The 219979-nt window shown below is 39.5% G+C and overlaps 5 protein-coding genes across 13 annotated transcripts; 4 read left to right on the top strand and 1 right to left on the bottom strand.

Annotated features, from left to right (window-relative positions):
- Positions 1 to 39479: 39479 nt before the first annotated feature.
- Positions 39480 to 55735, top strand: dcaf4 (DDB1 and CUL4 associated factor 4). Of its 4 annotated transcripts, none has more exons than XM_004917244.4 (14): positions 39480 to 40051; positions 42753 to 42846; positions 43795 to 43895; positions 45130 to 45284; positions 45817 to 45896; positions 46338 to 46440; positions 47406 to 47549; positions 49501 to 49550; positions 50042 to 50124; positions 51371 to 51469; positions 52720 to 52817; positions 53343 to 53522; positions 53612 to 53726; positions 54700 to 55735. In XM_004917244.4, the coding sequence occupies exons 2-14, from the start codon at positions 42779 to 42781 to the stop codon at positions 54906 to 54908; spliced, it is 1485 nt and encodes a 494-aa protein (XP_004917301.1). In that variant the 5' UTR covers positions 39480 to 40051; positions 42753 to 42778; the 3' UTR covers positions 54909 to 55735. The 4 variants fall into 4 exon arrangements, with proteins under 4 accessions (XP_004917301.1, XP_004917303.1, XP_004917302.1 ...); XM_004917246.4 differs by lacking the exon at positions 39480 to 40051 and adding an exon at positions 40071 to 40476 and having other exon boundaries at positions 51374 to 51469; XM_004917245.4 differs by lacking the exon at positions 39480 to 40051 and adding an exon at positions 40072 to 40476 and having other exon boundaries at positions 43798 to 43895.
- A 3176-nt stretch (positions 55736 to 58911) lies between these two features.
- zfyve1 (zinc finger FYVE-type containing 1) lies at positions 58912 to 84095 on the bottom strand. Of its 2 annotated transcripts, none has more exons than XM_002936881.5 (11): positions 81755 to 84095; positions 80305 to 80809; positions 75556 to 75770; positions 65658 to 65764; positions 65256 to 65364; positions 64416 to 64513; positions 64216 to 64333; positions 63388 to 63558; positions 62462 to 62642; positions 62072 to 62188; positions 58912 to 61322 (listed from the first exon to the last, which is right to left on the bottom strand). In XM_002936881.5, the coding sequence occupies exons 1-11, from the start codon at positions 82250 to 82252 to the stop codon at positions 61090 to 61092; spliced, it is 2352 nt and encodes a 783-aa protein (XP_002936927.1). In that variant the 5' UTR covers positions 82253 to 84095; the 3' UTR covers positions 58912 to 61089. The 2 variants fall into 2 exon arrangements, with proteins under 2 accessions (XP_002936927.1, XP_017952066.1); XM_018096577.2 differs by having other exon boundaries at positions 83936 to 84090.
- A 4388-nt stretch (positions 84096 to 88483) lies between these two features.
- rbm25 (RNA binding motif protein 25) lies at positions 88484 to 110720 on the top strand. 2 transcript variants are annotated; one of them, XM_031890311.1, is made up of 18 exons: positions 88484 to 88674; positions 92563 to 92677; positions 93645 to 93694; positions 95344 to 95511; positions 95621 to 95678; positions 96184 to 96344; positions 96701 to 96889; positions 97491 to 97592; positions 102061 to 102323; positions 102756 to 102942; positions 103920 to 104009; positions 104104 to 104177; positions 106102 to 106252; positions 107113 to 107437; positions 108084 to 108358; positions 108705 to 108803; positions 109752 to 109799; positions 110233 to 110720. In XM_031890311.1, the coding sequence occupies exons 2-18, from the start codon at positions 92578 to 92580 to the stop codon at positions 110323 to 110325; spliced, it is 2433 nt and encodes an 810-aa protein (XP_031746171.1). In that variant the 5' UTR covers positions 88484 to 88674; positions 92563 to 92577; the 3' UTR covers positions 110326 to 110720.
- An 8749-nt stretch (positions 110721 to 119469) lies between these two features.
- On the top strand, positions 119470 to 146921 carry psen1 (presenilin 1). 3 transcript variants are annotated; one of them, XM_031890294.1, is made up of 11 exons: positions 119470 to 119613; positions 123300 to 123353; positions 128001 to 128233; positions 132465 to 132606; positions 137723 to 137790; positions 138823 to 139043; positions 139137 to 139235; positions 140881 to 140964; positions 141976 to 142152; positions 143756 to 143874; positions 145641 to 146921. In XM_031890294.1, the coding sequence occupies exons 1-11, from the start codon at positions 119494 to 119496 to the stop codon at positions 145794 to 145796; spliced, it is 1473 nt and encodes a 490-aa protein (XP_031746154.1). In that variant the 5' UTR covers positions 119470 to 119493; the 3' UTR covers positions 145797 to 146921. The 3 variants fall into 3 exon arrangements, with proteins under 3 accessions (XP_031746154.1, NP_001027027.1, XP_031746155.1); NM_001031856.1 differs by having other exon boundaries at positions 119580 to 119613; positions 145641 to 146449; XM_031890295.1 differs by lacking the exons at positions 119470 to 119613; positions 123300 to 123353 and adding an exon at positions 126647 to 126726.
- Positions 146922 to 162206: 15285 nt separating this feature from the next.
- On the top strand, positions 162207 to 219716 carry papln (papilin, proteoglycan-like sulfated glycoprotein). 2 transcript variants are annotated; one of them, XM_004917234.4, is made up of 29 exons: positions 162207 to 162604; positions 176604 to 176823; positions 177214 to 177274; positions 182994 to 183109; positions 188206 to 188266; positions 193555 to 193657; positions 194204 to 194334; positions 195981 to 196104; positions 197103 to 197183; positions 198464 to 198636; positions 199276 to 199399; positions 200001 to 200127; positions 200532 to 200591; positions 202490 to 202697; positions 204639 to 204815; positions 206051 to 206207; positions 206689 to 206775; positions 207565 to 207643; positions 207771 to 207888; positions 210645 to 210750; positions 211547 to 212012; positions 212349 to 212486; positions 214040 to 214170; positions 214663 to 214747; positions 215830 to 215961; positions 216067 to 216194; positions 216666 to 216774; positions 217183 to 217358; positions 218367 to 219716. In XM_004917234.4, exons 3-29 carry the CDS (start codon positions 177218 to 177220, stop codon positions 218507 to 218509), a joined length of 3597 nt encoding a protein of 1198 aa, XP_004917291.1. In that variant the 5' UTR covers positions 162207 to 162604; positions 176604 to 176823; positions 177214 to 177217; the 3' UTR covers positions 218510 to 219716. The 2 variants fall into 2 exon arrangements, with proteins under 2 accessions (XP_004917291.1, XP_002941130.2); XM_002941084.5 differs by lacking the exon at positions 200532 to 200591 and having other exon boundaries at positions 162208 to 162604.
- Positions 219717 to 219979: the final 263 nt, after the last annotated feature.

The raw sequence follows: 219979 nt of genomic DNA, 5'->3' as shown, positions 1-219979 counted from the left end.
GGCAGTCTTCACAGTACGGCAGCTGCAGCCAGCTCCCTACCAGATAAGGCTACACGTGACAGCACCATGTTGGAGACTTTGGCAACTGTTTTACTTTTGCCATTTTAATTCTGTCTACTCATACTTCTTCCAATAAAGCTATCACATGCTGCTAAACCTGGGTGGGACTCGTATTGCCCGTGGGTCAGCAGAACAGCAGGATCACGCATCTCTTTCTAGACCTGCCATTGTATAGCCACCTTTAGCTGAAAGCCTCACTTTTCTAACTGTCACTATTAAATAGGTCAGATGAATACTTAGTGAGAAAGTAAAATTTAACGTGGAGACGTGTAAACAGGAGAGGAAGCAAAACTTGATGGACTTGTGTCTTTTTCTCAGCTTAACTTAACTTAGGGGCAGATTTATCAAAGTGTTAATTTAGAGCTCACCATAGTAAAAATCATCCACTTATCTCATCAGCAGGTACAGCCAGGAAGAAATGGTGGCAATCCTAGTATTTAATGAAAGATAATGCAGAAAAGGGCAACTAAGCTGGTAAAGTGTATGGAAGAGCTCAGTTGTGAGGAAAGGCTGGCCCAGCTGGAATTGTTTACACTGAAGAGGCTCTTAAAGGGGGATATAATGATGTATAAATATATAAAGGAACCATACAATTAACTCTCTTTATTCTTATTTGCCAGTAGTTCTTTCCATAGGACACAAGAGGAGCCATTTTTTATATGCCAGGCAAGCTGCAAAGTGCAAAAACAGATGCAATCCACTATGTATTTGTACCATGCTCTGTGTGATAAATTAATTGCTGCAGGTTTCTGCACTGCAAATTAAAGCGCAGAGACCTGCATATGCCCCCTTCAAAAGGGGCAGGGGGGGGGGTCATATCTGCGGGTGCAGTCCAGAGTGGAGCCCTGTACTTAACGCTTGCCTTATTTCAGGCAGTAGGCACTGGGGAGTTTTGCACCTGCTGTGCTCTGCAGCTCATGCTGGATTCAGCTGTAAAGCAGGACACTGCCCCTGCTGCAAACCCAAGTCTTAAGGGACATACTTTTGTGCACTCGTGGCAGGGGCAGTTGTGAATTACCCTTAAAGGTATCCCCTTATATCAGGGAGGTTTCATATTAAAGTGCAAAAAATAATTTTTACAGTAAGAATCATGAAGTTGTGGCATTTCCTCCTGAAGCGGATGTACTGGCAGATGCATAAGGTAATTACATGAAAGGGATAGATGCCTTTTAAGCAAATGAGAAAACACAAGGTGCAATGACAATATGATACATCTGGGGTTTACAATAGGAAACCAGGAGCACCTTCATGTCTGGCAGAACAAAAATAAATGAAATCTACAGTACACAAAGGTTAACCTGTCATATAAAAAAACAAATATTTTTTAAAACATTGGCTGAACACAAGGTCAGACTGGGTTAGCAGGACACAGGAAAAAAAACCCAGTGGGCCCCGTCCCTCATGGGCCCTGCTGACCCAGGGCTAAATTTGTGGGTGTTGAAGGGGAATGCCTGAATGCCTAACAGACTGAGCCCTCCTATTTACTCCTTTGGTTCCCCTTTGAGGTGACAGAGCCACAGATTATCTCTGCTTTAAGGGATTATATGACAAAAGTCCTAACCCTCCATTTTTTTTACTTCTGGTATGCTTCTCTTGCCAGTTTAGCACATTCACGCAGCAACACAAGTAAAATTATTTTTTATTTACTTAAGTTGGCCAGGCCATAAACCTACAATTTTAAAGGTATTATTTATTTATGCTAACACTGTATGATATGGGCATGATTCTCTCTCTCTCTTTCTCACAACTGCTGCATAGGAGGCACACATATTCTGTGCCTGCTGCTCTCCTCTATTGGTTCCATAAGACTCCCCAGGAGTCTGTCTTGCTCGTAAATCATCTAGGGAATTCACTTCCTTAAGGAGGCCTAAACCACACCACGTGAGTAGTGTATCTGCTTCCCAGCCCACATGCCAATAAGATCCTGTTCAGGGTGTGCTTGCTTTTTACTCTTGGATTGGTTTTGTGGGCTGAGGCAGTGAGCTGAGGCCTTGAACTTGGTACAGAAAAGCCTGCTTTAATTACAGCATCTGCTCCTTCTGGTGTTGAGCAAGAAATTCTGTTACCAGTGCAGCACGTAGATTGTGAGCTCTAAGCAGGAAGTACTGCAGCTCCAATTAATTCATTTCTTAATCAGCAACAAAGTTATAACAAAGTCACAATTAAAGATAGCTTTTCTCCTATATGAACTCATATATGTTACCTTATTTTAGGCACATTTCACCAAAAATACCAATCTGTGCCAATCAGTGGTCTATAGCGTGCACACATCCTCAAGGACAGCAGGTAAGCACCGATGGAATGCAGAGAGATTTGCCCAAGTGCAGTAAACCATAGCAGCTAAGAAGCAATTACCTTTGATCATTCTGCTGCAGGTACAAAGGCAAATCTGATTGTTTGTTAGGGTGAAGACACACAGAGCTATTAGTAGCAGCTACTTTTCACAGCTACAAAAATATACAATGCTGATAATATACTGATAATTGTGTATACGTGTAATACGTGTATTTTAGCAGAGGCTATTTTCAGTATTGTCTATGGCAGGGTATTTTCTAGTGTTTAGCAGTGGTGACAAGTTGCTGCTGCTAAGTAGCTCTGTGTGTCTGTACCCTTAAGGCCATGGCAGATGGGGAAATTAGTCACCCTCAACAAATCTCCCTTGTCGTGGGCGACTAATCTCCCTGATATGCCATCCCACCGGCTTGAATGTAAATCGGCGGTGGGATGGCATATGCGGCGCCGCAATTTCCCGAAATCAAGGAAGTTTTCTCTCAAGGCAACTTCCACGTGGGATGGCCGCATATGCCATCCCACTGGCGATTTACATTCAAGCCGGTGGGATGGCATATCGGGGAGATTAGTCACGGGTGACTAATCTCCCCATCTGCCATGGCCCTTAAGGGTACTGCACTCAGGCAACTTTACCCATTGTTAGTAAAGTAACATTTTGGCATGGCAGCAAATATTTTGTTAAATTAGAAGTGTCATGATTTTTGCAACTAGATATAAGGACTCATTTCCAAACATAAGCGGGTATGAACACCATATATAATGGTTTTCTTCCTATACATGCTTCCTGCACCTGTGTCAAATGCTATTTTGCCAGTCTAGCTTGTGTTGGCAAATTTTTGCACAACTGTGTGCATGGACACTAGCAAACTGACACCCTAAACATGTTGGTAATTCCAGAGTTTCACTTGCGGTTTGGATCCATGGATCCCACTGACTTGAATAATAGCATCCTATTGAATAAATAGGATGCTAATGGCAATAATAACGGTGCTTACTATATAAAAGGTGCAATTTGTGACAACTGCAACTTGGCTGGCAACAGTGCTGGAGTTCAGGGCAAATAACATTACAAATATTGTTCAAAAAGTTCACTTTGCACTATGCATGTTGTATGAGTCTTCATTGAATTTTAAATGTCATGTCAATGTTCATTGAAGGCGAAGGCTGTTTAACAGTAGGTTGCAGTAATTAATTTAGCATATCATGAAGATAGATTTACTGATATGATAAGTATAGGATTATGATTTTGCTGAACAAAAGTTCATCATTGAAAATATTCAACAAAATGGTAGCTGAATGATATAGGGAAGATAAAAGAGGGAAACAATCAAAGATGGCCCCTAAATGGAGGATTTGTGTATTTCATGGCAAGAAGAAAGGCCATTTGTGGAATGTTGGGAATTTAAGTTGAACTATGGGTGAAAGGGACCCAGACTGAAAATGTGTGCCATAAATACAGGCGGTGGGTGGCAAGCAAGTAGAGTCCAGAAAACGGGCCACAGGACAAAACCAAACATCACAGCAGACAGCAATCTATTAAGCAGAACAGACTTGGAGTAGCTGCAGTTTCCCTGTTGTCTGTTTAGCTCAAGAAAAAATAGATTCTTTTGTGAAAGAACAGGCAAAAATTATGTTAAGTGAAGCCTCTAATCATAGGGTTGGGCCCAGGACCAGATCAGATCCCCAGCTAACTGTATTTTATGCGTGCTGGGGGGGGGGGTTGGGCATGTGGGGCCCTAGGGGTGTGTGGTCCCTGCACCCCCCAGTCTGACCCTGCCTAATCATTGCTCTCATGTTGAATCTGGACAGGTCCTGACATTGACAGAGAGATGGTAACATTGCTTAGACTGCAAAATGATCTGATCACTGTTCCCTGGGCCAATAATTGGATCTACCTGATATGACCCATATTCATGGGTGGCCAAATTGAGCAATGATACACTGAATTAGCAGACAATCAGCATTTATACTTTGCTTGTCTAGAGCAGTCAAAATAATGATAAAGTGATAGTTTTTCATTATTGCTATGGGTTATGGGACCAGGTTCACTCCTTGCCCCTGGTATTAAATATTTCTGAATGGAATGTAACGGGTTCAATAAAAATAAAGATGGCTCAACAGAATACTGCAAGAGGTCAGTGAGGTCCAGCACTCTAGATGGATAGCAGGAAAGGGAAGATGCCGTAAGCTGGCCATACACGTGGCGATCTGACGATGTTTCGTGCGACCACCGGTCGCACGAAACATCGTCAGATCCGCCACACACCATTCAGGGCTGAATCGGCAGGTAAGGAGGTAGAAACAATAGGATTTCTACCTCCTTCTGCCGATTCAGCGCTGAAGGGAGATTTTGGTCAGGTGCCTTCTATGGCGCCCGATCAAAATTTTCAAACTGGTCCGATCAGCGAGTCGGCCGATATCAGCAGCGATTCCTGCGATATCGGTCGACTCGCAGACATACCATACACGCACCGAATATCGTACGAAACGAGTTTTCGTACGATATTATCGGTGCGTGTATGGTCACCTTTAAGCTGGCCATACATGTGGCAATTCCGATCTTTCCCGCGACCATCATTCATTTCCACCACTGACGTTCAGTGCTGAATCGTCAGATATGGAGGTAGAAACAATGGGAATTCTACCTCCACCTGCCGACTCAGCCCTGAACACAGATTTTGTTCGGGCGCCTTCAACAGTGCCCTATCAAAATCTTTAAACCTGGGCGATCGACAAGACGACCGATATCCCACAGCCTTTGCAATATTGGTCGTCTCGTTGATCTGCCATACACACACTGAATATCAAACAAAATGAGGTTTCGTGTGGTGCGTGTATGGCCAGCTTTACATGTCTAAATGAAAAAGTGTGAAGTGAAGGCAGCAATAATGGCAGGCTGGAAAAAAGAAGGAAATATACAAGATGTTACAGAGTGGCTGAACAGGTAAGTTAGTTATGGAGTTAACACAGTAGATTTAGTGGTAAAGAGTCAGGAAGGGTCAAATGGGCAGGCATTGAGGTGTTTAAGGGAAGTTTGGCAAGCTCATTGTCACATAACAGATAGGTAATGCTGAGTCTAATGCAATAATGTTAATGTGCAATAATTATCCTTTTCCTGCTGAATAGGAAAGGCAGTATATAATAATTATATCTGAATTAGATATGCCCACTTATTTCCAGATTGTTAAACTGAGCTCTTACATGTCTCCAGAAGCACAAGCTACTTAGATATATATGGCCTCCTCCTAGCATGACTTTCCAATAAAGTATTGCTTTTCTGCCTCGATCTATGGGAAAGCTGATCTTTTGGAAAAGACAGCAATCGACTCCCCCTGGAACCCCCATCTGATGGAGCAAAACGTAAAATAAATATGTCACCCTGTTATCAGACTTGTACTTCCCTGATAAATATACTGCAATGACCTAACAATTATTACTTCTCATTGGTGCATTGGCTCCACATCTGCTTTTGGGTCCCAGGGCAAGTGCCATTTTGGCCTTACACCGAGTCATGGAGTTGTGAATTTGTATGTATATGTTTATTTATGAAGCGCTACATATGTACGCAGCGCTGTAGAGTAGAATACATTAATACAAACGGGGTTAAAAATAATAATAGATAAATACGTATGTGTATGAAGCATATCATCATCCACAAAGCTTTGGTAATAAGGGCCCAAATAGACTGAGGGACAGCAACTTTGGGTTATACTACTGGATGTTATTTATAGGGTGGTACCCAAATCTTAGCCCTGTTTTTTCAGAATTCTGATTAATCCATATCTTGAGTCAGGGATCCCCAACCCTTTTTACCCATGAGCCACATTCAAAAATAAAAAAAAACTTCCTGGGGGTGTCCAATATGGGCTGTCATTGGCTATTGGTAGCCCCTATGTGGACTGACAGCCTAAAGAAGGCTCTGTTTGGCAGTACACCAGGTTTTATGCCTCCTAAACTTGCCCCCAAGCCAGGAATTCAGAAATGAGCACCTGCTTTGAGGCCACTGGGAGTAACATCCAAGGGGTTGAGAAGCAACATGTTGCCCCTGAGCCACTGGTTGGGGATCACTGTCTTGAGCCTACAGCCAAATCAAACCTGAATCCTACAGTTGGGAAACCCAGATGTTTATTACCATTTTACAGGTTTTAGGAAACTTGTATCAAAGGGGAATACTTGACTTCATGATATTTTCACCCTTTGATAAATATGCCCTTAAAATCCCATACAAGTGAATAAAGAGCCCCAGAGTGTCCTTTTGGCAATCTTTGGCGAGTACTGTTTCTACCCTTTGATAAATATGCCTAGGCAAGAGAGTTACTAAGCGAATATTAAGAGCATCAAAACTCTCCAGACTCCAGTGACTCTCTAATAATGTGCTCCACAGTACTTTTCTGCCAGTATTTAAGCCCTGCAGCACTGACAGAATAATATGTTCATTAACACATTTTTGTCATGAAAGTACGACAGGTTCGGTTATTAGGGAAAATAAAGACACATCTGAAATGTCAGTAATCCCATACCATCATCTGCTCAGCGCTTAGCATTTATCAAGCAACTGCAGATGCATTAATAAAAAAATGGAAATTAAAACAAGGTTCTGAAGGTGCAGTGCCTTTAATCATTAATAAGCCCTGCAGGCTTAGACTGAACAAAGAATTATACCTACTAATCGGGAGGAGAACAGACTAGGCAGGATCATTTATATAACTAAGGCCTGAATCAAGAAAGAGCAATAAGTGTTCCAGCAGATGCTAAAGCACAGAATGGTGTGTGAGATGGCAACTCCCAATTCACTAAATATTGTTGGTGTTAACATGACTTGGTAATAGAATCAGAATTATTTACACAAAAGTGGCTACACACACACATAATCACACATAAAAACATCCTTATTAAAGAAAACTATACCCCCAAGCAATGTAGGTCTCCATAAAAATATATTTCATAAATCAGTCCATACGTAAAACCCAGCTGCATCTAAATAAACAGTTTTCATACAAATATGCGCTTTTTATTAGCATGTGGCATCGGGTAATCCTAAATAGAAAATTGCCATTTTAAGTACTAAGGGCCGCCTCGTTATCATATGACTCACGGTGCACACAAACAAACCAAGGGAACACATACATGTTAGGTCACATCAGCAAATTAATGGACAGAGATCTGTCTTTTGCTTCCACACTTCTTCCTGTCACAGTTAGAGCTGCATTATTTCCTGTCAGGTGATCTCCGAGGGAGCACACAGCCCATCACAAAATGGTGGCCACTTTATTTCATATAAAACATCTGTTGGTTAAGTATTTGTTTGCTGCCGCAATAATGCAGGCTGCATTGTGGGAAAAATTGTGATCAAAATTGCACTTTGCTCACTGCATTTGCAATAAAAAAGAATTTTTTTAAAAAAAGAAAAAGAGAATCCATTGAAATTACTCTTAGGATCGCATTGCCTATATCATACTACAGTAAACAAGTTAAAGGAACAGTAACACCAAAAAATGAAAGAGCTTTTAAGTAATAAAAATATAATGCACTGTTGCCCTGCACTGGTACAGCTGGGGTGTTTGCTACAGTAACACTACTATAATTTATATAATAAGCTGCTGTGTAGCCCCGGGGCAGCCATTCAAGCTGGAAAAAAGGAGAAAAGGCACAGGTTACATAGCAGATAACAGATTAGTTCTGTAGAATACAATAGTGTTTTATCTGTTATCTCCTATGTGCCTGTGCCTTTTCTCCTTTGAATGGCTGCCTCCATGGCTACATAGCAGCTTATTTATATAAATTATAGTAGACTTTCTGAAGTAAACACACAACTTTTAGGGCTCTGGTACACGGGGAGATTAGTCGCCCGCGGCAAAACTCCCTGCTCGCGGGCGACTAATCTCCCCGAGTTGCCTTCCCTCTGCCATCCCACCGGCGAACATGTAAGTCGCCGGCGGGATGGCAGACGCGGCGGCGCGATTTCGCGCAAATCGCCGAAAAAGACTCGCGAGGCTTTTTCGGCGATTTCCCGAAATCGCCTCGCCGCGTCTGCCATCCCGCCGGCGACTTACATGTTCGCCGGTGGGATGGCAGAGGGAAGGCAACTCGGGGAGATTAGTCGCCCGCGAGCAGGGAGTTTTGCCGCGGGCGACTAATCTCCCCGTGTACCAGAGCCCTTAGCAGTGCAGGGCAGCAGCACATTATATTTTAGTTAGTTTACACACTTTCATTTTTTTGTGTTACTGTTCCTTTAACTAGGTAAATGTATGTATGTATGTCTTCTTTAATTGCTACTAGTTTATTCACGGTATAGCGGTTCTAAAACCTTAGGCGGACAGCACTTGGGTGCCTATGTAATTGATTTTTTCTTTTTAAATAGAAACCCTAGACACCGCCAGATACTTCCTGACCAAATCCGGGGGGGGGGGGGGGGGGTGTGTGAGGGTTCCCATGGTATTCACCGGTGCATGTGACATCACTTCCTCAACCTAGTGGCATAGTAAGCCCTGGTATGTAGTCAGGACTGGTCCAGATGTAAAAATGGCACCCTAATGTCCTGCTTATACAGGGCCACAGAGGTTCAACATGTTTCTTATTGTAGCACTGCCTCTATATTCATCCTTCTATGCAGGAAGGGCAAGGATTGAGTACCAGCCCATATAATTTATGGCTTCTCCTTTGTGCATCCCACTGGGCACCACAGGCAGTGATTCACTGGCTACCCTTCTACTTAATGGATACTTCCTTATTCATCCAACCAGCATGGACAGTCAATAATTCTATAATTGCTTACAAACCTAATGGATACGCCTTCATTTATTCCACCAGTCAGGATAGTTACTGATTCAATAACTGTCTTCATAATGAATGAATTATATTTTATTTACCCTAGCCCTTAAACTATTAGTGCTGCAGGGAGAAGCATGCACATACAGTCATGTGTTGTACTTAGTACCTCACAATTATGCTGGATTATTAAGGAAAAGTATTCACAATGAAGAAATGTCCACTTATTGATGTTACTTAAATAGCTAAACAACTTTTCGTCAAGCAGGGTCGGACTGAGGGGTACAGGGCCTACCGGGGTGCCCCCGCCACGCTCCACACCCTCCAAGGTGCCCCCGCTGTGTTCCGTCCCCCGTTGTACCCCCCTTACCCTCTGCAGGGGCCCCCTCCCGATGTCCTCCCCTACGCGTGCATAAGTGGAACGCGTCAGGGGAGGACACCAGGGGGGCCCACAAGATTTTTTCCCGGAGTCCCAGCGGCCCAGTCCAACCCTGTCCTCAAGGACTCCAACACAAATTATACAGTGCAACCAACAAGGAAAGCATATAGCATTAAAGTGACCACTTGACCCCCTATTTAACCCTTTTACTGCCAGCCATTTTGGTCAAAGCGGAACTTGTATTGCCAGACAGTTTTTGAACATTTTGCACTGTTTCACTTTAGGGGCCTTTCCTCGGGGGGACTTTTAGTTTACCAAGGAAAACAATATATCGTTTTTTTCAGAACAACCTAAGCTTTCAAAATATGGTAGAATTTTTGTGTAATTCCAATTCTGTAACAAGATATAGGCTTCTAAATGTCTAAAAATGCAAAAAAAATCAAATTTTCCATAATATAATCACACATACTAGAAACAAAAATTATTTTATGCACGAATATACAACTGATTTGGAAAGTCCCATGTCTCCTGAACGTGCCAATACCAAATATATATAGTTTTATGGAGATTTCTCACTTGTATAGGTCAAAAACTCCCAGCAGTACACTACCAAATTCCCAAAGCACTGCTCCAAAAAAACTGCATACTTTGGATTTCAAGGCCAAAATTCCACTAACAGAAGGTTTATCCCAGAAAATTGTACATTTTTGGAAAGAACAGATTCTGGGGAATACAGAATAGGCACAACTGTCTGTCTACTCCAAACTATCAAGTCGCAATGCTTTCCTAAAGTTATTGGTTTTTATCAAAATTTGTGATTTTTTTTAAAAATCGCTTCAAAGCTTCTAGTCTATAGTATCTTATCTCCTACAGGTCATAAAGTAACCAAATAAAACACCCTAAATATGAATGCCTGGGGTCCACTGAACAGTTTGATGCCCAATATGTATAGGTTTACCTAAGTATGTGGCATGTAGGGGCCCCAATGTGAACATACCCCATATGAACTGTCATTTCTGTCATTTCAGCTTCTGCAAAATCAACACATTTACATCATTATATGTGGGATGAAGCTAGTAAAAAGTACGCTCACCCCAGAAAGTCATATATTTTTGGAAAGTACACATTCCCCCGAATCTAAAATGGGTACCCATGTCTTTCTACTTCCAAAGTACCAAGCCGCACAGCTTTTCTAAAGTTAGCAATTTTGATGACATTTCCAAAAATCCCCTCAAAGCTTCCACTTTGAAGCATCTTATCTCCCACATAGCATTAGGTAACAAGATAAAACACCCTGAATTTGAACGCCAGGGGTCCACTGAACAGTTTGATGCCCAATATGTATAGGTTTACCTAAGTATGTGGCATGTAGGGGCCCCAATGTGAACATACCCCCATATGAACTGTCATTTCTGTCATTTCAGCTCCTGCAAAATCAACACATTTACATTATTATATGTGGGATAAAGCTACAAAAAAGTACGCTCACCCCAGAAAGTCATATATTTTTGGAAAGTACACATTCCCCCGAATCTAAAATGGGTACCCATGTCTTTCTACTCCAAAGTACCAAGCCGCACAGCTTTTCTAAAGTTAGCAATTTTGATGACATTTCCAAAAATCCCCTCAAAGCTTCCAATTTGAAGCATCTTATCTCCCACATAGCATTAGGTACCAAGATAAAACACCCTGAATTTGAACACCAGGGGTCCACTGAACAGTTTGATGCCCAATATGTATAGGTTTACCCAAGTATGTGGCATGTAGGGGCCCGAATGTGAACATACCCCCATATATACTGTCATTTCTGTCATTTCAGCTTCTGCAAAATCAACACATTTACATCATTATATGTGGGATAAAGCTAGTAAAAAGTATGCTCACCCCAGAAAGTCATATATTTTTGGAAAGTACACATTCCCCCGAATCTAAAATGGGTACCTATGTCTTTCTACTCCAAAGTACCAAGCCGCACAGCTTTTCTAAAGTTAGCAATTTTGATGACATTTCCAAAAATCCCCTCAAAGCTTCCACTTTGAAGCATCTTATCTCCCACATAGCATTAGGTACCAAGATAAAACACCCTGAATTTGAACGCCAGGGGTCCACTAAACAGTTTGATGCCCAATATGTATAGGTTTACCTAAGTATGTGGCATGTAGGGGCCCCAATGTGAACATACCCCCATATGAACTGTCATTTCTGTCATTTCAGCTCCTGCAAAATCAACACATTTACATTATTATATGTGGGATAAAGCTACAAAAAAGTACGCTCACCCCAGAAAGTCATATATTTTTGGAAAGTACACATTCCCCCGAATCTAAAATGGGTACCCATGTCTTTCTACTCCAAAGTACCAAGCCGCACAGCTTTTCTAAAGTTAGCAATTTTGATGACATTTCCAAAAATCCCCTCAAAGCTTCCACTTTGAAGCATCTTATCTCCCACATAGCATTAGGTACCAAGATAAAACACCCTGAATTTGAACACCAGGGGTCCACTGAACAGTTTGATGCCCAATATGTATAGGTTTACCCAAGTATGTGGCATGTAGGGGCCCGAATGTGAACATACCCCCATATATACTGTCATTTCTGTCATTTCAGCTCCTGCAAAATCAACACATTTACATCATTATATGTGAGATAAAGCTACAAAAAAGTACGCTCACCCCAGAAAGCCATATATTTTTGGAAAGTACACATTCCCCCGAATCTAAAATGGGTACCCATGTCTTTCTACTCCAAAGTACCAAGCCGCACAGCTTTTCTAAAGTTAGCAATTTTGATGACATTTCCAAAAATCCCCTCAAAGCTTCCATTTTGAAGCATCTTATCTCCCACATAGCATTAGGTACCAAGATAAAACACCCTGAATTTGAACGCCAGGGGTCCACTGAACAGTTTGATGCCCAATATGTATAGGTTTACCTAAGTATGTGGCATGTAGGGGCCCCAATGTGAACATACCCCCATATATACTGTCATTTCTGTCATTTCAGCTCCTGCAAAATCAACACATTTACATCATTATATGTGGGATAAAGCTACAAAAAAGTACGCTCACCCCAGAAAGTCATATATTTTTGGAAAGTACACATTCCCCCGAATCTAAAATGGGTACCCATGTCTTTCTACTCCAAAGTACCAAGCCGCACAGCTTTTCTAAAGTTAGCAATTTTGATGACATTTCCAAAAATCCCCTCAAAGCTTCCACTTTGCAGCATCTTATCTCCCACATAGCATTAGGTACCAAGATAAAACACCCTGAATTTGAACACCAGGGGTCCACTGAACAGTTTGATGCCCAATATGTATAGGTTTACCTAAGTATGTGGCATGTAGGGGCCCGAATGTGAACATACCCCCATATATACTGTCATTTCTGTCATTTCAGCTCCTGCAAAATCAACACATTTACATCATTATATGTGAGATAAAGCTACAAAAAAGTACGCTCACCCCAGAAAGCCATATATTTTTGGAAAGTACACATTCCCCCGAATCTAAAATGGGTACCCATGTCTTTCTACTCCAAAGTACCAAGCCGCACAGCTTTTCTAAAGTTAGCAATTTTGATGACATTTCCAAAAATCCCCTCAAAGCTTCCATTTTGAAGCATCTTATCTCCCACATAGCATTAGGTACCAAGATAAAACACCCTGAATTTGAACGCCAGGGGTCCACTGAACAGTTTGATGCCCAATATGTATAGGTTTACCTAAGTATGTGGCATGTAGGGGCCCCAATGTGAACATACCCCCATATATACTGTCATTTCTGTCATTTCAGCTCATGCAAAATCAACACATTTACATCATTATATGTGGGATAAAGCTACAAAAAAGTACGCTCACCCCAGAAAGTCATATATTTTTGGAAAGTACACATTCCCCCGAATCTAAAATGGGTACCCATGTCTTTCTACTCCAAAGTACCAAGCCGCACAGCTTTTCTAAAGTTAGCAATTTTGATGACATTTCCAAAAATCCCCTCAAAGCTTCCACTTTGCAGCATCTTATCTCCCACATAGTGTTAGGTACCAAGATAAAACACCCTAAATTTGAACGCCAGGGGTCCACTGAACAGTTTGATGCCCAATATGTATAGGTTTACCTAAGTATGTGGCATGTAGGGGCCCCAATGGGAACATACCCCCATATGATCTATCATTTCAGCTCCTGCAAAATCAACACATTTACATCCTTTATGTGGGATAATGCTACAAAAAAAGTACATTCACCCCAGAAAGCCATATATTTTTGGAAAATACACATCCCCCCGAATCTATAATGGGTAAATATTTCTTATTGCTACAAAGTACCAAGCTGTAAAGCTTTCCTAAGTTTGCAGATTTATATGACATTTTCGAAAATCGCATAAAAATGTTGCAATTTGCCGCATTTATCTCTCACAATTTCTTGATAAAGATCAGATAAAGACAAATCACCCCAAAAAGGAACACCGGAGGTCTACTGAACAGTTTGATGCCCAATATGCATAGATATACCAAAGTCTGCGGTATGTACTGAACCCAAAATGAAAATAGCGCATAAGGATTTCTCGCCTGCCAGCTCAGCTTTTGCACACAGAGCCCCCTGTCAGTGTATTATGTGCCAAAACTTCCCCTAACCATACAGTGACCCCCACAAAACCATATATTTTTGGAAAGTACACATTCTGACAAATCCAACAAGGGTAAAGAGTCCTTTCTACACCAAAGTACCAATCTGCAGAGCTTTCCTAAAGTTATTGGTTTTTATGACATTTCAGAAAATCGCCTAAAAATGTTGCAATTTGTCGCATTTATCTCACACAATTTCTTGCGTACAAAGGCAAGTCACCCCAAATAGGAACACCAGAGGCCTACTGAACAGTTTGATGCCCAATATGCATAGATATACCAAAGTCTGCAGTATGTACTGAACCCTAAATGAAAATAGCGCATAAGGATTTCTCGCCTGCCAGCTCAGCTTTTGCACACAGAGCCCCCTGTCAGTGTATTATGTGCCAAAACTTCCCCTAACTATACAGAGACCCCCACAAAACCATATATTTTTGGAAAGTACACATTCTGACAAATCCAACAAAGGTAAAGAGTCCTTTCTACACCAAAGTACCAAGCCGCAAAGCTTTCCTAAAGTTATCGGTTTTTATGACATTTCAGAAAATCGCCTAAAAATGTTGCAATTTGCCGCATTTATCTCACACAATTTCTTGCGTACAAAGGCAAGTCACCCCAAATAGGAACACCAGAGGCCTACTGAACAGTTTGATGCCCAATATGCATAGATATACCAAAGTCTGCGGTATGTACTGAACCCTAAATGAAAATAGCGCATAAGGATTTCTCGCCTGCCAGCTCAGCTTTTGCACACAGAGCCCCCTGTCAGTGTATTATGTGCCAAAACTTCCCCTAACTATACAGATCCCCCACAAAACCATATATTTTTGGAAAGTACACATTCTGACAAATCCAACAAGGGTAAAGAGTCCTTTCTACACCAAAGTACCAATCTGCAGAGCTTTCCTAAAGTTATTGGTTTTTATGACATTTCAGAAAATTGCCTAAAAATGTTGCAATTTGTCACATTTATCTCACACAATTTCTTGCGTACAAAGGCAAATCACCCCCAATAGGAACACCAGAGGCCTACTGAACAGTTTGATGCCCAATATGCATAGATATACCAAAGTCTGCGGTATGTACTGAACCCTAAATGAAAATAGCGCATAAGGATTTCTCGCCTGCCAGCTCAGCTTTTGCACACAGAGCCCCCTGTCAGTGTATTATGTGCCAAAACTTCCCCTAACTATACAGATCCCCCACAAAACCATATATTTTTGGAAAGTACACATTCTGACAAATCCAACAAGGGTAAAGAGTCCTTTCTACACCAAAGTACCAATCTGCAGAGCTTTCCTAAAGTTATTGGTTTTTATGACATTTCAGAAAATTGCCTAAAAATGTTGCAATTTGTCGTATTTATCTCACACAATTTCTTGCGTACAAAGGCAAGTCACCCCAAATAGGAACACCAGAGGCCTACTGAACAGTTTGATGCCCAATATGCATAGATATACCAAAGTCTGCAGTATGTACTGAACCCTAAATGAAAATAGCGCATAAGGATTTCTCGCCTGCCAGCTCAGCTTTTGCACACAGAGCCCCCTGTCAGTGTATTATGTGCCAAAACTTCCCCTAACTATACAGAGACCCCCACAAAACCATATATTTTTGGAAAGTACACATTCTGACAAATCCAACAAGGGTAAAGAGTCCTTTCTACACCAAAGTACCAAGCCGCAAAGCTTTCCTAAAGTTATCGGTTTTTATGAGATTTCAGAAAATCGCCTAAAAATGTTGCAATTTGCCGCATTTATCTCACACAATTTCTTGCGTACAAAGGCAAGTCACCCCAAATAGGAACACCAGAGGCCTACTGAACAGTTTGATGCCCAATATGTATAGATATACCAAAGTCTGCGGTATGTACTGAACCCTAAATGAAAATAGCGCATAAGGATTTCTCGCCTGCCAGCTCAGCTTTTGCACACAGAGCCCCGTCAGTGTATTATGTGCAGTAACCCCCCCCTAACTATACAGTGACCCCCAGAAAACCATATATTTTTGGAAAGTACACATTCTGATGAATTCAAAATAGGTAAAGTTATTTTTGTACACCAAAGTTACACCTGGCAAAGCTACGCTAAAAACAGATCAGGAACACTTATATAGGGATAAAATGTGATAAAACCACAAAAATTGTGCAAATCAGTGAAACAACAAAATAAGTTACATGACAGTGTAATTAGTGGCCAGAATATCTGATCCAATAGTTACGCTGTCAAAATAAACAGTTTTTAGGTAAAAGAAAATAAAAACAAAGTGGTAATATGAAAAAAAAAAAAAAAAAAAGCAAAACAAAAAAAAACCAAAGTGTTTGTGTATACATGTGTGTACATGTGTAAAAGTTGTGTGATAGTGTGTAAGTGTGTATATGAGTGTAAATAAGTGTATAAAAGTGTGAAAAATGAAAAAAAAAAAATAAAAAAAAATAAAAAAATGCTAAAATGTGTGCTGTAAGTGTGTGTAAATGTATGTAAGTGTGTATAAATGTATGTAAATGTGTGTATAAGTGTGTAAAAGTGTGTAAATGCAATAAAAAAAAAAAGTCCTTACCTGTTCCTGAAGACCGATCGCCTCCTTCGTCATTTGGGCCGGCGCTGGGGGAGAGGGAGGAAGCAGGAAGCAGCAGATGCGATGCGATCGCATCTGCTGCTTCCTGGAGGGTCCTGCGAGCGATCGGTTCGCAGGACCCTGATGACAGCCCCCCTGGCACATTGCCCAGGGGGGCTGTCATTGTTAGAAGCCCTCTGCAGCGGCGGCACATGCCGCCGCTGCAGAGGGCAGCGCTTAAACGCCAACGACGTATGAGACACGTCGTTGGCGTTTAAGCCCTTTTACTGCCAGCACGTATGCCATACGTGCTTGGCAGTAAAAGAGTTAAGGACCAAATTGAGCTAATCTGACTTTTTTGGCCATGGGGCCAATGACTGGATGCAATCCCATTGTCAGGTGTTGTTTTTACCCAGCAGGATTTTTATGTCTTTCCAACTGATATCTAAGCAAGCTCTGACCAGATATAAATTTGATAATGCACATATGATGGTACAGGCTTATAACTATTTAGCAATTTATTTTCTCACATTAATAAAGGTTTGTTAAAGGAGAACTAAAGCCTAACTAAACAAGTAGGGTAGACACGTTGTACATTATGTTTTGGGCTTCTGTACCAGCCCAAGGCCCCCACAGCCCTTTAGCAGGGAAGATCTGTGCCCCCAAAGATGCCCCAGTAGTTCCCCATCTTTTTTCTGCTGATTCCCTGCACATGCTCTGTGCTGCTGTCACTTACTGAGCTTAGGGACTGACTCACTATAAACTGTATATACAGAATATATTATATGTCATAATATAAGGCTGATTGGTAATTAATACTTAGAATTACTACATGGCAGCTCAGAAAAACAGTGCAATTAGCATCAGAATTTAATAATCAGCACTGTGACATCTGTTTAAATGACAGGAAAATCTAATTTTCTGCTGATTTGTGATGACTCCAAAGCTTAGCTTCTCAACAGATGTTTAGAGCACACTGAGCATGTGAGTGCCATTGACACTTTTCAAGATGGAGAGCTTCTATAACAAAATTGAAGTCCTGTATCATTGCTGCTATTGAGATTCTGAAACTTTAGGCTGGTGCAGTAAGTATAGTATATAAAATATGGCATTTTTAGCCAATGCTTTCATTGGTTGCTGTTGGTTACTGGAACCAGAGCAAACTTTGTGCCTGTTATTATTTTACCCATTATGTAATCTCTGAACTGATGCAATGTTTGGTTACTTATATAGCCATATTTAAAGGCAGAACTACCAGGGAAGCAGGTGGTGCAACTGCACAAGGGTATATCCCTTAGGGCCAGCCAAGAATATTCTGGTTCTATACAACTTTCTGTTACACTAAAACCACTGGATAGCTATCTGAGATTTAACTAACATCGGAGACCTAGAAGCATAAATAGATCATGTCGAGTGACGTGCATCTTCTGTTACAAGGCTGTCTCTAGTGAAGCAGGTATTAATCACATGCTGGGAGTTCAATGGTAGATTTATGATGAAGGATCTCTCCACCTGATATCCATACATGGAAGTTGCCATATATAATGACTTGAGATAAATGAGGGCAAGGGCCAGCAGCCCTCTCCTTCCTGGAGTTTAGCTTCCAACCCAGTGTTGGGTATACACGGGGGACCTCTGTCAAGTCAGGGCAATTTTGTTTATAGATACATTTTGTTTATATAAATATGTATTTGCTATTTTCCTCCTGTTTATATGCTTTTAAAATGATAAGTCCTGAAAAGTATGCAAGGCTGTCATCAGAAGCCTACAAAATACAGCCCTGTACTTACTGCCTGCCCTAATGCCCAGGGCAGACAGTAGGTACAGGGCCTTGCTAAATCCAGTGCTTACTGGCCCTCCCCAAATTGTGCTTCTGAATAATGCCCAACAGGAATGGAGTTTTCTTTATGCTTGACAGATACATGCAAGGTTTGTGGGTATATATTAACATTATATTTGGTCTCCGTTGCCCCAGTTCTAATTATTTTAGATTTAGATTTTTTTAATCTGCAATAAACTATTTGTCCAGCAAGCAAAGCACCTATTTATGATAATAATAATGTTGAAGTGAATAGCTATGCACAACATTTGCTAAGAGTGGGTACATATGTGAAACCGTAATTATTATTATTATTTATATAGTGCCATCAATTTACGCAGCGCTTTACAGAACAGAGGGGTACAAAAGACATAACAGTTAACATGTACATATAAACAATTCACAAAAATGGATCGGATCGGATCGAAGACACTAGGGGGAGGGCCCTGCTTGCAAGAGCTTACATTCTAAAAGGGAGGGGTGAGACATAAGGTCAGGGTAACTAGCATGGCATTGGAGTTCATGTAGGTGTGTAAAGTGACAGTAAGTGCGGAGTGAGAGGTGAAAACAAGTGGTTAGTGAATGTTTAAAAGGCTTGGAGAGTCTGGCAGTGCCTAATGGGACGGGGAAGGGCGTTCCAGAGGATGGGTGCAGCGTGTGAGAAGTCCTGGATGCGAGAGTGAGAGGATGTGATGAGTGGGGAGGAGAGAAGGAGGTCATGTGTAGAGCGAAGGTTACGTCTGCGGGTGTACTTGGGGATTAGGGTGGTTAAATAGAGTGGTGCGGCACCAGTGAGTGCTTTGAAGGGGAGTACAAGAATCTTGAACTGAATATTGTACGTGACAGGTAGCCAGTGCAAGGATTGGCGGTATGAGTCTGGTAGCACTGTTCATGATGGATTGGAGTGGGGTCAGTATAGATAGGGGAAGCCCACAGAGCAGTGAGTTGCAGTAGTCTAAGCAAGATATGACGAGGGCGTGGATGAGAATTTTGGCTCATGAGTGAGGAAAGGTCAACTGCCTGCAATGTTTTTGAGGTGGAACCAACAGGATTTAGAGAGTGTTTAAATGTGGAGAGCGAAAGAGAGAGCAGAGTCAAATGTGACTCCTAGATAGTGAGCTTGTGGAACTGGGGTTATATTAATATTTTCCACGCAGACAGTGATGTCAGGCAGGGAAACAGAGTTGGAGGGTGGGAAGATGACCAGCTCGGTTTTGTCCATGTTGATTTTTAGGTGGCGAGAGGACATGAATGCAGAAATTGCAGTTAGACAGTTGGAGACACGAGCTAGGAGTGAGGGCAGGTCTGGGGAAGAATGGTATATTTAGGTATCATCTGCATATAAATGATAGTGAAATCCAAAGGAGCTGATTAGTTGATCCAGACCAATGGTGTAGATTGAAAATAGAAGGGGTCCAAGAACAGAGCCTTGAGGTACCCAGGATCAAGAGAGCAGGTGGTAAGGTGAGCTTTAGACAGGAGAAGGGTGAACGTCTCCTCGGGAAGCGCAGGAAAGGATGCAAGAAAAGTAGAAGCTGAGGGTTTGACAGTATGATGTCCTTAGGGTTCCGATTTATTTCCAAGCAGATTTTTTGAATTTTGTCTATGAAATAGCTAGCAAAGTCCTCAAAAGTGATAGAGGAGGTGACAGTAGGTTGGGTGGGTGGATGTAGAAGGGAGTTAAAAGTGTTGAACAGTTGTTTTGGGTTACGAGATTGTGTGGATATGAGATTCGCGAAGTAGGACTGCTTTGCAGAGGACAAAGCATCCCTGTAGTTGTGTAATGCATTTTTGTAGTGGTTGAAATTAGACCTGGAGTTGTTTTTTTCTCCAGAGGAGTTCAAGTCTGCGAGACTGCCTTTGGAGTTGTGTGCTTAGTATGCCAGGGTTGTCTGTTGGTGCGACTTGGGTGGTGCATGGAGAGGGGAGAGGGGGTCCTTTGGAGGACGAAGAGTGGTGTGCGAGAGAGAGAGTGTAAGGAGATGGTGATCAGAGAGAGGGAAAGGAGAGTTTAAAAGGTTAGTTAGAGAGCAGAGGTTAGAAAAGATGAGGTCAAGAGTATGGCCGTCCTAATGGGTGGGTTCTGAGACCCATTGTTTGAGCCCATATGAAGAGGTAAGATTAAGGAGCTTTGGGGTAGGTGACCTTTTGGTGTCATTGGGGATATTGAAGTCACCCATAATTATAGCTGGCATGTCAGAAGACAGGAAGGATTGGAGCCAGGCTGAAAATTCATCTAGAAATTAAGAAGTAGCTCCTGGAGGGCGGTAGATCACTGCAACCTGTAAAGCAAATGGGGAGTATATCATAACTGCATGGACTTCAAAAGAGTGGAAGGGAGGGACGGTATTTGAGCAATGGGCTGGAGGGGAGCTGCAGGGGTAACTGTGTCAGTGGGGCTTATCCATGTTTCAGTGATGCCTAGAAACTGGAAGCCCCTGGATATGAAGAGGTCATGCACAGCAGCTAGTTTGTTGCAAACTGAGTGTGCATTCCATAGGGCACATGACATTGGTGCAGGAGTGGCTGCGATGATTGGGATATAGTTACATAGTTACATAGGGTTGAAAAAAGACCATTGTCCATCAAGTTCAACCCATCCGAGTAAACCCAGCACACAACCTATACTTACCAATCTATACACTCACATACATAAACTATATATACAACCAGTAATACTAACTGTAGATATTAGTATCACAATAGCCTTGGATATTCTGCTTGTTCAAAAACTCATCCAGGCCCCTCTTAAAGGCATTAACAGAGTCTGCCATTACCACATCACTAGGAAGGGCATTCCACAGCCTCACTGCCCTCACCGTGAAAAACCACCTATGCTGCTTCAAATGGAAGCTCCGTTCCTCTAATCTATAGGGGTGACCTCTGGTGCGTTGATTGTTTTTATGGGAAAAAAGAACATCCCCCATCTGCCTATAATCCCCTCTAATGTACTTGTACAGAGTAATCATGTCCCCTCGCAAGCGCCTCTTTTCCAGAGAAAACAACCCCAACCTCGACAGTCTCGCCAGTTTAGTTGCGCGTCTCTGCACTCTCTCCAGCTCATTAATATCCTTCTTAAGGACTGGAGCCCAAAACTGCACTGCATACTCAAGGTGAGACCTTACCAGGGACCTATAAAGAGGCAAAAATATGTTTTCATCCCTTGAGTCAATGCCCTTTTTTATGCAAGACAGCACTTTATTTGCTGTAGTAGCCACAGAATGACACTGCCTGGAATTAGACAACTTGTGATCTACAAAAACCCCTAGATCCTTCTCCATTAAGGATACCCCCAACACACTACCATTCAGTAGATAGTTCACGTTTATATTATTTCTACCAAAGTGCATAACTTTGCACTTGTCAACATTGAACCTCATTTTCCATTTTGCTGCCCAGTTTTCCAATTTTGTCAAATCGCTCTGCAAAGCGGCAGCATCCTGCATGGAACTTATAGTTTTGCACAATTTAGTGTCATCAGCAAAAATAGAAACAGTACTCTCTATGCCCACCTCCAGGTCATTAATAAACAAGTTAAAAAGCAAAGGCCCAAGGACTGACCCCTGCGGTACTCCACTAACCACACTGGTCCAATTAGAAAATGTTCCATTTACCACCACTCTTTGTAATCTATCCTTCAGCCAGTTCTCTGTCCAATTACAAATATTATGTTCTAGGCCAATATTCCTCAATTTGATCATTAACCTTCTGTGAGGTACTGTATCAAACGCTTTAGCAAAATCTAAGTAGATGACATCAACTGCCATTCCAGCATCAAGGTTCCTGCTCACCTCCTCATAAAAGGCGACTAAATTAGTCTGGCAAGATCTGTTACGCATAAAACCATGCTGGCACAAACTAATAGTATTGTGAACTGCAATGTATTCAACTATCCTATCCCTTATTACTCCTTCCAGAAGCTTTCCTACTACTGATGTCAGACTAACAGGCCTATAGTTTTCAGGCTGAGAACGAGATCCCTTTTTAAATAACGGCACCACATATGCCAGTCTCTCGGCACCATGCCAAACCTCAACGAATCCTGAAAAATTATGTGAAGAGGCTTGGCAATCACAGCGCTCAGCTCATTTAATACCCTGGGATGAATCCCATCCGGTCCTGGACCTTTGTTTACCTTTACATGTTCAAGTCTCTTTTGAATTTCCTCCTGAGTGACCCACGCGTCAGTAGCTAAATTACTAGAACTGGGTATATTAAAAGGAAAGCCTTCATTAGCTGGCTCCTCAGATGTATAGACAGATGAAAAATAAGAGTTCAAAATTTCAGCTTTTTCCCAGTTCTCATCAACCAACGTACCCCCCCTTGATAATAAAGTTCCCACCCCTTCTTGCTTCATTTTTTGATGAGGTTGTCAGTGTTACAGCCCTTTTGGAGGTGTGCAGAGTGAGAATTTGAAACCCTAAAAGCTTATGCATGCAAATAGTCTTGGCCTCAACCATAGGCCCACTAGGCCTTGTAAAATAATGTCCCAAGAATCATCTTTACACAAGAAATGGTGCAATTTCTTTGGGTCCCTAACCTTTGGCTTGAATGTATCAAGCCACTCCCATAACTGTGTTACAGGGTCCTTATGGTCCTACTGGATCTTTGGCCAAGCATGTGGCATGCATGTTAACTTTGAACATCTATTAGAAGGCAGCGCTTGTATTTCTTGCTTGCCAGGCCAAGCTTCTTTTTGTGTCTGAAAATGGTTAAGAGCTTCTTTTTGTCTTCTGCATGGATTTTTGCCTTTCTCTTTAGCTCTGAATGAGTAGAGACTTGATGCAGAGATCTCATGGCTGTTTCTAGATTTTCAAGGTTTCATTCCCAACCTTGGCTCAGCTATTGAGCTCAAAACTTACCCTACCCCAACCTGGGCCTACCCCCTGACCTGTCTATGGACTTTATACAGCCTCTAACGTAACCTACTAATGTCATGGGAATGACAGTATTGTGGATCAGTGCGACATTATATGAGAAAGACTGCATCCAGTCTCCCCAATTTTCTATTGGGGATTCAATGGTGAACCTATGGACATCTGAAACCTTCTGGAGCCACATCACTTTTACATATGCCAGAACTGTCCTCAAAAACCTTACCAGAAAAATGAATGTTTACTAGAAATGATGATTACCATTTAACAGGCTCTTAAATAAAAGTAGTTACATTTATAAGTGAAGCCTTGTGTCAATGCGCTATAGCACTTTCAACTACCTGTGCTGTGGAACAGATGCACACTGGGTCGGGTTGCTTATGTTGGCACATCAAGCACAAGGTGCAGGGTACAAGGGAGCCATGTGTTCAACACTTTAATTACAGGCCTTCCTTAGCGGTTTGCACCCAGGGGTGCTCGCTTTTGTGCCTAGGGAACAGTAAATAAGTAATGAGCGTGCCCAAATGCAAACTATTAACTACTTAGGGCAAATCAGTAGAAATTTGAGAAAGAATGCTGCCTTATGGGCATAAAACATTGTGATTTGCAGCACTTATTTAGCTTGCATTAAGAGCAGCTTTACATCCTGGCATTAACCCTTTCCCTGCCAAGACCGTAGGTACTACGTCGTTTTAAAAAAAGCAGTTGCCTGCCAACGCTGTAGTACCTACGGTCTTCCTGCCTGAGCGCTTCTCTCTGCACCGGCAGCAGAAGCCGCCGGTGCAGAGAGACAGATGTGCCCCCAACCCCTTCGGCAACGAGCCGAGGGGGTTGGGGGGGATGGTCCTGCGATGCGATTGTCGCAGGACCATCCTACAAGCAGCAGATGCGATCGCATCGCATCTGCTGCTTGTACAGCTTCCTGCTTCCCCCCCCCAGAGCCGCCTCCCACCTACTTCCTCGGCGACTGCAGGAAGGAGAAGCAGGGAACCGATCTGACCTTCAGACAGGTAAGTGTGACTTTATTTTTTGTTATACACACTTTTACACACACTTACACACATTTATATACATTTATATACATTTATACACACATACAACACAATTTAGCACAGGGTTTTTTTTTTGTTTTTTTTTTCCACTTTGCACACTCATATACACTCATATACACTTATATACACTCATATACACTCATATACACACTGTCACACAACTTTTACATGTGCACATGTATACACAAACTCACAAAAACTTTTTTAAAAAAAAATTTTTTTTTTTCATTTTACTTCTTTTTTTTTTTTTTTATTTCCCCCAAAAACTGTTTATTTTGACAGCGTGACTATTGGATCAGATATTCTGACCACTAATTATGCTGTCGTGTGACTTTATTTTGTTGTTTCATTGATTTGCACATTTTTATCCCTATATTAGTGTTCCTGATCTGTTTTAGCGTAGCTTTGCCATGTGTAACTTTGGTGTACAAAAATAACTTTACCTATTTTGAATTCATCAGAATGTGTACTTTCCAAAAATATATGGTTTTCTGGGGGTCCCTGTGTAGTTTGGGGGTCTTACTGCATAAAATAGGCTGTCAGGGGGCTCTGTGTGCAAAAGCTGAGCTGGCAGGCAAGAAATCCTTATGCGCTATTTTCATTTTGGGGTCAGTACATACCGCAGACTTTGGTATATCTATGCATATTGGGCATCAATCTGTTCAGTAGGCCTCTGGTGTTCCTATTTGGGGTGAGTTGCCTTTGTACGCAAGAAATTGTGTGAGATAAATGCGGCAAACTGCAACATTTTTATGCGATTTTCTCAAATGTCATAAAAACCACTAACTTTAGGAAAGCTTTGCAGATGGGTACTTTGGTGTAGAAAGGACTCTTTACCCTTGTTGGATTTGTCAGAATGTGTACTTTCTAAAAATATATGGTTTTCTGGGGGTCCCTGTGTAGTTTGGGGGTCTTACTGCATATAATAGGCTGTCAGGGGGCTCTGTGTGCAAAAGCTGAGCTGGCAGGTGAGAAATCCTTATGCGCTATTTTCATTTTGGGGTCAGTACATACTGCAGACTTTGGTATATCTATGCATATTGGGCATCAATCTGTTCAGTAGGCCTCTGGTGTTCTTATTTGGGGTGAGCTGCCTTTGTACGCAAGAAATTGTGTGAGATAAATGCGGCAAACTGCAACATTTTTATGCGATTTTCTCAAATGTCATAAAAACCACTAACTTTAGGAAAGCTTTGCAGATGGGTACTTTGGTGTAGAAAGGACTCTTTACCCTTGTTGGATTTGTCAGAATGTGTACTTTCCAAAAATATATGGTTTTCTGGGGGTCCCTGTGTAGTTTGGCGGTCTTACTGCATATAATAGGCTGTCAGGGGGCTCTGTGTGCAAAAGCTGAGCTGGCAGGCAAGAAATCCTTATGCGCTATTTTCATTTTGGGGTCAGTACATACCGCAGACTTTGGTATATCTATGCATATTGGGCATCAAACTGTTCAGTAGGCCTCTGGTGTTCCTATTTGGGGTGAGTTGCCTTTGTACGCAAGAAATTGTGTGAGATAAATGCGGCAAACTGCAACATTTTTATGCGATTTTCTCAAATGTCATAAAAACTACTAACTTTAGGAAAGCTTTGCAGATCGGTACTTTGGTGTAGAAAGGACTCTTTACCCTTGTTGGATTTGTCAGAATGTGTACTTTCCAAAAATATATGGTTTTCTGGGGGTCCCTGTGTAGTTTGGGGGTCTTACTGCATATAATAGGCTGTCAAGGGGCTCTGTGTGCAAAAGCTGAGCTGGCAGGCAAGAAATCCTTATGCGCTATTTTCATTTTGGGGTCAGTACATACCGCAGACTTTGGTATATCTATGCATATTGGGCATCAATCTGTTCAGTAGGCCTCTGGTGTTCTTATTTGGGGTGAGCTGCCTTTGTACGCAAGAAATTGTGTGAGATAAATGCGGCAAACTGCAACATTTTTATGCGATTTTCTCAAATGTCATAAAAACCACTAACTTTAGGAAAGCTTTGCAGATGGGTATTTTGGTGTAGAAAGGACTCTTTACCCTTGTTGGATTTGTCAGAATGTGTACTTTCCAAAAATATATGGTTTTCTGGGGGTCCCTGTGTAGTTTGGCGGTCTTACTGCATATAATAGGCTGTCAGGGGGCTCTGTGTGCAAAAGCTGAGCTGGCAGGCGAGAAATCCTTATGCGCTATTTTCATTTTGGGGTCAGACTTACCGCAGACTTTGGTATATCTATGCATATTGGGCATCAAACTGTTCAGTAGGCCTCTGGTGTTCCTATTTGGGGTGTGTTGCCTTTGTACGCAAGGAATTGTGTGAGATAAATGCGGCAAACTGCAACATTTTTATGCGATTTTCTCAAATGTCATAAAAACCACTAACTTTAGGAAAGCTTTGCAGATTGGTACTTTGGTGTAGAAAGGACTCTTTACCCTTGTTGGATTTGTCAGAATGTGTACTTTCGAAAAATATATGGTTTTCTGGGGGTCTCTGTATAGTTAGGGGGGTTACGGTACATAATACGCTGTCAGGGGGCTCTGTGTGCAAAAGCTAAGTTGGCGAGAAATCCATATGCGCTATTTTCATTTTGGGTTCAGTACACACCACAGACTTTGGTATATTTATGCATATTGGGCATCAAACTGTTCAGTAGGCCTCTTGTGTTCCTATTTGGGGTGATTTGCCATGGTATGCAAGAAATTCTGTGAGATAAATGCGGCAAACTGCAATATTTTATGTGATTTTCTGAAATGTCATAAAAACCGCTAGCTTTAGGAAAGCTTTGCGGCTTGGTACTTTGGAGTAGAAAGACATGGGTACCCATTTTAGATTCGGGGGAATGTGTACTTTCCAAAAATATATGACTTTCTGGGGTGAATGTACTTTTTACTAGCTTTATCCCACATGTAATGATGTAAATGTTGATTTTGCCGAAGCTGAAATGACAGAAATGACAGTACATATGGGTATATGTTCACATTCGGGCCCCTACATGCCACATACTTAGGTAAACCTATACATATTGGGCATCAAACTGTTCAGTAGACCTCTGGGGTTCATATTTAGGGTGTTTTGTCTTGGTACCTAATGACCTGTAGAAAATAAGATGCTGCATAATTGAAGTTTTGAGGTGATTTTTGGAAATGCCATAAAAATCGTCAAACTTAGGAAAGCTTTATGGCTTGGTACTGTGGAGTAGAAAGACATGGGTACCCATTTTAGATTCAGGGGAATGTGTACTTTCCAAAAATATATGACTTTCTGGGGTGAATGTACTTTTTACTAGCTTTATCCCACATGTAATGATGTAAATGTTGATTTTGCAGAAGCTGAAATGACAGAAATGACAGTACATATGGGTATATGTTCACATTCGGGCCCCTACATGCCACATACTTAGGTAAACCTATACATATTGGGCATCAAACTGTTCAGTAGACCTCTGGGGTTCATATTTAGGGTGTTTTGTCTTGGTACCTAATGACCTGTAGAAAATAAGATGCTGCATAGTTGAAGTTTTGAGGTGATTTTTGGAAATGCCATAAAAATCGTCAAACTTAGGAAAGCTTTATGGCTTGGTACTGTGGAGTAGAAAGACATGGGTACCCATTTTAGATTCGGGAGAATGTGTACTTTCCAAAAATATATGACTTTCTGGGGTGAATGTACTTTTTACTAGCTTTATCCCACATGTAATGATGTAAATGTTGATTTTGCAGAAGCTGAAATGACAGAAATGACAGTACATAAGGGTATATGTTCACATTGGGGCCCCTACATGCCACATACTTAGGTAAACCTATACATATTGGGCATCAAACTGTTCAGTAGACCTCTGGGGTTCATATTTAGGGTGTTTTGTCTTGGTACCTAATGACCTGTAGAAAATAAGATGCTGCATAGTGGAAGTTTTGAGGTGATTTTTGGAAATGCCATAAAAATCGTCAAACTTAGGAAAGCTTTATGGCTTGGTACTGTGGAGTAGAAAGACATGGGTACCCATTTTAGATTCAGGGGAATGTGTACTTTCCAAAAATATATGACTTTGTGGGGTGAATGTACTTTTTACTAGCTTTATCCCACATGTAATGATGTAAATGTTGATTTTGCAGAAGCTGAAATGACAGAAATGACAGTACATATGGGTATATGTTCACATTCGGGCCCCTACATGCCACATACTTAGGTAAACCTATACATATTGGGCATCAAACTGTTCAGTAGACCTCTGGGATTCATATTTAGGGTGTTTTCTCTTGGTACCTAATGACCTGTAGAAAATAAGATGCTGCATAATGGAAGTTTTGAGGTGATTTTTGGAAATGCCATAAAAATCGTCAAACTTAGGAAAGCTTTATGGCTTGGTACTGTGGAGTAGAAAGACATGGGTACCCATTTTAGATTCAGGGGAATGTGTACTTTCCAAAAATATATGACTTTCTGGGGTGAATGTACTTTTTACTAGCATTATCCTACATATAATGATGTAAATGTATTTATTTTGCAGAAGCTGAAATGATAGATCATATGGGGGTATGTTCTCATTGGGGCCCCTACATGCCACATACTTAGGTAAACCTATACATATTGGGCATCAAACTGTTAAGTGGGCCCCTGGCGTTCATATTTAGGGTGTTTTATCTTGGTACCTAATGCTATGTGGGAGATAATATGCTGGAAACTGGAAGCTTTGAGTGGATTTTTGGAAATGTTATCAAAATTGCCAACTTTAGGAAAGCTTTGCGGCTTGGTACTGTGGAGTAGAAAGACATGGGTACCCATTTTAGATTCGGGGGAATGTGTACTTTCCAAAAATATATGGCTTTCTGGGGTGAATGTACTTTTTACTAGCTTTATCCCACATGTAATGATGTAAATGTTGATTTTGCAGAAGCTGAAATGACAGAAATGACAGTACATATGGGTGTATGTTCACATTGGGGCCCCTACATGCCACATACTTAGCTAAATCTATACATATTGGGCATCAAACTGTTCAGTTGACCCCTGGCATTCATATTTAGGGTGTTTTATTTGGTTACTTTATGACCTTTAGGAGTTAAGATACTATAGACTGGAAGCTTTGAAGCGATTTTAAAAAAAATTCACAAATTTTGATAAAAACCAATAACTTTAGGAAAGCATTACGACTTGATAGTTTGGAGTAGACAGACAGTTGTGCCTATTCTGGATTCCCCAGAATCTCTTCTTTCTAAAAATGTAAAATTTTCTGGGATAAACTTTCTGTTAGCAGAATTTTTGGCCTTAAAATCTAAAGTATGCAGCTTTCTGGAGCAGTGCTTTGGAAATTTGGTAATGTACTGCTGGGAGTTTTTGACCTATACATGTGAGAAATCTCCATAAAACTATATATATTTGGTATTGGCACATTCAGGAGACATGGGACTTTCAAAATCAGGTGTATTTTCATGCATAAAATAATTTTTGTTTCTGGTATGTGTGTTTATATTATGGAAAATATAATTTTTTTTCATTTTTTAGACATTTAGAAGCCTATATCTTGTTACAAAATTGGAATTACACAAAAATTCTACCATATTTTAAAAGCTTAGGTTGTCCTGAAAAAAACAATATATTGTTTTCCTGGGTAAACTAAAAGTTCCCCCAAGGAAAGGCCCCTAAAGCGAAACAGTGCAAAATGTTCAAAAACTGTCTGGCAGTAGAAGTTCCGCTTTGTTCAAAACGGCTGGCAGTGAAAGGGTTAATGGCCCTATGATGTGTTGCAGTCATAGCGAAAATGCAAAAATTTGTAAATATTTTAACATTTACCAGACTTTAGCCTTGGTCCTTGCACCATTATTCCTCTTCAACATGCAGTGTCGGTATTCACTCGCTAGGCTGATGTGCTACAAGACCTTAAATACATACAGTTGTGGCCTGCTGTTTATATGTTACTTCCTTGAACAGTTATAACTGTGGAGCCATATCAATATAATTTCATTAAAATGCAATGTTCTGGTATTTGCTCTGCAACAAAATACTTTTACTGACCTAACTGCTCAGATATAATAATCTCATTACCGGATGCCCTAAGATGACTTTAACCTGAGGAGACATCTGTGCTTTGGAAGGAGTTGTGCCTGCATCTGTGCACAGGCTATGCTTCACACTTTACTGTTTTTATCTCTGTTAATCTTTTCCTGTGGATTCTGTGGTGGTTTGTTACTTCACAGCCAGGGGCACTGTAGAGGGCTGCTGCTGCTGCCTGAGGACCCTGCCCCCCATAATGCTTTTGTGTTGCATAAGGTCAAGGAAGGGCTGCATTCGAAGTGCAGAGAGTGCAATTGCAGAAACAGAAATTCAACTCTTAAAGTTACCAGAGACATGGCTTTTGACACCTCTGGTACAGTATTAGTGCTAGAATCACTCCCCTTAGTGTTCATTTACACAGTACTTGCAGCAGGGGATCTTAGTATATCCTGTGCCTTGCAACCGCCAGTTACTCTTTTCTACATACAGATAGACCCTAATTCAACTTGAAAAATGGAAGCAAACAGTGGGAGAATGTATGTATGTATATGTATGTATATCTTTATTTATAAAGCGCTACTTATGTACGCAGCGCTGTACAGTAGAATACATTAATACAAACAGGGGGTTAAAGATAATGGATAAATACAAAGTACAACAATAAATACAAATAAATACAAGGTACAGTTGCAATAAGAGTCAAAAACAAGATGAACGAGGTCCCTGCCCCGTAGAGCTTACAATCTATATGGGAGGGGTAATTAACAGACACAAATGGGCAAATGTAAGTGCTGTAGGTCACAGTGGGTGACACTACAATATAAGTGCCAGTTCCCAGATCAGGTGCTGGGTGAGTGCTCCAAAAGGTAGTCTTTAAGTTTAGATTTAAAAAGACTGAGGGAGGATTCTCTCCGGAGGACATCGGGGAGGGCATTCCAAATGTAAGGGGCAGCAAGGCAGAAAGGTTTAAGGCGGGAAACAGCAGTAGGAGTGGGGGGCGCAACCAAACAGTTGCTCTGCGAGGAACAAAGGAGTCGGCCAGGAACGTACGGAGACACAAGGGAAGAGATGTAGTGAGGAGCAGAGGAATGGAGGGCTTTGAAGGTTAAGAGAAGGAGTTTGTAAACTATTCTTTGTTTAATAGGAAGCCACAATAAGGCCTTTAGCAGGGGAAGGGCCTGAACTCTCCTGGATGAGAGGAGGAGAATTCTGGCAGCAGTGTTTAATATAAACTGTAGGGGGGAAAGATGGGAGTTAGGGAGGCCGGTTAGCAGCAGGTTACAGTAGTCAAGTCGGGATAGGATGAGCGCGTGCATGAGCAGCCTAGCTGTTACAGTAGAAAGGGACGGATTTTGGCAATATTACGTAAGAAAAAGTGACAGGTTTTGACAGTGGTGTTAGTATGGTCAGAGAAGGAGAGACTGGAGTCAAAGATCACCCCCAAGCAACGCATGGAATTGACAGGGTTGATGAGGGTGCCTTCAATAGAGATAGAAAAGGGGGGAGTAGGACCAGGCTTAGGCGGAAAGATCCATGCATATTCAAAACTCAGTCAGCTTTATTAGAAAACAGTTCAAAGATGGACAAAGGTATGGTTGACTTAACATGTTTTTTGTGGCATACATTAGCCACTTCCCCAGATGCCAAAAGCAGTCTCCTTATTCCCAAGATTCTACCACTGTTGTTAGAGTGATTAAAAGACAATTCTTGTTGATTTATGTCCCCTTCTAAGATATTGGTGGGGAGTAATATTAATAAGGAATATAATATATTATTTTATGCTAACTGTAGTGCCGGTTAAGAAATGTATTGGGGAACACATCAATAGTGTGGCTAGAGATGATACATATTATTTTGAGTACTGACTGTACTCTTCCTCAGGGACAAACCACAGTGGTTTGTCCCTGGAGAAGAGTACAGTCAGTACTCGAAACGTTGGATTTTTTTTAATAAAATATTCTGCGGGGTGCTAGCCAAAATTATGTCTGTATAGAAAATAATCATCTGTGGCCAGCACACCCTTCAATGTTTCATCAAAATTTTTTTATTGTAGATATATTGTTAAAACCAACGTTTCGGTCCTTATTAGGACCTTTCTCAAGGATAAAAAAGTTTTTTTTGTTGTTACGTTGGTTTTAACAATATATCTACAATAAAAAATTTTTTGATGAAACATTGAAGGGTGTGCTGGCCACAGATGATTATTTTCTATCTATCTATATATATATATATATATATATATATATATATATACGTTTGCACATATCATTATTTTTATTTCTCCTGTAACACAGATATTTCCTGTTATGAATTTAACCTATTGTGATCTGATTTGTTGCTATAGATGCATAAACTATCAATTTTGATGGAAATGTATCTAACGTTGCATTAGCTTTGTGCACTTTGATGTGTTTTAACCATGTCTAGTACTGATACCATTTAAAGTTTACTCAATGGTAAGCCATCAAAGTAGCCAGACAGGTGGGGGGCCACACAGAGGGGGGTTGCGGGCTGCCAGTTGGACAGCACTGCTATAGCTCCCTGTATAGTTTAGCCCATGTTCTTACATGTGATGCAGACTCTCGCCCGGGTGAGTAATAACATCCAACAGATATACAGCTTATGTCACACTTAGACCTTGGTTTATCAAGGGCTTCTTGGCTCAATCAATAAAGGCATAATTTGCAGCTAGTCCCTACCTGAGGCCTGGCCTTCAAATAATCTGTGTATCTGTTAATCAGCAGTCAAATATAGCATTATACCATGTGTTTATGCAGACAGGGCATACAACAAGCCCATGAAATCCTATATAACATACCCAGGATTCCCAGGTGCAGAAAAATACTATGTGTATCTGACAAAAAAGGTATATTTTCTCATTGATCGTCATTTTGTTAAGTTCTGCTTTCATTTGAGCAATCTGGAGATTTAAACTATTGTTTGCTAAGCAACAGTGAACATCATTTAATCAGTTTTAGGTGTATTGTATTTGTTTATATTGTGTATTATGTATTTATATTTATTATAGGGATTACTCAGTCCAATAATGTGACCCAGGGATCTTTCCTTCCCTACACGTGAGTCTATATAAGATTAAATTTGGTACCAGAAGCAAGAACCTTCATACATTTCCACCATATTTAAGCCACTGAGCCCAGCTCCCTACAATTTCTGAAATACATAGGACTTTTAGTTGGCCATATTATTTACTCTTAGGGGAAGAGTATTGGTATTGTACTGCACCTGATACATTGCAAGGTTCTCACATTCTCTCATGGTAACTCCTGCTTGTTGCCTGTTAAGTATGTGAGGCCCTAGTGAAAGGGTTGAGAACTATTCATAAAAGACTGGTCACTAAAATGGCACCAGCTGGGCATTGCTCAAGAAAATTACAGCAGAACATGGATCCTCTTGGGCGCTGTGAGTGCTGTAAGCCTGCAACATCTCAACCTCAGCAGTTCTACCTGAAGTATGTTCACTGGGACTTTCCAGATGGAACTAGAGTGAGAAAAGGCATCCCGGCATCTGTTACACTGTGCCGTTCTGAATACTCATCATTTTTGTCGAGGATTTTTTAAATTTATACTTGATCAAACAGGTCAAGCCAAGCAGGGCATTAGCCTGCAATGACATTTTTTTTTAATGCCTGCAAAACAAAAATAAAAGTGCAAGTATGTATAAATCTAGTGTGGGTATAACTGAATTACTTAATGAATAGCTCCTTGCATTCCTGTTGGACTCCAGTCTATCCCCAGTGACAGAACAACACAAACAGTACACTTGTGCCCTGCTTGCTTTTCCCATGCTACACAGCATTTTTGTCCTCAGGAATTGCTAAGGTTGTCTGTGAGCTGGAGGTATTTATTTCTGGGAACGGGTGGTATCAGTGATTGGTCTCAACCTGCTGAAAGTGCACGCTGAAAAGCCCTATTCATCTCCAAAGACTTCCATGTAATCCAATCCAGGCTGCTCCAGAATATACTGTGTGTATTTTACCTCCATAGCTGTACATTTACCTTGTTGTGCTTTTTGTATGCTGAATCCAGAGGATATATTTTCTGTTATTGTTACTGTACTTCCAAAATACATTGGCATCAAGCCATCCAGTAAAATACCAGCCAGAGCAGGACCCCAATGCCAATTCATTACCCTCATTACCTCTCCCTAATATGTATTTTCCCTTACTTCCATCCCCCGCAATATGCTATTTTAAAAGCTGGCCATACACGTACCAATAAAACCGGAAAAAAATGGGTTTCGTACGATTTTCGGACTGTGTGTGGAATCAGAAGTATCATCCTAATACTTTTCGTACCATGGCGATTGATCGTTTAGTTGATCAGCCAAGTTAGAAAATTTCGGCTGGATAACAATAAAATCTACACATGTATTGTGTTATATCCCTGGGGGAACTACAATGGAAGTCACTTTTGTACTGTCTGACAACTATTTCATGTTCAGAACATCCTCTGCTTTGTTATTTTTAGGGCTTAATCCTACCATTTCAGTACAACCGATATCCAAACGTTCGTCGGAAGAATACTAAAATCCCATAACTGGTGTGTGCTTGTTAGCATGCCGAGGTTATGATCTGTGCATGTTGGGTGCTTTTACCTTTAATAAATGGCCTAATATACAAAGTATATTATGAATTTCAGTGGTTAGGTTCTATGGTGTTTCTATGACCTCTAGCCATAGAGCCTCATGAGAATGTGCATTCCCTCTAGTGGTAAAAATATTTATTTCCTAAACCATCCACTGTACCAATCATGAACAGATTTATCCTCTATGCAACCATCAAAAAGCTGACTTTCTGGCCAGGGCAGATTAAGGCTGTCAGAGGGTGCTGGGGATTGTAGTGCAAAAATAAGCAAAGTTGTGCAGGTTACCCTTCCTATACTGTTCTGCCACTACTGCTAGATAATTCCCAGTGTAGGAAACCAACCATTTTTATGTACTTCCATATTACATAAACCAATTGTTCAATTATTAGGACTTTTATGAAAAATATCTAAAAAATATCATGGCAGGTACCCTTACACAGAGAACATTAAAGTAGAATAAATGGAATATCTGTGAACTGCTTAAGAGGAAGAATTTCAGTGTCATTAATTGCCTGTAATATGCAATGCTAGTTTCAGATGCCTGGGCACATTTCCACTCCCAACTTCAGGGAAATCAAAGCTGCTAATGACAAATTGCATTGATGGATATCTGCCATGAGAGAGATCATGTCTGCAACAGAGATAATGGCAAAAGGCAGGGAGGAAATAAATCAGTGCATTAACCATCTAAGTACCATAAGGGGGTACAAGATTTAATCTCTCACAAACTCAGTGTAGTATTTGGGCTATATTTTTTGCAGGGTGCAATTTTTTAAATTATTTTACTATAAGTCCAGGTCCATGTATAAAAACAAATATAATTGAGTTCCACTCCTGCACCACTGTGTAAGTCCTTTATCAGTCTTCTAGCTGTTCCAGAGTCGCAAGACATATTATTTAAAGAAAAAAAAAAAGATTGGTGTGTATATATATACTGTATATTTATATATTCACCAAAAAAAGTGGCACTGCTGCAATTGGACTTATCCCGCTGAGTTCCCATCCCAAACACCAGAACCTCTTTTTAAATGAATCCAGTCAGATCATATTTGCGATTCATACCTCTCGGCTCAAGCGTTTGTAAGGTATGTATCCGAAATTTTTCTCGTTTTTGTAAATATAGAAGCCTGTTACCCTATATATATATATATATATATATATATATATATATTACCCCCTATATATATATATATATATATATATATAGAAAATAATAATCATCCGTGGCCAGCACACCCTTCAATGCTTTATCAAAAATGTATTGAAAATATATTGTTAAAACCATATATATATCATTGGGATTCTGCCTGATCACAATGTGGCTTATTTGCTAAAACCATGGACAGTTTCCTAAGTACATTAATCCATGGCAACCAGTCACATTTGATCTTTCAATTGGAGGCAGAATAATGAAAAAAATAATTATTTGTAGCATCTCTTTTTTTTTAATTGAAAAAGTAAAAAAGACTTAATGGATAACTGGTTCTAAACCAATTTTTGGGTTGCAAAGCTGATTCTGCTACATTACTGACAAAATAACAACACTTTTCTGTTATCCCCTCTGAAAATTCTCTCCTGGACAGATTGAGCCTTCATTGTATATTATAGGTCGTATTAAAATGACTTTGCCTATTTCAAATTCTCCTAATCCCAATCCTCTGATATCTTAGGTAGAAGCTTGAACCTAAGACAATTTGGTTTATCTGGGCTGTGAAGTTGCTGACAGTCAATAGGACTACCATATCTCATCCTAGGAACAAATGAGACTTGGGCTTTCTGCAGTAACTGTACTGTTTTAAAGCGGCCGAGTTATTGCACAGTTTTACTCTCCATATGACAATAGACTACCTTCATTTGGGTATCTCTGGAATTCATGTTCTTTCACTCCCATTCTCCGGCAGCATTTATATTGTGCCGTCCCAAAAGCAAGTAGTGTATGTTTACAACATACATTAGAGATATGGAATTCCTTGGGTGGGAAATTAGGGCTTCAGTCACCACATACCACAGCAACCCCTTTATTATGTGACCCACATTTATGCACTGGGTCACTTTGTGGGCCTTACATGCCATTTGCCCATTCTCAATGGTATTTGAAACACAACATAGACATAGGCAAGAAACATTGTTTGAACACTGTTGCCTTAAATGTGCCTTTCTGTATATAATTTTTTCTTTCCTTTCATTTTAAATAGGCTCCTCTCTTTTTTCGTCCTGTTTGAAATTATCTCAATTTAGTGCCTCGGTCCTACTAAAGAAATACGGATATCGATGTGTTACATTCTTATATATTTCCTCCATGTAGGGGCTCATTGTAATACTTGAATGTGTATTTTTGGGGAACAACATCTGTAATTTTTAGATTACTCTTTCTTTTTTTTCAGCACACATCAACACAATCAGTTAACTTTTTTCGGATTGGTTTTTCACTTGCTACACTTTTTAGATCTATTTGCATTGGTTGTATTTTATCCTGTGATTGGTCAAACACCCTATAAAAACTTTGTAGAGGGGATGTGACCTTCAGCCTATAAGTAAGTGCCCTTCAGGCACGAAACACATCAGTTAATATGTCCTAATAAAATTAATCATTTCTAATTTTATTTTGCTGCTGTTGTGATTTTCTATTTTTTTTTTTTTTTTTTTTTTACTTCTCCCACTTTATTTCATATTAAATCCCCAAATGCTTAAATGGTTGTATTTTGGCTGTACAGTGTTTTTTTCTTTTTTTACAATAACTGTCTGAAAAGTTATGTATTATCCAGGCAAAGATATGGACAGCTGAATGGAAACAGTAGGAATCTATTTGGGTAAATATATATATATATATATATATATATATATATATATATATATATATTTTTTTTTTTTTTTTTTTTTTTATTTATCTATCTATATATTTACCAGTTACTTTTACAAATATAAATAAGTGCAATTTTCAGTGTATGCTCCTCACTTCAGATACCTCGTATCCCAGGTTAGATACAGTTCAATAGAATACTCCAAAGAGCCCTCTTCTGCTTTAGACTTAGCAATAAGGTCTTAAGAGGAAAAGAAGAAGGAGAAAAAAAAAATATATAGTGTAATACTGTTAATTACTTTACAATGTGCACTCCCAAGTGTTTTTTAACACCAGTGATAACTTTTACTTGTATCACCCTTTTGTACCTAGTTATGATATCCCTTTCCAATTGCCAATCTACTTATAGACCCCCTTGGGTTTATACGGCATCCAGTTAATTCGCTTGTAGCTCACGAATCTCTGTTTTCCCACTTCTTAATTTAAGGCAGTAATAGGAACCACTTTACATAGGTACATTTCCAACTTAAGGTAAACTTCATGACTTATCCATTTCCCTTCCCCTTCTGTGCACTTAATGTGGGAGAAATGCATACGTGTAAAAGCTTAATTACTTTAATACAGATAAAACTTTCCAATACATTCACAGAGTATAGGCGTATCAAGAGTCACTGGTATGGATCAGGTGGCTGCTCCTTTCTCTTTCCCTGTTCGTGACCTGCAGTGGGGCTCAGCAGTCCTGCCCTGTACAGTGCTCCTCTCCACGTCCTCTCCCACTGCTGATGCTGCTTTTCCGTCAATCAGGCTTCACAACACTGTTCCCCTTCACACAGCCTTTCCCCTGCAATGGCCCCCTCAGCTAGGCTTCCCCAGACTGTTTCCCTTCACACAGCCTTTCCCCTGTAATGCCCCCCTCAGTCAGGCTTCCCAACACTGTTCCCCTTCACACAGCCTTTCCCCTGTAATGCCCCCTCAGTCAGGCTTCCCCAGACTGTTTCCCTTCACACAGCCTTTCCCCTGTAATGCCCCCCTCAGTCAGGCTTCCCAACACTGTCATCCTTTACACAGCCTTTCCCCTGTAATGCCCCCTCAGTCAGGCTTCCCCACACTGTTCCCCTTCACAATGACTTTCCCTGTAATGCCCCCTCAGTCAGGCTTCCCCACACTGTTCCCCTTCACAATGACTTTCCATGTAATGCCCCCTCAGTCAGGCTTCCCCACACTATTCCCCTTCACACAGTCTTTCCCCTGTAATGGCCCCCTCAGTCAGGCTTCCCCACACTGTTCTCCTTCACACAGCCTTTCCCCTGTAATGCCCCCTCAGTCAGGCTTCCCCACACTGTTCCCCTTCACAATGACTTTCCCTGTAATGCCCCCTCAGTCAGGCTTCCCCACACTGTTCCCCTTCACAATGACTTTCCATGTAATGCCCCCTCAGTCAGGCTTCCCCACACTATTCCCCTTCACACAGTCTTTCCCCTGTAATGGCCCCCTCAGTCAGGCTTCCCCACACTGTTCCCCTTCACACAGCCTTTCCCCTGTAATGCCCCCTCAGTCAGGCTTCCCCACACTGTTCCCCTTCACAATGACTTTCCCTGTAATGCCCCCCTCAGTCAGGCTTCCCCACACTGTTCCCCTTCACAATGACTTTCCCTGTAATGCCCCCCTCAGTCAGGCTTCCCCACACTGTTCCCCTTCACACAGTCTTTCCCCTGTAATGCCCCCTCAGTCAGGCTTCCCCACACTGTTCTCCTTCACAATGACTTTCTCCTCAATCAGCTTTCCCCACACACCCTTTAGCCTCTTCTTATCATTTCTATCAATTTCTCGCCCCCATCAGCATTCCTCTTACAGAGCCTTCCCCTCCTCTCAGCGTGTCTCTCGCAAAGTCCCTTTCGCATACCTCTCACCCAGCGTTTCTCTTTCAGTTCCCCAGCCATTCCTCAGTCTGTCTTCCGCCCCCAGCCAGCCATTCCCTCAGCGTGTCTCTCACAAAGCCCCTTCCCCTTCGCATACCTCTCACCCAGCATTTCCTTTCCCTTTTCCAGCCACTGAAAAGAACATGAGAAGAGGGAGAACTTACCAACAGCAAAAATTTCTTTTCTGCACTAAGATGACTGGACTTCCGGGTTACAGCCGGATATCCTGTGGGGAGAGACGTCGGGGGCTAGTCGCCGTATCACCATTCTTCAAAAATGTACCCATAGCATGGTGTGGAGTTTTGTTGGGGGCTTTTTGGCTAAATGGGAGGTAATTAAGTAAAATGCAGCTGGACATGGGTAACTTTTGGAGGGTGTAGTTTTCATTTTTTTTAATAAAAATTGTTACTGTTACTATGCCTATTATTCTGCTTGCTGCTCTGACAATCGGTCTATTTATTGGGCTTCTGACGCCCTTACTGTATATGATCTTAGGCTCCCTCCCTTTTATTCCCCACAAGCCGCTGTCGCTATAAATATGACTTTCCAGCGGTTCTGTTTGTAAGTGCCCAGTGCTACGTTTCTCTTCAACCAGCAAACTTGTATGGCCCTCCGCCCACCAGGTGGCAGCGGTGGCAAAAGCTGAATATAGAAGGAAATGCGCGTCGCCTGTCTGGCTGCTGCCCGGCTCTATGGTTGCACATGTGTTTGTTTTCCTCAGACTGCTTCGTGCTTTGAAGGATTTAATTTGGTTTTGTGAGTATTTGATATTGTTGTGCTTTACTGAATGGCTCCTTTCTCTCCCCGTAGCTTCTACTGAAAGGAAGTTTATATGGCTTTATACCCCAAGCATTAGCTTCGGAAGTGTGCTCTAACAGCGCTATAACTGCTAGTAGCCGTGGCCCCATAATGGTTACACATCCTTTTAATATTAATGCTGTCATCGTGAGTTTTAAATATAGGGAAAGCCCGATTATAGTTGTGAGGGCTCACTACTGGACTTGTTTTCATTTTGGGAATAAAGGCATCATAGGGGCCTCTTGGAGTAGAACAAATGGCTAAAGAACATATATTGAGTTACAATTGATTCTTTCGGTATATACAGTCCAGCAGTCCCATTAGTCGAAGACTGTAGGCATGCTGGGAGTTGTAAGGGTAGGGCACCACCTTATTATGTACCCTACACACAACTCTTGCTGTGTTCTCCTATCTCACTATATACAATAAGCAGACATGAAAGCAGCAACTGTACTCACAGGAGAACAATATGTCAATGCACCATCCATGGAACTTAGTCATGTGTATATTAATGATATTCATCTCCATTATAAAGCACTGTATCCCTGTCGTATGTCAGAGCAGTAGTGCTGTAGCAGTAAAAGGGTAACTGGCACAACGAAACACTGGGAAACAGATACTGGAACTAACCAGTCTGAATGTTAAAAGACAAAGCTGTCACATTCTTTGATTAGTAGTCTTAAAGGGACTTCCTCCCTGGTATTATTTTTTTTAAGAAGATAGAGGTTTCTTTATTTGGTTTGTTTGTAGCTTTTATATTTGTATACCCTTCTGTAATATCTAATTTTTGTGTATATATTTTTGGATATTAAAGCTAAAACTGTAATACATCTATCTCTTAAATCAACCTATAGTCTGTACAAAAGTGTGTGTGTGTTACTGTCCCTTAACACTCTTTAGGTAAAAAAAAAAAAGGGAAAACATTTTAACCATTCCACTGCTGGAAGAAAGTGTGTGCTTAAATGTAAATTTAGGTTTTTTTTGTTTCTTGAATTGGTTAAAACGCAGCCATTGACTTTTGTGAAGCAGAATGTTTATGTGTGACTGTTCATGACTTCAGCTGGCTATACACGTGGCGATCTGACGATGGTCGCACGAAACATCGTCAGATCCGCCACACACCATTCAGGGCTGAATCGGCAGGTAAGGAGGGTAGAAACAATAGGATTTCTACCTCCTTCTGCCGATTCAGCGCTGAAGGGAGATTTTGGTCAGGCGCCTTCTATGGCGCCCGATCAAAATTTTCAAACTGGTCTGATCGGCGAGTCGGCCGATATCAGCAGCTTCCTGCGATATCGGTCGACTCGCCGACATACCATACACGCACCGAATATCGTACGAAACGAGGTTTTGTACGATATTATCGGTGCGTGTATGGCCACCTTTCTTTCCGAGCCTGATAAATAAAGGTGTTGGTAGTGTTTTGGACCAGGCTAGGTTGTTGTGCGATTATGCTAGTTTCTAACCTGTGGATAAAATGAGTGTGAGTCTGAGTGCTGAAATATTTAATCCCATGTAGCCACACTCAATGTCACGTGTGTCTGAAGTAGTATGTTCTGGCTCCCTGCTTGCGTGTAAATCAATTATCTGCAAGAAAGTGGTAATGGGATAAATACAAGGCCTAAATACAAAACTTTTATGTATTTATTTGATTTCTTTGTGTATTTATTTTTGGCATACAGTATTTATTTAAAAGTATTCTAATTTAAGATTTTTCTTAAGTAAATATGAAAATGTATTCGTTCTTTGTGCTTACATAGGGGATTGAGTTTCATGGTACAGGTATGGGATCACTTATCCAGAAACCCGTTATCCAGAAAGTTCCAAATTACAGAAAGGCCATCTCCCATAGACTCCATTATAAGCAAATAATTCTAATTTTTAAAAATTGTTTCCTTTTTCTCTGTAATAATAAAACACTACCTCGTACTTGATCCTAACTTAGGTGTAATTAATCCTTATTGGAGGCAAAATATTCCTATTAGGTTTATTCAGTATTATATATAAAAGTGTAATGATTTTTAGCAGACCTAAGTTATGGAGATCCAAATTATGGAAAGATCTCTTATCTGGAAAACCCCCAGGTCCCAAGCATTCTGGATAATAGGTTCCATACCTGCACTTGTGCAACCGCCTCTACTTGCTTTAATTAGATAGGACTAATAAAGGTCGGCTTCCTTAACCCATAACACTGATATATTTTGTCTCTTTGCCTTAATGCAAACTATATGAAGTGAAGTGAAATCTCTGTCCTGATGCAATGGGCCCCAAAAGGGAGAACAAGCGTAACTGGAACAGAAAATACCAAGGACAACGCTTTCCTCAAAGGTGGCTATATTTTATTGTAGCGAGTTCAATAAAATAGTTGTGAGCAACGCTACAGCCTAGAAGAGTGTACTGTGACCAATGCTGACTTAATACAAATTACATATTGCCTAATCGTTGAGCATCCTCCCAGTGATTATAGTTGCTTACCTGAGACCCTGGGCCAGTGCTTGCTGAAAAACTTTCATACCACCATCTTCTCACCTGTTCAAGTGATACCTTGTGGCTGCCCTTGGCTGGGCACATGTGTAGTAAAGTAAAACTGAAGCTCAGATGCAAGAAAGTGAACTGCAAAGTGATAGCAGTGCAGTTCTCTTTAGCCTAGTACCCACCTGGCCAGTGTGTGTATTTCTGTGAAGAGGAGCTATAGCCTGGAGTCTGATGTAAGCAGTCCTAATCACTGCAAGGGGTTCTAATAAAATGTTAATTCCAGTCTTTCTGTGTCTTTAACATATTTGTGGCCCTCCAACTTTGACTGAACCAAACTTCCAGTACCCTCAGCAGCATTTTCAGACTTGTAGTGATACTCCAGTCATTTTGGTCTCTGCCAGCAGTGGGAGAGAAACGGTAACCTCCCTGAACTTATCATTGATTTAAATTAATAAGCCATAAACCCTTCAGCTAAGCATGTATGCAAGAATTCTTCTAGCTGATTAAAAGGTAGGGTCTGCAATTTATGTGTACACCTGTCCAGGTGGCCCAGGCCAAATGGCAGTTTTGTCCATATGTTCAGGCATCCCTGAAAAAAGAAATGTACATTTAGGGTAAGTGAAAGAACATAGGAGGAACTACACATTTTTAGTGATATAGTGATATAAATAGGAACTGAACTGCTCAAAACTTCTAGTTCGGTTATTTTTTTTGCCCCAGAGAATATTTGGTATTGTTGACTCCTCATAACACAGGCAATAATAGAAAGTACACCTTCAAACTCATTCTTATTATTTTTAGTAGGTCTCCATCTGAGGCATCTCAAAGCTCCACCTCCATTCAGTCAAACAAAATGGATAGAACTTCATCTTCCAGCTCTTCTCAAGCCTCAGCTGCTCCAGGTACATTTTTTAAAAGAATTATGGGATAGCAGTTTAAAGGGAAACTCTGGCTTCCAAACCAAAATTTGTTAAAGAGCCCCACATAACACAAAATATACCTATCACTATAATCTTTTATTTCACAAAGTACTAATGAATACCATTTTTATATGCTGAAATCCAGCTGTAAACTCTGTGCATCATTTGAAATTCTGACAGGTGAGAAGGGACTAAAACATTGATGTTACAAATTGTAAGCTGTGTAAAAGTTGTTAGACAGCATGCAGGAACTACATAACCCACAATGCATTGGTGTGTGATGTTCCATTCATCATTGGCATCACGTGTGTAGGGAATTGTGGGATTCGGAGGATGCAGGCTGAGGACAGTCAATTACTGTTACAGTATTAGTTTCCTAGGGTTGACACTTTTTGTTCAAACAAATATCAGCCCAAACTCCATGTCATGTTTTGTGTATGGGTGCAGCATACACCTTGCACTACTACTCTGCTTAAAATTAATCTAATGCTTGTGAGCTTTTTTGCACCTTGTTATATTTCTTTGGCAATTTGTCTTCTCTTTGAAGAAATGTACATCTTACGTAGTTTACAGTAGGATATAGTTTAGAGTTCTGAAAGTGGAATCTCCAGAAGCCTGTTAAATTAGACAAAGCCCTGAGAAGGGAGGTACATGCTTTTAAGAATAATTCTATTTTATTTTGAAACTCTGGGGCACATTTAGTATTAGTGGTTGTATATATAGTTTATGTATGTGAGTATATAGATTGGTAGGTGTGGGTTGTGTGTGCTGGGTTTACTTGGATGGGTTGAACTTGATGGACTTTTTTCAACCCTATGTAACATTTACAAAAGCATGAACGCTCCGAGCGTATTTTTGCCGAATTTTTCGGGCATCCGCACGACTTTTTCGTATGCCGCATAACTTTTCGGCGCTTGTGCGAAAAAAATCGGAAAGTTTTTACCGCTGTTTACAATGGTTCGGTACGAAAATTTCGTGACTTTCGGATCGCCAATACGATATTATCGTGACTAATACGATTTTTTTGTAAGCATTTTTGGAATATTTGCGATCTTCAGAAATTTTCCAATCTGAAATTTTTTTTTTCCAATCCAATTTTCCAATCTGAATTTTTCCCATTCGGGACTCGAATTCATGGATTAGTAAATCTGCCCCTCTGTGTTTGAGTGCAATTATTTCATTATTGAACAAACCTCTTGCTGTGCTTTATCTCCAGAGCTTCCAGGGTTTTACTTTGACCCAGAAAAAAATCGCTACTTTCGCATGCTCCCAGGACACAACAATTGCAACCCTCTGACACGGGAAGGCATACAACAAAAGGAAATGGAGTGCAAGAGACTTCAGCTCCTTGAAGAAGAGAAGAATAGGAAAGTAAGTCGTATCATACTGGAAAGGAATCACAGTGTTGTGGACTTTTTGTATCAATTCCTGCATTACAAATTTCCTTAGTAACTACATCTAGCATCATTTTTTTTTATACCTTTAAGGATTTTGATGTCTTGCTTTTCTAATTATGAATGGGATGTCTGTCTGAACCAGTATATACTGTTACATCAATGTAGGTGCAGCTGTATTGACCACAGAATCTGAGAAAAGTACTAGACTAATCAAGAGCTCCATTGACCTCTATTGTCATGTTATTATGACATTGCTCTCAAATATATGGAAACAGTTGGATAGCACTAGTATAGAGTAATCTTTGCCCCTGTCTAGTTCATGAACCATGATCAGGGGTTGAATATTTTATAATACAATGTATTCTTCTTTACTTCAATTTTTCTCATTAACAGTCTTAAATGAGAATGTTGTTAGGGGGAAAATAATTTTGTTGTAAGAAGATTAGTGAATGTTAGCAGTAGAATTACAGCTAATTCAGATACTGCTTTTGTACTATTTTAAGTAGAAATCTGGACCTGGATTAAATTCTGCTTTGTTGCTGAGAAAGAGACAGCTTGGATTGGTGCCTTTCACAACATATTGTAGGTGAGAAGCTTTTGTGCTGTATCTAACCTGTCAGTTTGAAGTCTTCCAAATATATTTCCACAAGCCCCAATATATTCTGTAGTAATGTACATTGCTAAACCCACCCATTTTCACAGTTAATATAGTTAAAATAAATGAAATTAAAATGCAGTTCTAAGCAAATTAAATGATGCTTAATTAAAAATGTTCAATAATTTTAAATGTAATTGCAATTGAAAGAATTAACTGTCCCTTTCTTTTCTCCACAGTGCTGGTTGTGACTCCTGAAATAATATAACTGAGCTAGCTTATTTTCAGACCAACTGACTTTTTCAATATTGTTTCAAGAGTCAGAACTACATTAACTGGCCTCATATATTATTATTCACATTTAAACTGTTTCTTTCTAGTATGATTATAAAAATTATAATAAATATATAGCACCAATCTGTTTCTCTCTAGGAGGATCCATGAAATGAAAGTGAGCTGTATGCAAAGAAAAGTGGTGCACATAAACAGCCCTGAAAGAGAAGGGGGCAGAGCACGCAGGTTTGAATTTATAATGGTAAGTTTATATAACAGATAGCAAATTCTGTAATAATAGTAAAATTGCACATATGGACTAGCAGATAATAAAGGAATAATGTACAATATAAGGGCAGTAGAAGTCACAAATGAGTTTCATTACCATATCAGTGCAGAAGGCTGCAGAGTGAGTGCTCATCTGGGTATTGATTTCCAAGATGACTTTCATAATTCATTCATAACAGTGGCTATGTTGTGTTTTTTAATATAAGCGTTTTTATAAATCATGGCTCTTGACACCACTGAGGCATGATTACAATTGGTGACATCACTAATAGCCTGTTTAGTGTCTTATACAGATTTTTTGTGGGTTTTATTTATTATAGTGTGATTTAGTCAATATTGGGATTATATAATCCAAAAAAACATTTTAGCTATAATTAGTAGTTTAAAAAAATGATATTATTTTTATGGATGAACCTAATCCGGGATTAGATTCTGAAATTCATAGCGTTTAGCTAAATTGCAAGATTTTAAAGCTCTAGTTAACTGAATATGACTGAAGTTAGATTTTTTTTTCCCTCACATTTTTGCTATGAAAATTAGTGTGGATCAAGTGTATTTGGCTAGTAATGATGAGTGGGTAGTAAATATTTTAATCTGCTCCTTGCCAACCTGCACCATATATTTTGTGAAAGGACTGAAAGTATTCAAATGCAAGTATTATTTTGTGTAGGGATGTGCATAATCCATGATTGGGATGGAATCTGAATTCTAATTTGCAGATTACATCTGGATAAAAAGTCACCCTAATAATTGCATAATTTGGGGAAAAAAAAGTTGCCTTTTTTTGTACTTTAGGTCACATAACTTTTGAGGTTAGACTACAGTTTGGCTAAGCACTATGGGCATTGTGTGAATGCTGTATTTGGTGAATCCACTGTTCAATGTAATTAGTGACTTGCCGAACTCTGCATGTTTATAAAGCCTCTTCTTATTTTCCAGGCAGATTCAGCCTATGAGAGATTATTTGCAGTGAATGATGGCGACTATGGATTCTGCAAATATGGGCTGCTAAATCTCGATGGTCTGTGGAAGGAAGCACCCACAGTAGAGCGGCAAGATCACACATATATCTCACACCAGAAGGTGCTAAATGGAATCTTTTGTGACTGTTTCTTGTGGTTTACTTATTTCACCAATGTATAAGATATACTCAGGAATTCCCAGACTATGTGTTTTGTACTTCCTTTGTGTCCAAAATGAGAGCTGTCTAAAAAGACTTGCTTCCATTCTCTGAGTACCATTTCCTTGTAGGCACGAACTTAACCTGAGCCCAGGCTGCATGAAGGTGTTGTGCTTACCTTTAAATTAACTTTTAGTATGATGTAGAGAGTGCTAGTTTGAGACAGTTTGCAGTTAGTCTTCATTTTTTATTATTTGCAAGTTTTGAATTATTTAGCTTTTGGTTCAGCAGCAGCTCTCCAGTTTGGAATTTTGGCAGCAGTCTGGTTCCTGGGGTCCAATTTAACCTAACACCAGGCAGTGATTTGAACAAAAATAAATTGGCCAGATCTCAATCGAATTAGCCCAATATCGGCCACCCGTAGGTGGTGATTTCGGGAGAGGATCTGCTCGCTTGGCAAACTCACCAAACGAGTGAATATTAGCATGTATGGCCACCATAAGAGATGGCTTAACTAAAAAGATAAGTAATAAAAACTAATAATAAGAGTAAAATTGTAGTCTCACAGAGCAATAATTTCTTGGCTGCTGGGTCTGTTACCTCATCTGAAAGCTAGAACATGTTAGAAGAGGAAGGCAAATAATTAAAAAAAACTATAAAAAATAAAAAATTAAGACCAATTGAATATTTGCTAAGAATAGGTCATTCTAAAACATACTTAAAGGACAGTGCAACTTAAAATATAATTTTTTGCCTAATAAAAGAAACCAAAATTCTAAGCAGCTTTGCAATATACATTTATTACAAGCTTGTAATGGTTTTTGAGTCATTTGTATATATAATTACTATTAGAAGCAGTGTTTGCCTGTCCTTTTCTATTCTCTGGCCTGGTGGCTCAGACTGTTGAAACATTGTAAGACAAGGCAGCAGGCTGACAGACCTGTATTGCTGGAGAAGCAAGACCTTTGCAACATTGTATAACATGTAACAACCAGGAGTTCAGCAAATGCAGCTTTCAATAGCAAATACATTTACAAATAACGTTTAAAAATTTGTAGCACTTTAATTTTTTCATATTGGAAAGTTGTTTAGAATTATGTTTTCTTTCATTATGCAAAACATTATTTTTGGGGTTGACATGCCCTTTAAACTTAACCTGAAGGTGAACAATCCCTCTAAGTCTGCTCTCTAGCTTCCATCTTACCTTTTCAGTGCTGGCCTTGACCAAAGTGTCAGATAAAAGGATATAATTACTTGGTTTGTTCCCTGTAAATTCTGCTTATATGTTTCTAATGGGGCACTTAAAGCAAAATAATCCTTCAATAATAATCAGCCTTCAGCCTCTTTGTTCATGCTAAAGTTATTGTAAGCATTAAATATATTCTGTTACATCGTTTAGCTCCAAAATGGCCAGTCCACATTTTATTTCCTTTAAATGTTTTATAATTGCATAATTTATGCATTAAAAATGTAGATTAATCCCACTGTTTATTAACAACATATTAACAAGATTTTATCAGTAATACATTTTGGGATACTACCTTTTGGGTGAAGCAACACAGGGCTACCAATAGCAGCTACTTGTTGTGGCTACTAAAATGGACAGTGCTGATCATTTACTGATGATTGTCTCTACGTGTGTTTTAGCAGAGGTGATTCTCAGTATTTTCTATGGCAGGGTATTTTCTGGCGTTTAGTAGTCGTGAAAAAGTAGCTGCCACTAGTAGCTCAGTGTGTCTTCACCCTTAGAGAGCTAGGGATTAGAATGCCTGATCAAAGGGGAAACAAACCTTCCCATTCTCCCAAAGACCTGTAAGAAGCTTTAACAGGGTCTTTGAGAAATCCATAATCATTTACTGGAAAACACTGTCGCTTCAGTAACTTATGTTGAAATTTGTTGTTTTTATATCACAGGTGATTGCAGCATGTTGGGCATCAGTGACCGGACCTGATTCACACATTCTGTATCCTTGTTATGCCAAAAGAAAGCACCCATACACCTATTTATATGAAGTGACACTAATGTCAGCAACTGTATGTCTTAACAGGTCCATAAAAGACATGTTTTTATTGCTCTCTTTCTAGTCATTGTACATCACGCTGTTGAGCAAGGGAAAAAATGGTCTCCCATACAAATACTTGTTAAAATAAAAAAGGCACTTGCAGTAAACCTCTTTTCCACCACTTATCCAGATACCAAGCAGTCTGGATAACCAATAACATACATAAACCAGATACCAAGCAGTCTGGATAACCAATAACATACATAAACCAGATACCAAGCAGTCTGGATAACCAATAACATACATAAACCATTGTAATACTTTTGAGCAATGATAGTAGCAGGTTTAAGACTTACAGCACAAGTCTTTCTGGTTAACTGGTAGAAGTGCTAATAATTATAGAACAATATTAGGTTGGCTCCTCTGTATTATGGTCCTTAATCTCTGAATAGTGTGTGCCTCTTGGAAGGTGAAGAAACTCGAGGCTGCCTCAGTCTTATTCCAGCTTGCATATTCAGGAATCTGGATGACTCTGGTACCGTTATTTTTTTCAGGTCAAAGTCTGATTACTGTTAAAATATTCCATTATTATTTTTATTATACTTTTTCAACCAATTGTCCTTTTAATTAGACATTATGAGGTTATGGCTTTTTAATTGCCATCCTCAGGCATGGGGGTCCCTACCTGGCCAGGTTTGTCCTGATATTTATTCTAGCAAATCTAAAATACACTGTAATCCATCTTTTAGTCATGTGACTACAATTCTTTGTCTGCTTATTTCCATGTATAATATTGCGTACCTTTTCTGATTTACTGTGTATTTCCTTAAAAACTCTGAGCCTATTTTCCATTTGTTCCCTGTTATCCTTCTCCATTGAAAACATATGATTTATCTTGCTACATTCTTTTGATATAAAGGTGTTAACATCTCTTCATGCAGATCTTTATGTGGTCTAGCTCCATTTTATGGCTTTTTTGTGTAATTTTTTTTTCACCAGCACATTTACACAGAGATTATAGATCGTCCACATCAGTCCCTACCCCAGCTGAGTTTATAATCTAAGGTCCTTATCATATTCACATAGTAAGGGTCAATTTTTATCAGGAGCCCTTTAACCTTCCTGTAAAGGTGGCCATACACGCACCGATAATATCGTACGAAACCTCGTTTCGTACGATATTCGGTGCGTGTATGGTATGTCGGCGAGTCGACCGATATCGCAGGAAGCTGCTGATATCGGCTGACTTGCCAATCGGACCAGTTTGAAAATTTTGATCGGGCGCCATAGAAGGCGCCTGACCAAAATCTCCCTTCAGCGTTGAATCAGCAGAAGGCGGTAGAAATCCTATTGTTTCTACCTCCTTACCTGCCGATTCAGCCCTGAATGGTGTGTGGCGGATCTGACGATGTTTCGTGCGACTGATGGTCACACGAAACATCATCAGATCGCCACGTGTATGGCCAGCTTAAGTTTTTGAAGTGTGGGAGGAAATCAATTTAAGAATTGAAAAAAACAGTCAAACTTGTAGATAGTACCCAAGCCAGAATTAGGATCCCATTACTACAAGGCAGAAGTTCTACCCACAGAGGTACCCTGCTGCAGACTGTTCTGTACTTGGCATGACAGTTCACAGTACAGTGCCCAGCAAGTTTATGACCGTTTATTCTAAAATAAATGATGGCACCTTTAGAGCTTGCTCAAGGGTTACTTGCAGAATGGTGGTATTAGCTGTAATATATTTAGGATAGGATTATAATTTTACTTTAAATTACTTTTAGAAGATGACTGCTCTGCTATACTCTACAAAGTAAAAATCTCTGATGTTTGGTCATGTGCGTGGTGCTCTAACCCTCAAATGGAGAGTAGCTATTCTGCAGGTAAGAATGTGTCCTCCAATGCTGTTAATTTAATATGTTATAAAATAATTGGTTTGATTACTATTCATGTGGAACTGCAGCTGCTTGCATAGTTACATAGGTTTTAGGTAACAGAATGGGAGTCACTTGCATGATAAAAAAAACAATTTTTGCCCCACTGACTCCCAGCTAAGCTTCTTTTCAGGTTGCTTGTTGATATTTTAAATTCCGTCCTCTTTTACCAGAAATATTTTTCTGCATTTGTGTAGAGAGCACAACTGCAAGGGCAACACCTAGGGGCTGATTTACTAAGACACGAATTCGAATCCGAATTGGAAAAATTCCGATTGGAAAACGTACATTTTGCGACTTTTTCGTATTTTTGCGATTTTTTTCGGCGAAAGTTGCGCAAAATCTGGCGATTTTTTCGTAGCGTTAAAACTTGCGCGAAATGTTGTGCCTTTTAAGTTTTAACGCTACGAAAAAGGCACGACTTTTCGCGCAAGTTTTAACGCTACGAAAAAATCGCCAGATTTTGCGCAACTTTCGGAATGCCTACGAAAAACTCACGTTTTTTCGCGCAAATCATATTGGTAACGAAAAAGTCGCAACAATTTTCCGAAAAAATTGCAAAATACCGATCATTACGAAAAAAACGCAATCGCAATACTAATACAGTACAAAAAAGGTCTGGAAAATGTAAGTTTAATGTATCTAATGTTGACTTCTAACTGCTATATTTTGCGTTAAATACTTTTGTCTTTGAGGCTTATATCAGGCTAGAAGCCATGCTAACTCTAGACTAGTTACTTAAGGAGCATTGTTAATATTTGCACCCTGGGACTCTACTCTAAGGGGCAGATTTACTAATCCACGAATTTGAATCATGAATGGGAAAAATTTGGATTGGAAACGAAAATTTCTGAAGATCACAAATATCCCGAAAATGCTTATGAAAAAACCGTATTACTCACAATAATATCGTATTGGCGGACTTTTGGGCGAAAGTCACAAAATTTTCGTACTGACCATTGTAAACAGCGGCAGAGCCTTTCCGAATTTTTCGCGTGGCCGCGAAAAAACGGCAAAAATTACGTTTGGAGTGTTTGGGTCTTAGTGAATCTCCCCCTAAGTCTTGAATTAGAATTGTAAGCTCCTGGTGCCCTAGTTCTTATTTCTTATATTAACGCTCAAATGCACAGATCATCTGTTGGTAAAAAATAAAATGTAAAGTAGCCATTTCATAGTACTTTTTTTTGCTTTTCTATAAGGGTTAAAGCGGCAAATCTGGTTAATAAATGTCATTCCGGACATCCGCAGCACTTTCATAACAAATAGTGATGTATTGGCCCAGCAGTTTGCTACTAAGGTGAGTTTTAAAATCAATAGATCTGAACAGGGCCTGAACTAGGTGGGTAGGCCTAGGGCACAACCATGGTGGGGGCAAGGCACATACCTCTTCACCCTGCCTGTCTACCCCTTCTGTACCTTCTGTTAACTTGCATCAGCGGCAGGAGAAATGCATTCATCCACAAGCGCAATGCAGAGGTGACGCAGGGGGAAGGAAGATGAGATGTGAGGGGGGTGAGGCAATTCATGACTTGCATTTAAGATTTGGCCCAGCTCTGGATCTGAATATGTTCTGCTGACCCCAACACACCTCTTGGTTACACAGAAGCACAGGGTGTGCAAGCCTCTACTTCAGTATTTGCTAAGCCCCTTTACAGATCCCAAATACATAAGAGTCCCAAAAATGGCAGCTTGAGAACTGGCTGGTTCTGTTGCTACTGATTTTTATTTTCTTAGGTGTTGGGCCACCTTAATTATTCTAGATAGCAGTTGGCAAATATTACACTTGTTGTTGGTAACTCCCTAATTGCCATTTTGGTTGCAGACATTGCTGCTGTACAACGGTTTGCGCTCAGGAGAGGTTTTCTCCCTTGACTTCCGTGTGCCTACTACATGCCCAGCTTACTTCAGAAAGGCCACATCTTTCACTCAGAACTCTGCTATCACCTCTTTACGTCTTCTTCAGGATGAAAACTACTTGATGGTGGCAGACATGTCGGGACAGGTACATTGGTACATTTCTGTTTATATGTAAATGAGAGCAGGTTTTCTTTTGTTAGTTTTCTCATTTTACATCTGTGCTTCCATAACCAGATTAAACTGTGGGATGTGAGAATGCAGAAAAGTGTGAAGCACTACAAGGGACACAACAACAGTTATGCAATTCTGCCATTACATGTGAAAGAAGATGAAGGATTGCTAATGGCAGGTAGGAATCGTTATACACAAGGTAGTTCTGTTTGTAATGCATAATCTCCAATGGGGTGTCAAAATAAGACACTCCCAGTAATTATAATGGCTTGACTGGGTGGGCATGCACAGTAGAGTGAAAAGACAAACTTAAAAGCAAATTTTAGAACTTAGATGTAAAAACCCAGCTTTTCACTCTGCTATGCATACTACTGAGTCTGAGGCCACAGGCTTACAGCAGTACCCTAGGTTGGCCCCAGGGTCTTGGGTTAGCAATTATAAGCACTTGGGTGTGCCTTACACTTTCCTTCTCCTTTAATACTCCAAAACAGCAGGGTAGGCTTGTGCCTAGGGTGCAGTTTGGTGGGAGGGGGAATTACATAGTTCCTACTGCTCCCTCCATACCTTCTTTGCACTGGGGTTGGCTGGGACTGACACAAGTGGTGGTAAATGACCTGGGGAGGAAGGGTTTGGCAGCAAGTAGAAACCGGTTGACCTGAGGGATGGGGCGGAGGTATCTCCCAGCCGATCACTTATGTTTGTTAACCGAGTGTATCAACAGTCTATATTATTTAAACATTTTTTGCTCCATAGTGTTGCAGTGCTCTCTTACTTCTAGAAAGGTAGTCCAAACCTTTGTTAAAGGGGATGTAAAACCAAAAAATAAAATTTTGATAATGAAAGAAAATATAACTCCTTGTAACTTTTTCAGTTCACATTACAGATATTCCTTAGTTTTAAAGTTACTTGTAAATGTAATTGCAGTGTAAACAGTTACCTTTGAGCCTTTGTGTACCTGCAGTCCAGTTGGACATTGCCTTCCCAAATGGCTCCATAAACCCAACTTACTGATAAGGGAAGCAAGCATGCCAGAAAATAGAGCCATTGCTGTGTATCAGTGTTCCCAAAGTAGGCATCAGTGGGAAATTTACAGCTTGTAGATTGCTTTTCCCATACCTGCTAAATAACTTGAGTGTTGCTTTCTCCCTCAGTGGGCCAAGACTGTTACACGCGCATCTGGGACCTAGCGGACACCAGGTTGTTGAGAACTATACCATCTCCACATCCAGCTGCAAAGGACTCCATTCCAAGTGTGGTTTTCTCTCCTTACCTAGGAGTAAAGGGACACAAGATTCCTGGCCTGCTCATGGCTGTCAACAGAGACATGTATTTGTATAGCTACAATCCCAGTCATCTCTGATATAAACGGGGAGTCCTATTCAGTGCATTATGTGCCACAAGGTCATGTTTCCAGTACAATACATTATGATAAACTGTTGGGACTTTAAATGAGCAGTGGAGATAATGTTTTCTGAGAAAGCTTGCCAGTGCTTACTAGCTTCTATTATAATTGTCTGATTGGAGATTCCAACCCCAAATCTTTTTTTAAAACAGTGCAATGCTTTGCTTCACCAAGAGGGCTTTCTGCTTTTGTGGTACATATTATCCCATGGTAGATTTTGAGATGCGTATGATAATAATCATTCTGTTACCAGTATTTCAGCGGGACATGTTTAATGACAACTGCATACAAAATGGATATGTACCCTTTCAGTGGTTTGTGTTGGCCAGCATAAGGAACACAGGGCAGTTATCCATGGCAGCCAACCAGTGTTTTGCGTTTACTGCTCTACGGTGAGCTGGTGGAAAAGGGCTGTTGCAAAAGCTTGCTGAACAGAGGTTTATTAGTAAATGAGTCCTAGTGTGCCCTAATACTAGGGAACTGTGCTGCTGTGCAGAGACTATGCCAATGCAGGTTTAAATATATAACAATTACCACCAATGACAAATGGGTACATTTCTGTAAAGAAGGGAGGGATGGTTATTGATCCCAGTGTGATGCATAAGTGGGCTTCTCTGGGAGGTTCTCTGTATAATCACTTGCTGCCACAGGCTGATTTAGAAAATCTGTATGAAAAGGTAACATTCTATGTTAGTTTTTTCCCTTTGTTGAAGGTTTTATGAAAGCATTTTTTGCACTTTGTAACCATATAATTAGGGTTATTAAAAAGAGAGGTTTATTTTTTACTCTGTTTACTATGTACTGTATTTTACTGAGGCTCTAGGTCAGGGATCCCCAACCTTTCTTACTCGTGAGCCACAGTCAAATGTAAAAAGACTTGGAGAGCAACATTTAAGTTCAAGATAAGGGCTTAGATTGGCTATTAGGTAGCCTCTATGCACACTATCAGCTTACAGGAGGCTTTATTTGGTAGTAAATCTTTTTATTCAACCAAAACTTGCCACCAAGTCAGGAATTCAAAAATAACTCCCTGGTTTGGCGGCACAGAGAGCAACATCCAAGGGGCTGGTGAGCAACATGTTGCTCATGAGCCACTGACTGGGGATCACTGTTTTTTTTCTGCGCTTTATGAGCTTTTTTTTATCATACTGCAAACTTATCTTTACCTATTGCTCCTGTGAATATGTATCAACATTCATAAATATTTAACAACTCTTTTATGCTGCTTACTTAATGATCTTCTGAGTTCTAAATGGGCCTTCCAAGTGAAGGCTAAAGTGAAATTCTGCCCCATAAAGAAGGAGTTGAAGTGTATAAAGGAAATGACACAGTTGAGCTCCAGTTGCAGAAGGCCTTGGTTCTTAGTGAGACAAAGGTTGCTGGAAAGTACATTGTACATTTGGTTTCAGAGACTTCAGGTTATATGAATGGGAGAGTTCTAGGCTAGAGTTGTGCTGCAATTCATTCAGTGTGAATTCCTATTCCCATGGTAGGTTTTTTATTTTTTAATGTCATTTTCATATTAGAACTAAGTTGCTTGCAGGCAAGTTTCAGCTATAGAAACTGCTACATCATCAGGATGAATGCTGCACTGCCCACCCTGCCTCCTGACCCAAACACCTCCTCATTAAGAGCTCACTCTTAGAGGTGTATTTATGAAGACAAACATCACTGGTGATGTTGCCCATAGCAACCAATCAGATCTTTGCTTTTGTTTCCTAACTTTTTGTTCAAACGAAATTGCTGATTGGTTGCTATGGGCAACATCGCCGGTGATGTTTGTCTTCAGTGTTAATAAATACACACAAACACATGCCCCAGTTACTGCTCCTGACAAGTGTGCAGAATCAGGATTTTGGGGGCAGATTTATCAAAATGTGAGTTTTATACCTTAGTACATAACAACTCAACCACCTATTATTCATTACTATGAGATTTTTAGAAGCATATTTATCAATGGTTGAAAATCCCATAGGAATAAATAGAATGTGGGTGAGTTTTTATGTATTGAGCTCTAAACTCACATTTTGATAAATCTGCCCCTTAGTCGGACTGCAGGAGAGATGCTTTATGGGAAATTTGAATTAGGCAACTAAATTTAGGTAGGCTTTTCAAACAAGTCTCTATGTTTCTAGGGGTTTTCTTGTGCTTTAACAATGGAAGCTATTTGTAGATCAACTCTTGATGCAACGATAAGTCTCAAATTATCACATTCCTATATTAAGGGCTCTGGCACACGGGGAGATTAGTCGCCCGCGGCAAAGCTCCCTGTTCGCGGGCGACTAATCTCCCCGAGTTGCCTTCCCCTGCCATCCCACCGGCGAACATGTAAGTCGCCGGCGGGATGGCAGACGCGGCGGGGAGTGCAGCTGGTTGGATATCAAATAGCCTGGCACTCGTGCTGCCAGTTTTGCTGTACTACTTTGCTTTTAACAAATATACACAAACAGAGCAGCATTGCAGAGAATGGATAGTGAGGTTTTAGAAGGAGGCCTTTGGGTAGGATATATATGTAAAAAGCTGCAGCAGCCACAGCAAACTCCGGTTACTTACTTACATAACCAACAGGCAATTAGGCTAAATGTGAGCTAAGCCATTCCCCATTTTTAACCCCATTAAGGGGAAGCTCTTGGCACAGCTCAGTGAGACCCATATTCATGCAGTACAGAACCAAAGTAGAGTATAGGACCTTTCTGTAATTTAGATCCCCATACTTGTACCTTTTAATAAGGGTACAGTACTCGTGAAACTTGCATTGGAATCCAATAAGCAACTTTTAATCCTTGGAACTGAAGAAGGGAATGAACTTAAATAAAATATAAACAGATGCACAGAGCTCTAATATGGTATGTCTAATATTGTGCCCAGATTATCCACTTCGGTGTGTAATTTCTAACAGTTAACCCATTTGCTTAGACTGCCTATATTGGAGTGTGAGCTTGGCAAGTTAGGATATATAATCAATGGTGAATGGAGAACACACTCCCCCTCCCAATCCAATAATTCAATATAAGCAAGTTTGGCTCACTGTATCTTTGATTTTCAAAAATGCACAGACTGGCACAAATCCAGATCTCAGAGTACAGTGTGGGTAAAGAATTGTATTTGAAAACATCTTATCAAATAATCATTATGCGTTTCATGCTTGAGAGGGTTCTTAGGGTGAAGGTGTAAGCCTATGCCTACTATCATGGTGTCTGACTTCCCCTTTACTGAACTACGTTGTTATGGTTTGCTTCACTGTAGTTGTAGCCAAGTAGGCCATTGATGCAGCTTTTACAGCCAGTTGGCTGCAGATATAACCGCACTTGACCCATGGACAGGGTCAAAACATTGGCCTATTTTATTATCTTATTTGAGTTCAGTTACATGCTTTCTCAAGTCTGGAAAATCCAAAAAAAAAAAAAAAAAAGGCCAGACATGCAGTCCTTATCTGATGGGTTGTTGCAGGTGTGCGGCGCAGATCTGTGGGCAGTGTATATCTACTTGATCATGATGTAGCTTTTCTTTTCTAAGCAAATTGCATTTTAGTTTCCAAAAAAGTACCATTTAAAAAACAAAAAATATCTATTTTACAAATATTCTGAATTGGCAAAGAAATTGCATTCTGAGGTTTCTCTTCTTCCATTTGGCTATAAAGGTAGGTCTGGATTGGGATTTAAAATAGGCCCTGGAGTTTCAAGTACAAAGAGGCCCAAACAGCCCCCCACAACCCAATAAATAGTGACTGTCTATGGCATCTTACAGCAGCCCCCCTGGCATTTGCCAGAACCCATAGATTGCCAGTCTCAGCCTGAATAAAACATTTCTACAGTGATTATTCCAACATTTTGCATCCAATGAAAAACAAGGTTCCATCCCATAAGGGACAGACTTGCAGTGTCTGAAATTGAATTTCCAGTTAAAAATTCCAAATGCCTTATACGACATCACTGCAATACAATAAAAGAACCAAACAAAATGCGTAAACTGGTTTCATTATAAAAATGGCACAGTGTAAACCAACATCATTTACATTTCCCAACACAAAAAATACCTGTTTAAATGGAAGGGGAAGAACATTTATTACAAGAGCTGTACAAGGAATGTTCGGTTTTAATTAAAGTTATACTATTATAATTCAATATATTGACTTTATTTCAAGTGGTACGTTACATTGTAGCTTCATCAGTTTAATAGGATCACAGATGCTACTATACATTATTTTGTTACCAACATTAGCTATGGTTATCGTGAGACTATTATCCAATACATTTTTTCTTTTTTCACAAGATTTGAAATAGTACAGATTTATGGATCCAATTGTCGAGGGTTCTGTCCCACTTTAGTGATTTATTCTGATCTCTAACTATATTATACTAGGACCATGTTCAAGGGATGTTGATGTGACCCTGTCCTGATGGCTCACCCTAGCCCACATTATGGTTTAACCATTGGCCTGGGAGCCAAACAATCAGATTATTTTAATTTGGCCCAGCACTTTGGTGACCCAATGGACTTGTTTATTTACTGTGAACCAATGACAAAGGTGAACTTTCTTCTGACCGCTTGACTTCCTGGTCTGTGGCGATCAAACCAGGAGGATCTGCAGTTAAAGCCAGTCTGGTTCTGGCTTTAACGGTGCATGTTTTCTGCCAGAGAAAGGAAGTAAAATAACGAGAGATGCCAGCCAACCATCCCTTCAGTGGGGGGGGGGGGGAGGGGTTAGGGAGCATGGGAGGTGCCAGGCCTTTGCTGTAAACCAAGGTGCTATAAGAGGTTTTCATTCTCCTTTAACTTGAACACTAAAATGTTTTGAGGTCAGAGGTCCTTTTTCAGTTGGATAAATGGCTTTCAAGTCTCAACCCAGTTAGTGAGCAAGTTAATAAAGGCAACATATTTTTCATAAACTTCTTTTATCTATCTGGATGTGAATCTACTTTGGCACCTGCTGGTGGTGCATCCGAGAGCTGAAGTTGGAGTTTCTATGCCTTATAGAAAGGGCACATGAAGTGCATGACCTGCATCTCCCAGTCTGTGTTTTCTAGCCAAGTGGATCCAGGTCCTTTACACTTCCAGGTTTAGCTGCACTGGCAGGCACAACATTGGCCTGTGTGCAGCTACATCGAGCGTAGATGAGCAGAAATCAGTCTGAAAATACATGCTTTTGCTGTCTTTGCCCCTAGGGGCAAGTGAACCCTATGAATCCCTTCTCCGCACCTGAATTTTGTAGTCCTGTGTAGAGAAGCAAATCTGCTCCTATACGCTTCTGAGTTTAGCTGCACTGACAGGCACAGTCTGAGTGAAGCTTAGAGCAGAGATTGGCCTGAAAAACGTGTCTGTTAATTACAGTATATATTTTATATAACAGATGCATATCTATAGTTTACTAAAAAGGAAGATGTCTTGTGTAAAGATTTCCATATCTTATAGTGACACAATTTCAGCCCGAGTGCAGCTACACTGAGAATAGCGGAGCAGAGATTAGCCCTGAAAATGGCTAAATTATGCGCCTGTTGAGTGCATTTCAGCCTGAAATAGATTTTATGATTGAAGAATAAAGTACTGGACAGCCATATGGCCTTATAGTGTGTTCTTTACTAAGATTACATTATATATTTTATAGATATATCTATAGTGTCCTTTAAGTAACACATGCATTTCTATAGTTTGGTCAAAAGGAAAATGCCCCATGTAAGATATCCATATTTGATAACATCAATGTACAGAACATAAAAAAAAAAAAAGAACTTATTCTAAGCCCTGGCATGCAGGTGTGAATTAAAGTGCATATACTGTTAGTGGCAGAGGTTGGTTTTTTAAATGATAAATTGTATCAGAGGTTTCATTGTCCCAGAAATGATTCCTTCCTACCATCTCTGACCAGCAAGGTGCCTATAAAATCATCTGATCTTGATCCCACAGAGATTTCATTGGGTCATTTTATTACAATATGAAAAGGTGCAAAAAGCTTGCCTTCTCTTACTGAAGTTTTCATTTTGTGTAATTTATACATGACTGAGGGACAATTATGATTCAGGCCACAGTCAAAAGGTCAGAACATGCATAGGCAAACAAAGCCTAAGGATTAAGGAGGTTCCACTTGTTTCTAACCCTGAGAACGTACTGAACTTTGAAGGACTGGAGTGGAAACAAAAAGTTAAAGGTCACCAGGTTTTTTATTGCAGTTTATGCAGACACGGACAGGATGGTCCCAGCCCCGAGAGGGTACTGGCCGCCTCTCATTTGAACACTCATCACAGAATCCCTGGCCACATGCCCGGCAGTGGTGTTTAGAGAGCTTGGAGCTGAATTCCTTCCTGCAGCTGTAGCAGTGTTTTATTTCATGGTCTGGGATCCAGTAAGTAGGCCTTGCAGCATCTTTCACCAAACCTACAAAATAAAAAGGCACAGGATTAAGGAATAAAAAAAACCCCCACAAAGCGCAATATAGTTGAAACAAGTTGATCGATGCATTCCCAGAAATGTTATAACACAGGGGTATCACTGCCATGACAATGTCACCCTCATCACGTTACACAGAAAGAAATGTTGTATTTTTAATGAAGTTTTTGGTTTAAAATATGAATAATAAAAAAAAATCTAGAAGATAAACTAGTGGAGCTGTATGGGAAATGCGTGGGAGTTGTGATCATCTGCTCCTCAGTGCGCTCAGTTGACCATTATAAGAGCCTGCAAAATTCCTGACCCAAAGGGTTGGGGGCATGTGAATGTCTGTCATGATGGAATTGCACGGGAATCACCAGAGGTGTTAAGAGAGGGGCAGGGATATCATCAGAGGAAGTACTGAAACAGAAGGGGACATCACCGGCAGGGAGGACCCAGGGAAAAATGAGGTCCACTATCTACTAAAGGTGTCATTTGTTGGCCCAAACCCAAACCAACTGTGAGTTTTAAGCCTGCCAATTCAACATTATATTCAACAGATGCTACTGTCCCTTTAAATAATTCATCTGAACCCTGTGATAACATTCTTAAAAAAAATCAGGATTGTGTAGAGCTTAGACCAAAAGCCTGGAGTCATCTAGTGACTGTGAAATGCAGGTCCTAGGATCTTAATCAAGCTTTGAGTTCCAAAGCCAGAGGTGAAACACCCATGTAGTAAACATAATAGATCTTACCTAGAGGGAAGTCAATGGTTTTGACCACAGCTCCCAAGGTGTTTTGTACAGCCTCTCCAACCTTCCTTGCAATCAGTGTGCCACCTTCATCATCTTCTGCAGCCTGCACTGCTACAGCTAAAGGAGAAGGAACCATTGAAGTATGGACGTGCATTTGTTTTTGTTGATGGGACAAAACATACAGGACATTCTAAAGCACTGAATAAGCATCAAAATTGGTTTCCAGTCCAAATTTTCTATTTAATCCTTAATGACACGAAAGCAGAGGAGGCAACAAGATATTCCTGAGCTACATGAGAACTTTATCTATTCTGTACATGCAAGCAGACAAGTACCTCATTTGGTTTAAAGTATGTGAAAATTTTGCCAAAGGAATTCATATTCTCTTACCCACTGGAGTTCCTCTCTGATCATAGCAGCTGTCACAGACACGTACTGGTGAGAGTCCCCAACCTCGCTCAGGCACTGGACGGCTCTTGGAAGAGCAACTGTCACAGAAGCCCTCCCCACAGGCCCGACAGTGGTGCTTAGTGTCATTTTCTTTAAAGGAACTCTTGCACTTGGTACATTCCTATTTAAAGCAATTGCCAGAAAAACAATTAAAAAAAAAAAAAATCATATATATCCATCAACCAATCAGGTTGCTCTGGGTACTGTACCTAGGCAAACGTACATTTTAATAAATATGGGGGGGGGGGGTCACACAACAAAAATACGCTGGACAGCACTTTAATGTAAGTTACAAAACTATACTCTTACTATCCCACGACTGCGTTGTAAAATGTAGAGCCTTAATGTTCATAAAAACCTAAGAAAAGTGCCCTCTGTCTATACACTGTGGCTTGCACCAGGGTAATTTGGAGAGAGTGCCAACTGATAATTAGACACCTGCCATAAAATTCATTACAGGTATGGGACCTGTTATCCAGAATGCTTGGGACCTGGAGTTTTTCTGGATAAGGGATCTTTTCATAATTTGGATCTCTATACCATAAGTCTACTAAAAAAAAAACAAAAAAAAAAAAACACTGAAACATTAAATAAACCCCATAGGATTGTTTTGCCTCCAAAACATTTTATTTTAGTTAAGATCAAGTACAATGTACCGTTTCATTATTACAGAAACAAAGGAATCCTTTTAAAAATATATAATTATTCGATTAAAATGGAGTCTATGGGAGATGGCCTTCCTGTGAGTCAGAGCTTTCTGGATAATGGATCCCATACCTGTACTTTTCTCAGCAGTCTGTCTACACTATGCAGAACTCCTCCCCCACACCTTCCAAGAGAATTGCTACAGTAAAATACACACATACCAGTATTTGTGAATTTGGCTTCCAGTAGGCTGGGGCAATCTGATCAGTCAGCCAGGATGTCACTGCTTTGGTAGGTCCAATACCCAGCTCAGAAACAGACTGTGCCATGAAGTTCATTCCATCCAGGAGACGCTGAGCTGCATTGTTGTTGTCCTTTAGGAATCCATCTGCCTTAAAATGTAGATAATGCGCATCAAATTTTTGGATTAAAAGAAAACAATGAAGTACTGCTGAATAAAAGAACCGCAGCAGCACATTAAAAAAGAGAAAAACAATAAATTGGCATTCAGCGGTTTCTTAAGACACTGTAGGGGAACGGAAATGGCCCTCCTGCTTAAAGAGATACTGACACCAGAAAGTAAATCTTTTTTTTACATCTATCATAACACTGTCTCTGCAAGAACTTGCCATAAAAATATTTGCCTGAGGCATTTACATTACCTGTCTGATCCCCTGTGTTCCTCTATGAGGGGGCCGCCATATTTGTCTGTTAGCATTAGAAGCTATAACTGACAGGCTGAGAAGGGACAGTCAGGTTGGTAAAACAGTCAGGTTTAGGAACTTCAAGTAACAATTACTTACAAAACCAAACCTGTCAGCAAAAAACCGCCAACACGACCTAAAGGTAGCTTTTTATGTATATTCATATTTTGAAAAGTATCACTTTAAGAATAAGTCAATACCTTTACTGGAATATTTATAGAAAATTGAACAAATGTATCTTAAATAAGAAGAAATGATTTTGCATTTAATGAAATAAATCTTTGCTTTGAAGGTAATATTTATGGCACCCATGCCAGAAAGCACTGTAAATGTTACATTTCTTACTCCAGGCCAGACGTGTTGTATCTCTGTACGCACAACAGTGTCCACTGGATCTTGGTTCCCAAACCAGTACTGACGGCTGCGATAGATCACGCCACAAGAAGGGCACTCAATCACGTATCTTTAAAGCAAATCAAAACATGATTAGGATTTCTGGGGTGGATAGGAACATTGTCAAACCATGCCCAGTACATGGCACTTACCCAGACCAGGCATACTTAGCAAGGCCCATCCAGGGAGAGTCTGTGGAAGCAGATGTTTTGGGTACCACATTCACCTCCTTCCCACTTTCATAGCAAGCCTGCAAGAGAAGTGTTGACATCAGGCAACTGTATGCGATGTTCTAAACATGGTACATTCCTAGTTCATATTCTGTTATCTACAAAGTAAGGCCATGGGCAGGATAGTGAGGAAATAGGATACTAATAATACTATATTCTACAAGAATCTGAGTATTTATATGCTGGCAAACAGCAAGTTGTGTCAAAGAATTTGCAATCAGTTTTGTTCAAATCATCAAATGTTTGCTCCCAGCAAAGAGTTTGTTAAACTCACAGGGCAGTGGGTTTTAGACTTGTGTTTAAATTCCCCTTTTGCATTCTGATATTGTTTAGCACTTTGCACATACCAAGGTTACAGACATGTTAAACATTGGATTATTCATTACCCTGCTATTGTTCCAGGCACAGCTAGAACTCAAATATGCATTCTTATCATAATTTTCCCTAACTGGCCCTAAGACTGGACCCCCATCCATTACACTGCACACTTCATCAAAGGAGGTCAGTACCAAAGTTTGTGAAACTATGCTTAGGAACATGATTTTGCTCATTTGCTTTACTGTGGAACTTCCCACCAAAACTGTTTGTTGTTATAAACCATTTCCATGGCAGAAGGATCACTGAGAATTAACCATGCCAATATCTCTTCTGGTGGATCAGGCTCATCTTTAAAATTAAAGGTTACAATTAGAATGTGATGCTTTATGATAATACTGCCACAGACCCAGTGCAGAGTAGTTTCGGACAGTGGATCTTGCTCACCTTGCAAGTATACACTCTGTTGTCATACTGGTGCGAGTACCGGCACCGGCTCGGGGTATCATGGCGAAGTCCTTCCTTCAAGTGATTCATGCTGTTTTTACAACCTGCTCTAGAGACCAAAACAATAGAATAATGGTAAGGGAAATAGACCACTGTAGCAATGCCTGATAATTAAAATTCATCTTCCTTTAGTGATAGTATGAGGGTTACTGTATATATAAGGCTTGAAACTCTTCCTTCCAAGGGCAAGGGCTTTCCCAACAAGGTAAAGCTGCAGCGTTTAAGAATAATTGTTACTCAAGTTGGCTCTCACATTGCCAAGTAAAGGATCAATGATGTGAAAATAGAAATGTTATCAAACTCCCATATCCTGAGGCCTGAGGGTAGGAAGAGAGCACTTACCCACAGCTGAGGCACATAGAAGAGCAGGTAAAGTATTCATCTGGAAAAAAACAGCTGTGCGTCATCTGGTCATCGGGGATCTCACCACTAAAGCGGTCACTCAGGGCCTGCAAAAGACCATACGTTAAACACAGAGACTAGGCAAGAGACAGAGACAAGACTAACTTAAAGGAGAAGTAAAGCTTAACTACAGAAGTAGGGCAGAAATGTTGTACATTATGTTTGGGCTTTTGTACCAGCCCAAGGCACCCACAGCTTCAATAATCAATAATCTAAAATGAAGTGCTCCTGTGACAACTCTAAAGGCCTGGATCATTGCGGATATAGAGATACTGAACCTTTAGGCTGGTGCATAAGTTTAGTGCATAAAATATGGCATTTTAAGGGTTTAAAGGACATGTCAACTCAAAAAATAAGTTTTTGCCTAATAAAACATAATTCTTAGCAAGTCTCCAATATAAATTTATTAAAGATTTTCAGTGCTTTAAAAGTTATTTGTAAATGTAATTGCTATAAAGCAGCATTTGCTGAACTCCTGGGTGTTACTTTTTAAATGGTGTTGCAAAGGTCAGACTCCTCCTGCACGGCAGGTCTGTCAGTCTGCTGCCTTGTGTTACATTGTTTCATATGCCAGAACCACCAGGGCAGAGAATAGAAAAGGAAAGACAAACACTGCCTTTAAAAGAAGTACATATACAGATAACTCAAAGAGCAATACAAATATGTAATGAATGTATATTGCAGAGTTGCTTGGAATTTTTCTTTTATTAGGCAAAAAAATTATATTCTGGGTTGACTTGTCCTTTAATTCTCCTTTAACTAGATGTAGATAAGAATTGGGGTATGGAAAATGCAACTTTCCATTTATCGCTGACCTAAAATTTTTATCTATAGGAATCCACTAAACTGTAGTGCATGCTTAATAAATATATTTCAAAACTGACTAGTGGGTTTTTTGTATTTTATATGTGATAGTTCACCTTTCAACTAATTCAATTAATAACTTTTTTTTTTTTACTCAAATTTTATTGAGTATTTGAGCAAAGTTACATCTTGCACAGAGAATAGTTAACATTTTTACATATATAACAGTAAAAAAAAATTACAAAATATATATTTAGTCATGTATACAGTATTTATGGAAGGTCTTAGTTTGCTTGTTGTGGTGAAGTCTAGGTGGTGTATCATTGTGTTAAGTTGGAGGCAGATATATTATAGAATTTGGTAGGCTTTTATGCATTTAATGTCGTTATGAGTTGGCCATTGTGCCAGGGATCCCAAATTAAAGCTTGTTTGTTTTTGCATTCCGGTGTGGCATCTATCATTTTCTCCATTGTTTCTCTATAGTTGACTTGTTGGATTAGGTGAAGGTTTGGGGTGGCAGGTTGTTTCCAGAGTTTTGCGATGAGGGAGAGTGCTGTATTGAATATGTGAAATAAAAGTTTTTTGTTTGGAGCTGATATGTCCGGTGGGTATAATTGTAGCAAGGCTATTTGAGGTTGTAGAGGTAGATTCCGTCCCAATTTTTGTTTAATGAAGTTAAAAACCTCTATCCAGAAGGGCTTTACTGATGGACATTGCCAACACATGTGCAAAAGTGTTCCTTGTTGGCCGCATCGTCTCCAGCATAGCATGGGGTATTGTGGGTTGATTTGGCTTATTCTTTTAGGTGTTAAGTACCATCTGTGTGTAATTTTTGTATGCACTTCTATATTATTTGTGCAGTTAGTTGCTCCTTTATATGCTGCTAGTATTTCCTGCCATTGTTCCGTAGTGATTTGGAGTTGCAGCTCATTCTCCCATTTTTGCATGTATGGGAATTTATATCCTTCTGGCAGTTGCATTTGTTGCTTATAACATTCTGATAGGGTTGCTTTTCCGTTCCATTCTTTATTGCATAGGTATTCCATCATTGATTTCTTTTTGCAAGTTTTGTAATCCTTGGAGGTAGTCTTGAGAAAGTTTAGCAGCTGTAGATGGGTGTATCTTTGGTTTTGTGATAGGTTGTATTTTTCCATTAGGTCCTCAAATTTTTGTAAGGTAGTTATGGAGTAGAGGTGGTGTATTGTGGTTATTCCTTTTGTAATCCATTCTTGGAGGTTTATGTTTGGTATCACATATTTTAAAGCTGCAAGTGGCATTGTTGTTGCTGGAAATGCGTTAAAATTATATTTGTTTGGCAGTTTGTCCCATATTTTTATTGAAAGTTTTGTTGTAGGCAGTAGATTTGGCGTTGCCGGCCTAAATTGTTTAGGGAGCCAAAAGAGTTGAATTAAGTTTCCATCTGGTGCGAGACTTATCCTACAAACTTCTTCTCTTAACCTTCAAAGCCCTCCATTCCTCTGCTCCTCACTACATCTCTTCCCTTGTGTCTCCGTACGTTCCTGGCCGACTCCTTCGTTCCTCGCAGAGCAACCGTTTGGTTGCGCCCCCCACTACTACTGCGGTTTCCCGCCTTAAACCCTTCTGCCTGGCTGCACCTTACATTTGGAATGCCCTCCCTGATTTCCTCCGGAGAGAATCCTCCCCCAGTCTTTTTAAAACCAAACTAAAAGACTAACTTTCGGAGCACTCACCCAGCACCTGATCTGGGAAATAGCACTTATATTGTAGTGTCACCCACTGTGACCTACAGCACTTATATTTGCCTATTTGTATCTGTAAGTTACCCTCCCATCTAGATTGTAAGCTCTACGGGGCAGGGACCTTATTGCAACTGTATCTTGTATTTATTTGTATTTATTGTTATACTTTGTATTTATCTTTTATCTTATTAACCCCGTTTGTATTAATGTATTCTACTGTACAGCGCTGCGTACATAAGTAGCGCTTTATAAATAAAATTATACATACATACTTGTTTCATGGTCCACCCATTTTTTATTTCCTGAAGGAGAATGTAGTCTTATTACAGTTTCTAACAGTGATGCCAAGTAGTATGCCTTAATATTTGGGATCCCTAGGCCTCAAAGTTTTCTAGAGAATTGAGAGCAGGCAAAAGCTATTCTCGGAGGTTTGTATTGCCATATATATTTGTTGACGATACGTTGTAGAGCTTCTAGATATTGAGTAGGTAGTGTTATGTGAAGCGTTCTAAACAGATATAAAACCTTAGGAAGTATGTTCATTTTAATCGATATAATTCCTACCTTCCAGTTTGTGCCTGTATGTTACCCAACCACTCAGATTGTAAGCTCTACGGGGCAGGGACCTCCTTCCTACTGTGTCTCATACCACATGGCACTTAAATATTTATATATATATATTATATATATATATTATATATATATATATATATATATATATACACACATATATACATACATATATGTATTTATTGTATTTATTATATCACTCGTCCTCCCTCCCAGAATTTTGTATTCTGTAAGACTGTACAGCGCTGCGTACCCTTGTGGCGCTTTATAAATAAAGTTATACATACATACATACATAATTCTGCCTAACCAAGATATAGGTGCCTCCTTCCATCTAGTACATTCAGTTTCTACCATTTTCAACAGTGGTTGATAGTTTAATCTGTATATAGTCTTGGGGTCTTTGGGGAGTTTTATGCCTAGATAGGTGATATATGATTCTTTCCACTCAAATTAAAGTTTTCTTTGAGTTGCTGTAGGGTGTTTCCTGGAATGTTTATGGGGAGTGCTTGTGTTTTAGTATCGTTGATTTTGTACCATGAGATTTTCTGAAATTCGCGTAGCATACGAAGGAGATTGGGGAGAGTTATTGTTGGGTTGGTGAGTGTTAATATTATGTCATCTGCAAAAAGTCCTATCTTGTGTTGTTCTGAAGAGGTGTTTAGGCCTGTTATGTTGGGGTTGTTCCTTATCATTTGGGCTAGTGGTTCTAACATCATTGCAAAAATTAGGGGAAAAGTGGGCATCCCTGCCTTGTGCCATTAGTGAGTGAGAAGGCGTCCGATAGGGTCCCTGATGTTTGCACTCTAGCTGTTGGCTGAGAGTATAGAGGTGTTACTGCTTTAAGGAATTTGTCCCCTACTTTGTAATGTTTCAATCTTTCTTGCATATAAGTCCAGTTTACCCTATAGAATGCCTTCTCTGCATCCAATGATAACAGTAATGTTGGAGTTTTAGTTTGTTTTACAGTGTGGAGTAGGTTGTGGAATTTGCGAGTGTTATCTGACCCTTGTCTTTGTAGTACGAAGCCTACCTGGTCTGTATTCGATAAAAATGGTAGTACAGGTATGGGATCCCTTATCCGGAAACCCATTATCCAGAAAGCTCCGAATTACGGAAAGCCCCATAGACTCCATTTTAATCAAATAATTCAGATTTTTAAAACGGATTTCCTTTTTCTCTGTAGAAATAAAACAGTACCTTGTAATTGATCCCAACTAAGATATAATTAATCTTTATTGGATGCAAAACAATCCTTATGGGTTTAATTAATGTTTATTGATTTTTTAGTAGACTTAAGGTATGGAGATCCAAATTACGGAAAGACCCCTTATCCGGAATACCCTTGGTCCCGAGCATTCTGGATAATGGGTCCTATACCTGTACTTTGTTTAGTCTATCGGCTAGTAATTTTGAGTATATTTTGAGATCGGTATTTAGGAGTGTTATTGGGCGAAAGTTTGCACAATTGTCAGTTGATTTTCCGGGTTTAGGGATGGTAACTATATGTGCTTGGAGGTATTCTGGGTTGACTACCCCAGTGTCCATGATGTTTTGAAAGAGTGTGAGCAAGTGTGGATATAACTGTTTTGCAAATATTTTATAGTAATTGTTGGTGAATCCATCTGGGCCTGGGGCTTTTCCCTTTTTTAATGACTATTTTTATTTCCTCCTCAGTTATTGGTTGCTGTAGTAGTTCTAGTTGTGTTTGAGAGGGATGAGGGAGTTGTATTTTTTTTAGATAGTCTTTGATATGGTCAACTGTTGGTTTGGGGGTGTCGTTATTTGTGGCTAGATTGTATAGTGTGGTGTAGTATTTGGCAAATTCATTTGCTATTTGTTTGGGGTGTAGATATATATTGTACTTGTTTTTCTTTAAGCTGGGCGGCTAGGAGTTTATCTGCTTTATTTCCCTTAGTATAGAATAAGTGTTTAAGCATCTTGAGCCTGTATGCTGTCTTAGCCGCTATATTTTCATTTATCTCCTTTAGTGTTTGTTGGTTATGTTTCTGCTGCAGTTGTTGTTCTAGTGTTTTTAGTTTTGTTTCTAATTGTGTTTGGGTTTCTGTCCTAGTTTTTTTGAGTGTTTTAGCTAGTGTTATTAATTCACCTCTAAGAACTGCCTTATGTGCTAACCAGACTATTTGAGGGTTACTATCTTCCGTTATATTGTGTGTGAAGTATTGTTGAATGACCTGTTCAATTTGGAGCTTATGTTCTTCTTTGAGCAATAGACTTTCGTTTAATCTCCATGGGAGTTTGGTATTGTTGTTGGGGGGGATTTCTATTCCTATCGGGGCATGGTCAGACCAGGTACTTAATCCAATCCATGCTTTTGTGATTTGTGGGGATGTTTGGGGGTCTACCAAAAAAAGGTCAATTCTAGTGTGGGTATGAAATCTTGGGGAGTAGTAGGTATAGTCCCTAACATTGGGGTATTGTGCTCTCCAAACATCAATCAAACCATGAGTATGTAGTAGATTTCTAAATATTTGTGACTGTCTAAGTTGTACCTTAGGTATGGGGGTTCTCGACCCTTTAGAGACATCTAATAGTGGGTTAGGAGCTATATTGCAGTCTCCTGCCACTATGCATTTCCCTTGTTTGTGGTAAAGTAATTTGGAGAGCGTGGTGGAGATAAATTTGTTTTGGTTTCCATTTGGAACATACATGTTGATTAAAGAGTATGTTGTGTTACCTATGTCTCCTATTACCATCAAGTATCTGCCCGCAGTATCTGCATGCATCTCTTTGAATCTGAATGGTAATTTAGAATTTATCAGTATTGAGACTCCTTTTGTTTTTGTGTTGGAGTTTGCATGGTAGTTATGGGGGAAATATCTGTTGTAGAATTTTGGGGGTTTTGTTTTGTTAAAATGCGTTTCTTGGCAGAACAGTATATCTATTTTTGCCTTATAGGCATCATTAAAGGAACAGTAACACTAAAAAAAAGAAAGAGCTTTAAAGTAATAAAAAAAGAATGCACTGTTGCCCTGCACTGGTAAAACTGGTGTGTTTGCTACAGTAACACTACTATAATTTATATAATAAGCTGCTGTGTAGCCATGGGGGCAGCCATTCAAGCTGGAAAAAAGGAGAAAAGGCACAGGTTACATAGCAGATAACAGATAAGTTCTGTAGAATACAATAGTGTTTTATCTGTTATCTGCTATGTGCCGGTGCCTTTTCTCCTTTGAATGGCTGCCTCCATGGCTACATAGCAGCTTATTTATATAAATTATAGTAGACTTTCTGAAGTAAACACACAACTTTTACCAGTGCAGGGCAGCAGCACATTATATTTTAGTTACTTTTATACAATTTCATTTTTTGGTGTTACTGTTCCTTTAAGGATTTGGTTGCGTTTGTTTGGGGAATTCAGCCCCCTTGCGTTTAATGAGTACAATCGTACCATTTCAGTTCAAGAAATGCATGCTTTACTGACATTAATGCGTAGTAAATTTGTACATTTGAAATATCATATCAAATATCTATGCCACAGCAATATTTAGTTCTATGCGCCTTCCATAGACATAACATCATATTGTAAGAATATACCATCTTGTTGTTAAACAAAAACTTAAAATAGAAATATAACCTTATATACATTTAACCAGAATTTCTGTTACCAAATGTAACTAGTTGTGGTTATCAACTGGAAACCACTTTGCGACTCCTTGTTGGTTTTGTGGAGTCAGGGGGGTTTAGGAGAGTAGTAAGGATATTTTCTCCAGGGTTTTGCTCTTTTATGCATATTGTTGTTATTGTCAATGACAAGGTTTTTGACCATATATATATATATATATATATAATCTCTTGCAGTGTTTTATATTTTGTGCCATTCCTTTTGCAGTTTCCTTGGGGAAGTCACAGATTTTTCACGTTCTAGTTGTATGTTTCCTTCCCTTGTGGGAGGGATGTCCCATCTTGTCAGTAGTTTTTTGGCCTCTTGGACTGTGGATATGATGGTTGGTGTCCCATTTCGTTGCACTATAAGCTTTACTGGATAGCCCCACCTGTATGGGATGTTATGGTGTCTGAGTATTTTGGTGATCTCTACAAACGCTTTCCGTTTGAGCAGTGTGGTAGGAGAGAGGTCTGTGTATAGTTCCAGTGTTTGGTATTGCTCTGGCCAGTTCTCTTTCTTTCTTGCAGAAGAGGAGCAGTTTTTCTTTAGTTTTGAAAAATACAAATCTGGCTAAGACATCTCGTGGTGCGTTATCTGGGGCTGTCTTTGGCTTTGGGACCCTATGTATATGGTCTATTGTGAGTTCTAGTTGGTGGAGCTCTGGTAGTGTGGCTTTAAGAAGCTCAATAGTGTAGCTTTCTAGGTCTTTAGGAGAGACCGAATCAGGTATTCCCCTAAAACGCAGATTGTTTCTGCGGGACCTGTCTTCTAGGTCTGTGACTTTCTCCCTTAAGTTACCAAGTTCAGATTGTGTTTTTTTGTGTGAATCTGCAAGATCATTATGTGCCTCAGCAAACTCACCCATTTTGTCCTCTAGCTGCGCCGTTCGGTCGCCGAGATCTCTGATTTCTTTGCTTAGGTCAGAGGAGAGCTGTTTTATGTCCCCTTGGATTGTTTGTTTTATGTCGTTTAGCATGTCTCTTATCTGGTTCACCGTAGCCGGTGGAGAGTTTGTAGAGGAGTCGGTCATCGTAGCCCTCGTTTCAGTGTGGGCCGCTTCTGGCGTTCTAAAGATAGCACCTGACGTAGCGTGGTCTGACTGCGTTGAGACTGTATTAAAGAAAGCTGTAACTGCTTTCTGCGGTTTTTGCTGAGTTTTGCGTGGTCCCCTCATGTAGTCAGGCTTTTCCTCTGCTTTTGCCTTGTTTTTGGTGCGAGTTTGCTGGGTTATTTTAGGTTTATGGGCCCCTGGTTGACGGAGCTCTGCTCTCAAGCATCCATCTTGGATCGTGGGTAGGCTCCCAATTCAATTAATAACTTTTGATATGATGTAGAGCAGTGATCCCCAACCAGTGGCTTGGGAGTAACATGTTGTTCACCAACCCCTTGGATGTTGCTCCCAGTGGCTTTAAAGCTTATTTTTTAATCTCGGGCTTAGAGGCAAGTTTTGGTTGCATAAAAACTTGGTGTACTGCCTAACAAGCTGCCGGTCTGCGCAGGGTAGCCTGCGGTGCAACAGTAACAACATACAGTATTTATCAGGACCCTCTTAGTTTAGATGAGGTTTCTTTTCCCTCTTTCAAGCCTGCAGCTAGTCACCCCATTTAGCCCCATATACATTAGTCTTTTCAAGATCTTATTGATGCAATCCAAAATAACTGCAAAGTATTTTGAGAGAACTCAAATATGAGGCGTTTTTGGAATGCATGGCTACCTATTTATATTGATATATTCATTAATGCCAAGAAAAAAAAAAGGGGCTTTTGTAGTTACCAAGGAAACCTTTTTGTACCGTGGCAACCATTCTCTGCCTTGTCACTTGTGCTTGAATTCCCCCTAGGCCTTGCAGAAGGGTCTTTTATCCGCAGTAGTCCCAGCACAGGGACAGGAAACCAAAGAGCCAGCCCTGAATAACTAACTGCCAGTGCTTGGATGGAAAATGACTGCATATAAAAAGCCCTTTAGCAGAGAAAACCTGTGGCCCTGAAGACACCCCAGTAGCTCCCCATCTTCTTTTCTGCTGATTCCCTGCACATGCTCTGTGCTGCTGTCACTAACTGAGCTTAGGGACTGGCTCACAATATACTGTATATATAGAATATAAATGTCACAGTATAGGGGTTATTAGTACCAGCTTGGGACTTCTTATCCAGAATGCTCAGGACCTGGGTTTTCCTGGTAAGGGATCTTTCCATAATTTGGACCGGCCATACTTTTCCTACTTAAAAATCATTTCAAAACATTAAGTAAACCCAATAGGATTGTTTTGCCTCTAGTAAGGATTAATTATATCCTAGCTGGGATCAAGTACAAGGTATTATTTTATCATTACAAAAATCAGGAAATCAGTTTTAGAAATGTAAATTATTTGTTTAAAATTAAGTCTGTGGGAGACAACAGTCCCGTAATTTGGAGCTTTTTAAAAAAAAACAAAAAAAAAAAAACCTGTAAATTACTAAGATTCTCATTACATGACAGCTCAGAAACCAGTGGAGTCTGCATCATAATTTAATTACCAGCCCTGAACCTTTACTTTTATAGCAAACAAAACTCTTTATGTATTATGTTATAGAATGTCCTATTCCAATAAACTTTGCATTAGTTCATAATTTTTTTTTTTATATAATGTTTTTATTATTTGCCTTCCTTTTCTGCCTCTTCCTAGCTTACAGGTAGGGATCACTGACCCTAACAGACAAAGAAACTTGCTCTCCAAAACTACAATTTTATGGTTACTGTTACTTTTTATTACTTACCTTCTTAATCAATACTTTGCCTATTCACATACAACACTCAAACCACTGCCTGTTTGCTAGGTAAAATAAAAGCCTAGCAACCAGATAGCTGCTGAAATACTAAACTGAAGAGCTGCCCAACACAAGACTAAATAATTGGAAAAACCACAAAAAAAAAAAGACCAATTGAAAATTGCCTCAGAATATCAAATATCTACATCATGCTAAAAGTTACATTCAAAAGGTGAATAACCACTTTAATGATTTCAGAAAACACTGAGAATGTCAATGAACACTTAAAAAGGACTTTAGAAGTCTTGTAAACCCTAGTTCCATCACGTTTCAATATAATTATGCCTCGGCAACACGTGCCTCATTACCTTCAGAGCTTTATAGATGACACCTGGATGACGAGGGGAGCGGGTAGTATTGTTCTCCAGCTGTTGTTCAATGACATGGCGCAATCCTGAGAAATCCGTTGGTGGGTTGTAGGTTCGAGTGCCTTTGTACTGGATAGAGCTGAATGCTTCAGGAAATCTTCCCAACCTGCGGAAACGGTCCTGGATCACCTTCTCAGGTATTTCAGTGGTCTTTTCTGTAAAATACACACACACACACACAAAAGAAAATGTAAAGCAAAAATATTTAACCCTTAAATAGATTTTCCACCTGCTATTGATGAATGTCCTAATAGATCATTACTTTATGTTACTCAAAGCAGCCCTGGTGCCTGAGAATATTCATCTCCATCATATAATTTATATATAAAGTTCTGCACTCATGGGTCTTAAACAAATAGGAGACACAGGTCCTTGAGAAAGGTCACACTGTAGTGACCTGCAGCCTTTTCCGGATTTCATATTTAATATTACGGTTTGGAACAGTTACAAGCATGGCCCCCTGTTCTCCTGTTGACTACTCCAAAAAATGTAACCGTAGTCAAGTCCTCAGCCTGCATCTTCCAAATCCCACAATTCCCTGCAGGTGATGTCAAAAACGTTTAGAAACATCACAGTGCAATGCACTGTGGGTTATGTAGTTCTTGCATGCTGTCTCTAAACTGTGGAGAAGTAATAATCTGTAAAATCAGTGATTTAGTCCCTCCTCCCCTGCCAGGATTTCAAATGATGTAGAAAGAAAACTGTTTTGCAGCTGGATTTTAGCATATAAAAATGGTATTTATTCATACTTTTTGAAGGAACAGATTACAGTGACAGATATATTAGGGGGTTCAGTGCTGTGTGTGGCTCTTTAACAAATTCTGGTTCAAAAGCCAGAGTTGCGCGTTAATTGGAAGCTGGAACTCAACAGTATATATATGTCAACACTAATAGGAACCTGGTAACGGCTCACTATCGTTTTAAAGCTTCTATTCCTTGGCAAGAGCCGGCACCAGTATGCTCTGGATAGTAATATAAAGTTTGTGTCCTGACTCTGTAAATTGTGGTTAATTTTATTTTTTGCAGTCACAGAGCCCTTGCCTTTGCTTTCTAAATGTTTTCCTACTAGTCAGCTGATTCATGGACTAGTCCTACACCCTTGTCATACTATCCCTGCCAGACAGCTTATAAAGCACTTTGCTTGCATTACCAGCTGCCCTTGAATAGCAAGTAAAAAGGAGCCTGTGAAGCCATAATGTTTCCTGCCGTTCTCCACTAAAATGGCTACATTGGAGTTTGCCAGGATAGATTTATATGCAGCAGACAGTAAAAACTGGACTTTGGCCAGCACAACGTTGCCTTTTTGGTAGGACAAAATGTTCCATTTGGAAGAATTCATCCAGTTTTAGCACAGAAAGACACGCTACACTTTTTAAACTGGCAAGTAGCTCAAATGAGGCTTGGCTATAAATGTACAAATTCTTATTTGCATTACTAAATGCATAGTAGAACCCAAAACATCTAGAAACACTACAGCGTCTGTGGTAAACGTTTCACCTTAGAAACTAACAATAGACTACGATGGGAAAAAAATAAAATCCCTCAACAACCAACAGTGTTACCTCTCAAAATACCAAGGAAAATAACAAACAATGTTTAATATTAGTAACACATGGGATATGTAAAATTACCCTATTTCCTCCCTTGTAATACCAGGCATAATATGAAAATGACTGGGTGCAGTGTTCCTTTAATATAATGTTAATCTGACACACTGGGATAAAAGGTGCGAGTTTTCTAAAATCGGAGGCAACCCTCGGGAGCCCAAAGCAGTGGGACCAGTTAGACATTAGGGTGTGAAGCTACTTCTTGGGCAACAATATTCAGGGTTACTGCTCCATTTCTCATATTATCTTGTCCTTTTATGCACATGTTATTGGGGTTGTACCACAAAGCTGGCACTGGAACCAAGACAAATCTCTGCTCTAGATGCTCCCTAATACCAATATACAGACGATGGACAACTTGCCCAGACTTGCTTTTCCTCTACTATTTATGACTAATACTGCAATAGTGTGTTGCTCCTCACCTCTGTCCCAGTAACATAGGTGGTTTCCTGACATTTGAATGCCAAACCTTTTCCTTCTTGGCATTTGTAAAACAACCTCTAAAAGACAGTACAAACTGAACCGATTTTAAAACAACAATCTGTGCATCAATGCCTAGTCAGGAGGGCCTTCAGACCGACAACCCTGCAATCCTTGCGGATCAAGAATCCTGAAAGATAATTTCTGTCAGTTGGGGGAAAGGAATCGTTTAAGCAGTCGGCACAAACAGAATTATACAAAAGGTAGCCAGCCTGCGGGTGGGTCAGAGTACTGTTCAAGTCAGCCCATGAATGGCCACCTTTGGGATATGCAAATTCCCAAACAGGGCACCTACGTAGAAGCTTATTAAGAGGTGAAAGTAGAAAAAGAAATGTAAAAATCCTTCTACAATGGTCCTGTGAGGCTGGATAGCCTTCTTAACTACACTGACTCACTGGCAATGTTTACTACCAAGTAAATGACTAATAGAAGAAATGCTCCATTCCAATGGGTATTTAAAACATACCATTCTTACAAGGTATCGCTTCATCATAAGCAGTCATATTATTTCTATGATGTCATCAACATACACAGGATGAAAAACAACAACAACCTGCACATCTGTAAGATCACACAGACAAATTGAAATATACACTTATTTTATAGCTTTATAGAACTTAACATGTCATACACTATGTGCCATATCTCAGTATCCATCAGGAGCGGTTATTTTATGCATTCTGTTCTTCCTGTTGTCTTACCCATAGAGACTGGTTTTCAATAGCCAAAAAACATTTTAAATATATACCATATTGCTCAATACACCATAAAACCCAAATGCAGTATATAATATTCCATTTTCTTTTACATTTTACTATTATACAAATCCAAGGTCATGTTACCTAAGGCAGTTGTGTCTTTCTAGATATGATGCATAAGTCATCCTGTAGACCAGCGCTGTCCAACTTCTATGGTACCGAGGGCCAGAATTTTTCTGGCCAATGCGGTAGAGGGCCGATAATGGAAGCCAGTTTGACCACTCCCCCTTTTAAAACCACACCCACTTAAAACCACACTCATGTTATCACAAGAGCTTTTAAGACTATACCCACATTCATGGTGATAGCGCAGCAAAACCCCAAATGGTTGGTGCTCACTGTAGGGATATCACCCTTCATTCATATGTGAAAGAATTATATTATGCCATATTAAGACACAACCTTAAATCCCTAAGGCTCCTCTTCCCCTGTGGATAGCACAGCAACCCCCAGTACATAATTACACATCTTAGGGACCATATAATGACTATTTTCAAATGCTATCAAACTCCCAGAACAAACCCCTGGCAGGTTCACCTCCCACAGGCAGCATAGGGCAGGCAGAGTATGGCACACACAGGCAGGAGAAACTTGCAACGTTGTTTCGTTTCGTGTCAGCTTCAGTAAGTCAGTAGTGAGCAGTTGATGCTCTGTGATTAACATTTGGATTGCTTTTCACCCCCTGCTATTTTTAATTGGGATTTTCTTTTTTCTATGAGCATCATTTTTTTTTTGGGGGGGGGGGGTTTATTTAAATTAATAAAGGTTAAATTTTAATTCTGATTTTTCCAATACTCTTTGTTAACCAACTGACCTAATAATTTAATTAAGTAACTGTGCATGTGATTGAAGTCTAGGAGGGAACACCTGCTTGGGTGTTTCCTAATTTGTGTATTGTATGTTTGTATACTTCATTTGCACGTTACTTGGAGGATTCTATCTCCATTTACATATCTCTTTTGTAGAATAGTGTTGAAATTTACTTGAGACTAACACTTCAGTGTGGAAGGTGCAACTGTTCTTTCTCTTTATATTGTGTTCACACACAGGCAGGGTAGGGCAGGCAGAGTATGGCACACACAGGCAACATAGGGCAGACAGAGTATGGGACACACAGACAGCATAGATCAGGCAGAGTATGGCACATACTCTGCCTGCCCTACCCTGCCTGTGTGTGACATACTCTGCCTGCCCTATGTTGCCTGAGGTGTGAACAGGGGAACAATGTGGGTGATTAGAGCTTGAGCCTGAGGTGTGAACAATGCAAGGATTAAAAAGTGTGAACAGTACAGGAGATTACATATTTAAACAATACAGGGTGATTACAGCCTGAATATGAGGTGTGAACCATGCAGGGGGCCATTTAATCTCAGTACTGATACCATTTAAAGCTTCCACAAAGTAAATCATCAAAGCAGCTAGACAGGTGGGGGGGCCACACAGAGGGGGGGGTCGCAGGCCGCCAGTTGGACAGCCCTGCTGTAGACACATATAACAACCCTTATCTTGAAACAAATAATCCAAAAAGACAGTACCTTGTACTTTATAATAATTAAGAAAAAATCAATCCATGTTGATAGCAATTGGGTGTTTAATATTTAAATAACTCTAAAGTAAGAACCCACGGAGCAGTTCAGTTGCCCACAATAGGTCTCAGACGACAAACCGCTCCAAAAAGGCTTCCCACCACCAACAATAGGAGTCGCTGGGGAAAAGCCCTTCGCATCTAAGTAATCTACTTAATTTAGCGGCTGGTCTAGCTGATTTTTAACTACCAGTATGTTTTGATTTTCCTAATCATGTACTTTTAAATAATATCCTGTTAGCATTATCTTTGAACTCACCTGATCCCAACAGCTTGGTGTGGACAGTCTCATGGAAGATGATGACCCCAGGACCCAATGTTGATAGTGGAACATCTAACCCACACCTTGCAGTGGTGGCTTTCAGTTCCTTAGTAAAGTATTTCAGGTAAGCTTCAGAGGCATCACCAAGGAACTTGAAGAGATCATTGTGCAATCGATCTGCATGAGTTCTGTAGATAACTATATCCGAGATGGCCAAAACTTTGAGCAACAAACGTGTCCTCTGACTAAGATTAACTGTGGCACCAAGCAAACCTTCTGTGTCGATTACAACCACTTTATGGACTGGGTCCAGTGCTGCCCATACACCAATTGTGCAGGATTCCTGGGCAGGAGAAGTCTTAAATACTTCCCTTCCGTAAAAGAAGGTGTGATTCAAAGTGTGAGATTTGCCATCTCCCGTGTTGCCAAATATTGAAATGACCTTCAACAAGTCATCTGGCTTACAGTGCAACTTCTCCAAAAATTCCTCTTCATCCTTTACCTTTAATATGGAACATGTGAAAGATTAAAATGGCATGTTCAGCATTTCACCGACTACCATGTTCAGCATTTTAGTCATGGGACTGGCCTTCTAAAACAAGCATATGCATGAATATATGAACAGTTATTATCAGAGCACAATATAAAAATAAAAAATCTTTGACCCTGGCATTCCCCCGGGCTGACTCTTGATACGGGGAAACAGAATCCAAGCAACATATTTTACAATTCTAGCAGAATAATGCAATAGTGATTATATAAAACAATGTACCATATATATGCTATGTTTGCTGATTATTTATCAACTGATCCTGTGAATGTGAGATAGTAAATAATATACAAAATTAAATACAACTGGTATAGACCACAAGGTCCCCAAATCAGTTTAAAAACTCAATGATTCTGATGTAGAAGAACCTATTGAGGAGTAGTGCCCCTCTCCCCCATGCAAAATCTGTATATTTCATGATTAGAGGTAACAGAAAAATCTATATTTAGTTATGTCTATGACGGCGTTCATTCACTCAAATCATGATTAGTTTAAAGCAAGGAAAATGTTTAAGAAAACTCAGTTTACACTTCTTTAGGTCAACTGAGCTATAAGGCATCCCCCAGCATCTTTCAGTACTTACCTGAATAAGTTCAAGGGAACCATTGTGACTGAATGTGGGTAATTTTATTCTTAAGGTTAAAAAAACTAGAGAATTCCCTACCTCTCATTTGAATTGAAGAAGCTGCTCAGATGAGCAGAGAATCGTTTTTAAGATTACACAGAAATTCCAGTTGTTTCAGCCATATCACTACTAGATATTATATATAGTAAGTACTTAATGACTAAGTACTAACTAATTATTATATTTACCATAGCATCAACTTATTTAGTATAAGCAGAAGAAGTAGAAAATGCTCTCTAACCATGTACCCAAAACTCCCCCAAAAATCATACCTGAATTTGTTCAGTCTCATCAACTAGAAGGAAACTGACGACTTTCTCAGTCATCTTCTTTCTTAAGGATTCCTTATCCATTTCTGGGCCATGTTGTGGTTCAGGACCCTTTAAGATTGGGTATGCTGTAAACTGATGTTTTCTTTTGTTTCCCCCTGAGTGGGTACGTTTCTGGCAATCAGCACAGAGGTCAACCTTACAGCTAAGACATCTAACAACTGCCCGCTGCCGGGAGCCCGTAGTGCTGTTCACCATGGAGCTTGTATTTCCTCCTTTGCAACTGGAACAATAAGGGACAAATCCAGGAGGAATCCTGGTCCTCTCATGGTTCTGAAGTCTTTCTTGTTTGTGCAGTTCTCCCTCACACTGCTGGCACTGCAGAGTATTACACTCATCACACTCAAACACAGCCTCAGCATTGCCAGCACACGCAAAATTCTCCTGGCACATCAGTGCAGTGATCAGACACTTGTCGGTGGTTGGCCCCTGTGTACTCATTTTCCTTACAGTAGAAGCAAAGTCACTTTTTGATCACTAATAGAGGCAGTGAGCCAACTAAAGACTTTGAAACTGTGCTGTAATTAAAATCTTGATAAACTGATTATAGAAAATAGAAATACAGCATTGTGCAAAAAGGCCAGCTTTATGCAGACTATTCATTACTCACAGTTCCCAAAACTGAGCGCACAAAATAGGCGTATAATGGTTGTAGAGAGAAGCATCTATCATTTGAATTTGGCTATTCCAACTTGCACATTTCTTGAAATCAGTAGAAAAATAAATATTTCATACAGAATAAAATACTACAGATAAGTCCATCATGATTAAAATATTAAGAAAAACACAAAAATGCAAACATAAAAGTCTCCAAAGAAAGACTTACAAATACACAAGTAGTTTACTGAATGCTTGCTTCCTGAGATGTATATATCTCCTCTCCGAATCCTGATGCGTACTGAAGGTTATTCAGTGCTTCATGAGAAACAACAATTAAACTAAGATGCTCTTCTAAAAGTGTGCTTATTAGCACATTTGCTTAATTAACACATTTGGAAGAACTTGGGTAGGAAAGACAAATGGAAACCTCATGGGTGGGAAAATGTGTTTTTATATATATATATATAAAAAAAAAAAGTATGGATCATGTAAAGTGAAGAATTTGTATTTTTCACAAAAAGTAGTACAACTTAAATCAATGCTTGACACACAGATATAGGCAACAGCAGCCAAATGATCTGTCAGTCTATGTCACTGACAAATTGTTTTCTTCCTGTAACCTAGTGGGCTCTATTTCAGAATGGTTATTTGTTGATCTAAATAAAGGCAGTAATGTAAATATTGAAAGACAAGACTTTTCCGGAAGACACTGGAGTGGAGCTCGTTTGCTGTACCAATAGACAGGAGATCAAAAGAAAGAAGAGGGACAAAATTCTGATATCTAATGCTATGCCAAAATCCAAGGGTGGCGTGAATAGTGAGCTCTTGCTGTACATATACAGACTAAATAAATATACTTTTAAGAAGTAAAGACCTGAAAGGGACAATGTCCAAAGATGTGGTGGCTTAAGAAGGGGACACTGCAGATGATATTTTCAATCAGAAAAGATCTGCGTAGATGAAAAAACACCAAGAAAGTATATGGAAATGATTGGGTTCCATAAGACAGGATCTGCTGAGGATTTTCCTGTAAACGATGTAACCAACACGTATATCTATTGCAGAGGCTGATCCAAGACGATTTCTGCTATTGTGTGATCTCTCTGAATAGAGACTTTTATAGATAATCTTCAAATAGATAAAATATGGAATGCTGACAGGCCCTACTCAGGACCTTATTATACATAGAAATCCAGTGACCTTAACCACACACAACACCATAACAGCTTCGAAGCCTTGTCATTGGCAGTGTTTGGCTCAGCGGCAGGAGCTAGTAGCAAATGAAAAATACTAGTGACTCCCCCACTGACTACTGAGCTGAACCTGGAGAGAAGGACGGATCGAAATAAGAGGCTTGTGAGCAGGACTAGGAGACCAAAGGCAAGGCCCTATAGGAAGATACCGCAGCCACCTATTGTTTACTACGGGAGCCGGCTGCCGGTAGTGACTCAGGGATCATACACTGCAGCTCTTCCTGTACCCGGCCACAACTCCAGCTTCTACACAGGCCGCAAGCATACTAACCACTTCGTAGATATTAAAGCCAAATTGAGGATTGCGGCTACCGGAGGGAAGCCTGCCCACTGCTCGTTCGAGTCCCTCCGCTAACAGCTCGAATCAGCTGATCGCTGTGAACTTCGGGTTTATTTACCGAGGAACCACTACGCAACGCAACGTCACTAGGGGGCGTGCCCATTGCACGCCGGGAAATGAAGTCTATCATTCGCTTCCTGACATTGCGGAAGGGGATTCCAAGACTCCCGATCCCAGCATACATTGCGCGAACCCTATGAGGGTGCAAAGGGTAATGAAAGTTTTATATATACAGATCGCTAACGTCTGATGTACTAGGTACATCTTGCCCAGGGCTGTTATTAGCGATGCTGGAGGTTTTAGTTGCAAGTACAAATAATACAATATTTCTTATAGTTCGTTATAAGTCATAGTAAAGCTTGTTGAATGCAAATAAAGGAAATAGTTGCACTCAAAAAAATTATTGGGTGCGTGCAGAAAAAAAGTAAAATAGAATGTAACATAGGTTGAAAAAAAGACACGTCCATCAAGTTCAACCTTAATGCCTATATAACCTACCTAACTGCTAGTTGATCCAGAGGAATGTCATATAAAGTAGAGCAGATAATAACGTTTATTTGTTATTCCAAAGATTCAATCTTCTTTATCCTCAGTGCATGAAACATGCCATTTGTGAGAGATTGCCTACTGTGCTTGCTCCTTAAAGGAACAGTAACACTAAAAAATGAAAGAGCTTTAAAGTAATAAAAATATAATGCACTGTTGCCCTGCACTGGTAAAACTGGTGTGTTTGCTACGGTAACACTACTATAATTTATATAAAAAGCTGCTGTGTAGCCCCGGGGGCAGCCATTCAAGCTGGAAAAAAGGAGAAAAGGCACAAGATACATAGCAGATAACAGATAAGCTCTGTATAGTACAATAGTGTTTTATCTGTTATCTGCTATGTGCCTGTGCCTTTTCTCCTTTGAATGGCTGCCCCCATGGCTACATAGCAGCTTATTTATATAAATTATAGTAGACTTTCTGAAGTAAACACACACACAACCAGTGCAGGGCAGCAGCACATTATATTTTAGTTACTTTTATACACTTTCATTTTTTGGTGTTACTGTTCCTTTAAGGTTCTGGTAGTTGTAAAGCACAATCATTTTGGACTGAGATTAACCCTGTAGGCCTTTAGAAACTGGTCAAGACGTTGTGGCCATGTAACACAAAGGTTCAGCTAAGTGCATTTTTTAAAACAGGCAGGGTAAGAAATGAATTATGCTGATAAGAAAGTTTCATGCTACTTTCAGGAAAGTCCCAAATAGTTTGGAATAAACAAGATGTCAGCATATATGTATATTGAATTCAGCATTAAGATATCAGAAAAAGAAGAAGCAGTGATAAGTGACCCCTGGAATGAAGTTTTTACCGCACTATAAGTGATGCTAAATGGGTATTATCCAATCAGTTACTAATTCTAAGTTCTATTGTTATTAAAAGGCCAATAAAATGTTTATTTAAGTATATGTATTTAACATATGTTAATGATGTTTGTGTAAAACATTATTAAAGTATAAAATTATTAAAGGAGACATATCATATAAAAATTAAGAATGTACCAGTGAATTATACTCTTTTAGATATAGAAGGATTGTGCTTAAAGTTATTATTATTATTAACATTTATTTATAAAGCGCCAAGATATTCCGCAGCGCTGTACAATAAGTGGGTTTCATACATTGGACATACAGAGTAACATATGAAGCAATCAATAACCGATACAAGAGGTGAAGAGAGCCCTGCCCAAAAGAGCTTACAATCTACAAAGTTGCGTTTAGGACTGATTTATTGAGAAATTCCACCAAAACCCCACTAGCCCCGCCCATCTGTTCCACTTCCTGCTGGCTGAATTCTCTGGATGTGCAGGGGAGCCGGCGGCTCTCAGTACACTGCACTGTAGGATAGAAACCAATCAGCAGCTAGGCTTACCTGATAGGGAACTAAAGCCTGTCTTTGCTTGTGTGAGTGCAAGGCTGTGATTGGCTCTCCCCCTCCTGCTGTGCTTCTGCAGGGACTGTTAGGACATGTCTACCCTTAATTTAAAACAGGGACAGAGAACTGATAGGATCTATAGGGAGCTCCAATAAAGGGGCCATTTTTACAGACAGGATTAGTTTTTAGCCCAAAGTGGAATCAGTACCATATATTATTCATAATTGCCTACAAAATTTGTTTTTTTTCCATTTTTCCAATATATCTCCTTTGAGTGATAACAATTTTGTCCAGAGATGGCAAATGGCACGTTGACATTCTGAAATTGTTACAAAGAATCAATACACTTCTTTCTCTGATCATTATGATTGACTGATCATTATGAGGATCTTTAGGTGTTGTGATTTCCCAGGAATTCAACCAGATGTTTCACTTGTCAGTTCTCTTAAGCAGAATGGCCCCACACAGCCAAGTTAAATATAATAAAAATTAAGCTTTAAAGGAGAAGGAAAGTCATTTTGGCATTTTACTGCCAATACATTGGCCACATTAGTGCCACCTAGAACACCCTCCGTTTTTTCAAGATAGCAGCTGCCCTTTTAGCTTGGTCTTCATAGCTTCCTGCTGTAGCTCTAGTCGTTGGTAGCTCAGATTACACATTCCTATGGGAGGGGGGAGTGAGTTTTATGAATTGTTATGGGAGGGGGGGCAGGAGAAGGGAGAGATGAGAGAGCTGCACAGACTCTGGCCCAAGGAATTAAGGATTTTTCTGACAGAGGAAGTCAGATACCCAAGAACATGTTTACAAAAAGGAATACATGAAATACTTTGTTTTTTTGATCGAGGACTCAGTTCAGCTTTTCTGTGAGTGCTTATGGCTGTATTTACATGGACCTTTCTGATAAAGCACACTGAGTCCAATCAGTTCTTAAAACCATGGAGCATTAGTTTCTAGTTTCTTTTCTCAATCACGGGGTATCATAGACAGTTTGCCATCCAGCTCTTGGAGTTTTCCTCATTTCCAAAGGTTATGTGTGATCCATAGCAGTGGCATATTTAAATAGCTTTTTGCTGATGACCCAACTAGTAAGCTGAATTGACTTCATCTGAAGCTTTCTCTCCAAGATTAGTAGAATTCATTTGGACAATTAACTCTGAGCAAAACTCTCTGGACCCTTTTAGCACTATGAGTACCTGGGCCTGATTCTAGGCACAAGCGGTCCACAAAACAAATCAAACTTTTAATCAGAATCTTTGGAGTCAATGATTAGGGCAATAGTGATAATGGTCCATATCTGTTAGGTGATCCCAGTTCCACACAAGACTACTACAAGGTAAAATCCTCCTGCATTAGAACAAAGAGATCTATGAAGATCTTGGCCAGTCTCAGTCTAAATACATTTCTTGAAAGGCCAAGAGAAGCCTACAGTTAAACATCCAAGTGTCCAATATTCTAGCAAAATTAGAGGAAGCCTATTTGGCCCACTAACTGGCATCCACCTAGTGCAGGATACTGGGAACCAGTTCATCTGGGCATAGTAGGAATGTCCAAATACTGAAGCATCAAGAAAAAATATGAGTATTACCAGACAATCTAAGGTCAAGTCTGGCAGGAATCAGAGAAGGAACAGCTAGAAGGTTTTTTTCTGACAAATATTCATGCTGGAGTTAGAGGTAAGAGAGATCAGTAAAGTCAAGATAGCCAGAGTTGGTAACAGAACATCAAGACTTCAGTAGCTTGGAAACTCTTTGAGAATATATCATATCAATTGTTTATATGCCCCTTATATCCACCCGAAGACCATGAATTTGCCTTCAAATTTTTGTTGGTTAATTTTAAATATCCTTTTCATGATAATAATAAAATGTTACAATATATTTCAATCTCAGATGATAAAGAAAGAGTCCAATACCTGCTATTGGGATGCCCAGATTTCAGCAAACAGCAGCTAATTAAAAAGTGGATTTTTGAGTGATTTTTTAAGGGGGATGTTGGAGAGTGTATCACTGGTGTATTTACATGTAATAAAGATAATTGATTGAAGGTTAAAATGGCACAAAACAAGTTCAGCAACTGGTATGAAATAGAATTAATCAAATTCCAAGAGTTCAAGTAACATTATTTCAAAAGAATGATTAATCAGGGCACTGCTACACACTACACAATTATTATATTTATTGGTCAAAATAACCATTTATAAATTAATTAAAATATAACGAAATATATTTAGTATTTTATGAATTATACACGTTTAACTCCAATATTAGTTTACTCCACTTTGTTAATTTCTCACAAGTGCTTTAAAAATCAGATAAGGCCTCAAATAACAGACCCTACCTCAGAATGACTAACTGGACTTTGCTTGTTTTTCACGTAGCTTTACATTTTTTTTTCTTTTAAAGTAGGCAAGGTTCGGCGACTTATCTCATCACTAGCGAAGCTACAGATATGTGACCATCAGTTCCGTCACCAAAATGGCCTGGACATCCCTTCACATACATTTTCAAGATGGCTAACATGTTACCACGCCCTCCGAATCACCACGGCGTTTCCCTCCTCCCATTTTCATTCGAAATGCATGCTGGGAGCCTGGCGAGCGGCGCTGCGGCGTGAGTAAGGCCTAAAGAAGGAAGGGCGCCGGTGCGTTTGTGTGAGGCCGCCACATATACTGGAAGTAGACCCGAGCAGAGGCCTGGAGAGCAATCACTAAGTAGCTAGGCACAGAAGCGTCCCCTGGCCAGCAGGGAAGGTGAGTGCGGCCAGGCCCGGCCCTATGAGTCCTTTATTTCGGCCAGTGCTGTGTATGTTTGTGCGTGCGCGGAAGCATGGTGTGGGGCGGTGGGATGGCGGAATCTTTTAATCCGCGGCTTCTATGTAACATAATGGAGGGGCGCATCTTCTCATCTGTGTGTTTATATTATTAGGAAGGAGAAAGAGGCCCATTCTGATGAGACTGACCAGTACTGGTGCCCGCCTTCTGGCAGGGATAGGGAGTGCTATTCCCCTAATTGTCCCTTCTATATTATCCCATGTATATTATCGATTGTTTCCTCACACAATCTACCTAAAGGAAAACCTGTAGAGCTGTAAATACAATAGCGCTAGTAGCGCCCAGCATTTGCCTCCCAGTGGCTATGGAATTCTGGGAACTGTGCATCTGGGCAGGCACTTGCCATGTTCACTGGTTTTAGGAACCTGTGGTAGGTGGGCTATTCCACAAATAACCTCACCCCATAACCCCAGTAAGTCTGTGCAGCCACAGAAACGCACCTGCTGCATAAGCACAAACGTCCAACTTGTCTGTTTATATTGGCAGTTGCAGGCAGACTGCCTCCCATGGCACCTATGTGTCTTTTACCTGCCAGGCTTTTGTAGGTGCCATCCAATCCTATCATTTTAAAGGAACAGTAGCACCAAAAAATGAAAGTGTATAAAAGTAGTTACAGTATAGTGTACTGTTGCCCTGCACTGGTACACCTGGTGTGTTTGCCTCAGAAACCCTATTATAGTTTATATCAGGGGTCCACAACCTTTCTTACTTGTGAGCCACAGTCAAATGTAAAAAGACTTGGAGAGCAACACATGCATCCTAAAAGTTCACGGAGGTGCCAAATAAGAGCTAAGATTGGCTATTAGGGGCCTCTATGCACACTATGAGCTTACAGGAGGCTTTATTTGGTAGGAAATCAGGAATTCAAAAATAACTCCCTGGTTTGGGGGCACTGAGAGCAACATCCAAGGGGTTGGTGAGCGACATGTTGCCCCGAGCCACTGGTTGGGGATCACTGGTTTATATAAATACCCTGCTGTGTGTAGCCATGGGGGCAGCCAATAAAAGGAGAAAAGGGACAGGTCACATAGCAGATAACAGATAAAAACCCCATTATATTGTACCTGTTATCTGCTATGCAACCTTCAACCTTTTCTCCTTTTTCCAGCTTGTATGGCTCCCCTCATGGCTACACAGCAGCTTATTTATATAAACTATAGTATCGTTTCTCAAGCAAACCCACAACTTTTAGGGCTCTGGCACACGGGGAGATTAGTCGCCCCCGAACAAATCTCCCTGTTTGCGGGCGACTAATCTCCCCGAGTTGCCATCCCACCGGCGAAAATGTAAGTCGCCAGTGGGATGGCACACGCTGTGCAGGCGATTTCGGCAAATCACCGAAGTTGCCTCGAGGGGCATTTTTGGCGATTTGCCGAAATCGCGCCGCCGCGTGTGCCATCCCACCGGCAACTTACATTTTCGCCGGTGGGATGGCAACTCGGGGAGATTAGTCGCCCACGAACAGGGAGATTTGTCGCGGGCGACTAATCTCCCCGTGTGCCAGAGCCCTTACCAGTGCAGGGCAACAGTACATTATATTTTAATTACTTTAAAACACTTTCATTTTTTGGTGTTACTGTTCTTTTAAAGTTAAATTGGTCTGTAAGGAACTTAATGCTTTTATCTGTGTAGCCACTACATTGTGTAACAACTTCCATAGAAATAAAGATCAGGCTTTCAACTAATGGGCTGCAAAGGAAACATGCCCATTACAGTGGCATTTGTACAGGCTTTAATAGCTTATAGTGATTGCTGCTCTTTATTAAGCTACCAAAGCATACTGCTTCCAAGGGCAGCTTGTTTGCATCTCCTTGTTTAGCTTGCAATGCCTCAAGTTATCATACACGTGAGTAGTTTTTGCCACCACACTATATATATATATATATATATATATATATATATATATATATATATATATATATATATATAATACTATAATTGTATATATATATATATTATACTATAATTGTATATGTGTCTTAAAAAATGTGCAGCCCCGGTCAAACAAAGTAGAAAAGTTTTCCAGCTGTGCCTGTTGCAGAGCCATTAGGCCAAACTGACCTGGAATCCAGTCTCAATCTCTTCATATAAATTACTTTTGGCTTTTAAGCCCTTAAAGGATAACTTTTATTTTAAAATCTCCAAACATTACTCTAAAGAGCCCCAAGAATAACACAATGTTCTCCCTGCATGCAGACATAGTTTGTTTCTCTGTTACAAGCAGCTCTTTACAGACTTCCTTGTTTACTTACTCTGCCCCTTTTGCTTTCTGAGCACTCCCTCTCAGTAGTTGAGCTGGCTGTAATAGAAAATAACTAAATATGCATGCAGGGAGACAGGTATGTTATCCTGGAGACTGTGCAGAGTAATTTAAAAAGAAAAAAAAAAAAAGTTATTCTTTAAAGGTGAAATATATCCTTGAACATTTTTGTAACATGCCAAAGTGCAAGGTCACTAGTGATGCGGATGAATAAGATGACACTTGTGCTAATGATTTTCATGGTTGGTGTGTTTTGTATTTGCATGAATGGCAAACCATTCCAAAGGGGCAAGGTTATTATCATTGCGGGTTTATGTAAAAAAGTCCATGGTATGTTATAAGGCTAAAGAGATGTCAATATTGACATATAGGAACTCTGGATTTACCACCCCCTCCTGACCAGGGGGTAGCTTTAGGATTCCCTTTGCGCCTTGTGTCAATAGGTACAATGCACTTGCTCCTACATCACTTGCACGCTTAAAGGAACAATAACACCAAAAAATAAAAGAGCTTTAAAGTAATTAAAACATAATGCACCGTTGCCCTACACTGGTAAAGGTTGTGTGTTTGTTACAGAAAGACTACTATAGTTTATATATATGAGCTTTTGTGTAGCCACGGGGGCAGCCATTCAAGCTGAAAAAAAGAGAAAAGGCACAGGTTACATAGCAGATAACAGATAAACTCTGTAGAATATAGTGGTTTTTTATCTGTTACCTGCTGTGTAACCTGTGCCTTTTCTCCTTTGAATGGCTGCCCCCGTGGCTACACAGCAGCTTATTTATATAAACTATAGTAGGCAAACACACAACTTTTACCAGTGTAGGGCAACAGTACATTATACTGTAATTCAATTTATAAACTTTTGTTTTTTGGAGTTACTGTTCCTTTAACATCAGAATTGACACCACATAGATCTCAATGCAATTGCATTTGATTTGCAACAAAATGTGCATACAGTTGTTAATTTTGCCAAATTGGATGCAGTTGCTCCAGGCAAAACACAGCTAGCAGTGATGACATTTGCATTCTGGGAAAATAATGCTGCTTTGTGGGGAAACATGCAGATATGATTGTGCTCAAAATTGCACCTTGGTCACTGCTTCTACATACGTAAATTACACTGTCTGCCTTATTGGCAAACCGTTATATGGTGTTGCCCTAGAGGCTGATCATGGGCATACTTTTGTGTGTAGATTGTTTGCACTCAAAGAAAATTGGTGTTGGACCTAAAGTGTTGTGCTGCCCACACAATACTCAAGTTCAGGGCTCTCCAACTGGAGGTCTGTGGGCCAGATGTGGCCCACCAAAGGATTTTTATGGCTTCCAGCCTTCTCATAGGCACTATAGACTTCACTATATAACATCATTTTAACTGAAACTAGTCCAGCATGCAGTATGAGAAATAATTGGCCCAATACATTGTGCAACAGACCTTACAGTTCTGCCATTTTAAATATTTTTACTTAGCATTTTAAACACCTCTGTTTGGTTGCAAATTCACACCATCCTATACTGATTATACTGATATGCGTTGTGTTCCCCAGGTTTTTACTATAAATATGTCTTATCCACCACATCTAAATCGCCCACCTATGGGGATTCCAACTCTTCCTCCAGGGATCCCACCACCTCAGTTTCCAGGCTTTCCACCACCTCCTGGTAAGTTAATGTAAACATTTGTATGCTTGTAACTAATAATCAGTTCTGATGCATTGCTATGTCAGTGCTGCCATTTATGTGACTCTGAATTAATAAACCCTGTTGTATTATAAATGCTTTCCAGTCAAATGGTAACAGCTGCAATCAAAATCACTGAGAAGCCTTCTAATTTACTTATAGCCCAACAGGCTGCAGCTGGGAAAAGAGAGTTTTGTTTTCAGCAAGGACTTCAATGGACTGCTGATTTTTTTTAAAGGTGCTCAAATGGGAGCAGGAAGTAGAATTTAACTTTAGTTTCAATTTAGTGCAAGAAATAGCAACGTTCACACATTTACTAATTAAAACAATAGGCAAAAGGTATATTCAGCACAAGCTCTATTCACTAAATTTATGCTGTATAGGGGGTGTACTCCTTAAATATGAATATTCTTCCATTGTCTCAGCTACAGAAGAATTAAAGGAGGCAATTTCTTCATGACTTCAAAATGGCTATGGACAGTTCTTGGTTCTGTGCACTGCAACTGATTTATTTTAGGGAGAACTCAGCAGTTTAACTTAGCTTCAAACAAAATATAGAATTTCTATTTGTAAGTCAGTCAGACATAGGGGCACATTTACTTATCCACGAACGCTCCAATGATATTTTCCGCAACATTTTTGCCGCTTGCTTACGGATTTCCAATACAATATTATCATGACTAATACGATTTTTTCGTAAGCATTTTCGTGATATCTGCAGTCTTCAGAAATTTTTCGTTTCCAATCCGAATTTTTCCCATTTGGGATTCGAACTCGTGTTTTTATAAATCTGCCCCATAGAGTTTTGTGTGATCTTGTTTGAGTATATTTTTGCATGGTATTTCATTCAGCTGTCTGAAGTAAAGCAGCCTATTGTGTATTATAAAGGATGGGCTGGAATTGTTTTACCTGAAGTATTTAGTATCCTTATTCTTTGCTTTATTTATAGGTACTCCAATGATTCCTGTACCAATGAGTTTAATGGCACCTGGACCAACTGTAAGTTTGATTAATAGCAGCATTGCATGTGCTCTTATATACAGGGTGGGGCATTAATACTGCATTTCACTTTGTCAGCAATGGTACAATCTGCAACCTTAGTATAGGGTTGGGCATTAATATTGTATCCTTTATGCATCATTAAATGTAGACCACCTGATAGATGCCACTAATAGAACAAAAGGAATAGTAATAGGAAATGAAAAAATTAAAGAGAACTTTACAAAAGTTACAAGTTTTCATAAAAGAAACCCATGTGAACTTTTTTCACATGATCTGGGCATGTCCTTATATAGCTAAATTCTGGTCAGCAGTCACTAAATACTTATCGAATAACTTGGCCTTCCCTACTGTGACTGCTCCCGAAACTTGCTTGCTTGGAGTCCTAGACGGTATAATTGCTCAAAATAACTCCAGGACGCGCTACAGAATACTCCTGTTCTATGCAAAAAAAACAGTCGCAATGCATTGGATGGGCTCTACCCTGCCTACCATTGCAGCCTGGAAGAATCTAGTGAATGCGGCGGCCCCTCTATATAAACTTACATACGAGACTAGAGGCGCACCTAATAAATTTGACAAAGTTTGGGGCCCTTGGTGTGACCTAGAGGGAAACTGAACGATCCTGCTCCTAGCTTATATGGTAGGTCCCCTAGTGCCTTCCCTCCTTTTTCTGCCATGCCCTGAATATTTAACTCGGCAAGGTGACGGACCCAATATGTTGGAACTGCTACCAGACTCACATTCTCACTTTGTAATGTTAAAACTAACCCTTTTGATTTTGGTTAAAAATGTTGGAGATAGACCTGGAAAAGAAAGTCCAATATGTTTTCCTCATTGCATTATTAAATGTATTACTCTATGTTTTTGTTTGTATGAAAAATTAATAAAATGCACCTTTAAAAAAAAAAGAAACCCATGTGGTCACAATTTAGATAAATGTATGCAAATCCTGAAAATACAAATATACTGTTTAGCTTCTGCCTTTGTGGATTATTTTTTTAGGTCCCTGTTGGCTGAAAATTTGCCTTTCTTTAACCCCCTGGCAAAACCCTTTAAGCATGCAGAAGTACATTACTGAGGGGTCTTGTATTATGCTGATCACGTATTTCCTGGTTTACACCACTGAACACCATCTTCTACTCCCTGTTTAAAAATGAAATGTGTGTCCCCAAGCACACTTCATGTTTTCATTGTTAGTCAGTCCTTCATCCGAGAATTGAGGGTAAAATTACATATCTTGATTACAGTGTGGTAGTACTGATTTTACTCTGAGCTGGGTGGTTATTCAGACACAGCCTTGTCACTAATATTCCCAATCTAATCTTATTTACTAGACTACAAAATAAGCTTGTTACCTTCTTTCGCACTTATTAATTAATAAGCAAACCTTTTATTTTAAAATCCATAAACAACTCTAAACAGCTTCCAAAATGACATCTCTCCCTACATTGAGTCTGGTGTTTTTTTTAAGATCATAAGATTTCTTAAGTGTTCTTCTGTAATGCTGGCTAAAGAATGGAGGTGTGACATTTGGGGGCGGGGGGATTGTGTGCATCTGTACATTTCTTAAATTGTTTGTGTATGGTCTTTGTGTATTTGTTTGCTAAAATAAATAATAAAAATTTATCAACTCTTTATTTTAATAGGTATTGGTACCAACAGTATCTATGGTTGGGAAACACTTGGGGCCTCGGAAAGACATGATTGGGCTGAAAAATAAAGAAAATGATGATAACAGTGGCCCAACTACCACAGTGTTTGTGGGAAACATATCTGAAAAGGCATCAGATATGCTCATCAGGCAGCTTTTAGCTGTAAGTCAATACTTCTGAGTCTTATACATATATCAACAGCAAAAACAATTTTTTTTTTTTTTTTTTTTAATTTGCAACTTAACTCTTTCCTTTTGTCTTTATTTTCTAGAAATGTGGCTTAGTCTTAAGCTGGAAGAGAGTACAAGGAGCATCTGGGAAACTTCAAGGTTAGTATCAATGGTTAATAGTAACTGTAAGGCCTGCGGTTGGGTGACTTATATTTACTTGTGCAGTAAACATTTTTAGGTTGTTGGAGTCAGTGACCCCTATTTGAAAGCTGGAAAGAGGCAAAAGAGGAAACATAGTGATTCAAAAACTATAAAAAATAAACAATAAAGACTAAATAAATGAAAAGTTGTTAAAAACAGGATGTTCTATAGCATACTAAAAATTAAGGATGAACTAGCTCTTTAAATTGTATGTAATGTGCAAGAATGTAGACAGAGCTTTCCTTATTTTCAGTTTGCTTTAATGCACATGAGTTATTTGTCTTGGTATGTAATACTCAAATCTCTAGTGCTGTTATCTCCTTAGTTTTGCCTTTTCTTTCAAGCAATGATTACACGGTCTTCCCTACTATATGATTGGTTTGGATCATGCATTTAAATATAGTAGAAAGCACTATTTTTGCATCCTCAGTAAATGCTTAATGTGCTTAATTATGTTATGCAGCCTTTGGATTTTGTGAGTACAAGGAACCTGAATCTACTCTGCGAGCTCTACGGCTTCTTCATGATCTACAAATTGGGGAGAAAAAGCTGCTTGTAAAGGTTGATGCCAAGACCAAAGCTCAGCTGGATGAGTGGAAAGCATCTAAAAGGGCTTCCAATGGAGTAAGTGTCTGGTTTTGATTTTATTCAACACTGCCATTTTATGTGGAATGGGTCTGCATTATTCATTAAAGTCTTTATTCTTAAAATCTCACTTCCCATGCCTCTGCTCAAAGTTACAAGCGCAGGGAAGGACTTCTGGTGGAATATGATATAATGAATCGCAACTACATACTACAAAAATAACTGATAGTGATGCACAAAATTTCAGGACATGTAAAAGCTTTTACTCCTATACATGGAATCTTGCACTGAATGATGTAGTGTGATTTATTTTGCATAGACAAATTAGAACATCTTAATTTATGTTCTGGGAAAAAAGGCAGACCTTGCTCATGTCTCTTTGTCTTGCGTTTTAGAGTGCAAAGCCTGAATCAGCAGCAGATGATGAGGATGATGTGGACGAGGATACAAAGAGGCGGGATGGGATTATAAAAGGTGCAATCGAAGTTCTGATTAAGGAGTATTCTAGTGAACTGAATGCTCCATCACAGGACTCTGATTCGCACCCCAGGAAGAAAAAGAAAGATAAAAAGGAAGAGATGTCAGTAAGTAAAGTTCTCTGTATATTGTCCCCAAGGTTTGAATGATAATGCTTTTTTGTTGCTAGTCAAAATAGAAGTGGGGAGAGGTGAAAACCTTGCCATAGCAGCTGTACATTGTATGTGTACGTGTAGAAGCAATTTGAGGTCTACAGTAGCTACTGTGTTATAAGCAATAAGGAATTTCTTATGGAGCCATGTAAAAACTAATATACAATCACACAAGACTATTGCCTTTACTATGGTGCAGTAGTAGGTACAGTTGATGTGGAGTGTTGTGGGCAGTTAATATCATGAAGACAGGGTGTGATTTACATTTAAAGGATGGCATAGATATCTTGATAAGTGTTGCCTGGTGCTTGAGGTATACTAGAGATTACATTTTACTGGATGGTAAGAATGCATGCTCTTGAAGTCTGCTCTGTATGGAGGGGAAACTGCACTGGGCTGGGAAAAGTTCTAAATAAATGCTGTGTGGCCATCTTACCTGTCTGTTCCAGACATCTCTCTCCATGTAATAGAGGAAAATGTGACAGTACTGCGCCATGTACAAGCCTAATTACTTATTATTGCTATCTGACCACTTGTTTGGTTTATTCTGTATCAGAACAGTGTACAACTGCAGGAGGATATAAATGCAATAGAAATGGAGGAAGACAAGCGAGACCTAATATCCCGTGAAATCAGTAAATTCAGAGATACGCACAAGGTAATAATTTTGTGTTAAATCTTTTCTTCATAAAATATAAATCAAGCTTTTTGCAGAATCAAAAGCCACATAGTTGTAGCATAAACAGCATTCCCATATGTAAAAAATTCACACAAGAAGAGAGAAAACCTGTGTGTCAAGATACACGGTCAGTGCTCCTTAGGAGCGAATCACAATTCTAGCTGGCAAATTTCGTAAGTCAGCAAGCTTTGTTCAGCAAAAATTAACCTAATTTATTTAGAGGTTTAGGTTTATTATATTTAATATTTACCAAGCATCCATGTATATTTAGATTTATGACAGGCATATTACAGACTGCTCTTAACTGTACAGCAGCAGTAGTTGAGTGGACAGTTTTCCATAATTTGCACATACATGTGCTGTTTGTAAAGTGAAAGTAGATAAGGGTGTTCCACACATGCCACAGTTAAGATGCATGGAAGAATTGTACATTCCCTTTAAAGCTAATCTATTCATTGAACCCCACCATTATGATAGAGATCATATGGTGACTAATGCAAGATGAAACTCACAGCTTGGAAAGTAACATGGAATGCAATGTAAGTATGAGCTTCTGTTTTTTTATTATATTTTTGGATACCCCCTCTAAAGATATGCAAAGGGGCAACTGGCTTGTTATTTAATCACCTAATAGCTTTTGGGGACAGAAATTGTCATATTAGGTTTACCTACATGTCCTTTTTCCAGAATGCAAGTTAAAGTAGTGCTAGTAGGTTTTGTGTTGAATAGGAGCACAGATTATACTCTGTATTTGACAGATTGGCTTAAAAAATGGCCCATCCATTTCAGTTTCCTGCATACTAAGTACATTCTTAGCATAATGCAGACATTGTACGGTGCCCATTATAAGAACTTTCATTAGTATTGCAAAAAGTGTACTTAATTGTTTTAAGCATGCATATTTCAAAGGATTTGTTGTTGTAAGCCAAACTTACTACATCACACCCTAATCATCAAAAGTAGTTTTTTTTCCCCCCTGTTTTTGGCTGCTGAAATTGCCAGTATGGGAGAGATTACTGAAAAAAATGTTAGAGATACTGACACCATAAATTAAATCATAACATTGTCTTTGCATAGTCTTTATAATTTTGCCATAAAAATATTTGTCCAGTGCTTTTACCTATCTGATCCTCCATGTCTGTCTAAGAAGAGGCTGCCATGTTTGTGCAGCAGTAGTCCATTAGCATTAGAAGCAATAGCTAACAGGTTGAGGGGGGACAGGCAGGTTGGCAGAATAGTCAGGTCTAGGAACTTTTTTGTAAGTAACAATTACTTACAAAAGCAGACTTATTAGCAAAAAAGATCAATGTGATTTATAGGTAACTTTTTTGTACCTTCATTTTGTTGAGTAGTGTTCTGGTGTCTGTATCACCTTAAGATTTTGATATAGTTGTTGATATTCATATAGTGCCTACACATTTTATACAGTCTTTACAAAATGTATACATCGTTGCTATCAAACCCTGCTCCAGTAGAGTCTACAATCCCTATCCTTTCAAATACACACTAGGGGCAATTTTTTCAGGGAGCATTTAACCTGCCGGTATGTTTTTGGAGTGTGGGAGGAGACCCTCACAGACACAGGGAGAATATACAAACCAAAAAAATCTTGTAGATTGTACCCAAGCTGGACCCCAGCGCTTTGAGGAAGGAGTGCTGCCTACACAGTGTTAAATGCTTGCTGCTAATAGGTAAGAAAGTTGAAAGGCTTTCATTGTGTAGGTTTTGTGCAGGCTGCTCTGGCTGCTTAGAATTCGCCCAGGTTGGTGGTTTCCAGTATCTGAATCTTGTTTCCTATTGCTGCAGCAGACATGAGCAAGCTAATCTAATCATCCATGTAAAGCACCCCATACTGTATTGTAAGAGACCACATTTAGGTAACAAAAAAAATTTGTAGGTGAGAGCTTATTGCAAATCCAACAAGTCTGTTCTTTCAGAAAGAAATAAAGTACAAGCTATCCCAAAAAGGTTCTGTTTAGGTTTAATTTTTTTCTGTGTGAATTTGCTAACCATGGCCTACAAAATTTCCTATAAAGAATGCCACCATCATTTTATTACATACCCCAGAAGTATCTGATAATTATTTGCCTACTGAGGAATGGACAGGAAGTATTTATAGCAGTTTTGTGAGCAGCATGTTATCGGAGTATTGAATGTCCAGGGAATAAAATTGTCTAAAACTATAAACAACCCCTTTCATTGTCATGTTTGTTAATGAATGATCAGCTACATGAATTGCAGGCTGCTCCTAAGTTTGATGAGGAGGTCTGTCCTGTTGATCGTAAATGTGCACTTACTTCCATGATACCATGGTGAGTAGTGATGTGTACAAGCTCATTTATATAGTTATAAATGAATGAGGACAATCCTTTTGAAGGCACCATTGTTATTAGGGCACATTCAAATAAGTTATTAAGTAGTTTGTTAACCTTTCTGCTGCAAAAGACCTGTCTGGTGCTGATCTATGACCTAGAAGTAGGGTCCAGTCTGATTTGTGGAGATCTGGACAGGTGAGCACAGTGATCCTTTGCATGTTTTGGTAGGATTTTCTAAAATAACACTGCAGCTGCCTTGTGGCTGTTGGCATCAGTATTGTAGGGGGTGTCCATTTACAGCACTGATGTATCTGAAGACTAAGAGGTAAGCCAATTCCATTATCGACTGCTTCATTTTCTCTCTATCCTTCTTCTGTTCTTTCTCTTGTTTGAATCTTGTCTTGCTAAATGCAGTGTTATGCTATTACACATTTGCTTCCTTTTATATGTAAGCCTCACTTTTAGCTGTGTCACATTGGAAATGCAGATTATAGAAACTTTTCTCTTTTGGCGGGGGTTTTATACGATAAAAACATCATTTGATTAGCTGGCATATAAGCCGTTGGTAAACTTAATTTCCCTTAAATTGGGTCATTACTTGCAAATCGGAGCATCTGTAGTATGCTGTAAGTATTTTCCGTGACAGTGCATATACATATTTTATAGTCTTTGAAATGAGGTAAGTTTAAAAAATGGGGGGACAAGCCTTCCTTTAAGTTTAAAGCCCGTATTTTATGATTAGAACCCCACTTTATGTAATATATCTTCCAAACGTATTTTATTTTTTGCTTCTCAGTGTCTGTTTCTGTAGTCTGTCAGTGTATCCAATTCTGAGATCAGTGTGCTAAACTGTCTACTATTCTTTGCTGTGTACATTTAATTGTAAAATACCACTCCATATACACTTTACTCTCACTCCTGAACTCCCCTCGGCAATGAACTGCTGCTTGTGGCAGGTAAGATGGCTTTTACAGTTTTTTTTCTCCAATGAATTAAAGTTTTGCACTGTTGATATTGCTGCATTTTACATTAACTTTTATTCCAGTGGTTATGAAATCATGAGCTGAAGGGACATTTTTTTTGTTTGTTTATTTAAATATCTCTGAACAATATATGCCATACAGTGTATAGAGTGTGCTGTTCAGGCAAATGTGAGACTGAAATGGTCTTGTCTGTTTTCCAACAATGTACTTGCTCTTCCTCCCAGAATCATAGCTTATAGGCAAAGTTAATCCAGTGTTGGCGGTCCATGTCCTAGCACAGCATCTGTAAGTTAAATCAAAACTGTTGCGAACGAGGATGAATATATGATCTGTGGATGTTTTATTTCCAATGTGTTCAAGGTACTCTGGGTCGTAGACATTTTTTTTCCCCACCATTTTTAAAATAAGTGCAATTTTTGCCATCGCAATGGATCCAGTGGATATCTCTGTAGTTTTTCATGTCTCAGTCGAGTGATTTCCAACCTTCCTGACTGTGTCACAATTTTACATCATACTTTGAAGAGTAAACCAAGGCTTTGTAAGTTTTTAACCATTTCCAACCCTGCTGTAGGCAAACACTGTTGCCATGACATATTACTACACCTGAGGATGCCAGTAAAGCTTTGTTCCACACTCTCTACTCAGGATTTTTTACCTGTCCATTTTTACACTATGCACATTTTTAAAGCAGCATTTCATAATTTATTTTACAATATGTTCAAGATAATTATACTTGGTAACTACAAAAGCTGCTTCACATGAGCTCCCAGCTGTTGGCCTCTACAGGTCTGCTAAACTTTGAAATTAGCCCTATTTTTCTTATTTTTTAAACCCTAAATAGGGTCCTTACACTCCTGACACTACTTACTGTACATACACATTAGGGTTTGAACACTTATGCATTCCTCCCTTGAATTATTTGCCAGTCACTCTACTAGTTTGTTACCTAAAATGTGGAATGCTGCTTTAAATTCTGCCTAGCCCCTTAGAAGTTACGGTTGGAGACTGCTGGTTCTTTTAGCTACGTATTTCTTGCACGATATCTAGTCTTGTGGAATTTTTTGTTTTTGCTACACTTTTGTCTTTTTTTTTTCTTTAACCTTTTGCCCTGTGTTTGATATTAACAGTCTTATTTCATTGGTTTTGTAGAAATTGGAGGAGGAGAAAGGCAAAAAAGAAAAGGAGAGGCAGGAAATAGAAAAAGAGCGCAGAGAACGTGAGCGAGAACGAGAGAGGGAAAGAAGGGAACGGGAACGTGAAAGGGAAAAGGAGCGAGAAAAGGAGAAAGAAAGAGAGCGGGATCGTGAGCGGAACAAAGACAGAGATCGAGACAGGGACCGGGACAGGGATAGAGATCGCGACAAAGATAGAGATCGTGCAAGGGACCACAGTAAAGACAGGAGCCGATCAAGGTAAAAAAAAAAAAAAGCACAACAGATATTTATTTGCACCAAAGATGTATTTTAAAGCTTGATGTGAATGTACCTTTATCTGTAAAATGCTGCAGAAATGTGTTGGCACTATACAAATAGAAAACAAATCAAAAATGTTTCTGTGCAATGGCCAAGCACATCATGCTTGGGGTCTAATGTATTTAAAATTATGGCATATAAAACTACCAAACCCATAGGTAGACCTGGGTCTAAAAATACATTGGAGGTGCCACAACCAGCTTGTGGGTTTCAAGAACCACGCCTGCTCTAAAGGGGCGTAGGCAGAAGCCATGACAAGACAATCTGTGTGTGATGCAGATAGCCTGTGGTGGGGGAGGGGAACTAGATTGTTTTAACCATATCTTTTGTCCGGAATTAGCTTGTTAAGTATGAAATCATCTCCTTTAACAGAGAAAAAAGCAGAGACCGTGACCGAGATAGGGATCGTGAGAGAGATCGTGAAAGGGAGAGAGAGCGTGATCGAGAGAGGGATAGAGAGAAAGACAAGAAAAGAGATCGGGAGGAAGATGAGGAAGAAGCTTATGAAAGGCGAAAACTGGAAAGGAAACTGCGGGAAAAAGAAGCTGCCTATCAAGAGGTAATTGTGTATTAATTTTAAAGAATATATCCGTGGGATTTCTAATCAGTGTTAAACCCAAAATTTGTGGAAAAGGAAGCATTAGTTAGGCTTTCCCCATGTATTTTTCTATATAAAGAAGTATGATAGCTGAGCGCATAGTCATTGTATAATCATAGGGAAAGCCTAATCTTTCAAGAATTAAGGTCCCCATACACTGGCAGATCCGCTCGCTTGGCGAGGGGCCAAACGATCGAATTATAATGACGGGCATAGGTGAAATCGGTCCAGGGACTGCATCGGCTCGTTGATCCGACTAGATTTTTTAACCTGCCCGATAGAGATCTGGCTGATTTCAGGCCAGATATCGGTAGGGCAGGCCCGTCGGGAGTGCCCTTACACGGGCCGATTAGCTGCCGAGTCTGTCCAAGGGACCGATATTGGCAGCTACTAATGGTCTGTGTATGGGGACCTTTAAACATCTAATGGGATCCCAGTGAAAGAATAACTTCCACAATAGTGTCACAGAGATGTATTGTTCTGTAGCCTTGACCACACATCTTTAGAAACAAAGTGCTTCTCTTTGCTGTATATAGTGTCATACTACCCGACATACGTATACTTGTGTACATATGCTGTACAAATGGATGTCACAATTCTTTTTAAATGGGTAGTTCACTTTTAAAATTAACTTTGTCATAGAAAAATCCTTTACTTTGCTTATTCTTATGAAACTTCAGGTTTGTCAATGATTTGTTTCTGCACAGTGCGTTTTACAAATTGTAATTATAAAATTTAAATACCTACCCTGTAAAACTAAAAGGGGGTTGTTTAAAAATATTCTTGGACTGATCACAAACCCCATTTGAATGTGCAACTCACTTAGTTCTTGCTTATTCAGCATAAACAAGCCCGATCTATAGTACTTTTGTATGTTGTACAGTAGTGATTTAAATTATTTTCTCTGTTCCCGGGTAACATTTTTTCTTTATTTTTAGCGCCTTAAAAACTGGGAGATCAGGGAGAGGAAAAAGGCAAGAGAATATGAAAAGGATGCAGAGCGTGAGGAGGAAAGACGCAGAGAAACGGTATCAATTTTTGTTAAACTGAATATTATTGATGGTGATTTTTTAACAAGCTTTTTAATACATTTGATATTCAAACTTTTATTTATTTTACCAGGCAAAAGAAGCAAAACGACTCAAAGAGTTTTTGGAAGATTATGATGATGACAGAGATGATCCAAAATATTACAGGTACACAGTGCATGTAACACTATAAATTGTCCGATAATGCTAATTACAATTTGAATAAATGTTTCTTTGGGTGGTGGTATAGGGGATGTTAATTTAAAAAACAAAAAAAAACTTTATAACTGGGGAATATGGATGTATATGTTAAATTGGTCCTTTTGTGTTTTGTTTGCCCCCCCCCCAAGCTTATTTAAAAAAAAAAAAAATGTAATATAATTTTTCATTAATATAACATAATATAATTTTTATTTGAATATAATTTTTCTCATTAAAGGGAACTTTGCCTATGTCCTACACTAATCTTACATTTGAAAGGTGCCCTCTGCCACCTTACAGCTCCGCTTTCTGCTCCTCTCCTGTCTAGTCCTATCATGGCTTCAAGCCACAGAGCAATTAGGCTTGTAGATGGAAAAAGAATGAGTAGGCTGGAGGACGTGTAAACAAGTGCTGCATCCTATTTGTACTTTTGTCTATCTAAAGAAAATATTCTTTAAAGGAGAAGGAAAGGCTAGTAAAGAGTTAATCTCAAGCTGCAGGCATACCTTCAGTTGTCTCAATAGTGCCCTTAAAGGACCAGTAACACCATTTAGACATCCCAGCCCCAATCAATCAACTTACAGTTTTTACTTGAAATACTCTGCTGCATACTGCATTCCTATAAAGTATCAGTAAAAAATCAGAATCGCCACTTTTCTATCGAGTATATAGGGTCTTCGCCATCTTGCAGGGCTTCAAAGCTTCTTTCCCCTACATGCGCGCTGCCGTCAGCTTCTTCCTGGTTTTGGCTTTGAATATCCCGCCTCCGTGCGTTGCACTGCTTAGCAACCAGCTAAGCTACTCTCTTCAGTAGCCTTCCCTCCCAGCGTATCTGCCACAAGCCCCTCTGCATTCCATTCACCCAGGGTTCCGCTCCCTTACCTTCCCTCCCAGCGTATCTGCCACAAGCCCCTCTGCATTCCATTCACCCAGCGTTCCGGTCCCCTTACCTTCCCTCCCAGCGTATCTGCCACAAGCCCCTCTGCATTCCATTCACCCAGCGTTCCGGTCCCCTTACCTTCCCTCCCAGCGTATCTGCCACAAGCCCCTCTGCATTCCATTCACCCAGCGTTCCGCTCCCCTTACCTTCCCTCCCAGCGTGTCTGTCACAAGCCCCTCTGCAGTCCATTCACTGCTGTTCAAGCAGCATGTCTCTCCCCCCTCCTCTTACCGGCAATAACTGAACTTCCGGGTTACTGCCGGATGTCATGTGAAGAGGGAGACATCGGGTGCGCGCTTGTAGAGAGGGGAAGTCACCGTATTGCCTTTCTTCAAAAATGTTTTCATAGCGTGGAGAGGAGTTTTATTGAGGATTTTTTGGCTAAATGGTAGGTGAATAAGTACAATGCAGCTGGACGTAGGTATTATTTAGAGGGTGTAGTTTTAATTTTTTTTAATAAAAATTTTTGCTGTTACTGTTCCTTTAAGTCTCCCCATATTTCACCTGTTCAGAAGATTTGAAGCCAAATAGGAAGAAAAACCGCTGAGCGGAGTAATGAAAGTTCCCATAATGCCTCACTCCTGCATAGACACCCAGACCAAGTGAACATGTTCAGTTAGTAAGACTGAGTCAGCTTCCTGCTGATTGGCTCAGATCCACATTCCTAAGGGGGGAGCAGGAAAGAGCAGAGAACAGAAAGCTTGGGTGTCTCTGGCACAGGAATTATAGACACCAGAAATCTTTTTTCAGAGAAGTCAGTGCAGCGTTTCTGTGAGTGCTTATGGCTGTATTTACATAGACCTTTCTGATAAAGCTTACTTAGTTTTTACCTTTCTTTCTCCTTTAAAGTCCCTATTCCTATTCTTATTTTGTATATTTTCAGTATTCAATGTAGATGTTTATCAGTAATGGTACAGGAGTGATATTACATGTTAATTGTTTACTGTGCAGGGGCAGTGCCCTCCAGAAGAGGTTAAGAGACCGTGAAAAGGAAATGGAAGCTGATGAGCGGGATCGTAAAAGAGAAAAGGAAGAGCTGGAGGAAATAAGACAGCGACTGTTAGCAGAAGGCCATCCAGATCCAGATGCAGAACTGCAGAGGGTGTGTTTTATTAGGAAGATATTCTTTACCAAAATGTCAAGGGTTGTGTGGAAAGGAAAGTGAGCTGGGAGAAGTCAAGGTAGTAAGCATTACACAATGGGTACTACACCACCAATTAGGTATGCAATTCTAATAGTATATGATAAGTTAAGTTGAGACATTTGCCTCCAGCCATATTTCCTATCTGGCTGGATTAAAACACTAACTGTTTAGGCAGGGAGTAATTTATGAGCTTTTTCCAAAAGTTCAGTGTGGGAGGTCCGCTTGATTTCCAATGTAGCCATATAACTCTCTTGCATAATAGGGTAACTGTAAATAACAGAGATTAGCAGGGAGTCCCAGTGGTAAAGTTCCTGTAATACCCAGGAGGTATAAAGTAGGTGATTGTATATTAGGAAGTGCTAATGCAGTTTCAACGTAATTCAACCCCTGTTGCCAGGGGCATTTCCAAAAGACATTTATAAAGGTAACGAGCATCAAGACACCTGGGAGAAACCTGTTGAAAAATTTGATATGTATTGTCTGTCCCTAGTGGGAATGGTTAAATGAGGTACCAAAGCAAGGGCATGTATTCATATTTCCTTCTCCAATTCTGGTACCGTTGCTGTTGAAATTCAATTAAATAAAATATTAGCTGAAAGTGGTAATTCAGATTGAGGCACATCAAATTTTTTGCACTCCCCATCAATGGTTTTTACTCCTGCGACTGCCCCCCTAGCGATCTCGGTTACAAAGCTAAAACGTGGAAGGTATTTAGTGTCCCAAATGAGGAAACATTTGGACAAGACAGGTTGTTTTATGCAAATTTTATGTGCTGTCTGAAAGGACTCCACTAATATAATATTACTGTTTTTTTACAGATGGAGCAGGAAGAAGAGAGACGGAGACAGCCACCACAAATCAAGCCCCAGCCAGAGTCTGAAGAAGAAGAAGAGGTGAAACCCATGAGAGAAGAGAAAATAGAGGAACCTGTAGAAGAAGAGGAACTTGAACCAAAGCCTTGCCTTAAGCCTACGATGCGGCCAATCAGCTCTGCTCCCTCTGTTTCTTCTGGTAGCCGTAATGCCACTCCAAATTCCCCAGGGGATGAGTCTCCTTGTGGCATCATCATTCCTCATGAGAACTCGCCAGAGCAGCAACCACAAGAGGAATACAGGCCTAAAATAGAACTTAGCTTAAAATTAGGTGAGTGTAGAATAAATATCAATATATAATACACAAAAGCCATGAATATCCTGTAAATTATATCCTTAAAAACTTAGTGATGTCATCGGTTATAATCTGTGCTTAGTGATGTAATTCCTGTCACATGACTCACTGAAACTTGGAGTTCCTTGACCTGTGTAAGGATTTTATATGGTCATGGAACTCCTCTGTGACTTATATTTTACAATAAGCGGGTACTTTATTGACTTTAATGTAGCTGAACTGGTTGGCTTTGTGACCATGGAGCCAAATCAATCATCCTAAATTTCACTCTTTAAATATTCCACATTTTTGAATGCACTTCACATTAGTGGTAGGAAAAATTTTACAACTTACAGGAGCTCTGAAAACTCTGCAGCCCGGATAGCCGCCCCCCCCCCAAGGCCAAAATAAAGCACATGTCTGTGATCGCTACAGCAGCCCTTCTGGCATTTGCCAGAATATTTTGATTGCCTGTCTGAAAGTGCTTAGGATATCTGAGCAGTGTGGTAATACTGATCCTGAGTGATTTATGTGTTGCAGCTTTGAGAGATATATATTGTATATATGTTGTATTTTTCTTTATTTACATTTGTGTTTTATTGAAATTAAGAACAAATATATAACCATATTTTTCATGATTTAGGTGCACCTAATAGTCCCAGTCAGCCAAATGCTGCAAAGAGGAAGAAGTTGCCAGTAGATAGTGTTTTTAACAAGTTTGATGATGAAGATAGCGATGAGGTGCCTCGAAAAAGAAAACTGGTACCGTTGGATTATGGGGACGATGACAAGACCTCGGCCAAAAACAATGTGAACACAGAAGAGAAACGGAAGCATATTAAGAGTCTTATAGAGAAAATTCCCACAGCCAAACCAGAGCTATTTGCTTATCCTTTGGACTGGTCTATTGTGGACACTGTGAGTTGTTTATTTACTTAGTGTAGCTTGGATTTTGGCAGGAATAATTTGTTTTCTTGTGTATAATTGCATTTTTAAAATATAGGTTAAAATAATATCTACCATTGTCAGTCTCAGGGCCGGCATATTTTTTTTCCATTAGAAACAAGTTGTACTGCTCCTTTTGATAGCAGTGGTAGTTGGGCTGCTTCCCTCGCATAGGGTGAGCAGAAATTTTAGAGAATTTGTGAGATTTCAGTGGGTTGTATTACCAGGAACGCAGATATCGCAAACAGAGTACTTTCTCTAGAGCTTTGTGTATCATGGGTACAGTGACTAAATAAATACATTTTTTGTATTTGCCAAGACATTAATGGAGAGACGAATTCGGCCGTGGATAAATAAGAAGATTATAGAATATATAGGCGAAGAAGAAGCAACATTAGTTGATTTCGTCTGTTCGAAAGTAAGTGTGTTAAATTTTTTATTTAAAATTCAGTTTGGTATTATTAAAGGGGCAGTAACACTTTTCCAAACTCCCCTACTTAGGAAGGTAACAAATCCCATCATTGATGGGGGTTGAGGAGATAGTTTTGATGGATTATTGTCAAGCCCCTAGGTATCTCTAGATTTGCCTTCCCTGGACTCCTTCAGACCCAGCATGTGCGTTCATGCAGTTTACTTCCAGTTATATGCTTAAGAAGTGTTTTGTTAATTAACTTCACTGCCAAAAATCAATTGAATACCAGAATTATTTGGACTTTTGTCATTTAAAACCTTCTGAGAAGTAATAGTAGGTCAGGGTCAGCCTTATCTTTCAGTGTTACAAAAATATGAAAGCATTCTGTTATAGCCATATAGCCTGTATCTAGGATGGCATATAAGTGTTAATCCAAATCTCACCCTGATTGATAATTCATCTTGACAAGTATCAAGGACAGGAAATTGGCAGTTTCACCCAATTTTCAACCTAACCGGGCTTTATGTATTGCTCATTCTATACTGCTGTAGGTTTTTAAGTTGTAATGCATTGTTATGCCTAACAGACTAACCTTGTGCTGTATACACTGACAACATCTTAAAGTTTAGTAAAGTGGTATGCTGAGACTATTTTAAATTGGTCTTTTTGTGTTTTTCCTAATTTTAGCTTGTTCTGCACTTTAGAATTGGTAGCTGATTATTTTCTCTAATAGCACAATTGGGCAGTAGTTTTGAAGCCCTAATAGATGACTAAAAGGCCAAAATAAAGACGAACCAGAAAAATAGATAAATAAGCTTTCCTGTGCAGTACTGTATAACAATAGATACAGAAAAATAAATGCAAATTTTAGTTGCATAGGAATATTTATTTCAAGGGACCATTTAAGAATAAAGTCAACACTGATCTTTTTGCTTTTTTCCCCCCTGTCCCCAGGTAATGGCCCACAGTTCGCCTCAGAGCATACTGGATGATGTTGCAATGGTAAGTTCAAGCTCTTAAATTTAAGTATAGTAATGTAGTGTTGCTTAATATCGTGTGGGATGGTACTGTTTGCTTTTTGTTTTTATTGGCACTGGATCTGTAAAATAATTTTGTTCTTATGCTCTAAGAGTAAACTGGCTGCTTCAGGGTAGTGCTGTTTAACTTTACGCATCAAGCCAACAGTCATGTTTAGGGAAAGAACTATAATAAACACAAATTCACAGAAGTGTATAGAGCCCTTTGGTAAAGCAAAATGCCATAAAAAAATCATTGGAGGTGTGCATCCAGGAGTAATAAATAACGGCTAATTAAGGAATATCTCTGATTTTCTGGATGCCACTTAGCCAACTGTAAATGAAATGAATGTATAACATTAGTATTGCCTGTATAGTAGATCACGCTGAAGCTCTACGTGTGTTCTCTTCCTTGCTAGGTTCTGGATGAAGAAGCAGAAGTATTCATTGTGAAAATGTGGAGGCTTTTAATTTACGAAACCGAAGCTAAGAAGATTGGCCTTGTGAAGTAGTTCTGAAATGTTGACCTTTAATTTAAATGTTCATCAAATTTAACTTTGCTGTCTGCCGGGCCGTTATTTTTCACAGCACACCGACGAGCCATACATTGAAGTCTTCAGCAAAGCCGTCAATAATTCAGTAGTTTGTCGTCAGACAAGCAAAATCTGTATTTTTATGTAGAGAATGTGTTTTTTGTTTTTTTTTTTCACCTCTGTCCGCTTTGTCCGGAATCTTTCTTCTTGTGACAGCCTCTCACCCGTCACTGGACGCTATCACCCAGTAAACCAGTGTTTTACTGCTACGGTTTCAAAACTGCAGCTACTGTATAATGGTCCCTTGAGTAGCAATGTTTTGCAAATATATGCTCTTGTATATATATATTAAAATCTCCAGTTTTATTTTGCAACCACTTTGCACTTAAATGTTTTTTCAATGTACAAAACTTACAGGCCATTATATGCTCCCTCTAATGTGATTTTTTTGAGGTTTTCCCAAACATGCATCAATGTGCTTTTCCTTTTCTTTTTTTTTTTTTTTAAATGTTGGATTTGGGTTAAGGGTGTGGATCAACTTCTCTGATGTGAAAAAGTATTCTTCCAGGGGTAAAATCAGAGAAACCTGACAAATTATTTGTACAATTAAGCAGCATAAAAACTCGATTTTGCATTTTTAACAGGGCATCTTTGCTCTTGCTGCTCTTCTGTTAGCCTCACAGCTCTGAGACTGATGCATATCTTTCACTGGTTTTTATATATTTTTCCATATACATGCTTCTGTGGAAGCATTTACTGGATACATTCTCTTGGACAGGTGGAGCCATATTTGGCACTCTTCATAATGCTGAACTGCAATTCCCAGAAGTTCATCTACTGCACAGTTGCTGCATTATTTAGAGCACCATAGCTTACTATTCCGTTCCTTAGGTGGCCCAAGCTGGAGAGCACAGGCGTGCCTACAGGATTTGTAAATATGCAGTAATTAAGCCCTTTTGTAAATTGACTGCTTTTACTACAAGCTCTCCATTTAAAGCTAGCTACAAAGCTATTCTACATTCAGTTCTCCAGCCGCTTACTTTGACTTGTCATTGTTTAACTTCTGCTTCTTATTTTTTATGTCCTTTTATTTAATATTTGAGCACCCAAACAAATTGTGTGCAGTTGCATAAGTGAAGTCTTATGTTGTCCCAAAATAAACTATTTTTAATTTGCGATTTTTTTTTTTTTTAGTTTGAAATCAGCCATGAGTAATATAGTCAGTTAATATGTGTTAAAATGTACAGCAGCCTGGGAATGCACAGACATTAGAAATAACCGTTCTGTAAAACACATGGCTGCAAGACAATTGCTTTTTTTTATTGATAGATTACAATATCCTTGTATTGTAGTTGAGGGCAGATTAATATCTTATCTAAGAAAAAAGATGATACATAGTGTAGTATTTCACATAAGGGCTCTGGCACACAGGGAGATTAGTCGCCCGCGAGCAGGCGATTTTCGGCAAATCGCCGAAGTTGCCTCACAAAGCAGTTCGGGGAGATTAGTCGCCTGTGACCAGGGAGATTTGTCACGGGCGACTAATCTCCCCGTGTGCCAGAGCCCTTAAACACTTTTGCCAAAGATGTTTTACACTACTGCAAGTTGAGAAATTGCTTCCTGTACCCATCCATTATCAGTGGATGATAAGACTATTCAGTACAGGTATGGGACTTGTTATCCAGAATGCTCGGGACCTGGGCTTTTCCAGATAAGTGATCTTTCCATAATTTGGCTCTCCATAACTTAAGTCTGCTAAAAATCATATAAATATTGAATAAACCCATAGGCTTGTTTTGCCTACAATAAGGATTAACTATATATTAGTTGGGATCATGTACAAGGTTCTGTTTTATAATTACAGAGAAAAAGGAAGTAATTTTTAAAAATGAGAATTATTTGCTTATAATTGAGTCTATGGGAGATGGCCTTTCCGTAATTTGGAGCTTTCTTGATAACTGGTTTCCGGATAAGGGATCTGTACCGTAAAAACTCCTTTGGCAGAAGGGCAATCCATCTCTGATATAAGGATGTGGTCTAGCCAAGTGGTGGTGTCTAATAAGCTGAAACACGAAGTTGTTTTTTATGTGAAATACTACACTATATGGACTTTATGCTTGTCTCCCCTTGAGCCACTCTGTGCACTGGCTCTTGGTACACATTTATATGTATGGAAATTATATTAATACAAGAGGTTATTTTGTTTTGAAATTTGTAATATCCACGGAGAGATTAGTTGCCAGTAGAGATGGGCAAAATAATTTTGTGCGGTGAAAAAATTTGCAGCGCCTCGCGGGTAACGCTTTCTATAATGTGTGCTTCGGCTCTTAACACTCGCTTCAAAGGAATGACTCATGCATCAAAAGCAAACCACGTTATAGAAAGCGGTGGCCACGCAAATCAATTTGCCCATCCCTAGTTGCCAGCAATAGATCGCTGCTACCGTGGGCGACTAATATTTCCAAAACTCCTTTCCACTGGCAAAAAGGGAATCACCGGTGGAAAGGCCCTAAGCATTGCTTTGGTTTTACAAAGTCGTGCAATGTTGTCTGCAGGAGGAAACCTTACGTGACTTCAGAAAAAATGCAATGCGCAGGCCTTTCCAACGGCGATCTATTGCGGCTGAATAATCTCTTCATGGGACATTACCCTAAAAATTCATAGGAAGAGGGAGCAGAGAACTTTAAGTATTAGGAAGGCTCCTCATGTTACATATTTAAATTCCATAAGTCAGCAGTGTGCAGAAGTTAGTTGTGATCAAGTACAAGGTACTGTTTTATTACAGAGAAAAAGGAAATCATTTTTAAAAATGTGAATTGTTTGATTAAAATTGAGTCTATGGGAGTTGGCCTTCCCATAATTTCTGAGCTTTCTGGATAACTGATCCCATACCTATATATATATATACAGTATCTCTTGAACACCTGCATGCTGCCAGAAATGTTATACCTGCTGTAAGAAACCAGTGTAGCCCTGTGCAAATGTGTGCATTAGGTACTTTCTGGCAATACAGTACAAGTACCATCTAATTGCCATCTCTTCCCTATAATTTACTGGTGGTGGCAATATTTTAGGCACTCCACAAAGATTATAATTTCTGACCTGATGCCTGGCTGCTGCTCCTGTTCGCTAAAAATTGCACCAGCCAGGGTATTGCTGCAGAAGCTTTGAAGCCATTTTTTTTTTTTTTTAAATTTTGATAAAAACCAATAACTTTAGGAAAGCATGGTATTTTGGCATGGTAGTTTGGAGTAGACAGTTGTGCCTATTCTGTATTCCCCATAATCTGTTCTTTCCAAAAATGTACAATTTTCTGGGATAAACCTTCTGTTAGTGGAATTTTTGTCCTTGAAATCTAAAGTATGCAGCTTTCAGAAGCAGTGCTTTGGAAATTTGGTAGTGTACTGCTGGGAGTTTTTGACCTATACAAGTTGAGAAATCTCCATAAAACTATATATATTTGGTATTGGCACATTCAGGAGACATGGAACTTTCCAAATCAGTTGTATATTCGTGCATAAAATAATTTTTGTTTCTAGTATGTGTGTTTATATTATGGAAAATTAGATTTTTTTTTCATTTTTAGACATTTAGAAGCCTATATCTTGTTACAGAATTGGAATTACACAAAAATTCTACCATATTTTGAAAGCTTAGGTTGTTCTAAAAAAATAAAACGATATATTGTTTTCCTGGGTAAACTAAAGTCCCCCTGAGGAAAGGCCCCTAAAGTTAAACAGTGCAAAATGTTCAAAAACTGTCTGGCAATACAAGTTCCGCTTTGACCAAAACGGCTGGCAGTAAAAGGGTTAAAGCTTTCAAAACCTCTATTGCTAGATGACTAAAAGAAACTATGGAGACAGCTTCCATCAGGGAAAATCTGTTTCCACCTTTTCAGATCAGGGCACATTCAGCCTACATATTGCTTTGGTTTTCTGAAGTTGCACAAATGTTTCCTCCTGCAGGCAACTTTGTAAAGCAAAGTGAATTAAATGCCTTTCTACCTGTGATTCACTTTGTTGCCATAGTAGCAGAGATCAATCACAGGCCATTAATCTCTGCGTGGGATAGCAGCCTAATTCTCATAGGGGCACATTTACAAAAGCACGAACGCTCGGAGCATATTTTTGCCGAATTTTTCGGGCGTCCGCACGACTTTTTCATACGCTTGTGCGAAAAAAATCGGAAAGGTTTACCGCTGTTTACAATGGTTCGGTACGAAAATTTTGTGACTTTCGGATCGCCAATATGATATCGTGACTAATACGATTTTTTCATAAGCATTTTCGGGATATTTGCGATCTTCAGAAATTTTAGTTTCCAATCTGAATTTTTCCCATTCAGTATTCGAATCCGTGGATTAGTAAATCTGCCCCATAGTGTTGCCAAATGGGGACATGAGGGAAAGAGTAAATTTTACCTACCAACATTTACATTTCCCTCAGGCCCTTCCACACATTGTTCCACACATTAAAAATATTAAGCAAGCTGTAGGTGTCCTTTTGTTCTGTTTAAGTTTGCTTCTGGTTTTGGGGGTGGTTATTTATATTGCAACTGTCCTGCCTACCCAGCACTAAAGGCAAAATATCTCATGGTGCTGCCATAGGGAGTGAGGGAAATACAAATTTTACATTTTATTTGTACTAGGAATATGCATGGTTTTAAAGCTGAGGCTAAATTGAATGTTTATTACTGTGTGAGATTGAGGACCCTAGTAGTAAGCATGTTTTAAAAGCTGCCAAACTGAAAGTTCCACTGGGTAGTAGGCATGCTTACAAGGTGCAGTTGATGTGAGTACAGGTATGGGATCCATTATCCGGAAATCCGTTATCCAGGAAGCTCCGAATTACTGAAAGCCCGTCTCCCATAGACTCAATTTTATTCAAATAATTCAGAATTCTAAAACTGATCTCCTTTTTCTCTGTAGTAATAAAACAGTACCTTGTAATTGATCCCAACTAAGATATAAATAATCCTTATTGGATGCAAAACAATCCTATTGGGTTTAATAAATGTTTTATTGATTTTTTAGTAGACTTAAGGTATAGGGATCCAAATTACGGAAAGACCCTTTATCCGGAATACCCTTGGTCCTGAGCATTCTTGATAACGGGTGCTATACCTGTATATTCTAATACAATAATATAAATGTCCTGCAGACAACATGAAACGGTCTACACCATTTATGAAACCTAGTACTGCTCCTGTTTGGATGTTAGAATGAACATTAGTCGATTAAAGCAGGCATTGCAAAAGATGATTTTCAGGATGGGCCAGGGGTAGGTATGGAGAAGCTGCAGAGATTTGTAACCGGTGAGTGTATGGGCACAGGGTCTGAAGCCGCTGCAGAATGTTCCACATGTGACCTACATTTACATTCTTTCCCATTGCCTCTTCTGCCTTCTGGAAAAATGTCTGTGGCAAAGCACAACAAGGTGGCCTAGTGAGTGAAGCTTTATATATATATATATATATATATATATATATATATACAGGTAAAAAGTGTCGGCACTCACAGGATTTGCATAAATTACTCACAGACAGCAAGTCATAGTCAGATGCAATAAGGTGAGGTTTATTAATCCAACGTTTCGGTTCCTTACTAGAACCTTCGTCCCTGACGAAGGTTCTAGTAAGGAACCGAAACGTTGGATTAATAAACCTCACCTTATTGCATCTGACTATGACTTGCTGTCTGTGAGTAATTTATGCAAATCCTGTGAGTGCCGACACTTTTTACCTGTATTCCAATAATATTGCTCTGGCACCCAGGTATCGTCAATATAGTTTGGTGTGCTCTCCATCTGGCATTGCATATATATATATATATATATATATATATATATATATATATATATATAGTTTAGTGCCCTCAGTTACAGTCTGGTCTGGTAGAAGCCATCCTTGTACTTGCATTATGTTTATCTTATATGCCAGCACTTCATTTAGCCTGTACCAAGAGTGGGCAGAATACGCAATTAATGGCCATCAACAAAGGAAAGGCTGGCATCTAGATAAGGAGATTGCCTCAGCTCAAGCAGCACATCCCCCTAAACCACCACCTACAGACATACCTCCCAATATTTGAAAAGCTATAAGAGAAACATAATTAACTGCTGTGTGTACTGTAGTGGTGAAAATTGTAGCCACGCCCAGAAAATACCATGCTCAACAAAAAGACACCCCTTTTTGAAACAACAGGCACATATCATGACAGACACAGCGGTGGCCTCTCAAGCATTTCACTGCAATCCACGACTCTCCTCTCTTGACGGCCATGTTTTATATGTGAGTGATATTTAGAGTTCCCTGCATAACTTCAGCCTTGTGCCTTTATATCGTCATGAATGCCTCAGTGAATTATTATATCCTTAAATAATAACAATAGGAGGTACTTTATTCACTATATAAATCACATTTACAAATAGTGTATATTGTTTCTTACCATTGTTGAATATTAATTTTAGAGTAGTTTTGATGTGCTCATCTACTGTTCACAGTTTATCAGGAGTATTATAGGGTGTACCTAGGCTTGTGTTTCTTTGGCTTAATGTTTTGCTGGGAGTAGTTTAATAAGCAATATCACTGTCCAGGATTTCACAATCCCTTTAAGAGAAGACACACATGCTCATTTAAAGGGACATAATAAGCATTTGAAAAGGAATGTGTGCTGTAGAGTATGTTCTTATGAAAGTGCCCTGGATGCGTAATGTGAAAGTCTCTAGGTTTGTATCATAGTTTACATATGAGCTAATACCTGTGAAATCCTCTTAACCTGTGTATCTTCTGATTTGTATTTAATGTGCCTTATATATATGGCTAGATTGCACTGGGAGATATTTAGATCTAGAGCAACAAATTGTGATCAATTCATTTGCATCAGATGCTTTCCTTCCAGCTGAGGACCCCCCAGGCACAGGTCAACCTTTTGTTGCTTGGGAGGCCAACTTTAGGGTAATGTCACTCGTGGTGGGTTAATTGTTAATTAAATCTACGTAGTTAAGTAATTTAAAATAAAGTCTATGTAGTTAATATGCTAGTTTTCCAAACTGACAGCACAGGCAATATGTGCACATTTTTGACAAGTACCTTCTTGTAATTATGATCTTGTAATCTGTAGTTTTATCCACTGCTGCTTCAAACTCATAATGCATTTTTTAAAAATCTTTTGCAAGCCCTGACATGTGTTCCTCTGTAATATATTGGGAACATTTAGGGAACCAGAATATTCTTAAAAGCTCTCTGTGGGTCTCTGCCAAGCAGAAATCAGTCAATTTCAACTAACTGAGCACCAGGCCATAGCTTTTATTTTGTTTTTAAAATTCCATTGTCACTTCTAGAGAACTGTTCTGCCCTTTACTGGGTATTTGCTGAAGTGAATCCTGTCTCAGTATTTGTACATACCTCCCAACATTTGAAAAACTGAAAGAGGAATATAATTAAGTGCCAGTACCATGCCCAGTAAACAAAAACCACTTCCCTTCCACAGAACTGGAAAATACACACTGGCCCCCAAAGCATGTCATGTCACAATAGTGGCTTCTCAAACTGCAATCCACGCCCCCCCCCCCCCTTCCAGGTGACCATTGGCCCGATTCACTAAAGTCCGAAATAAGGAGTGCTATTTATAGCATGCGTTAAAAATCTTATCACTTCTTATTTTTCGCTCGATTCACTAAAAGGACACTTGTCATAATTAAGAAGCGATGTTCTTGGCGTTATTTATCTTGCGACGACATATTTTCAAGCAACGTGCTGCGTAATATGTTGTGTGCTGCGTAATATATTGCTTGAAAATATGTCGTCGCAAGATAAATAACGCCAAGAACATCGCTTCTTAATTATGACAAGTGTCCTTTTAGTGAATCGAGCGAAAAATAAGAAGTGATAAGATTTTTAACGCATGCTATAAATAGCACTCCTTATTTCGGACTTTAGTGAATCGGGCCCCATGTTTTATATAGTATGAGTACTGATGGTGAGTTGCAATGGGCCAGAAAGAAAATGAGACTTAAGCAGATGCCCCACGCAGAGATTAGCTGCCTCTGACCGTCAGTGGAAAGGCCTGCATTGCTTCGGTCGCGTGAAGTTGCCTGCAGAAGGAAACTTTGTACGACTTCGGAAAACTGAAGCAGCGATTCCCTTTATTGCTGTGGAAAGGCATTTAGGAGAGATAAGTCGCCAGGATTGGAGAGATCTATAATGGGTGACTCATCTCTGTGTGGGGCATCAGTCTAAAAAGTAAAGATAACTCTTGGTACCCATTACACTCTTCTAGATTAGCCTATATATTGTCCCTATATTGTGAAAAATATTGTTCTAGTCTTCACATAAACCACTGGATGCCCTCTGTGTCCCTGGAATTTTCTGCTGTGGAACAAACAGGGAAACTGGCAACCTTAGGGTGAAGTCACACAGAGCTACTAGTAGCAGCTACTTTTTCAAGGCTACTAAACTCCACTTGCCTCTGCTAAAACACACATAGAGACGGTTATTAGTAAATGATAAGCATTGTCATTTTTAGTAGCTGTGACAAGTAGCTGCTACTAGTAGCTCTGTGTGTCTTCACCCTAAGGACCAGACAAATAAAAGAGGAAAAGATTACTTTTGGTCAGTTTTACACATTGTCTTTTCCAAAATTAGCCCTTGTTCTGTCTGTGAAAAATCTACCCCTCATGTGCATAAAAATACAGGTACCACCATAAAAAAACACTAAACAATTTGAAATTACTTTTAGTAAATGTTACCAATAGTTTAATGACATTGTGCAAAAATATTTCTAAAAAAAAAATCTACAAAGATGACACTCACCTGCCACCTGCAAATCTCACCTGTCCCTAACTTGCGCATCGTTTTTCGTCAAAGAGAAAGGGCTCTGATGGGGGGCAGCTAGTGTTACCAACCAGGCACAACACAGCTTTCTTTAGTTCCCAGTCGTAAATTCTGAGCACAAAATATAAACGACTTCTGAGTACCTAACCAACACAAAATCAAAGTATTTTTCTTTTTTGTTTTATTCTCTTACAAAAGCAGGAGGTGCAAAGAGTGGAAACACAGACTGTGAGCAGAAGTAGCGCCACTTGCTAACTACTTGTAATCGCCGAGTTACACCACCCTTGGCTGTCACTCCAACAAGGCGGCTACGTGATGCGTCACTGCGTTACGTGCAGCGGTGACGCCACAGTCTCGCGTGATGTGAGTTGCTGTGTTGGGATTCTGTGTAAAACGGGAGGCGAGGAGCTTGTTATTAACATCCTTCCGGGACGTGTAAGTATCGATCCGGGGCTGTGGGAGGAAATTCGGGGATGTCCTGCGCAAAACGGGACAGTTGGGCAGTGTGTTATTTTGATTAAAAAAAAAATTTGCATTTTGTCTCAGAATGTCATGTACATCTTGTTAGAAGCTGATTTTAAAGGGAGAACCTCGTCTTTCATTTCTTCAAAATTACAACAAAGCGAATTTTGAGTTTCCTTGTTTCTTTTCACAAACACTTATAAATCAATTGCTCCTGTATGATGCGACCTCTGCTGAAGCAGTGGAATGCTCTTATGTAGCAAAAGGGAGAGGCTATTTTATAACCCACATCCTGATAATTAAGGTTCCTTTATTTAAGACAGAAAAAAGCTGAATATTTGGAAACACACACACAAATGTGTGTGTGTGTGTATATATATATATATTAAACATATATTTAAACATATATTTAAAGTAGCATGAACAAAAAAAAAATCATTTAAGCATTAACTACACCCAATAGAATTGTTTTACCTCCAATAAGGATTAATTATACCTTAGTTATAATTAAGTATAAGATACTACCATATTACTACAAAGAAAAAGGAAATCAGTTTTAAAAATTTGAATTATTTGATTAAAATGGAGTCTATGGGTGATGTCTGTCCCATCTTTTTGGATTTCCAGATAATGGTTCATATACCTGTATTTTATATATGAAATTTATTGTATGAGGCCCCTTGTTTAGCAAATGTACTACAGAATTAAACCATTTCTTCAAAATTATCCATAGGAGCTTATATTGAATTTTATGTGATGATGTGGGTGATACTGGCCATGCCATACCATAGAAATATGCTACAGGGTTGATCATTAGTCATTTTTTCTTGTACCTTCTATGCTACTCTGCCTTGTATTGTAGGGGTCAGAGAAGCGTTTTAATTTTGCTCTGCTCAGAAAGGCGATGGGAAAAGGGCATCTGAGGCTTCTGATCTCTTTCCAGTACAATTTGATTGTACAATGATAGGAACTGACCAGTAGGCGGTATTGGCCTGACAAAATTCATTATATTTGGCAGTTAGTAAAACTCTAAAATTGAAAAAATAAATAATGCATGTAAATTGCATAAGTGCTTAGCAAAGCACCCTGATAAATTGTACATTAAGTTTTTGTACTATTTATGTATCCTTTAAGAAGTGGCTAGTGTAGCTCACACAGACTAAAAAGAGATGGGATCATAATCTCTCTATCCAAGATCACCCATGTTATGCTGAGCAACTAAATATGCTCTTAATCCCTATGATACCTTTAAAGGATGCATCCTGGAATCATTTTGTGAATCTGTTACACTACTGTTTCAGGCTGCATTTATTGCTTGCACTCACTGTGATTTATCATTGGCTGAAATCTCAATTGGGTGGCCACCTGCTGGGCTGTTTTAAAAAAACTGGCAAAAGGGGCATCTGCCTAAAGCTGGCCATACACACACCGGCGAGTCGACTGATATCGCAGGAGGCTGCTGATATTGGACGACTCGCCGATCGGCCAGGTTAAAAGATTTTGATCGGGCGCCATAGAAGGTGCCTGAGCAAAATCTGCCTTCAGGGCTGAATCGGCAGAAGGAGGTAGAAATCCTATTGTTTCTACCTCCTTACCTGCCGTTTCAGCCCTGAACGGTTAGTGCCCGATTGTACGATCTTTCGTGCAACCGATGGTCGCACGAAAGATCGGAAATCGCAACGTGTGTTCACCTTAAGTCCCACCAAGACAGGGGATCTAACAAAAGACTGTTCATATGGCGTTACCTTTGATTCAAGCATCTCCCAGAAATGGCAGACTTCTCATTTTAATCCTTTGTGAGAGCGCACCAACACCACATTTATAAATTATTCACTTATTTCATTTTCACTTATTGTAATTATGGTTAACTGCTACCACAGCTGTTGGTGTAGGACAATGTGTTCACCTGAACTCTACATTATTACTTGCAAAATTATATTCAAGAATACCTGCTTGAGGCTACTACTATTACACAATTAATTGGGCAGGTACAGGGACCAACCAATAAGATCTTTGTTCTGGGTGCGCTGGCACCTGCTCTTTCACTTCTGCTGTGGGAAAACAAAAATGAATTTGATCACACCTCCCGCACCTACCCACCTCATTTGAGGCTACTGCCAATGAGTGAACCTGAAACAGAAATGTAAGTGAGATCGTTGTCTCAAGTCTTGGCAGGATTCGGCAGCAAGGTCAAATTTCCATCACTGATATGCCTTTCAATTTCTGCTGTTCAGAAATTGCTTCAGGTGTTTGATAAAATTTCTTTAAATCATCACCCTTTGTAGCAGTGGATAAAGGACCACAAATTGTGTCTTTTGTTCTGCCCTCAAACCACCTGCAGGTAGTTGCCTGTATGACACTCTGACATGGCTTAGGTGAGTCGGATCAGGCAGACAATGCTGTCACTTATATTGGCCTGGTGGCAACATCATTTTCAATAGACTGGAGTACTTTTTACATCTGTACTCCAGACTATGGACGGATCTTATTGCCCCCAACCAGCAGATAGAAGCATCTTTCTTCATTGGTGTGACTGTAGGTACTGATGGGCTGGGGCAGCGTCCCTTAGGTCCTAGCTATACTGACACATTTATACCAGTTTTCAATTTACTGTATCCATACCAGTTTCAAATTCACAACCATTAGAGCTGTGTGCTAAAATATGTTTAAGACTGTGACCAAATCAGATTTCCTGTATTAAGCAAATAGGATATTAGTCAGACGGCTGCATAAATGCACAAGTTCTCAGGTTATTGAAAATAGAATGTTTATGTTCCTGTAAATGAGCAGAAACTGGTATGATTATTTGGATAATTTTCTTATTTTAATATACAGCCATTAAAAGTTCAGTCTTTAAAGAAAAAGTAACACTAAAATTTTTTAAGTAAAAAATCTATTGTACCCTGCCCCAATAATTGCCCTATCCTGCAAACCAGGTACAAAATACCTGTTAAAACTTGGCTTCCGGTCATTTGAAGAAAGGCGATACGGCAATGCAGGAGAAGTATTGGGGGAAGCAATTATTGGGGCAGGGTAGAATAGATTTTTTACTTAAAATTTTTTAGTGTTACTTTTTCTTTAAGTTATAATCAAGCTTACACGGGATTGCTGCTGTTTGGTTTTTATACAAACCTACATTAGGTCAGTTACAGTAATTGACACATTAAGAATACAATTATGAGCTCAACTTCATTAGAAAGCAGAGGCAATGATTATTATGGAGCAGCTTTGCATTCCTGTTGTTTACTTGAAACTTGTGTATTCCTATTTGCAATACTAGTTCTGGTGTCCTTGGCCATCTTTGAAGCTGATTTCCAGGTCACCAACTTGGAGTTCCTAGCTTGTCCTGCTTGGTAACTGAGATGACTGCCTACACACCAATATTATAACAACAACAACAAAAATAATTTTTTGGTTCAAGAATAACATTTTAAATGGTAGAGTGATCTATTGCAATGTAAATTTAGAAAAAAAAAGTATAACATAAGAATCATGACAGAATGCCTTTAAGATCGATTCATAGTTTACTATTAACTATAGTTTATATAGTTAATAGTAACTTTAATATTCTTTGTAACAGGTTAAACATTAATTAGTGTTAAGATGCTTACTTTATAACTTGTACCCAAATGACTAAACTATCTGCATCTTTAACACAGCTTCAGCAAATCCAAGAGACGGAAGATTTCACTGACAACCGTCCAGCTAATATGGTATGTACCATTCATCACTGCTCTGACACAATGTTATCTTTCCTGAGTTGGTTTTTATTGCAAAAATACATTGTTAACTTTGCTGTGTTTATCTGGGGTACTGTACTACAGAAATTTAGGTAATGCATAAAGGTATTTTTCTGTAAAAAAAAAAAAAAATGTTTTTCCAGATATTACATCCAGTGTTTTAATTAAATACTGGGACATTTCTTAAATATACTTTTTCCAAATAAAACATAATTCTAAGCAACTTTGCATTATACATTATTTCCAACTTTGCAATGGTTTTTTACTTATTTATATATATTGCTATATCCATTAGAAGTAGTGTTTGCCACTACTATTTGAAACAATGTAACACTGAAGGACAGGCCTGACTTCCTGGAGTAGACTGACCATAGCAGCATTGTTTAAGAAGTAATGACCAGGAGTTCAGCAAATGCTGCTTTCAGTAACAAATACATATACAAATAGCTTTTAACACACTAAAACTTTTCAATAAATTCATATTGGAAAGTTGCTTGGAATGATGTTTTCTTTTATTAGGCAAAAAGGTGTTTTTGTCCTTGTCCTTTAAGGGGGTAATATAATATTATCAAGCAGCAGGGTCATAGTTATCAATCAAGGGACCATGCCTAGTGTGGCATCTTTGTGGAGCAGCCCTCTGGTGCCTATATGGGGGAAAGGAAGGAAAACTTGCAGCTAAATCCAGAGGCTAAGTTTTATCCCTCTCTTCTTTGATTGGCACATTCAAAGACTGTACTGCGCATGCATTGATAGGAAAGGGAGCTCGGGGCAGTCAAAGCTCTGCTGGACCAAAATACACCTCTGTCAAGAAGGGAGGGGGAACCAAACAAATTGCCATTTGCCCATCAGCAATATGCCTCTCTCTGTGAGGAAACATTGTACATGGTTTAGTTAATGTCAGGCCAGGTTTTGTCTGGGCAGAAAAAAAGGAGAAGAGCCACATTGGTGCACTGTTGTGGTCCTTTGATAACCATACTCTATAAGCCCAGTTATGATCAGATTGTTGGCCTGGGGTCTAAACGGTTGGGTCATCCTTATTTGGTAAACCATGTTGTTGGTCAGATCAGATAAAGATCAGCTCATATGGCAGCCTTGCAAAAAAAATAGATCTGGCGTTATTTTGGAATATTTTATTATTTCAGTTGGTATGGGGCTGACAACACATTCCCTTTGTACTACAAGGTCCAACAGCCCTTACTGGGGTTGAAGTCTGGACTAAAGAATAAACTGTGTACAGATAGTCCAATTCATGGTATCCAAGGGGTTTAGAAAGCTTAATCAGGTAAAAGATAGGGACAGGCAGCAATCAGTGTAGTCAAAATCAAAGCAGAAAGTCAGGAACCAGACGATCAAGTCAAAAAAGTAATATAGGCACACCTAGGAACAGAGTAAAGCTGGCCATACATGGGCAAGCGCCATCGCCAAGCGAGCGGATCTTCACCTAATATCCCCACCTACGGGTGGGCAATATCGGGGAGGCATGTAGGCGAATTCGATCATTGGCCCTGGGGCCAAACGATCGAATTCTACACTTGGCAATGGGGCAGTCGGTTCGGGGACCGCATCAACGAGCCGATGTGGTCCCTGAACCGACTGGATTTTCTAACCTGGCCGATCGATATCTGGCCAATTTCGGCCAGGCCCCTCGGTTCTGCCCCTACACGGGCCGATAAGCTGCCGAATCGGTCCAAGCGACCGAAATCGGCAGCTATAATCGGCCCGTGTATGGGGACCTTAAGATCTACAGTCATGTGAAAAAATAGGACACGCTATAGAAGCCTGTATGTGTTTGTTACATTCTTGGACATATGGATATTTAATCTCAATTTTAACAATACTGGGAGATTCAAGTAATAAAACTAAACAATTAAAACTGAAGAAAGACTTTTCAAAATGTATATTTCTGGTGAGGAATAAATTAGGACACCCCCCACATTTAGGCTAATGCCACACATAGGGTAGGTAGCGAGACGAAAATGCAAAATCACTGGACCTAGAGCAGGCTCTTGCTACTGCTGATGTGAAAGTGCATGCCTCTACAGTCAGAAAGAGACTGTACAACTTTAACCTGCGTGGGAGGTGTGCACAGAGGAAACCTTTGCTCTCTAAGAGAAACATCAAGGCCTGACTGAAGTTTGCCAGAGAGAACATAGACAAACACCAGGACTAATGTTCTTTGGTCTAAAATTGAATTATTTGGACACCAGAACAGAGGACATGTTTAGCATAAACCAAATACAGCATTCCAAGAAAAGAACCTCATACCAACTGTGAAGCATGGAGGTGGAAGTGTCATGGTTTTGGGATGCTTTGCTGCAACAGGACCTGGCCAGCTCACCATGATAGAATCCACCATGAATTCTACTGTGTATCAGAGGGTGCTTGAGGAACATGTGAGACCATCTGTAAGAAAATTAAAGCTGAAGCGGAACTGGACCCTGCAACATGACAGTGACCCAAAACATGCCAGTAAATCCGCCAAGGACTGGCTGAAAATGAAGAAATGGAGAGTCAAAGCCCAGATCTTAATCCCACTGAGATGCTGTGGGGTGACTTGAAACGGGCTGTACATGCAAGAAACCCCTCAAACATCTCACAGCTGAAAGAATTCTGCATTTAGGAGTGGGGCAAACTTTCTTCAGAGAGATGTCAGAGACTGAAAGATGGCTTCAAGGAGTTTCACTGCAGATATTTTTTTTTTTGTTTACCTGCAACTAAATCCAGAGATAAATAAAAACAAGATTAGACAGCGATATGTGAACATTTCTTAATAGAGAACTGAATATTTCATGGGGTGTTCCTAATTCTTAATGACTATTTATTTCAACGCAATGATGTCATGAGGTGCTGTATTGCATAGCGATGCCCCGACTTGACATTACGGCTATGAGCGCTGCCATCCTAGATCCAAAGCTCTCCTAACCAGAGCTTGATAATGTAAAGCAGTACAGACATGCTGATTGTTCTTGCCAGTAACTTGAAATATTATGACTTGCTTTCAAGATTATCTTTCTATTAGAATTTTCTGCCCTTCTCAAAGGTCTATTCATGTATATATGGATCCAGAGATTTAAGAGGAACTGCATGACTCTTTATATTTATAATGCTGTAAAATATATAACATACGTAATAGGTTTCACTCACATTTCCAGCGTTTCTGTTATGGTTAATGCTTAACTACAGATCAATGCTCCTGAGCCTCAGTGCTCAGCCAGAGCCAGGTGGCACTAGGAACCTTATCATAGTTTTGCACAAGGGGCAGGCACTGCTGTAACTTCCTCCCAAGCCTTATGTTAACACTATGTCGGAAACAGAGGAATTAGTTCCATTGCTTTTGCTGCAGCCTGTAAGTATGGGTGAAGGTTATAAGTGCCATGCTTTTATTTATTTATTTATTTTTTTAATTACATTTTAGATATTGCCAGTTAATGACTTTTGTTTAAGTCAGAGAATATATAGTTTGGTTTGTCCCTTAAGAGATGTTCAGCATAAAGAAGAAGTGCTTGAGCTTCATATGAAGGGATATTGGTAACCATAACCTAACAGAGTTTTAGCTTAATTGAGCAATGCAAACCCAGTTTGTCACAACAGTCATCCATTTCTAAACAGTGACAAGCAGATGTTCTCGCTTGCTCTGTGCAGAAATGTTTATTTTGATGTATGATTCATTACATTTTTAGCTATTGATGCAGTACTTCCAATGTTTTGTAATAGATTACTCAACAGTCTGTTCCCTGATGTTTTGAACATAGCAGCTCAGTAGCGACAATCAACCCACAACCTCAGGTTTCCCATTAGCTCTAGAAACGGATAATTAACAAGGTAATAGTCACCCTTCTATCTAGGTTGACATTAGCCTAATGGTGTCCATACAGAGCCAGATTTAAGCTGCTGATTTGGCCTTTCAGACTGAGTCAGCAGCTTATCTGCCATGTATGAGGGTTCTCTGATGGTTCTGCCCATCGCTATCTGGCTGAAAATCAGCCAGGCTTAAGGGCTGTGCCAGACAGGAAGATTAGTTGCCGCACAACAACTCTCCCTTGTCGTGGGCGAATAATCTCCCCGAAATGCCATCCCACTGTCGAAGATGTAAATTGCCAGTGGGATGGCATACGCGGCGATTTGCTAAAGTAGCGGAAGTTGCATTGAGAGGAAACCTCCGCAAATTTAGCAAATCGTCGCGTATGCCATCCCACCGGTGACTTACATTCTCGTTGGCGGGATGGCATTTCGGGGAGATTAGTTGCCCGCAACAAGAGAGATTTGTCGTGGAGCGACTAATCTCCCCGTCTGTCACAGCCCTAAAAATCCCTTGGGGCAGGACCACATTGGTTCATTGATACAGTACTCATCCCAATGACCTGCATTCCATTGTTGTGATTGTTTGTCCTTAGGGCCCTAAGGTTGTATCCTCATTGGTGTTTTTAAGTGGATTCCCTTAAAAACACCAATGAGGTTTGGCCCCTTACATTTTCAGGTTATCGGTGAACATAATACACAGTGGTATTAGATACAAAAGAAGTAGGGTTCTTATGCTAAAGGCATATATAATATATATTCCCAGAAGAGCAGGTCTGGTAGTATTGCACATTTTTACTAGTTGTGGCATGTCTCTTTCAGAATGACACCAATGAAAGAAGAAGCAATGAGCACTCAGAGTCTCAGAGCAATGGGCAGACACAGAGCAGTTCCCAGCAAGTACTGGAACAGGACGAGGAAGAAGATGAAGAACTCACCTTGAAATATGGAGCCAAGCATGTAATCATGCTGTTTGTCCCTGTCACGCTATGCATGGTGGTGGTTGTTGCAACCATCAAGTCTGTCAGCTTTTACACACGCTATGATGGGCAGCTGTGAGTATCCTTTTATAATTTGTGTGTAGAATAGTCTCCAAGATTAGTTTCATTGTAGACATGCTATATGATTAGGAATAACAGCTGTTTTCTATCCATGTGCTAAATTTTATAAAAGAACAACGGTTTAAAGGCCTAGGAAAGCGAGAATAACCCTTCCAGCACTCTTCTTCTGTAATAAAATGTAGGACCACCACACCGTCTTTACATCATTTCTCACGTAGCCCTGTGCCATACAATTCGTACAGAGTTCAGTTGGCACCGTTTGGAACACAGTCTGATATTGTTCGCTTGTGTGTAGATGAAGGATCCATTTTGCTTCTTTTCTTAACAAATTTGTAACAGTGTCGCCCACTCTAGGATTTGGAGCTAATTTTTCTTTACCTGTTATGGAAAAGTGGAGAAGTAGCCTATTAGTGCATTCATGGAAATGTTTTGCAAATGCAGTTGAACATTTTTCCTTGCATATATTATTAAGGTGTTCACACATCTTTTCTTTTAATGTACATTTTGTTTGTACATGTAAGCAAATATATATAACACGTTTAATAGTACAACTAATGTGTTTTCTATCTTTATAAACTTTATTAGTAATATGTCACCTAAAGCCTTTGCTCTCCTAGTTACCAACCTACTACAATTGTTTATAATGGAGAAATTTGTCTCCCACAGTTAAATTTGGGCTACTGCGTGCGGCAAATCTTCCAAAATGCTTTTGTGTTGGCAATAAAGTGAATTGCTGGTGGGAAAACCCAGATTTAACCCATGTGCGATTAGCCTTAAACTGGCGGCTGTATGACAATATGTATGTTGTGCCAATGTCAGACTTTCACACTTGGCACATGAAAAGTTAAACTTTACATGCCAGTTCTGTTCTGCACATTCGCTAAGTCTGACTTTGGTGCAGGGGGTGTCTGGATAGGTAGGGGAACCTGCTGGACAATAATCTGGTCCAGTGCATTTTGCACACAAGACTGCACTCCAGTGACTGTATCTTTCCTTGTCCTTCAGTTTTTATCAAAGGTTGGGTCTTTCCCTTGCTCAGTTTTGACTATCCCCATGAAGGGGTTATAAAGTCAAATTAACAAGCAGTCTATCAGTGGTTCAGCAGCTGGGAAAAGTGCCCAACTAAGTAACTGCATCCGTTAATGCAACCATAGGGCCGTGGGACATATGGCATGTCGTGTTTTGTGGGTTGCCTGTGCCTGCAGATAAAGATGCCATTGTATTGTTTACTACACAAGTAGCAGTGATTAAAACACTGCATGTAACATGGCCCTAAACTGTGTTAGACTGTGAACACTGGCTCTATTGCAGTCATGCTGTGGCTAAGGCAAGCTTTGCAAGAACCCTTGTCACTCGGATCACAATAGCCTGGGTCCAGGTCCAGGTGAAGAACTAGATACAGCAACAAAAAGATCCGCACTCAGGACAGAAGACTAATGTTTCGGCTATATCACTAGACTTTTTCAAAGTGACTCACACAGAAAAACCAGTGTCTAATAAACATTGTATCAAGGCCTTACTTAATACAAAGTAGCTGCGTTTCTAGGTGCTCTTAATTATTGCAGCATATGCCTAGTGTGAGCTCCTTATTCTTTCACTGACTCTGTAACTAACTAACTTTGTAACAAATCAATGATGCTTGCTAATATTCCTTTCACAAGTTGGGCTATCAGTTTCCTTACTTTTAACTGCCATATCAGCATACAAAGTTGTGCTTTCCTGTGACACAATTGCTTTAGAATCTCCTGTATATAGTTGTTATATGCCATATTTTCTGTGTATATATTCCCTTTTATTTTTTTGCAAAATCTTTTGTTTATTTACATAATTGGTGTTTTCCCTAATGATTGACATGTGTAGATGAGCTCATTCCCCACTTTTCCCGCCACTGAATGTTAATTAGACACTGGTTTTGCTGTATCAGTCACTTTGAAAAAGGCTAGTGATATAGCCGAAACTTTATTCTTCTCATTAAACACCATATTAATTCCATAAGTGCGGATCTCTTCGTTGCTGTGTGTATATATATATATATATATATATATATATATATATATATATATATATATATATATATCTCATACTAAACCAAAAAGTGAGCTCAGTAACCATTGCAACTACTGTTGCAAGTACTCGGTAAAAGAAATAACTAACTGCAACACAGCATTTAATCACACAATATGTTTTTGGAAACAAAACCCTTTATCAAGTGTTTAGTTACCCAAAACAAGTTGAGTTTAAAAGCACTGTTGTAGTTACTTCTGCCTTGGCTTATTTCCTTTACTGTTGCAGTTACTACGCATGAAAACGCGAGACTTTGCATTCTCTCGCGTTTTCATGCGTATATCGGCTACATGTGCCTGCACCAGAGCGAATCTCATTCATTCGGGTGCAGGCACAAGTAGCAGGCGTAGGGCTGAATTTTCGGCAAGCGCTTTTTCTGCTTGCCGAAAAAATCAGCCCTACGCCTGGTGTGGCATCAGCCTAAGCTGTTGGAGCTGTTATGTGACTGCTCCTCCTTATTGAGATATATATATACCTCCTTATAAGATTAGTTTGGGGTGGTGGATATTAGTATTAACACTATATGCAGTGCCCATCTTTTACCAGTAGGTGTCCTGCATATTACATTGTTGTATCCCTTTGGCAAAATATATAAACTCATGCTCATGTTTTGGTCAGTGAATTATTTGCCTTTGGTCTTTTCTTGTTAAGATGTTACTAATCACCTATAAAGAAGACATCAACAGGTGGAGAGGACATGACAAATAGCTCCCCCTAAGAAAGGCCCACATTAGCATATATGAGAACATTAGTGTGTTTAGAAACCACATCCCACAGTATTAAGTCTGTGTTTGTGTGTGTGTGTGTGTATATATATCTATATGTCCTGTGTGTGTGTGTGTGTGTGTATATGTTCCGATACTGATGACATCACTAAGCACCGTTTACAAGGATATAATTTACAGTTTGGTCCCAAAGGGAAATCACCAAACTGTATATTATATAATGTGTGTGTTTCTACCAACAAATCATATATATTCTGTCATTGTCATAACTGCAGTACACCATCTGCTAGTTATTTATGAGACAATTATCATTAAATGATCAGCATTGTCTATTTTAGTAACCCCGACAAGTAGCTGCTACTAGTAGCTCTGTGTGTTCACCCTAACACACATCTGTTACAGCACCACTTTTTAGTAAGGTTATTTTTAAACTGACTGAATATAAACCTCACAAAAAGTGCTGGGATTTTGCTGAATGCCAAATTATATTCTGAAACATGGAAAAAATTGAATGGCATCAAATTGAGGTTAATTCACCCAATGTTGAACCAGTCCAGTGGTTTCCATGTTTTAGACTTCAATTTGGCATTCAGCAAAATCCCAGCACTTTTTGTAACGTGTGGATTCAGCGAATACTTTATATCCTTTGTGCCAAATCTACCAAATCCAAGCACTGGTTTATGAATGCTTTTTCTACACATGGAACAATGCAATTAAATTTGCAGAAACAAATCCACATTTTGCTTGGGTATTTATATGTAATAGAAATCTTTAAAACTTAATATACATTTGTACAAACAAGAACCATATGGAGTCAATAGCTAAAGAGCATTTTAAACTCCATGTGTGCTTTACATTAAACCCAGTTGTAGCTTGTGCCATGATAATCCCTTGGCAAGAAATAATTAGCACTTTTGGTACTTAATAGTAATTGCAATTATAGATAGGACGTACAGTATAATAGAACAAACGGCAAACGCAAATGGCTTCGCAGATTAATATGAAATTTATTCTATTTATTTTTGCAAGTATTGACAAACTGGAGCACATTGTTATGAAAGGATCAGGTTAGGAGGTAGAATGTGCAGATCATGGAAACTAAAAGTACGAATAATAACTTTCCTACACCACAAGTTTATAGGCAGTTCTCAGAAAAATGATAGCATTTGCATGTACTTCTTAGTATTTACTGCAGAACTTGACAACTGTTAAACATTCCTAGAGATTGTCTGCATTGCTAATTTGTTAATAGCAAAGAAACATAACATTGAGGAAGTCATTTTTTGCTCCTCAGTAGCAGGGATGTATTTTAGACCCAAAGTGTACCCTTGATTATTCTTCACATAGATAAACTAGTACCGGTAACATGCTGGTATGAACTAACTCTCCATATGGTTTGAGATTGTTATATATATATTTTCTCCCTTCTATTGTAGAATCTACACCCCATTCACAGAAGACACGGATAGTGTTGGACAAAGAGCTCTGAACTCCATACTCAACACAGCCATAATGATCAGTGTAATTATAGTCATGACCATACTGCTGGTTGTTCTGTACAAGTACAGATGTTACAAGGTAAAAAAAAACAAAAAACAAACAAACTTGTGTGAGTCTGTATGTTTGTCAGACCATGGTCTGATTCTACTGTCTATATAAGGGCTGTCCAACTGGAAGTCCACGGGTCGGATGTGGCCCTCCGAAGCATTTTTATGTACCCCAGTCTTTTCAGGGGTTCCATAGACTTCATTGTATGACATCATTATCATTTTAATTTAATTTGGCACTGGAACATGCTGTACACGTGTACCTGTATATATGTATCTGAAAAGCATTTTTATATGATCTGGGTTATTCAGTATTTCAATGATTTGTAGCTAACCATTTGACACTTGCCTTGAGGGTATAAGAGTATATAAAAAATGCACATTGAGTTTTAAAACATAGTTATTCAAAAACTGTTAGGATCAAAAAATTAGTTTAGACATATTGCATTGAATTGGGGTGAAATATTATTCACAAGTTGATATTCATTTACAAAAAAAAAAAGTTAGGCTAATATATTGCAGGCAACAAATCATTTTAAGTTAAACAGATGGCTTTATAGTATCATTTAACAAATGCAGTGGCCCATATTGCTTTTTTTTTTTTTTTTTTTTTTTTTAAACTTTTACCCTCCAGTAAGTTGTTACAGGTTCCAGCAGGTTAAGTTGTTTTCAGTTGCAGCATATAAATTCTCTTTCATTGCCAAAAGCATCTTTACCAGAACTGTTCAGGTTTTTTTTTTTTCCTTTACCCCTAGGCTTCATGTACTCATGGCGTGGTGAGGAATGCTGCATGACCATTTTGTAACAGACAGAAATAACCCTGCAGTAAGAATGCAGATGAACTTGGTTATGTGATAATTGGGACACAGAAAGGGTGAAGTTCTGAGATGTCAGGAATGGGGTTGCAAAGGGAATTTGCTCATGTAAAATGGAAGAAAGAGAAAGTTGGATGCTATAGACGGGGTCCCCAACCTTTATCCCCTGTGAGCCTCTTTTAAACTAAAAGTTAGAGAGCAACACAAGCATGCAAAAAGCTTTTGGGGGTGCCAAATACTGACTGTTATTAACTGATAGTAGTCCCTATGCACACTGGCAGCCTGCAAGAGGCTCTGTTTGACATTACACATGGTATTTATGTAACCAAAACTTAAGCACCTGCTTTGAAGCCACTCTGAGTGAGTCACCATTTGGGGATCACTGCTATACACCAATCACTACCACTGTACATATTATATCTGACAGAATTGGCAACTGATAGATTTAACCAAAAAAATGACTGTTTAAGGGAGAAGGAAAGTCTAAATCTCTAGAGTGTGCCAAATATTAGGCACCCCCAGGGATGGTAATGGCTTACTTGATACTCTGGGCCAGTGTTGCTATTAGCAGAAAACTGCACTTGCCTGGGGTATCTCTGCAGAAGTTCCTTGGTGCAATCTTTTTTCCTCTTCTCTTTTCGTTTTACTGGGGCACGGGCATGCACATTAGAGTAAAAGAGTGGGCTTTTTGTTCCTAAGTTCGGGTTTCACTCTATTGAGCATGCCGTGCCTGAACTGGAACGAAAAGAAGACAGAGAATCCAGAAGGAGAGGGTGATGAGGCTCTTCTGTAGAAATACCCTGGGTCGGTGCCCATTTTAGCGAACAGGAGCACCATCCGGGGTATCGGTTAAGTAATCTTAATCTCTGGGGGAAGACTAACATTTTGGTACCCCAAAGTAATTTAACTTTACTTCTCCTAAACGGAGAAGGAAAGTTAAATGACTTTGGGGTACCAAAAGTAAATTAAAGTACTGAACATCCTAGGCATGTTGTTCACCCCAGTATAATTTGGGCTTCTATTTATTGGCCTGAATTCATTTAAGGAAAACTATACCCCCAGAACAAATACTTAACCAATATATAGTTTATATTATGTTAAGTGACCTATTATAGAATATTACTAAACTGCAATATATAATTGAGTTTTTTACATCTTTCCCTTGAGCCACTATCTAGTGATGGGCTTTGTGCTCCCTCAGAGATCACCTGACAGGAAATAATGCAGCTCTAACTGTAACAGGAAAAAGTGTGGGAGCAAAAGACAGAACTTTGCCCATTAATTGGCTGATGGGGCCTAGCATGTATGTGTGCACCGTGAATTGTATGATCCCAGGTTTCGGCCCTTAGTATTTAAAATGGCAATATTCTATTAAGGATTTTCCAATGCCACATGCTACTAAAAAAGTATATTTTTATGAAAATGGTTCATTTAGATGAAGCAGGATTTAACATATGAGCTGTTTTATGCAATATATTTTTATAGAGACCTACATTGTTTATGGATATAGTTTTCCTTTAACGTTTTTATTCAAGGCAGATATATTCAAACGTGTAATTTGATTAAATGGCTGTTTATATTAACAGGGAAACTTGCAGTTATTCTGGCTATTATTCAGACATCAAGGCATGCTTAAAATATCCATTCTCGATTCAAAATAACACTTGGATATGTCATGTAACTGGGAAAAAGTCACCCTCATTTAGGCTAATGCTAGACGGAACTGATAATTCCACTGGCCATCAGCCTTCTGCTGTGATTTCCCATGGAGCCACTGCAATGTCCTGGTTGCAGGCACATGGAGCAGGTTTGGTGCGTTTTGGCACTGAAATATGCTCCATGTGCCTACAGATGGGCTGAAGTAGTAGCTCTGGGTCCAGTCACAGAAGAAAAGATGCCAGAGTTTATTTGTTGGCCAAATATCCGCTCCATGTGGCATTAGCTTTATTGTTCATGAGGTAGAAGAGCATCCATTATTTGTACCTTAAAGGAACAGTAACACCAAAAAATGAAAGTGTATAAAAGTAACTAAAATATAATGTGCTGCTGCCCTGCACTGGTAAAAGTTGTGTGTTTACTTCAGAAAGTCTACTATAATTTATATAAATAAGCTGCTATGTAGCCATGGAGGCAGCCATTCTAAGGAGAAAAGGCCCAGGCACATAGCAGATAACGGATAAAACGCCATTGTATTCTACAGAACTTATCTGTTATCTGCTATGTAACCTGTGCCTTTTCTCCTTTTTTTCAGCTTGAATGGCTGCCCCTGTGGCTACACAGCAGCTTATTATATAAATTATAGTAGCGTTACTGTAGCAAACACACCAGTTTTACCAGTGCAGGGCAACAGTGCATTATATTTTTATTACTTTAAAGCTCTTTAATTTTTTGGTGTTACTGTTCCTTTAATCTAGACCCATAGTAGATCTGTGGAGTAAAAAATCTATTCTGCCCTGCTCCAATAATTGCCCAATCCTGCACATCATTTATAATTTTCAATGCTTTATTAAAAAAATACCTTCTAAAACTCTGCTTCTGGTCTTTTCAAATACGGTGATATTCCCTCTGCACAATCCACCATGTGACGCTCCACATCTCCTCCTAGCCCGACTCCAAAACCGGAAGTCAATTGTTCCCCTGTACAGAAGATTTGTTAGCCTGTCTGTCTTCGCCTAAATTCCTAAGCTTAGGTTATGAGAGAGGAGCATGTGAGCAGCATTACTTCTTCTGTGTAATTTATGCGTGCACTTCACTGCTTGCAGCTATTACAGAAATTAATTACACTGAAGAACTAACACTAAAGTAACACTGTCCACACGGCCCCCCTCTCTCACAGCCTAAGTTGAAAGAATTTAGACAAAGATGGAGAACATTAAAAGGAAGGCTAAACATCTTTGTTTAACAGCAACAATTTACTTCCGGTCTTTGGCACTAAGCAGAAGGTTAGGAGGAGATGTGGAGCGTCGCATGGTGGATTGTGAAGAGGGAATATCGCATATTTGAAAAGACCGGAAGCAGAGTTTTAGAAGGTATTTTTTAATAAGCATTGAAAATAATAAACCAGGGCTGTGGAGTTGGTAGATAAATTCTCCGACTCCTCAGTTTCTGATACTTCCGACTCCGACTCCTCTGTTTTTAATATGCTAATGCAGGGGTGGGCAAACTTTTTGGCTCACGGGCCACATTTACTTACCCCCGGGCCAGGGCGGGCAGGGCCAGGCCAGCGTTACGCCCCCTTCGTCTCTTTAATTCCGGCCCGCCAATGACATCAAGTCTCGCGTGATGAGACTTGGCGTCGTCGGCGGGCCGGATTAAAAAGGCCAAGGGGCTGGATCTGGCCCGCGGGCCGTAGTTTGCCCACCCCTGTGCTAATGTATTTTATACATTCATACAGTCAATGAAAAGCATGCTTCATGGACACTCAACTTGTTCGTTTATGCACTGTGTGCATTGGGCTTTATTCTTATAGCAGAGAAGTAAGTAATTATGACTGTTTGTGAACATTGTGGACATTTAAACTTGCTTTTTTTTTTTATTCCCATTTAAATTTAGTAGGAGTCGGAGTCGGTTCATTTTTTGCTGACTCCAGGTACCCAAAATTGCCTCCGACTCCTCGACTCCACAGCCCTGTAATAAACTGTGTGCAGCATTGGGCAATTATTGGAGCAGGGTAGAATAGATTTTTTTTTTTACTTAAAAAAAATTAGTGTTACTGTTCCTTTAAAATCATGACTTGCTAGTTGTGCCTTGGGGAAATAGTTGAAAACCACTGTGTAAATGTGGGTGAATGGGTCAGCAAGGCAGGTGTTTCTGTTACAGGAGGATGGTTTAAGCTGCTTTTAAATTGACTCATTTCCAATAATAGCAGAACTATATTTGTAATTTACAGCAGTCTATCAAACCTTCTATTTGAATACTCTGATATTGACCGATTAAAAAAAGTGGAAGAGCTGCAGACCCATTGATAAGTTTGGGCCTGGACTGGCAGGTATTGGCATGCTCTAAACAACTGCAGTCTTTTTTATCAGTTATCCTCATAATGCTACAGACTTACAGTGTGTAAAATTAGCAGAGGTTAGTGATTAGTGCCATGAAACAGTGTCCTTGTACATTTACTTGAGCTCTGCACAGTCTACTGGATTAATAATTGTCCTCTTCTACAGTTATTCATGAATTTATCAATTCAGTGGACAGTTACAGTGGGCATAATTCAGGTCTCCAGCATGGAGTAAAGCTGCCTTTATATTATATATTACCTTGATGATCACTGATTTTAAATACTAATATTTAGACTGAATCTTTTTTTGTTTGTTTTTCTCTATCCCCATGTAGGTCATCCATGGCTGGCTCATAATATCTTCCCTTTTATTGCTTTTTTTCTTCTCTTATATATACCTTGGGTAAGTATATAGTAAAACAGTCTAGGGTCTTTGTAACACTGTAGCAACATTATCCACACCAGAAAGAATGAATCGTTATCCACGTTCAGTGCTTACAGCTAACATTCTTCTAGATATGTAGAATTGTTTGTAGATTACCCAATAACAGTAAAATTGTAACCTCCCAGAGCATTAGGTTTTTTGCTGCTGGGGCTCATAGTCACCATTTGCCAGCTGGAAAGATACAGGCTAGTAAGGCAAATTGTTCAGTTCTATAAAAATGAAGACCAGTTAACAATAAACATACATGTACTCACTCATATCAGCATAGAAGGTGAATAATTTTACTGATCAGTACCAGTTTTTAGGTGAACTTTAATGTTATGTATGTTTAGCAAATTCCATTTTATTTTTAGTAGAGCCCCATAGAGCATTACTGAAGTACAAATTAAATGACCAACACTTCGGTAACATAGGTATGCTGTTCTCCCAAAAAATTCTCTTTAGTACAAAAGATGTATAGTCATGAACTCCACGTACAAATAATGGTTTGTTATTGCCTTTTTGTACATATTAATTTCAAAAGGTAATGTACATATACTAATCCTGTATGCTTATTTGTCCATATAGGCAAAGGCTGTATAGGTATGGGATCAATTATCCGGAAATCTTTTTGATCCAGAAAGTTCTGAATTAGGGTACGCCATCTCCCATAGACTACATTTTATTCAAATATTTCAATTTAAAAAAAAAAGATTATTTTTCTCTATAATAATTATAATAATAATAATAGTAATAATAATAAAACAGTACCTTGTACTTGATCCCAACTAAGATATAAATAATCCTTATTGGAGCCAAAACAACCCTATTTGGTTTAATTAAAGTTTAAATAATTTTTTAGTAGCCTTAACATATGAAGCTCTAAATTATGGAAAGGCTTCTTATCTGGAAAACTCCAGATCCCAAGCATTGCCCATACCTGTACATGGTATATATTTATAAAGGTTATCTTCAGTTCCTCTATAATGAGGTCTCATGTTTGCTTTCCAGTGAAGTGTTTAAAACCTATAATGTGGCCATGGATTACATCACGCTGGCTTTAATGATCTGGAATTTTGGCGTAGTAGGAATGATCTGCATTCACTGGAAGGGGCCCCTTCTTTTGCAGCAGGCATATCTTATTATGATTAGTGCTCTTATGGCGCTGGTGTTTATAAAATACCTTCCTGAGTGGACAACTTGGCTCATCTTAGCAGTGATATCTGTTTATGGTAAGTTGAAACCACTTGATCTGGAAATTACCTCATTATTATAGAGAAAGCTTTTGTAAATGAGTTTTATTCCACATCTATTTTTTCTTTTAGATCTTATTGCTGTCCTGTCTCCAAAAGGACCTTTACGCATGCTGGTCGAGACAGCTCAGGAGAGAAATGAAACCCTTTTCCCAGCACTAATTTATTCTTGTAAGTAGCTGTGATTAGTTCTATTTTGACAATATGTTAAGAGTTTTCCCTTTTCCAAAAAGAACTGCTTCCTGTAAACTGAGAAATTTGACTTGGAGTTAAAACGACCTTTCTCCAAGCACAGGAGTAAATGTTTCAGTTGGTGTCAGGGGAAAACATTCTACTTTTTTTAAAAATCATCCATACCGGCAGTGACACTGTACAAGCTCAGTGGGCTTTGGACTGCAGTTGAGAACTACCGTATATACTCGAGTATAAGCAGAGTTTTTACAGCACGAACAATGTGCTTAAAAACTCGTGCTCGGCTTATGCTCGAGTGAATGCCAGCACCCCGGCACGCTGGCATTTGGCGTTCGGCTGCCCCATCCCCCTACCCCCCCCTGCGGGTTTACTTGCCGTTCGTATGTGCGTGCCCGAATGCCAGCGCGCCAAGTGCACTAATCATGACAAGCTTCTCTGTTGAGGCTCGTGACCGCTGCTATGTGAGTTTTCAGGTGTCCAGTCACCTTTTTAATTCTGTTGTTTTAGCGATAAGAGAGACTAATGTGGGGGAAATTCCTAAATCATATAATGTTTTATTATCCCAACGCTGAATCAGACATTTAACTTTTTATTCTGTACCCTCTATCTGCTTGTAGAATGATTGAGTTATATATGCTTTATTATTACATAAAATACATAGGGAAGCACCTTATCTGATTAAAGTAAAAGAATATTAACCAATATTAACCTTTATTAATAAAGTGACATGAAACAAGGGACTAGAATGAATTCTTAATAACCAACAATGTGCCCAAAATAAATTATTTCTACTTGTGTCTGATGAAAAAAATAACATTCAGTTGATATTCCAATATTTTTATTTCAGGAATTCATTACACTCATATTAGTTATAAAACTTACTTACAAAATACAATTTTAGTCTGTAACATTATAAGAATGAACAGCAAACCTTGAACTGCTATAAACACCACAACTGCATTGGCATTAGATAATGGAAAATGATAGGAGGAGAGTTAGCTAGCCATTTCTGCCAATACCTTTTAAATAAACCGCAAGATATAAAAGTCATATCACACCTAACCACCTAACTACAACTATAAACATGAATCCTTCAATAAAAGAACAGAAAATATGCACAAGTGCTTGGTACGAAGGGAAAATCGGTACATTCATCTATTAGAGACATCTGCTATGTCCAGTTAAAATGCATGCTCCATAAAAAGATTCTAAAAAGTTCCAGTGCAAATCTACTGACTGGCCACTTATTTATTAATAAGGAAAACTTGTTTGGATAGAAAACTCAAACATCTCAAATTTTTTGCATTTACAAGCTCTAAAAACTCAAAAAATTTGAGTTTGAATTGAACATTACCACAGTGGCAATTCCATGTATAACAATCCAGGAACTCATAGCCACAGTAGCAGCTGCATTTCCCACCCTAGGCTTATACTCAGTCAATACGTTTTTCCAGTTTTCTTAGGTAAAATTAGGTACCTCGGCTTATATTCGGATCGGCTTATACTCGAGTATATACGGTAATCATTACCTGAAAGTGAGGTTATATCGTACTAAAATGTGATTCTTAGTAGTACCCACTAATGCCAAACGAACCGTGAACTAAAATAATGTTGTCATCTGCAGCTACAATGATATGGTTAGTAAAGATGGCAGATGGAGATCCAGGCTTTAAGCAAAGTGCCTCAAAGAAAACATACAATGCACAAGGTAGGTGTTCTCAGTTTTTCTTTTCTTTTCTTTTACATTTAGGTAAAAACAAGCAAAGTCTACAGTCGCCCACCCCCTTCCCCACAGCATAGCAACCAAATGGCAGATACATTTAGCTTCCACAACCACCAGCTTGTATTTCATTATGCATTTGGTTCCTGTGCAAATGGTTCCTTCTGCAGGAGGAAACTTTGCGTGATTTTGGAAAATTAAGCTAGACTTATGCCTTTCCACCGGCAATTCGCTTTATTGTCGGTGGAAAGGCATTTCAGGGAGATTGGTAATCCGTGGTGTAAGGAAAATAGCTGATTAACAGTGCAAAGAGAACAGAACAATTCCTTAAAGATGGCGTCTAGAGCTTTTAGCAATTCAAAGAATGTGACAATGTTTAATGATTTTTCCATGTATAGTATGCTAATAAGATATATTCAATAATGATGTGTATATACCATATATAGTATGCTAGCTGATAAAATGTATACTTTTCATATTTTCTGTCTGGGGGAAAACATATATAAAGCAAGGTTTGGGGGGGAGACACTTTGACTTCATTATGGACTTCAAAATGCCTGTTGTCTGGTTTTGTTGGAGTTGCTATTGATCCATTAATTGGAAGGGGTCCCTCAGCGATCAGTGCTAAGTATCAATAAATCTCTTATATATATTTTTACGTGTGTATGTGTGTTAGTTTAGTCACTCTACAGAATTAACAAAAGCCTTTCTCGGTACACGCAGTAGCAGAGATTTGACCATGGGCAACTAATCTCCCTGTGGGCCATCAGCCTATGGGATCAATATTGTACCCCAAAGAAGCAATATCCCCCCAGCCCAGAGTTACTTAATGATGCATATTTTTCAGGCACATGTACAAGCATTGTCATTTAATGTCAGCATCCCTTTAACTTGTTTTATTTAAAGCCGCTTCTCTAATTGGACATTGATAACAGGACAAGCAATTGACTAAATGTCTGTATTGATGGCACTGCATTTTCTTTATGCTCATGTCCTTAGCTCCAGTTGCCCAGCCAAGGAGTGATTCTGCAGCATCAGATGACAATGGTGGCTTTGATACAGCTTGGGAGGAACAGAGGAATGAACAGATTGGGCAAATTAATTCCACTCCAGAATCAAGAGCTGCTGTCCAGGCTCTTCCAAGCAACAACCCCCCCAGTGAAGACCCTGAAGAGAGTGAGTGTGTGTTTGTCAGCAGTTCTAGGATGCAATAATGTGGGTATTTTATATAGAAAGAAATATTAATATTGCAAGTTTTCCCCTGTGGTGATATACCAAGTATACAGTAAAAGCCTGCTTTTAAATTTAACAGGGGACTTGCTACTCTCTGCAAATCGAGCAACATTTGATCAGTACTCTTAAGACGTGCAGGACAAGACGCATGTTTTAATAGGCGCTTTCCCCGTGGGGTATGTAACCAGATTTTGCTTTGTGGGCCGCCTCACAGCCCTCAGCATTATCTCTGGAATGTAGAGCGGTTGTGAGTACAGCACTGCATTGAGACTCTGGAGAACTGCAGACAAGGAAACCCATTATATGCTCTTCTTTAACAGATGTCTTTTGCTTTTATGGCTTTATAAAATCGTGCCCTGAAGCTCTGCTTTGGAACAGAAATCATTTGAAACAGTTTGCTCCTCTGTGTGTTAAATGTTGTAGCTAGTCCACCTTTTCATTAATTAAGCTCTAAACTTGAGTTTGTGTGGGTCATTGTATCATATATGACTCTTTTCCTCTCTCAGCAATACTCAGGTCTTTGCTGGGATCAATAAGAAAAGTAACATGTAATCTTATTCTGATTCAAAAACTGTATTTTTGCTTGACATGAAAGGACTTTCCTGAATAGCCCGAGGGCTATACACACAAAAATGAACCCATTACTACACTACCACTGCACTGATCAATGTGAAATGAATCATGTGAAATAATAAAAATGAGACACAAGTGAAAGCCACATGTATATAGTACAAACTAAAACTTAACATCTTTTATCCACTTATAAAAAACAATTAATTATTAGGGATTTATGTAGTATCTTAAATGTGTCAACGCTTCCTTATTTAGACTGACTAATTGCCACGTCTAATAACTGTCAGCAAGACAAGGAAAAAGGAGTGTGCAAACTCATTATTTATTTACAGGCATAGAAAGCCAATTAGGATTATTGTGCCTACTGCCATAAATAATATACCAATGCACAGGCCAACATGAATTGCCTTTATAAAGGAAGAATTTTTCACACTCCTTTTATTGTCTTGCTGCCATCTGTGCAGTAAGACTGCCCACCACAAAATCCATCTTGTCATGTGGATCAGATTAAATGATTTACCTTCTCATTTTCACATATAAAATATGGTATAAATCCATTCAGCATGAGAATGCGTACAGGATTAATAATCATAACTTGATATTAAGTTGTGTAATTAGCATACGTTTCAGCTACCTTGCCCTACCCAGCCAGGCGCTGCCTTGGGTCAAAATGAATGGACAGCACAGGCAGTTCTTGCTTGAACAAGCATTGCAGCACCCTTATTTTAAATTGAATTTAACATTACATTTAATACCCCTCTTCCTTGTGATTAAAATTCATATTTTGGCTCTCCGCCACTATACATCTGTTTGGGGTCCATTTCCATCCAGAATTCATTGGTTCACAGCTTTATTCCCTAGAAGACTTCATATGCAGCTGTGCATTTTCTTTTCTCTTTGCAAAGCTATTGTAGTAATATGTTACATTTATGTAATTAACCTGTGGTCATGCATTGCATTTTCTTTATTTCAGGGGGAGTGAAACTTGGACTGGGAGACTTCATTTTCTACAGTGTGCTTGTTGGGAAGGCATCTGCCACAGCTAGCGGAGACTGGAACACTACCCTGGCTTGTTTTGTGGCCATACTGATTGTGAGTAAGAATTAGCAAGGTGTTGCTAGATAAGGACTATTTCATGTATATCGGGCACAGTTAGGGACATAGTTTCACACTGGTCCTGTGATAAGCTTGGAAGGTGGCATGCATTTCTTCCATATAGTTGCAGTCCTTTGCAAATGTGTACTTTCCATTCCATTTAGTTAACTGTTTAGCAACATTAAGGGGACAATGACACAGGAAGTACAAACTGCTATTGAATAGCCCAGGATTCTGTAGGTATCTATACTGAGTGTAGAGGTGACTGACTGTACCTATTATACATACTCTTACACTTGTAAGTACTCGAAGTACTAGCCTTAGGAATCTGATTTACAGCTCACATAGGTACAGAGGCCTTAATGACAAACCTACCCTAGAAGAAAGAACTATGCCATGGAGTTACCAATGCATTTACAAGAGCATTACTTGTGTGTCTTTGTCTTTTCCATCACACACATTGCAAATATATAAATAGGCTAACTTTTCTTCTTGACCAAGCGTCTACATGGGGAAAAATATATGCACAACCTCTGCTTGTATTGACAGGAAGCGCATCTACCATCTTTGGTATGTAGGCTGATCACCCACACATTGTGTATTTTCTTTATTACCATCCATACCATTTGCAAATTGCACCTAAACAACCCTTTCGGCTGTCAAATAGTGCCCACTTTTTATACGTTTTTAGGGCTTGTGCTGAACATACTTTTTAGTAACTATGTATAGTTTTGTTATTGTACTAAATGGCAAAATCTGAAATTAAATGTAAAAGTCAAATTCTGCTTGTGGTACATACAAGCACACTGAAAACAAATCAGTCCAATTGTAGAGTATAATGAGCTGTTTCTTATCTATCAGTTTAACATGCTACAGCTTGGGGAAGGGAGGGGTTTATTAATACAGAGGCTTCTTAGTGGACTGGAGTACAAACAAGGAAGGAGAATGTGACTATAATATCTGTTTCAGATTTTGTCCTGGTTAGTGCAAAAAACATTAATACTTTGTGCATGTTTTAATTATAAAATATGTCCTGCACAAGCCCTGTTCATTGCATTAATGTTAAAAAGGGGGTATACCTCCTACTTTTAACTGCCTGTTATATAAATCAGTGCCATTTCCTTTTCTCAGCCAGCAGCAGATACAGCAATGAAAGCACACATGTTCATAAATGACCCACTTTATTCAAGGCCACTTTCAAGGTCCAGCCTCTGGTCAAAGCCCCTCTTGGCTTAAGCTAGCTATACATGGTAAGATTCGCTTGTTTGGCAAGGTCACCAAAGGAGTGGATCTCTTCCTGATATGCCCACCTGAGGTGGCCAATACTGGGCTAATTCAGTAGTTTTGGCCCTAGGGCCAAATTATCAAATTATATGACTTGTATAGGCACAGTAAGAAAAAAAAAATCGAAACCGATCTAGATCTGGCAAATTTTAGGCCAGATATCGTTTGGGTAGGCTGTCAGGGGTGCCCATACAAGGGCAGATAAACTGAAGGACTCTAATCGCCAGCTGAAATGTGTCCAGTATGGCCATCATAGTCTTTCAGCTGCACTAAAGTTGAGAAGCAATTAGACCCTTTTTATGCTGTTTGTATTCCTTTTAGAGGACATTCAGTACAGTCAAAATGCCAACAGCTAGAATGCTGCAGATGTGCCCATAAAGGCCATATAAGATTTGTGGAATTTAGCTTGACAGGTAAATCCTGCATTTTTATTAATAAATATTATTAGTAATTTAAAGATTATTAATTCTCTTTTGCAGGGCCTATGCCTTACACTACTTCTACTTGCCATCTTCAAGAAAGCATTACCTGCTCTCCCCATCTCTATAACTTTTGGACTTGTTTTTTATTTTGCCACGGACTACCTTGTACAGCCATTCATGGACCAACTGGCATTCCACCAGTTTTACATTTAACCCTCATGACAAACCATTCCCTAGGGGCATTAATTCCCCATGATAACTGTATCTAAGCAAATAAAGAAGAGCATTTGCTTCTTGCACTGTGGAAAATCAAAGAATCCAAAATGATCATCTTACCCCAAAGAGGCAGTTATTTGGATTGCAAGTCCTTTCTGCGCTGGAGAGGTAGACAACATTTTTCATCCTGTGGGCAAGTTTAGAAGGAGGCACAAGTGCAGTACAGTACCAGCGAACAACCTCAAATTCTGTACTCTCTAAGCTTTTTGTAGTGTTTTGTATCACTATCTAGCCATGAAAAAATAACAAAGTATAGGTGGGTTCAAAGCAGGGCAAAGCAATTAAACACACCGATGCCCCATTCATATTTAGGAAGGCCCCAAGGATGCAAGAATGAGAATGCTGTAACAGAAAGCAATACCATGCCTGCCGCGATCTTCCAGATATAAAACACTGGTGGTATCTTATATTAACTCTGGTAGCATTACTGCCATCAGCCAATGTATATTCTCACCTGCAAAGAAAGCATTCAGAGTTTTGCAATGTTTTTCCTGCCAAAGCCAAGAAGAACAATGTTATTATTTGTCTTAGGGGGTGCAAGATTTGCCCTCTGTATACTAAGCCCGCAACAGTAAAAATTAATTACAACACATGATTTTGTGTTTATGTATGTATGTATGTATATATATACCATTTTTTCTGTACTGTAAAAGCATTTTTTTGAGTTTTTCAAGCTTTTCTAATAGCATATTTACTACTGAAATCCTACAATGACTGCTGGTTACGCAGAGTTGCTCTGTATACATGAGCCTGTGCTGGAATTTGTAAGAAATCTAATGGGACCAAAATTTGGTAAATTCCACTACAGGATATGGTCTGCACTGGGAATGTTTAGATTATATGTTCGTAGCCAATAAACATGTATAAGAAGAGACTGGTTATACCTCGCAAGCCGATCACTACACTGGAATACCCACCCCAATTATGCACAGTTTCATAAGAAGGGAACATTTGTAAATAAAAAGTTTTCAGACAATTTGTAAGATTGTGCCTTTGAAAAAAAGGTAAAAGAAAAACTGTTATGTTGGGAACTTTTGAGTATAAAGTTTTCCTTTGAAAGTCTTGGAGTTGTTTGCCACTCTCTTGTGTGAGACTAGGGTGCACTGACATTGTCTACCCATGCCCTCTTCTCATTTGGGTAGTTTTCACACATGCTGTTGCAGCCTAGTATAACATCAGTAGGCTGAAGCTTTAAATAATTGCTGATGCTTTAGGTTGCTGGAAGTATTGCGTTGGGTACTGCCTGCCTCCTTACATTATGTTGCATTTTATTAATACAGATCTTTGCACATTTGAAGAGGTGGCAATCTGGAGATAAATGGTACAAGACTGGCATTGCCCACTGTCACCAGATTTGTTTTATAGCGAAAGTATAAAACAAAGGGTTTTGGATTTAATCAAACCCTTCTTGAATAGCTTGGTTTCCTCCCCAACCTGTATATTTGAATTGAATCCAGTTAGCAAAAATGGGGTAAACTCACCAAAATTTGTGGGCGGTATAGGTGCACGTGCCTCAGACCTTCAGCTTGAGGGAGGTCTGGGCCAGCCTGTCTACAGTGAAGTAAAGTTTCTGTTTTTTTCTCCAACCCAACCCAGCCATTTGGAATCCCCTAAGAACCCATCTAAGAATCAGATTAGCACAGAGGGTTAGTGGGCACCAACTATATAGGTTGAAAAAAAGACAAATGTCCATTGAGTTAAACCTTTTATGTCTGCCTAACTGCTAGTTGATCCAGAGGCAAAATTCAGCTATTAAACCCTGTATTTTCTTACTTGCTAAAGAGCCATTCAGCTTGAAGCTATTTAATTCCACAACTTCCCAGCTCAACAAAAAAAAAAACCCTTTCTGAATATTAAGATTAAATATATATTTTCTTCTAATCTGTCTGCTGGAAGGACCTATTAGTTAATAAAGCATTAGAGAGTTAATCTAATGGCTCCTTTATATATTTATATGTTATCATTTATCTCCGCTAAGCGCCTCTTCTCCAGCATAAACAATCCCAGTCACTCTTCAAAACTGAGACTTTCTTTACCCCTTACTATTTTAGTTGCCCTTCTCTGGACCCTCTTAAATTCAGCAATCTCCCATTTGAGCACTGGATACCAAAACTGAACAGCATATTCAAGATGGGGCCTTACCAGCGCTCTGTAAAGTGTAAGAATGACCCCTCCTCCCGCAATTCCATACCCCTCAAAACCTTGTTTGCCCTTGCAGCTGCTGCCTGGCATTGCTTGCTACATACAGCACAGTTTATTATCTATAAGGTCTCCAAGGGCCTTCTCCACTATGGTTTTGCCGAGGCAGTAGGAGTAGTGACGGGTGCAACCAAGCGGTTGCTCTGAGAGGAGCGGAGAAGTCGGCCAGGAACGTATAGAGACACAAGAGCAGAGATATAGTGAGGCGTAGAGGAATGGAGGGCTTTGAGGGTTAAGAGAAGGAGTTTATTCTTGTTTTTATGGGAAGCCGTGATAAGGATAGAAGCAATGGAGGGGCGTGAACTCTTCTTGTTGAGAGGAGGAGAATTCTGGCATCAGTATTTAAAACAGACTGCAGGGGGGAGAGATGGGCGATTGGGAGGCCAGTTAGTAGCAGGTTACAGTAGTCTAGTCGGGATTAGGGTGAGAGCATACATGAGCATCTTATCTGTTACGGTTAAAAGAAAGGGATGGATTTTGGCAATATTGCATATAAGAAGGTGAGAGGTTATGACAGTGGTGTTAATATGGTCAGAGAAGGAGAGAGAGGAGTCAAACATTACCCCCAATGTGCTAAGTCAACGGGGTTAATGAGCGTGCCATCAATAGAGATAGTAAAGGGGGGAGTAGGACCAGGCTTAGGCGGAAAATTGATCAGTTCAGTTTTTGTCAGGTTCAGTTTTAGGTGGCGTTGGTTCAATCAGGTGGAGATTGCAGGGAGGCAGTTAGAGATTAATGCCAAATGAACGGATGAGATCTCCCAAAGACAGAGGGATCCGTGGGTCAATTTTTGGAGAGTAGAAACTGATAAAGGCATACAGGGCCCTATCTCAAAACCTTGGGGTGATTTTCTGAATGTGTATTGGATTCTGCATCATTCCACGAATGGGCCATCTTTAGCCTGCTGTGCCAAGCTGCTGGATCTGCCATCTATTAATACATCTATGGCTTCATTATTTTCAACTTGTCCCTTGCCCATATCAGTAATTCCTCACACCTTATCAATGAATACATTGAGAACTTTGTGGATATTCTGCCATATGGCTTTTTATGCATATTAACAATGAGACTTTAGTAATGACATGGGCCTTACATCTGTTTCCTGATCTCCACACGTAGCAGTCAGCATAAAGCTAAAATCCTTTTGGATTATTTCATTGTGACTGGGGTACTTGGATTATCCCAACAAAGAGGCTTTGTGATGATGTAACAGTGCACTGGGGAAGAGATTGTATAAATATTGGTTCAGACAGAAAGGGCTTGTCACATCGTCTCCTTTTAGGTTGCTACTGCTGTCGACTGGATCAAGCCACCATGTCTAAAGAAAAGCTGGACTCTCTGGTTAAGACTATGGAAGCTATGCTGGCTGAGGTGGAGCAGTTAAAGGTTCACTGTACCAAACAGACAGAAGAGGTTAACCAGTTGGTGCAAGACATACGCAGAGACAACAAGGACTTGGCTGAGAAGTACGTTCAGATCACACAGGACATGCAAGAGGCCAAGGAAGCTATTGGCCAACTTCAAGATACCAAGTTTGCCTTTGAAGCCAAAGAGAGGCAAGCACAGAAACTTAGCAGACAGCTCTGAGGGAGATTTGGGAACGCCATCAGCAGAAAATGTCACAATGTGAGTGTGCAACCAACAGCATGCATCAACTGGACTTTACCTAGGTATTGGAGATTTGCATCATATTAACATCATTTGTGCATCATATGTGAAACACAAGGAGCAATTGAATGCAATGCAGCCCAACAGAACCGTCACTCCTCTTCTGCCAGTCCTCTACACTGCTTACTTCATGGGTTTCTGTGATGCTGAATTCCACAAGATGGCTGTCAGCCTGTCCGTTCAAGTGAGCAGCTTGACTCACATGTATAATCTCCTTTGTAATATCCACAAAAATGAAATGAGTGACTGAACTGATTGCTACAAAAACGATAGTGGAACCATAGTTTACTAAGCAAGATAATCTTCTCTAATGCCCTGCCAGAAGAAATCCAACTTTTAACTTCGCTAATGCTTCTTCTGGCTGACAGCTGTAGCTGAAGTGGTTTATTCCGAGTGTTATTTCAGACTGATAACTGTGTGAGAACTGTCTTATCCCCATGACTGAGGAGCCTTGTCTGAGATATACTTGTTGTTTCAAATACTGGGCTGAGTTTATCACAGGAATTTGTGTGCCCTTGTTTACTTTTGATATATTTCTCAGTTTATTAAAGGAATAAGATTTTAGTGCATCTTGGGTGGTGTATTTCAGTAGGGGTGTGTTCTGTGTATCTGTCAATAGGAAACTCACACCAAGGATGGTGGATCTTTTTTTTTTTTTTTATCATTATTATTTCCCATTGTGTTTTTGTATTGGGAATGTGGGACTTATACTGCTACTACTGCTTAGGTAATGCAAATGTCTCTTTATTGTGGGTTTAATAAACAGCCATAAACAAACAAGCAGCAATATTAGCTATTATGTACCTATTTTTATCCATCTACACATAAATACAAATATATATATATATATATATACACACACACAACAAGTAAAAGTGTGTTTATAACACTTGTTTACTGCTTTTTTATGGAGTCACTATGCCTTAGGCAAGTGTTCCCCAACCAGTGGTTCAGAAGCAACATGTTGCTCACCAACCCCTTGAATGTTGCTTCCCGTGGTCTCAAAGTAGGTGCTTATTTCTGAATTTTTGGGTTGGTGGCACATTTTGGTGTGTACCACCAAACAGAATCACCTGTAGGCTGCCATTATGCATACTGGACTGTACCCCCCTGAATGACCCACACTGCATGTTAATAAAAATAACATATAGGGAATAACTTGTTCATTTACTAAGGTCCTGGTTCTGCATATAAAACACAGTATATCTGTGGAGGGATCTCTGTATTCTGGAGTATTTTTGGAGTATAACACCACAAATAATAGAGGAAGTACAGATGGCACACACCAAAAAGCAGTGTGCTATATACTGAGATTGCAATGCAGCATTTTGGTGATGTTCTAACAAAAGTAAGACTGCATACGGTATGTAACAAGGTAACACTTCACCCTCTAATTACATTGACGTAAACCATGTAATACTATTGTATAACATATACTAGTAATGCGAAATTCTGTACCTGCTACTAGCCCAATACTGGTACAGGTATAGAACTTGTTATTCAGAATTTATGGGACCTGCCTGGGGTTTCCAGATGGGGGGGCTTTCTTTAATTTGATTATTCATTCCTACTATACTTAGTCTACTACAAAATTATTTAAACATTAGTTAAACCCGATTGGATTGTTTTTGCCTCCAATAAGGATTTATTATATCTAAGTTGGGTAGAAGTACAAGATACTGTATTATTGTTACAGAGAAAAAGGAAATCCTTTTAAAAAAGGGGAATTATTTGATTATAAATTGAGCCTATGGGAGATGGTGATGGCCTTCCCATAATTTGGAGTTTTCTGGATAATATATCCCATACCTGTCCAAAGTCCAAAAATAATATACCTCATAGTAGATCATATATATCAAAAAGGGATCATCTTTCTACAAAATAGTCCACAGACTTATTATCAAATCATATAGCAGCATAGGAAACAAACATAATTTAATAAAAGTGTAGGTATATGTTTAGGTAAAACCAAATATTGATTACAAATAAACTGTAATTAAATTAGATTTAAAAAGCAAGAAAAATATTTTATTGGGCTGACATCAGAGCTCAGGTAATGATGCATGGTACAGGTCTCTCCAGTGTGGGATCAGCCAGTGTATGGCAGCTGCATGCAAGAAATTAAAAAGAATGCTGCTACCAGATGGGAATTACTGATTGTCCTTTGTGTGAAGAGGGTGTCATATCTAATTCCATTTGAACATGTTCTGCCCAGCTAATTCTTTTCCATGTTCTGGTTCACCAGGAACAGTAGTGTGTGATGTAGCAAATGAGCAGCACGCTGCCTGCCTGGAGTGCTAATATCTGGCATTGTTAGTATCCAGCCCGGTGAATAGTTCTCCATACCCTGCTCTTTAATAATGGCTGTACCCTGTGGCGTGTAGCAAATTGCTTTATAGTACTATTGAAGCTGTTGCTCCACAGACTCATGAATATTCTGCTGCATGTCACACCCACATTATTCCCTGGAGTATACATACAGTATTCAGAAATCTACTTAAAATGTAATTAGCTTTGGGTTTCAAGGAATTTTTGGATTACAAAACTCATTTCCCTGGCCTTAAGAAGGAAGAGTATAAGCAAGGAGGCTGGCCATATTCCAAAGTGCTGATGCAGTCTAAACAGTCATACCAAGTATTTATATAGCGGAAAGAATACTAATCACAATCCATCCAGCTGCTAATCTAGAGGTCATTTTCTTGTAACACAAGATTCTCTCTCTCTATCCAATGCAATGAAGTGTGATTTCAAATATATTTAGGATATTACTCAAAAATTCCCTTGTAACTAAAGAGGGAATTTAATTTCTGGTCCTCATCAATTTTTAGTTGACATCTGGTAAAAAGACTGTAGGGCAGTGATGTCCAACTGGCAGCCCGCGACCCCCCTCTGTGTGCCCCCCCCACCTGTCTGGCTGCTTTGATGTCTTACCTTTGTGTAAGATTTAAATGGAATCAGAATTGAGATTAACTGCCCCCCCTGCATTGTTCACACCTCAGATTCAGGCTGTAATCCCTCTGTATTGTTTAAAAATGTAATCCCCTGTGTTGTTCACACCTTTTAGTTTCTGCATTGTTCACCCCCTGCAGTGTTCACACCTCAGGCTCAGGCTGTAATCATCCACATTGTTCACCTGTGCACACCTTTGACTGTAGGTGTAGTGCCAGCATTGTGTGTATTGTGTGTAGTGTGCAGAGTATGGCACACACAGATAGCATAGGGCAGGCAGAGTATGGCACACACAGATAGCATAGGGCAGGCAGAGTATGGCACACACAGCAGCATAGGGCAGGAGGGGTATGGCAGGGAGAGTATGGCACACACAGGTGGAGTAGGGCAGGCAGAGTATGGCACACACAGGTGGAGTAGGGCAGGCAGAGTATGACACACACAGGTAACATAGGGCAGGCAGAGTATGGCACACACAGGTAGCATAGGGCAGGCAGAGTATGGCACACACAGATAGCATAGGGCAGGCAGAGTATGGCACACACAGATAGCATTGGGCAGGCAGAGTATGGCACACACAGCAGCATAGGGCAGGAGGGGTATGGCAGGGAGAGTATGGCACACACAGGTGGAGTAGGGCAGGCAGAGTATGGCACACACAGGTGGAGTAGGGCAGGCAGAGTATGACACACACAGGCAGCATAAGGCAGACAGAGTATGACACACACAGGTAGCATAGGGCAGGCAGAGTATGGCACACACAGGCAGGGTAGGGCATGCAGAGTATTAGTCTTAAAAGCTCTTGTGATAACATGGGTGTGGTTTAAAGTGGGTGTGGTTTAAAAAGGGAGTGCTCAGACTGGCTTCCATTAGCGGCCCTCCACTATGTATGCTAGAGAAATTCCGGCCCTCGGCACCGCAGAAGTTGGACAGCACTGCTGTAGGGGATTATCTGTAATGAGCTCCTGTTCTCCAGTGTGTTCCCACTGCTCCTTTACACAGCCTGCTAGTTCCATGCATAGCAACTGAGTGGGCCACCTTCAGCTGGGGGTGTCCAGGAAAGAGAGAGTGTGGCTATGGTGCCAGTGGGGGCACTGAGGAAAAAAAGACGTTGCAGGGCAGAACTGCCCCCCTTGCTGTATATACTGAAAATATATAATATACAATAGAATACTGTACTTTAAGCAATGCCCGTTCCCCTAAGGGGAACCAATAAACCTACTGGCTTAGGACAAATCCTCTTTATTCTACTCTAGGACAGTTGTTTACTGGCAATAATAATTTCACGATTCTGCCTTTTTAAACTGACCCTCTAGGCACCCCATAGCTCCCCAAAATATCCTATAATGTATCTAAGTTTAATAATATAGTATTTTGTGTGGAAAATCTGGATCAGTTTGTAGCATTTGTTGCATTTTGAATTTAATCTCCACTCTCTGTTTGCTGTTGCAATAAACTATTTCCATCTTACTGTGGTGTACGAATACTGGATGGTGTTTTCACCCTAGATATGGTGGTGGGTTTCTGTTGTACAACTTTATGGGTTTGTTTATTTCTGTTGTACAGTATTAGGGATAGGTTCTCTGACTGCACTATTTTACATGGCTACAAGTTTAATCACTGCGAGCTGAGCTCAAATGTAAATGTAATGGAAAAGGACTGAAAGCAGCTTTTGAGAGATCCCTTATCAGGTTTAATACGGATTATTTGCTCATTGCCTGAGCTGCCCGCAATCACCAGATGGCCACGTGTTCCATAGATGTGATTGGAGAAACTAATAGAAAAGGCTTTGATAATTAGAGTCTAGAACAATGTTGATGTGGGAAAATGTGAGGCTACCTAAGGACAAAAACTTTGAGTAAACTTATTATACTGTACATGGTAGTGGTTTTAGTCCCAAAATGTATTCATACTTAGCAGGCCTGGATTAGGATTCAAATTCAAATTAGGCCCTGGTATTTCAAGTACACAGAGGCCTCACCAGCCCAATAAATAGTGGCATCTTCCAGTAGCCCCTCTGGCATTTGTCGGAATCCACAGATTGCCAGTGTGACCAAAAACCCTTATACTGGCCCCATGTTTAGCCAGTGCATGTTAGCCAAGTTGGTGGCAGCCCATTGTTCTGTTTTCCCGCCGAAAGGGTTTTAAACAAAGAAGCTCCCAGAAGTCCCCTCCAGAGGAGCTGGACAAGTCCCTCCTAGGTTAAACCCCTCCCCTAATGATGCAGCAGGGGACCCTGCCAATTGGAGCTGCTAGGGTTGGGTTAAGCAGAAGCAGGGTCAGCCTCCTAACCAATCAATCCTAGGGGGTGTGGAAAAGAGGGGAGGTACCAGCAGCAGGGTAGAAAAAACAGAGGTTGTGGGTGGAGAAGAATCTTTTGTTCATCTGGGTGTAACCTCGCTACGGCAGGACACCCTCCCCTGCGGTTCCTTGGAATCCACCCTAGCTCAGGCAGGAAGATTCCCTCCAACTGGATTACCCTAACCCCTGCGGAAGGACTGTTTGCCCTGGAACCAAGATCTGGGTGGGAAACCTTTGTGTATTGGGGGTTGGGCTGGGAGACTCTGCCTTTGTTCCCTGGAGACTGTGCAGAGGGGGGTTGCCCTGAAGACCCCCCGAAGGAGGATTTGATGTGATTGGGACTTGTGGACCTTCCATGCGTATTGCCCTTTCCCTGTTTATCTACGTTTGGTTGTAATAAACCCCTGTGAAACAACCCCTGTGGCACGTGTGGTATTTCCCTGATTGTGCTAGCGGCTCATACGTCATACGTTGTGTGACAGCCAGTCCGTGTCTTGCTGCACTAAATAGTTGGAGAACCCTTTAACATTACTTGAATTTCTGCATTTTTTTCTGTTAACGTCAGTAAAATCCTGTGTTTCGGGTCAATGTCTTGTTGCATTAGCAAACTCGAAGCTTCAGGTGATGCGCAGCCACCCTTCTATTCTCATGTAAAAATGGACTGATACAATTTTGAATGCATTGTACAGTTTTTGTCGTTCTTACAGAACACAGACTTTGAGGCAAATTGATGAAAGACTGGACCATGTCTAGCAGTTTCATCTTTTTTTTTATTGTATGGCAGTTTGGATTAAGCCAGTTATTTTCTGCACCGGGACAAATTGGTCCAGAGCAGAAAAAAACGATAAAATCCAAAGCCATTGTCTGCATGGAAACTACTGTAGTTGGTAAAATGGCTCATTGCCAGTTCAAGAGATTTCTGCAAGTTCTTTGCTGTTTTACCTCCTTGCATTCTATGCTCTTCCTTCATCCACTACTAGGGAAAGTAGCAACAGCACTGAATGTTGTTCATTTTTAGGCAATTAATCTTACAGTGATGGATTGTTGAACCCAGTCTTTAGCCTTTTCTTTTTTATGCATCTCTAGAATTTTCCTTCTAAGGTCCTCTAGTTATTGAGTCACTCTGGTTTTACGTTGGTGTTTAACATTATTGTCCTAATTAAAAATAAAATTTCTTCATAGCTGTAATTTTGCCCTTATTTAATTTTGCTTAATCTTTTCTTAATCTCCATACCTTAAGTCTACTTAAAATCATTTAAACATTAAATAAACCCAACAGGATTGTTTTGTCACCAGTAAGGATTAATTATATCTTAGTTAGAATCAAGTACAAGGCACTGTTTTATAATTACAGAGGAAAAGGAAATCATTTGTAAAAATGATTTGATTACTATGGAGTCTATGGGAGTTACTCTTCCCACAATCCAGAGCTTTCTGGACACAGGTTTCTAGATAACACATCCTACACCTGTAGTATATTGTAAGCTTCCCATAGACTTACATTGAATTTATATTCATGCTTTTTTAACAACTATCACCTAAAAAACACTGGTTAAAGCACTTGCCAATCAGTTGCATTATAAAGGTGCCCATACACCTTCAGATCCGCTCACTTGGCGACATCACCAAGTGAGCGGATCTGAAGGTGTATGGGCACCTTTATACTGCAACTGCTTGGCAAGTGCTTTAACCACTTATGGGTGGGCGATATCAGGAGAATCCAAGCTGGGGCCCTGGGGCCAAACGATCGAATTATAACAACAGGCATAGGCAAAGTCGGACCGGGGACCACATCAACGAGCCGATGCGGTCCCCGATCCGACTATATTTTTTAACCTACCCGATCGATATCTGGCCGATTTCAGGCCAGATATTGGTCGGGCAGGCCCATCGGTAGTGCCCATACACGGGCCGATTAACTGCCGGTCTAAGGGACCGATATTGGCAGCTAGAATCGGCCTGTGTATGGGGACCTTAAGTAATTTGGGGGGTATTTAGGTGCTCTTGCAGCACTTTTTGGGCTACTTAAAAACTCAGTGATTAAAGTGCCCTAAACACCCCTTTGTGCCATTACCAAAAATATCATACCTTCTCTGAAGTACAGGGCTGGTTTTTATAAGCAGGAAATGGACATCATATTATAATAAAATGAAGAATGGATGGTACAAAATAAGGGAAATGTTTGTTTCATTCTCCTAAAAAAACAATGCTTAGGCTAAAGCTCCCCTTCAGCAGGACAATGATCCCACACACATCATATATTTTTTTCTGGATCAGTGTCAATTAGAGCCAGGTTTGTATTTCAGTACTTTGGAACAGTACTGTATTGTTTTGGAAAATGGATAAAAATCTGTGCTCTTTGTTTTTGTATTAAAGACGGCTAAAGCAGGTTACACAATATGTTTATTGTTAGCAAAAAAGGGACTCGTTGCCTCAGGACAAACTGCTGGTTTCAGTTATGTGAAGCAAGACTTAAAGTACTCCATTTAATTATAACTCACTCCACTGTGTATAGTTAATAAATGGAGCCCTGTTTAGCACAGCAGCTAGATTCTGTTTGTAAGCAATCTGGAAGTGGCTACATGCACACAGGTCTCTCACCCTAACAGTGAAGATACACAGAGCTACTAGTAGCAGCTACTTGTCGCGGCTACTAAAATAGACAATGCTAATCATTTACTGATAATTGTCACTCTCTATATGTGTTTTAGCAGAGGCAATTCTCAGTTTTGTCTATGTCGGGGTATTTTCTGGCATTTAGTAGCCGTGACAAGTAGCTGCTACTAAGTAGCTCCCTGTGTCTTCACCCTAAGGGCTCTGGCACACGGGGAGATTAGTCGCCCGCGTCAAATCTCCCTGTTCGTGGGCGACTAATCTCCCCGAAATGCCATCCCACCGACGAAAATGTAAATCGCCGGTGGGATGGCATACGCGGCGGCGTGATTTCAGTGAAATTGCGGAAGTTGCTTTTCTGGGTTTCCTATTGCACTTTTTTACTGTTTACTGCAGTATAACGAGTGGCTAGATAAAAAAAAGCCCTGCATTAAGGGACTAAAGCATTGCAATGCTAGGCCAACAACTAGCTAGCTAATTCAGTGCTGGGTTTGTTTTATGGCCTAGGTCAGGGACAGGAGTAGAGTCCCTGTGATGTCATGACTGATACTAGCAAGATTTACTGCTAATACTTACCTGGATTTATATACAACAGTCCTGAACATTTAAGCATCTCGCAAAGGCCTAAGGCTATGGCCACACAGGTGGATATATTAACTATATGGTCTCATATACAGTAAGTGCTTGGTTTTGTTACCTTAGGTAACACAGGGAAAGAGAGCCCCACCACACGATTTCTTAGATAAAAGGTCTGCTATTGGGGTGACTTCTATTACAGTAAGATTTTATCTATAGATACATGTGCCATATGAGACACACCCTTCGGGGGTAGAAGAAGACACCAGTGTTGACAACAGTGTTGCAGTACAAGACAGTATTCTGGCCCTCTCTACCCCTCAAATCATTAAATTGCCAATATTCCTCACCTTCAGGTCCAGAAGGGCCCCCAAAATCTTCTTGATATTTTAAAGGCATTTTGACAAAAATTGTAAGGGGTTATTCTTCAAAAATGGCAATTAATACATCTGTCTGACATTAAGTGAATCCTTGGACCTGTTTGATTTATTTCCCCAAGGAAGAAAAACAAGTTCTGCTAGAGACTTTACATTTTAAACATTTTTGCAAAGGTTGGGGTTGGGTTTGAGAAAATATTTCTTTAGTCTTAAAAAATGTTTTTAAAAGCCCGGGACTGAACAAATGTATTGGTGTGTAGGCGCCATCTCAGTGCATTGTGCCTGAGTCTGAGCTTTCAGAAGGAGCCAGCGCTACACATTAGAACTACTTTTGGGTTTCTCCAAGTCGCATGTAGCTAAACAGGGTTTCTCCTGCTTGGGTGCTATTCTCCTGTCTAGTGAGCACCTTAAACAATGCAAATGTTTTGTGAACTCGTTCATAACTCTACGATGCTAAAATCCTCCCAGGTTTCAGGATACCTGCTTTTTAGAAGGGTAAGGGTCTGGGCTGTCAGAAATCACTGTCCTTCATTGTACAGGGTGGGCCATTTATATGGATACACTTTAACATAATGGGAATAGATTCCCATTATGTTAAGGTGTATCCATATAAATGGCCCACCCTGTATTTAATGTATTTGGGGCTAAAGTTCTCACTGCTTCTCACTGTAATTAATGTATAATGGATGCCACTTCTTCTGGTTTTTACTGCATAATATATTCAGGATCTGAACTTGTTATTTATAGAAGTCAATGTACCATTATTTGCAAGTGCACAATGTGGGGCTCATTCATTAAAGTACGACAGGTCCGATTACAAAAAACTTGTATTTCTTCTAAAGTTAACAACTTTTTGACTGAGACAAATTCGGATTTGTCGCAACGATAATGATGTTTATCAGAGCTCAAGTCACATGGCTGTCATCACCTTGAAAATTAGGAAATGGCTAGCCCCATGTCAAAAATTAAACAAAATGAAACAAAATCTGTTTGCTCTTTTAAAAAAATGGATTTCAGTGCAGGATTCTGCTGGAGAAGCTCTATCAACTGATGTGTTTTGAAAAAACATGTTTTGCTGTGACAGTATTCCTTTAAAGTTATCTTAAGCAAATTTAATTTGAGGAGGTACATTGTGTAATGATATTTTGTTGTTCTCCATTAACCCATATGACCAACAAAGGAATGGTTCATTTACCCCTATATACAGTATCCACAGGCACACTTTGTATACACTCCTGCTTTCTGCCATCCACACAATGATCACAATACTGATGGAATTCATAATTAATCTGGCCCTGAATGAACAGGTGGTGTTTTGCTTCATATCAGAATCATTATATCTGGGTTACTCTTGTTCATCTCTGTTGGTTTGATCAATCAACAAGTTATTCAAAGGCTAACTAAAGCTCAACAAAGAATCAATCAAAAAATGCTACATCTATTGTTTGGGATTCTATACTAGTCCAAGGCCTTTACTGCCCTTTAGCAGATCTGTGCAAAGATTTCTTTTCTGCTAATTTAAAGCACATGCTCTGGGCTCCTGTCAGTTATCTGAGGTTAGGGGCAGACTCAAAATAGAAAATATATATTGCAATATAAAATAATACAAGGCAGCCCAGAACACACTAAGCATTTACAGTGTCATTGCTCATAGAATTGCCTAATAATATAAATAATAGGGAGCTGCTGTGATTTTTGAATTTTGAAGGTATGATCCAGTTTACTCACATCCAATAGTTTTAAAAGTTAGGGACTATAACCAATCTGGAGCTGTCCCTAGAGGTGTTTGAAATGGGGTTCCACTTAGGAAGGCGGTGTCAAACAGACCATCTCCCTTCTGTATTATAGTGCCCCCCCCTCATTACATTAAAGTTGGATGCATATGCTATATGCACATATATATTCTATATATAATTTAGTAAAATGCTACATTACAGTAAATTGATTTTATTTAGATAACTTCTTATAACTGTCTACTTAAAAGCAAAGATATGATATCTTATAACAATAGTATGACTGCGACTGGGCCATTATCTGCAAGAAGTTTATATTTTCTACCCCCCTCTGTGTGACAGACAAGTTAATTGGCTCTTTATGAAATTAACCTTAAGTAGCCATACACTATAAGATCCGCTCATTTGGCGACAGTCAAACAAATTTCAGTGATGGAAATAGGACCCTTTGGAGACAACGAGACAACAAGAAATCAAATCTGCCTGATCAATGTCTGCCCAATTGGGTAGGCCCATCAGGGGTGCCCATACACGGGAATAGAAGATGCAGAATTGGCAGCTTAAATCTGTCCATGTATGGCCACCTATATCATTAGGGTGACACTGATCCACTCTGGGTATTTTTAAGAGCTTATTGCATGAAACTGTTATTGTAAAGAAGAATTTTGGACTGGATAATCACACTTATAATATAGGGTTAGTTAAAAAGGGTTAATTAAAGATATACTGACACCTAACATTAACCTGTTTTTAAAAAATATATTATAACATTGTCTTTACTTGAGTGCTATAATTTTGCCATTAAAGTACTTCCTAATCCTTTTACATTACAGATGCTATATGTTCCTTTATGAGGGAGCTGCCATATTTGTGAAACAGTAGTTCCTTAGTGTTAGAAATTCAAGGAATGTCAAGATGGCAAAACACTCAGGTTTAGGAACGTCAAGTAACAATTACTTACAAAAGCAGCCCTATTAGTGAAAAAGGATCAACATGATCTATAGGTAATTTTTAATGTACATTAATATTTTGAAAAATATGTTTTTTGTGTGTGTCAGTATCACCTTAAGTTTTCTGGGTAGTGTGTTGCGTGTATGTGATCGTGACCTTAGACTAAGCTTTAGTAGGGCAGGCACCAGGGCCACTCAGCAAGGTGAGAACCTTATTATATTACAAATGTTTATTCTGAGTCTAGGGCAGTATTCACACATGTATCAGGTGGCTTACTCCTAAGGACTTGTTATAAATGATGATAATCTTGCCTGAGGCAGCAGCAGCAGCAGCAGCTTTAGCGAGGGACAAAATGGTGCTGACATTTTAGCTTTTAGTGCAGGGGGAGCAGGGGGCTGCCTTGGGGGGACGCAAAATACAGGATTGCCCCTGGTAAATGTGTCAGTGCTGTATAAATAAAGGATAATAATAATAGCTTGCCTGCTAATTGCTGAGTGATGCTATTTAACCTAAAGCCAAAGACCCTGGATCATCCAGAAAGTTAGTGACTGGCCAGTTCAGGGACACAGCACTCTCTGTGGCTCCTGCTTTTCTTGTGCTAAATGTCGAAACTATTAACTGATCCTTTGAGACACTCTCTGCTTCCACTGTAGTAACTCTTTCCCACACTATAAAGCAGAGGAACCTCTGAATAAAAGAAAAGGATGCCATGAAGCCAGCCAAGCTTAGACAAAAGCTTGATTCAAATTTACAAAGTCCGTTGTTATGTAACTTTGTACTGCAGTTAATAACTGAAGATGGAGAAAATAGCAGAACCTCGTTCATACAAAATATCTACAGGCAATTACATGGGGAAATGGATACAAGCAAAGCACAATAGCCAGCTCTAAAGATGTGTTCCTGTGTGGGGTTTCCTGTGTGCCTTAATGAAGGGGGATTCTGCTAAACACACACTTCCTCATGCAATCTGCACAGCATGGAGGCTGTCCCAAGTCACATCTGTCTAGTGTTTCACTCTGATTCAAGCTAACCCAGGGCTACAATAAATCTAACTTTGTGCCCCACCCTAAACAAATCCACTTCGCTGCTAGAAAGGGGAAAAAAAAGTGAATAAACACCTTTTTTTCTGTTGAGTGGAATTCACTCTCCAGCAGGTCCTGTCTGTGCTGGATGCTATTAATCTGTGTTGTGGAATTGGCTGCCAGACAGAAAGGAGAAACTCAGATCACTGAGGTGAAACCTTCACAAACATTGCTGCCTTAAACCCTGGGATTGGAAGGGATTCCGGAGCGGGAATGTGGAGATTTGGGATAACTGTATTGTGAAGATTGGGATCCCAGCTGCTGCACCCTAGTATTCACCCCTAGGCAGGCCTAAGGTAAGACGCTATCATTCAGTAAGCTCTTATAGCTACACTCACAGGCAGCTGATTTTAAGGGACCAGTTACAAGGTTGCTTATAATCTTCAAGCCCTGTATATGTCTAATCATTTTATTCTGGGAGGGAGTGAATGATATGGTTTTCAAACATCATAAAACTGTAAATTCTCCATCAGTAAGAATACTAAAAAGGGGTTGTCTACTGCTCATATACCCATAAAATTATATGTTTCTGCATGTGTCCTTTATCTGTGATAACAAACAACTTATTGTTCACAAGCAAGGGACATTTGTATACACAGTTGTAAGAGTGTTTTAAGAGGTGCTTGACATTAATCTTATCAGATCCCCACAGCCAAGCAGAAGGCTGTCAGGTGCAAACAGAGCAAATCAGCCTGTTATCAACTATTATCAGCTTTATTGTCAGTAAAAATTAGGTAAAAGTTGTGTTTGGAAAAATTCCATGCATAGTACACATTGTGCCTATTCTCATACCACTACAGTACACGAAAAGACCCTTAAATATTTTCTTCAGTATATTTATATTGTCATTGAAACATATTTAGGAGAGTTGGCAACTCTGGTGAAAATACCTGTGTACATTACACTATAAACCAATATATATACTGTATGTTTTATTGTTAGGTCTGTTCATACTGCAGCTCAAATGTCCAGAAACATTATTTAGTGGCAGAGCAGGCTTAAATGGTGCATTCAGCTCAGCATAGTGCAAAGAGTATTGGGGGCCAGAATTGGGGGTAAGCATAAATAGAATGTGCCTCAGGCACAACACAGTAGGGAAGCAGTGGAAATAGGAATGATCAGATAGGGACAAAAGCAGTGAGCAGCGCCAGAGGCTTGTGGACAGTGGGGGATTTGGATGAGTTTGGTGGCAGGCAGCTTGCAGAGTGAACTGACAGGGAGGTGTTGAGGGCCCAGAGCTCTGTGGACTAAATGGGGCAGACAGTTGGGGTGGGCTTTTTGGGCACAAATACTACTTGATCCAACTCTGGTTGCCCCTGTAGATGACATGCACATACCTCCAGGGGCAGAGTGCCACAAACATGGCACTTGGAATATTTTCCATGGTTGTAATTGAGTCTACTTTATTACTGTGACTCTGCTTCTGTTTCAGGTTTTCTATAAAGCTTGTGTGCCATATTTCAGTTCAGATGCTACACTATCATTTGTGTGGGGATTCATTAGACTATATATTGTTTTCCATTACTTGTTTGTTTTGCAGGGCAGCTTTTATAGCTACAACATTCTACACTGTGTACTATGCTGTGTAGAAGAAGGGGGGAGTAATTTCTGAAAAGGTATGCAGTTGTGAGTTTGGATTCTAACCATTGTTGTAACACTCACAGGTGATTTTTCCACTGGGCCATGCAGAATGGGGTTATATTTTACAAAATAATATCTAAGACCACTGACTTAGATTTCAGTTTGACAATTTAATAGAATGTGTCCCAACTGGAAATTGCCACTGGTTGGGTGTTATTAGCATCTTGACAATATGTATAATACACACATACTGTATATCCCACCCACCAACACCAAAAGAAACAACTGCATAGTCTTTCAGGAACATTAGCCCTTTCATGCCTAGTTTATCAATACAGTCTTCTCTGACATTATTATGATGCACTGCACTCATTTATACAGGACTGGGTCCAGTTAATCATTGCACTTTAGTAAGGTAACCAAATCATGTGCTCCTGTCCTCCAGCAATAGACCCTGGATCTTCTTGAGTCAGTCCAATGACTCAACTGCTGAGCCAGACAGACACAGCTGCTAATCCTCTCCTGAATAACAAACAAGTGCTAATCTTTGTCTGCTGCATGGAGTCCTTTGGATGTGGGTGTTGTGGTCACTTAGATCTAGGAGACTTTTTAAAACTTGCAGCTGTTAATGATTTGGAAAAACTGTGACATCACCTAAATGACTGCAAATGGGGGGTTGTTATTAAGCCTGCAAAAGTTGGGTCAACTCAGTGTATTTCCCCAGCTGAAAGACATGTACCCCAGCTAAGGTCAATTGCATTCATTTGCTCAGCAGGAATTTTGAAGGGGGATAACAACATACATGCATAAATAAAAAGTGCTATGTCTCAGGGCAGCACTAGACTTTTGCTTGCCCTGACCAGTGCTTGAATAATGAAACTTTGGCATTGGGCCCACAACTTTTTTAAAGTGACCATGGTGTGGATGTAATTACTTATGTCTCGAGACAACCCTGAACGTATGACTTTCTTCAAGTGTAGCTGATAGGGGAGCTAAAACATCATATTGAGTATCACTCAATGGTCTGGCAGCTGTGACGCACAGCCAAGCCTCAGAGTTGGTTACGTTTTTTTATAAGCCATGTGTAAGGGAGGTGACTGACAGGGAGATTAGTTACCCGGCAACAGATCTTCAAAAACAAAAGACCATAGGCCCACTCACCAAACACTTTTTCCTATTTTTCCCAGTCAGCCTCTATTCTTCTAGTCTCCTTTCTTTACATGCTATAATCTATTCCATGAATGACCATGAAATAGGCAATATGGTTAGTAGAAGAATTGTCCATTAATGCCTGGGCCCACCGGGAGTTTTCCTGGTATCCGTGTGGGCCAGTCCAACACTAGTTGAGGATGAGATGGCTTTTTTATATAGACAACAACAAGAGATCCTTTGCACTCACCCATTATCAGTGTAAACAGGACATTAAGACATTCTGTGCATTCAGCTATCAAGATATGTCCTCCCCATTAAGTAACAGAGATTGTTTATCCATATATTGCAATATACTTCAGGCTGGCCAACTACATCATCCCAAGGCCTGGCCAGTCCTACACTCATGTTTATCCGATTCATTAAGAATTCTACTACTTCAAAATACATTTAACCAAGGGAATGAGTTTACCTGCAACTTACTTGCTTTCAAGGTTAAAACCCCAAATGGTTGCCCTTTTATTGGCTCCACTGGGATCACCTGACTGTAGCTGGGAAAGGTGGGAGCTAAAACTTTAAGCTGGCCACTGCTTTTGTATAAACTATAACAATGAAAAGTTGTGCTCGCCGCTTAATTCTAAACCGCTAGCCAGGGGTGCGATGAGGTTGTGACCACAAAATTCATGTAGACAACAACAACAGATACTCTGCACTCACCTATTATCAGTGTAAAAAGGACATTAAGGGCTCTGGCACACGGGGAGATTAGTCGCCCGCGGCGAAATCGCACCGCTGCGTCTGGCATCCCGCCGGCGACTTACATGTTCGCCGGTGGGATGGCAGGGGTAGGCAACTCGGGGAGATTAGTCGCCCGCAAACAGGGAGTTTTGTTGCGGGCGACTAATCTCCCCCGTGTGCCAGAGCCCTAAGACATTCTGTGCATTCAGCTATCAAGATATGTCCTTCCCATTAAGTAACACGGATTGTTTGTCCATATACTTCAAGCTGGTCAACTACGTCAAAGTCATCCCCGGTCTGGCCAGTCCTACACTTTTATCTGATTCATTAAGAATTGTACTGCTTCAATATACATTTAGCAAAGGGACTAAGTTTTCTAGACAAGAAAGGGGATATGTAGTTATGTTTTCCTCTTTGTAGGCTGAAGGCAGCTGTCTTACTAGGTTAAGGGTTATTGGCTTTTCTTAAATATTTATTGAATGGGTTGTGTAAGGGCTTAATTAAAAGGTTCTAAATCCCCAGCAATTTTTCATTTTAACACCTATGCACATAGTTCGTAGGGCATACTCCTGTTCCCAACCACATCATCATCACTTCCCCAACTTAATTGTGTCTCTGTAATGCCTCCAGTACTGCAGAGCTGCACGGTAGTGGCCTTCATATTTGGCTGCATCACTTCTATTTCTAAGTTAGGTTGCATCTCAGTTGTCACAAAGGAGGCATCACTGAATTGTCAAGAATGTAATTGTATTTTGTAGGCTTAAGGTTTGCATTCAGTGGAACCAGAGGTCCTAGCACTAACCATGAAAACCAGCCCCAGACATTATTCCTCCCCCACAAAACTTTACTCTCTGCTTTGTGCATCTGTAACACAGCACCTGCTCTGGATAATGGAGGAAACTACACCAACATCTTCTCTCCTACTACCCTCAGGGCTCTTACCTATGAGAGATTTTTAAAGAAGTTTAAAGTGTGTTTGAAACACAGGCCTGAGCACATCTAACCACATAAGCTAATTGGTTCCTTTTTATTTTACCTGCTTGTCCCTATTATTATTCATATCTGCACTTTAATGCATGCTCATGCATGTTTCATTGCATTTTTTTCCAGCCCAACCCTCTGATTTTTGTATGTTTGATGTAGAGACTTGCATTGGGTTGGGTACTCATGGGTTATCTGCAGAAACTGGGTATTTTACAGGTTGCAATAGGGTTTGTGGGTATGGGTGCAGTCTCGCCCAGGGGAGAGGGGGTCACCGCCAGTAGTTACGCCGCTGCGTGGCACTCTAGTTTGATGTGCATTCACAATAAAATTGAAAAATGCAAGTTGCAAGTCACAAAGCATACTTCAAAGATAAATACGCAAAAGCATTACTGCAATAAATTATTGCATTGTATTTGAATTAACACACATAACCCTAAAGGCTGTTAGTCAATCAAGAGAAGCCCAAGGTTTCCCTATATAAAACAACAAGACAAAAGGTTGCCTTTCTCTGTTAGTCACTAGCTATATGGCACAAAAGTGATAGGGACATAAAAAATGCATGTCAGTTAAATGGATAATCAGGTCTGTATATTTTTAGGTGTCCTTCTGAAGGGTAAATCTTAATCATTTTTTGGATACAAAGTAAAATTTCAACAGTTTAACATAATTTAAGTTGCTGTTATCACCATAAATGCATTATGAACTGGCAGGGTCAGACTGGGCTGCCGGGACACCGGGAAAAATCCCGGTGGGCCCCGGCCCTAGTTGGCCCTGGTGGCCCAGTCAGACCTTTGCCAGTGCTCCCCCTTCTGACTGTTCCTCCCCTGACGTGTTCAATTTATAAGCGCTCGGGGAGGACGTTAGGTGGGGGCCCTGCGGGGGGGGGAAGCACTGCGGGGCGGGTTAGGGGGGGCCCTGCGGGGGGGTTAGGGGGGCCCTGCGGGGGGGGTTAGGGGGGGCCCTGCGGGGGGGGTTAGGGGGGGCCCTGGGGGGTAGGGGAGCCCCGGTGGAACCTGCACCCCCCACCCCTTATTCTCCTTTTTACGCAATACATTTTTAATCCCTCCTCCCCTTCAAGCCAATCATGTTCCTCACACTGTGTTTTTTTCTTTTTTGGTGAAAAATGTATTGTAACAGTCTGGGTGCTGTTAATTCCCAGGGTCCAGATGCAGCTGCACCCTCTGCCACTTCTCCTCTGTTCACTGACCACTTTCACTTATAGAAAAATTTAAAAAAAAACACTTCCCCTTTAACAATATATATATATACTGTACCAATATAGATAGAGCAATTATAATGGCAGAAAAATGCTGATGGTAGACAAAGCATTTCTGCCTCCACCAGAACTGCAAGACACTGCTCATGCTGCTGCTGCCCTTTGCCTTGAATGGTAACTGTATGTTATCAACCAATAAGTACGTTTTTAGGCCAAAGCCTGCTTTTCACCACTGTTAAAAATTGTGTGGAGCATTAGCCTATACAGGACTACATAACTATCCTCGGGCATTGTTTAGACATTTTTTATGGCACATTTATTATGCACATTTTACATTCAGCTCATAAAAATGCTGCATTGTGGGTGGAAAACACTGAAATTACAAGTGCATAATATGACTCCTTATATGTGGTAAAAAAACAGGGTTTGATAATTTCTAACAAAGCCTCATTTATTTCCTGTTGTCTCCTGTGCTGCTGATTTAATTGGAATTGTTTCAACTTTTCATTGGGAATTTGCCATCTAATTGTTTTGCAGGCTATTACATTTGCTGAAAGGAAGCTTACTGGATCATTTAAAAAACAAGTTGCACTTCTAATAAATGTAGTTTGCGGCATGAACTGATAGCAAATTGACTGTATTCTAGTAAAATGCAATTGGTGTTTCAAGATGGATTTTCTAAAATTAATAATAACATTTTATTGCATGTTTCTTTAGGAAATTGCTGCAGCTAGATTTAGACAGCTCTCAGGTAAGGGAACAAGGTACACATGCCAGGGAAAAAGCCATTGCATGTACTGCCAAGCCACACAGATGTTTCCTCACATGGCTCAGTAGCTGCCAATAAACACAGGGTCCCTGGTTCTAGGCAAGGTAGTTCCTAACTTTCAGTTAGCAATAGTCAGTCTTCTGTCAGTTTCTTTGTCAGATTGGCAACATAAGTTCCATGGGCGTATATAAATATATACTGTTTTTGCTCTTTTGTATATGAGAACATTCCTTTAGATTACCATTAAAAAACTGCAACAAGTGTAAACAAGGCTTAAATGCTGGGGTTATCACCCTTCCAAAAACATTCACAAATGGACCATCCCAGACCTCCCCATACCTACAAACAATGTAGGTCTCTATAACAATCAACTGCATAAAACAACTCATATGTAAAGCCATGCCATTGTCATAAAAATATACTTTTTCAATAGTATGTGCCATTGGGTAGTCCTAAATAGAAAATTGACATTTTAAGCACTAAGGGCCACCCCCAAACAAACAAACAAACCAAGGCACACATACATGCTAGGCCACATCAGCCAATTAATGAACAGAGTTCTGTCTTTTACTTCCACACTTCTTCCTGTTACAGTTAGAGCTGCCTTCCTGTTCCTGTCAGCTGATCTCTGAGGGAGCACAGAGCTCATCACAAAATGGTGGCTCAAGAGAAAAGATGTAAAGTGCAATATTGACTGACATTATAGATATCATATTAAGTGGCCTATTAAAGAATCTTACCAAACTAGAATATATATAATATATATTGGGTAATTATTCATTCTGGGAGTATAGTTTTCCTTCAAGTTTGCTGCCTATTCTACTGCTCCAGCTAAAAGTTAGGACTTAATGTTACCTGTTTCCTCAGTAGGAAGCTCCTTAACTGTGAGAGGAATGAGAGAATCCCCTCTTGATGATTCAGGTGTTTGTGTGTCTGTGAGTGTGTGTGTATGAAGGAACTTATTCATAAACTTATATTATATTTGTGTATGTATAGAAAGCTGTGTTAAAAACCTCATAGGCTCACAGGCTGTGTGTTTGGTTTGTTTACATTCTCAACTGCTTAATGCTGTTGTTTCTTAAAAACAAGTTGATTAATAATTAGTTTGTCCACTTTCAGGCCACATAAGCATTTTTATTTCCCTTGGCCATGCACAGGCTAGAAAGCTGCCATTTTATCTGATGGACTGGCTCACCCTGCTGTCTATGCCCATGGCACGGATTTGCTTAATAAAGATGGTTGCATTGACTCAGAGTAATAAGGTGCAATGCTGGCTAGCTTTCTGAAAGACCAAAAAGTCAAATTTAAATCCAGAGAGCAGACACCCTTGACTAGGCTGGGCTCTTTGAATTACTGATGGTTATGAAAACAAAATAACCTTTTAAGCTGCATTTTGTTTGGTCTGTTACACCCATCTTATGAATGCACAGCTGAATACAGTAAAACTGCATACCTCCCAACATTTTTAAAATGGAAAGAGGGACAAAAACAAATTTTTTGACCACGCCCATTTTTTTTAACGACCACACCCCCTAAATACCACTCCCATTTAGCAGGTTATTTAAAGTTTGAACACATTTCTGGGGTTTTTGGGGTCTTGTTTTACGTGTTATTTTTGCTGAAAAGATGAAAACTGCTCTTTAAGCTGCAAGTCTCAGTTCCCCCAAGAGAACTGTTTAGCTTATTAGTTACAATTGTATCTTTCTACCTTCCTGGGCTCTCTGCTAAAAGCCTACTTATTTAATTAAAAGTGAGAAACAATGTTTCTACGTGCAGGTGACGCTCTTAAGATTTCTGGACTCTCTGCCAAAAGCTACTTTTTAATTAATTTTGTATCTTTTTTAGCTTCAGTGCAGGAGATCAAAGGGAAAAGAGGGATGTTTCAGTAAGAATCTGGGACTGCAGGTTGAGCTGTCAAAAGAGGGACTGTCCCACTGATAATGCCCACTTGCCTTAGTCATAAAACCTTTGTTTACCCCCTGGAACCAGTTATTAGATGGCATTATAAATTTCCCAACTCCATGATTTTTCCATGCTCCTTTGTACCTGTAATGTTAACACAAAACATCAGAAATGCATACAAAGTGTCACAGACATGCTGACACTGTGGAGATCCCCAACCAGTGGCCCAAGGGCAACATGTTGCTCCCCAACCCCTTGAATGTTGCTCCCAGTGGCCTCAAAGCAGGTGCTTATTTTTTGATTGGCTTAGAGGCAAGTTTTGGTTGAATAAAAACCAGATGAACTGCCAAACAGAACCTCCTGTAGGCTTCCAGTTCACATAGGACCTACCAAATAACCAATCATACCCCCAGAAACTTTTTTCATGCATGTGTTGCTCCCCAACTCTTGGGAAGGTTTGGGATCCCTGCCTTATTATATAGCAGGCATGTTTGAGTAAGTATTTCTTATCTGAGTTCCTCTAATAATAAGACCTTTTAAGGGCTCAAAATCTGGCAGTCACATAAACAGTGGGTGTCAGGATTTTCTCTGTCTTTATAACAAAGCACCCAGGCCACAGTGGTCTGATAGCCTAACCATAAAGCATCACATAACTGTTGCTTTGCAAGAGGAGGAAAGGAGATTTAACCCTATGACTATACATTTTTCAGAATTCTGTTTTTTTAGAAACCTTTGTACATTACTAATGTACAGTTAACTACTAATATTACATTCGGTTCAAAAAGGCCCCATTCTATAACCTATGCCCTAAGGCATATATGTCAAACACAAGGCCCAGGGGCCAAATCCGGCCCACCTGGCTGTTTTATGTGGCCCTTGGTGAGTGTGTCTGACCATCCAGCCTGATCAATTTCCATTTTCCTCACATAGTAACTAAGACTAAGGGGTATATTTATCATGCTGTGTAAAAAGTGGAGTGAAGAATTACCTGTAATGTTGCCCAGGGTATCCAATCAGTAATCAGATTTCAACAGTAGCAAAGCATCTATTGGCTGCTATGAGCAACATCACCGGTAATGTCTTACTCCACTTTTTACACATTGTGATAAATATACCCCTTAGTATCTTACTAAGTTTATTAATAAAAAGTTTGGCCCGCGACTTAGACTGTGTTTTAGATTTCGGCCCCCTTACGTGATTGAGTTTGACGCCCCTGCCCTAAGGGATTAGCTTGAACTAACAAAAGTTTACACAATACTAGAATGCAACACAAAGGTAAACAATAATAACAATAAACAATAATAATAATCTGCCTGAATCAATGTTGGTCTTGTAGGATGTTGGAGATTTCTTTATATACTATAATTCATCATCTATTTTTTTGCTTTGTCTATACAGAAATAGGGAATCACTATAAAATAGACCAAATGTTTGGAAGTAAAAGGGACCACCAGGAGTTTTACTGGTATCCTGGTGTCCAGACCAACAATGGGCCCACTATCTGTTATAGCTTTTGACTGAAGCATCTCACAGAAATAGCAGAGTCTGCATTTTAATCAGCTTAACTGTTTAAATTTTACTTAAAGGAGAATGAAAGGTAAAAAGTAAAGCCGGCCATACACGCACCAATATTATCATACAAAACCTTGTTTCGTACGATATTGGTGCGTGTATGGTGGCTCGAAGAGGCAACTGATATCTCAAAAAGCTGCGGATATTGGTCGTCTTGTTAATTGGCCAGGCTAAAAGATTTTGATTGGGTGCCATTGAAGGCGCCCAAGAAAAATCTACATTCAGGGCTGAATCACCAGGTGGAGGTAGAATTTCTATTGTTTCTACTCCATATCTAACGATTCAGCCCTGAATCTCAGTGGCGGGTGGGAACGATCTTTTGTGTGACCAATGGATGCACGAAAGATAATTATTGCTATGTATGGCCACCTTAAGTAAGCTGTATCAGAAAGGTCTATGTCAAGGATCCCCAACCGTTTATACCCACGAGCCATATTCAAATGGAAAACATATTGGGGAGCAACACAAAAATGGAAAGAGTTCCTGGGGGTGCAAGTAAGAACTATAATTGGCTATTTGGTAACTCTCTATGTGGACTGGCAGCCTATAGAAGGCTCTGGGTTTTCACTGGGTTTTATGCAATCACTTGCCAGAAATTCAAAAATGAGCACCTGCTTTGAGGCCCTCAGGGAGCAACATCCAAGAGTTTGGAGAGCAACGTGTTGCTCACGAAACACTGGTTGGGGATCACTGGTCTTTGTAAATAAAACCATAAACACTCAGAAAAGCTGCACCGATTCTTCTATCAAAAGAAACACAGGATTTCCTGTCTTTTTTGTGTATAAATGTTCTTCTCTGTCAGACTTCTTGCTCTCAGAAAACTCCTTCAGGGCATAGCACGAGTCTGTTCAGTTTGCTCCTCTCTCCCACCTCCCATCTCAACTCACTCCCCCTCCCATTATCTCTTGCACCACCTCCCAACTGTGCTGTGTAATCTAAATTACTAGCAGCCAGAGCTGCAGTCTTTAAGGGCTCTGGCAAACGGGGGAGATTAGTCGCCCGCGAACAGGGAGTTAATCGCGGGCGACTAATCTCCCCCGTGTGCCAGAGCTCTAAAGCTACTGAGACCAAGCTAAAATGGCAGCTGTTATCTTAAACAGAGGGGAGCTTCTAGGGATGTTTACTCAGGTATGATAAAGCTTTCTACAGAATAAATATAGCGTTCTAGCTTGCACTATTGTGTCTAATCTATTAGCAATAAAATTCCTTTCCTTCTCCTTTAACAATTCCATTTCTTCTCCTTTATTTCCTGCCTTATTATATTTAAGTTCTTCTGTTGAAGGAAGTCTTATTATTTCTTGAGGCAGCTGTGGGGAACTGCATCATTCCCATATCCTTCAATAAGATCTTTGACCAAGGCCCACTGATACCTTAAAGTAGCCCTGGTTAGAAGCATCATATGGATATAGGAAATGTGCATTGATCACATTTTTGTAAGTAATATTCAAGCAAAAAAAATTACTTCTAATAATGATTACTGTAGCCATTCAATACACATTTATTTAATTTGCATACAGATCACACATTTTTTTGCATGTGAGACAATGTGAAGAATTAAATGATTTGGTCAATTGGGCTGTGGATTGGTAATGATATTTCACAATCCAAATTGGTTTGTAAGTAAGGGTATGGTCATAGCTGACTCATTGTGACCATGTTTGACACTACCAGTTCTCAGTAATAGGTGGGCATAAGGAACACATTGCACCATTGCTTCAATTCACGATTGTTTAATTTACCTGAGGAGCACAAAAAAGTTATATTTTGTTTAAATTATTTCTAAAAAGGGTTACTCTAAAAATGTGTTACTGTTTTACTGCCAATGTGCCAAGTGTCATTAAAACAGGAGCAGAGAGGTCTCAAGCAGGCACATATGGGTAATTTAGACAGCATTGGAATCAAACCAGCTGATTCCATTTGTTCTAGTGATGTGGTGTAGAGTAAATAAAGAGGCTACCTAAGAAACAGCCTTTAGAAACAGCAATAGACGGGTATTATGGAGGTAAAAATGGAAAATAGCTACGTTTAATAAACAGACAGAAAAATGACATGTCAACCAGGAAAGATATGCATCATGAATGGATCAGAAGCAGAGGGTGATCAACTGAGTCAAATTTTATGAAGAGTGAAATAATGAGTATGGAATAGCACTTTTAGGTTTTGCTAGGAGAAAATCATTAGCTGCTTTGGTGACAGCAGTTTTGGTTTGAAGCTGGGGGAGGGGGGTGAAGAACGTAGTTATTTCATGTATTTAAAAGTGTGTAAATAAAGGATGATATTGTTTGGTGAGTGGAGAATTCATTGAGTTAATAATAGAAGATAATTTACTTAAGCTGAGTGAAGCTGATGAAAGAAGGTAAGAGGGGATATGCTTATCAATCAAGTTTGTTGGATATCGAAAGGAAGAGGAAATGTCAAAGAGAGAAGTCGCTGTTTTGACTTTTTTGTTTTTCATATTTTGATTTTTGGGACTTTTTTTACTTGAATTGCTGTTTGCCCAACCTGGACTGAGGTTTGTTATGTTAGAGAGTCTCTATCTATTATTATTTTTTCACTATAATTCTTTTTTGTTACTTTATTTTTCAATACTGAGGCAGCTTGCACACGTACTGCTCCTTTTTTTTGCTATCTAGATTAATTTACAAGGTTAATTTGAGGGTTCTAATCAATGCTGATCCATCTGACGTCCAGTTCTAGATGTCTTATTTAAACTGTTATAGAGGTTTTTTTTTAATTTAATAGGACTGGTCCCCAGATACAAATTTTCACATAGTTCTGGTTATCGGATAAAAACAGTAATAGAGCAGCCAGTAAATAAGTACATTTTTGCCAGAGAAAATGAATACCTTTTGATATGTATCCTTTAGCGCATGTTCCACACTATTGTGTTCTAAAGTTTTTTTCTATCCATTTTATGCAAGGTAATATTGCTGCTTTATATACTCCCCTCCAGCGTGTTGTAACTGCTCCAATTTTCAATGTTTAACTTGTAATTGCATTTTTATTATTCTGTGGCCCAGTAAAACAGATATAAAACATATTAAATACCACAATAAATCCAGGGCTCATTGTTCAAATTATGAAATGCAGCTATTTAATTATTTTTTATATTCTTCAAGGCATTTTAATGACAGCTTACTATATGTCCATGTTTAGTCTTGTCACTGTTTATCTTATTATTGTACAACCAGCGATTTGAAGGTTTTTCTTTAATTTACAGCAATTTCAATCTAACTTTAATGTGTGTACTTTAATTGCTTCTTTCAATTCGTATTAAGGTTTTAACTCTTGAATTTGGCAAGTTAAACAGGAGTTGGGCGAATGACAAGTCTGTGCTATCTGATTTAGTCATTATGGATATGGAAGTCTATAAAGCAGTAGTATTGTGTATTTGCTGAATTTGTAAAATGTGTGCCATTTTAAGACAGTTGGCTGCCGTGCCCTTTTCCTGGCCCTGGAATTTTAAACTTATGCCCAGAACCCTGTTACCCTTATTTGTATTAATTATTGCTTAGAATGTATTCCTTCAGCCATATTAATGTATATAAGTCTGCCTGTTAAAGGAAAACTATACCCCCAAAATGAATACCGACAGATAGTTTATACTATAAGTGACCTATTAAAGAATTTTGCCATACTGAAATATATATTTTAATAAATATTGACCTTTTCTCTTGATCCACCATTTAGTGATGGGCTGTGTGCTCCCTCAGAGATCACATGACCAGAAATAATGCAGCTCTAGCTATAACAGGAAGTAGTGTGGGAGTAAAAGGCAGAACTCTGTCCATTAATTGGCTGATGTGACCTAACATGTATGTGTGCCCTGGTATGTTTAGAGGAACTTTAGATAATATTCTTAAACAGCCCAGAAAAGCTCAGCTGCATTCAAAATCAATTTGATATACAATCATCTTTAACATAATTAAACATTTAATTAATTTATATTGAAAAGTTGGTCATTTTCTTTCATTGTGCAAATATTCTTTAGTTGGACATCCCCTTTAAATTTAAGTGAGAGTAGGGCCCTATGTATACAAGATATTACTAGCTTAAGATACAGTTACTTTTTGTGCCATTATGGTCCAAAATTGTCCAGTACTATCTGGTGTGCGCTTTTGAGTTTCATGACAGAAACTGTAATTGCTGCTTGTTTCATTCTATAAATGTTAATAATAATAAACTGACATTATACATTTTTCTCTAATATGATATTGCTTCCAAATGAAAAAAGATCAGTAGGTGCAAGTTTGGAGGAAGAAATCAATAAATGACATACAATGTGACACCAAATTTTATAAGAGACTGCCTATAATATTCTACATTTCTTAGTGAATTAAAATGATTATGCAAAAAATTATATATTTGATTTTTTTTTTTTTAGGTAGAAGACTATTCATAAAAACACCATCTGCATTCTGGGATTTTGGGCAGTTATATGAACTGGCTTTAGTGCACGTGAATTCAGCTGATTACTTCCAAATGACGGTGATGCTTCTGGCGCTAGGCTGGTAATACTCTGCTCTGACTGTGGCATGAAAAGGTCTGCCAGGCTTCTGGTTGGTGCACACACACAGCTATAGATGAGAATTGTGGAGGAGCAGGTAGGCTGTTAGTTACAAGTCAAAGTGAATTTATTTTCTGGAATAACTTTTGAATAATGCATCTTTCTGGCAAGAAAGTACCTCTGTTCTTAGCAGGAAAAGCAATTCACAGTTGGTCCGGATAATGGTTCTTTAAAGAATTAGATTGTCAAGTACAGCCCATATTAACACTGTAACAATAATTCTTTAATGATGTGATTAAATTCATGCATCAAATGGGGTGCTGGCCTTTACAACCACATATGTACCTATACAAATCATAGAGCTTCAAATATACAGTGAAAATGTCCGTATATTTCTGTATAACCTCACAGGTGTGTTTGAATTTAAGTGTAGCTTCTTTTTTTCCATCACATTCCAACTGTAATGGTTGTTTTTTATTTTTTTTAGGAAAATGAAGATTCCATTGCTATTAGCTATTTTTACTATCATGCTGAAGCCTGCATTCCTGGTAATTATTCTTACAATTAAAGATTAAAGTTGAATACCTACTATATATAGAATGCTTTAGGATTTTTGTCACCCCTTTTTTTGTCACCCAGACCTTATGATTCGTTTTTTGTCACTTCAGCTGTGTAGAAGTACCTACTGAGATGAATTTTTAAAATCTCAGGACCTATTAAAAACACAACAATATGCAACACATATTACAGCAAACAGTATGCAAAACACCATTATTTTGGTGTCATTCAGGGGCAGTTTCAAGTAGCAGTGTACAAAGCAGCAGAATAATGTGCAAAAAAACAACAATTCAATATTCTTTCCATAACTTCTCTATAAAATGTAGCAAGGATAGAGGGAGGGAGGTTTGCCTTATTCAACCACGACATTGTTTTGCTTTGTTGACCATTGAGGAGGAGTTAAGCCTTTAGGTGAGATTATCCGCAAGAAATTTAATATTACAGGCAATTTTAACAAAAGAACCACTTATATGATGGGCCTTATGGACTGGGCAAGCCTTCCTAAAATCAACAATCATCTGTCAACATTAAGGGGCAGTTTGTCAGGTTAACAGCTGTTTAACCTTTTTTCTTAACTCATTATTATCACTAGTTAGACCTATCACTGTTGTAGTACGAGCAAATGTAATAACGTGTTTTGAACTGAACTGAGCAATACAGTCATGTGTCATAAATGTAAAAAGAAGAGAAGACAAAATGCATTTATGCAGCAAACCAGAGCTTTATTTGATTGTACTTGATTGATTTAAAAAAAAAAAAAAAAAAGTTTCTCAAGCTTGCCCCCTCAGCTTCTGTGGAATAACTGTGTTAAAAGCAGAACTAAAATTAATGAACAGTATTAACAAATTAATGAACAGCATTAACAAATAGCTGTCCAAATATGACAAAGAAAGATGGAGGGCAGTTGAAATAGCATCATCAGTACATCAGTTTAGCTAATAAGCAAACTGGAAGGGATCCAATAAGTTAGTGTTCCTTTAATTAATGTGGCATTACTACTCTCTCAAATAATTTCATGCCAATTGGTGTAAGTGCAATAAGACGATAGCCTGTGCTATGTCTTAATTACTGTCTCTTAGGCACTGCTATAGTGGTACAGTTATTGGATCTTTTATCCGGAATTCTTGGGACCAAAGGCTTTCCAGATAAGGCATCTTTCTGTAATTTGGATTACCAGACCTTTTTAGGGCTCTGGCACACGGGGAAATTAGTTGCCCGTGACAAAACTCCCTGTTCACGGGCAACTCCCCGAGTTGCCATGACCCGCCATCCCACCGGCGAACATGTAAGTCGCCGTGGGATGGGATGGTGGGTGGGATGGTGGGTGAAGGCAACTCGGGGAGATTAGTCGCCCGCAAACAGGGAGATTTGTCGCGGGCGACTAATCTCCCCGTGTGCCAGAGCCCTTAGAGTATGGCCTTCCCTTAATTTGGAGCTTTCTGGACAATGGGTTTTTGGATAATGGATCCCATACTTGTAGTGGTTTTTAAACACTCTGGAACAGCAGCCTGACTTTAAAGAAACACTTTAAAAAACAAATTTTTTTTTAGTAAAAAATTCTCTATAACAGCTCTATTCTGCATAAAGTTTATTTTATTTAATGCTTTATCAAAAATACCAATATACAACTCTGCTTCCAGTTGTACACTGTATTGTCAATAAGGCAGTAGGGCAACATGCACTCTGCAAGATCCCAGGTGTGGTGCTCAACATCTCCTCCCAGCCAGTATTCTAAACAGGAAATTAGTTCTTTACTGAGGATTAGCCCTCCTGTGTTATTTCCCAGCTTAATTTATCTCTGTAAGTACTGTGAGCAGTAAAGGCAGCAGGCAGATCAGCCATAAATCCAGGGCCGGATTTGAAAACACAGCGCCCCGAGGCCACCCCTTTCTCTCTTGGAGCAGGGTACAATGGATTTTTTACTTAAAAAATATCAGTTCCTGTTACAGATGTATTAAAATATCTGTAAAGTCACCAGTAAGCTGCTCTACACACATGACCAGGGACATGATCTGAAACAGTAGCTTTATATGCCTTGACTCCTCCTTGCCTCAGCTATGGTCAGACATAATAGCTGACCATTTCTTTCTTGCAGGCATATTATATTGTGTGCCAAACCATGCTGAAAAGTCATTCAACTTGTCTGGGAGGGAAATATCATCAGTACAATCAGGTAGAGAAGGCTTATTATATATTGAACATCATTAGTGCTAGAGGGCATGTATGCCGTAATGACAATCGCAATGGGTAAAAAGGTCTACATTTTATTGATAGAAGCTTCATCTCTCTGAATAGGCTGAGATGACTTTTGCATTAATTAACCCGTTCTTGTAGCTATAAAAACAAGCCTCTCCCAGCGACTTTTGTCACATAGCTCGGTTTGTGTATCAACTTGGAAGATAGACAGTCTGTCAATGTGCAGAGTCTGGAATATTCCTGTGTAATGATGTTCAACAAACATGAAAATGCAACAGTCTCTCATCTTACATTGTATATTTCTGCATTATCTGAAGCAGACTTTAGCAAGGAGAATAGTAATGCTGGTAAGCCAGTGGAATTAGTAAAATTGTATGAAGTAGGACAGAGAAGACTAGATACACGTGTCCTACTTCTTACATACACACAGGTCCTAATTCTTACATACACACAGGCACAGCCATTGACATTGTTAACAGGTTGCTAACACTAGGCAATATGTTGTCTTGTATTGACCTGTGCTATATACTTCTTTCTTGCAATAAAAGGGTAAATGTACAAAAACATTCAGCATGAGTGTATTGGTTAGTGACATTGGTTCAATATGCTGTATACCAGAACCCCATGTTGTCTGGGGTGACTGACCCTATTCAACAATTAAATTAGTAAATTTGGGAATTTACAATAATGTTTTAATTGTTACTTCCTAATCTGGATGCCGTGTCTAATGAAATAAATACATGATTTAAGCTCACATCGGAACTAGATATAGCTGATGTGCACAGATGTGCAAAGCTCATGTCTGTATAAGGAAATGTTTTGCTTTTGTTGAAGATTTGCAATGAGAGAATGTCTCCAACGGTGTTATAGTCATCTTCTCTAATTCTGCCCTTTAGTCTTTAGCCAAATATATATTTAATATTCTGATGCTTAAAGTCTGTAAATCCACAGCAGATGTTGGCCTGAGGGCTGTACATACTAGACTAAGAGTGAACTTGACATGCTAAAACCAGTGATCTGAATTTTCAGGTAAGGGTATAGGAAGTGCAATAAATAGATGTCTGTCTGCATAGCATATATAAAGCACTTACATCTCTGTTTACTTGCACCACTGTGCCCTTTATTTTACACCTGACATTGACCAGGAAATAAATACAGGACTCCCCATGCCCTTTGCACATGTAGTTGCTCTTTTTTTTTAATTGTTGGACTTACCCATATGGTGCCAATATTGCCACTGGAACAACTTACAAGCGATGGTTGGCAGTTTGCTAACTGAAACAAAATCATGCACCTGAAAGTGCAACATTGAATTGTATGACTGTCAGTACAGAGAAAGACAGAAAGTAGGTTTGCACCTGTCCAGTTTTGTCATGGACAGCATAGTTTTTGGAAGGGCCGTCTGGATCAAAATTGACTGTCGGTTTTCCCAATTTGGGAAATGAAGCAATTGGGCGATTGATACATAATTGTCCCGTCCCGTGATGTCACCAGTCTACCGCCGTGATGTCACATGTCCCCCCAGAGTTACATGCACCAAAAGGTGGCGACCCTTATAGAGAGCCACGTGTTAAAATCAGACAGGAAGGAGGGTGGTAAAGGAAGCTGAAGGTGGTCTGTAAATGATGGCAAGATATACAGGGGGACAGTAGAAAATCCAATCACCATGCACTTGGAAAGTTTTGAATATAAAGGCTGAAAGGTTATGCATGTGTTTCAACCAAGAGTGGGAAGACAGGAAAATTCCTACTGCCCCACCACATTCAGTGTGAGGGAAAGAGAGACCACCATAAGAATATGCAGCCTCAACAACAGTACAGTATCTTGGGAAAGCCAAATTTCCCTTTATGGTTTTGTTATGAATAAATGTGGATTTGTTGTATTAAGTTCCTTTGTTAAGGCAAGTCACAGAGAACATTTTAACACTTTGTTCCACTGGAAATCATTGACTGCAAACTTTTTTTTCCCTTTTTCCTGTGATTGATTTGAGGCCTAAAGGAATATAAGCTGAAGTAATTGTCAAATTAAAAGACTTTAGATTTTACATAAGATATGCACAAACTGATAGGGTTATTTCTAGGGCAGCTGTTATATGCTTTACATTCGCGCCGATAACTAAAAACATTCTAGTATATAGCTAGAGGTTTATATATCTGTGCTAAGGGTCATTTGAAGGGGTTGAACTTAATGAACTAATGGACTGTACACTTACCAGGACTGTAAAAAATACTTTTATTAATACACTAGGAGCATGCTAGACCTGGGGCTTTGGGCCTTTCTACTAACCTAAGTCCTTCTTATAAATTCAACAATATACTTTAGGTTATTATAGGTTATCTGATTTAATTTTGTGTGTACTTTGAGTTATCTCCAGCACTTGTGTCTAGCACACCTTCAAGAACCCTAATTCTGAGAATTATGACAGAAATTTACATGAAATGGCACAAATGGTAAAGTGTGTGGACATGTTGGTAAATTTTCTGTTTAATTTCAGTCATATCCATTTATTTATACAATTACAAAGAATCAAAAGAAAAAAATGTATTTATACAATCAAAAGAAACACAAGATTTCTTGTCTCCTTTTTCCCTGTGCCAGAGTCTGTGTAGCTCTCTCCCCTCTCCTATAAGAATGCTAAGAACTCCCCCCCTTAGAAATGTGTGATCTGAGCCAATCAGCGGGAAGCTTCCTCATAGTCTTACAAACTGTGCATGTAGCGGGGTCTTGGTCTTGGTGCAGGAGCGTGGCATTATGGGAATTTTGTTTACAGACAGGGTTGGACTGGGGGTGCAGGGCCCTGCAGGTGCCCCCGCTGGCTGCGTCCCCCGCACCCCCTAACCCCCCGCTGAACCTCCCTAACCCTCCACAGGGTCCCGCACCCGACGTCCTTCCCTGAGCGCGCATCAGAGGAGGAATGGTCGGCCAGGGGAGCACCAACAAGGGTCGGGTCTGTGCCACCAGGGCCCACCGGGTTTTACCCTTGGCCCAGTCCGACCCTGTTTACAGAGCTTAGCATTTTTTTTTCCTATGAGGCTTCTGATCACCTGAACAGGTGAAATATGGGGAGACTTAAGGGCAGTATTGAGAGAACTGAAGGTATGCCTGCAGCTTGAGATTAACTCTTTATTAGCCTTTCCTTCTCCTTTAACTAACCCCTGATTTTCAGACCCAGATGACTAATTGCTTCCTAGCTATTTTCTCCTCAAATGGAACTGATTATCTTTCCGCACAAACTTGGCACTGCTCCTTTTTCCATTTACTGCTGATATCATGCTCATTGACCTGTTTTTCTTCTCGATCTTTTCAAATCTAAGCCAATTGAGTATATTTCATATGAAACCCTATATCCAATCACCAAATGTTTTATGAAAGCTGGTAACAACCCTATCTCCAGTAGCTGGTGATACACTGGCACTATATCTCTTTTGTATCTACAGTATGTTGTTCCAGATAAATAGTTTTGTTTATCATTGCAGTAAACAACTAGTAATAACCCCAACTGCTTTTTTGTAGTTACGAAGGCCCAAACGGCAAAGTGACTTTTGGGACAATTGGGGAGAATGGAAAGAGTGCAGCCGTACATGTGGGGGCGGAGTAAGCTTCAGAGAGCGCCAGTGCTACTCCCGCAGGTAAGGGACTCTTTATTATTGTTTACAGAATAACTGAAACTGGTCATTTTATTGTTGTTTTTTTTTTTTTTTTTGAGACTGAACATAATAAGAACAAGAATAAATTATCTTTTTATGTTAGAGAGTACGGTAACTAGCATAGTTCAGAATTACAATCTTAAAGGTATTTCAAGAAAGAGTTTGCACTGTAAACATGGGTTTTAGTTGTAGAATTGTGTGAATACTGATTAGCATTTGCACTATACCTTCCACACCATGTCAATTTGTGTGTCCTGCCTGGTTCTGTATGTTCCTTTTGATGAATGTATGTGAGATTTTTACTAGTATAACCCTCCCATAGCCATCCTATTGAGTCATAGTCCCATTTCAAAAATCCAAGAGAAAGCATGACCTAGAAGCCAAGCAAGTGTGGTGTAGGGACCTGTAGGGGTAGGGTTAACAGTCCCTATGGCTTTAAATCCCCTACAAGTGCTCTCCACCTAGTTGCTAGGACAAAGCCACTGTATCTAAGTATATTATTTAAATCTCTATATTATTAGCCCATAAGTTTAGTGACCACTTCCTGACACACTTTAATATAATGATTAGAAAACAGAAGTTCTTCCTTTTTGGCCTTCCATCCTCTCTCCTAGTCAATGTGTCTGGGTAGCCTGGTGTCAACCCTAAACCGGAAGCTTGCAAAAGGTCTGGGTAGAGCACAGTTTTCAAGCAGTTATGGACATATCTGAACCCAAAGTGATTAAAATAAAAGCACTTACTTCTATTACATTATTTAACATGGTTTAGTGCATTGTAAAAATTTATGGTATATATCCCCTTTAAAAGGACCCCAGTACAGAAGAGCAATTCAGGCTTTAGTGCCCCACTTCCTGAACAGTTTTTGCTAAGGGGATCCAGACCACTAGCTGGTTACATGAAGGTGTATCTTAAAACCTACCAAGCTGTCTCCACAGTGGTCTTTTTTGTTGTTAATATTATTTAACATTGCTTACCCATTGGGAGGACATTTCCTAGCATCCATTTATAAATCATGATGTCACGCCTGGATAGGGAAAACCTTGAGAAAGCGCTCTGCCCTAAACATGTAGTGTGCTGACACTGCCATTAAATTCACTGCAGTTTTCAAATGCTGCCTTGAGCTGTTTGATTCCTTTTTGTCTTTTGATATACTTTTGGAGTGGCTCATAGACACCTGGAATCCTCAGCTGTATACTTCTGACTATTTGTGCTGAACTATAACCCAAATTTTTTTGTAGGGAACACCTCCTCCCACCAACCATAGCAAAATCCAAGCCATCTGTCTAGGGCTAATACAAAATGATAGTAAGGTAGATCTATATCTCTACAACACTCCATGGCTGACAATATAGTGCTGAAATAAAGGCATAGTTAAAAAAAAAGACTTAAAATTAAAAAATATTGTAAGAGTGTGCTCATTCCCTTTCATCTTAGTCACTAAGCCACTCTTTCACCTATAAAGCAATAGCTTATGTCTGGTATATAAATATTAACTTTAACGCCAGAGAAACAGCCATATTGCTATGAGAAATGTCCTAAATACACTTGCTGCCATCTACAGTTCACACCATGACAATCACTCCCTCTATTCCTATTGGTCTACAGTATAAATGCACTGTACCACTGATATGACACAGATAACAACTTCTCATTTGTGATGATGTGGCGATATTTTATTTACACTGCATTCACCCTTTGGGTGAGGCTCAAGATACAGTTACAGAATGATTACCTTGTGGAAACTTGTTTCGCGTGCTGGATAAAATTTGAATCTAATTAAAGAAAAACTATGCTGTACATTTCTGCTTCTTGGAACACATGTATTATTTTTTATAGCATTTCTCCTTTTAGACTCTTTTTTTCACAAAATGTTCAGCTTTCATATCTTATGTAACTGTCGTGAAACCGCTTGCTCTTGCTAAAACACAGCAGGCTTTCCTGATACATTAAAGGGAAATATACCCACCTGTTTATTGTACAGTCCTACAAAATATGTTATTATGCCATATAAATACATGTAAATTATACTACTACTACTAATTATAATAATATACCACCCCATCCATCACTTTACAATAAAACAAGGTGAGGCATTGCGTTACTCTGCTAGCCTAATGGGGTTTGGGAAATAGTTTATCTCTGACTTGTAAGAACCATCATGCTTTCCTTCCAGTGTATGGAATTGTGTATGTCTGTGTATGGTCCTCTTTACCTTTTGTATCAGTTACTGGTTGTTTTTGCATGTAAATCTGTATGATCAGTGTTTATATCCATGTATTGTACAGCGCTGTGGAATATGTTGGCACTATATAAATATGTGTTAATAATAATAATGATCATAGTAGCAATAAGAATAATGGTTATAATTACATTTAGAAGTCCAGATAGTGTTAATGCACCTTGTCATAATAGCAACTGAATAAGCTCAGGTCAATATATGCAGCATTGAAGTCATTTTGGCATTTTACTGCCAATAGATTCGCCACATTAGTGCCACCTAGAACACTTTATTTATTCTGCAGAAACCATTATCATACATGAGTAAACAGCCTTAGAAGCTTTCTTTGTTTGTTTAAGATTGCAGCTGCCATTTTAGCTTGGTCTTCATAGCTTCCTGCTGTAGCTCTAGCCGTTATAACTCAGATCACACATTCCTAAGGAAGGGGGAGGGAGTTTCATGAATTCTTATGGGAGGGGGGAGCGGGAGAGGGGAGAGATGAGAGAGGAGAGAACTGTATACACTCTGGCCCCAGGAATTAAGGATTTTTCTAAGAGAGGATACCATAAGATCATGTTTATGAAAAAGGAGACAAGAAATCCTTTGTTTCTTTTGATAGAGGACTTTTGATAGTGCAGCGTTTCTGTGAGTGCTTATGGCTGTATTTATATAGACCTTTCTGATAAAGCTTACTTAGTTTTTACCTTTCCTTCTCCTTTAAAAGTAATGCTGTTCCTGATTGCACAAATAGATTTTCCTTTGAATAAATCTAATTTATCTTTTGCAAGCCTAACAACTGTTTAGTGACTACTTCTGACAGTAAGAGATTGCTAATTTGATAGTATGCACCAGTGCATAGTGTATGTTATAAAACTTCTTACTGAAAAAATTATTTTTGCTCCTAAAGATTACGCCACTTCTAAGCATGTCTAATGAAGAATATTACAATTCCCCTTAGAGTAATAGTGATCATGGTGGTCAGAATGGCTTAAAAATAGCGGCATGACATAAAGTCAGTGAGTCCTTCAGCAAGATATTTAAAGGAGAAGGAAAGGCTAAGTCACTTGGGGGTGACTTTAATCGCTTACCTTGTACCCCGGGCTGGTGCCCCTGTTCGGAGAAAATTTCACCAGCCTGGGGTACATGTAGCGAGCGCTTCCTTCTTCCGAGTTTCTTCTACGGTGAAATCCCTGGGCCAGCGCATGTGCATTAGAGTGAAAAGCCAACTTTCTTGTTAAATTTCGGCTTTTCACTCTAACATGGAAAAAGGAAGTGCTCGCAGGTACCCCGGTTCTCTCTTAACAGGGGCACCAGCCCGGGGTACAAGGTAAGCGATTAAAGCCACTTGGGGGTGCCTAACATTTTGGCACCCCCAAATGACTTAGGCTTTCCTTCTCCTTTAATACACCCCCAAACATTGGTCTGATGTGCTTCAGATACCTATACAGAAATTATGCATCAATTGCAACTACCATTGTCCTTTCTTTTTGTAAGCACCCCAAAAAAGAACTGATAATTAAAGATGAACAAACCTCAACAGATTTGCTTTGCTCGTGCGTCCACGAAAACCAGGAGATTTAGCAAAATCAGAGCAAATAGATGGCAACATTTTTCGCCATTTCCTAGGTGAATGTTTGCAGTGAATTTTTACTGTAACTTCATGAAAAACTTTGCCACAACTGAATTCACCGATTTTGCTGGGAATTCGTCCTGCTATTAGCTTTTCATTGTGGTGTATGATATGCGTCCTGCACACAGGAGAAAGTATATTGAATGATTAGTGGATTCCATCCCTACAGCATATTTTGAATACCTGTTCAAGTCTTAGCTTTGCTAGTTTTTTAGAATTAATTTATTAGTTATATTTCAATTGAAAAAGCTTGTTTTTTAGAGGGAACCCTTGGCAATGCCTTCAGCAGATTATGGATTCTCTAAGTTATAATTCAACAATTTCCTGAGCTGGATGTACCTAACATAACACAATATAATAATGTGTCCCTTGTATGTTTATCAGTATGTCTTCTCTAGTCCCTGTTATAGTGCCTGGGTAAATGTCTCTGCTCTTCCCTAAATCTGGCCCTGGTGGGATGGTTGGGGGGGGGGTCTGTGGTCAGATTTAAGGTATACAGACAGACTGAATAAAGACACAGACAAATACCACATAAACTGGCGCCAACCATGGTTACTTTAGACTTTATTTAAAATGTGCCTTTAACTATTAAAGGTCTTTTTTTATACTCTTGTATTCATTCCACAGTTACCATCATTTGAAAACAATTTCCAGGGATACTTTTTTTAATTTCTTTGCTTATAGAGGGAAAATAGATAATGGGACTTGCTTTTTGTTTGCACTGGACATTTTCAAATCAAGTACCCAAAAAGGTATTGAATTTTCAAAAAAAGGACAGAGTTTGAGCTTGCTAGAAGTATGCTGACAATATGATAAGACATTGGGTCCAGGCCTTCCTTTTATCATGTCAGTATCTACAGATGAAGAGCTGATTGGCCTGTACGTGTTTCCAGGTTGAAGATAGGGACCACACTAGATGGAGGAATCAAGAGGAGAAGCCTTGAGCACCTCACTCTTTAATTTGGCAATAAATAAGTAGGCAAGGTCTATATGGAGAAGGGGGGGAAGCCTAAAGTATCTTGTTTGTCAGAACTGAAGTGTTGGAAGGTTCATACTCTGTGCATATACTGTGCTGTGGGGCAGAGCACAGTTCCACTATAATTGGGTTCTGTGATAATTTGTATCATATTTTACTGCTGTTTTCAAGAATTTAAGCACAAAATAAAAATTGTTTCTTCAACAAAAGGATGGTTTTCCTAATTGCACCTTTTCTATGTTCTTCTTTCTTAGGGCAGATGGGGGATCGAATTGTATTGGACCAACCAAAAACTACCGTTCTTGCAATGTACAGGTAAATAAGTCAGTAATAAAATATGTTACTGCTCATATAGACCACATAGGTAAAACGTATGATACAATGAAGACTTCAGCTCTAAACCCCAGCTGCATTTTGTCATTTTTGAATAGCAACGTTCTTTAAATCAAATACTTTTATTTTTGTAATTATTGTCCTAAGCAACCAGAAAAATGGTCAAAATCTTATCCATTAGCTGGCATAATATGCCCTTCTACTTTCTTTTTCAAAGCAACATATTGTCACTTTAAGGATTTTTTCATTGTTCTTTGCCCAGAAGACGCCATGTGATCCACTAAGGTTATATTGGCAAATTCAGAGGTAGGATGTTGTTTTCAGTTTGTGTCAAAATTTAATCTGATGGTGCCCAATAATGTGAATCCAAAAAATGATACTATTTTCCAACAGCCAGAAATTTTCTGCCCAACTGACATTATTTTCTAAATGTTTTCTACACTGCCCCATAGCAGCTCAGATTGTCAGCCATTCCTGCCTTGCAGTACTGAGGCACTTTGTTCAATTCTGACCTTGGCAGTGGAAGGAATTTATTTAAATGTAATTATTGCCACAGATGAGTGCTAAATTGTGCCAAAACAGACCCCCCTATCTGGGCCCAAAATCAACAGTAATTATGCCCTGAGACAGCTCCTGTGTGTCTGGATGTGTCCATGGTTAAATCAGGGTTATAGCCAAAAACATCCCAGTCGTTCAGTCAAAAAAGTATGTGGATGGGGAGTTGATAGTAAATATTATAAGGCTTGTTTACAATACCCTACGCAGCATGCAAAGAAAAAAAAAAAGCCTGCATTTTTTGCACTTGCCCACTGTATGGGGCATTGAGCAAATAGCTGCAGGCCTCTGCACATTGTTTCAGCGTAGGTGGTTTTTCACGGTGAGGGCAGTGAGGTTGGGGAATGCCCTTCCTAGTGATGTGGTAATGGCAGATTCTGTTAATGCCTTTAAGAGGGGCCTGGATGAGTTCTTGAACAATCAGAATATCCAAGGCTATTGTGATACTAATATCTACAGTTAGTATTACTGGTTGTATATATAGTTTATGTATGTGAGTGTATAGATTGGTAGGTGTGGGTTGTGTGTGCTGGGTTTACTTGGATGGGTTGAACTTGATGGACTCTGGTCTTTTTTCAACCCTATGTAACTATGTATCGTATATACATTGTATAGTGTATGTTTACTTATTATTTTATGTGATATCAACAGTTTATTAGTGTGCTTTATCAACAATTTTTTTCCTGCTGAAAACCACTCAAGCATGTTGATGTCGGGTATGGATTGCAAATTGCTGACTTGTGCTAGTACCAGCCAGTTAAACCAGTGGAAGTTCACAGCATGAGTGTGTCGTTTGCAAGCTCATAAAAATGTTAGGTTGAGGAACTCACAAATAATTTAATATATAAACCATTTTGGGAAAAAAGAAAACTATTAATGAAACTAATAATATAGGTAATACTAGGTAATTTCTATGTCACTGATCTTTAAATTATTGTTATACTGCAGAATGGGTAAAAGGTATAAACGTTTTGTAAAACATGTGAGTTTGTATAATAACTATACATTTTTCTCACAAATTAAAACTGATAAGTCATTTTTCTTCAGTATCATCTACAATATTCAAAAAGGCATTCACTCTCAACCTAAAAACTATTGGTATGTGAGTTTGGTATCAGAGGGAGGAAAGCTTCTAGAAAGGGTAATAAGGCTACTTATTGTAATGACAATATTATGTTTGTGCCAGCATTGTTTTAGTCTTGCCCAAAAAAATGCAATTACATTCTATGAGGATGGGAGCGTAACTAGATTCTGGGATGACAGTGGATGTGATCTACTTAGATTTTGCTAAACCATTTGATACAGTACTACACAGAAGGTTACTAATTTAAATGAAGAATTATTGGAACATAATGTAACACTTGTTTGGCTATGATATGGCAAAACCCAGGCTAGTGATAGGCATAGAGCATGTGTTACATGCGACCTTAATACACAGGAGTGGGCCTCCGCTATATGGGAGGTATTAATGGAGCTGAGGGTGTAGTTGAACTACAACTATGTGGAGCTTGTGTGGTGCAGATAGAAGAATGGACACCAGAAAGGTTCTTGCTGATGAACTATAGTACAAGTTTATTGGACAAGGCACAACTTAATAGTGCAGCAGGGATTATACTCACAGACACAGCAGATGGAATGGTCACAGAGAATAATAGCAGATGTGACACTTAAGGAACAGTATAACCCACTTGAAGGATATGCAGAGTATTAGTTGCGAGCCCAGGAATGGATGCCCTTTACTGGAACGGATCCCCTCCAGCCAACTATGGTTCAGGGTAAGGTACTGCCTGAAACCTATGTCTTAACTGTGGTCCCTACAGCAAGGCATACAAAGCCTGGGTTAGACTAAACCCGTACAGTCTCCTTTGATGGGGCCAGTGCTGCCCTTACTGAATAAGCTGACTATGCTCACCACTTCTAGAGGGTGCTCTTAATATAACTAACTGTGCTGGCTTGTTCTCATTCACGGGGCCCTGTCCCCGACTTTACAAATGGCAGGTTTTCTTTACTGGGGCCTAATGCCTCAGGCTCAGTGACGTGAAGCCTTGAGACAACAGCAGCCAGAGAGGAAGACACTCCCTTGTGCAAGACACTATATAGTCTGCCAAGGGGAGTGGTCAACCTGCACTAGACCTATAGGGAGCAGCTTAACACTGTAATCTGAGTGTAAAGGGCTCTGCCCTATAACAGCACAGATAAGATAAGGGTAGGGGATAACACCATAGGGAGCTTAACCCTATGGGTCCCTACAATAATATTTGTACTTGGATAAAGAACTGGCTGAAGGATAGATTACAAAGAGTGGTGGTAAATGGAACATTTTTTAATTGGAGTACAGGTATTGGACCCCTTATCCGGCGTCCCAATATCCGGCACGCTCCAAAAACCGGCACTCTGGGGGGCCCGCTCTAAAATCCGGCATCTGGTCTCTCAAAAAAAAAAATCCGGCAATCCGCTTCAAAATCCGGACATTTAATCCTTTAATGAGTTAAGCCATCGCATGTTCAGTAACCTTTTAACATGGGAACAAGCAGAGAACTTTTTCCGATGTTAAACTCCCCCAGTTACTTGTGGTATGCGCGGACTTCCGGTTCCCCTCTGCCACAAGAAGCTGTCTTCCTAGCTGTGCATCGGAGCTACAGGTCAAGGGTTACAGCCTCCCGCTCGCTTGCCTGTAAGATGCTTTTAATTTACTGTTCGTTGACTGACTTTTGGTCTCTGCTTCTCCCCCCTGATAATTTAAGTGTGTGAGCCAGACTTACACAACATAGCTGAGTACCAGTACCTTTTCAATCAAGCTAAGGGCTTGCAGGGATGGAGGCATGTAGGTGCAAATGACCCTGGTTATGCACTGAAAACTGAAACACCCCCACTTACCATGTTTAATTGTTGCCTCACATTGATCCCAACTCCTCAGCCTGAGAAATATATTTTTCCCTGTTGTTAAACATATCCATTTATATTGGTGCAGAAATGGCAGCAGTACCATCCATGACTGTTAATTATTCTTATGTTAAAATGTTTAGTTTCTCAATGTGTTTCTGAAACTACTCTGCAATCACTATGCCCAAACCCCTGGCCATTTGCAATAGGAGTGTTGCAGAAGGGGCTATACCTTATTCAAATAAAAGCTGTTGTTGTCAAAATACCGTGTTTTTTTCCCAACTTTTAAACGAACTGGTAAAAGTGTTCAGAATTACGGAAAAAACCCTTATCCGGAATAGACCAGGTCCCGTGCATTCCGGATAAGGGATCCTATACCTGTACCACAGGGGTCTGTGCTCGTTCCTTTCCTTTTAAACTTGTTTATTAATGACCAGGAGGTGGGCATTGAAAGTACTGTCTCTGTTTTGGCTGAGGATACTAAATTGTGCAAAACTATAGGTTCCATGAAAGATGCTGCCCCCTTACAGAGTGATTTTACTAAACTGGAAAAGATATAATAAATTGGCAAATAAGGCTCATATTGAGGGAAAAGTTATGCACTTTGGTAGAAATTATATAAATGCGAGTTATACACTAAAAATGGCGATTTTTGATCTTTCGTACGACCATCAGTCGCACGAAAGATCGTTCCAACCCTCCACAGACGTTCAGGGCTGAATCGTCAGATATGGAGGTGGAAACAATAGGATTTCTACCTCCTACTGCCGATTCAGCCCTGAAGGTAGATTTTGCTCAGGCGCCTTCAATGGTGCCCGATCAAAATCTTTTAACCTGCCCGATCAGCGAGTCGACCAATATCTGCAGTCTTCTGCAATACCGGCACCTCGCCGACTTGCCATACAAGTGGCTACTAAAGCAAATAAAGTGCTGTCTTGGATAAAAAAGGTTATCAACTTGAGGAATTAAAACAGTTTTGGCTCTTTATAGACAGGGCCGGAACTAGGGGTAGGCAGAAGAGGCAGCTGCCTAGGGCGCAACGATTGAGGGGCGCCAGGCAGGAGCCTCTCCTGCCTACCCCTAGTGCTACTTTGTCATTGCCTCCGCCACTTGTCATTAGCGGTGGAGGCAATGACCGATCTAATCGCACCTCCTGTGCTTTGGTGCGCATGCGCCGTTCGGGGGGGGGGGGGAGGTGGGCGGAGTTGCCCGAACGGGTTGCCTAGGGTGCTTGGTAGGCTTGGCCCGTCCCTGTTTATAGATAATAATGACATCTGAACTTTTTTTGCATTTTGGCTAAATATGGCTTAGAGACATTATGGACAGACAGCAGGGGGGGATTTTTCACATAGGAAAAATCAGAAGCGCAAAGGTGGTTCCCCACAGTAAGGAAAGTGCGGTTGTAGAATGCACAGCTGGGTGATGGCAGATTTTATTAATGCCTTTAAGAAGGGCTTGGATAACTTCTGGAATAAGCATAATACCCAAGGCTATTGTGACCTTAAGATCTACAGTTGGTCTAATATAGATGTGTATATATATATATATAGTTTTATACATGTGAGTGTATAGATATATTATTATATATATACTGTATTATATGCATGCAATGAGGTTCAGTAGGGAGTGTTGAACTTGATGGATATTTGTCTTTTTTAAACCAAGATTAACATTGTAAATATTAATAAAAACTGTAAAGGACTTGGCCCATTAATGATTTTGTAGTAAACCCAGTCAAAATATAATACCTTTACATAAATTCTATGATGTCCATCAGTTTCTGACAGTACCCTAACCATATGCAACTTTGTGGTATCTTTTTGGTTGCATAGGAATGCCCTGACGGCTCTCGTGATATCCGTGCAGAGCAGTGTTCAGAATATGATGGAATGGAATTCCAAGGCAAGAGGTACAAGTGGCTTCCATATTATGGAGGTAAGAAAGGTCTTTCTTCAATAACATCACTTTATAGCATCTCTCTAATAGAGGAGGTTGTTTCTTCTTTAGCTGTAACTGTACAGTTCCATTTACACTCAAGCTGGCTACTAAACGATCACAAAAGGGTTGATGTGGAAGTCTGTGTCCAGAGAAGTAGCAAAAAAACCTGTATACCAAAATTAGAGTTGTTTTATACATCCTCCAAAATTACTGTGATGTAGATTGTGGCTGCATGCTATGATTTTAGTCTTCTGCTCTACGTAGAAATAACAGCAACGTATGCAGGGCATAGAGTTTATTTGGGCTTCACGAGCCTTGTAAGCCAGCATCTCTAGTCTCAAGCCTCACAGACTGGAAGGCACTACTTTACATAAGAATTGTTATTCTTATCAGAGGCTATTAATGAGGAATGTTTTTTTCCTATGATTTAAGGCAATGTTAAAATTTAATTTATTAAAATGTTTAATTTTGAATTGCATTTCTATCTTGTACATAGAGAGAGATCCTGTAGTTAGCCAAAATAACAATTGTATTTTATTTTAGCATCCAATAAATGTGAGTTGAACTGTATCCCCAAGGGAGAGAATTTCTACTACAGACACAAGATGGCTGTGCTTGATGGGACCCCATGTGAGCCTGGAAGAAGAGATATATGCATTGAGGGTGTGTGCAAGGTAGGCCTAATCAGTGGCAGTCAGTGCATTCCTTTAAGGACAGAAGTGCGTGTCTGACGTAAAGTACTGTACATATCAAACAGGCAAAAGCATGTATACAATTACAGGAATTCTCTAAGTTTGCCTGAAGACTCAGTCGTCAGAGAATGTGATGAACCAGCCATATTCTTCATTAATCAGGTTGGACTACTTCAAATAACTTTAAGTTATTTTGGGGTTTCCAAATATGTACGTGATATGTCAGGAGCATTGTGAGAATTCTGGGCCACTACTTTTACCATAAGAAGTGGTGAACACAAGTCTCTTCATGCCATGCTTAAAGGAGAAGGAAAGGCTTAATCTCAAGCTGCAGGCATACCTCCAGTTGTCTCAATAGTTCCCTTAAGTCTCCCCATATTTCTCCTGTTCAGAAGATCAGAAGCCAAACAGGAAGAAAAAACGCTGAGCTGTGTAAAGAAAGTTCCCATAATGCCTCGCTCCTGAGACTCGGACCAACTGTACATGCTCAGTGTGTAAGACTATGGGGCTGATTTACTTACCCACGAACGGGTCGAAATGAGTCCGATTGCGTTTTTTTCGTAATGATCGGTATTTCGCGATTTTTTCGTATTTGTTGCGATTTTTTCGGCTTCTTTACGAATTTTTCGTTACCAATACGATTTTTGCGTAAAAACGCGAGTTTTTCGTAGCCATTACGAAAGTTGCGTAAAAAGTTGCGCTTTTTTCGTAGCGTTAAAACTTACGCGAAAAGTTGCGCATTTTTCGTAGCGTTAAAACTTAAAAGGTGCAAAGTTTCGCGTAAGTTTTAACGCTACGAAAAAAGCGCAACTTTTTGCGCAAGTTTTAACGCTACGAAAAATCGCCAGATTTTACGCAACTTTCATAATGGATACGAAAAACTCGCGTTTTTACGCAAAAATCGTATTGGTAACGAAAAATTCGTAAAGAAGCCGAAAAAATCGCAACAAATACGAAAAAGTCGCAAAATGTTCGTTTTCAAGTCGGAACTTTTCCAATTCGGGTTGGATTCGTGGGTTAGTAAATCAGCCCCTATGAGTCAGCTTCCTGCTGATTGGCTCAGATCCACATTCTTAAGGGGGGGGGAGTGAGTTCTTAGCATTCTTGAGGGAGGGGGTGAGCAGGAGTGAGGAAAGAGCAGAGAGCTGCGTGTCTGTGGCATATGAAATACAGACACAAGAAATCGTTTGACACAGAAGTCAGTGCAGCGTTTCTGCGAGTGCTTATGGCTGTATTTACACAGACCTCTCTGATAAAGCTTACTTAGTTTTTACCTTTCCTTCTTCTTTTAAGCATTTGCAATTGTCCACAATGAAAAGTGACAGTAGACAATTCCTCAACTACTATTCTAGGAGAACCCATTTCAAATATGTCATAGTTATTCGGGTTTGTGTTCAACATAAATTTATACAGATATGAGATCCCTTACATGGAAACCCATTATCTAGAATGCTCTGAATTTCTTCAAGATGAAAATTCACCATCAGTGGGCCACTGTTAGTAATGTTTCAAATAAAATTTCTAGACTTTTATTTGTATAAATAAATAAATTTAACACTATTAACCATGGAAAACACTTTGTTCTCTTGTTTGTGTTGCACCTTGTGCTTTTGCTGACTGGTGGGCAGACCGTTGGTTGTGACAACATACTGGACTCTTCCAAAAAGGAAGACATGTGCTTGGTGTGCGGAGGAGATGGCAGGTCATGTTACGAGGTCAAAGGACAGTATGAATCACCTGTTTTGTCAAAAGGTAGCTTGGCTGATTTCAGTTTATTATTACCCTTTATTTATATAGCACCAATATATTCCACAGATAAATAATGGAGAGGAAATAAATGGTGTGCTCCTTGCTAAGGGCGGTAGAAGATGATTTGGGGTTTTTGAGATAGGGTTTCAGTGAGCTTACCACGTACTGTTAAAAAATTCTTCAATAATATCATTAAATCTCAATCTGTATTGTTGCATAAAATAATACAGATTTAATAAAAAAACATAAAATAATTAATGGAACTATAAAAATAAAAATGAAAAAATAGGAAGTATGTGCTATCAGTATCACATAACCAAATGCAGTTGGTACAAAGATTTTTACATGATGATTAATGTTTCATTTAGAGCATCCTTATTTTTTTCCTGGAGCTGTAGATAGAAAAACAATCTGTTCTATTCTCTTTCATTGCCCTCCATTATTGGCACTATTGGTCCTGTTCTAAAGACAAATCCATGAGGGGTTTTCTTGACACCTGGGGGTGCAATGCAAGAGCACACCCCTTAGTGCTCTTGTGAAGGCACTTGCACCTACCTTCTCTGCACAGCGCACTCAGTCCTGCAACTAGTCCTGCCCATAATGAGGTAGTAAGGACAAGGTCCCAATGTGGCCACGTGACCTGCTGCTTCTACCTAGTGCCTTAGAATGACGTGCAAGTTATGGGGGTAGAGGGTGAGAGGGGAGGATGCCTGTGTGCCCCCCATCCCCCTTTCTGTATAAAGTGCAGCCTAATGCAGGGCATATTTGATTCAAAGCACAGTCCGAAAGTCTCTGTGCTCCAAAACGGACTACAGAAGCCTACGAATATTTGTACAATGACCCACCCAGGGGGGAAAGTGCAAAACAATGGATGGCTGTGGCGTTTTTTTGCACTTTGAACACTGCAGTGGGTGTTGTAAATGAACCCTTACGTCTTGTGGTTATTTCGTTTTCAGAAGTTATAGATATTTGTTGCAATGTCTTTTCCTTGGGTTTTTCAGGATACAGTCAGCTTTTCATCATTCCCTCAGGGGCTACCAGCATCCAAATTAAGGAAGTTCTCGCTACAAGGAATTTCCTAGGTAAATAATGCAAATGTGTACCAAATGTTACATGTGTTGTGTGTGTATATATCTATGAGCACAATATAAACAGCACTCACATGTCTTTTTTTTAATGAAAAATGTTTTATTTTCACAATTTTATTCACATACTGTGAGACCTTCATCAGGACTTCTTTTTTAAAAAAAAAAGTTATTTTCACTCTTTCGATCACATACTGAGACCTTCATTGGGACCAAAAGCTGAAACTAGAATCTTCCTCAACATTTTTTTAAAAACCTGTGAGTGCTGTTACTTCAGCTGGGTATAGTAACTTTTGCATTAGCACCCAGTCACACTATTTAGTCAATTTTGTAAATGAAAATTAATAAACAACTACTGCAGGAATCAGTGTGGGAATGATTTTAGGGTCAAACGGGGGTGCAGGGCTCACCATGGCTGCTGTCCCAGAGGCCCCTGAACCCCCAAGGCAGCCTTCACACCCTCTGCAGGGGCCCCCGCCACCCGACCGACCCCCTGCCCCAAGCAAGTGTAAATAAAACTTACTTTAAGCGCATTGGGGGAGGAAGACCGGCAGCCCAGGGAAGTACCTGGCAGGAATTGGGTCTGGGCCTGCGGGGCTCACCGGCCCAGTTTGAAATACTATAGATTTTTTTTTCACTTTTAAAAAATACCATGCATCCAAATGTTCCCTCCAGGAACAACAATTTATATTAAAGAGATACTGGCATCAGAAATAAAACCTTTTTTTATATCTATTGTCTTTGCATGCTATTTACAATTTTGTCTTAAAAGTATTTGTCCAATGCTTTTACATTACCTATTTGTTTCCTTATATTCCTCTATAAGGGAGCTGCCATACTTGTACAGCAGGAGTCTGTTACCATTAGAAGCTATAACTGACATGTTGGAAAGGGACAGTCAGGTTTAGGGACTTCAAGTAACAATTACTTACAAAAGCAGCCCTATCTGCGAAAAATGATCAACATGACCTATAGGTTACTTTTAATGTACATTAATATTTTGAAGAGTAGTTTTTTAGCATCAGCATCAGGTTTCATATTAACATCAGCCATATAAGCAAAACTGACTTGTTATCAATGATATGCCTTATATATCCCATGTATACATTTCTATGCAGCAAAAACATGTTCTTATGTCTGGCTGCTTTTGGACCTATTACCACACTTTTTGGACCTATTACCACACTTTTTAGGAAGTCACAAAAAAATGCTATTTGGCCCTGTAGAAGATCATCTTCAAAGTGTGTCTTCTCTTATTTCCCTTTCTCCCTTTACAGCCATAAAGAATATCCGTGGAGAGTATTACCTGAATGGATACTGGACCATCGAATTCAGTCGGGCTCTGCATGTTGCTAGCACAGTCCTTCATTACTATCGAGCAGCTGAGGGAGATCTAGCCCCTGAGGTTATAACTGCCAGAGGCCCAACCACTGAGCCTCTTGTTGTGGAGGTGTGTAGGTTTCTAATAATTTAGGATTATACCATTGTAGTTCTTTTTAAGTGTCCTCATGGTGATCTTGGAATAAAATATTCAGCAAAACAAAGCTGCGGCATTTGTGACAAGACTTGCTATATTAAGCATTTTCAGATTTCCTATCTATTGTATATATGGATTAGATCAAATACACAAAGCATGTGTAGCATGATTACATTTATTGTTCAGGATTACAAAACACATGGCTCAAAGATGGGGCTCTGTTTGGCATTACAATGGATTTTTTTGCAGCCAAGACTTGCCTCCAAGCCAGGAATTCAAAAATAAGCACCTGCTTTGAAGACACTATTATACTAATAGTAAACTCAACAGTGAACAACCCCCTTTAATGCACAAAGGAATAGAGCAGGATATGAATATGGTGCTCACTTACTCTCCTCTGATTTAACACACTCTTTAGACCACAAATAAATAAAATGATGCCCTCTACTTGTTCTCTTCCAGCATCACAAGGTTACATTTAGTATCAGAACAATATAACATATTGTAGATTGTGGGACAGTAGATATCTGTTAAACATTTATTCTAATAATGCTTAAGGAAGCAGTGTATTATTGCCAGTATGACCAGCAATTATTTGTTTTTTTTGTACAGCTCATAGGACAAGAGCCCAACCAAGGTGTTCAGTATGAGTACTACCTGCCCAACCAGGCTAACACAGATGATTACCAATGGAGTTACAGTTCTTGGAGCGATTGCAGTGCAGAGTGTGGGGGAGGTATGTTGTCTGATTAGGAAAGGGAATAAAGACACATATTGCAGTGCTATCTTAATACAATATTGGTCAGAACAGTAACAATATAATTATCTAAAAAGCTGAATAACTGTACGGTTTCAAAGCATATAAGAGGAACAAATGTTCTGTAGAGCTATAGCATGGGATAGAGCAGGCCCCTTTACTACCACCGTTGAAAATAATAGGCATAAAGCTAGTTCTTTCATTGACCACTATCAACTGTATTAGTTAGTGACAAACTAACTTGCTCTGCCTGCAAGTAATGTAACCCAGCAAAGCAGCAGTTGTGGGTAGTTAGTGTGATATTAGTAGGCCTCAACATTTTAAATCCTTGCTTACAGCAATAGTCAAAAGCTTTGGTTTTTAAAAAGTTTCGGGAGTTTTAACTGACCAACATCTGAGGTTCCATAGGTTGAATCATCCTTCTCTATAGCCACCTAAAATATGACTTTAGGCACTGGGATGAGTGCTTCACTAGTTACAGTTCTCTAACTATCCAAATTCTGAAATATTGCAGAAGGAGGATTCTTTGAACCGTGGCATTAGATAAATTTGTGACCCTGATGCTTTTCTGCCATGACAGGTTATCAGACACGTCTGGTGTTCTGCACTATAGACAGTGAAGCTTATCCAGACATTATGTGCAAGGAGAAGCCTTCTCCATCCAGGAACAGGACCTGCAATAGCCAGCCTTGTCCACAAATGAAACGGTGAGACAGCTGCTTGCCTTTATATTGATACCTTTTTAGTTGCTTGTTTAAGAGACCATAAAAGTGCTGAGAAACTATGTGATGGGCTCCCTTGGTGAAAATCAGATAATTTATCTAATAAAGTCTATTTATTGATAGTTCAGGAGATCACCTGTCCCACAGAGTGGCCATTTAATATCTGGATAGCTTTATCTTTCTTTTGGTTGTCCCTTTAATAGTTTGATACCTGAGTTGGATAGTTTGATGCATAAAAACACAATAATATGAGTCATTAAATGTAATCTCACCTGTACCTGTATAATAAGTCATTGCATCTGTATTCCATGTGCAAATGCTGGAATATCTCTTTAGGATAAAAAAAAAAAAAAATTCTAAATGACATGCATCTTTATTCTGTGCAAAAGGATGTCTCACATATATCCGCCATCAATGTGGAGCCGAGCAGGGAACACAAAAATGACCAGGTAACAAGGAAAGATATTCTTATCAAATGGCGCTTTGGGCTAAAGGACTTTATTAACCTGTTCTCCGAAATTTAAACTAATTTATACTGAATCTATTTCTGGTGGCAAGGCGATGGCTTTATTCGAAGCAGTGGGTGATGCTTTGCTATGGCATTTGTGATACTAATATTCCAGGGTCATGCTATCCTTAATATGGTATTATTTGCTTCTTATTACGGACTAACAAAACCTTGGTCGTTGCGAAAAGTGCCATTAATGGCCCAATCCCCCAGTGATGCCATATTATAAACCTTGGTCTACTAAGTCATGTGACTTCTGGCTTCTTTTAATAGGATTCCTATCACACTAGTGGGCTTGTTTATCAATTTTTCAAGTTGTTCTATTTCAAACAAACATATTTTGTAATGCTTGCTTATGAATTAATAAGGATAACTTGTTTGAAAAAAAGCTCTATTATCTTGAATTTGTAAGTTTACAAGCAAAGAGAAGATAAACCTAGATTAAATTCTTAATATTTCTATTAGGTAAATGCATAGGTAAAATAAAAAATAAAGGTACAATGTCCCTTTAGAAAGGGGTTGCCATAAAGGCATTGTTGGAAAACATTACAGACACATAGGTGTAAGTCTCAACATCTACACAGACATAAAATACAAAGACATCTAGATATTTCTATCCAAATACTGTAATTTATGTTAGGGTATGACCACATTTACAAAAGAATCTGACTGGAGAAACATTTACAGAAATGATAAAAATACATGGAATAGTCACTCATTATAAGTAATGGGGTCTAATGGACATTCAGTGAAAACACCTGCCTTAGAACACTCCTATAGCACTAAATTGAATTAACTGCATCAGCCACATGTATTAATACCTAATACATGTGTTTCTTAGTTCTGTTTCTAAAGCAGTGCTCATTCAGACACTAACATTTTTCCTTCCAGGTTTGGCTTCAAGAACAGATAGTGAAAAGATTCTTACAATGTGTTTTTTTTGCAACTGCGGTATATGCTTTGCTGCTTTAAGGGTGGTGTTGGGTGTGCAGTTTCTAACTAATATGGTACATTTCATCTCTGGAAATTATCTGAAAATTCTCATTTTTCAAACACAGAATACATTAAGCAAAAAGTTAATGATAGATAAATCGGTTTATTGCGGAATAGTACAGCAGTACATGTTGCACATTAGTTGAGTGGCAGGATCTAGATAAATGGAGGCTGTGTATAGCTTTGTTACTCTGTTGGTACTAAACCAGCATACATTTAAATACCAGTTTCTAGTTGTGAGGTAGTAGCAAACAAAGAAAAAAAAAATCATATTACTATTAATCGGCTCATATTTGCTTGGCACAAATTGGCAGCCCAGAAACAATATTAGATAAAAACTTGTTCAGGCACCAGTTGGATCATTTCATTGTCCTGAGTAATGCATGAGGCCATGAATGCAAAGCTGATGGGTCTGTGTGAGTCTCTTGTGTAATTCAGTCATCTGCCCTATCATGTTGGACAGCTATAGTGAGGTATTATTTGTGGTAGTATTTCATTTTTGGATCAAGAGACTTTTTAGATTTTACTTATATATAAGGAATTTTTATTTGTGATCGCTAAAGAGCCCAATGACAGCATTGTTTACTTTAGTGCAAAAATAACCCGATAGAACACAACCTTGCTACATTAAACCAGCTCAACTCTTCACTGTTGACCACAAGTTCCTTATATTGCTAAACTCTACAGACCCCCTGTAAAGTTTCCCATGTTACCAGCTCTCACATGTACTATATCCTCTGAAAAATATATAAAAACTGCTCCCACTAAACCAACACGCTGTGCCTCAGCCTGTATTCTGTTGGTGCCAGATCCAATACTGGAATTTAAACTATTTTTTACTTGCAGCTGGAAAATAAATGAGTGGGGACCATGTTCAGCAACCTGTGGGGGTGGAACCCAGAGTCGCTCAGTGTACTGCGTCACATATGAAGGACGGGCTTCCCAGCAAGTTGTTCCAGATGCAGAATGCGCAGCATTCACAGAAAAACCAGCTTCCCAAGAGGTCTGCAATCTTCGCGCCTGTGCAAAATGGAGTTTGGGACCATGGACAGAGGTGAGTTACTAGCTATGTTGTTAACAACTCAGATCATACCCTAAGCAGAGCTGTCAACTCCCCCTATTTGTTCAGGAGTTACCCAGTTTTGGTGGCTCTCCCCTGGTCTCCCATCCCCCAGCAGTCGAAGTCTCACAAAGTCCTGTGGTGAATTCTGGGCGCACACGGGCAGTACACATTCTGGGACATTATTTGATGCATTTGTGCATGTGTAGGTAGAATTTTTCAGCTTCAGCTGCAATTTTGTGCTTGGGTGTGACATCTCTTCTGGAAGCGTGCATGACGTAAGTGATGTCACATACTTGTATTGCAAAAAAAAAATAAAAATTGGCATTCCCCTTAGGTAGCAATGTTGTTAGGTTGACAGCTCTGCCTAAGGGAGTGCCTGCATATTCCATTTTATGGCTGTTTTTAGAACATCACTGTCTATAGAATACTAAGAGGAACTTAAAGGTGAACTACCCCATATCAACTATTTTTATATGGTATTTGATAGCAACTTGTAGACTTTGGAAGCATTTTTAAGACACATGAGGGCTGATTCACTAAAAAAGTGCGTGAATTTTTATCGAATGCTTTTTTGCGTTAAAATAGATTTTTAGATAGATAGAAAATTAACGCACAATTTACTACAGTATTTCCACGTGTGTTAATTTGCACACATGTATTAATTTTAACGCATGCGTTAATTTGCGCACCGAAATAACACTAACACATGATTCACAAACACTTAGACGCTCTAAATATCACATTAGTCTATGCGAAAATTAACACCTACTTGGGGCAGGCGGTAATTATAGAAAAGTACAGTTATTGAGCTTTTGGCAACACAATATGGACTTTGCAGTGTGATTTATTCAAGTCTGTGTTGGCCCTAGAGTGATGCAGCCTCCAGTTTGCAGGGAAATGGTCATTTCCAGAACAGTATTTTTCTGCAAGTATTGGCATGTATGGCTAACATGGCGTGTGTTTATTCGCACGACTATTTATATGCGGCTACTATTTATATGCGGCTACTATTTATATGTGGCTACTATTTATATGCAGCTACTATTTATATGCGGCGACTATTTTTACGTGGCGACTATTTATACGCGGCGACTATTTATACGCGGCGACTATTTATACGTGGCGACTATTTAGACGCGGGTCGTGGATTAGCGCATGTACTGTCAAATACCGCACGAAAATAGCCTTCGCGACTAAAATAACGCATGCAGTATTGTGGGTAAATTAACGCAAGTATGCTTTTAGTGAATCGCGTGTTAAGTCACGAAAAATAAGACGCGCTAAAAATCTTACCGCATGCTATAAATAGCGCACGTTTTAACGCACTTTAGTGAATCGGCCCTATGGTCTGAAAGCTATAGAGAATAATTTGTAAATTGCATTGAAGTGCAAAAATAGCATGCTTGGTTGCACAAAGACCCCTGGTCAGTGGATGGTTTAAAGTTTAGAGCATCTATGTGCCTCTGTGGGCTGCAACTTATTCATATCAATAGGTGCAAGTGGAACACTGGTGGTGCAGCCATTTAATGTATAGCATTTTGCTCCCATCTTTGCGCTAGGGCCCTAATGCTCACATTTTGCCCAGAGTATCAACTCATACAACATTTGTTGTATGAGTTGATACTCTGGGCAAAATGTGAGCATTAGGGCCCTGTTTGCATGCCAATTTCCTATTCATATATTATACATAATACATTTCTATAAACCAGTTTGATGAAATAATTTGGTATAAATAGAACTATATCCTAAATCCTCTAATCTGAGTAGATATGTACTATATCCTGGTGTATTGTGGGTGTGTGGTGCGCCATCTTCAGTGAGGTTTTCTAATGTGCCAATGTGCCTATTGATCAGCACCAGCAGGCACATAAAAGCCTTTGAAAGCAGATGAATATATAAAGTTTTTTTTAATTGTCATAAATCTTGTGTCAGTGTTCCACAGAATGTGGGGAAGGCATTCAGAAACGCACTGTATCGTGCACAACAGACTCTGGGGCTGTCGTACAGGATATTGCCTGCCTTATGCAGATGAAGCCACCAGATACCCAATTATGTTACGGGGAAAACTGCGTTCAAGAAATCGGCTGGCACATTGGAGAGTGGGGGCTGGTAAGTCTCTATGGTACAGTCATGGTACTCAAACAAATTCAAATTATTAAGATCCATGCAAAAGTGATATATTAAACATTCTTTCTGTAAACTATACAAAAAGTATATATATTGTCTAATGAGTTTATTTGTATGGGATCTATATGTTTACAAAAGGAGCCCATAACCCCCTTCCCCAAGAGCATCCTTTCTTTAAAGCTCCTGCTACCCATGTTTAAATACCTGCTTCCTTTCTTTAGACAGCCTGTCACTCATCACCGGATATAACATCTAGTCATGAGCGAAACTGGCACATTTCACTTTGCTGAAACCACGGAAATATTTGCAAAACCATGAAATTTTGTCCCAAATTATTGGGTCAATGGAATGGCAAAACTAAATTGCCATTAAGGCATTTTTAGCTCTGCAATAGTATATTCAATGTAGACAAGCTTTTCATGATGCTACAACTATACTTTGTAGTAAAAAAGCTCCCAAGAGGACATGAACATGAGGACAGCTTCTCAGAGCATAGATATTGGGACTGTTGCCTTAGGCAGTAGCCCTATCTCCCTCTCTGCGCTAACAACTTTAGCGTTGGAGTGTATGTATGTATGTATAACTTTATTTATAAAGCACCACAAGGGTACGCAGCGCTGTACAATCTTGCAATATACAGAATTACACACAGGGAGGACAAGTGTTATAATAAATATATATAAATGCACAGGGAATAAGTGTGGTATGAGACACAGTAGGAGGGAGGTCCCTGCCCCGTAGAGCTTACAATCTAAATGCTTTCAGAAGAGCCGAATTTCCGCTTAAAATAAGGGAAATTTGGCTCTTAACGTTACTAGGTGGCTTTTTGCCTTGATAACTGCCCACTCCTGTTACCTAAGGCAAGGTTCTCAACAGGAGCGGCCATGCTCCTTAGATAGACATGGGGAGAGCTGGACAGGGTACACTCCCATTGTTATATATGAAAAGCAAGTTGTGGATAATATTGTGATCTGCGTTTTTTTCTGGCGAAACAGAACGCATGGCACATATGTCCAAACTTTTTTGGACAGTACTGGGTAAAAATATTTGCTAATCCATAATTATATCAGTAGGATTTGAATAACTTGGAAACTGAGATGAGTACAACAATTGCCACAATTTCAGTGAATTCCATAGCTCTAAATGATACATACCTTCCCTGTTATGTACTTCATACTGTACCAAGAATCATAATTTCTCCTTTTATGGTTCACTAGTGTTCAAAGAGCTGCAACAATGGCATCAGGAAGCGCCAGGTGATCTGTGCCGACAACGATCGTAACTTCTATGAGCCTGAGACTTGTGAAGTGCATGAACCAGAGAAGCCTTCTGTGATTGAGAGCTGTAACATGCAGCCCTGCTACCTGCAACAGCGTAAGGTTTTTACTCACTATTTAAGGCTTGAATGCTGTTATGGTGTCCAGTAGCTCAGCCAAGGCCTTGCATGCCTATTATACAATAGAGGCACCACAGGGCACAACCACTTTACAGAGGACAAACTCTCAGTGAAGCAGATAACACAGCCTATGATCAAGTGCTTACTAGCATGAAATGGGTTAGGCTTTTCTATGGACATGTACTATAGCTAATAAAGAGAGATTAATTATAATAACTTGTCAACATTGGATTTATTGTGTGACTGCCCTTCTTCATGTACATTTGGCACCCTCCAGTGATTGAGGTTTCCTTCTCATTTAATTTGTATGTGACTCATAAAAAACATTTTTCTGACTACATTAAGGTTTTAGATTTTATTATTTCATGTAACTGAACAATTTCATGTAAAATATTGCTCCTGCCAAATAGGATTCTATTTCCTGATCTTGGTGCCACTAACCTGCAATTTATTTTGCAGAGGTTGCCAGCATGCAAGATACATGGGGCTATGATAATTCAGATCAGTTTTCACTGACCCGATATAATCAGCAAGGTTCCACACAGAGTAAGTAACATTTCCTTTATGTATTGTACAATATTTGACAATGAACAATGTACAATAAATGTAAAAACAGTGCCACCTGATGGTCTGTTTCCGACCAGCCTCATTCCTTCACCTGACAATTTCCTGGACTATGTTACAGTACATATTCCCCTTAATATCTTCAAATCTTAAAAAATAATTAATGTAAATTACAAAAGTGCTTAGAATAGCACTCTCACCTATATTCACCTACATTGATTTTTTAAAGGTTTATTTATCCTTTGAGGGTTCTGTAGCCATCTTTATATGACACCATCACTTTATTATAATATGGTGTGAGAACATGTGCCAGGTAACTGGCATACTACACAGAGAAAGCTTCTCAGCATTACCTTAAATCGGTGTCCTGAAGCTGTGACTCTCAGCACCATGTGAATGTCTGAACATAGAGGTGCAACTTCTTAGGGCAGTGGCACACAGGGAGATTAGTCGCCGTAGTAAATCTTTGCTACCGCGGGCGACTAATCCCCCCAAAATGCCATCCCACCAGCAAGAATGAAAATTGCCAGTTGCTTTTCTAAAGTCGCCTGAATTTGCCTATCAAACTTTGTTTGAGGTGGATTTAGAAGAAGATTACAGGCAAATCTAGGAGGAAGCTTTGCTAATTCTAGGATACTTGCATGACACACCACCTTGTTGTCCTAGGTCTAAATACAGCATATGTATAACTACAAATATGCCATATGTACATGAAGGCCTAATCCTTATTACTATTGCTATTGTTCCTCGTGCTTATTTGTTTTGCTCCAGACCACAGACCCGTCAATCGAAATAACCGAAATGAAGACAACTCTATTCCCAATTACCCCAGAGACTGCCGGCAGAACAGGTAGGCATGTATGGCAAGGAGCAATTGTAGAAGAGAGCAGTAATGTCATGCTTTGACTCTGAGCTCAATATGTCTGTTGTACAATGTTGGACCCAGAAGTGAACTCGGGGGTATTTTCTCTTTCCAGATTTGGTTGTTGCCCTGATGGTGTAACAGAAGCTCAGGGCTATAACCATGAGGGATGCCCCCAGAATCATGCGGATGCAAATGTTGGAAGGAACGAGAGAGCTGATCCTTCTCCTGGAGTATGTAGCCTTTTATATTGAAACTTTCATATTTTAGGACATACAAATGCCTCCTTCAATGATTTCTTTGAACACCAAACTGAATCGGAAAGCTAATTTACAATCAATAACATTTCATCTTCTCTGTGTGATACACTTGTTGTCTACAGTTCTTCAGAAGCCTATAACTTCTCCAGGGATTTCACTAATCCACAATAAAGGCTTTTACTTGCTAAAGAAAAATATAGTGACAATCTTATGCTTATTTTCACTTAAAGGGGTGGTTCACCTTTAAGTTAACTTTTGGTATGTTATAGAATGGCCAATTCGTCTTCATTATTTATTTTTTATATATTTCTTTTTAATTATTTGCCTTCTTCATCTGACTCTTGCCAGATTTCAAATGGGGGTCACTGACCCCAGCGCACTTCCTCAGAGATCTCCTTCCCTTAATCAACACAGTAAATATACCCATACACCCTCCCATAAAATTACTATACATATGGTTTCTGCTAATAAATTAATTGAATATGAATAAATTGATATTTAATAAACCTATCTGATGTGTCAACCCATTAATATAATACTGTTCAACATGCTTTATATTATTATAACATATTAAGTAAAAATATATTACAGCTATGTTAAACACATTTAGTTAAATGCATTGTTGCTCACTTGTTCCAAACATTTCCACTCTCAGAAGTAACAACTTATATCAAACATCAAATTCAGTCCTTGAGGTTGTCTGGTACATCATTTATAAATCCACTTACAGTGGCTTGCAAAAGTATTCGGCCCCCTTGAAATTTTCCACATTTTGTCACATTACAGCCACAAAAATGAATCAATTTTATTGGAATTCCACGTGAAAGACCAATACAAAGTGGTGTACACGTGAGAAGTGGAAGGAAAATCATACATGATTCCAAACATTTTTTACAAATAAATAACTGCAAAGTGGGGTGTGCGTAATTATTCAGCCCCCTTTGGTCTGAGTGCAGTCAGTTGCCCATAGACATTGCCTGATGAGTGCTAATGACTAAATAGAGTGCCCCTGTGTGTAATCTAATGTCAGTACAAATACAGCTGCTCTGTGACGGCCTCAGAGGTTGTCTAAGAGAATATTGGGAGCAATAACACCATGAAGTCCAAAGAACACACCAGACAGGTCAGGGATAAAGTTATTGAGAAATTTAAAGCAGGCTTAGGCTACAAAAAGATTTCCAAAGCCTTGAACATCCCACGGAGCACTGTTCAAGCGATCATTCAGAAATGGAAGGAGTATGGCACAACTGTAAACCTACCAAGACAAGGCCGTCCACCTAAACTCACAGGCCGAACAAGGAGAGCGCTGATCAGAAATGCAGCCAAGAGGCCCATGGTGACTCTGGATGAGCTGCAGAGATCTACAGCTCAGGTGGGGGAATCTGTCCATAGGACAACTATTAGTCGTGCACTGCACAAAGTTGGCCTTTATGGAAGAGTGGCAAGAAGAAAGCCATTGTTAACAGAAAACCATAAGAAGTCCCATTTGCAGTTTGCCACAAGCCATGTGGGGGACACAGCAAACATGTGGAAGAAGGTGCTCTGGTCAGATGAGACCAAAATGGAACTTTTTGGCCAAAATGCAAACGCTATGTGTGGTGGAAAACTAACACTGCACATCACTCTGAACACACCATCCCCACTGTCAAATATGGTGGTGGCAGCATCATGCTCTGGGGGTGCTTCTCTTCAGCAGGGACAGGGAAGCTGCTCAGAGTTGATGGGAAGATGGATGGAGCCAAATACAGGGCAATCTTGGAAGAAAACCTCTTGGAGTCTGCAAAAGACTTGAGACTGGGGCGGAGGTTCACCTTCCAGCAGGACAACGACCCTAAACATAAAGCCAGGGCAACAATGGAATGGTTTAAAACAAAACATATCCATGTGTTAGAATGGCCCAGTCAAAGTCCAGATCTAAATCCAATCGAGAATCTGTGGCAAGATCTGAAAACTGCTGTTCACAAACCCTGTCCATCTAATCTGACTGAGCTGGAGATGTTTTCAAAGAAGAATGGGCAAGGATTTCAGTCTGTAGATGTGCAAAGCTGGTAGAGACATACCCTAAAAGCCTGGCAGCTGTAATTGCAGCAAAAGGGGGTTCTACAAAGTATTGACTCAGGGGGCTGAATAATTACGCACACCCCACTTTGCAGTTATTTATTTGTAAAAAATGTTTGGAATCATGTATGATTTTCCTTCCACTTCTCACGTGTACACCACTTTGTATTGGTCTTTCACGTGGAATTCCAATAAAATTGATTCATTTTTGTGGCTGTAATGTGACAAAATGTGGAAAAGTTCAAGGGGGCCGAATACTTTTGCAAGCCACTGTATCTTCTGCACGTAAGTGCTTTGATGTAAATCACCTCCTCTAGGTCCTACAGCCCCCCTCTCTATTCCCTGTAATCTCACATGCTCCATATTACCACTACATTCCTTAAAGTGTCTCGAAAGTGATGTTGTCTCACTCCTTGATCATATCAAATTTAAATTAAACATCTTGTACAGTTAATTAAATTAACCACCGACTTTGTATTACAATTTATATAGCATCTTATTTCATACTATATATTGTAATGAACATCACTGGGCCCACATCATTTTTGCCCATAACATCACCCCTTTCTTTATTTTTATCTTAACAAGTAATCCGTTTTAGTACAGATCTAAACGTACCCAATAGCATCTTAGCTAGCATTTTTAGTAATTAGCACATTTATCTGTTTTAGATTCCATCTGAAGAATGCCGGGCTTCTCAGTTTGGATGTTGCTTTGACAACATAAATAAAGCCACTGGTCCTGTGGGTGAAGGGTGCAGAAGTAAACCAAGTTATCGTAAGTCCTTCTTCCTTTGTTAACATGGGTTAACTTGTTGTTTCATGTTTCTCCAACCACAAACTTCTTATACCTTTTCCATTTGTTAAAAAAGACTCTGAACCCGTCTGTGCTGCCTGCCATTGACTTTAATGGCAACCACCTGCCCTGACATCCAGCCCTGAAGTGCTGAATGGAAAGTGAAAGTAATTGACTGCCCCCCTCTATGCCTGAGGCATAGGGGCAGGGCGGCAATATATGATTGACAGCTCAGATTTCTAAGCCTGTTTATAACAGGTATAGATGTTTTTATTTAAAAACAAAAAAAAAATTGGGGTTTTGTGTTTAATTTGCAAAGATCTTTTATTATAATGCTTTTTATGTGTAGGTGACAGGTCCCCTTTAAAGTCAACAGTTCACCAAATAAAACCATATCAACACATATGCTATTAATATTATGCTATTAACTGTTAATGCCTTAAATGTTATGCTTTTTGGTGAATTGTTATAGCACAACCTGAAATATGCAACAATATCTTACACTATTTTTATTGACATGGGCAGTAATCCTCTCATAAATATGTAAAAGAGGCAAGGTCAGCCAAAAGCAGATGATAATGAAAAACTCCAGGCACAGTAGTGGCAAGAAAAATCCCATATGATTAAATGGTTGCATCATAGGTATTTCCCTTTACATAGAACAATTACAATGATACAGTGACCTTTACTAGGGAGAAATTATGGTTTGTTAATGGATATTAGAATTGTCCTAACACTAAAATTAACAGAGTTTCCTTGTTTTATGTGTTTTTCACAGCATATCCTACCATTTGTCTGCTACCAAGTGCTACAGGATCGTGCGCTGATTGGTCAACTCGTTGGTACTTTGTGCCTGAAGTTGGAAAATGTAATCGGTTTTGGTATGGCAACTGCCATGGGAACAAAAATAACTTTGCCACAGAGCAGGAGTGCATGAGTTCTTGCCAGCAGATACAGGGCAGGAACTCTGGTAATGTGGAGTATAGGTACCGCAAGGGAGGCATGAAATGGGACCGAATGACACACATCCATTCAGGGGCCCCAGGTGAGGACGTGCCAGTGGAAGAGAGAAGAGATCATAATCAAGGGATGGTCAAAACACTTGACCAAGATCTTGAAGGTCGTCATCTTGCTGGTCATAGCCATGGAGAGAGCAGCACTAGCCACATAAGAAATGGAGATATCACAGAAAGACATAAAACTAAAACAGACACAAACACCTCTCAGCATTCTTCAGTTTACAGGTACATTAATCTTTATATCCAAACTCCACTGACATGAGATATCCCATTACACTACTGTGAGACATTACATGCAGAAAGTCTAACGAAGTGTAATCCTAATTCCAGAGATGTAAATCTCTTTTAGATTGAAAATCTGCTCATTGTATTCTGAATTTCACTTTGGGAGTAAACTGTAACATTGTTAAGAGTGATGTTGAAGCCCTACATTTACCTTACTTTTTCCCTTTAATTAACATAATTGCATATATGAATTGTTTGAGAGCATCATTCAACAGTGAAACCCTAGTTAAAAAAAGAACATGGATTTTAAAAGGCAACATGCACATTCTCTTTCAGCATTATTCTGGACAAGGTCAAATTTTCATCCATGGAGACCATTAGAGGACAGACGGCTCACCTGCCCTGCCAAGTCAGTGATTACCCCTTTAGTAATATTGAATGGCAGAAAGATGGACAAGCTCTCTTGCCTTCCAGGTGAGCATTTCCCTTGACCCAACTTACACTATAGACTAGACCTGTTGCAGTTCTTTAATAACATAGTTACATAGTTTGTGTGTATAGCATGCTTTCTACAAAATCTACAAATTCTGTTGGAGGAGAGCTGTCACATCATCCCCCAATGCAGCCTATCAACAGAACAATGGGCAGGTAAAAAGATAACGCCTCCCTGACAACAGCATTTCTAAAAATGGTCCTGTGCCCCACCTAGTGGTAGATATGGGAATAGCACTCTGTAACACCCAAATCTGGTCACAACTCCTACTACATTGAGTAGGAAAAACAATAGGTTATGTGAAAACAGTTGAATTGTACAGTGCTGACTCCTTCTGAAACCATAGGATCAGCCACAACGTCCTGAGATGGCTGCCTCCACAAAAACAAGGGCATAGAAAGACCAACAGTAAACAAAACACTCACCAAATAGAAGTGATGGTCCGGGTGCACCAGCCCCCGACCCTCAGCATAGGGTGCTTAGAGCAAAAGACAGCAACCACTATGGGCACATAGGCACTCAGGAATTTCCACAGGGGTCACAAAGTTTAAAAGTAAAAATACTTTATTCAAAGTTACATTAAAACATCTCCATAAACCCTGAACGTTTCATGCCCTAGGGGCACCTGGCCATAGGCTGCCTACACACCAATATTACAGCTAAAAAATACATTTATTGTTTACAAAATAAAATTATAAATGGTAGAATGAATAATTTGCAATGTGTAATTAAGAATACAAACTACACTAACCCCAATTCACTTTGCTTCAAATTTCCTAGGACATCATGTTGAGCAGAAGTTTAAAAAGGGAAACTTGGTATCTTATGACACCATGTTAATAGTTTCTTAGCTAATCATTATGACCCATTCTACTGAGATTATATGTTGCTGAATATTATATATACAGTATGTGTACTTAGGTATACACTGGTGTCAGAATTGCATGTGAATTAAAAATCAGATTCCTTTAATTGAAAGGGATGTTTGGATACATTTGACCTTGTAGTGTACTTGTATAAATAGAAACCTTCTATCTTTGTGATTTTAAAGGAAAACTATACCTTTAGAATAAATTGTTAAGCAACAGATAGTTTTTATTATATTAAGTTGCCTATTAAAGAATCTTACCAAACTATAATATATATATATATATATATAATCAGTAAATATTGCCCTTTTACATCCTTTTCCTTGATCCACCATTTAGTGATGGGCTGTGTGCTCCCTCAGAGATCACCTGACAGGAAATAATGCAGCTTTAACTGTAACAGGAAGTAGTGTGGGAGCAAGAGGCAGAACTCTGTCTATTAATTTGGTGATGTGGCCTAGCATGCATGTGTCCCTGGTTTGTTTGTGTGCACCACAAGTATATGGTTTATTTGTATGAAGCAGGGCTTTACATTTAGGCTTTTGTTTTGAGATATATTGTTATACAGACCTACATTGTGGGGGTATAGTTTTCTTTAAAAGGGAAAAAACTGTAATTGCTTAAAATGAATAACCCCAGTGCTTGTCTTAATATCTTGAACACAGCAAATACATTTACAATCCAGATGGCTCTCTGGTCATCAATAGAGTGCACTCAGAAGATGCAGGGGAGTACAAGTGTTTGGCATCCAGTGGGAGCCGGAGAGAGAGTCATCGAGTGCGACTTCAAGTGAAAGGTAATCCTTGGCTACAGTGGGATGGGATCATTTGATACTAGTTAATCCTGGCACAGGCGGTCTTTACTTTCTGCATTTCAAAACATTTTCATAGAGTATATCCTTTGTATCCATTGTGAACTAGGGTTTATCTGCTGAACAACCTTCCCACAAATATATACGGCAGTATATAAAGTTTCTGTAGTAAAAGCTAATAATTTTGTAAAACTGATTACACTGCTAGGTGAGCTCTGATACCCTAGGATAGATGCACTGTAGATTTTATAGTGTTGATGTTTATTTTACATGATGGATATCTCCAGAATATGCAGTCGGCCATATTTACTGCAGGTCGACTATTTGCTGTTCCACTGAATGCAAAAGTCCTATATGCCTTTTAATGAAGATAATTGAGAAAGCAACTGCAAATTATGTTTTCTTAATTTACTTACCTATTTTAAAATTACTTAGGTTTAAAATACCTGTCCTTATACGTTTAATATGTATTGACAGATCTGGGGGCACAGGGAGCTCAAAGAGTCAATGCTTCTCAGGCAACCAAAGACACCAGAAATCAGCCCCTGCATTCAGACAGGAGGTAAGCCTGCTTGGCATTCTGTGATCTAATCCACTAATAAAGGGATAGTCTTGGCTGAACAGACCAAGCTTGGTGCCTAGGAATAACACCAGTTGTGCTGTAGGACCAGGGTTCTGAACTTTTTTTCACCCAAGCTCCACTCACTTGGTTAGGCCTAAGGTTTATCTACTTGAAAAATATCTACCATACTTGAGACATTACCTAAACTGGAGCAGTTGAATTGGGGAGCTCAACCCTCTGTTAGCATACCCATAAGGGTATCAGGTGCAAAATACTGGAAGAACCCCACACTGCATGGGGGTCAATATTCAACAGCAAAAATATCCAGTAGCACACTGAAATTGCAAGTCATGTAAAAAAAAGTGTTTTATTTGCCCAAGTACATACAGAAAACAAGAGCAAGGTTTTGGGCCCCTGCGATCCCAAGGGGCCTGAAACGTTGCTCTTGTTTTCTGTATGTACTTGGGCAAATAAAACACTTTTTTTTACACGGCTTGCAATTTTAGTGTGCTACAGTTTTTATTTGCTGTTACCTAAACTGGAGGCACCGCTATCAATTAATTTCTAAGAATATTACTGTTAATTACATTGCCTCCACACAAAAAAATGATAACTCAGTCATTTGGGTTTGTACTTTGTGTTTTCTGTGCTTGTATACCGGGGTACAAAGTTGTGCAGTGAGATAGTGTTATTACCTTTAGCTCACATATGACTGAATCTTTGACCACTAATTACTTTTACAGAATAGTGTCTGTTTTTAATTAATTTGCCTACGTTAAAGAGTTTGTTTTTGGGGGCACTTCCCTTCTCTTTGGGATTTCTTTCCTTATTTTAGTGATTGTGCAGTGCACTTGCCATCAGCTCTGGTGTGGGAAACCTTGCCAATTCTGCTGCATTCAGTGGAACTTTAGAATGTATATGCCCATGACTTGGGTCAGCAAGCCAAGCAACATGAAAGCATTATTGGTTTATAGTAATGATGAACTTCTTCTGAAAGTGCAGGCTTAGTACATATTTTGTATAAAAGCTAATATTGCATTTGCAATGGCAGTTAACCCATTTGTTACATTTGTTTCTTTTAGGGGATCAGCTAAAACTCCCTTGGTAATAGATGCAAGTCTTGGACACCGCACAAGGCTTCCTTGCCTTCTGGAGGTTCATTCCAGCACAAACGTTGAGTGGCAGAAAGATGGAAAACCACTGTCTTCTCCGAGGTAGGATAACCTCCACCTTAATGTCAGTGCATCAAATTGTAATGTTTGCCTAAAATTGAACTGGGTGCAAAGTCAAAGCTGCAAAATGAATTATCCTGTTAACAGGCACAGGAAGCAATCTGATGGCTCACTCACTATTAGCCGCATGAGTCCAGATGATGCTGGCATCTACACATGTACTGCAACAACCAGGGCTGGCCAAGTGGTGAAGTATATCCAGCTCAATATCAGAGGTCAGTAATAAGAAATACAGAAAGTCCAACAGTGTTTAATGTTCTGTTTAATAACCATGGCAAGAGTGGGACCACCCATAACTGTACTGTGCAGAGTAGAGAGGTTGGCATGGGCACAGATCTGCCTTAACAGCCCAGGCACCAGTATGCCAAGCTTATCTCTGGGGCTTAGGTTTTGTTGGAAAGGTGCACTGTTTAAACCAAAACAGCCTTTCTTCATTACATTCTTTAGAGCTTTAGTTAACTTGTAAGCAGATTGTAAACCATGGTCCATTTCACCTTTCATTGACGACATATAACGTAAAATATGTTTACTTAGTTTATTGGCAACTGTCTCTGTCTCAACTGGCAACTGTCTCAATTGGTTACTATGGGTGAAGATATACAAATATAGGGAAGCATTATTGTAATGGATTATCAAGTATTTCACTGTACAGCTGCCATTCTGATAACAAAAAATTCTCTTTGTAGGAGAACTGAAAATCACTGGCCCACCAACTAGTCTTACAGTGTCCGAGGGTGAAAAGGCAGAACTACGCTGCGTTGTTAGTGGTCAAAATGCAAATATACAATGGTCAAGGTAACATTTCTATTACACCTGACTGGTCCAGCACATTCAAACACCTGGGATGTGTAGTGGGGCTTATTTTTTTATGGAATCAAAATAAAGTTTGACAGTTAGTTTTGCAATGAAAGATTTTGCTTTGGGTTCATGTAATAAAATGTTTGCCCAAGTCTAGCAGCCAATCAGATGATTTCAAACAGCTCTCCAGTACATGCTAGCTTCTGATTGATTGCTTTGGGTTAATAGACCTGTAGCAAACTGTGTAATTTTATTCTATTATCCCTATACATTTATCTCTTTTAATTATTATTGTATATTAGAGAAGTACATTACAGTTTATTAAATGGCATTTATTAAATGGCCTCTTTAAATTCATGGATTTATATTAACTCTGATATTTTACCCATGTATGGTTCTTTTCAGAAATGGTCTACCTGTGCGATCAGATTGGCATCACACCCACGTGTCTGAGGATGGTACTTTGATCATTCGTAACACAAAGGCTGCAGATGAGGGCTCATATACATGCAACGCATACAACGGTGCCCACTCTGTTAGTGCCAGTGCTGATATCAGGGTGCATAAGAGCAGACCAACAGGTTGGTTTATTATCCATAATTACAATACTGCTCACAGCTTTAAAATGTGCTCTTTGTAAAAATATGCTTTGATAAAGTATTCTAAAGACACATGATGTGAAGGACTTCATCGGCAGAAAGATGATATCCAATATCCAAAATACTGCCTACAATATCCCTTTCCCCAGTTCTTAATTGCCTCCTGATTTTCTGAAGATTGCCCCTTTGGGCATGCTGGACAGCGAGCCCAGGTGAAGTCACACTCCCTGTCCCCACGGTTGTTACACCAGTAGTTCCTAGGTTATTAAACTAGGTTTCTGACAGATTTCTGACTGGATAAGCTTCAGTAAGTGGCCATTCAGTAACAGCTACATGCTCGTGCTTTTTGAACAATTTCATCTACGGCATTAGAGCCCAATACTACCCTTAGGAGTGCAGGTCCAGCAGTGTAAGAACATGAGTACTAAATATACAACTGTTATTTGTATTCTAGCATAGGTGGAAGGCCTTTGGGTTTCCAGTCTATTAGTGATCCAGTGGGTGCATTTTTCCCCACTGATGCCTAGATTTGCATTCGTGTATTAATACATGGCCAACTCACCAGCCACATTAATGGGAAAGCTATAATGAACTTGTTGCTTCAACAAATGGTGCCCCAGCATCAACTTACAATGCTGATTATAGCTCACTAATGCAAATAATATTTACAACTCCTGGGACTGCCGCCTATTATGCCAGCTGAATTAAAGTTACTGGCATGCATGCTGAGAAGTACTCTTTCTGTTCTGCACAAAGTATTTCTTTTGGGCTCTGGTCTCTTTTCTACCCAATTTGCATTTCCAGAACAACACTGTTCTCTTTGCTCAGCTACAGACATCACCATGCCAAAGCTCCCCCTACTTTCTAGGCATTTCCTAATAACTATGTACAACGTGGTAACTTACAGCAAGATGCTTTTTTAATACCAGGTATGGCTCTTTCTTTCCATACAGCAGTACTTGTCAGCTATATGTTTTTGTTTCCTCACAGCACCTCCATTAAAACTATTAGAAAGGCATGGAGAATGCATAGACCACCCAGACCTGGCCAACTGCGACCTCGTTGTCTATGCTAACCTCTGCTCAAATGAGTACTACAACAGCTTCTGTTGTGCCAGCTGCTCCAGGCACTGACCCCCACACAACTCAGCATGGCACCATGGTACAGACATTGCCTTAAACTTTCTACAAGGATCATAACCCAGCTGGAACATCCAAGAAACCTGTGCCTGGACATTGCTCAATGAAAGATCATTACTTGGTTTGGATCCTTACTGACTGGTTGTAGATATTAATTTTCAAATGCAGCGTTTAAAGCCAAAAGAAGCACAATATATAAAGAGTGTTTAATTGCTACATGTTTAAAATGTCTACAGATTAGTGTTTGGGGGAAATGTATATAGGAGTAAAAACAGAGACCAGCTCATCAATGCCCAGAGCAGAGAGAGGCAGCCTTTGCCACTGCATGTTAACAGCCATTGAACTTTAGAATACCATCTTGCAGGATAATGGGGGTTTGGACCCACAGAAATTGTGGCATTAAAGGATGCCTGTTATCAGTCTAAGGATAATAAATGTTTTGTTGGTCTACAACTCCCAGGAGCAGATCATGCTGAGTGCAACCATGTGTTTAATACCATGTGTTTAATTAACTGTTTTAGCCAGATACAGAAAGTCACCTCTCTTATGTTTTTGGGAGTCTTCTAGATTTATTTTACTGGCAAAGCAGAGGCATAATTGGGGTGTAATAGGTGCAAGGCTAAAAATCACCCCAAATGGCTGATGTCTCTGAAAATACATGGACCAGAGTGAAACAGGACATGATTAGTCCCTTAATGCAGGAGTGGAGGATACCTGAGACCATACATGTTATGGGTAAGACAAAGAGTCTATGTTTATATATTGGGCCATAAGTGTGGCGGTTAGTAGCACTGCTTGTTTGTTTTTAATTTCATTTGTAGAAATGCTGGAATCTAACACTTTGGGTACAAGTGTTGCTGGGATGAAGCACATAGATACTAGCCATTAATATATACACATATATTGTGCATATTGTACTATGCAAGAACAAGCTGGATTTCACTTCTGCATTCACCATGCAGTTCTATTTCAGTTAGTAGCTGTACAGAAATTATACAAATCTACTCACATTCCTGCTCTCATAAATGGATTTTTACATTGCAGTTAGGTGTTTTGGATACTTCTGGTAAAGACGGGGTTACAGAATTAAAGTGAATTTTAACAAACCTTTTTTTAATCTCTCTTTGTGACCCCTCAATATGGTATGCATAGACTGACCATTGCCCTGTTTGTAAATAAAGTGTGGGTGTATTAGCTATTACCCAGTGTGGTTCTTTAAAGGGATACCATCACCATACTAGGTGCTTTTTAAAGAATCTTTTAGATTACATTGGGTGTTACATGGTGTAGAAAGAACTACTTTAAGGCTAAGGCTTATGCCACATGTGGCCCTTACACATGGGCATTTATTTATTGTTTTTCTATTTGGCTGTTTGGATATGTGTTCTACCACATTGAAACTCCCCACTACATGGAGGTGAGACACAAAACTGCAAAGTCTCACATGTGTTTGGCAGTTCAGCA

This window comes from Xenopus tropicalis, chromosome 8 (genome assembly GCF_000004195.4).
Source record: "Xenopus tropicalis strain Nigerian chromosome 8, UCB_Xtro_10.0, whole genome shotgun sequence".
In the NCBI taxonomy this organism is placed as follows: Eukaryota; Metazoa; Chordata; class Amphibia; order Anura; family Pipidae; genus Xenopus; species Xenopus tropicalis.
The sequence above is the reverse complement of the archived record's forward strand: the minus strand, read 5'-3'. Positions and strand labels throughout refer to the sequence as shown.

What these genes read in the sequence shown, in the direction of transcription:
- dcaf4 (XM_004917244.4), top strand. Translation starts at nt 42,779, where the DNA reads ATGGGCCCCAAAAGGGAGAACAAGCGTAACTGGAACAGAAAATACCAA. An exon ending in GGACAACGCTTTCCTCAAAG is followed by an intron (nt 42,847 to 43,794) that starts GTGGCTATATTT and finishes TATTATTTTTAG; the next exon opens with TAGGTCTCCATCTGAGGCAT. An exon ending in CAGGAATCTGGATGACTCTG is followed by an intron (nt 50,125 to 51,370) that starts GTACCGTTATTT and finishes AATTACTTTTAG; the next exon opens with AAGATGACTGCTCTGCTATA.
- rbm25 (XM_031890311.1), top strand. Translation starts at nt 92,578, where the DNA reads ATGTCTTATCCACCACATCTAAATCGCCCACCTATGGGGATTCCAACT. An exon ending in CTAAAAGGGCTTCCAATGGA is followed by an intron (nt 96,345 to 96,700) that starts GTAAGTGTCTGG and finishes CTTGCGTTTTAG; the next exon opens with AGTGCAAAGCCTGAATCAGC. An exon ending in AATTCAGAGATACGCACAAG is followed by an intron (nt 97,593 to 102,060) that starts GTAATAATTTTG and finishes TTGGTTTTGTAG; the next exon opens with AAATTGGAGGAGGAGAAAGG.
- papln (XM_004917234.4), top strand. Translation starts at nt 177,218, where the DNA reads ATGAAGATTCCATTGCTATTAGCTATTTTTACTATCATGCTGAAGCCT. An exon ending in CTGAGCCTCTTGTTGTGGAG is followed by an intron (nt 198,637 to 199,275) that starts GTGTGTAGGTTT and finishes TTTTTTGTACAG; the next exon opens with CTCATAGGACAAGAGCCCAA. An exon ending in CAAGCTCTCTTGCCTTCCAG is followed by an intron (nt 212,487 to 214,039) that starts GTGAGCATTTCC and finishes TCTTGAACACAG; the next exon opens with CAAATACATTTACAATCCAG.
- psen1 (XM_031890294.1), top strand. Translation starts at nt 119,494, where the DNA reads ATGCGTCACTGCGTTACGTGCAGCGGTGACGCCACAGTCTCGCGTGAT. An exon ending in ACAAGTACAGATGTTACAAG is followed by an intron (nt 132,607 to 137,722) that starts GTAAAAAAAAAC and finishes ATCCCCATGTAG; the next exon opens with GTCATCCATGGCTGGCTCAT. An exon ending in GTTTTGTGGCCATACTGATT is followed by an intron (nt 143,875 to 145,640) that starts GTGAGTAAGAAT and finishes TCTCTTTTGCAG; the next exon opens with GGCCTATGCCTTACACTACT.
- zfyve1 (XM_002936881.5), bottom strand. Translation starts at nt 82,252, where the DNA reads ATGAGTACACAGGGGCCAACCACCGACAAGTGTCTGATCACTGCACTG. An exon ending in TCTATGTGCCTCAGCTGTGG is followed by an intron (nt 65,365 to 65,657) that starts GTAAGTGCTCTC and finishes TTTGGTCTCTAG; the next exon opens with AGCAGGTTGTAAAAACAGCA. An exon ending in AGCCAAATTCACAAATACTG is followed by an intron (nt 62,643 to 63,387) that starts GTATGTGTGTAT and finishes TGCTTTAAATAG; the next exon opens with GAATGTACCAAGTGCAAGAG.